The 288,358-nt window shown below is 40.9% G+C and overlaps 1 pseudogene; it reads right to left on the reverse strand.

Moving 5' to 3' along the window:
- Nucleotides 1-18,065: 18,065 nt before the first annotated feature.
- LOC136878902 (lysine-specific histone demethylase 1A pseudogene) lies at nt 18,066-228,216 on the reverse strand (annotated as a pseudogene).
- Nucleotides 228,217-288,358: the final 60,142 nt, after the last annotated feature.

Consider the following 288,358-nt stretch of genomic DNA (forward strand, 5'->3'; position numbering starts at 1 on the left):
ACCCAAATCCGAGACCCTCCGAAACGAAGTCCGCTATGCTGTCCATTCAGCCAGGGAGTGTGTGAATACTTCGGGAACAACATCCAATCAGGGGATTAATTGGGCCAGAACTCCCCGTTATTCAGTAATGGTAGTTATAATTTTTTGAATGAGTGCTAGAATTTTCTATACATGTTAGAAAGTGACGAGTTCTACGAAAGTCTTATAATCATAATAGTACAAATTCCGGAAAATAGTTGACAGACACAGGGAATTTCAGAAACCAGAGAAGCAACAATGAACATTGGCAGACCGACAGCGGGAGGCCAAAAGTCAAAATATGAAGGAGTTTCGGGAGCAGAAGAGACAGGAAGCCGAGAAGCAGAAGCATAAGTTAAGCTACGCGTGCTCCATAGAAGGCCAAAACGAATGTAAAATAATAAAAATAATAATATTGGCTTAACGTCCCGCTGACTATTTTTACGGTTTTCGGAGACGCCGAGGTGCCGGAATTTAGTCCCGCAAGAGTTTACGTGCCAGTAAATCTACCGACAAGAGGCTGACGTATTTGAACACCTTCAGAAGGCCAGCGCCTCAACCGTCTGAGCCCCTCAGCCCGGCACGGAAGTCTTGTAGTCAATTGGGAATTGAGACTGCTGACAACACAGTCATCCCATAAAGGAATAAATTCTGACAATTCACAGGAAATGTACTAATTAAATGTGCTGTATCCATATGATGTCTTGGAAGTGTTATTTGAAGAGGAAAGTGCAAAGTATTGTGTGATCAATTTATCACTCAAGAATCAAGTAAAATACTTAGAGCTTACGGACACTACGCGTACAAGAAAGACAAACGCAAACACAAAAATCAAGAAAAAACAAATGATCGCCTCCACGTTTGTCAGCAGTCGACACTATTGCCTTCACCCAATGCACGGTAGTTCTCGCAGCCTACAGGAACGATAACAGAAAAAGTGCATTCTATAATAAAGTTACAATTCCTTTTCTCTGGTTATATGCTAGAATGACAGATAAAGACAACCTGTCGCGAGATAAACCTCAACTTTTCATCAATTCGTTTCAAGAATCTACATGAGGAAGAAAGAGAGAGGAGAGAGGAGGGAGAGAGAGAGAGAGAAAGAGAGAGAGAGAGATGCGATAAGAGAAAAGAAGAGAGGATTTTTCCCTAGCCTCTATAAAAGCCACACTAGTCTGTCATAATCAGATTTGTTGGTCTCCTCTGAACGGTCTTGAGGATAAGTTCTCTAAGGCAACAGTGAACTCAACAAAAGGTAAAATTATATGAAAAATGTGTAAGCACAAGCAGATTGAATACGGAAGAAAGAGACGTGAATGGCAACGGAACCTGTAACATAATTAACTATGAAGGAATTAGGCCCGGTTGTATAAAAACATCTGACCGAAGATACATTTAGAACCTAGTTCTGAAAATGAACTGAGATTACGACTTCGTCGCGTTGTATAAAACTGAACTCTGTTTACACAAACAGTATGTCACTTTACTATTCATGCACAACCCATTTCTTTATAAAGCGTTCCGTGTGCCTGTTTAGTTATGGAAATTATTAATTTAGAGTTGTGTGTCGTGAATGTAATAGCAAGACGTAAACACTCAATGCACAAATATTTTCCGAGTGCAAATAATTTGTGTTCACACAAATAAAAACTGCATACCCTCCAAACCTTAAGTCACTTTGTTATTCATACACTAGTATACATGACGTCGTCTGACAATATTGAACGGGACATACGTTAGCTGGTGTGGTGCGAGGAGAGGTGCTGCTGGTTGTGTTCGTCTTACACTTGTGAGAGTGCTGGTAGAAATGGGTAAGGGTAAAGAGCTTGATTATGAGCTGAAACAGACAATTGTCATTTTAGCACTTAGAGGGTACTCCCTGCGAAACATAGGACTGATGGTGAAGAAACGTCATGCCACTGTTCAATACGTCGTGAATAAGTTTAAGTACGAAGGGTCAGTGAAGAATGTACTAAGAAAATCCAAACAAAAAAGACTAAGTCCACAAGCAGAAAGGCTTATTGTGAAGCGAGTGAAATCCAACCCTCTCATAAGTGCTCCAACGCTACGGGCAGAGCTGGAAGCTGCTACTGGGAAGATGTGTACTCAGACGGTCCGGCGAGTTTTACATCGACACGGTTACCACGGCCGTGTACACCCAAGAAAAAGGCCCTATGTTAGTAAGAAGAACCGTGCTACAAGACTGCTCTTTGCGAAAGAACACGCAAACAAGGGCCAGGAGTTTTGGAATAATGTCATCTGGTCCGATGAAATTAAAATCGACTTGTTTGGTTCCGATGGTGCCCGCAGGGTGTGGAGAAAGACCGATACGGGCGACGATGTGGCCAATACAATTCGCACGTTGGAACACGGGGTGGGGGGTGGATCGGTTATGACGTGGGGGTGTATGTCGGCACTCGATGTAGGTAATATTCAGTTTATTGAAGGCACCATGGACAAAGTAGTGTACAATAATATTTTGAAGAACAATGTTAAACAAAGTGCTAAAAAATTGGGAATGCTACCGACCTCCCTGTTTCAACAGGATAACGACCCCAAACATACCGCTGCTCTAAATAAGGAGTGGTTAATCTGGAACGTTCCAAAACAATTTAAAACACCTCCCCAGTCTGCTGACTTAAATCCTATTGAACATTTATGGGCGTTTTTAAAGTCTAGGCTTCACAGTAGAAAGGTTTCATCCAAAGATGAGTTAAAACGAGTGGTGACCCAAGAATGGTACAGTATCAGCCATGAAACATGTGCGAGGCTAGTAAATTCCATGCACCGTAGGTGCCAAGCTGTTATTAAAGCCAAGGGTTACACCACAAAGTACTAGGATTGGTGCTATGGTTCATTTCATTCATATGTTTAGTTGAAAAACTGGCATATGTATGAATAACAATGTGACGTAGGAAAACGTCATGTTTTGTTATATTCTCGAGTATTTTGTACTGTATGTTGTTATAAAAATTATTTTTGTATGACATTGTAAATAAATCTACAAAAAATAAATTTCTTAAAAGACAAGTACTATAACATCCATTTCAATGTCCACAATATGTTCACAATATGAAACTGTATGAATAAAAAAGTGACATACTGTACGTAGTTCAAATGTAATCGGAGTTCAGAAAAGTGCACATTGCAACACCGCAAAACAAATGAAATGCGAAACTGCTTTGCTCCTTGGATAATACTTACATGATGAATTGAGCTGGCCGTGACTGTTGGCAAATGAACGTCGTTTGCGGCATGTACTGGAATGTCTCCATATGCTTTTCCTGCAGCGAACACAGTTGTAGGAAAAACGGATATCCGACTTCGCTCAGTCAACCCTTGTTTTCTTCTGATCCCGACGGTATTAGATTTGCGAAGCCAAGTGAGTCTCATTTTCACGGCCTTCGTGACCGTTGTCTTTATTTTATTCATTCTTTGAAGAATCCATTAGTTAAGAAGGGGTAATTGCCCAGATGCACTAAGCTCGTTCGACTTTGTGTGATTTAATACCACGTCAGGATAAAACTGTTGTCAATAGAGCCCGTCGCATGTCCGTTTTTCCCTTACGGTACTTGTTACCTACGGCGATATTGAAGGTGTTAAATCTTTTATGAGCACAGCAGAGCGAACACGTAGCTGTCAGGAATAGGTGAAGCAACTCTGTATGTCAATAGCTAGCTCATGTTTCATACGTAGCGCAAATCGAATAGGGCAGTCCCCAGCTGGCAAATGAAGCACGTTTGAATTCATTGCATTTTCTTGAGAAGTACTTGGATTGATTTTCGGAATAATCACATTATTGAACTTGTAATATTTATACATTTAAGGCTAGGTGTAGAAAACAATGTTGTTCCACTTTAGAAACGAAGTTAATAACATTATCTCAGAGGATACTGACGCCATTCTATCTTGAACGGTCCATAGCATACGTTGAGATGGACAACTCAGCTGAATAACCTTCTATATCACAGTAATCAGACATCTGTAAAACATGAACCAGATAATGTAATATCGTAAGCAATTAATAGAGGTTATGTTGTAGAATTATATTTCACTGTATTATAAGAAACGTAATTAGCTTATATACAGACAACAATTATAGTTAACATTGTATTAGGTAGTCTTTTGTATATCTGCTTTTGATTGATCGTAACAACACAGGTAATATGTTCACAATCAGCTGTTCTTGTATCTCGAAGAGAAAACAACTCCTTGAACTGAGATCAAACAGTTTGATCGGAGAAATTTCTCCAGTCAAAGTTAATCCTAACTCAGTGCGAACTGACCTCAGATTAACGTATATAGAACAACAAAATCCGAATTTATCGTGAACTGAGATCAATTTCATCTCTGATATAAGATCAAACGGTTTATGCACCGTTCCCTTAGTGAGAAATGATTTTTTTTTTAATTGCAAGGTCACCCATACGCAAAAACTGAACATTTCCATACAGGAGTTTAAAGCGGCTCCTGGAGCTACAAACGGCGGCAAAAGTAGTACAGGTTTACTTGTTTACTTCATCAACGACCTCCTCCACCTTACTTCGAAACTGTCAAGCCCACAGCAATCTTGTCGTAAATTGGAAGCCTGGTATAGAGGTTCTGAAATCAACTATCAAAATGAACAGTTTTCTTCAACGCTCCATTGGCCTACATCAGAAATCCGAATTATGAAGGTAGATTTTTTTTAAAGACGTATAAGAAGTTCTCACAGACATGTGTTTTCTGATGTCACACGTGCGTATTATATATTAAATAAATAGTTGAATAAGATTGCCCAAACGGCATCTTCGAAATGCCAATACCACATTACTACTTAAATGGTTGTTTATTTTAATATATAGACATTGTTTTTGACTTTCCAGGAGGATTTACAGAAAAATAATCATTACGAAAAAGTATGTCAACATCTAAAAAACTAACGTGCACTGATTACGCAGATGAAATGAAATGGCGTATGGCTTTTAGTGCCGGGAGTGTCCAAGGACAAGTTCGGCTCGCCAGATGCAGGTCTTTTGATTTGACACCCGTAGGTGACCTGCGCGTCGTGATTAGGATGAAATGATGATGAAGACGACACGTACACCCTGCCGAGAATCGAACCCGGGACCCCTGTGACCAAAGGCCAGCACGCTAACCATTTAGCCATGGTACGTCATTAATAAACACATGGTTGTCAATCTTAGTCAAATAACCTTTACAATGCTATTTACCGAGCGAGTTGGCCGTGCGGTTAGGGGCGCACAGCTGTGAGCTTGCATTGAGAACACAGTGGGTTCGAACCTCACTGTCTGCAATCCTGAAGATGGTTTTCCGTGGTTTCCTATTTTCACACCAGGCAAACGCTGGGGCTGCAACTTAATTAAGGCCGCGGTCGCTTTCTTCCCATTCCCAGCCCTTTCGTACTACATGGCCACCATTAAGACCTATCTGTGTCGGTGCGACGTAAAGTAAGAAAAAAAAACATTCCAATTAATCACTACTGGTCCGCATTTAGGGCAGTCGCCCAGGTGGCAGATTCCCTATCTGTTATTTTCTTAGTATTTTCTTAAATAATTGCAAAGACATTGGAAATTTATTGAACACCTCCCTTGGTAAGTTATTCCAATCCCTAACGCCTCTTCCTGTCCCAATTTGTCCTTTTGAATTCAAACTTTATCTTCACATTGTGATCTTTCCTACTTTTAAAGACACTACTCAAACTTATTCGTCTACTAATATCATTCCACGCCAACTCTCCACTGACAGCTCGGAACATACCACTTAGTCGAGCAGCTCGTCTCCTTTCTCCCAAGTCTTCACAGCCCGAACTTGGCAATATTTTTGTAACGCTACTCTTCTGTCGGAAATCACCCAGATAAAAACATCGACCTGCTTTTCTTTAGATTTTTTCCAGTTCTTGAATCAAGTAATCCTGATGAGGGTCCCATACACTGGAACCATACTCTACGTATATTTGGGGTCTTACCAGAGACTTCTATGCCTTCTCCTTTACAAAATTAGTACAACCCCTAAATACCCTCATAACCATGTGCAAAGATCCGTACCCTTTATCACAATCCCATTTAGATGATTACCCCAATGAAGATACAACGTATTTCCTTTTATTAACACCGAGGTACTTACGATGATCCCCAAACGAAACTTTCACCCTACCAACGCAGTAATTAAAAGTGAGAGGACTTTTCCTATTTGTGAAACTCACAACCTGACTTCTAACCGCGTTTATCATCATACTATTGCCTACTGTCCATCTCACAACATGATCGGGGTCATTTTGTAGTTGCTCACAATCTTCTAACTTATTAATTACTGTATACAGAATAACATCATCCACAAAAAGGCTTATCTCTGAGTCCACTTCTTTACTCATATCATGTATATATATGCCGGATGGTACAGCTGCCCCTATTTTCCCCCAAACATATGCAACCAGCTAGGTTTTAAATGTCTCTTAGTGCTATCTTGCGCAACATCTTACAGCAATTTTATGTGCAGTTAGTCCGATATAGACTTCCCCGCACAATGCAAAAACGGTACAAGAGGCCCATCTCAAAAACATTCTACCATTTTATGCGGAGCGGAGTCCAATACTCCAGTCATTTATACGAAATGTTATGTACTGTACAAACGATAGCCGCTCCTTTAGCTGTCGGTAGAGAATTGCGCACCTTATTGGTTCAAGAGGCCACTTTCTTTTGAGAGAAAAGGGTGGTCACGGTATCACAGAAAACGTGATAGGTTAGGACCAATTACAGCCATGTCAGTTCGTAGGGAATGGTTTCAAGTTGCAACTATCTGGGCTTAAGAGAGACATGGTTCTTTAGCACGCTGTGGTGTTTGCGGCAAGATAAACCTGTCTGCACATTCAGTTCAGAACTTGTAACATAAAAGATCAGTTTCGAAGCGATAGCGTACATTATTCTATTAGTACACAGATACGAGACCTATTCTTCGTCGCCTGGAGTGACTACATGGTACTAATCGCAGCCAGCGTGTTATTTTTCCGACGGATTCAGAGTTCGAATCTAGCTACGAGCTTTTCATTTTTTTTTACTATTAAGGCATCCGTATTTAAGGTCTAACTTATTAAGGTTTAACTTCTTTGTCTCAAAAGTCACTTTCACCTTTACAAAGAAAGCATATACCGAGCTCGATAGCTGTAGTCGCTTAAGTGCGGCCAGTATCCAGAATTCGGGAGATAGTGGGTTCGAACCCCACTGTCGGCAGCCCTAAAGATGGTTTTCCGTGGTTTTCCATTTTCACACCAAGCAAATGCTGGGGATGTACCTTAATTAATGCCACGGACGCTTCCTTCCCACTCCTAGACCTTTCCTATCCCATCGTCGCCATAAGAACTATCTGTGTCGATGCGACGTAAAGCAGCTTGCAAAGAAATAAAAGAAAGCATACATCAGAAAGGAAAAATAACATGCGACTTTTATATGGCAAACGGCTACAACGAACGAAGCGCATTGCACTTACTGTCATCATTATGACACACCCATTCAACCAAACAACTGCGCACGTTCGACTCGAAGAACGACTGGACTTCATACGTAGGATACATGAAACAGCACATAGAAATCTTTACAGCAAAGTGCAGGCAGATGCAAGCACGAATGACTCACCTCTACCGCACTCAGATATGCATTAACATTCCCTTCATTAATCGAATGGCCATGCACAAGCCCATTGCACCTTTGTCGGTGACACCTTATTTCACTCTAAATAGCTCTTTTAAGAACTACTTAAAAATGAACATAAGAGTACCTGCAACATGATAACTGATATGATTTAGATTTTTCTTCAACAAAGCGACTCACACGAACATTTAACAACTAAATAACAAGATCGTCCTTTATCGGATTCGAACCTCCGAATAACGAGCACCGCTTTTCTCCTTTAACTTCAAGCACGCTCGGCTATCACGAGCTGTTGTTTGGCAGCGTTGTATCAAAACTACGTCTAGTCTTTCAGCCATCATATTCTCTGTACATGAAGTTTCTCTGATACAGAATTTTCATGATTCTTTACAATCATTCGGTATTTTATCGTTAATGCTAATTTCGTTGACACGAATAAACGAATTATAGAAAGCGTACTAAGACCAGACATCGCTGTGAGTAGCCAAGGTCACTGTTTTCAGGTTAGGTTATAACCTGCAGGTTGCATAAAACTGAGTGAATAGAGGCCGCTGTACCACTCAGTATAAGAAAATGAAAAGGTTTAATAGTACTGCCTTGAGTACAGGTTCAGATAATTCCTATTTGGTGTGTATTTTTATCCTATTTTATTAAAAAGAGGAGTTTAAAAATACAAATGTAACTTTTACCAATTAGTTCAACACAGAATGGCGTAACTGCTTCCGTGTCCTTCAACACACATTACTTCTAGCCGACTTTGCAAAGAGTTGAAGGTGTTCTATTAACAACTTTTAGCACGTAATGTAACGGTTCAAATCCCGTTACAAGATTATATCTGTATTTTTATTATTTCATCTGTGATATTATTATTATTATTATTATTATTATTATTATTATTATTATTATTATTATTGTTATTATATCTGTGATATTATTACTATAATTGTAATTATCATTCTTATTCAATTCAATTTTGCAACGCTTGCCGCTTGGATAATTGTAGTTAAATGTATGCATATATACGTATGTGTAGAATCACACTCAAGACATGTACAGTGAGAATTGTTATATATCAGATGTTGGATATGACATTGCTATATTGTGCAATACTACTGACATTTCTGTCAAGTCATCGCCACGTCATGGCTACGTCATCGTGAGCATTTAGCAATGCGCTCAGATACTCAGGCCGCCCCAGGGGATTTCACCATTACATGCAACAGTTTGAGGCGGGTGGGAGTATATTATAGTTATTTCTGGAGATTAGGTAGATGTGCCATCCTGTGCCTATATACGGTGGCTGTATCTTGTAGCGTCAAGTCATTATTCAATTGGAAGGAGATGCGACAGTTCGTCGGAGTGTGAACGAGATGGAGAGGCCTAACTCGGTCAGTCAACGAGAGTCAACGAGTGTGAACGAGATGGAGAAGACTCAGTGAGCCATTAGTCTTTGGTTATTGAGAGAGTGAGGCCAAAGTTGGTCGGTCACTTAGTTGAATACCATACAGATTTACCAAGAAATCATATGATATGGAGAAGAAGCAGTCACATGGATGCATCACCAAATTAGGCGTGACATCTACAGTAAACACCAGATTTAAGGAATACGTCGTAATTACACTCAAAGTGTTGAAGGTACAGTCAAGTGAAACAGTGAAGAATATATTTTGTATAAATTGTTATATCTCCGGTCAAGAAGAGTTCAAATTCATGCCTAGTTTCTTTTAGTTGCAATGTCATAATGTCAAATTCTCATCTGTTTTGATCGCAGCAGTTCTCACTATTTTATTGAAATTATTTAAAGAATATATTTTCTTCTATCAAATGAATTCGTAGCATTATTTCAATGACGGTAAAATATCTTAACCTCAAAATTAATGGGGAAACCGAACGCCAATCTCCTTTTCCCAGAACGTATATGGTACGTTGACAAAAGTAAGCTTATTACCCCACACCCTAGAGATAGTCAAGATTCTCATTCTATTATTGCTGCACTGAGTGGTAGCTGGCGCCCTTCAAATAACGTATGTGTAAGTAAGCAGGTAAGAAGTAAGTGTGAGTCCAGGGTTCGACGATTGTGTATTTTATTTAATGAAGGTTAATTTTCATAATTTCCATTTTAAATGCAGAATTTCATATTTTTCAATTTAAATGCAGATTTGTATGTTTTCAAGTAAGTAATTTATTTAGGAACATTTTACAGTAACAAACATACAGTGCACATGATAAAGAGATTTCTTCCAGGGGCGTAGACATCAGTATTTCATGTGTAGCAGATATTGTTCATTTTTTCTTCATTTATTGGAATTTGATACCAAACAGATCATATACCCATTAATAAAACAACGACTTCCCAGAACAATAACAACACTAAACAAAGCACTAATGCAATGCAATTAACCTATACAGAGATTGTGGTGGTGATAATATTACTGAAGTTTATAACTGAGTGAACTTTCTTATTAAGAGATGATAAGAGTATTGACGCTGCTTCGTAGTTATTCTGTATTACCTAATTCAATAAGGAAAATACTTAAAATGTAAATAACTGAAAAATGTGATTTAGATCTTGTATTAATGTCCGTCCCATCACAAGAACAGTTCGGACTGTCCACAACAATTGTTCAGAACAATGGCTTCAGAAACTCCCGAGGTTGACCTCAGACGAATGTATATCTACCACTTAGTCCCGTTTACTGATACTGGGTCGGGAATGAGGTGAGATGAAATTACAATTATGGCATGTTTTGCACCCGGATGGCCTTCTTGACGCAACCTCAGTCGAGGAGCTAATGAAAATGAAATGAATGAAACTGGGCAAGAGCGTGGAAGGAATCGGCTGTAGTCTATGAACACGAACTGCCCCGTCATTTTTTCTGGAAATGAGAATGGGAAAACGTAAAACATCATTCTCAAGGTTTGAGCCCACTTTCCTTCCGAATACAGAGCTTGGCTCCATAGCCCCAGCGCGTTAACATGCGCGACCAGAGGATTCTGGGAATGAATGGTACAAACAGTGAAAAGCTGTTTGAAGAAAGCCTTAGGAAGCAGGCGGTTCGATGATGAAGAAATTTACACAGCTCTCGTCGGAATTGAAGCAACAATCATCATTAGACCCTTGACCTATGTGGAAAACGATCCTCAGCATTGTGCGCTGACACCAGCACATTTTCTTATTGGTGATAACACAACAAGGCTACCAGACAGAAAGACTAATATTAAGGATAGTAACAAAATAAAATAAGTGAATCAGAAGTGGATAGAAAAACTGTCTGCACTGAACACATTTTGGAAGCAGTGGAGGAACGAGTATCTATTGGATCTAAATCGTTTCCATTAAGTTCAGCAACGGAACCAGAATCGTCCACTTCTTCAACAAGGAGATCTGGCGCTGCTAATCGACGATAAACTACCAAGGCAAATTTGGAAGGTGGCTAGAATCTCCAGAATCTCATCATAGGACGAGATGGGAAGATCAGGTCCTGTGAGCTGACTGACAAAGAGGGAAGAGTGTTTCGAAGTCCCATTCAGCTGGTACATCCATTGGAGTTGAGCAACCGCCATACGGCTCAACGTGAGGAGTGTGGAGAATTATCTATTTGACAGTACCTGTTCGCTACACAGCTAAGGAGTGTGAGCCTCCGTGGACGTTAACATACTCTTTGCTATCTGCTTAATATGGACTCCATGAAAGTAATAGTATAGTAGCCATGGTGATGTTTTTGATGATGTTGTATCAGAGGATGATTATTTTGTAAGAATAAATCAGCAACCTATGTCATTTCAGTGTTCTTATGAAGTAAAACATTACATCTTCATTGGGAGTTCAACTTGGAAACCCATAGGCGTCGTGGGGGATACTTTTGTATCAGGGGGTACTGAGGCCCCTTGGGTGACTGCGGTTTTTCCCATATTCTGTTCCACTTGCTGATAGATAAATTATTAGAAATTTTGGACAGAATATGATGTTCAGCCCTTCTCCGGTTCGTTGTGGTCCTCTAGCTAGTCCATCGACATTCTCGTGCGCGATTCAAGTGTGTGAGAGGGTCCATGTGAAATTGACGGACGACTCTTGTTGCCGTAGTTGTATGGCTTTTTTTATTATATTGATAACTTTTATATTCGTTTTTGTAGTATAAAAAGAGCGGTAGAACTATAGTAACCGGGCCTCAAGGATTATTACATAAAACGTTACTTTAATGTCCGGTTTCTGGAATGGTAACATCTCTTTCCGATAGCTATTGCTTTGTTACAGCTGTCGACTCGATAAATCTTCGCTGCGTTGCACAGCGGAATAGCAGCAAACTTATCGAACTATCAACTATTGGCTCGTTGATCAAGTTTCATAAATACACACTAGATGCCACCCCTCGTTCTGCTTTGTTTTTGTGCATTAGGTATGTTCCCTAGATTGTCAGGCGCATGCGCACAAGTAATGCATCGCATTTGAGCTTCCCGTGCAGCTCCTACTATCCCCTCTTTGCCATGCAGCAAGAAATGGGTATTCGACTAGTTCTTGCAGGCGTGGGTGTCAGTTTTGTGGTGTTTGAGGACTGTCAGAAGAATTTGACATTGTTTGAGGATTTCTAATGAAATATGCACACGAGTGGCACATGTCACGCGCAATCCAGTTTGCACTGAGCCTTATAAGTATACCGTATCTCTTCCCTGTTATTACAAAATATGAACATTGTTTGATTACAGTATAACGATATATATATCGGGTAATTAACATAATTATATAACCTGTTAGTTCCTTGTAATGTAATATCGTTAATTAAAAACAATCCCACGATTTAAGTATATGCTCACTGCCAATGCAAGTAGGCCTACTACGATAAATGTGTAATTATCTGTTTAACTCAGTTACTGGTACCAGTGTTTTTATGGACACGAATGCAGTTACAGATACAAATATGATAAGACTCAGTAGTACTGAATCTTAGAGAGTATCGTAATTAATAATTTAACAACAGGGGACAATGGAAAATTATTTGTCACAGGACGCAAATTGTCGCCTGTAACCTCTACCAAACCTATGATAGTATATTTGTTTAGCCCCAAACTGTCTTTGAATTAATTTACACTACTGTACACTTTATTAGACTATTAGGCCGACGATGATATAATTGTGGTCGTTCTAGAATGTTGACCATTTCTACCATTTCTTCGTCGGAAGAAGATGAGAAAGCCACAGAAAATTTTTACAAACGCAATGTTAGCTGCTGGTTCTGAAGTACTGCACACGCGCCCACCAAGTTAACAAATAGATATCTCCTGCTCAGAGCCCTCTAAGTTAGCAAGCGATTTATTGAACCGATAGGTGTATCTTACGTTCGTGCAACGCCAAAACACAAGTTAACCATTCGATATCGCTATAGGTTCGATATCTCACGTTCCAGAAACCGGACAAAAATGTTGCTATTCTCACCCTAAAATTATCGCGGAAGAGAGATGTGTTCAATACGCTTGTCAGGAACCAACCGACTCGCCCCTAGGAGTACAATTACTTTTATAACCAAAAATACTGTTTTAGACGCCATACTCCATTGCTTATAACGGTGATTGGTTCACGTATGGAAGAGGATGACGCCATCGACATCTAGGATGAGGCAGAGATTTTGTTACCAACCATTGCAGCAGAAAAAAAATTATGAAACGGCCAGGGAAGTTTAAAAGGCCGCGGCGCATACTGTCCACATGGCAAGAAAAGAGGTAGTTTAGTAGCTGTAACCTATCTTTGCACATTCAGGCCTATCTTTGTCATGAGAACACACTCCCTTCGAGAGGCTCTTTTCTATCGCCGCGGCGCAACTGTCCGCACGGCAAGAAAAAAAAAAGGTATAGCCATATCAAACCAACAACCAACAGTTGGCAGCATTGTCGTTCCTCTAGGCGCTTCTTCTGAGCGCTACTAGTGCGACACTCAACTCGCGTGCGCCACCTAGTGGCTCGTGTTACTAAACTTTGAGACCCGGTTGCTATAGTTCCGCCAAAAGAGTAGATAGATTCTATAATTTGTTGAGAACATTGGCAGCGTGGAAAGGTAAAACAGCTTGTGACCAGTGCGGTACTGTCCAAACGGAAGATATTGCCTACGGTGACACACCGTATGCCTGACCACACAATAACATGATACCTTCCGGATGGAGCATAGTCGCTCTGACGCAAGCCGGTAGATTGCACCTCTCCCCACACCGCGGCTGCAGATCGCAGCAGCTGACAGTACGTTACAGTGAGCATGTAAGAGTAAATGAGGCTTACAGACCATATCCTCTACCTTCAGTCAGAAGATTTTTTCTCTCCGGTAGACTCCAGATTTTAACAACCTGTTTTCTTTAATGTCTTCTACGACATTTGTGTCCGGCTCCATGGCTAAATGGTTAGCGTGCTGGCCTTTGGTCACAGATGTTCCGGGTTCGATTCCCGGCAGGGTCGGGAAGTTTAACCATCATTGGTTAATTTCCCTGGCACGGGTGCTGGGTGTATGTGTTGTCTTCAACATCATTTAATCCTCATCACGACGCGCAGGTCGCCTACGGCAGTCAAATCAAAAGACCTGCACCTGGCGAGCCGAACCCGTCCTAGGATTTCCCGGCACTAAAAGGCATACGCCATTCCATTCCATTTCATTTCATTTCATTTCATTTCATTACGACATTTTTAAGTTCTCAAGTGTTCAAAAGAAATTTAGTGACGAAAAAATAATGACGAAGGAGGTTGTTCAAAATCGTGTCAGATACATGTGCATGCTGTGAATAATGTATTATTAGCAGGATTGACGTTTAAGTTAGTGTGCAGTACTCCAATTATATCTATTAACTTGAAATAAGATTACTTACCTGTTCTTTATTTTAGTGTATTATTGCAAAATGAACATACATGAGAACACTTGCAACAAGCAGATTAATACTACATGCGTTAGCTGGATTTGAAAGAATCTGCAACTGCATAACATTAACCTGGAATCACTCCAATGATAGCAAGTTTGCATAGCAAATTTATTGCATAATTCATTTTAAGATAGAATATGAAGAGATTAATTATTTTCATGTTGTATCATTCTCCTCCATGCCATTAACAGAATTATTTTATTTCTTCTTCTTCATCTTCAAGCGCCGTCTTCTCACTGAAGAATGGCGACCATCACGGAGTATTTTCCTACATTGAGTTACCGTATCGTGGATGTCGACACTGTCGGAGGATCCGTATCCAGGTTTATGATCAGTTGTGTCAGGCGATATTTGCCATTCCGGAAAATGTGACCGAAACAGGCTTCTTTCCTGCATTTTCAAGGTTCAAACCTTCCTGCGTTTTGCGAAGGTTAAGACTTAACATGATTTCCTGGCACGACGCAGTACATCCTCGTTCGTGATGTGGTTAAAAGGATCTTCAGCATTGCGATATATCTTGCAGTTGGTTCAATGACGAAGTGTTTAGTGTCGATTCTTCGACACCGCACAGTAGCACCGGTAACCGATAACACGCAACACTTCGACACGCCAATAGGAAAGAAAACGGTACACAAACAAATCAACCATTTTAGATCTTTCACGATCCATTTACACATTCCCAAATATATGTGAGCCGATCACCTAGATGTTAGGCAACTTTAAACAAGCATCATTATCATCAAATAAACGTATGTCAACTTTCTTAGTAAATAATTTAAAATTCGATTACTTGACTGACTGATCGTTTAAATGGAACCCTCATAGTTTTCTTTGGCGTCTATTCCTTCTCTCCCTGTCTACGGGGATCAGATCATTTATTCGTCTTTGAAGCAATATTCTTCCCAGAGTCGCTTATTGAATTTAGTTGTATCTATCTTTAATTTTCGTATCTCATAATATTCATGAATATTACATCCAGACATACAGACACAATGGCGATGAACTTCAGGCAGATCCCATTTAAGCGATGAATGCCGCCACTCAATAACACGTAGAGTCAGAAATGGCCCATGTAGTGTTTCGAAAAGTACTCCACCATTTCTCATTAAACTGAGCACAGAGTTGCGCAAGTGGTCGGGTAGGCCACTACAGCTCATTCCACGATAAGAAAACAGTATTGCTCTTATGACAGCAGGGTTTCCATATCGAAAGGCTCTTCTCCACACCCTGACGGGAAAACACCGGCACACAAATTTATGAAATTCAGTATTTAAGTTCAAGACAAAATGCGGAAGACACCAAGCTACAAATTATTTTTATGAACTAAAGAGAATGGGAGTTTTGCAGGGACTATTTTTGGTTTGTACAGAATCAGAGGTAAAGTAAGGCACATGAAAAACCTCTGCATTGAAGTGTAAGGCAAATTGGGGGAGAAAACAGACAATGTTTATCGACTCGAGGGTTTCATTTAATTGTATGTAATACATTTCTCCAGGCAATAAACGCTAGAAAACCGACGCAACAAATAAATACTGTACATGATTCTACAAAAGATTGCAGTATTATTGTTATATAAAGAAATCCCACAGATAGGCTAATCGCATAACTCTGACTCAACACAAGACAATCACGCACTGATTTAAAGCCTCAAAACACACACGCAACAAATACTTACTGAAGATGACTTCACTACAGAAGTGAGCTGCTGGCGGATCACAGTGAGAAACTACACGAGGCGTGTACCAAAGCGACACAGAAGGAAAATAAAAGAAGGCAACGAAGCGATGGCTGTTGCCGCCAATGTGCTTCCTCCCTACAAATGTACTTGTGAAAAAGAAAATGTTATGCAGGTATTTTAATAACTCAGGGGTAAAAATGCCTTATACTTTTTATCTTTCGTAATATTTTACAAAGTACAGTAAAATATCCCTTAATCACGAAGAATTATGGGTGTCTCACACAGGGTGTGTTCACTCCTTGTAGGTCAATAAGAGCAATACTGTTTTCTTAACGTGGAATAAACTATAGTATGAAAACAGTGCTGCAGATGGTCCTATGTGTGTTTAATTATCGATAGATCCGGAATATCGCCGGTCACGGCATTATGCCAATGGTTTATAGAGCCTATCACAAAATGGTCACAGCATAAGAAGTGTATAGAAAGAGATTCCTTTACAAAGCCGATATGATACTTAAAGCCGATAGCAGCCCAAAGAAGAACTATGGTACCAGGGACTAATGTAGCCAGTGCTGACGGACTACTCTTTGATATGGCCCTTTATCATACGAAATCCATGGCTAAATGGTTAGCGTACTGGCCTTTGGTCACAGGGGTCCCGGGTTCGATTCCCGGCAGGGTCGGGAATTTTAACCTTAATTGGTTAATTTCGCTGGCGCGGAGGCTGGGTGTATGTGTCGTCTTCGTCATCATTTCATCCTCATCACGATGCACAGGTCGCCTATGGGAGTCAAATCGAAAGACCTGCATCTGGCGAGCCGAACTTGTCCTCGGACACACCCGCCACTAAAAGCCATACGCAGGAAGGCAATGGCATTTCATAACTGCAGTTATTTTCCAAGCTCGGCAAATACACCTCTGCTGACACGCCACACAATGCTTTAGTGTTTAAGACAGTCGTTCCAGAAAGCACCGCCCTCATTCTCCGATGGTTAAATGCGTCGTGGACCGTGGTACTGCACATTGTAGGGCTGATACCATAAAACTCATGATCTCCATGGACGGGGCACATCGTCAGATAAACTTGTCTGTAATGAGGGTGTCTACGTGTGTTTATCCGCAGTCCACGAGGGAAGCCATAAGCAGAAGTCACACTACAAAGTCTCACTCAAATTTATCCCGAAGGCGAGGTAAGTAACTCGTCACTGGCCTCCCACCAAGGCGGCCACAATTAGCACTCTGGCCACTGTATGTGGGATTATTGGTTCACATTCCACGTAAAATTGGAGCTCCCGTGGCTTTGATCACGACATCAACAGTCATGTGAAAGTACACCTCTGTTGCTTTTCAACAAGTAACGGCTTTCTGTCGTTTGACGTTCTGGCATACAGTGAGGTCATATATCATTCAGAGCAATTGCACATCATCCCCTCTAGTGCCTATGAGGTGTAAAGATCCTATCACAAAGGAAGTTTTCTTTAATTAGAACTAATTGCTTTTAAACAGTATACATAATACGCTAGCACCAACAATTTCCTTTTTAAAAGCTATGGCATAACTGTCAGGACTTCGAAATATAGATGCCAATGCTATAAAGCCAGAAACCGGCTACAAAACTCATGAGTCAACAATAACTGTTAAGGTAAGCAAGGAATATTAGCTGGAAAACTTGAACACATGAACTGATAATAATAGTGATTGTTAAGTTCAGGAGGTTTTCAAAGCAAGAATGTAAAGGTAAACTATATCTTATATTACGGTACCTAAATACAGGGAAGACATGAAAGGTATGCCAAATAAATGTTCTATAGGAAGAAAACATGCATGCAATGCATATGTATGATGGTTTTATTCTACATCCTGTCACAATGCAACTTCATAGAAAGTACAAACACGGTTCATATAGACATCATCATTAACTTTAATAACATTAGTTACATTATACTTCAGGCAGAAAAACAATTCAAACAACAAAATGATCAATGATCTCCACGTATTGCAAAAATAACTACTAATTCAACAATACGTTTATCATATTATGCTCAGTGTGCTTTGATTATAAATTATATTCTACGAACACAATTGCCATTTATCTATAATGTATAACCAAATGTTCATTACGTATTACATTAAACAGACCAACAGTGATATCAGATCTACAATCACTCAACTTGCCATTTTATTATGAAAAAAATAATTTATAATACTGAGTTAAGAGGATATATCTCCTGATCGTAACATCACTAGGGGAAATAACAAAATACCGAGAATTAAATTAAATATGGATTGTTCATCTTTACACAAAACCTCTTCCACGCCAAACTTCTAGTCTACTTCTGGATGACCGTTATTATGGAATACAATAATTATGAAATTCGGCTAAGTAAAGTATTACTTCTCTTTCAACCGACCGACACATTCCCAAAGCATACCGAAAGTAATAAAATCATTGAAACACTCCACACTAGGACTGTAACTCAGATAAATAAATCACATTTAGAGGTATACCCTAAATTGATACAGTCTGACCGATTTCCCGTTCCTAGATAAACACAATTGGAAGCTAATATTGCTTCGCAGAAGGGCCTAAATCATGATCACTAGATCAGTGGAATTGGTGTCTATAAAACTATGTTCGGCGGTAATCTTAAACACGGCCTAAGATTTGATCCAGTATACGACCAGCTTCACGCAGACCACTTAGAAAAGCTCCATGCACCGTGGCTGGGCAGTTCCTGATGGTATGCTCTCCAGCGAAGAAAATTCTTGGGTCGAAAGGCGGTTCTTGATCATTGCCTGCTGGAGGAGAGACAGGTGCAGCGAGTGTGTCGTAGTCATCCCCAGAGGATCCAACAGCCACGAAGGAATACGATCCACGGGACCAGGGATCAGCCCGCCAGCGTGTAACTACTGCCTCTTTTGGTTGTGGTACGGTACTATTACTAAAAATGCCTTTTAATATTGCCAAGCAGCGTCCCACGATGACATCATCACTGACATTCTCCATAATGACTGCGGCTTCTCCGGCTACGACAGCAATCAAAACAGGAGCACGATATATGCTCCAATAAAGAAATAATTCACCTCGACTTGCAGTGGTGCTGCCTATATGTCCAAAGAGGTTGACATTGGGATCCCAAAAGATTCGCTCGAAACAGAGAACTACTTTGTTTATGTTACCGAATCCCATACGTTGAATAGCAGACACTTTCCATTCTGGTAAAGGAGGTGAAAAGATAACTGTGTTTGCAGCCCCCAGAGAGGTACTACTAAGAGATTGTTTGAGCACCCCCAAAGGCAACGTGCAAAGGACTACATCACCTTTATAGGTGGCTGGGTTACTGTGGTTCCTTGAATTCGTAGTAAGAACTTCAACTCCACTAACTCCATACCGGATCTCGCGCACTGCAGTGTTAAGTTTGATATCAAGTCCTTCCGCCAATGCGACCGGAAAACAAGAATATCCATTTCGAACAGTCCAGTAACTGCTAGGAAACTCTATATCATCCGCTTCGCTCCAGTATTTTAATGATATATTCGTCAAGGTTGTTGCACTAGCATATTCTAGATTAGCACAATGCCAGTCCAAAATCTGACGATCTTTCGAGGATAAGTAAACATCACTTGGAGGTGAAGCCTCAAGTTCCTGTAATTTTTCTTCGGTATCCTTCTGTTGCTCTAATAAGTGATCCCATTCTCGACAGATATTCCTCAAATCCCGTATCTTAGAACGATGTACAAACTCTTGTGTTATGTCTCTAGATGTTTTCTTATCAGTTTGATGTTTGTACTGATTACTTAAATCAGTGATTCTCTCCTTCACCGACATCATCTTAATATGGCAATTTTTTAGTCTCTCTTGTAGAGTAATTATTGCTTTCCAATGCTGAACTTGCTGTTCTTTCACTTTCTTCTCTTGAAGACTAATAACCCACTCAAGAGCTTGACCAAGAGAAACAGGCTTTCCACCGGTAAAATTGAAGTCTAATTGAAGTGACATGAAGCAAACCGTTTCCAACAGTCGACTAAACTCGCGTTCTACCAGTTGGCTTTTGTCTTTGGGCACAACGCGACCATCTGGCTCATATAGTGGACACTTGTGTGAAGTCTTATGTAATTCCATATTAATCTGTTTTGAGATTACTCCCATAGGATTACCACTGAGACCAGGAACAACCATTGCACCCAAGTCAGCTACGTAAGATGCTTTTCGATAGGTAGCAATACGTCCTCCAACACGATCTCTGGCTTCTAGTACAATGACTTCCATTCCGGACTGTTTCAACTGCTGTGCAGCAGCTAAAGCAGCGATACCGGCCCCAATAATAATCACTCGACCTTGCTTCTTTTGCGGAGGCATTGCTCTCCTACATACCCCGAAGTTGATAAAACCCTGTCTTTCAAGAAATGCGTGAACTCTCCGAGCAAGATTTCTATCACTGTTAAACGGTGGTTCCAAGTTGAGCAAGGCTGCTTCAAGGACAAGCTGTTGCCGAGGATTTTCTAACCACAGCTGCAGTAGCCTGTTACGAATGTAGAGAAATACTTCTTGGTTACCTTCAGAGATATCAGGAAAACATTCAGCTTCACTAGGACTTAATTTATCAAACGGAAGTCGACTCTGATATGCTGCACCTTCAAGGCCTTCTGGACAATCTTCATCTGAATTTTGCTCCATTTCCTTTTTTTTCTTTAACCTTAATTTCACTGAGAGAGGACAGGGGAAATCGGAAGCTAAATCACTAGCTGATACTCTACTGGAAGACATGGCATCCTTCCGAACAGAAGTTTCATTGGTTACAGATTTCCTTCCCAGATTTCCAGCCTCCTCTTTAGGCTTCTCCGAAGCATTAGCTTCACCACCTTTCTGAAAACTGATGTCACATTTCTGTTCCGTGTTGCTGGAATCAACCTTCACTTTCTTTGCCTGATTCATTTCCTATCACTTAAAAACTCTCGAGGTTCATCTAAGAATTGTCCGTCCATACCACAGAGATAGGGTGCAGAGTTTACACTTGCGGATGTCCAATAGAGGGTAATGTCTTTTAACTAACAAGCTGCCATCTTGATCTCCCTATGTAAAATGTCGAACCTGAAAATAAATAAGTAAATAAATGAATAAACAAATAAATAATCGCGAACATAATCCAAAGCTACTAGATCATTTAAATTCTACTCACTGTTCAATAATTGAGCAAGGAATAAATTAAAATAAACAAATAAATTAGAAATAAATGCGTTTTAATACAACAATCACGTTCAAATCTAAACACAGTTTGACGTGGTCCAGTACTTTCTTTCTCACAGCGCGATCAATTTGATTTCCCATTAAGCTCGCAACAGACAGATTATTACAGCGACGGTCTATTTTCTAAAAGGTGACTATTAATTCCCTATAAAGTCGAGAGCATAAAGAAAATTCAATACCGTCGTTCTTTAACGGTAGTTTTTAATGGAAGTTCTTACGTAACTACTACTTTTTAATGACAAAATTTTGAACTATGGAAATAGAATTCCGCTGATTCCTTCTTAAATAGTATCAATTATCTCGTTAGAATGGTGGCAGAGGAAGTCAATTTCATTAAAGATTTTCTAAACTGAAACAGAGGCATCAAATACTCCCGTGTTGTGATTTTACAGACCATATTATTTTGTCTTGCCGATTACTCTGAGATTTCCTGTATGCCTGTATCTCTAAGCACGTCTCAGGAGACTGTTCAACCGTGTAAAGTTGACTGCATGATTTTTCAGTCAACTGCCTACTTTCCACGATTCTTGCAAGCATTACTGGAATTTATTCAAATGCATAGGTTTCTCAATTATAGCCAGGAATATATAGCAAGCACACCAAATGAACAACTGAGACAGTGAGTAAACAATTTGTTTTTTAAATAATATGTATTTGCTTTACTTTCCGCTAACTACTACGGTTTTCGGAGACGCTGAGCTGCCGGAAATGTTTGTCCTGCATGAGTTATTTTACGTGTCAGTAAATTTACCAACACAAGGCTTGAAGTACTACAGGACTGAGCCGGGGTCGAACCCTCAACCTTGGGGGTCAGAAAGCCAACGTTCTACCTTCCGAGTCAAAGAGTCCGGCAGTAAACAAATTTCAGAGAGAACTTCATGTCCAGTTGGAGACTTGATAAGGCTCCGTTTATATTTGTGTGGAAATTTCATTATGTTGTTACCAAGGAGAGTTTTTGAGATCGCCATGTCCTTTTCTTCGAAGAATTAGCTTTAGGGGTCGGGTTGAGTAGCTCGGTTTCAGTTGTTTTGTCTACTACCATTCCAAAGGCTGGATCCGAAATAATACCAATCGAAACAAACCTTAACAAAGAAAAGCGAACCCCATTTTATCTGGCCCCGGGTTCGATTCCCGGCCAGGACAGGGATTTTTAACCTAGATCTGCCGGCTGGTTCGAGGTCCACTCAGACTACGTGATTACAACTGAGGAGCTATCTGACGGTGAGATGGCGGCCCCGGTCTAGAAAGCCAAGAATAACGGCCGAGAGGAATCGTCGTGCTGGCCACACGACACCTCAATCTTCAGGCCTTTGGGGTGATCAGCGGTCGCTTGGTAGGCCATGGCCTATCGAGGGTGTTGCGCCATGGGGTTTTTTTCGTTATCTTTATCTAATTCAACAGAAATGCAAGTAAAATATTTTAAATAGCTCCGGAGTAACTACAGTAACATGATGTAGAGTAACCACAGTAATCACCGTATCAGACTCCCTAACTACAGTCTGGAATGAATAAGTGCGATAGGAAGTTGTACTGTCAGCATAACAAAATTAAATATTTCTACAAGTATCTTCTCCACCTGATATAAAGTGGCTAAAATCCAAACCTGACGTGATGGAAAGTGGTTCAAAAATATTGTTACCACCCAGGTATGCGACTCAAAACCATGGCTCCGAGGAAATAAAACCATGAACTGCGCGATTCACTGTCATCCTGATAGGGTCAAAATGACTAATAAAAACTTAGACTTATCAAACACATCTAACCGTACAGACATATCGACACAAGTTATCAGACAATACGAGTATTTCATACAATAAGTGCAGAGACCTGTAGCCCGAGATGTTGTTAGCCCCTATATGAAACAGCAACAAGGGTAACAAAACGTTTTAACAGTTCATAGAAGCTTGCATAACTTTATTATGTCTTCACCGTTAGGAATAGTTTCTTAAAGGAAACTATGAATGTACGACAAACGACAGAGAGAGTGAACCTTGTCATCGTTTCAAACAATAGAGCAGTAAAAGTTTTCAGGACCCAATGCGCATCGCATAGCTTATTCAATCAACAGAACATGCCAACACGCTGTCGAAATTCCTATGACATCACGGTCGCAGAGGCTATCTCAAAGGGGGACGAGTCATTGCTATCCGGCGCCAGAAGCCATCATTCAAATATCAACAATGAACAAAGTTCACCTTTGTGGAAAATTTAATTTCCTTTCCTTTCCTTTCCTTTCCTTTCCTTGCTAGATTAACATAGGTCCGTCTCCTTGGCTGAATCGCTAGCGTACTTGCTTTCGTTTCACAGGGCTCCGAGCTCGATTCCTGCACAGGCCGGAGATGTTAACTGCAGGGAAAGTCCGTGTAATTTGGACCACTTCATTTTAAACGTCCATAACTCTACTGACCTTAATGAAAATGTCTCAAATTTTATACACGATAATTAGTACAATGCATCAAATGATTTGGTGAAAATAAATGTTAATATTTTCCTTAGGATTTGATTAAAAGTAATGAAAATTAAAACCTGCAACCTGTTTTCCAGTCAATGACCGGGTCAGGGATGGGATGAATGAAGCCCCCAACTTGCGGCGAGGATAGGAACTGTGCCGGCTGCCGAGGCCTGTCGCACTCCTCTGACAGATAAAAAGAAATGATAGTGGAGAGTGTTGCTGGAATGAAAGATGACAGGGAAAACCTGAGTACGTGGAGAAAAACCTGTCCCGCCTCCGCTTTGTCCAGCACAGATCTCACATGGAGTGACCGGGATTTTAACTACGGTATTCAGCGGTCAGAGGCCGGCGCGCTGCCGCCTGAGCCACGGAGGCTCTATTTAAAAGTAATATTTATTCTAAAATTTATTATCGTGTAATCTGGACCGACAGCGTGTAACTTGGACCAGGTGATCGTGTAATTTGGACTTGTAAATATAAACATTGAGTTATTTAATCAATTTATTATGAAATACTAAACAATACAAAACGACACTCTGAATTGTGGTCGTCACTTTTGGCATGTAGGACAATGATAAAACAATACGTCCTGAATTTTGGTGCAGTTTTCATGAGTTTTGCAACTACTGCACTGAATCCGATAGTCACCATAATACTTGTCACATAAAATGCCGTCAAATAGCTCATCAACTGTAATCACATAGGCTGACTGGACCTCGAGCCCGGCTCCATGGCTAAATGGTTAGCGGGCTGGCATTTGGTCACAGGGGTCCCGGGTTCGATTCCCGGCAGGGTCGGGAATTTGAATTATCATTGGTTAATTTTCCTGGCACAGGGGCTGGTTGTATCTGTTGTCTTCATCATCATTTCATCCTCATCACGACGCGTAGGTCGCCTACGTGCCTCAAATAAAAAGACCTGCACCTGGCGAGCCGAACCCGTCCTGGGATATCCCGGCACTTAAAGCCATACGACATTTCATTTTACTGGATCTCGAAACAGCCCTCAGATCCAGGTAAAATCCCTGATTTGGCCGGGAATCGAACCTGAGGCCTCCGGGGAATAGGCAGGCACGCTATCCCCACACCGCGTGGCCAGTCTCAAATTAGAAAACAAGTTATTTTATCACCAGTAAAACTAAGAGGAAACCTGATTATTACAGTTGTTTCAACGGTCCAAATTAGACCACATGCAAAGATTTAATCAAAAAGTAAATAATATGCAAATTAAAATGTATGAATGAAACTATGTTAAAACTTGCCTAGATATTTCATTACTACTTGTAAAAGCTGAACACCCTCTTGGTTAAAATAACTACAGTACTTCACATAACATTTGCTTGTCACCGCATAAGCTTACAAGGAACGTGAGTATTAAGATTGCTTTCCTATTCCCCTTAAAATCTTAAAATTCTTTTTTGCTAGTTGCTTTACGTCGCACCGACATAGATAGGTCTTATGGCGACGATGGGACAGGAAAGGGCTAGGAGTGGGAAGGAAGCGGCCGTGGCCTTAAGGTACAGCCCCAGCATTTGCCTGGTGTGAAAATGGTAAACAATGGAAAACCATTTTCAGGGCTGCCGACAGTGGGGTTCGAACCTACTATCTCCCGAATACTGGATACTGGTCGCACTTAAGCGACTGCAGCTATCGAGCTCGGTAATCTTAAATTCATTATCCAAACAACTTTCAGGAAGAAAGCTATATACCTCGGCTGTCTTGCTGACCTTACCTCAGACAGGGGATGACCAAACTTGCAAATACCAAAAATTGCATCGGTCCAAATTAGATGCTGCTCCAAATTACAAGGACTTCCCCTATGTGGTTAATTCCTACGGCTTTGGGAATGGGTGTTTGTGTCATGTTCACACAACGGATTGCATAGTAAACACCACAGAAACACGCAATAGTAATATACCCCTCCGCACAGAGTTGGAGTTAGTAAAGACATCCAGCCGTAAAACCGCTTCTGATCCACATATGCGACATAGTTCGCACCCGCGACCCCACCAGTGTGGGAAAAGCGGAAGAATAACAAAAACAACAACAAAATATCAAATATAGAGCGAATTTTAAAGGGCACTCCTTTCCATGAAGAAGTGTGAACGCACATAATCCGATGCAGTCGGCAACTAGCCTGAATGTGGTCCTTTTGTACACTCATTGCATGAAACTGTCAGAATAGCACTAAACGAGAAGTCCCAGAGCACGAAATTCAAATAACTAATAACTATGCCAAGGCTTTTTTAAGTTTTAGTTTTTAAAATTTTGCTTTACGTCGTACCGACGATGGGATAGGAAAGATTTAGGAGTGAGAAGAAAGCGACCGTGGCCTTAATTAAGGTACATACCAAGAATTCGCCTGGTTTTCAAATTGGGAAACCACGGAAAACAATCTTCAGAGCTGCCGAAAGAGGGGTTCGAACCCACTATCTACCGAATGCAAGCTGATAGCTACGTGACCGAAACCCCGCGGCCACTTGCTCAGTATTATTTTATTTAAAAGCTTTAAAGAATACCCAAGTACATAAAAATATTACCGCTTATAAAAGTTTAAGGCCTTTTTCTGGTTGCAATTTGCGCTATTTTTTTTTGGAAAAAATGCCATTTTCCGCTCACTTTTATTCATTTGCAATGATACAATTGTACAATTACTTGCCAATTGCTTAACTTCGTTATTGCATACAAGTATAGGTTTCATTTTATTTTATTAAGTCTTAGTATCTTTAAAGTTTAGAGGTTAGCGCGCTGAAAAGAAGAGCCACGTCCTGTGCTTACACCGTACACAAGGCCGGGAAATAGCGCTTTTAACTTCAAAACATGGTCCAAATGCCCGGCTCCATGGATAAATGTTAGCGTGCTGGTCTTTGGACACAGGGGCCCGGGTTTGATTCCCGACAGGGTCGGGATTTTTAACCATCATCTGTTAATTTCATGAAGCACAGGTCGCGTACAGGCGTCAAATCAAAAGATCTGCATCTGGCGTGCCGAACTTGTCCTCTGAGACTCCCGGCACTACAGTCTCTGTCACCATGTTTGAGAGTCGAAGAAAACAATTGCGAGTACGTGTATTCTGAAGGACTACCTGTTCCAAAACAGTTCTCTTTCGTGCATACACTGTTTCGCCTGAGCAAACCGTTTTCAATCCACTCAACAATCCCCTAAGAAATCCATCTTTACTAGATTTTACAGTTTCATCTTTCCAAATAGTAGTGTGCCGTACATATATCCACGTTTCATCACGGAAATAAATACACTAATGTTCATAAAAAAACATAACGCCTTGAAAGACTACAGACAGGAAGTTCATATTCACAGGATATGTTCATTAGTATGTTCTGCAGGAACGATTAGCATTTCAGTCACTGAGGTTCAGCATGTCTTGCTGCCTAGTAGGCACTGGGACCTCCATGGGCACTGATAACTTATTCCATGCGTGATGGCATCGACGCGTATAAGGCGCGAATAGCGTCCTGGGGTACAGCCATCCATGCTGCATTCACCTGGTTCCACAGTTCATCTTTAGTGTTTGGCATTAGGTCAGAGCGCCACACCCGTCGTTTCACCATATCCCATACATTTTCGATTGGCGACATGTCCGGTGATCGGGCGGGCCAGGGCAACAGTCTGACACCCTGTGACAACAAGAAGGCGTGTGTTCGTGCAGCAGCATGTAACTGCGCATGGTCCTGCTGAAATACGGCGTCTGGGGTGTCGTGCAGAAAGGGTATGGCTACGGGTCGCAGGATATCATTCACGTAGGTCAAACTGGTCACAGTGCCCTGGACACGCACCAACTGTGGTTTGTGGTTGTACTCAATAGCAGCCCGCACCATAAGGCCTTGAATTGGCACTGTATGTCTAGTACGAATGCAGTCAATGTGACGCCTCTTCCCCTGTCTGCGACGAACCAAAATGTGGCCATCATTTTCAAACAGAACGTGGATTCGTCCTGAAACACTATCTACCGAGCTCGATAGCTGTAGTCGCTTAAGTGCGGCCAGTATCAAGTATTCGGGAGATAGTGGGTTCGAACCCCACTGTCGGCAGCACTGAAGATGGTTTTCCGTGGTTTCCCATTTTTACACCAAGCAAATGCTGGGGATGTACCTTAATTCAGGCCACGGACGTTTCCTTCCCATTCCCAGCCCTTTCCTGTCCCATCGTCGCCATAAGACCTATCCGTGTCGGTGCGACGTAAATCAACTTGCAAGAAACACTATCTGCTGCCATTCCTGTCTCCAGTGACGTCGTTCCATACACCATTGCAGTCTAACATGTTTATGCACATTAGTCAAAAGTAGGCGGAGAAGTGGACGACGCGTCGGTAACTCAGACCGTATTAAACGGCGACGGACTGTCACTCCTGATAGTGTAGGATGAGTTACACTGTTCCACTGTGTTGCGCCAGAGCCGAGGAAGACACAGATCTGTCCTGCAATGCCATTCGGATGAAGTGTCGATCTTCTCGCGGGGGGGAGGGGGGGAGGGGCGGGGGGGGGGAGGTGAGGGTCTGGGTAGTGCGACCAGACCCATCTTGTCGTGTTCTACGGCTTTCTGTAAACCATTCTGTACACACCGTTGCACTGCCGACACATTTCGTCCCACACGAGCAGCAATTTCCCGGATGGATGCATCACGTTCTCACTCAACGGTTCTCGCATATGTCATCGAGGCATCCTGCATGTCTGCGTAAGTCACAGTGATCCATTATCTTCGGTTTATAGCGACAACGAGAGCCGCAGGCACATCTTACCAGTCGATGGTGGTGCGCCGAGATGTCGATGTGGACCTTGAACCTGACGGCCGACATGGTTCAAATCCTAATCATTTCTTATGAACTTCCTATCTCTAGTCTTTCAAGGTGTTCTGGTTTTTATGAACATGAGTGTAGATCTACACTTTTCACGAAATGTCCTATCTGACTTAAATACTTTCTTCTTAACACAATTTCATTTTCTTCAATAAGCGCCCACTGGCGATTTCGGGATAATTTTCACAAGTCTGTGAAGAGTTGCAAGAGTAAATTTAGGCAATGTATCGTCACTATTAACTGAAGCTAATATTTTATTACGAGTAGGTATTTCATTTCTTAAAAAGTTTTTTTGCTATTGGCTTTACGTCGCACCAACACATGTATGTCTTATGGCGACGATGGGACAGGAAAGGGCTAGGACTGGGAAGGAAGCGGCCGTGGCCTTAATTAAGGTACAGCCCCAGCATTTGCCTAGTGTGAAAATGGGAAACCACGGAAAACCATCTTCAGGGCTGCCGACAGTGGGGTTCGAACCACCTTTCTTAAAAAGAACCCGTGATTTTTTACGGTTAACGTCTTTTTTTAAACTGTCGTATTTTTCACTTAGCTTTGTCGCGTTACGCGTTTTCTCAGGAGTAACCAGTTTATTATCAACCTTTAAGTTCTTCCCTAGCACGGTAAATACTCGCCTTAGAAATACCTGTTACATCGGCCACTGCACATGTTACTTCATCCAGGATTTTCTTAAACGAAATTTGGAAAACACACATAACATGTGTGTGTCCTCCGCCACCTGCAAGCTCCGCAACCCGCCCGGCATCGACGCTTCTAGATACCACGAGGTGTAGACTGCAGCGCGCTGACGTAATCGTGTGTGACGTCAGTCAGCGGATATAAATTGGGCGACGTCTTCTCCACTGAAGTCACTCCCACAGTGTCCAGCGATCAGACTACACCGTAAGTCAGACACGGAGGTAGGTACCCTCTTAAAAAGTGTTCTGAACAGGTGGACTAATTCTGGTCGGGAGGTTTCACCTCAGGACATCTTCGCCTCAGATATCCTGCCTCCCGTATCCCCAACATGCGTCCTGTCCTAGCATTCTGCTACTCACGAACTTTACCACAAGTTCCCTGTATAATTCTACAAACTACAGATAGTCATCAGCTATCACGGACATTGGTTACTTCAAGCATCCTATCTTATCAAGATAGACAGCATTGTACATATGAATATTAATATATATGATTGTATTTTTTTCACAGACCATCAGTCTACTAGTTTAGGCCATTATCTAACGTGTGCAGCGCTTCAAGCATCAAGTCAGTTTTCATTCCTTTTTTGTGTAAAGATTTACAAATAATAAACTTTTATGTTGTGCTTTGTATATCGAATTCCTTGTATACAACATAACACACATGTCTTCTCACCACTCGTTAGTGGTTTTCCGTTTTTATGGTTAATCACAGACTCTCTCTCTCTCTCTCTCTCTCTCTCTCTCTCTCTCTCTCTCTCTCTCTCTCTCTGTGTACGGACGTTTGCAATTCCAATTAATTATAAATTATAAATGATAAACGTTGTATATTATTTTACTCACAATAAACTTAGAATAAGCACACTAGGAAACTATACACATGTGGTTCGGATCAGCAATCACTGAGCTACTGGGCTCAAAGAAGAATGTTTGGGAAACGGATCGTCGTTTCCCGCAAACTCTTCCGTCAAGTAACTTGCCTCCCTATGTAGGATAGATGTAACATTGTTGGATATAGATGTGGGAAGAATAAGGAATACTCAAACTGTACTGCTAATAATGAGCAAAATAATCATATGTTAGGCTTGTTATATTTCTTCCAAACTATGTCAGATGATCAACGTTAATTTTGATTGATTGATTGATTGATTGATTGATGTTTCAAGGGGCCTAACATCAAGGTCATCGACCCCAAACGGTACGAAATGAAACGAAATGAAGTGACAACTTAAAAAGTCCAAAATCCTACACTGACCAGAATTCGAAGCGTGAGGGCGAAGAATGAATGGATGGACGGATATGAATTTAAAACGATCAGTGGATCCGACCCACAGTGCCTCACATGCACAGAAGCTGGCACAAAACAATAGTATTACTGACCAAAGGACTGCTTCTATAGCACGATGCTGCATCGATTATGCTTATAGTCGAATCGGGTCCAAAATCCAGGTCATCGGCCCCTCATAATGGTATTTATCGCTAGGAAAGTAGAACCATGGCATTTGTCATGTTGCGGTACTAATCAAGAGTAGCGTAGACTCGCGGTATTCCACACATTATGGTATTACTCACAGGTAGTATAATGCGCACATGTAACACAGATCTACGGTGTTTCGCACATTGCGGCGCTATTTACAGGCAACGCAAACCTATAGAGGCAACGCAAACTTATGGCGTTCCTCACAGGGACTCGTACTATTCTGTGGAATTCCTCACATAATGGGAACTGAGTATAGGTAAGGCAGAACCATGATGTCGCTCATATAGGGGTACGAATCACAAGTACTGTAGGACCCACCTCCTGATTCACACGCTGTCGCTACTAATCACAAACCTATTGCGTACCTAACGTAGTGGTAGTACGCGCAAGTAAATGCGACCTATGGTGTTCCCTGCGTGATGGTACTAATTACAAGTAGTCTCATGGTTCAAATTGGATCATCTCTTGGTCGCCCCTGTAAGTAGCCTCTTACGACAGGCAGGGTATACCGTGGATGAATTCTTCGTCTGCGCCCCCACCCACAGGGGGGGAGTGTGTGTTTGGTCCGCGAGAGGTATTTTATTTCCCTCAAGTCCACCGGCAAGCCGGTTAGGACCCCTCTATCCGCCACCTGGGACTCGCCACAAGGGAGGATTACCTCTCCCCCTGCTACGCCAGCGTAGTAGGTTCGTGGTACGTTAATTTTTTTTTTAATTTTTTGCGCTCTTAAAACAAACCTCACACAGATTACATACTCCGACTATCAAACATGGTGAGCCAGACGGTAAAAGCCATACGCCATTATTCATGTTATGGTCGAAGTAAGTTCCCAGTTCTGCCGCTACGATCGCTTTTACCAGTCCATGGTTCGAGTCGCAAATCATGTGTGTTTACTTGTATAGCAGTGCAACCGCTAATTTTGTTTCAAATTTGTGCTGTATTTTCGTGTGAGTGCTGTGGGATTGAATTTACAAGCTTAAAATGGTTTACTGTTGTGTGCCATTCTGCAAGTCAAGATTCCATGGAAGTAAAGGAGTAACTTTTCACGAATTTCCGTCCAGTGTGCCTCTTCGAAAACAGTGGGTTTCAGCTATTTATGGCAGGGGAACAAGCAGGATTCCTTATGGATGCCTAATGATACGTCTTGCGTGTGTAGCAGGCATTTTAAAGAGTCCGATTACAGTAATAATACGACCAGAAAAGGACTTCTTCCAACTGTTCTTCCTTCAGAGTTTGAAGATTCCACTTCACAAAGAGGAAGCATATAAATAAAGGTTACTGAAAAGGCGGCAAATCGAAGAAAGCCCAATTTCAGCAAACCCGCTAGGTAAAAGGAACAAGATTTGTAATGTAAGCATAGGTACTCAGTATTCGCCAGCAATTAATTTTACAATTTCGAAGTCATTTAGAGAGAAACGGAGGAAAATGACAAGGATAATAGCAAAATAGCGAGGGGTGATTTCAAAATAAAATAAAATAAAATTAACTCTCTCGAAGACACCAACAAACTGAAAGAGCGACGTATTCGAGGTTTAACAAAATCAGACCGCCAAAATTCCTAGCGATGCCGACGGTAGCTGCATTAAAGTAAATTTCCTAATTGACCAAATTCAGACTTATGGAAAAAAAGAAAAGCAGATATTTTGAAACGACCATAAAATTGTGCGTGTTATTGTCATCAAGATCATCAGGCTATAGATTTTTGAGAGGAATGGGAATTTTGCATCTCCCTCGTCAAAAGACGCTAAAGTCCGATATTGGGTACTCTCATGCGGAAACAGAAATAATATTTCTGGTTAAAGCTAGACTGGCAGCAGTCAAGAATTCTTTAAGTAACGCCTGTGAGAAGGTAGGCTCCTTGATTATTGATGAGATGGCCATAAAACAGACTCTTCCTTACGATAGGAACTTACGTATGTTTCTAGGGATGAGCGACACAGAGAAAGTTTCTATCGGCATAGAGGACAAGGTGGCTAACAAGGTGTTTAAAGGGATGTCAACTTTTTACAGACTACCAGTGTCGTATTATTTCACTAGGGAGCAACTAGAACGATTGACGATAGATGTTAACAGAGCTGTCAAAGAGAGTGGTTTCAGGATTTTACGCATTGTGACTGATAAATGCCAGGTTAACGTTTCGATGTTCGAATGTCTGTGTAAAGCAAATGGAACACTGACTCACTTATACCAAACCCATTAGACAAGGAAGTACTACTCTTTTTGAGTTTTGATCCGAACCATGCGATCAATGTGTGGTAACAGGATTTTTGGTACGCATGGCAAAAGAGGAAAAACAATTGTGACAGCTGCTTATAACGACTTTCTTCTCCAGCCGGAACAAGTTCCACTTTGAGCTTGATTAGCTTCCAGGACCGAGGAGGACTGCGATATCCACAGACATACCTATGGCTGAGAACGGAAGGGTCACAACTTTTTTAAAATATGCATTTTTGAGATTTTATCATCAATGTATAGCTTATTTCGACCTCGACAACCTCCAAAAGTGTTACAACACGATCGAACGTATTCAAGCCAGGAAACATTTTTAACGGTTTTTCGATGTTCTGACAGCAGTCGCTTTGCTTAATTCGGAAGGGTCATTTCGAGTTTTCTATATTATAATAAATGATGTAAGAACTAAGTACACACCAATTTTCATAAAACATGTGTAGCAAGTGTATTTTTGAAAGGCAATAATATAAACTGCTTCTCCTGAAAAATCATGGATTTTGTATTGTAACCCTTTCATTCTCGGCCATGGATAGCCTATTTTGGAGCATTCCTGAAAATTTTTCGGCAGCCATAGTTCACTTTCTCCCTAGATAAAATCTATTAACTAACCTCATAATCAGTTTAGGAGAGAGATTTGAAAGCGTAGTGAACAGTGATAAGTGCAGCAACGAGCTTGTATTGCTTCTCAAGAAAAAAATTCTTGAAAGCAATGTTAAATAATATTGCGGCAAATAATTCTGAGAAGTGTGAGAAAGCAAAGTAACTCTCCAAGAAACCATTTAGCTGAAAAGTTTTAAAGCTATACTGACAAATTATCAAGTAGCGGGTCACGGATAGTTCTCCAGTTTCAAGGTACCAGTATGTCTACATTTAAGTACTATCCTTTTGTATAATTAGAGGCTAGTGTTATTCAGTACAGTGTTTGAAAAAGTTATATGTTGTCATGCCTTTATCGTTGTTTATTTTGTTGTTGGTAATATTCACAGTTTTATTGCCGCATGACTAAAGAACTTTTGTATTTTACGCGCAAGTAGCGTATTTACTTATGCAATCGAAACCTAGGATATTCGCGCTTTTACATCTACTATTTGTAACTTGGGATGCAATGAACTTTAATTTTATTTTGTGCAGGAAGGAAACTATACATAACACGTATAAATATTGTAACTGACTTACATACCGCAGAAGATAGTGGGAGGAGGGCTGGTAAAAGCGAGCCTAGCACCAGAATGTGGAACTCTCATGCCGCCCGCGTTAAATTATTAAATTATTGTTTACTACCCTTCGTTAGAGTACTAATGGGGAGGTTATAATCTGTTAGATATCCCTTTCGCGCGCAGGCTATTAAGAACTATAGGCCTGTTTCATCAGATGATTTGAATGAGGCATGGAATGACATTTATACAAGAAGGACACATTGCGCTCTCGACATATGTCTATCACAATGGATGTCCTTACTGGTTCACTTCATGTATCTTTAATATTAGACCACTTAGTTACAACCTGTAGAACTCCTTCCTGGCCGTGTTCTGTATCAGGTAGCTGCTGGAGTATTGCTGTGTGGCTAATTAATTTGTGAAAGCACAGTACTCGAAGCGGGTGAAAACAACGTATGTCGTCCGCACTACCGCTGCCTAGAACTAGCAACACTGTCGCCGTAAGGCTCCACGGTCTCGCCTCAACGCTGGATGATCTATACCTGCTTCTACCCCTAATTACAGTGGATCAGCAAGAGAGTAGGCCTAGATGAGTGAGTTTTCAGTTAGTTCAGTAAGTTTTATTGAGTCAAATACCGCAGACGGTAAGATGCTTAAAGCGACGGTAAATAAACGTGTTAAAATGAATGGTTTTGTTTCACAGTAAGAAAAAAAGGCTTTTTTTAACTTATGGGAATATAATGTTTTGCAAGGTATGTGATGTTCGAGTAGCTGTTGAAATTTCTTTTTACAGTAGAACACGTATCATGAGGGAAACATAAACGTAGTTTGCAGCAACTTCAAGGTCAGGATTAACAGAAGCCTACATCAGATGCTTCTCGGATAAACAAGGGCGACATTTTCACCTTTATGCCAGCAATATCCACAGCATTTTTGTGCGCCGATATTTCACTGGATAAATTAACCATCCAAAGCTGCGTAGTTGCATAAAAGAGGAGACCGGAAAAATAATACAATCCCAGGATATTGAGACGAGCTTATGTTGGCAGATGCTACGACCGAACTACAAGAAATAAAGAAAAAAGTTGCGTACAAAAACATATGGATTTACAGTATGTGGAGGAAACATCAAGACTCTTTAGTACGTTACATGGCAAATTGTTGTGGTATGAAATTTGAAAGCAAGGCGTCCTGGAGAACACGTCTTACTACGTTATGAGCAGCTGGATAAAGCTGCTGATTACTCAACAATCTGCAGAGTTTTTGACCAGTCACTGAGAATACTGTGTTTCCTGACTGGGTAGTGCTGTGTGGGACATCGGACGTGAGTGGCGGGGCTCTAGAGAACTGTTACGTAGTGAAAGAAACTAGACGCAAATAATACGTATTCTGTTCAAAACGACGCATCAGTTTACACAAAAATGCTCAAAATGTAACCAAGTAAGATCATTTATCACTAAAAGCAGCAATATAGACCAAAACATTAAACACGGCTGAAACATGTATTAGTCTATGTGAATGAAAAGCTACTTCCTGTTTTCCAGTCAATGACTGGGTCAGGGATGGTATGCATGAAGCCCCCATCCTGCGGCGTGGATAGGAATTGTGCCGGCTGCCGAAGCCTGTCGCACTCCTCTGGGGCAATGATTAATGACTGTCAGATGAAATGAAATGATAGTGGAGAGTATTGCTGGAATGAAAGATGACAGGGAAAGCCGGAGTACCCGAAGAAAAACCTATCCCGCCTCCGCTTTGTCCAGCACAAATCTCACATGGAGTGACCGGGATTTGAACTACGGAACCCAGCGGTGAGAGGCCGACACGCTACCGTCTGAGCCACGGAGGTTTATGTAATTAGTCTATAAGCAACATAAAATTGCTTTCAGCGGAGTCTGGGAACCTTCACTCACACTTATTTTATGGATTTCCGTAAAAATACGCCATGGAAAGAAATACGACTTTTCCTTAACATCCTAATCTTTATTATTATTATTATTATTATTATTATTATTATTACTCAACGACTTTTTGCTAGATAGGTTTGCCAATTCTTCCTTGGCTGAATGATCAGCGTAATGAACTTCGGTTCGGTAGGCCCCAGGTTCGATTCCCGGCCGGACTGGGGATTTTAACTGTGTATGGTCAATTCCTCCCGCTCGGGAACTGGGTGTTCGTGTTCCTCTTAATATACTTCTCTCTACACATGACAGACCACACCACACTACCAAACACCACAGAAACATGCCATAGTGACAACATCCCTCTACACAGCGCTGGCGTCAAAAGGGGCATCCGGCTGTTAAACTAGGCCACCCCACATCAAGTGTTAACCTAAATAAATTGGGAAGAAGGCCAAGGCGAAAAAAAAGTTATTTGTCAGTTCTTCATCTTGACCTTTATTATCTGCTTACTTCATTCGCAGATAATTTTTGAACTATGAACTCCTTATAATATCGAGTATTCTATAAGATGCTGAACTTCAGGACTAGTGCGTAATTCTAAATAATTTTGCTTACAATAAAAATGTCCACGAGACTTTCGACGATAATAGATTGTAAAGACTTTTTCTAGAAGTCCATTATAATATAACAAGTTGTCCCGTCTGTCGAAAACAAAATACATAAGTCTATTTAATAAATTTACATTTGTATTGGTGTGTGTGTGTGTGTGTTCAATAAACTGAAAAAAAATAGTATCCATCTTTTCAAAAATAAGCTACAACAAATACAACTATTATCTTCAGGTTAGACTTTTTTGAGTTTCCTGCAAGGACATGTTCGTTGACACTGGAAGATATGAGATACAGTATGTGTGTTATTCGTACAGACTTCAATTTCTTATCAAGTCTCGTATATTCACAGTAACGATTGAAAAACTGAAATAAAACGTAAATGACGGGTAAAAACATGATTTGTCAATGATAATTCGTTAGTCAAAACCATACTTATCTACATACAGGCAGGAAGATTTTATATGAATATGCCGGCATCGACAAACGGGTGTACCAGTTGTATTCGTACACATGGACAGGATGATGCGCACCGTTTACTTGCGATGCATGGAAAAGTCTCAGTGACGGCATACGGCTAATCAAGAGTGTCATTCTCCTTCCTAATTTATCTGTGGTGTACATGGGTAGGAGTGCAGAGTTAAGTACGGAGCTTAAGAACAATATATATCAAACTGCCACTTCAAGGATTTTCATTACGAAAAATTGGACAGCTGGTCATTAGAACACATTCTTCGGTGCAATATGTGGTTGATAAATGTAAATAGACACTACAGTATGAAGAACACTCCAAGAAAACCCAAGAGAAAGTGTTTAACTGAAAGGAAAGAATATTTTTTGTTCGACTGTTGAAGTCAGATTCCAAATTAAGTACACCAGTACTGATGCAACTCACGGAGTAACGACCTGGAAAGAAGATCAGCAACTCCACCATCCGTCGGATACTGTAACGGCATGCGTACTATGGAAGAATTCCATGGAAAAAGGCCAAACGTAAGTTGAAAAAACAGACGGCTTAGACTGGCAATCGCTAAGGAGCATGTGTATAAAGAGAAAGAATTCTTGACTGACGTTATTTGGTATGGTGAGACAAAAATGAACCTTTTCGGGTCAGATGGCATCCACAGAATATGGAGAAAAATTGGTACGGACAGTGAATTGACAAATACACTTCCAACTGTAAAATACGGTGGTGGGTCTGTAATGTTTTGGGGCTGTATGTTAGCCAGAGGTGTGGGCAACATATATTTCTTTGACGGAATAATTTACAAGGAGGGCTATAATGCAATCCTAGGGCAAACTTTAAGCAGAGTGCAGAAAAAAAATGGGGTTTCCAGCTGTTCATATGTTCCAGCGTGTAATGACCCAAAACACTCTGCTGATATTAATAAGACATGGTTGATCTGGAATATTCCTAAGCAGCTAAGAACAACTCCCAAGTCTCCGGATTAAAATCCCAGCGAAGATCTTTGGGCTAAGTTAAAGAGGAATATCCGTAGGCAACGTGTGAGTGCGAAGGGGTAACTTAAAAGCGTGATTCCTCAGGAATGACAGAAAATCAGCTCCGACATGAGCAAGAAATTAGTGTATCTATGCGGCGACGATGTCAAGAAGTTACAAATGCTAGGGGACATTCCACTAGATACTAACATGTTCCAGGAACCCTTTATTTTTTCTTTATTTCAAGTGTTCAATTTGCTTGTACGAATAGGAAAGATACAAGATTATGGGCGCGCTTTTCTTTATTAGAAGCTGTATGTTTTGTTAACATGGTTGCAAACATATATAGTAGGTATATGTTTTCTGAAGACTTTATTGAATATATGTTCAGTGAATAAAATAATTTTCAGTTTATTATTTTCTGGCAGTGCGTTGAGGTACTAAAGCAAACAGCCCGCACGAATAGAATAGGTACATACTGTACGTAGAGGGTCCCTTATCCAGCATCCCGCATTTCAAAGGACAATAGAATCACCAGTCTGGTTTAACCGGTCATCCCTTCTCAAGTTAACCGGGGAAACGAGGACATCATAAATCTTGATTTTTAAGTTTCCTTTTACTATATCAGATGTTCTTAGAAGTTCTCAACACCCCATGTATATGTAATGTATAGTACTTGGTGGTATTGGTACGACTTCTTTAGATGAAACTACGAGAAATGTGTTATTAATTTCACTTATAAATTAGGTCAGTACATGTAACAGGCATTCCTGCGCGCCATTATACCAAAACGTGAGTTTCTAAAACGTATGCTCGGCAGTGAGCTTCACGTTAGCACTCTGTATACAGAAGATGTCAGCGTGGAATGTAACAGAATTGGAAACTAAATGCTCCACTCAACGGAGTAAATAGAAGCAGTAAAAAACTCCAACACAAATCATTCACAAGTTAAAAACGAGTATAAACATTCTGTAACGTATACAAACACTGGTGAGCAGTAAGTTACATTAATTTCTGAACAGAAAATGGTGTGTTGTGCTCGTTTCTTTCATAATAAATCTTACTGATAGTCCGTAGGCTTGCATATCCTAATTGGATTTATCACGGATAAGAGATGCGTGGGAACATCAGCGCTCTGAAAGCTTCGCATAACGTGTCGTTTTAACAAAAAATAAAAATCTGATTCCTCCTGAAGTCAACGAGGAACTTGGGAAGCGCACACTGCGAAACTGTTTATCCGAAATAAGGATATTCGAAGTGCACCATGCAACCACAGAACAGGACGCATACAGAAAGGAAACTTCGATTCAATCCGTGCGCCAAATTCTAGTGGCTATGACCAATGCCCGCCATGTTTAAACTGAGTAAATTACTTTCAAATCTAGCACCAAACAAAAGCGTGTTTTAAATCTTGTAAGCTTTAATTTGAAAACAGTAAACAGTTGTAGCATATACCTTCAACTGAAATTTCATAGATTTTGAACGTTACGTCTGTAAATACTTATGATTTTGCACGCTTGGCAATAAGTGTTTGTAAGGAAAAAAATGCTATCATTGGTGCTCAGCGCGTAATTCCAACACAAATAATGACCAGCGTTTAAGAAACCAGAAACAAAATATTCTGCTCTATTCAAATTTGCTATAGGCCTCATTATAGCACTGTAGATCCTACATACTTCCAGTGCAAAGAAATGGACTTCAGAAGAGAGGATTTGTTAAAAACGCCACCTATTTTTATTTAAACTGCACAATATATATTATGCACTTTAAAGATTTATTTTATTTGTCTTCTTTCAAGTGACGAAGTTAGAGCGCACGGCCCTCTCTTAGACTTAACCACACTTACAATACTTCTCTACAGATATGTTAAGTCATAATTTAGTGATGTTTCTATATTTTTCTACGAAAACAGTCACAACCAGATGTTGTTCCAACATTATTGTGCACGTGAAGTCCACCAAAACACGAAAACAAGAATAACAACAACAAAAACCCACAGAGAGGAACAGTACAACATGTCAAGAGGCTAAAAAGGCTATTATTGGTGTACAGACTATTATTATTATTATTATTATTATTTTCTTTTTTTTCTAGTTGCTTTACGTCGCACCGACACAGATAGGTCTTACGGCGACGATGGTACAGGGAAGGGCTAGGAGTTGGAAGGAAGCGACCGTGGCCTTAATTAAGGTACAGCCCCAGCATTTGCCTGGTGTGAAAATGGGAAACCACGGAAAACCATTTTCAGGGCTGCCGACAGTAGGGTTCGAACCTACTATCTCCCGAATACTGGATACTGGCCGCACTTAAGCGACTGCAGCTATCGAGCTCGGTATATTATTATTGTTATTGTAACAGAGTTCGAATCATACCGTCGATAGCCCTGAAGATAGTTTTCCGTAGTTTCCCCATTTTCACACCAAGCAAATGCTGGGGCTGTACCTTAATTAAGGCCACCGCCGCTACCTTCCCATTCCTAGTTCTTTCCGTCCTTGCGTCCCGAAAACCTTCGATGTGTTAGTGCACCGTTAAACCGCCAAGAAAAATATATTTGAACATACTTTGCACTATATTTCAGGATCTCATTAAAACCACTGTGTCAACCTAACTTAAATAGCAAGGTAATTCAGTGGGCACATTCTACTTATGTAGAAGGCAGATAGTAAAGCACATGTCTTTAATTAATTGAATGTCTCTTTATTTTTAGGATAGAAATATGAATGGAAGTGTTAGTACCAGTACTGATACCATCCCTGAAATTTCGGAAGTGTGTTCCTATTTCTGTTGGAAATTAAACTGATTTGTCCATTTACAGCCCTAGGAAAGAAAAATGGAAGAGAGAATAAAAACTGCTTCGAGAAAAAATACAGCGTTTACAGAATAAGGTATCCTCATTCATAGCAGAAAAGTAGTGATTTTCATCTTGTGGGTATAAATAGTGACTAATTTAAATGTTTATGTGAACAGAACCAAATATGTTCCATCGCAACGCTGTTGGCGCCAACTTCTAATTTCAATTACTTCACAAAAATTACTATCCACACTTTTCGGATCATTAACCTTTTTCGAAGGTTTAATAGGATAGCAAATTGAATTAAGAAAGTTACAACATAGTGTTCCTAAGAGATAAAAAGTGGTCATCATTAAAATTGAGGAAATCGAACCAAGTTAGTCTTCTACTCTGAAGACTGTGAGATTCAATCCTGGTGCATTGTCATTTATGTATGTTTCTGCTTAAATACGATAGACCTATTTCAGGAAATTCAACGTCTCGTATATTAACTCTATTCAAGGACGAAACTCGGGCAAAGTAGAGGGCTGTTAATCATCCAACATTAGGTCTATAATTATTTTCCCGGGCTGAGTGGCTCAGACGGTTGAGGCGCTGGCCTTCTGACCCCAAACTAGCAGGTCCGATCTTGGCTCAGTCCAGTGATATTTGACAAGTCCTCAAATACGTCATCCTCGTGTCGATAAATTTATTGGCACGTAAACGAACTTCTGAGGGACTACATTCCGGCACCTCGGCGTCTCCGAAAACCGTAAAAGTAGTTAGTGGAACGTAGAGCCAATAACATTATTATTATCATCACTTATTTTGTATAGAGCCGAATAAGTCGCGAACACGTGATGAAGATTGTGCTGAAAGGTATCACAGGTGATTTACTTAGGTGGTGGTGGTGGGGGGGGGGGGAGGGACTGCAAGGGATACGTTTGGAACTAGACTGAATTCTCCACTTTCAAATCAAAATTTATCAACAAAATATGGTGCTGCTACATTCGATAAGGAAAATGTAGTGTGTACTAAAAGAGAGAACCGTGTCTGACTTATTAAATAATATCTTAGTGATATTTGTTGTCTATTCTATCTTCAGCAAGGAAGTCAGTGGCTTAGTCGTGTTGGAATACAGTGCCCCGCAGATCTTACATGATACGTTGCATTGACTAAGTCCTTCATTAGATAAGCGATACAAGAGAAATGCGTCTGATGGGGAGGAACAGAACAGGCTACTCTACTGCAATGTGATTCCAGCCGAGGAGAGACTGTTCTGCACGAGCAACAGACCGCGTTATTCTCTTTCGTTTTCAGTAACCAAGTATGCACGTGTCAATTCTTTCAACTTGATTTCGATCCTGAAAATGTTGAAAGAATCTCGTTAGAGAATCGACCTCTCCTCCAGCCACAGATTATATCATTCTGAACACATGCCAACTTCAAACTCCCAGTGTTGATCAGTCTCGTTGGCATGAGACCTTGAGAGACTACCAGGCTAAAAGCAGGTTCCGTTTTGTTTCCTGAGTCACTATGCTCCTAAAACCACGAGAATAACCCATCTACTTAGTCCCTACCTTGCAATATTTTCTCCGTATCCATTGATTACCGGTTACCTGCCAAATACACGAAAACTTCGCACTTACTTTACATTCCTGAAATCTAGTCCGATTTTTTAAAAAGCTATTAAAAACAGGTCTTCAAATTATTACGCAACAAATCGAACGATGATGATCATAATGATAAATATTATTGTTATTATTAGTATTATTATTTTACGTCCCAGTAACTACTTGTAAAGTTTTCGGAGACGGCGACGTGTCAGAATTTTGTCCCGCAGGATTTCCTTCATGTGCCAGTAACTAATCGTCCATTAAGACAATTTCCCCGCCAAAATTCTGACTATCCGGTGTCGCTATGGGTCAGAGAATGTAATCCCTGTACAGTACAGCAGTTTGTCTATAGCAGCAGTGAGAGCACTCGAACTGCGAAAACCTCGTCCACTTAACCTGGCATCCAACAGCTGCGATGGAACATTCTTTATTCATTTCAATGTCTTTGTACCTCATATTGCATCCGGTAATGGCGGTCTTACTGACAATTCCTGATCCACTGTGCAATGACTTCTGAAGATGAGATATGACACTGTTTTAAAAGGACACTGTCTCTGACACAGTCATTGTAAAACAACTTAGGGCGAGTGTTGAGCTTGATCAAAAATGTTTTAATGTATTGATCAATAAATCAATCAATATATTACCAATGCAATACTTAAACATTTACTTGAAGGGTGAGATCGGCAGATGCGAATACCATGGCCCTCTTCTGTTCTTGGCGTCTTCTAGCATATGAAGAGTTGAATACTACCGTGCAGGCTACGTTCATCTTGAATCAGGCGATGTAGTAGCAGCTTTGAGAATCTTTGTAGATTTCGAGAAACGTTTGAACCTTCCTACTAATTTTTTTTACATAACGCAACGAGATTCTCAATATTCTTCGAAATGAAAAGTCCCTCTTTAAGAACAAGTTGTAGTGCAATGAGCTATACACGGCAAGTGGGGAATTTTTTTTCCGAAGTCATGGCTCTTACTACATTACGACTGTTGTCATGAAACTCAGTCGCTATTTTATTCATCAAACCACAAATTTCTTATGTCTTCTCCACGAAATTTGCAATATTTTCACCTCTGTGTGTGTGTGTGTGTGTGTGTGTGTGTGTGTGTGTGTGTGTGTGTGTGTGTGTGTGTGTGTGTGTGTGACTTCTTCAAACGGCAACACTTTAGTGCCGAATTTTGTATTCCTTGTCTACAAAGTAAACAATGATACTTAGGTAGTCGTCGGTTGCTGTTGATGTCCACGAACCTGTCGTAACAGCTATGCTATGTGCATTTCGGAGCTCGTCTTTTACTGTTTCTACTTCTTGATACAGTTCTGGGAGGATGTTATTTAATATTTTCTTACGTATATCTAGGTTTAAAGTGCTGAAACAACTGCTTACATCCTTTATCTTCTACAATGCTAAATGGCTGGTTGTCTTTTAATCATCATGTAAGCTATTTTACAGGTTAATTACCTTCGATCGATAATCTCTCGGCTTAAATTAGGATTTATCGTCCACAAAAGATCTAAGATTAGGGTGGCTAGTACTTGAGTGTTGTGATGTTGATGACGATGATAACGAGGACAATGTCTTCGAAATGGAATGAATGGGAACAAGCTCTTCCGCTGCCATTTATTCACTTTCACTCTTTTGAATTTATTGTTGCTGGGATGCAATATCAATTAAAATGTTAGTATCCTTTTAACATAGTGTCGAGCTCATCTGCAGTGGTATCGTTTCGATATCGGGTATCGAGGTATCGATAGTATCGAGAACCCTTCTCTAACAACAGATACCGCTTTTCAGTTGCAATGGCAGCGGGAAACGAAGTTACTTCCAGGGGGAAAAAAAAAGGAAAAAAAACGATCTCCGCCTCTTATCGAGTACGGTAATGCCTTATTCAATTCCTGGACGTCTGGTAAGATCGTGGAGTTTACGTGTTATCTAAGTCAAGACAATGCTTGGGAAACTTCTCAAATCTTTATCTCTTGCAGGAGGGGGGATAAAATCATGGGCATGTGTAAGTCAATGCAATCTCCCGTAACAAGAAGCTAACACGGCATTTAACAAAAAAATGTTTCTGTGAACCAGTTTACGAAATTCTCCCATGTTAATGATCCGGTTATCTGATACCATCTCAAAGAGTGACGAGTATCCAGTATAAAACCCCACGGCACTTAACGTCCTTGAAAGGGCCTTGCGACCGAAGGCCTGCCAGATTACGAGGGGTCGTGTGGTCAGCACGACGCATCCTCTCGGCCGTTATTCTGGGCTTTCGAGACCGGGGCCGCTATCTCACCGTCAGATGGCTCCTCAATTCTAATCTCGTAGGCTGAGTGTACCTCGAACCAGCCCTCAGGTCGAGAGAAAAATCCTTGACCTGGCCGGGAATCGAACTTGGGGTCTCCGGGCGAGAGGCAGGCACGGGGGCCGGCATCTAGTGTAAAGGTTGTTAATAATATCAGTAAATCTGAGATGTGGGATAAATGGGAAGTTTGAAGAATTAAGAATAGCCGTCCTCAAGTTCGGGGTCTATCAAACATCTGCCACTTATTACAGTGATTATACAACGGAAACAGCCTAAATGTGATTCCTGGATGACTGGAAGGAGAGGCGGAAAAAGTAGGCGAAGCAACTGATGAACCTGGTCTAATTGCATACGGAGCACAAACGGATTAATCATTTGGAAACTAATTATTATTATTATATTTTATATAGGGTGATTGTTGCTTTTTGTACACATTAATTTGTAAATTAGGTATCTGAGGAAATACCTCTAATTCCATACGCCAAAATCAGTTCAGAGCATTATTTAAGACTTTTATTAACATTCTAGGTTACGAATGCATTTATTTTTAGGATAAGGTTACACAATTTAAAGGTGCCCTATTTGTGTGCTTGATCGATCAAATTATTTATTTCTAGGCTTATTTAATATAAAAAGAAAATGTGTGGGTTTTTTTCAGTTATTAAGTTACAAATGTATTACATTAGGGCATTAATTGTTCACCTGAAGGTCGTATGAAGTCTGCGTACTAAAAAGTCTGATCGGAACATATTGGGCAATACTAAATCAATTAACAACGAGGACAATATTTTTCAGCTAACAACACGACATTTCTTTAAATTAATATACTCTTCTACAACACAAGACGTTTGATTCATTTCCAGTGAAATAATTTTCGGCTATAGTCTACAAAAAACCAGCTAGCTTATTGCCTTGCGCAACCTTTGACATCGAGATCATAGTCATAGTACCTCCAAAACTACGTGGAATATGAACTGCAGGTACGTGGACGAGACAGTTCAATAGCAGAGATTCAAATCGGAGCCGTCTTGATGAGAAGCCACTGGGCTAATACGTACCCCAGTTTTCAGCTTCCTATCTTCAGTTATATGTGTGTGTATGTTTAGTCTTCAGCCCTAAGGCTGGTTGGATCCTCAAGAGCTCTGCCATCAGCTGTCACAGATGGCCTAGGTATCACTGAAGAGGCGTACTATGAAAATTAGTGAGGTAGTTTCCCGTGGCTTTCCTCACCGAGCCAGAAGTTGCTATTACATATCAGTCTGCCAAGCCCACTGAAATGCATGCACCAACAGGCCCTATGAGCAACATTTTCACACCATTCATAACAGAGACTGGCTGCAGAAGGAATGGCATTACTAGCATCGCTCATACCTCAGTCACTTTCATATTGTCAAAGCCAAGGATAAGACAGACAGATCAATAAAAAAGGACGCGAAAATAAATAAATAAATAAATAATGTTATTGTTTCCACGTCCCACTTTTACGGTTTACGGAGATACCAACAAGCCGGAATTTAGTCCCGCAAGAGTTATTTAATGTGCCCGTAAATCTACCGACACGAGGAAGATGTATTTGAGCGCCTTCTATTACCACCGGACTGAGACGGAATCGAATCCACCAACTTGAGCTTAGAAGGTCTGAGGTACCCAGCCCGGCGCGAAAATAACTGTTAACAACCCTCGAAATGAATTAATTTCTATCATCAAAAGCTTTAAATCTACTTCCTTGAAACACATTTCAGCGTTACATTTCAATTACACGAGATCTGCTAACGTTGGTCGCCGTATATTTCACGCATTAAAGTATACGTATATTCTTTATATTTTAGAATCTTCCTTTATCAGTTAGTAATAATTCATTCTGCCCTTCCACTTGCTCCGTGAAGAACATTCATCACTGCAATCTTGAAACTCATATATAACACTCTATTCATCCACTAATAACACAAATTATCCTTCGATTTTAAAAAAACAAAACGAGCATTCGATACTTGCACAAAGAAATATAACCACCCAACAAAGCATGCTGCGCTTCTCAATGAGGTGTTTCTTCTAAGAATTGAAATCGAAATCTAGCAGCTGGCTGTACCGAGAAGGATATCACGCAACACAGAATCTCGCTTCACGGTGGGAAAACAGCTTTTAAACAATGTAATGCAATGTATATGTTCGAGCGTTTGGTAAAATACAGTAGAAATCCAATTATCGGACGCCAAATATCCGGATCGATTTTCAGGGCAGCACACAGAGCCTTGCACTCCTCTCCCCCTCCTCCATTTCCAGCCACGATCCAGTTACTGGTGTGTTGCAGTAGTGCATTCAGTACACTTGTGCATGTCCATAATTCTGACGTAAGATACCGCTGCTATTTGGGTTGTGAGTAAGAAGGTCTACAAAACCAAACGCCTAGTGCATGTAAGATAAATAGAACATTGAACAATTGAATAATTTCGGCGAAACAGTTTTCCCAATTGTTCTGTGTTGGGATCACCACTATATCAGTTATTAAAAAAACAGTTCTTCAGTTTTAAACTTTGTATTAGCCTACAGCAATGCAACAATACAGTGACAACGGTACAGCGCCGGCCCCTCAAGCTCAAGTTGGCGGGTTCGATCCCGGCTCAGTCCGGTGGTATACGAAGGTGTCGAAATACACCAGCCTCGTGACGGTAGATTTACGTACGTAAAAACTCCTGCTGAACAAAATTTCGACACATCGGCGTCTCCAAAAATCTTTAAAGACGTTAGCGGGATGTAAGATGATGATAATGATGATGATTGTTGTTGCTGTTGTTGTGCAAAGCTCCTTTCGTCTTCCTTGTCTGATCGATTCCGATAGTTGATTTTAGGTCCTTCGTGACTCTTCCTTTCCTTTTGGAGACAAGCCTATTTTCATTTTTCGAAATGTCGGACTGGTATCGGACCTCTTCGGATTATAAAAGGAAATGGTTGCCTAATTGTATTTCCCCTTAAAACAATAATCACTACTAACACCACCACCCCCCGTAAGTATCTGCCCTGATGTCATGAAAAACGTAATGAAATACAGCACTAACCGCTGGGTTCAAATTCGACGTCAACTACGGAACTAACTTCTGACATCCCGGCGTGTCTTTAAAATAAATGTATAGCCATTACAGGGACGTTAACGAAGAAACAAGCTAGCAGAATTAATGCAATAGTATATAAGGTGATTGACCGAGCGGAGTGGCTATAGAGCAAAGCTCCCCATTCAGGAGATGGGTGGGTTCGAACCGTACCGTCGGCTGTCCTGAGAATGGTTTTCTGTGGTTTTCCTTTTTTTACTTCCAGGCAAATACCGGGTCAGTTCCGATTCATATGTCACAGCCGATTCCTTCCACCTCCTTACGTAATTCCACTCACCATCATTCATTTCATCTTCATTAGCCTCAACAGGAAGGGCATCCGGCCGTAAAAACAAGCCGTATCATTTCATCTCATCCCCAACTCCGTATCAGGAAACGGGATTAAGAGGTAGACATACATATATACGTACAAGGTGTTTCTAAATTTGGCCAATAAACTTTGTAACCGTACAGATAACCTCCTTTCAGGCGCTTCTTGTTAAGGAACCTATAGGCTGCAACGCTTCGTTTCAGTAGGTATTACCGCCCTTCCTGATATATTACTGCGTACAACGACCGGGAATGGAAGGGTAGGTAATTAACCCCTCCTCAGCTCTGATCTGCCACTATGAATCAATTATTGTCAAAACCAGTTTAGTTGCCAAGGAGATTTGTTGGAATATTTATACCTCGTAATGCAAACATACTGCAGATATGGCAAATAGTTAGTTCATAAAATACGCCCAATCTTGTCTATTATGCAAAATATTGCTTTCAACGTGAGGCTGGATTCATGTGAATAAAATATCCAGATCAATCTGCGTACCGCACTAACTGCGGCGAGCTCACTATCACCGTCAATAATTTACTGTAAATGGAACAATATATATTATTTTAAAATATATAAATATTTGACTATATACTAAGGGAACATTCAAAAACTCACAGCCGACAGGTTTTTCGAAAGCATAAGTATTTTCGTCATCATACTCTTCCGGATGTGCTTTGATATGTTTTCATACACATGATTTCTTTTTCGGTGTAAATCATCAAAACCACTACAACAGGTATGGAAAAACACAAGCATTCTCAGTCGTGTAGACTTCGTGGAATGATAATCTCGTTCCCTTTCGCCGTAAGAAAACTATCACCAACACCACGGTGGCACCCAAGGGGAATACCCACCTGTGTGTGGTGGCGGTAGAATGCATCCACGGTATCCCCTCCATGTCGTAAGAGTTGTTAAGAAAAAGGAACCTCCAGCGTTTCTCAACTTAAACACGTGGGTTGGCGACCACAGGGACTCTTGCTGAGTCTGATATTGCTTCCACTTACTTGTGCCAGGCTCCTTACAATCAACTGTCCTATCCGACCTCCCTTGATCACCTCTTGTTCTCTCCCGAATCCCACAGTACAGTATTAGATTTCCGAGGCCTAGGGAGTCCTTCATTTTTACACCCTTGGGGATCCTTCCTTTCTTTTTTTTTCTTTTTTTTTTTTTGCGATAGTAGTGTGCTTCGATGGTCAACCTCTTTCTTTCTTATTTTCTTTCCTTTCAATGATTAGTGTTAAGATCGAATCGCTGCCCCGATGTACTTCCTCCTAAAACACTAAATGCCACCACCCCAATCATCACCACCACCATCTTCTTCCAACAAATAGAACTAAATAGATTGAGATCAAACCGAACAAAGTAATAGATTGTCCTTCTAGCATATTATACCAAGGTTGAACGTAAAGATCACTAGTTTTGCAAAGCAATGTGGCACGTTACGGACAACTGTTTATAAAATTTGAATATTATGTAAATAGGAAATCACAAGAGAAGAGATCCAAATTCGGTGGAGCCATCGATTAATCGAAGACCTGCTCTCCGTAAGACAGTGGGTCGATGTTGACTGACGTCGACGGCATCTGAGGGTGTTGAAATATGGCAACTCTTAGGGACTAACTACCTGCATTCCGACATGTCAAAATATAGCAAATAGAGGGACGTTAAACAAATAATGTACGTTAAAGAGAAGGGGAGAAAACATTAAATAACGAAGAAATACCAGGAAATGGCGAAAGTCATAATCTGTAACTAACGCTGTACTAATCTAATAGAACATCTGTACTAATAAAACGAATCTCTACGTCTTCACTGTAACTTGCTACTTCTTAAGGTAGTTGGACTCACAAAATCACAGGGACATACCCTTCACTTCTGTTAATCTTGCATACACTTGTCACGGAGGGTAGAAGTCATCAAAGATAAAAAAATCCCTCATTTGCCAGGTGTATTCAGTGCGTCTTCAGCCTCGACGACGTTCCTAGGAACACTCATGTAGCAAGGTAGGCCTATGTACTTTACGGAAATATTATAAACAAACTCTGAACATTGAATGTCGCCAGAAACCTGCCACTGCATCGACCATAGATGCAGTAAGATGGAGTTACAGCCCACTGGCACTTCAGCAATAACACTTTGGAGATTGCTTAATTTCCCGTGGAATATAATTCCCATACCCTCAACGTCGCCAGATGCCTACATGTGGGTCATGCTGAAATGATTCGTTTTCCGATCACTTGACCCACCGAGGAATGTTCCCAAATTAAGAGAAGATATGGTCTTCTCATGTGTCCTTGCAGTAACCTGTGTTCATCACCATGCTCGCCTATCTACAAGATCGTTATGAACAACGTGCGAGACGTGAGGGTGCACATTTTGAACACATGCCGTACCAACACAGAAACGTGTCGCCGTCGTTACCTTACATGTTATGACGTATCCTTATGTTCACACCACGTTTGTAATTTCAGTACTGTTTCTTTTTCCGCATAATATATCCCGCAAGCAACAAAACAGAGTTAACAAACTTGGAATAAGGGATCTAATTTCAAATCCACCTTCAAATGCACGATTGTCAATGCAAGATCCATTTAAATTCTTTTATTGTAATCCACCGCTGACTTGGCCATAAGCTGCACCTTGACCTGACATTTACTCTAATAAGAGTTACAAAAAATTATCACTCTAAAAAATAATCATACGACGGCGGTATACAAACTGATTACAAAACCAAGTCAAATATAACGTGTATTATCGATTATAGGACAGATTCCTCTGAAAAGACTAAAACACCGCCAAATTCTTTGAGTTGGTAATCTTGTTTTGTGTCACGGACCCCTTTGAAAATATGATAGGAACCTATGGACCCCCACCCTAAAATAAATCTGAGCAAAGAAACAACTTTGCAGGCCAATGACTATTCTTTATTTTACTGAAAACCGATTGCATCGAACGGTATATGGCATAGGGTACACAAAGTATGAATAAAGTAAACAATCTTAACCACAAAAAGGAAAGCAACGTGAAACTACCTCACGCCTCATTTCCCTAGTATGCCTCTTCAGTGATGCCTAGGTCATCTATGACAGCTGATAGCGGAGCTGTTGAGGATTCAACCAGTCTTAGGGCTAAATACCCAACATACAACCACAAATTATGTTTTACAGTCTTTATCAGGCAAACATTAATGGCCAGTTCATATCACAACAAAGTACAATTATCAAATGTAAACTGAACAAACAAAACAAATCTTTCATTCAGCTTTTAAGTTCATTTCAATAAGACCGGTGTAGTTTTGTAGTATAAATAAGAAGATGCAGCTGAGGGATGGTCGCTGACAAGCCAACACTCATCTTCGACATCCAATCAGCTTCGTCGTTTTTTGTTTGATAGAAAAAGTGCTATTTTTTATTTACGTATTTATTTATTTATTTATTTATTTATCCATCGTATGGCTTTTAGTGCCGGAAGGGCTGAGAACCCCGCACCCAGAAGATATGCAGCGACTAACGGAATCAGAAAATCCATAGCTTCCTTTACCAGACGAGAGCAGGTTTCCTTCAATCAGCACCACAATTCTCGAAGGCTCTGCCAGATTCATATTTCACATATTTATAAACAGTGGCCATTAGGTTATGAATAAGTGTATTTAAAACTTTTTTTTTTGCTATGGATTTTACGTCGCACCGACACAGATAGGTCTTATGGCGACGACGGGATAGGAAAGACCTAGGAGTTGGAAGGAAGCGGTCGATCGCCTTAATTAAGGTACAGCCCCGGCATTTGCCTGGTGTGAAAATGGGAAACCACAGAAAACCATTTTCAGGGCTGCCGATAGTGGGATTCGAACCTACTATCTCCCGGATGCAAGCTCACAGCCGCGCGCCTCTACGCACACGGCCAACTCGCCCAGTATATTTAAAAAAAACTGAATGCTAATAAAAACAGACAAACATTTACCATTTATGAATATGGATTGTTAAAAAAATCGACGTAAAGCCAATTGTACCAGACCATTGTTAAAAATAAAATTTCTCAGATGCCCTTCTGTCGTTCACGTTAAAATTATAACGAATATAACTTTTACATTTTTATTTGCGTTTCACGCACACTCTGAAGCCCATCCATGGATTCTCAAACGATCTACGGGTCCCAAGTTAAGATCCCTTGATCCAGCGACTTAGTAACTATATTTTTAGGATCTAGTACGGAGATCTTCTAGCTTCCGACAGTACTATATTAACACACAAATACAATAATTATGTATTTATTATTCTCTAATCGGCCGACCAGGGACCACGATAAGTTTCATTATACATTCTGGCGTTTATTCAATTTTCGTTTGATCCGTTCGGTTTTTGATTAGCTCGCTGTGTTTAGGACTACTTTGCACCAGTTGTCCATTTCTCATCTTGGAAAGTCCCAAAAGTCATAATGCTTGTTCTGATACGGTCTCGTTTGTATGAGTCTGCTCGTCGTAGGCCCATTTCGTTGAGGTCTTTCTTGGCGTTAACGTACCAGGGAATTTTTGTTTTTGGTTTTGAATTTTTTTTTTTTTTTTCATCATCGAGAGTCGTCCATCCGTCGCAGGTGACCGTAGAAGCGAGCCCTGTGCTTGCACACTCTGTCCGCGGTCTTCTGTATCAGAGCAGATTTCTTGTCTGGATTTTCAATGTAGATCCCGTTTTTGTAGTTTGTGCCAAGTAGAATAAGTGATGAAGTTATTTCATTTTCTCTAACTTAGCGAGCTCACATCTCTGAGAGAGGATAAGGCATTCTGATATATGGAGAAAAATGAAATGGCGTATGGCTTTTAGTGCCGGGAGTGTCCGAGGATATGTTCGGCTCGCCAGGTGCAGGTCTTTTCAATTGACTCCCGCAGGCGACCTGCGCGTCGTGATGAGGATGACATGATGATGAAGACAGCACATACACCCAGCCCCCGTGCCAGCGAAATTAACCAATTATGGTTAAAATTCCCCACCCTGCCGCGAATCGAACCCGGGACCCCTGTGGCTAAAGGCCAGCACGCTAACCATTCAGCCATGGAGCCGGACGACATATGGAGACATACCGGCAGATGACAGTGCTGCAATGATAAATTTATAGAAGAGCACTTAGTTCCGGGTGGTTTGGAAAGCAACATCCTTTCGTTTTTCCCTATTTCTTTTTGCTCTGGCCGCTAAGGCCTCTGAATCTATTCCGTTTTATTGGATCCACCCATCAAGGCATTTATTCTACCCACGGTTCATTGTTCCATAATATTGGGTGCTTAGCTAGGTCGTGTTATCTTTGATGTTTTTTTTTTATTTTTTTTATTTATTTATTTAGCATTTTGGCATTTGGTCCGTAAGACCATGCTGCCAGCTCTGAATCTTTGATATTTGACACTACTTCCGCCTTTTCAAGGGATATCTGTAAACCTGTTTGTTCTGCTTCTTCTTTCAGCACATGGATTTCTTCTGTTGCAATTTCAAAATTCGCTGTCATTATTGCTATACCATCCGTAAAAGCTAAGCAGTCGATTTCCAGTCCGTTCGTCTTCGCCCCTGTAATAATAATAGTGGTAATAATAATATGATCGCTTCGTTGCCTCAACAACCACAATTATTTACCAAAAAAAAGCAAGTTTGTAGCTTTACGTTACTGTAGATATCCTGACCACAGCCACGCAAACTCAAGTTTTACGTGGACTTCGAACCACTTTTCAGTTTAGAAATCCCACATGCATTGGCTGGGATTCGAACTGTAACCACCTTAGTGAGAAAGCAGTGACTATGCCACTCGGCTATCAGGCCCTCGTGATTTATACTACATCCACAGCTCTTTTTAAAACGACAGGTAACATAAGCCAGCTTCCGGACGGACGGCAAATAGTGTTTTCCTGGGCTTCAGCAGAGGATCTCTATTGTCGATCTCGACTTGTTCTGTCTAGTCGCAAGAAAGTTATCATTCTCTTCACAGGAGATTCGACACAAGACTAACATTACCGCATGATCAGATTTGATAAGAAGATACGAGGATGGCGTCAAAAACTATCAACAAACAACTATCAACAAACAAACTGCCATGCCTCCCGCCCGTTAGATTCAATGTAAGGGAACTACGTTGTCTAATAACATTTTATGATGGTATCCATTTAGCAACTACTTCGAGTACAGCTATTCGCAGCCCTTGCGAAAACGAGGCAATCGTTTTACCAATACGGCTGCGAAATTGGCCCGTGTGCTGTTATACAGTAGCTATCGAAAGTGGAGCAGCTCTGGAAGGAAAACATTAGCTCCGTATCGGACTGGGGAAAAACACTTACCTCATTATATTCTATAGCTAAGAAGCGAGGCGCGGAATATCAATGCAACATGAGATGACACAAGAAGTTTGGAGAGCGGGACTATCTGCACAGCTTTCAAGTAATGAGAAGCAAGAGAAACATTTACTGCTCACGCTTAAAGAACTTTGTATTCCAAATGAATACTCCAGGGTAAAATAATGACTATATATTTACATAATATCTAAATGCATTTCTATTACATTTGTTCTTAACTAGCATTACGCTCTGACAGAAGGTCCACATTATCCTGTAGAAATTATTGGAGCCATCTGTGTGGCGTATCCCGAGGTTGTGGGATCGAATATTGGCAGAATTGTTCAACAGAGGTTGCCTAAATGCCAAAGACCAGTTTCAAAAGATTTAATGACAATATGAAGACTTGTGGTGGTGGTGGTGGTGGTGCTGGTGATTGCATTAAGGGGAAGTATAACTGGCTAACCATCCTCTGTTAGCACTAATCTGAGGAAAAACAATTAAGAGGTCCAGCCCTTCGAAGAATGGGGGTACCGGAAAAAGAAAGACGAGAAAATGGAAGACTCTCTAGGCCTGGTAAGCCTAACATCACTGGGATGGGAAGATTTTTACGCTGTGCTTTACGTCGCACCGATACAGATAGGTCTTCTGGCGACGATGGGATAGGAAAGGGTTAGGAGTGGGAAAGAAGCGGCCGTGGTCTTAAGGTAAAGCCTGGTGTGAAAATGGGAAACCACGGAAAACTATTTTCAGGGATGCCAAAAGTGGAGTTCGAACCCAGCTGCGAGCCCCTGAACCCATGGCCAACTCACTCGGTTTTATTTATGTTAGGGTCCGCAGACAAATCTGAAGACCGTTATAAAATCGTGCGCGTGTCTGTTATCTGTGACCTAGATGTTAGACTCTTTCAAACAACAAGAATCAATAGAAATTACAATTGTTCCGAGTCAGTGAGTACTTAAGGCATATTGGTACTATTGGTTATTAATTACCACAAGTTAAGTACGAGTAATAACTATAACATTTTTCGTTTCAGGTCTACACAGAAGAATCTGAATCTTTGCAGCCAAGAGGATACGCAGTGATCACTAGCGTACCTCAATTTTCCAACATTCTGCAGGCACAGAAATAAAGCTCAGGGAGTCCAAAAAGAACCAAACCGCTATCAAAGCAATAAAATAAGAACTTCCTTCTGTCGAAGTGCAAGGATGCTTCTTATATTTATGTCAAAGTCCCTGGCGAAAGGTTCAAGAAGTCGGCCTCACTGAAGCCTACAAAACGAATCAAGAAATCCGACAAACAATTACAATGTGTGCGGCACTTGCCTTCCTGCCGCCTCAGGATGTAGACGAGGGGTGGGCCTACATTCACAGTAACACTCGCGAAGACCAAACGTTGACGGTATTTTTCGACTACTTTGTCCATCATTGGCTACATAATCCACTAGTGCCCCTGGAAATGTGGAACTGCTATAACAGAAGACAGAGAACAAATAATTCTGTGAAAGGGTGGATTCACCAAATAAACAATGTTCTGCGAAAACCTCACCCTCGAATAAAAGACTTAAAAAAAAGAACTTAAGCAAGAAACTGAAAAATTCAGATAAGATTACGAGGATGGATTTGAATCTAGAAGGTTTAAAAAGAAGAAACAAATACTGCCAACTTGATAAGATTATCGAACGAAACACAAATAATATGAGGAGGTGACCGGCAATTATGTTAGTTGCTAAACGGACAGAATAATATTATTAATTGTTTCAACGAGGGCGGGAGGTGTTTCTTGCGGCACTCACTATATGAGCAAATACGTGAGTTGTGTGGTTGATTCACCCGTATAATATGAAAGATAACCATAGGGGAAGGGCCAAAGATAGGTGCATTTCTGAGAGTCACTTCCTTCATCCTTAAGATGGGTTGAAGATAAAGTAAATCTTTCCTCGTTAAATTACTCATATAAATATGTAGATCAAAGTAATGGAAATAGTAAAAAATAAATTTAAAAAAAGAGACCAACTGAATCAAATTAAGCGTACTAAACAATTGATAGAAATATTTAAACAGTAAAAAAATAAATACATAAAAATAAAATGCATTAAAAAGACAAAGCCTTACAGCGGCTTATGAAACTAGGCCCTAATTTGAAAAATCGAGTGCGGTTATCCGCGCGGGTCCATGGCGTCCGTTGATTTCTCAACCCATCGTCGCGTATACTTTGCGCAAGGCTACACGACAGGCCCACAGTTCCGGCTCGAGTTAACAATATACCTTGTCGCACAATTCCGAATACATTTCAAAATATCTACAGGCAGTATGTGGGTAGGTTGTAGTGACGGGAAAATCGAATACAAAGTAATTGCTTATTCGATTATTTCATTTTATTCAATTATTCCGTTAGGTTATTTTTCGGTTATTCATTTATTTCTTCCATTAGATTATGTTTTCGATTATTCATTTGAAATTCTATTCTAATGACTGGGGTAAATCTAGCCCTTACAGGAAGTGCACGGGTAGGGCGAACGGTCTCTGATAAGCTTTCCAAAAAGAATACGAACTCATGCTCCACACGTTTGAATGAGTCATATTACTTAAAATACATTGCATTGCGCCCGCGCGGTTCCGTGAAGTGCAATGCTATGGTATTGAATACGTGGCTCACCAAATTTATCAAGTCATAAATTAAGATTCGTCAGAATTTTCTCTAAAATACGGTGAAGTAGTTGGTCGCTCTCTTTGAAATGACGCCCCTAAGGCCCGGTTTCATCAACACATGTTAGTACTTAACAAGGTGTTAAATCATTTTAACATACGATTTAAGAAAATTTGCGTTTCATCAACAAATGTTAACATTAACAAATGTTAAACTGCGTATTAAAGTTAACATCAGCCATTTCCAATGTTAAATGGCTAACATTAGCATTTAGGAACCTGTTCCAAAATGGCTGCTGTGAATCTCGCTTTCGAGGCGGAATTGCTCTATTTAGATCTTTTACAAAACAATCCTGATCGAAGAAGAGTTCAGCGACGTAATGACTTTGAAAATTTGACGGATCCGAAATTTCTTCATAGATACAGGTTATCGAAAACAGTCGTTGCTAAGGTTGTTGACGAAATTCAAGTGAGGTTAGAATATCCTACGAAGAGAAACTTACCTCTTTCTCCAATGTTGCAGGTACTGATAATATTACGAGTTTTTGCTACTGGTTATTTTCACATAATGGCCGGAGACAATGCTGGAATTTCTAAAGCCACTGTTAATAGAGTTGTCTGTCGAGTGTCTGCAGCCATAGCAACCATGAGAAGGAGATATATAACATTCCCTTCAGTAGAAGAGCGTCAGTAAATTATCCGCGACTTCTATGAAATAAGCCGTTTTCCTAGTGTTTGTTCTACGTGCAATAGATTGCACACATGTAAGAATCAAATCACATGGAGGCAATTGGGCCGAAATATATCGTAATCGAACGGGATATTTCTCTGTTAATGTTAATGTTAATGTTCAGGTGATTAGTGAGCCTAACCTCCAAATCAGGGATATACTTGCTAGGTGGTCTGGTTCTGCACACGACAATACAATATTTAATAACTCCCATATCGGAGCACAGTTTGAAGTGGGACAATTAACGAAGTGATTTTGTTAGGTGACAGCGGATACCCGCTAAAAAATGTATCTGTTCACCCCATTGAAACCCTCGCGGACTTTTTCCGCGCCTCGACCTTTTCTTTTATCGTCAAGCCATCTGTGCGCTTGCAGTCAATAACTTATATATATATTTACCAACTAATTCAATTTTTTTTGCTACGGGCTTTACGTCGCACCGACACAGATAGGTCTTATGGCGACGATGGGATAGGAAAGGCCTAGGAGTTGGAAGGAAGCGGCCGTGGCCTTAATTAAGGTACAGCCCCAGCATTTTCCTGGTGTGAAAATGGGAAACTAATTCAATTAACAACTCTTCTTCGAAGGAGGAAAAATTAGAACTACGATTCAGTTTCACTTCACGCGCCATATTTTATAGCTGTGTTCAAACAAAAGCGCATCGGAGCGCGCTGTAAAACAGCATGTTCGTACCACTGCCTCCTTGATTCGCACCAGTTTGCAATATTGGGAAAGTTAACAGTCGATTAGTTAACATTTCACAAGAAAAGTTTGATGAAACGCAAGAAACCTAACAAGATGTTACATTTCTAACTCCGTATTAACTAACTACTTGTTAGTATATATTTAACATGTGTTGATGAAACCGGGCCTAAATGACTTCAAAAAGACTCCGGATCGATGATAATTGCTATATTTTGTTATATTGGTCAATACAAATTAATAAGGGTTGAAAACAATGCAGGAAATGTTGTTGGTGGTAAAATGAAACGACATGTGCCTTTTTGTGCCGAGTGTGTCCGAGGAGAGGTTCGGTTCGCCAGATTCAGGTCTTTTTTGGCTCCCGTAGGCGACCTGCGCGTCGTGATGAGGATGAAATGATGATAAAGACGACACATACACCCAGCCCCCGTGCCAGCAAAATTAACCAATTATGGTTAAAATTCCCGACCCTGCCGGGAATCGAACCCGGGACCCCTGTGACTAAAGGCCAGCACGCTAACCATTTAGCCATGAAGCCGGACTCAACATTTGGAGATTCATTTGGAAAGAAGGCGTATTTCTATTTTTCGTAAGAGTTCAACTATTCCCTTATTTCAATCGGCACACTTCAACCGAAAAATGTATTCGTGACGCATCCGATTATTCTACGCAATATAACTGAATGATATTTGAAACTCATTCGATTAATTGATTTGATTATTTATTCGATTATTTAAATAATTAGGATAGAAGTTATTCAATAGGGTGGATATTTACTCATTCACAGAAGATCTACCCCTGTTCGTGAGTTTTGAGACTGGCCCAGATAGAGAAACTTATTGTTACTAATCCTCTTCCTGGAATTCGTGAGTTTTGAGACACGTCGTGAAGTGCGGTGCTAGTAATCCGAACGTTACTCATTAAGGCTGATAATACAATAATACACCAACAGAATTCACACACTGTGTTGTCAGCAATATTAAACAACGCAACAGATTTTGAATTGCAAGTATTTTACTGTTCAAATGAACAGACCTGCGCACATTTGTTAGAGATATGTACATATAGGCCTATTCCACATCTTTTGAGAAGAAACATCTCATTTTACCTGCCTCATTATGTAGTTTAACATGTTACCATGCCACATAACAGCACATTTTTACAAGATTAACATCGCGTGATCTATGGAAAGCACACAGGTAATAGTTTCTGAACTCCTTTACAACAGTAAATTAATATATTCTATACCCCCCGGCAGTCCGCCCGCACGGTTAGTAACACGAGACACCACTAGGTGGCGCACGCGAAGTGACTGTCGTTTGTTCCTTCTACTCGCTATGCCTCTACTGCATGGATTATTTTTCGTTTGCGTTTGGTGACGAAAATTTGCCTCATGGCAACACTATACAGCAACAGGTTATCCACTAGTACAGCTAGTAGCGCTGAGGTAAGTCGAGGTCTATATATTAATACACAGGTCAGAACACGCATGTTACGTATGGAGCCGCCATATTGGGACTAAGACTGGGCGTTCCCCACAGTACTTTGTGTTTGATATAGGCGAGTTTCAGATTTAAAAATGGATTTAACAACAAAAAAGCTGTTAAAATTCGTTTTCTGCCTTTGATTACATGTAATTAGTTTTACCAAAACCTGCGAATTGTGAACTAATGCTAAGATTTATATATTTTATCAACTATAAGCACTAGGTGTTCATATATTGTGAGCAGTTGCAATGACATTAAGAACAGACTATATGACAAAAAAAAGTCGGTAGATGCAGTGTGGGTCTCAGCCCATAAGTGGCCACGGCAGGTCCGTAGTCCAACAGCTCTGCACTCTGACCGGCCAACCGAGCAGAGGAGGGGTGGCCATGGCTCTACCGTGGCTCTACGCCTCTGCATTCGGGAGACGAGACGGAGCTGGAATTCACGGCTGTCCCCAACCGTCGGCTGTCCTGAGAATGGTTTTCCGTGGTTTTCCATTCTCTTGCACTAAGGCGAATGCTGGGACAGTTCCTAGTATAGACCAAGGCTGCCAACCCCGTCACCTTCTCCGAGCATCTCCTTCACCGTAACAAATCCCCCGGCCTGAGAGACGGCGTCACCGTCTAAGAGCACCCGCGCCCCATTCAGGGGAGGAATGACAACATTTTTATTAGTAGTAGTACAAAATTATCATAATCAATTTTTCAGCCAGTAGGCCTAATTTACGATATCTAAGCATGGACAAAGTAATATGATCAAAGAAGTGTGGACGGTTAAAATTAAACAATTAGGAAGAAATAGACTAAGGCCTAACATAACATAAGGCTTATTATAATAAATATTAAAGGCAGCATTTTAGGCTACATTTCTAGTAACAGGAATAAACGCGTATATTATCAAACTGAGCTTGTAGCGTACCGGTCAATGTAATAAACTGCCATCCTCGGTGTGCGGGTGTGCCTGAAAACGAAAAGAGCAGCACCGCCACGGGAAAACGACACAAGTTTACTGTTGTAAAGTAAGACACCTTTTTACAATTCGCTTTACGTCGCACCGACATAAATAGGTCTTATGGCGACGATGTGAGAGGAAAGAGCTATAAGTGGGAAGGAAGCGACTGTAGCCTTAATTAAGGTATATCCCCAGCTTTTGTGAAAATCGGAAACCACGGAAAACCATCCTCAGGGCTGCCGACAGTGTGGTTCGAACTCACTATCTCCCGAATGCAAACTGATAACTACGTGACCCAAGACCCTCAGTCATTTGCTCTGTGATATAGATTTCATATAATAATAATAATAATAATAATAATAATAATAATAATAATAATAATAATAATAATAATAATAATAATAATAATAATCGAATATTTTTTTCAAACTTATTATTTCTTTCTTTCATTCTTTCTTTCTTTCTTAGTCTGTTTGCCGTCCTGGATTGGTTTTCCTCTGGGACTCAGTTAGGGATCCCAGCTCTACCGCCTCAAGGGCAGTATCCTCGATCGTGAGACTTTGGGTCGGGGGATACAACTGGGAAGGAGGTCCAGTACCTCGCCCAGGCGGCCTTACCTGCTATGCTAAACAGGGATCTTGTCGCTGGATGAGAAGATTGGAAGGGGTAGACAAGGAAGAAGAAGGGAGCAGCCGTGGTCTTAAGGTAGGTGCCAACCCGGCATTTGGCTAGAGTTGAAGTGGGAAACCGCAGAAAACAACTTCAAGGATGGCTGAGGCGGGGATCGAACACCCTTCTACTCAGCTGACCTCCCGAGGCTGAGTGGACCCCGTTCCAGTCTTCGTACCACTTTTCAAATTTCGTGGCAGAGCAGGGAATCGAACGCGGGCCTTAAGGGGTGGCAGCTAATCACACTAACCACTACACCACAACACTAAATACAATTAAACCTGGTGATTATTTATTTTTATCTAGGAAAGGTTAAACTAACCTCGCACAGCTGCGAATGTTCTGTGGGCTGCCACTTATCAGGTCGCCAATTTTGAACATATTTTGCCCTCCTGTTCTTATCTTTCGGGAATATAAATAACCTGGTCCCTTTACATGAATGACTTCTACAATTTGGAGCAACACAATAACCCATGACAACTTAACCCTTTATAGGGCAAAAGACTGGGGGTATTAAAAAAATAAATTTTATGGTTAATTTGTACTTGAAATATATGTATGACAAGGGATGTACAACTAGTTTATGGATTTACACCTTATTTCATAAAATATGGGGTGGGAAATTATTATCCCACTGACCGTTCCAGATAGGTAATGTTTGTGGGTGGGCAGTGGGATAATAATTTCCCACTTACAAATATTTATGATAATGCGCTCATTACATATTAATTACTTTATTGACATGAACATAATACAATAACACAGCATACTACATGGCCTATGGATTAATTTGATTATGAAATCTCTCAAATTTAATTTAGTTAGGATGTAGAAAACTTTGAAAGCACTGTGTGTGATTTTTAAAATGTTCAAAGCATGATTTACAGAACGCAGCATTACATTTCATGTTACTGCGTTTCTCCTGCTCAGTACTACATTGTGCACAGCGACGATATGTTTTTATTAGCTCACGCTGCCGATATCTGATAATCTCACCGTATTTTCGATCGTTGCTTGCCCAACAGATCTGTTTGTCCACCTTCCACACCCGTTCGCTGGGGAATAACCAGGGCGTTTCTTGCTCGAAAATGACCGTATCAGTTCATTTACTAGTTGTGACCTAAGCTTCAGGTGTGACGTACCTTTTGTTTTCTTCTCTTTCATTTCCGCTTTGTACACTATGTATGAACTGACAATCGAACCGTCCAGGAAGTAATAAAAAATTTCGGGTCGCCATCTTCTAGACTTCTTGACCTGCCAAAAAAAAAATAACATGAACCTATAAGACACTATGTATAGGATTTCCAAACATAATAGGTTGTGTGGGTTGACCATTGTTTTTGCTTACCATAGTACTGGACATGGTCTTCACCATCAGAGTCCCCACCTTCCTCCGAGTCCAGAGCTTGTTCTTCGGATATTTCATCCAGCCAGACTTCAATCTTTGCTTCCATATTCAGAGCAGTAGTAATCATCCTACATAATTCCAACATAATACTGTATTAAATTATTATTATTATTATTATTATTATTACCAAGCTACTATTAGATGAAACAAGCTTTACCATGATTTGAAGCCACTTATTAGGAAGACTAAATAGCACAAATACAGTCAAAACCAAAATTAGGCCTAGATCTTACATAAAACCCAAGTACTGACTAAGTGCAAGTGACTATAACATCTTTGTCTATCGTCATAAGAGGAAACTTAAAACAGTTTTAGAATACAGAATTGTAGTAAGTTTGAAAAATATATAAATAATTTTGAAATAGCATCTTACTAAGTTGCAGAGAAACTATGAAATTACCATTGATTCTGTTATTAGTATTCTGAATGACACAACGGATGGATCATTATCATATCTATGCCACAAACAGATTTTCTCCTTGAATAAATCATGATAAAATGCATTTCCGAAGTATATACTAACCTTTGGTAATCTTCTGTCTTCAGTATTCCACACCTTCTTCCTACAAACACCGTTTCACTGCAGCTCGACACAATGAGATTGCCACTGCACGCGCGCTAGGAACCACTGGGATATATACTTCCCACCTAGTGATCTAGGTGGTAGTAGCAATCAGGTTATTAAGTTTGAAATGAAACTGTGCAGCCCTCTTACACTAGCAAGTTGAACTGCATGTTCTTAAACAGCCGGGAAGATAATCTCCCTAAAACCGTTACGTATATACGAGGTGGGAAGATAATATCCCAAAGACCTATAAAGAGTTAATTTCACTGCACTCTGCACTGCATAACGCACAGTGGAGACCTTTGGTCCCAATATGGCCGCTGCCGCAAAGAATTCTTGGAGCGTGACGAGACCTGTGTTCATAGACCAGGGATATAGACCTTGAGGTAAGCAGAATGGCAGTGCTGCCAACTGTTGGTTGTTGGTGTTAGTTGGTGAACGTTACTCAGTTTTCGGTCTATTTTACGGAGAATCATCGTAATTCCATTGAATTCCTTGAAAGACACAAATTAATTGGTACTACGAGGAATAGTGACAAGTGTGGTCACAGTGTGAAATTGTGTGCCAAAGACAAACTTAGAGCTTTATGATGCCATCGCTACCTTGAAGGCGAGAAAGAGTGCGTGTGCTACGAGAGAGGGAGGAAGAACACCACCTTCGGAGATTCGAAACTGTCTTTCTTTGGTGTTGCCCTTTTTAGTGTCCTTTGGCGTAATCTGCACAAACCTGTCACTCCATTCATCAAATACGAATTTGGTTTTCCGCCCAATACAGTAATTGACTGGAGTAACTTTTGTCGCGACGTACGCATTGCTTGAGTATAAGCCAATAAGAAGAAAATAGGTGGCCCAGACGTTGTCGTCGAAATCAACGAAAGGAAATTTAGTAAATCTAAGTACCATAGAGGTAGGCATTCTGAGGGTCAGCGGGTGTTTGGAGGTGTGGAAAGGGGCAATCGCAAGAACATTTTTTGTTGCTCCTGTTGAAAGACGCGTAATAATTAACAGGGGAATTCCTCAAGGCAGTACTGGTGGACCTTTATATTTTCTTATATACTTATAAACGATATGAGTAAATAACAATAATGTTATTTGCTTTACATCCCACTAACTACTTTTACGGTTTTCAGAGACACCCAGGTGCCGGAATTCAGTCCCGCAAGGGTTCTTTAACGTGCCAATAAATATACCGACACGAGGCTAACGTATTTGAGCACCTTCAAATACCACCGGACTGAGCCACGGTCGAACCTGCAAAGTTGGATCAGAAGGCCAGCGCCTCAACCGTCTGAGCCACTCAGCCTGGCTATGATATGAGTAAAGAAGTGGAATCAGAGATAAGGCTTTTTGCGGATGATGTTATTCTGTACAGAGTAATGAATAAGTTACAATATTGTGAGAAACTGCATAATGACCTCGATAATGTTGTGAGATGGACAATATGCAATGGTTATGGCGATAAACGGGATTAAAGTCACGTTGTGCGTTTCACAAATAGGAAAAATCCTCTCAGCTTTAATTATTGCGTTGATGGGGGTGAAAGGTCCTTTTGGGGACCATTCTAAGTACCTAGGTGTTAATATAAAGGAAGATCTTCATTGGGGTAATCAAACAAATGGGATTGTAAATGAAGGGTACAGATCTCTACACATGATTATGATGGTATTTAGGAAAGGGCATATAAGTCTCTGGTAAGACCCCAACTAGAGTATGGTTCTAGTGTATGGGACCCTCACCAGGATTACTTGATTCAAGAACTGGAAAAGATCAAAAGAAAAGCAGCTCGATTTCTTCTGGGTGATTTCCTATAAAAAGAGTAGTGTTACAAAAATTTTGCAATGTTTGGACTGGGAAGACTTGAGAGAAAGGAGACTAGTTGCTCGACTAAGTGGTATGTTCCGACTGTCAGCGGAGAGATGACGTGGAATGACAGTAGACGAATACGTTTGAGTGGTGGCTTTGAAAGTAGGAAAGATCACAATATGAAGATAGAGTTGAAATTCAAGAGGACAAATTAGGGCAAATATTCATTTGTAGGAAGGGGAGTCAGGGATTGGAATAACTTACCAAGGGATATGTTCCATAAATTTCCGACTTCTTTGCAATCATTTAAGAAAAGGCTACGAAAACAACAGATAGGGAATCTGCCACCTGGGCGACTGCCATAAGTGCAGATCAGTAATGAATGATGATTGACGATTGGACAAGTATACGTTGCTGGCGGTGATCAAATATGTGGTAATGCCAGGAACTGTTGTCATTTCAAACCGCTGCAAGGTATACGATTGGCTGGAGGACGAAGGTTACGTTCACCTGCGTACGTTCAGTTCATTGATAGCCGGAAGAGTGGGCATGTGGACAGAGATAATAGGAGGGTGATACTTAATGATGGCCGTCTCTTCACACGCAAAATATAGAAAACAGGTGGCGACACATGAAACACATGAAACACGTCACTCAATTCCAGGATTTGGAAGGAAGAAGGATCACTTCATAGGTTAACATGGAGTTCCTGTTTAAATCGACGTTTTCCTTAGGAACTCGAGTGCGCGAGTTCTTCAAGGCTGCCAGTGAACCGTACCCTCCTCTGCATTACGGTAACAATGTGTTATATTTTTTGTCATATGTAAATATTTTTTGCATTCTTATTATTTCAGTAAAAGAAAGGGGGGTCTGGGGGCGTAAGCCCCCAGGTTAAAGGAGGAATTGCCATGGCACTTTCAAACTTCGCGGGCCTCTTTGGATTGTGTCTTCTGCAGTCGTTGGTAACGAAACCTCTGCCTCTTCATTGGTGGGAATGACATCGTCATCTTCCATACCTCAGCCAATGCCCGTGAAAGTAGGCGCAAATGCAATGTATAATGGCGCCCGGATCACTATTTGGGTTATAAAAGTAAATATACTTCTAGGGACAGGAGGGTTGGTCCCTGACAAGCATAGGTATGAACACATCTCTCCTCCAGAATCATTTCTAGGTACGAATAGCAGCACTGAAACTGATATATTAACATTATGTTATAATCACTGCAGGGTGGACTCTATAATTCTACCTCCGCCCTCTACCCTCCCATCCAAACGAGCAATATGGAGTTATTTTCAGGCTACATTTAACAATGGATCAGACATTCGATAACGGCTTCTTTTGACGATATTCACGCACGTTGGTGCACTGAACTGCGCTTTATTGTGACCCTTTTGGTAGGCAAGAATGTTTCGTCACGAACAGCAGCTCAAAAACTGTGCTACAAATCTCTAAGTTGTTCTTTTTCATATCATAGCAATTCTACATCTCTGAATTTACAGAGCACTCGTAAGTACATTCTTTCACAGTAAATCACAGTATTTTGAGGAGGTGCTTAACAAGACTACAATATAAGAGCATTGGCCAGGGCAAGTAACAGTCACAAAATACGGAGTATGAAAGATGATTATTATTATTATTATTATTATTATTATTATTATTATTATTATTATTATTATTATTATTGTTTAAAGGAGCCTAACATTTTTTCTAGGTCATGAGCCCAATCTATTTACCGTTGGATACTGTACAGCAGTCCTGTATGATTGGGAGGGGTACGAACTTCAGGTGTCGTGAACGGCGGCTCACGACGCGCCTTCCGCGTATTAACGAGAGAGCGAACGGGTTCGAATGGGATTCGAATCCGCGAACTCCAGGGTAGAAAGCCTGTGATTTAAAAGTAGCAGGCATATGAACGCATGTATATATGAAGGGAAATGATAGGAGAGTTTGTGTATATTCATAACTCATAATTCATAAATGACAGTAATAATAATAAGAGAAATAACAGAATATTTCAAAGAAGGATTTAGAATATTCGATGTTGCTTTGGGAGCTCGTAAGACAAGAGCTTTGTGTCTCAATATTGTGAAACATTGTGTAAGTCAAATGCGCACTTCTTTTGGGTTAGAAATATACAGAGTCACGTGTAAGAGACGTAGAAACAGCTTCCAAATGTTCTAGAACAATGTGTGTAATGCAACGTGACAGGGTGGTTCCGTGCGCAACAACCAATCGGAGAACAGTGCAGTTGTGACGTGAACTAGTGACTTGTGGTGGTGGTATATGAATCAGTAGGATTATTCGAGAAAGAATAGAAGAAACTATATAACTGGGTAACTTGTAAACAACAGGGCTTTTGACTCACGACACTCGAAGAAGGCTTTTCGACGGTAGGCAGTATCGCGCAGAAGAGTGAATAGTTAATTAGGGAGAACTGTTGGAGTACTGGTAGACTTAGCATTCAGTCGCAGACGCAGTAAAGTGATAGTAAGATAGAGGGGTATCAGGCTCTTGAACTGAGTGTAACTTGTTGCTGGACAATCACAAAGATTCTCCACACCGATTGTCAAAGTAGGTGTTGGAATATCAGCTTATAGACTAGCAGCTTAATTGTAATTGGGATAATTCACGTAGCCGTGAAGATTAACGAGTTCCAGGGATACCTACGCAGAAGAGGAGAAGACAAGAAGAGAAGAGTGAAGACGTCAGCTGTACAAGAATCAGCTATACTCCGTAGTTAAGTATTCAACAGTAAATATATGCATTATAAGTATTCTTGTGTGTACTAGGAACAAGACTTAAAGACATTCTCATAGATCTGAAATTGAGAAGGGATTGAGAGTAAATGGTGTCAGAGATTTTATATTGTATGTATTATTGTATATATTGATGTGTGAATATCCTGGGTGTAGAATATAATTAGTGTTTAAACTTTGCCAATCTGACTATACGCTCCCAGAACTCCGAACCCAAGTCCTCAGCCTGTTGTACATCCCTCAGGGTCACGACACAGGACAGTCAACATAGCTTCTTAACAGCAACATCAACATCATCATCATCATCATCATATAGCTCAATGGTGAGCGTGCTGGCCTTTGGTCCAAGGGATCCCGGGTTCGATTCTCGTCCGGGGCGGGCATTTTAACCTTCAATGGTTAATTCCGGTGGTTCGGGGGCTGGGTGTGTGTGCCTTCTTCAGCATAATTCATCACAGGTATGGCCCCATTTTCCCTCTCCATAGTCTACACGCCATTATTATTTTTATGATTAGTCTATTATTAGCCTATTATCATCGTCATCATCGTAACTAATATCGTTACGAATAAAAATGCACTAGGATTACCCAATTATTCACACACACACACAGACACACGCGCGCGTATGCTTAATGAATTACAAATCTTCACTAATTAGTGGCCATTTACAAAAGTGCCTCGTCCTCAATGCGGGTTTCCGACTGGGTGGTATTTACCTGGAACGGGCCATCCTTCCGTAATCTTGATTGACAGGTCTCACCTTTAACTTTGCTTCGCACAGTAGTTCCATGCAGACAAGTACTAACAGACATATGTCGACTATCAAAACATACGACTGTTGTATACTTGGCTCGACTCTAGATAAGGCCAGTAATTCGCACACTCAACCCACGTGGCTGCTCCACACGCTGAACTACTTAAGACATTATCACTCGACAAGACAATGACACAGCAACAACTTAACTACTACTGAACAATCCAACACAGTGAACATTGACAACGCTCCAATAGTCCTCGTTCGCTGCGAACCTGCTTTAATATACCTGGTGATGGAGGTACAGTATCTTCTGGGTGTGGCCAGAATAGGAACATTCTAGCTTAGTCTTTTGGAAACTCCATGGAGACACCAGACAAAAAGTGCAATTTAGGCAGAAATCGTCACATGCACTCAAGCCTGCCGGAAACTTCCCTACCTCATTCAACCCTTCCAGGAAATATCGAACTGGGGCTTCCAGACGGTTGTTAGCCATATGAGCGCGTAACATTTAGCAAATCAAAATATTGTAGGGAGGTACTTAACAATGTTTCTGTATAACAGCAAAAAATGTTCGGAACAGGCGCAGAATACTGAGTATGAAAACATTTTCCCTGATACTCAAAATCTATTTGCCGCTGGCTAGTGTAGTCCTGCGTTTGAAACGATTTTGACTGCCTAGGCCTATATGTCAATTTCGACGTTCAATTTTACTCCGCCAGATGACAGGGAATCCGAAACTCTGTAGGGCGACCTATTGCTGAATTACTTTTATCAGATAAGCACTTAATGTGTCACCACTGACCTTCTACATGCCGTCATCGTACGACAGGGAGACAAATTAATGGTTTATAGTCCTAAAATTCCAACTACCTTCGACAAGTTTCAACCCGGTAACGATTCTACCACTTATCCACAAAATTGGATTTTTTTTTCTTCCACATATTCGTACTAGATGTATAACATACGCAGACCAGTTTATCTTTGGTAATGAATACGCTAGTGTAGAGTGTTTAAGAACTTGAGCAGCCCTGGACGTGTGCTCACTGAACGTATCGTGATTTCTATTATTACGATAGAAGCAATGAACACCCTTCACGTGGGTGTGGTGAATATCAGTCAGGCATTGCAACGAATTGCTTTTACATTGCTTTGTTAACCTGCAGATGTAGATTACGGTCATTACATTATTCTTTCTTGATTGAAAGCACCACCTCCGGGAAGCGTGCGTTTATGTCCTTAGAGCGAAGGTGTTTATTCAGCCTAATACTCCAGCTGACTGGCAAGCGGGCCATATGTCACCTTTGAAATACAACATTTTAAAATCACGCCAGGATAAACTTGCAGGATTCCAGCACGATGTAACAGATATTTTAGATTCGGGAGGACAAATGGACTGTATCGCTATTGACCTGTCAAAGACCTTTGATAGGATACATCATGGGAGGCTACTGACGAAAATGAGGGCTGTCGGACTAGACAGAAAGGAACTGAATTTCATTCCACGCAATCTCTCCACCGACAGCTCGGAACATACCGCTTACTCGAACACTTTGTCTCCCTATTCTAAGTCTTCGAGCCCAATGTGTGCAGCATTTTGGTAACTCTAGTATTTTATCGGAAATCAATGTGAGAATCGTGGTCGGAAATCACCCAGAACAAATAGTGCCGCTTTCCTTTGTATCTTTCTAGTTCTCGAATCAAGTAATCCTGGTGAGGGTGGAACCATAACCTAATTGGGTTCTTACCAGTGACTTACATGCCCTCTCCGTTACGTCCTCACTATAATCCCTGAAAACCTCCGTAAAAATATGAAAAGATCTGTAAATTTTATTTACAAACTCGTTAATGAGATGGCCTCAATGAAGATATTTCCTTACATTAACACCTAAGTACTTACAGTGATCCCTTTGAGGTACTTTCAACCTGTCAACACAGTAATTCAAACTGGGAGAACTTTCCCTTAGTGAAACAAGGGTTTAAAAAAGCAGTACTTTACAGCATAGTACAGAAAATTTGGTAAAAAGCTTAGGCAACTGTTGTGTAGGCCTTTCGGAGAGTAATTTTCATATTTTCTTACTTCAAAACAAGCGAAAGCTAATATATTCAGCGAGATGCAACCTAGCCGCAACGAGAGAACGGAAATGGCTCAGGTCGTAAGGGAGAGCTCATGAGAAGAGATACGTGCAGCAATTCGATATTTATGGGCACCGTCAGTAAAATCTGTTTTCTCGCATCGTTTTGTCTACGGCCAATGATTAATACCTGTTTTTGATGGATCTAGACGAAATTTCATAGTCATTAATCCATTCGCAAATTCACTTCATTTCCACACTACTTAGTTAGCGTATAGAATATCTACTTCACAGAGATTTTGCTCACAGAAGTAACATTATTATATACTGTACTTCCCATCGTTTGATTATAAGCCACAATTTAGCGTGCTGCTATTTAAACTTAAAAAGGCAACTTGGACCTTTTAATCGATACACTTTATTTTTGTCGAATGATCAATTTAAGCAATGTTCGTCGGATATAAATAAAACACAAAATGAAGGCGATTGCCCGGATTTGCGAGTTGCGCCCTTGTGAGTAAGGTATAGAATAAATTCACAGTATCCTCTGCCTACAATAACAGCGGACTAAAATAAGTGACCCCTCGCCTCTTATGTCCTAACGTGCTATAGTACACTGGTAATTATAATAAAACATTTCATTTTCTCCGTTCTATACGCTACTTTTCAAAAATAAACTGACGAAAATCGTTCAAATGCTCGCTTGCCTTCGGCTCACAAGAAAATGCCATCGACAAGTTCTGCAGCAGAAAACAGCGACATATAACTTAATGTTTCGTTAATGAGTGATATCTATGTTTGTGTGTTTATTTATTGGCTGTTCCATTTCTTGCTTGAAAAGTATAACACTCAGTTGAATTATAACAGAAGCCGCCACAGAGTGGTTATCACAGAATCATAGCTGAGTAATTATATTAAATCAAGCGCCAAATATATGGTATGAGCTAATTGCTACATCGAATCAATAAGTAGCTAGTTGGCACTGAACGGAGAACCGTAAAGCGCCAACACATGCAATATTTCTAAATAAAAAGTGTCAGACAAAACATTGGACGATACGTGTTTGATCCTTTAGTCAAAATTTTGCAAAATTAATTATAAATTCGAACCGCAAATTATCAACAAGCCATTAATTAAACACTTTACAACTTTTTACCCGTTAAAGTAACTACTATAAATAATGACCGACAGAGGAGCGCTAAAGCGCACCGCTATCGGTAGCTCATAAACCACCCATCTCTCCGGAGGTAGGTGGCTCATACGGAGACTGGAAAAGTCTCACTTACTTGAGCCAGACTCCTGACTTCGATCATTCCAATCCAACTTTCACCGGTTACTCGTGTTCTCTTTAGAGGAGGTAGTTACTGTTTTAAGAGGAAGCAAAACTGGGCAAGCATCCTCTAGTAACACTAATCAGATGGAAAAATGGAAGGAGGTCCGACACTTCGAAAAATGGAGGTATCGGCCAAAGACAATGACCACGAAGGGCGTGAAAATGGAAGACTCCCTAGACTTCGGAAACAATACCATCGCAGTGGGAAAAGAACAAGAGTTCATCAAGGGCGGCAACTTCGGTCCTCGAAGGGTCAAATGGCTATCTTTTTTCTGATATGATTAGAGTTAGGAGGGTATTATTATTACTCCACAGTTTGCTTTCTTTTTTTTTGCTAGGGGTTTAACGTCGCACTAACCAGCCGCTGCCTTAATTACAGCATAGTACATTTGCCTGACGTGAAAATTGGAAACCACATGGAAAACCCCCTTCAGGTCTTCTAACAGTGGGGTTCGAACCCACTATCTCCCTAATTCAAGCTGACAGTCACGTGACCCAAACTGCACAGCCACTCCGTCGGAAAGGGGGTATCATGATCATCATCATCATCATCTAATGTCTCCTTCGATGAACAGCGCATCAACTGATGTACAGTGTCAGGCAACAGGCGTGACATCATCAATGACAATCACAAGACTGAACTAGGTAGGCCTATAGCATTAGGCCGAAAAAGTCGGAGAGAGCATGTGCGGAAAGATATACGTAACATTCCAGTATGTGACGTGAGGCCATGCGCAGTTGTCTTAATATTGGTTATCACGTGCAACCAAGATCTGATAGTTCTAGCTGAATTCCGGTAACACATTAGCGTGACTTTATTTCTATTGCCCCTCTGGCTCTAGTATCTGCATTCAAAATCACTGAACCTTTTCTTCGTTCTTTCACTATGTAGTGTTACGGTTATTAATATTAATGGTTATTAATATTCTCAGAAACTACCAGACCGATTTTGAACTTCTATCACCATTTGAAAGATATCAATATTCCGAGTAATACCGGTTATGTATCATCCCGAAATATTAAAATGGTTCAGGTGAATTGGACCCTCTGACACATTAGCATAGGCTAATCTAGGCGAAATATCGAATTCGTCGTACAAGAATAAGATAAAGTTCATTTTAAGCCTCGCCGAAAACAACGTTTTAGGGCCCTAAAACTAACCGTTCTAGAGATACTAGAACCGCATTCCCCGCTGTAGGAATCGGATGAAGAAATTAACGGCCGTAACCATGGCAACTTCTGCTCAAGGGTTCTAGAATAAAGGCCTGGTGTTCGAAGTAGGCAGGTGCGTGAATGTAGGCAAGGCGAAGGAGATATTATGTTTAAACATATTAAACTCATAATAACGTTAATCTGCAAGATACTTTTTGTATCTGGATAGACATTTCCATACTCTTATCATGGCAACACGCTACCTAAACGATTAGACCTATTGAACATTGGAACGCAATAAGTGTACCTGAAATGCAATTTCCCAGAAAAAGGTTTATATGAATTTTCTTCGTATCTCTAATAGTTTACGAGGAAAAATGTTTTGCTGTACTTCTGTCTCTGTCCTTGGTCTCTCTGACTTGGTTTCTTTCCAAGTAAAAACTACTTGACGGACCGTGCTCAAAATTGGCAAGTATGCAATTGGAACCTCTGGTTAACACTTACTATTACAGTGTATCTTAAAGGGGACCTGCTCGGAAATAAAGTGTGAAGTAAGTCATAGGAAAATGTACGTCTAGGACCCTTAAAAGTGAATACCCTGCCTGAACGGTTAGTCCTATTAAACATAGGAGCCAGAGCAGGTGAACTTAAAATTCGATTTTCCCGAAGAAAAAAGTTTAGGTTTTACATTAATTTTCTTCGTAACTCATAATTTCCGAAACAATGTTCCTAAGTATTGGTGCATACTCATGAGGGTTGAAGTGTAATGTCCTTACCTTCAACGAGTAAAATAAGCCACAAAATGGGGGAAGCTGTACCATTTAATTTGAGAACTGTTACATGTGATTCAGAGCGCCCACTCACCCTCTCGCCATTATTTTTATTCGCAGTAACCAAGAAACCAACCACATATAACCGACTCCAATTTGAGGACAGTAGAATAGCGCCACGTGTGAGTCTATCTTATTTTGAACGTCTCTGATTGGCAAAGCACATGAATAAACAAATGACGAAACAGAAACAATAACACACTCGGTCAGCTATCACGGCATGGAGGTTCACTGCAATATAATATAATATAATATAATATAATATAATATAATATAATATAATATAATATAATATAAGCACGGGTAAATCAGCTAGTAGTGTCCGGCTCCATGACTAAATGGTTAGCGTGCTGGCCTTTGGTCACAGGGGTGCCAGGTTCGATTCCCGGCAGGATCGGGAATTCTAACCATAATTGGTTAATTCCCCTGGCACGGGGACTGGGTATGTGTGCCGTCTTCGTCATCATTTCATCCTCATCACGACGCGCAGGTCGCCTACGGGAATCAAATCAAAAGACCTACACCAGGCCTCTCCGGAGGCCACACGCCATTAAGCTGCCTCTGTGGATCAGTGGTAGAGTGTCGAAAACCAAGATACGAGTTCAAACCCGACAGAGGTAGTCGAATATTTGAAGTGCCATTCGGCACTCCATGTCGTACGGTGTCGGCATGTAAAAGATGTCTGGTGACATTTGGCGTTTACCCGACAAAATTAATTCAATCTCAGCCATAGACGTCCAAGAGAGTTTCGGTTTACTTGGTCTGCCACCTAGTAGACCTAGTGTAAAACAGAACGTCGAAACTGACGAGCAGACAGCAAGATGGCGTCAAATCGAAATGTCTGCATACGGTAGCTGAGGTCATACGATTATTATTATTATTATTATTATTATTATTATTATTATTATTATTATTATTATTATTATTATTATTATTATTGTACCGGGCGGTACACCTCCACGCCGCTATTTCAAACTTTGCGCCAGTTGAAACTCCCCTACTGGAGGAAGTCTGAACTTTATCTAAGGTGTTAATTTTCAAGTTTCTCAGAAGATGTCACTACTTGGAAATTTTGAAGTTTCTGAACTGGGTCGTTTTCGACATATTTTTGTTTTTCCTGTAGTAAGAAGTGTGAACATTCTCTTCTAGAGGACACTACTGAAGAACAACAATGGTGCACCCTAGTGCGAAGTGAAAGAACTATGTTTTTGGAGAAATTTTGAATTCATAAGTTTGTTCTTTGTTAAATTTCTTTCAGTCATTGTTTAAGTTGGCAATATTAACCCTTTCTTTCCCCTTGTTTTGAATTTAGCCAATCCCGAATTTCTTGAATTAATTTTCCACCAATTATGTGTTTCTTCTTCATATTGTATTTATTAATGAACAAAACAGGCTTTCAGCCCCGAATACACGTTCACAATAATAATAAATAAATAAATAAATAACTAATAATAAACGCAGTCCAACCCAAGCCACCACCCTCCACCACATACAAAATAAAATGAAATGAACACCTCATCAGCCTGTTCTATGTTTACAATCTGCTGCTGGTGTTGCAACTTGCTGCTTGTTATCACTCACACCACGCGACCTTCTTGCTTCAGCAATTCCATCTCCTCTATTGTTTCCTGACCTACTCCAAAATAAGCTACACCAACAACATTACACTATTGCATACCAAACCAGCCATGACACTAACATTGCATTCAATCTTTCAGATTCCACCTCCTATAGTACAAGTCTAAATAATAACAACAATATTCCGTCATAACATTCCAATCCATCATACCACAGCTTTTACCAATCAGCGTTAACATTGCTTCATATCATTTCAATCCGCCATAACACTCCATAATAAAATTACCTCTCCATCTCCCAAAAATTTCGACCATGCATAACAAATACCAATCACGCCTATACCAACACCTCTCCAACATCATACTCCTTCCTCCTCTCCATACAAACAAACCACAATTTACAAATTTGTAATAAAATCACCTTCCTCCAGCTCCAAAAATTCAATACTCATACCAGACACCAATACAATAATACTCTCTCCCATCTTCCACGAATTCGGCCGTAAATAAACCATCTCAATACCATACCATACATCACCCAATCATACATACTAAGCCTCCAATGCTTCCGACACCATATCTCAGCAATACAACACATACCAACACCTCTCCAACATATTTCTTCCTCCTCTCCATACAAACAAACCAAAATTTACAAAATGACAATAAACTCACCTCTATCCAGCTCCAGAAATTAAATACTTATACCAGACATCAATACAATAATACCACCTCCCAACTCCCACGAAGTCAACCATAAATAAACCATCTCAGTACCAAACCATACATCACCTAAATACTAAACCTTTATATACCACCTCTACTTATATCACCACTTCTCCCACACTACATTCCAACGATATAACACTTTTCCAACACCACATTTACCACCACTCCTTCAACTCCAAATATCACAATAAATATATCACTTCACCATTTCCACATCTCAGCCTTCACCAATTATTTACCATCATAACCTAATGAAATTACAATGAATAACCAATACCAGTCACGCATATACCAACACCTTTCCAACATATTTCTTCCTCCTATACCACTTCTCCATTACCATATTTATACCACCACTCCTCCAACTCCACATATCCACAATAATATACCACTTCACCATTGCCACATTTCAGCCTTCACAAATAATTACCATCATAACCTAATAAAATTACAATGAATAACAATTACTAACATATCGTATACCACTTCACCATTGCCACATTTCAGCCTTCACAAATAATTACCATCCTAACCTAATAAAATTACAATGAATAACAATTACTAACATATCATAAAACAAACAGACCATGCAATCCTGCCCTCTTACCCAACTCCACCTAACTAAGTACTCAGTCCCTATCTTCCCTAATCCATTAGAATTTTAACATACTATCCCCTTCCCTTATACAGATAACTATTCCACCCCCCTATTCCCCTGCCCACCCTCTAACTCACTCTCCTTCATTTTACTCTCGCAGGCCTTTTTTGTCGCACAAAAATACCTGTTCAATTCACCCCCTTTTTCCCATTGTTTAATAATCCATCTCAGTATTGCGTTCTCATCTCCTCTCCCCAGTATTTCCCGATGCTCGGCACTCAATAATCCATGTCTTAACCCCCTCGTTACCTCACAGTCTCTTAGCAAGTGAAACTCATCATTTACATCTCCACAAAGTACACACCTTGTCTTATCCCTGCCTTGTAACCAGCCTTTATTCCTTGGCAGACCTAAAAGCCACCACATCATCCCATATCGTTTTGACCTATCGACGTATCTAATATTCAACCCTGCTATCTCCTCTATTTTCGTCAAAACAGTCAGCGAATTTCTTAGTCTGCTTTCCCCCAATAATTTCTGCCTATGGATATCTCTAATTCTCCTTTCCAGTATATTCATCCCTCTCACTTCTGTCTTTGACCAAACCTCCCCCCACAGGTGTCCTAATCCTATCCTCTCCAAATATCCCTTTATTATTTCTAACCATCCACCCTTATACATGCTCTTAAATTGCTGTACATATGCTGCCTGTAAAACTCTCCCACCTTCCTGTCTTTTTAAATTCATCCAATATCTAACTATTCTTTTCACACCCTCTGATTCCAAATCCTCCCCACACATTAATTCCGCCCCTACATTTGCTGTACACCTCGGTAAGCCCATCACTAACTTGGCAAAACTACTAACAATCCTTCTTAGTTCCTCTCTTTTCTCATCCAGCCCCCAAACTTCTGCTCCGTATAATACCCTCCCCACGATTACCGACCTGAACACGAGTCTCAGTGTTTTGTAACTGATCCCCGGGTACTTGAGTAGCAAATTTCTGACTGAGGCTAAGGCTGCCAATCCTCTATATTTCATTCTTTTGATCTGGTCACTCCAAGTTCCTTTATCATTAAAAATAACTCCTAGATATTCCAGCTTCCTTACCTGTTCCAATCTTTCTCCCTGAATTACCCAATTCCCTTCTATCTTTCTTCTCTTGTTCACCTGTACTACCAATATTTTAGACTTATTTCCATTAATTTTCAATCCCCATTTCCTCGCAAATAGCATCACTGACTCTAAGGCCCTATTCATCGCCCCTGAAGTTAACGTCATCAATAACACATCATCCGCAAATATCAGTCCTGGCACTTCCAAACCATTAATTACTGGTACAGCCCAATTTTCTGCCCCAAACCCCTCTAAAATATCGTTGATAAATAAAATAAACAGTATGGGCGATAACTTGCATCCTTGTTTTAAACCCACCTTGGACTCTAATGGTCCACTCATTCTCCCTTCTCCCAATTTTACACAAAACCTGACGTCCCTATATATTCCTTCCACTGCCCTCAACATCTTCTCCGAAATCCCTAACCTACCTAATTTCTCTAGTAGGGCCTCTCTATTTACCTTATCAAAAGCTTTCTCAAAATCTATTGCTGCTACATAAACCGTACTTCTATCCATATTCTTATACTTTTCTAAAATAGTCTTTACTATCATTATATTATCCACTGTTCTTTTCTTTTTCCTAAATCCCCCTTGGTAATCTGTCAAAATTTCATTTTCTTCCGCCCACCCGCTTATTCTGTTCGCTAGCACCCCAGTATATATTTTACTCAAAGAATCCAACAGAGATATACCTCTATAACTGTTCACATTGTTCCTACTACCCTTTCCCTTGTATATAGGGCATATAATTCCTGTTTCCCATTCCCTAGGGTAATTTCCTCCCTCGAATATCCTATTGAATAGTTTCACCATGCCCTCTATCATTATCTCATTTTTACTAATTTCCTTCCAAAACTTATTATTTATACCATTACACCCCCCGGCCGACTTCGCTCTGGCTCTGCTTATCACTCCCCGGATTTCCTCTCTTGTGATTTCTTTATCCAAGTCATAAATTGCCACTCCCCTATTCCTCCAAATTACTTCTTCTCCCGAACCTCTCCATCTATCACCCCCCTTTTTCCCTAGTAATTCATCGAAGTGCCTGACCCATTGCACTTCCTCAATACTCGTTCTCTCCATATTCCTTCCACCCTTCATAATTCTATTAATCTTATCCCAGACTCTCTCAAAATTGTTAGTCTTGCAGTCATTATTTATGGCTTCTATTTGTTCCTCTAACCACGTCTTTTTTGTCTCAGAGATTTTCTTTTTATACTCCTTCCTCAATCTACAGAAAAACTCCCCTTCTTGGCTCCCACCTTTCCTTCTATATTCTCCTAACGCGTCCATCACCTTTCTCCGCAATCCTTCACACTCCCTATTAAACCATTCTTCTCCCTCTTTCTTATTTCCTTTTCTAGCTTTCACCTTCTGCGCTATCATCTTTATTGGATGTAGCAACAATTCCAAGGCTTTATCAGTATCATTCTCTTCTAACGCCCCTTCCCACCCATATTTCAGAAGATGTAGCTCCTCCTTTACTACCCTATTCCAATCCCGGCCCACCTTCTCTGTCCATTTGTACTTATTATAACCCCTCCCTCGTTTATCCTTTGTCTCATTTTCCTTCATTGTACACTTCTCTTCCTCTCTTTTCAGCATAACCCTCACCGGGAAATGGTGTGACTCAATCCAATCTCCTATTTCCATACTTACAACTTCCTCAATCATCCCTTCCTTCTTCTTCATATTGTGTAGGGGTTTTCTTGGTTATCCAATAAAATGATTGTGGGCGGGTGTTTTCATTCCTGAAACGCCTCGAACTTTCCACGAGAGTATATAAACTGCTGATTTTCGGGTCTCTGCGCCACTTCTGTACCAGCTTTCAAGGTGTAAAGTACGTAGCAGGGGGCGGGAAGCGCCTCTTTCTTCGGGCAGCAGTTCAACAACAAGGTAATGGCCGTTTAATAACTTCTTTTCTTGCTAGCTCAGCAGTTTAACTCTCGGGGCGGGTCCGAAGCGTTTCCACCATGTAACTTTTCCCTAAAATGTAAAGACTCTTAGCATCTATTCTCTTTTAAAGCTACATATTGGGATAGAGAGTGCTTAACCCTCTCGAGCTCCCACTCATATTGTTTTGAGGTGAACTTATTTTTCACAACCGATTCTTCCTTAACGTAATGTAAATTGTTTCTTTCTAAAGTCACCTCTTTAGTATGGGATTAGCCCTTGCATTAGCGGCCTAGAGCCAGATTAGGTTTTAAACAAAATGTATTAGGAGTGTAGATCGCCTCCTCTCAAATTGGTATTTTAGAGGCTATGTAATTAACCTTTTCTCACTTAATAGGCCTCAGTAGGTTGGGTATTTCACCCCTGTGTTTATGTCCTTAGAGGACAACTTGAAGGTGGAGTTTGGTGTGGCCTTTGATAGGCTTAAAGTTGAGAGCGAGTGGCTCTTTCTTGAAAATTGAGTGTTGTATGCCTCGAGGAGACTTTTCTGTGTAATTTGGAGCAAGTGCTCCTGGGCATGAATGGGGTTTTCTGCCCCTCAGTTAAAACTTATTTTGGAGTAAAGTGGGGCTAATTGCCCAAGAATTGTGAGTTCGGGGCTCGAAGCCCAAATCCGGTAAATACTGTAATTATACTTTTGTTGCCTTGCTACTCTGTACCTGCCATGCTTGTTATTTCCTGATTTTGAAAAGAAAATATAACCTTGTTAAATTTTAAATTAATTTTAATTTCGTAGCCTGAGACCTGTTCACCTCCGCACCTTCTTTCACCTCTGCTGTTCCACAGATACCTCGGAACAATTATTATAGATAGTAGTCAATATTTTCTTGAGAAAATGGTCAAGTTCTATGATTACTTTAGTATGCGGATATTTGTTGTCAAAGGTAAGCTATTTAAAGCTTCTCGTGTTCGTCCAACTACGAGTTCAACAAATTGAGTAATTACGAATCTTCAATATGAAAACTACTATATCGACAACTGAGAGAAGTGCAACAAACATGCTGAAACTTGTACCTTTCTATATCCTTTTTAAGTTTTATTCAAAAAGAGATTTTCTTCGACTACAAGAATATCTTGACTTGTATCTCATTTGAAGCTCTCGCTGTGCACTGTCATATAGGGTACAAATAATGATTAAGCCACCAGGATAAGTGACTCAGATGATAGAAGCGCTCGTCTTCTCGGGCCCATGTTTGCGTGTTCCATCCCGACTCAGTCCGGTGGTATTTGAAGGTGCTCATATAAGTCAGCCTCGAGTTGGTAGATTTACCGACGCGTAAAAGAACTCCCCTGGGGCAAAGTTCCAGCACCTGGGCGTCTCTAAAAACCGCAAAAGTAGTTAGTGGAACGTAAAATCAATAACTATGATAAATATTACCCCGCCGGCCCCGCGGTGTAGGGGTAGCGTGCTTGCCTCTTACCCGGAGGCCCCGGGTTCGATTTCCAGCCAGGCCAGGGATTTCTACCTGGATCTTGAGGGCTGGTTCGAAGTCCACTCAGCCTACGTGATTACAATTACGACCCCTCATAAACTGCAGGCCTTCGGGCTGAGCAGCGGTCGCTTGGTAGGCCATGGCCCTTCGGGGCTGTTGCGCCATGGAGTTTGGTTTGGTTTTGATAATTATTAAACCAGAAAAAGATTCGCGCACAACCGTTATATCCCTTCCCATAAGATATATTTCATTTCCCCTGCCATGACGAAAGTATTGGACATTTTCTTCTACCACTCTGCGTAAACACAGTCAGTCTAGACGTGCTGTACCTCGGCATTCATCCCACGTACACTCATGTTAACTCAAAGGAACAATATACGTCGGCGCCAGGCCGTGACTTGATTACCATACAGACGAGCCACAACTGAAGCGCCATGATCGATTTTAGACGCAGTGCATAGCGCTATACCGATTGACAAAGTAAAGTGAAACTAGCGTAAGAATTGAAGCTTCAATGGGATGGTACAACTGCATCGTACCCTATTGGCGAAACGACGACTTTCTTCTCACGCAAAAGTAAACTTCCGGTTTGTAAAAGAGATTCTTTTTGACACATCCTGATTAACAGACTCCTGTACTTCAGCGAGAAGTCCGTCTTATAAACTGATGGAACCTAGAAATTTGGCTTCGCGGTTCTGTTAAGTAGCCGTGAGCATGCATTCAGGAGATGATGCCTTCGAATTTCACTGCCGGAAGCCCTGAAAATGGTTTTCTGTGGTTTCCCATTTTCACACGAGGTAAATGCTTGAGCAGTACTTTCATCACGGCCACAGCTACTGCCTTCCCAATCCTAGCCTTTTCCTTCATTGTGTCGCCGAAAACATTCGATATGTTGGTGCATGTTAAACTACTAGTAGAACAACAACGACAACAACAATAATAATACGTGACCATTACACAAAAAGTAAGAGCACTATTTCAAGGAGGCCATTGAAAAAGTTGAGCCAAGCCCTAATCAACCCACACACAAGATAATTTCCTTTCCCATGTACCATCACCACTACTACTACTACTACTACTACTACTACTACTACTACTACTACCGGGCGAGTTGGCCGTGCGCGTAGAGGCGCGCGGCTGTGAGCTTGCATCCGGGAGATAGTAGGTTCGAATCCCACTATCGGCAGCCCTGAAGATGGTTTTCCGTGGTTTCCCATTTTCACACCAGGCAAATGCTGGGGCTGTACCTTAATTAAGGCCACGGCCGCTTCCTTCCAACTCCTAGGCCTTTCCTATCCCATCGTCGCCATAAGACCTATCTGTGTCGGTGCGACGTAAAGCCCCTAGCAAAAAACTACTACTACTACTACTACTACTACTACTACTACTACTATATCAGGAAGAACTATGAAACGAATTCGTTAGAGTATAGCCAAGGAACTGTCAGATGTTCACTCGCTCAAACAAACAAACAAACAAACACCTCACCTAAGCTGACCTAAGTTCAAACCCAGAACAGCAGTGAATGGCTGGAGTTGACAGTGTGAGGCACGGACGGGCCTCAGTCAAAAAGTATTTTTAGTCGTGTTGATCCCCACCACAGGAGCTCTTATAAATTACCTGATAGGCTGGGATGTTCGCACAAAAGCAGAGGAGCATAACCTCGCCTTATGCAGCAACAGAGAACAACTGCAGACCTCAGAGACATAGTCTGGTTAGTTTTCAAGACAGCAGGTTCGCTCTCGGTTGAAGTCTGTAGTATATGAGAATGTTTAAATGCGACAACTTCGTGTAGTTTGTTTCTAGCACGTTAAAGTAACTCCTGCGGAACCAAATCCCGACACCACGCCTCAAACCAAACCCCGAAGACCTGCAGGATATCAGGTCCTCTCTGTCGACAAATAGCTCCTGAATTGTTGCCGTGTAGGCCGGTAAACGAACCAGAAGCCTCTGGGTAAGAGAACACGAGGCTGGCATATTCCGACACCTTGGCGTTTCTTAAAATCTACTGCAACGAAAGGGACGTTAAACCAATAATAATAATAATAATAATAATAATAATAATAATAATAATAATAATAATAATAATAGAGAGCAACGGAAAAATATTCATCCAAAATCCACAATATTTTATTCGAAATATAAGAAATAACATGAATTAATCGGATTAAGTGGGGTGCCTCCGTGGCTCAGACGGCAGCGCGTCGGCCTCTCACCGCTGGATACCATGGTTCAAATCCCGGTCGTTCCATGAGGGATATGTGCTGAACAAAGCGGAGGCGGGACTGGTTTTTCTCCGGGTACTCCGGTTTTCCCTGTCATCTTTCATTCCAGTAACACTCTCCATTCTCATTTCATAGCATCTATCAGTCATTAATAAATCACTTTGGGAGTGGCGACCCCATCGTACTAATAGCCTATATCTGCTTCATTCATTCCATCCCTGACCCGATCAATGACTGGAAAACAGGTTGTAGGTTTTCATTTTTCAATCGGATTAAGTATAGAAAACTGATTATTTAGTAACAAATATAACAAAGCATGCTTCTCCACGAATCCGAAATACTGTTGAAAACAATTGCCAATTCAAATGCTTACCTGGATTGGATACGCTGCTGTAGTAACGGTCAACTAAAGAAGGGAGTGAGTTGCACAGAAGGGTAGGGGCCACTAGCTCGCTCTGGCAGGCTTCATTCAGAGCACACTTCGTCAACATGCAGGTGACGGGGAGTCATATACAGCATACTCGCCAGTCGCCGCAAACATGCTCTAAATTACTTGAGGGACCATGTGAGCTCTGCTAGGGCAATTCTCATGTTTCTGACTAGTAACGTCGATAACCATGCGATTCACACTCCTAATATTTACATCTTGTTTGTCCTCATTTTAGGGGCTTGATCCTCCACTGCTATCAGTGACGTGTATTTGTCAGTGTAATTTTTTTTTCCTGGTAATCTGCGATAATGCCTGTACAAGTACGTGCAATAGTAATTTGACTTAAAACTGGGATAGTTACCCAATAGTTTGATAAGGTACATTCGCAGAAATTACCCAAAGTAGGTGTGGATGGTTATTGTTTTAAAGAAAAGTTACCACGCAACCACGCCCCCTCAGTACCAATCAAAAGAAAAAGGGAGACAGGTCCAGGTACGAAAGATGCAAAAAATGCAAAGGCGTGTCCTCATCCCGAGGTGGTGCAGCTCTTTTCAAGCACACCCCCATTGGAGGTGTGCTACATGTACCATTTCTATGACATACCAGCCCTCCTGCCATTCTAAAATTTCTGGCAGTACCGGGAATCAAACCCGGGCCGCCGTGGACGGCAGCTATTAACACTAACCGTTACGCTACGAAGGCGATCAGATACGAAAGATAAAACAAGGCTTGTGTGTATGCGTGCGCGTGTGTGTGTGTGTGTGTGTGTCTAAATGAAGAGGTGTATGTTAAAACTAACCTAACACCCAATCCCTGAGCCCGAGTAATTATCTATTTCCAGGACCAGGACTCGAATGGTGCAGGTTTTCCACCTAGTATGCCAGAGGATAATTAGCACCTTAGCATGCATACTGATGGGGTTTTTTCCTAGTTGCTTTACGTCGCACCGACACAGATAGGTCTTATGGCGACGATGGGACGGGAAAGGGCTATGAAAGGGAAGGAAGCGGCCGTGGCCTTAATTAAGGTACAGCCCCAGCATTTGCCTGGTGTGAAAATGGGAAACCACGGGAAACCATTTTCAGGGCTGCCGACAGTGGGGTTCGAACCTACTATCTCCCGAATACTGGATACTGGCCGCACTTAAGCGACTGCAGCTATCGAGCTCCGTCATATTGATGTTAAACCAGTAGTTGGCATGAAGTTAAGTTCCAAACCTTCTAGCGTATTAGTAAAAATGATTATGAACGTATGTAGCCTAATGCAGCTCTAACGCTAGAAATTGGGCCTCTATTACCCGAACGGAGAAGTTCACTACCGATCTCTTTCACCATCTTTAGCCCAGTAGACAGATAAAGGCGGTAAGTAGGGATGATATGGGGATTTACTTTTCAAACTACGCAGAAATACAAACTAAAACTGAGGATATACAGGATGAGAAAAAGTGAATCACAATTTACTCTAACATCCTGAATTGTGAAGATGTCACAGACTGCAAGTAATGGTATGTATCGAAACAAATGCAATGGTACGCGCTGATATTGTACTTTCTAACTGTAATAGTTACAGAAATTTCCTTGAGGGCCGGTTTCATCAACGTGGGTTAAACCTTAACCGCGAGTTATACAGCTGTAACCCTGAATTTGACCATTCTGTTTCATCAACGAGGGTTAATTTTAACTCTAGTTTAAGTTAGCCCCTCCTTTCACATGGGTTAAACTGTTAACTCAGGTTAAAAGCAAAATAGCCGCCGTAAATCATGCCTTGCTTTATTTAGATTTGTTAAATGGTGTTCCTAACAGAAATAGGCCTATAATAAGGAACGACTTTCCAAATTATCCGAGGAACAATTTCTGAAGTGTCAGTTCAGTCGTCGATGAATTTCGCGCGTGGTTAGAATACACAACTGACCGAAACTGGCCTCTATCTCTTATAATGAAAGTATTCATTGCGTTAAGGTTTTATACCTTCCGGCCTCGCGGTGTAAGGGGCAACGCGTCCGTCCGCCTGTCACCCGGCGGCCCCAGGTTCGATTCCCGGCCGGGTCAGGGGTTTTTAATTATAAATGATATAATATCCCTGGCCTGGGGACTGGGTGTTTGTGTCGTCCTTAACGTTCCTTTCCTCACATTCAACACTCTACACTTCCGCAATTCCAATTACACGCAGGTTCATATCATATGGTGCAAGTAGGGGCAAAAGTTCTCTATAGATCGACGCCCCGAACAAATAGCATTTTAAAAAAGTTTTTTCTATTTGCTTTACGTCGCACCGACATAGATGGCGACGATGGGTTAGGAAAGGCCTAGGAATGGGAAGGAAGCGGCCGTGGCGTTAATTAAGGTACAGCCCCAACATTTGCATGGTGTGAAAATGGGAAACCAAGAAAAACCATCTTCAGGGCTGCTGACAGTGGGGTTCGAACCCACCATCTCCCGGATGCAAGCTCACAGCTGCGCGCTCCTAACCGCACGGCCAACTCGCCCGGTCCTAATATTTTACTTCAAGTTTTGGGTCAAATAGCTCAAGAGTTGGTACCATTCACACTGCAGTTAACGATGGCGTGTAACCAGAATAACCACTGGGAGGACGAAGGTAACGACTTGGGAACAGTTCTAAATCAAGAACAAGACTTCCTAATGAAAAAGGTACCAAGAAGCACTCCGCAGATAATATGGGGAGGGGATAAAACAGGTAACAAATGCAATATACCGTTTTTAAAGGTAGGGAGTAACTGATAAGAAACTTATATCATAGCAAAGACTTTTAGTAAGATGACTACAACAATGTTCAGCAACCCTGTACTTCAAACACAAAAATGGCTAAAGGAGTAGCAAGACATAAATCGTCCTTACGCAGGAGAGAAATGGAGGTAGAGAGTGATTGTATATTTTTATGATTTCGTCCTTAAAATACCTTCTCCGGTATGAACACACAGGTTTAATAGTCGCCGTGTACAGACAACAAACTCTCTTCTACTTATACCAAGGTAAGATTTGAATTTGAACTCAGGCCTGAAGCACGCAATGAGGAAATTTGTCTTTGTTCGCTTTCACGAACGGCGTAGTATCTTTCATCAACTATCCCGCAAAGGGCTTATGCAGAGAACGCTCTGCTATATCATCATCCCGAAGGCTGGTTGGATCCTCATATAGCACCACCAAAGGTTATGCGGTATTAGGGAAACTGTAAAACCGATGACGGCGCCAAAATGATGCTACTGCAGCCGTATGGGTAGCACCTTATATAACACTCAGACATATTAGTTGTGTTGCGAATGTCATTACTAAATATTTTCTTGGAAGGAGAACGATTTCGCACGGGCGGGCATGGACCAAATCTGAAGGTGACATGCAAGCAAGCAAGTTTGTAGTTTTAAAGGAATGTCGATAACGTGATCGTAGCCACGGGAAGTCCAGTTCTACGGTGAATCCGAACCACAGCGACGTGATTTTTTTTTCTTCTTTCTCAGCACTTTTTTCACATCCAGATGGGATTGCAGGTGCGAACTGTGGACTTCGCCCTGTTTTACGACTGGATACCTTTCCTGACGCCATCCCTGTCAAGAGGGATATATTCCCTATTGCATGTTTCTGTGGTGGTTAGTAGAGTGATGTGTTGTAAGTAAAGATTCATATTAAGTCGAAAAGACGAACACAAATATCCAGAATTCACTAAAGTGGCAAAAATCCCCAACCCCGCCAGGAATGAAATCTAGGGCCTTTTGACCTAAGACCTCGACACTTATCAAACAGCCCAGGTGTTGGAAGTGACAGCACTTGAATAGTCCTACAAGAACTTATAGGAACAAGATAATTTTACTATTATAAAAGAAGCAAGCCCTAAAAAAATGTTACGTTTACTACACAGTAACAACTTTGTTAATAAATTTCCAGTAAAAGGAATTATGATCCCATTAAACATGTGTAATTTGAGAAAGTAATAGAAACTGTATACCGGTAGCGAAATAACTTGCAATTTATACAAAAATTAATCACGCTAAGAAGTTCTCAACTACTAAAAGAAGTGAAGGGAATTCCAAATTAACTGCTATATCTTCACGAATCTAATGTTCTCAAGACAATTCATTGTTTATTTTTCGTATCATAAACATCATAACAATGCAGTAATTATAAAGTCTTGCGGAGATGCCTACATTTTCTTTGCAGTCTTCGACGATGATAAATTAAGACATGCACATTAAACTCGTGGCGAGCATCTTTTGTTCCACAGAGGGGATGAAGCCAAGAAAAATGAAAACTTAGCTGACATCTTAATAACATGTTAACTACTAAGAACAGTCGCACAAAAGCCAGCAGAATATTGTTTAATGTCTGCAGGGAAACACCTTTCACTAGGAAATAAATATCTTCTGCTCACAATGGTTGTGATTCATAGCCAAGTAAAAACAAAGTCAGGACAATTGCTGTATAACCAACAACACACAGAATGGTAAGAAATATCTTGAAGCACAATTGATGCAGCAGTATGAATGTCAATGAAATGCAAAGTTTGGATTCCGAAGGAGAACACTTTTCTTGAACCCTGTGTCAATACGAAGTTGTAAGGTGCTCCATTATAAGCCTAGGATCAAACAACATTTATTCTCATCGCAGTTACACTTAACGATTTGTGTTCCCCTCTCAAATATCTGGAAGGAAGGTTTTGCAGGCAACGGATATCTTTGGTTATCACGTGTATAACCTGTCTTGAGCGATTATGATGCTCATAATCGAGCGTAACTGTTCTAATTACTACACATACGAGTATTTATAATTATTACAAGGGCATAGGATTGAGATATTTTTCCCAGAACATGAAATTGGGAACTGACCCACTCAGTGTTTTAGTTCTGCGAAGGAGAGTGGATGTGCTGTTTTTAAGAATATTAAGCGAGACCTACGAACACTTCAAGGTTGCCCTTTGACTTGACTCACTGAACTGCTAATTATTTTTCCCTAATGGTTTTCAGCGTCACACCAACCCAGACGTATTTACTGGGGATGACAGGGTAGAAAAGGGCTAGGACTGTAAACTAAGCGACCGTAGCTTTAACTAAGCAATTCCAACATTTGCCGCCTGTGAAAATGGAAATTCACGGAAGAACATCTTCAGGGCTGCCATTAGTTCGGTTAAAACCTGCTATCTCTCAAATGCAAGCTAACAGTTACACGAACTGAACTGCGCAGCCAAGTCACTCGGTTCTCGTTCTTGAAGAATACAATATTGTGACTGTCTCCGCCATTTTTATAAGGCCTGGAGACGAGCATGCTAGCCTGGACCAGCCGCGTGTGACGTCACCGAGTTAGGGTCCCATCCTCTAGCCACTGCAGCAACCAGTCAGAGAAGAGACAAGCGCGCAAGGCCAGCCTTTCTCTCGCTACTAATGTCATCGCCCGTTATTTTACTGGAGACCTTCAGGCGGTGTAAGAAAGCACTCGAAGGTCAAACCAGAGTATTCGTTTTCGAGAGTACTCGGGAGGCGTCTACTCTTTCGAAGTAACTGGAAGGGTCGGCTTCCCCATTTAAGGCAGGCCGGACGAGCATCAGCAGTCCAGTTTGGATTCAGTTCTGCCAGCGATAGAGAGATTCAGTTCTGTGAGTGACAGCACTGTGGAGTGAGTGCTTCGGAGCATTGCATTGGTGTTGTGTGCGAACTGACGATGAGAGCGTACAGTTCAGCTGAGCGACAAGGGGGCAGTGAACGAAGACTATCGTGAGTGTGTGAACTCTGTACTACGTACAGACTTTTGAGACTGTGTTGCGCGCGCGGAAACTAAGAAGTGTGCGACAACTATAGTTGTACAGGGAGTTTAATCGTGAACTGCACTAGGATCCAAGTGACAGTTGCAGAAGTGTGTGTAGTGTAACTGTCTTAGTTTGTAAGTGTCAGAGTGAATAACCAGTGTGAATTAATAATGAAAACAAAGAGAGAGAGAGAGATAAATATCGTGACAGTGCAATTGTATAGCAATTAGTGTTAAGTCATATAGCAACGCTACCAGTCGTATATTTATTTTCTACTACCCACCTTCTCGTTACAATATGTTAGGTAATATACCCTTTTGTTCCCGTCTGTGGGTATCTCTTCATGGATGCAGTATTTTTCATTTGTGTCTTGGTACAGAACATAGTAAACTGTAGCTTCCAATAAGTCTGTCTCATTCATAGCTGTGACACTATGGACGCTGCCGAGGAAAGGATGGTGCTCAGCAACGACATTCAAAGCTCAACTACAGCGTCTGGATCCTGAAAAAGGTGCATTTCATAGGGTCAGTCAAGCTCCAATAGTACTTTCTGAATCAGTGAGGAAAGACAAATTACCACAATCCTCGGCTTGCCTAGTGCGTCTCACTATGGCGCCACCGTAGATTTTTAGCGGATTCTCTACCTGCATAACCTTTGGCGGTGCTATTTGAGAAGTCAACCCTACTCAAGACTAACAGAGACGAGGTTTCCATGTTCCCTTAAGCCCTGTAGAAACAGTGCTCCGGTGCTGTGTGAGGTGAGAGGAATGTCCTCCTATTGCTGAACGGCAGATCGGGAATCTGTCGGGCGTAAAGGCAATGGAAACAAGTAAGGAAAGCCGATTAGTAATAGTAACAGTCATTGCTGTAAATGATTAATAATAGTAACAGTCACTGCTGTAAATTCATGAACTAAAAGTGACAGATAGGACTATTCACTGACAAATATAAAATCATAACATTCAACCGGTTACAATCTCCCATCTCAGAACTATACCCAATTACTAAACGTCATGTAGCTGGAGAAATCCGACAATTCATACAGGGGAACAGTGTAGTGTTAATTGAAAGAAGTCATGTTCGGAAGTACTTTAACTATTTAATCGTGAGAACGGAGGAGGATTGATAAACAAAATAGTAAAATACTTATAAAAATGACAAACGAGGAACAAAAAGAGCTTCGAAAGTACCAATTCTTCCGGAGCAACGAGATATAGGCTAGTACAGTTTGTGTTTCGTAGAGATTAGAGAGTTTACCTTTACTAGTTCTGTAAGAAAAGTGTGGGAAATTATGAGCTCCTAATTAAGTCAGTTGTTTTAAGTTAATATACCATAGCAGAAACTACTCAAAAACTTTATTATTATTATTATTACATCCCACTAACAGATTTTATGGTTTTCTGAAACACTGAGGTGCCGGAATTTTGTCCCCACAGGAGATCCTTTAGGTGCCAGGAAATCTACCGACACGGGTATTCAAACACCACTGGACTGGACAGAGCATTAAATCACCGACTTGAGCTCAGAAGGCCAGCGCTCTACCGTCCGAGCTACTCACCCTGGCTCTCAACAAAATGTAAGATTTATTTTCAGTCTTCCTATTTTTTTTTATATTTAGTATCTGAAAACATGCGGCCTCTCTTGTAGCTGCGCTCTGTTTACTGTAGTACAATGACGCGCTTGTTTCGTATGAACGTTCTTTGACGAATAAACGTCACCACATCCATTCATGGATGTGAGTTTCTTGTGAAGTTTTACAATTAAATTTTATGTAACCGACCCCCCCCCCTTTCTTTTTACAACTGTAGCATTTAAAATATCAGTGCACAGGCAACTTCCATTGCACCAAAGGTCCCCGAGCCATTATTAGTTGCACATATGAATGTGGACCGGAACTCCATCTCGTTGATAATCATATTCCACTACACTTCTTATTTTCATCCCATCAAAAAGAAGAGTAGCTGTTTTTTTTCTCTTTATCGCTGAGAGATGAAACAGTAATAGTGAGAAACCTCTAAATATCTTGGAGTATATCATGGTTCATACACACTGAGGATGCCCACTTCTGCAGTTTAGACAGCAATGTCAAAGGTAATTAACTTTATTTTTTACAAATAAATTTGGATGCTTGCTGATGTATCTCATGGAAAATGCTAGAGATTTAATAGCCTGTCAATTCATCTTCTCACTCAGAAGAATATTTGGTTTTCTGTGAAAACGATTTCAAAAGCCATGATGGGGACTGCTACATATGGAACGAGACGGAAGGAGACCTGACTACAAATGAATTCTCAACCATCCCCAATGATTTTGCGTCTCAGTTATCCCTTCGCAAAAAAATATAAAAAAAGTACAAAATTCTCTTTAGTCATAGGTGCAATTATCAAAATCGATGTGCTATATTTGTAACGTATTGTTACATTCGTTTAAAACATACACAACATTACAATCGAACAAAATTATTTCCAAAAGGGTCGCTAAGGGATACCTAAGACATGAGATATTAACGTCCAGCATGGCGTTTATCCGACCACTGTCCACCAGTTCCCCTCAATCAATCACTACTGATCTGTATTTAGGCAGTCGTCCAGGTGTTATTTTCCTAGCCTTTTCTAAAATGATTGCAAAGAAACTGGAAATTTATTGAACATCTCCCTTGGTAAGTTATTCCAATCCGTAACTCCCCTTCCTACAAATTAATATTTGCCGCAATTATTGTCTTGAATTCCAACTTTATCTTCATATTGTGATCTTTCCTACTTTTAAAGACACCTCTCAAACGTATTCGTCTACTAATGTCATTCCACGCCATCTCTCCACTGACAGCCCGGAACATACCACTTAGTCGAGCAGCTCGTCTCGTTTCTCCCAAGTCTTCCCAGCCCAAAACGCAACATTTTTGTAACACTACTCTTTTGTCGGAAATCACCCAGAACAAATCGAGCTACTTTACTTTGGATTATTTTTTTCCAGTTCTTGAATCAAGTAATCCTGGTGAGGATCTCGTACACTGGAACCATCCTCTATTTCGGGACTTACCAGACTCTTATACGCCCTCTCCGTTACATCCAACCCTAAATACCCTGTTAACCATGTGCAGAGATCTGTACCCTTTATTTACAATCCCAATTATGTGATTATCCCAATGAAGATCTTTCCTTATATTAACACCTAGGTACTTAAAATGATCCCCAGAAGGAACTTTCACCCCATCAAGGCAGTAATTAAAACTCTCGGCTGATTATATAGAAATACATAAAAATGCAAATAAACTTCTTACATTCTATATAGAGAGGTACCTAGGTCACACATTATAAAAAAAGTACACTAAATGAATGTCATATACTGTAAGTCTATAAGACCAGGACCAAACCAAACCTTATCTATCTAAAACGGCAATTTTTTACAAACGAAAATAATCTACAGATCAAACTCCAATTACAGAGCACTAATTTTAGCAAGCCACGTACTCTCTAAAAGCATATCACGTAACTCCTATGTTCGACTAATGTAAACACCCTTCCTCCCATTTGTAAATGTATATAAAATCCCTGGCACTGACAAGCGACCACTTCTCAGCGCGAAGGCTTGCAGATTAGAAGGCAACCCGTGGTCGGCGTGACGAATCACTTCGTAAGTTATTGTTGGTTTTCCTGACTGGGGCCGCCACCTCACCGTCAGATAGCTGCTCAATTGTAGTCACGTAGGCTGAGTGGACCTCGAACCAGCCCTCATATCCATCTAGAAATCTCTGACCTGGACGGATAAGGGGCAAGCACGCTACTCATTATAAATTAGAAGATGATTTAACATAAATTTGTATCATATTAATACATTTATCGTCACGTAGCTCCCAGCTTGCATTCGGGAGATAGTAGGTTCGAACCACACTGTCGGCAACCCTGAAGATGGTTTCCGTGCTTTCCAATTTTCAAACCAGGCACATGCTGGGGCTGCACCTTAATTAAGGCCAGTGTCGCTTCCTTCCCAGTCCCAGCCCTTTCCGGTCCCATCCTCGCCATAAGACCTATCTGTGTCGGTGAGACGTAAAGCCAAAAAAAAAAAAAAAAAAATCAGACTATGGACTCGTTTTCAAACAATAGGAAGTGTTCACAGAAGAAAACGTTCAGGTCGTCCATGAGCAACTACATCAAAGGAGGACCGTTATTTCATGTCAACAGCCCGGCGAAATAGGCGGCAGAATGCAAAGGCACTTCAACGTGCCTTGTAAACAGCAACAGGACGCAGAGTGTCATCCCCAACTGTCCGTGATGGTCTTCGTGCTGGTGGTCTCTACTGTTCGTAGGCCCATGCTGTGTGTCCCATAAACAAGAAGAACCCGTACAGCCGGCAAAAACTGGGCAGAAGAACATCGTGGTTGGGAGCACGCCGAATGGAGATCAGTTCTGTTCTCTAAAGAGTCGCGCTTCATTGCGGAACCTGATAATCGATTTGTTCTCATCTGGAAGAAACGTGAAATACATTATAAACAAGCTTTTGTGCAAGTAAGTTCCCTATAAGGAGGTAGTGAACTGAAAGTGTGAGCAGAAGTCAGTATTGTTGGACATACGGTCCTCCACGTTATCTGCGATGACGATTTGACAGCTCTAAGATACAGAGTCAAGATATCTGACCTATTGCCATGCCTTATGCTGATGCTATTGGTGATTCGTTCCGTTTAACGGATGGTAATGTTCGTCCACACAGAGCTGGGTTGGTGGTCAACACGTTGGACCACGAGGATATCGAGCTTCTGCTGTGGCCAGCTTGCTCACCAGACTTAAATCCGATTGAGAACACCTGTAATGTGTTAGGCTGAGCGACGCATTGCAGCTAGACCAGAACTTTCCATACCTTGTGCAAAGCTCGAAACTTCTCTTATGACAGAGTGTAATAATCGTGGTCGCCACGACATTTACATAATTTGATTTCCCTCCCGAATTAATTGTATATATATGTATCATGTATCATATGTAATTTTATTCATTATTAACGTCCATCATCATCATTTATGTAATTGTACGTAAGAACGAGATATAATTTTTAATTGTAATATATTAGAATATTCCGTGGTAATGTCAAAACAGGTCTTGCGCTAACAGGCTACTTGGTGTTTCGCAATAGTCCAGGAAGGTTAATTTTGGATGGTTCTTGGAAACGTACGCAACAGCAAGAGGAAGCTACCTAATTTCGTTGTTGCGACGCTAAATTACCCCATATCACGTGCTCCTATCAGGGGGGCTTTTTCTGTCAAGGACAGACACTTCATCGATATATCGAGGGGGTAGTGACGTATATCGGCTCTCATTGGAACGAGATGTCATGTGACACAAGGGAGGAAGTGGGAATCGGAAGAGGATTTATATAGATCTACACGGCGTGGTGAAGATCATTCCTCTTCATTCTGTATTCTGCATTCTGCATCCGACTCTGCTATTTGGGTGCATCGCTTACGATGTGCTTATACTCAACATTTCTTATCGGCTCTGTGAGACTTACTCAGATTGTTTAGAAAGACAAGTTCAAATAATATAGAAGGACTGTATGTTTTCCGTTCTCTCTATTCAGTTAATTCCGATGTGGAATTTAACATTGTAAGGCTGGTACTATGGTTCTGGTACTCAGCAAAATAGGGAGTGATAGATCCAGGGTGGAATCCATTCCATGAAGCAGATGACAAGGATGATTCTGTTGGAAGAGGGACGACAACGATCAACCACGGAAGCAGACTACGAGAAGATCAACTCCGGTGAGCATGAGTTAGCCCTGTTATCGCAAGTCCACGAGTGTAGTATTGAATTGTAATCTCAGTCAGTAATTTTTAATTTGGATATAAAAACTCGTTTTTACTTAATTTCCTATTTTTTTAAATAAAACTTTTTTACGTCGTTAAATAATTGACTTTTTAGTAGGTTCCCTTTTTCCACATGGTATTTAATGGTTAGTATTCCTATACCTCACGATCGAGATAGTCTCATTAAATTATGTTTATTACTTTTTATATCTAAATTCGGTTTCAAATTACATTTAATTTCGAAGCCTGGCGTCCAACGTGCAACTGGTTTTAATTATCGATATCGGGTGTTTGATCCGTTACAAGAGTGGCGAGTTAACCCCACGCAGGTGTTCAGCAGTACTGGCCGATCGGGGAGACAATACAACATATTGAGAGGACAGTTGCTGTAAATATCCGTTTCTTTAGCGGTTCTACCGATGCACTCACTGCCGGAGCCCATCTCATGTCAATAACGGGCATATTTTTCTGTATCTGACAGCATATCGTACTGTAATTAATATGTGAATGAAATGATCTCGAATTTTTAGGTCTACATGAGTTTTGGTATCTTGTCTGATCGCCTAATTATTCTGAGTAGTGTAAATTGTCCACCAACGAACAGGTGGACTGGCAGGAGCATGTTCATTCGACAGAATAGCTGGCCATGTTCGGAGACAATGTGCAGAGCTCCAGTTCATTCAGAGGCTTAGATTTATTGTCGTGATGGTATTTACAAGCAATTCCGGAATATACGCGAATGAAGCCACGGGCAATAGCTAAAAAATGCATAACATCAAGTTCAAAATGAGGGTTTAGCGCTTTCCATGGTGATTAGTGTGTGATAGTACATATATCACACCCTCGCACTATATGTACGTAGGTGCTTTGAAAAGTTCTCGGAATGTACTAGAATTAAGTATCTTACCTCGGTGGAACTGCTTTTATTTTTCAACATAGTCTCCCTGTAGACTAATGCATTTGGTCCAGCGATGTTCCAATGCCTTGATCCCATCTCGAAAATGAGATTCTTCCAGGCCTGCAAAATACCTCCCCAATTAGGCTGTCAATTCTTCCCTTGTAGAAAATCTCCGTCCACCGAGGAAAATATTCAGCTTGGGGAATAGATGAAAGTCTGATGGTGCCAAATCAGGTGAATAAGGTGGATGTAGCAACAATTCGTACACCAGTTCATGAAGTTTTGCCATGACAATAACACTTGTGTGTGGGGGAGCGTTGTCCTGATGAAAGACGATATTTCTCTTGCCAAACCAGGCCTTGCTTCGCGTATCTTTTCCTGTAGTTGGTCTAGGAGGTTTGCACAGTATTGCCCCGTAAATGTTTGGCCAGTAGGAAGATAATCTATCAGCAGAATGCCTTTTGCATCCCAGAAAACTGAGGCCATGACCTTTCCGGCCGAACGCACTGCCTTTGCTTTCTTTGGTGGTGGTGGTGGTGAATCAGCATGTTTCCACTGCTTTGACTGCTGTTTTGTCTCTGGGGTATAGTAGTGGACAAAAGTTTCATCCGTAGTCACAAACCGGCGCAAAAAATCTTGTTGGTTGTACTGAAAACGGGCCAGACTTTGTTTGCGTTTATTGTCCAATGTCAAGAGCCGCGGCACCCTTCTTGCGGATAATTTTTTCATACCCAATTCTTCGGTTAAAATATAATATACCCGTTTAGAAGACATCCCTACAGCTTCAGCAATCTTCCGCAGTTTCAGTCGACGATCCTCCATGACCATTTTATGCACTTTTGTGATAAATTCTGGGGTCGTAACACTTTCTGGCCGTCCACTACGCGGATCATCATCCAAGCTCTCCCGACCAAATTTAAACTCGCTGGTCCACTTGGCAACGGTTAAAAATGAAGGAGCCGAGTCCCCCAGTGTGTTCTGAAAGTCGGCATGAATTTCCTTTGCTTTCATACCTTTCTTCACAAAGTATTTAATCACTGCTCGAATCTCAGTTTTTCCCCATTGTCACAAATCACTACGCGGGAACAACAACAAAGAGTCGTCACTACCACACTCCTGCAGCTAGAGCACTGACGCGCTATGTGTTCACTCACAAAGGATGTGTGATTATTGCGTGCGGGAACCTCGATGTTCTAGCACTGACATCTAACGGTGATTCAGAGAACTTTTCAAACCGTCCTCGTAGAAGTGAGAGATATTATTGTCAGTATTCGATTTATTATTATTATCATCAGTATTTCATTTGTATATTTTGTCATTAATCTTTGTAAGCTGGAAGGTATCCATATATGTAGAATGAGTAATTTGTTTTGCACGAGTGGGAAAACATTGCTATATTGGACTCCGGTAATTTGGATGACTCATGCGGGCATCCCAGTCTGAGTTTGTTGTTGTACTAGGAAAGTTCTATGACTCATGTAAAACACCAGAGAGTTTATGTCTTGGGAGCAAGAAGTAGTTCAAGGCACTCACGATTGGCTGGCAAGGATCAATCTCGGCGAATCGTGTGAGAGATGATGTCTTTATATAGTTTGACATCACAGCGGAGGAAAAAGACTACAACTACTAGAACTACAGCAGACACTCGGTACGGACAAGGAGTGCTGACTCTGTACGAGAAGGAAGTAGTGCGGACAGACTGTACGGGAAGGAAGTAGTGCTGATACACGGTACTGGAGTGACACGGCTACAATGAACTGGACTTCAAACGCTCGTGGAACGTACTCTTGTTATGTTCGTGGAAAGTGGCTGATCGACAAATTGTGGAGTGTTTACGCATTAAGTATTGTAGCACTTGTGGCGGCTTGGCATTATATGTTGGTGAAAGCTATCTCAGACTTTCCACAATTTATGTTCAGGATCGACAAGCATGTGTTACTCAAATGTATATATCTTTACAACAAGTGTTTAAATCTGTGAACACAGTATTACGTGGTACAGTATCTGTGTGATGTAATAACTGCCGATTATGAGAATCGACAAGTCGTATTGATACAGAGACAGTTAAGGGTATTTATCTACATGTATGTACATTGTTCATCGGACTATCTAAAAATGGTAGCTTAGTTCTCGCTTTCGTTTTCTCACTGTTTTCATTATTGTTGTTGTAAATATGGAGTCTTCCAGCAATCTTTTTGTGTGTATTATATGTATAATTGTGTGTGTTGATGAGGTGCTCATGCACGGACTTTGTTAAGAATATAGTTAGCCATTTTAGAATCAGTGGAGTAATTGATGAACCTAGGTGAAGTTCCTACCTATTTAGTCGTTTTCAGGAGGTTAGGTAAGGCCTGCAGCAGATGTACCAGTACGCAGCATTATGTACACACCCTGGGATATAAAGAATTATCAAGCTCTATCAAAATTCGAGGGATCCATTCTGGTGAACTCTGGCGCTCATACTACGGACATTTCGATTAAATATTTTTATTAATTTATTTCTTGTATTTTATTAAGTTTTTGAGTAGTTTAATGTATTTATATAATGTTATTTGTTTATATATTTTATTCATGATTTTATTTATTGGTAGTCATCAAATTGTTACAAGTGTACATAAAAATAAATAAAAAACTGTCTTAGTCTTCTAAATGATTAAATGTTATATAAAATGATTCCAGTTAGGTAAGCTGCTATCAGAGCATACACTGAAAATACGCTACTTCTGTTTGACCTCTTCGGCAAGAAGGACGATTTAGTTCGGCTCTCGGCTGTATGACGATCTGAGACAATTCTGCAACCTTTAGTGAAAGTTTATTGAATAACTGTCAGCTCACTAGAATGCGATGTCCGACTCGTTGGCTGAATGGTCAGCGTTCTGGCCTTTAGTCCAGAGGGTCCCGGGTTCGGTTTCCGGCCGGGTCGGGGATTTTAACCTTCATTGGTTAATTCCAATAGCCCGGGGGGCTGGGTGTTTGTGCTGTCCCCAACATCCCTGCAAGTCACACACCACACACAACACTATTCTCCACCACAATAACATGCAGTTACCTAAACATGGCAGATGCCACCCACCTTCATCGGAGGGTCTGCCTTACAAGGGCTGCACTCGGCTAGAATTAATTAATTAACCAGAATGTGATGTTTACCTTTAATTTCAGACAAGCCGTTCACGGTGTTGACAGTGAGATGCGGCTGCAATCTTGTTGATAGCGAAGCACTCAAAACGCAAATGAAAACGGCACGAGGGAAAGCAACCGACTCTTAATGCCTCTTCTTTCTGACACAGAAGGGGCGTCATAGACGAGTGACGCCATTATTTATTTCTCGTCAAGGCGACCGCGGTTCAAATACCAGCAAATTACGTTAGGTTTACGAAATGGTGAGCCGCGTCTCTGAGGTTCACCCCTTAAAACCGGTTCTTCTATGGTTATTATTGCATTAACACACTCGTAAAACTGACGTTTTTGCTTCTTCCTCACACAAAAACGCTATCGAAGTTGTTATAAAAGAACGCCTGCACATTACAAACCTGTATTGTAATGAAACAACGCAACTACACAATAATGATCTTGAACATTTTTTTACGTATGAGTGGAGACTAAAAATTTCTGTGAAAATACAATGGAAAATCAAGTAACTAGTCTTATGGTTTAATATTTAGCAATGAATAACCTTGAAGTCGTAAGAGAGATTTTAACATGTGTAGATATACCCTGTATACTGTACATTTTTCATTAGCCTATTGACTGCTATGCCTTTCACCGTTCAGTCTTCAAGCCTTAGTGAAAGAACTAAGCGCCTCCACAATCCTCCATCGTTACTACATGTGCGTCCCCGTTTAGATTAAAATTAAAGCTAAGTCTAACAATAGTTACCTTTGTCTTCCTTTGCATCACTTACATAGTCATTTTTACGAGGAATCCGAACTGCAATGGCATGACTTTTTATTTCAAAAACCCCAAACGCACTGGCCAGGATTCGAACTGCGACCATCTTGGTGAAAAGCCAGAGACAATACAACTCGTCCATCACGTCACCGGTTCATTCCACGTAGCCTTTATATCTCAATTGCGAATACCTCTTGTTATTACTCTTGCCTGGTTGTATCAGCAATCTCACTACTTTAATGTATTTTACTTCCAGCCTACGAAGAAGATATCCTGAGACCACCAGGCTTTCACTCACGTGCAGCGAAGTAGGTCGGAAAGTTCACTTCTGTTTTACAAATACCGTTGATCGCCACTGCGAGGTTACTGCATTAGCTTCGCAACACACAAATTCAATTTCACTTTACTATATTATCATCCACAGATAACATCTAAATATTTGCAACGATTCAGTTGTGTATTCCCTGCCTAACATGATTCTGAACTAACATTACGTTAGTTTCGTAAATGCCAATTTTTGCTATTTGTTTCAAGCTACAACGTAAGTTATTAGATTACAAGTTTTCATCACAGTCTGCCATTTATACCATGTAGTCGGCATAGAAAGAACTGCTTACAACCTTTTATTATATTTTAATAATAATAATATAGGTTTTATGTTTCACTTTGGAGATGCCGAGACCGAAAATTTTGTCCAGCAGGAGCTCCTTTACGTGCCAATAAACCTACCGACAACAGGCTGGCGTATTTGAGCACCTTCAAATACTACAGGACTGAGCCGTGATTGAACCTGCCAACTTCTCAGAGAGACAGGAGTTTCCTTTGTGAATGTTCCTACTAAACAAAGAATATCTAAATAGACTTCAGTGTTATCTGAACTCGCTATCTAATGACAAGAAGTTTAAATCCTGAGGTTGACATTGCCACGCACTCATAGCAATTACAACAATTTACAATATAAAATGTTAAGTCTTCAATGTCGTCACCTATTTTGCATTAAGATGATAACCATTACAACGAATTATACCGACTTCACTAGTGTTTAAACAGTACCTGCCTCCGGAGACAGGTACGCTTAATGTTTTGTGTCTTTTTGTTGTGTATTTACTGCTCTGTAGTTAAGGGTGGAGATTCTGAGAGTCTTGAACTCTAAAATTTAGCATTTATAAACTTGTAATTTAGTATGTTTTAGTGTTGTGAATAAAAACATATAATTTAAGTTAATTCTGAAAAACAGGTAACATATTTTGATAACATTAAAGTGCATAAAGCTCGTAGTAAAATAAAGAGGATTAAAGCCACGACCGCTTTCCCACTCAATCTATGAGACAGCGTGGATGAGAGGTGCACGAGGAGGTTCACTGCATCTCTACCGATGACTAATCGGTAAGTAAATCAATGGTCTTCGATCTCACCATTCGCTTTAAAAGAGACTCAAAAGCAAACTATTTATGTTCCGTGCTTGCCTTACCTGTCAGCGAAGTATAAAATACCTATTAATCGGTGGCTTGTCAGAAGCATGCTATTCGGAGCAAGAGGCACCCTCCCTAATCAGACATCGACCTTACCACAACATTTGAAAGTTCCATTCTGAGAAATAGACAAAATAATAATATAAATACTGAGGGACTCTCTACAAATCATGAATTTCCACCTATACCCGAGAACATTATTAACATTCCTCACCCGCTAAACCTGGAACAATTAACAATTAAATTTCCACTTTTTGGTGTTTTTAAACTCCTTTGAACCTGACTGTATTCCGGATCTGAATTGTCACCCTCATAGGAGGACGGACGATTTATTTCTTTAATAAATCTCTCTCTCTATCCCACAATCGCCATAAGACCTTTCTGTGTCGGTGCGACGTAAAAAGCAGACTGATTAAAAATAGATAGGCGTAATTATAGTATCATAACGATATAGGTTCATTTTAGATTGATACAGGCTAAAGCATGATGGGGGATTATTCATTCCATTCTTGACCCGGTCGAATGACTGGAGAGAGGCTGTAGATTTTCATTTTCACAGGCTAAAGCATAACAGAAAAGAGATTTATATTCAAGCAAATTCAAAACAATAAAGAGAAAACATACATTAACTTGTCATTGACATAAAATTTTCTACGTATTGGTTCGTGTTCAGTGTGTGTTGTACTTATCGAAGAGATGTTAAGTATAGAACAAAAATGGCCAATCGGACACCATAGGGATCCGAATCGCTGACCTTCCGATTTCGATTCGGATCCCTTACCACTGACCTATGGTGGCCTAGGTCATATTTATTCTGATGGAAAGGATCTAAGCTACTACTGCCAGCACAAATATAGAGTGCGCGCAAGTCTCCCGTTGTTGATGCCTGAGCCCATACCGTAATTATTCACTCATTCATTCAACCATCGATACGGTGATCTGTGGGCCATGTTTACACCATCTAGCTGTCTTTCTGTCATGCATATTATTAGTATTAACTCGTGAAACTACACAGGGCTATACCGCTCGTGAAACCTAGAAATTCAGCATAATTGCTGTCCTAGCCGAATGGGAACTACATTCATTTATTTCATTTTCGCTCACCGTCGACTGAGACGCCTATTAGAGATCCGTAGGTATCTGCCTAATAGTATTACATGGATTTATCGAATATTTCGAACCAGAGAACTTAATGTATTTGCATAATTTATAATAATAACAACGTACAAGTTAAAAATCCTGACATCTCTCTCACACAGAAACGTAATTTTCGTGGGATTCTATGCTATTACATCACAATAATTATTGTACAATTTCACGAAACATTTAACACTCATGGACCATGGACTTCAAACGTGAGCTGCCTACAAAAATGAAATGAACAGTACATTAAGGGCATTAATCAACACTGTCAATAACACACTTGCCGAAAGAATCATTATCTTCCTGAGAAACAGTCGTATTTCTCGTTATATTACGTACGGAACTCACAGTATTTACTACCTAACCAATCTAGAATTAGCAGAAGATAAATCTTCATTCAATAAAAGACAAGTAGCATTTAATAGAGGGGCATAACTGGCAAAAACAGATTTGTACAATGCAAATCAACAAAGTACAAAAGAAGAGCGGATATCGATAAGTCCCTCCAAATTCGAAGTCACAAATAGTGATAATTCTTCGAGAAATTAGCGGTGGTAAAATGTTCACCGTACTGCCTATAAAAAAGATAGGAAAACGCAGCAAAACAAGTAGCGACATCTCTGCTCAATAGATTGCAGCACTCCTCTAGATATAGAAAAGAAAAAGAACTGCACGAATTGGCTACTGGCAGTATAGCTGTAAACTTGCATTTTCACACTAGCATATGCTGGGACTGCATCCTAATAAAGGCTACAACCTCTACTTCTCCCGCCTCATACCTAGTGTCACCGAGAATGTAACGTTATTAAGTTTGCCTACGGCATGGAAATAATGCAAACGAATGTATTCATGACACGTTTATGTAATGGTTAACGATCGTCTGAGACCTTTGATGTGACAGAAAATCTAAATGGCATACGACTCTTTTGTGGTTTGATTCCGTAATCCTGGCCAAGGTACAAAGAGACGCAAAGCATACGATTTGTTTGATTATCTGTTTCCCTTCTTCATCATTAAATACAGATAGGGTAGTGGTGCAGAAACAATTTCAACTTCAGTTTTGTACATCATGACCAATTTTGAGTGTGGGAGTCTGATGCACGATATGTATGTACTTAGAATTATGAAGACGTTGCCTCGGCATTTCTTTATGGATGAAATGAAGGAACCATGAAAAACAACGTCTAGAATGGAAACCGCTGGATTTACACCTTTTTTTCAGTTACATTGTGACAGTAACAGGATTGAACCAATGTCAATTAGGAACGTTAATCCCTATACCACGTGTTATGTACAGTCATCTGTAAGTACATATAACATGAAGGATACAAAAATATGAGAAAGCGTATCTAGGGACACATGAACATGAAAAGATGGAGTATTCATTAATTTCGCTCGTAGCAAAGAAAGCATGAAATAGTATGAAATTGGATTTATTAAATCCATTCTCATGCTATTAATTGTGTGATGAATAATGTGAACCTTCTCTTACAGCAGACGAGACCAGTAGCGACCAGTGCAAATGCACGTTTATCATATACAGCTTAAAAAGCGCATCCCGCTCTTCAAAGGTGAGTGATAACGCCTATACAGCCATAGCAGCACATTCATGTAATGCACATTAAAGAGAAATCTTATTTCAATGAGCTTTTGATGGGTCAGTGTCCAGCTACTACGGGCTGAGTGCAACTTGATATTCGAATTACATAAGAATACTTTGATTTACATCAGGGAACTCCAAAGGCGTAACTGAATACAGATTCAGTAACGAGTATAAATATGTTTTTCCTTTCTTTCATGTCACTTTTAATGGACCAGTAACTCTGAACTGATTTGATAAAGTGTGCATCATACTACGTTCGTCACCTGCAAATAAGGATATTTTGGAGCTCCGAAACTGCATGCTTTCCATAAAGGATAGTTTATTGAAATAATAATATAACAACAAACAAACCCGAGGCGCAACAGTCCATTAGGGACTTAGCCTGCCAGGACGTCTGATGTCCATCCAGATGCCCTGCAGGTATTATACAGCGACGACGTCAGCGTGAAAACATCCTCAGGCATATTGCTTGGCATCCTTTCAAACCACGAAGTATTTCCGGCGGAAAACAGATATATTGTACGTCCACGAAATTCGGTACTTTCTTCTGTAACATCAATATAAATATGCTATTGTGAACTCCACAGCAATGTCAGAACATTGTCCACCATTGGCCTGGCTGCAATGATTTTATTATCATTACTAGCTTATGTACCCGTGCTTCGCTACGGAATTCTACATTGTTATACAGAATTCTAGGCTAGGTAGGGTACACGTTGTGAGCAAGATTGTATTAAATTGCATAGCTCTTAACGTTAACCTACAATCGCGACGAGGATGTCACCAAACGTTTTTTCTTATATGAAGACTGAGTTAGGGAATTTTCATTGTAATGGCAGGCCCGCTTGCCTACCATCAGTCACAATCAGGTTGGGGAGTTTCCATTTATAATGGCAGACGCTCACTCTCCACCTGCCTTTTTACATCCTTAGTGGTATTCCCAACTGAAATTAACATAGGTCATTTGAATGACGTCAGTAGGAATAGCGCGATTAAAAGCAATGCTTTCATATGAAATACTCGATCAAATGAAAAACCACACATTTTCTCACTTTTAACGAAGGGTACTACCATGACGAATATAACGAATATATGAACAACTGTGAGTACGCTTCGAGTTCAAGCGCGCCCCGTCAGGCAGCGCTAGAGTGGGTTATGTCCACAATACCGATCAGCCGGTCTTAGGAATGGTGCCAGAGGAAACGTATTACTCCGTAACTGATAAGAGTATATACTGTCTCTTAAAAACAATGAGATACGGGGCGAGTTGGCCGTGCGGTTAGACGCGCGTGGCTGTGAGCTTGCATCCGAGAAGTAGTGGGTTCGAATCCCACTGTCGGCAGCCCTGAAGATGATTTTCCGTGGTTTCCCATTTTCACACCAGGCAAATGCTGGGGCTGTACCTTAATGAAGGCCACGGCCGCTTCCTTCCAACTCCTAGGCCTTTCCTATTCCATCGTCACCGAAAGACCTATCTGTGTCGGTGCGACATAAATCCAGTAGCAAAAACAAAAAAATAATAATGAGAGATTACAATTGCAATACCACGGAAGGGTACAATGGAAAAAATCATACACGGAAATAAGAGCTACGACCTTCATCACATGTTGCGAAAAGCACAGGTTACTCGAGTGTACATATACAGATAAATAACACCTAACTCCCAGGATATTAAAACAAACACCCATGAACTATTTAAAGGTAATACTCTACTTACCAACTCAGTTTGTCTGTTACTGGACTTTCGAAAGCTTGCGTGAAGATTTGGCGGATGTTCGAGATTGTAAATCTCGCCGGGTTTCTTTCATTCTGAAGAAAAATCGGCGCTTCAGATAATGATAAGTCTGGGGATTATATCCACAACATGTTGAAGACAAGAGTCAGCTCCTCAAGCATCAACTGAAATTTTGTCTATGGAATCGATACAATTAAAAAATATTTCGCCCCACATCGATTTTGAGTTCAGCTTTCCACTAATTAATTTCTTGGCCTGGAAAAGAATGTCACATATACTTTTCGAAGGGCGTGTTAAGAACACTTCATTATTACTTGAACCGTAGTCTTTTATTTCGGTGAGAACTGTAAATGTACTTTGATTATTGTCACTAAGAAAATGGGCACAGGGCGAAAACTTAATAAATTTAGAAGGGTGATTAACAACGTACCTAGCCAAATGGTACATTGTTCCTGGACGTAATTTCTATCTCACAAGAGAGATAGCCACTTTTTCACCATTCACTATAAAATTATCTGATTTTACAATCAAATCATCATAGAAATGAACTTGACAAATTCTACTATTACGCGTTAACTCAGTACCCTTTCGTGAAATAGCTCTGACCTATTTTTCAAATTTATTTATATCCTTCGGTGGTGAAAAGAATCGCATATCGTTAACTACTCTACCATAGCCTGACTTACAGCCAGACACAAAACAGTACGGCATGCTGAACTATTAATTTAATCAAGCCACATAAGTGCTTTACGTACACAACACACAATGAACTGAGTTTAGGAACGTCTCCCGCACTTTCCTACACCCGGCTTGCCGGAACTACTGGAGCACGTGTTGGACAGAATCGCTTGCAGTGCTTCCAGTGGCAGGGCCACAAACTACCATGCTATAACGGCTGAGTCCTCACACTTGGTTCTTCTATTCGTCATGGTGCTACGCTGCCGATCTAACATTCCAAAGTTCCAGAACTGGAACGACCAAGCCGCAGACAGCCGTGATTCGTGAATATTCTTCGTCATTTTTCAGCGCGCGGTGGGAGGGGGTGGGGGGGGGCGGGGGGGGGGGGGGTTGGTTGGTTGGTTGGTTGGTTGGTTGGTCGAACAGTGGAGAGTTTCAGCTGTTTCCTAGGAGTACGCCTACCCGGTGAGTAGGAAAACCTCAATTCACTACACTGGCGGCGGAAAACTCTACCTGCCTTGGAGGCAAATTTTTTCTCCAAGCCAGAGGAGAAACCTCCTCTTACCACTAATTTGGAATAAAATGAATGTACAATTTAATAAAAGTGAAGATGAATAAGCTTTTCTTAAGAAATGGCTCTTTTCAGGGTTGAATTTTTTTAAAGTTATTTAATGAACTGTAGTAGGTACTATAATCTGGAATAGGATCTAAATTGTAATTCTAGACCAGGCCATACTACTACTACTACTACTACTACTACTACTAAGTGAACCTCTGCCTTAAGTGAGCACAGTGCTCACTCAAAACAGCGCGTCAGAGTAGGGATCGAATAGCTGGAATACTATGATGAACCAGTGTGTTGCGTACCAGCAGTATCAGAAAATGTATAAACCAGGGGAATGGCCGTCTAAAGAAGAACGTTTTCTAACTCCCAAGCTATTTCCGTCAATATTCAGTCAGACTGTTATACTCGGTACGCCGCAGTAATCACATCTATCGGAGTTGAGTGGCAGTATAAGAGACAAAGAACAACACAACAAACATTGGTCAATGTAATGTTATTGTTGATCAATGTTATGCGCTTTCGATACTGTAGGCCTTCACATTTAGTTTTCTTCCGACTCTGAAACACCACTCTTATCATAGTTGGTACGGTAAAACTGAATAAAACAATGATCGGAAATTGCATTCTGTATAACTTTTGTTATGCAGTACTTTTCGATAAGACCAATAACATCGGTATTTAAAAATTAAATTTTAGGCGCCTTCCCCTAAAACTACAATTTCATCTAGAGTGAATAAAATTGTTTATAGCTTAAACAGTAGTTTCTTATTTCCAGACTCTATAAGCCGATTTTCACAAAATTCTGTTAACCCATTTCCTCGTGGCTCGGCGCTGATACGGACTTAGCAACAAAAATACAAAATTCATGAATATCTGTGTTATCATAGCCGGTACGGTAAAAATGTATAAGACATAAATGATCGGAAATTTAATTCTATATAATAGTTATGTAGTATTTATCGATAAGACCACTAATAATATAAATATTTGGGAATTACATTTTAGGCCTACCCCTAAACTAACATTTCACTCACCGTGAATAAAATAATGAATAGCCTAGATTGTATGGCTCATCACCCGACTTTACATCCCGATTTTTATTAATTATCTTCAGCCGTTTTCTCGCGATGCGTGTACAGACAGACAGACAGACAGACAGAGACAGAAATTACGGAAAAGTAAAAAGTGAATTTCCTTGTTACTGTGGACATGATCGATAGAGAAATACCATTCTTTTCAAATTCTGAGCAATGTACAGACACGACTCTTATTTTATATACATAGATGATAATAATAATAATTATTATTATATTATACAAGCAGAAATGTTATACTGTTATACTGAATAGAGTTTATTGATACTACAGTTTCTATATTAAAAGTAAAAAAAGTGAATCCATGCCGATACATTGCATAAAATCATCTTTTTCTTGGCCCTGACGCACCCAGGGGAAAATGACTGGCTGTAAGAGCGAGTGCGAAGGCTGATTCGTTCCTTGTGCTTGAGACACGTTACAAAATACTTTATATTAATTATCAGAGGTATGTACTTTGCTCCTGCACATACCTCTGAAACACAAGACTCATAATATGCATTAATACTTACCTTTCCCTTTGTTAGCCACCAACAACTGGTGGTCAGTTTGCTCGGCTATGAAATCTACTGTATTTACCAACTTCAGCCATATGTAAGATATGTTAAAAATATTGTACTTGTGGATATTGATCAGTCTGACAAAAATACATGCAGGAATTTAAAATTTTATGTATTGACCTAAAACTTTCTTAAAAGATGAAATAATGACTGATCAACTCAAATCGGCAAACAATGCAAAAATAAAAACACATAATTATCCTTCGTTATATCGTAGAATGAATTCTTATACTACTGAGCAAGCGAAAAAATATGACTTTTCAACAACATCCGCCCACTAATGATGAGGTAGGGAGAGGGTTTTTTTTAATTTATCATATGGCTTTTAGTGCCGGAAGTGTCCGAGGACATGTTCAGCTCGCCTGGTGAAGATCTATCTATTTGACTCCCATAGGCGACCTGCGTGTCTGGATGGGCGGCGGCGGCGGCGGCGGCGGCGATGATAATGAGTTAAGGAGAATGTGAAACTCGGTGTCGGCACGTAGGCTACTCCTGTCGAATAACACCGAGGGGTCTGCTCAAAGCTTTAAGTCTCCATCCAACGGACGAATCACCAACAACGCCATATGCCCTCGCACTACATGAGCACTGCGGAAAGGTTTGGAATTTAATTCAGCCTTTTGGCACGCAATCTTGCGATTAGAAATTGTATGCTATCACCTCCCATACCCTGCCCATCAACATCACGGGGGGAAAAAATGTTTTCGACCAACGGGACTCAAACCAGATAACCACGGTGTCGCGTCATATAGACTTCATCGCCTTAACGATCATGGCCACCAGGCGGGCTAGGGAGGGGGTGAATCATGGTACTGGAACATAGCCTACTCATGCTGAATAACATCATGGGGCCTGCTAAAGGCTTCAGGTTCTCATCCGAACAACACAATAATTTTCAGTCCCCGAGCTAAAATCCTCGGCCCGACCGAGAATCGAAGCCGGAATCCATAGAACTGGCCAGTTATAAAATAAATAAAAAACAACTATGTCAGTATCCTAATATTCCTCAAATATACGTATTAATTAGCACCGTGAAACTGAAACTTGCCTCTGACGCTGTCCTAATATCACGAAGTGCAATAATATGAAGTGCATCGTCAGTGAAGCAAAATCAATTTCGTTTCCATTTCATATTTTACATTCTGTTAAGCTAAGTCTTGAAAGGAGCTTTAACTGTAGAACAAGATAAACTGGAAATTAATCGCATTAGTATTTACATCACATCAACCCTCCCTCTGTTTCGTACTATATTATAGCAGTCACGCAAAGCGCTGTGACACTCCAGGACAAGGCTAATCAAATTAACATGATAAGTGCTGGTGTTAATGAATGGTAATACAACCTACACTTTTGATGTAACGTCGTGATAATAACGTCTAGATTGCCGTGAGATTCGTGTCAACACAGTGAAACGAGCCTTTTACACCCTCCTTTTTTGCTCAGTTAGTGACGTTACATCTTTCGGAAAGCTGAAGTTATTCCTCTTGTACGAAATATATCTCAACAGACCAGTTATTACTGCGTCAATCATTTATTGTACAGCTACTAGTCCGGCTCCTTGGCTCAGTAGCCTTAAAGGTTTCGGGTTCGATTCCCCGTCATCCCCCATCGTGCATGGTCAAATCTTCTGGCTCGGAGAATGGGTCTTCGGCTTGATGCACACTTCCTCATTTACACTACACTACATGTGCTGCATTGCCTGATGACAAGTGCAATGGAAGGGGCTGTACATGGAAAGAGCAAGAGGAACGAAAAGGTTCCAGCTAGTGGGCAACATGAAATTGGGAAGAAGATATGACCACATGAAAATATGTGCTGATGACCGGAAAACATGGAGGGACAAGAAGACCTGCCAACCGACAGAGCGACCGATGATATTATGTGCTACACAGATCACACCCGTTCGAGCGTCAGAAAAGCGTTAGAAGTTTATTTATTGTATTAATTTTATACTATGTCCAATTTCATTCGTTTTCCTCAAAATAATATTTTTTTCTTTCTTTCTTTCTTCCTTCCTTTCTTTCTTAATCCATTTACCCTCCAGGTTTGGTTTTCCCTCGGACTAAGCGAGGGATGCCACCTCTACCGCCTCCATTTCAGTGTCAGGTCAGTATCCTGGAGCGTGAGGCTTTGGGTCGCGGGATACAACTGGGAAGAAGGACTACTACCTCGCCCAGGTGGCCTCACCTGCTACGCTGAACAGAGGCCTTGTGGGGGACTGGGAAGATTGGAAAGGGCAGACAAGGAAGAGGGAAAGAAGAGGCCGTGGCCCAAACACAATCGGTTAGGGGAGTTTTGAAAAAAATTGCACGCTCCCTTGACTTCTGTCAATCAAATCGAGAAGGGAATTATTAATTACAATGGTAGTCCCTCCTTACTAATGCTAGTTACAAATGAGTTTGAGAAGGATCCCATTCCTACTGACAGTCAAAGTTGATGTGGAGAGTAATGATTACAATAGCAGACGCCCTCCTGCTGAGAATCACTGTCGATATAAATATTAATTATAATGGCAAACACACCCTTTCTACATCAGTACAAAACGACTTCAATGAATATATATATATATATATATATATATATATATAGATAGATAGATAGATAGATAGATAGATAGATAGATAGATAGATAGATAGACATACGAAGTATAAGCATGTTCACAATATTGCAAACCTTCATTTACAGATTAACTGTTGCTAAACGATACATCATATCGACAAACGGATTGTACCATAAGACGCCTCATTTAGCGGTCTAAATGGCTGGTCTGAGATACTATTTTTTATTTATTTTTATTTTTATTTTTTATTTTATTTTTCGGTACTAATATGACAGCTACAAACATAGAATTTGGCTCACGTATGGATACTGGCTGAGCCAACGTTCGTGTAGATTAGATCATCCTACTTTTCGTATAAGTGTTTCGAACTACGAATTATACGTGTACAAAGAGCAAAATGTAGATATAATCGAAAAATAGAGACAAATCTAACATATAAGGAATAGAGATACGACGAAACGTCATAGGACAAAAGTTGTAGATCACTCCAAATTGAACTGAGATTGTGCCATCCGTTTTGTGATACGACTTACCATTTAGCTGCAAAATACCTCGAAACGAAGATCTGCAGCGACATTAAAATTTCCTCAATATTCCGATATTTTTCAGGGGTAAATGACATATTTAAAGATTCTGGAAGCTTTCCATCGATTACAGGCTAAGAAATATAATTTTGCCAAATTTCAATTTTCTAGCTCGTCAGGCAGATTAGGCCTCAATCTTGCTTTGGAGGAGATTGGGAGGGGGGGGGGCGTTAAAATGAAAATTTTCAGGATACTAAAGCTAACAAATATGCAGATGGTCATTATTACACTTGAAACGGATAACTGTACGAAAATTTCGCCAAAATAGTTACTGTACAGACACACGGTCGTTAAGCTATGTCCGCTGGACTTAGCCTGAAAAACCGACCGTTCATGATATCTCTCATTAATCCTCTTATCGAATAAAATGCACATGAGAAAAAAGTTTTAGAAATGGATTTCCATCAAGGCTGGTCGATTTCCAGTCAGATTGGTCTTGTATATATTGTGGGAGAGTAAAATAACGTTTCGGTTCCCTATGAACCCCCAGTCCATTCCGGGTATTTGAAGTGGTATGGACCTAAAAACCTACCTTTCGAAAGGTGGATGCTAAATATGAAGTTTGGTTGACATATCTCCAGTAGTTTTCAAGTTATAAGAAATACTCTTTACACGCACCTGCTCTTGAGTCGAGTCCGAGTCCGGTTGGACTTGTACCGAAAAACGGTCCGTTAATGATATCCCCCTTATTAATCCTCGTATCGAAGTGATGCATATGAGAAAAAAAGTTTAGAAATTTATTTCCATTAAGGCAGGTAGATTTGCATTAAGTCTGGTTGTGTATATTTTGTGGGATTGCAAAATAACGGTTACGGTTTCGTATAAAGCCGCAGTCAATTCAGGGATTTACCTAGAAACAATATTGGCCCTAAAACCTACCCAAGGGCAGGTGGATTCTAAATATGAAGTTTGGCAGAAATATATCCAATAGTTTTCAAGTTACAAACAAACGAACAAACAAACAAACAAACAAACGAACAGATAGACACCAAAGCTAAACAATATGCAGATGGTCATTATTACACATGAAACGGATAACTGTACTGAAATTTCCGCCAAAATAGTCAATGTATAGACACACGGTCGTTACAATTTTATTTACACAGATACACGGCCAGGAAAGAAGAAGGTCTATTTCGTTCAAAATGGGACGCATAACTGCAACACATTAATAACTGAAAGAACGCACTTAAAACCAGAAACCCTCATGTGATTGTCACAATACTCCTCAACGATGAGAGATCAGACTGTCTAACTAAACTAGAGCTGCATAATGAACCCGCATACCACCAAGTAGCCCGTGAGGAACTGAGAAATCGCGAATACAAGAAATGGTGTGAACTTCCCCTGTACGAGTTATTCCCGCCAGATCCCAGGACAGATCCCGTTGTAAACACTGCAACGAGTTTGAAACCGTTGCGCATGTTCTGGAATCTTGTCATCATGGAGAACATCTAAGGAACATCCGTCATCACTTAGTCTGGAATATCATAGCAAATGCAATCAAGGAATTTGGTACAGGAGGCTATGTACGTAGACTGAACATTATTGAAGTTGACTGAAAGAGAAGATGTGCTGTTGTAACTGATCCGACAGTTCGGTTTAAAGGCAATGCTGAGCAGCCACATAGAGTTAACCTAGAGAAGAAAATTATATACGGAAAAATAGTGTTAGTGGGAATATCGAAGTTATAGGATTACTGATAGGTGCCAGAAGAACTATTCCCAAAGAAAAAAATGTGAGGAGGAGGAAGATAAAATATGATAGCGTGAATGAAGTAGTTTTGAAAAGATAAAAAATATATTTGGGCAGGTTCTAATACATGTTAACTTCCCTTTCCTTCCTTTTATTCTACGCAAGTCTAAATCCATGAAATAATATTGTTGTTACACAATGGTCTCTATTTCGTACTTAGACAGTCACCACAAAATGAATCTTCCGTCTACAACTCGAAGCCCGTTATAACGATTACACTAACGCTGTTAATTGAGACCCAATGTTGAACTCAAAATAGAGTGTAACCTCGACACACACAGCGCTCCCTTTCAAAGCACTGAAAACAAGCCCACTCCATGTCCTACACAAGATAAATAGAGAGACTCTGAAGCAATGAATACTCTATGTCCTCAAAGGATCTGTTTCCGATCAGAGAACTGAACCAAACAACGGGCCGCATACACTTTGCAAGAGAACAGTACATTATACATGTGTTAATGATGTTGGTTCAGTATTGAAGAATTCTAAAATCTGCTACAGTGAGTAAAATAACTCTCCGTACACTAGCCTTCGATGATTTCTAATAATTATTGCGCAAATACATATTACATGGATTTGAAGTTGTTTAATAATAAGTTATCTGCATGTGCAATTTATTTCCACATATAACGGCGAGGTTACCTCACTGCATGTACAGATAAACATGGGACTACTTCCCAGAGCACTGTTTGACCGTCAAATAAGTCTCCGTACAAATAGCGCTTGTTCCTATAATCCTGCTCATTACTTGTTTGAAATCTAAAAAGCAGTCAGTAAGGAGATTCAGTAGCACAGTGCATAAGGATCGTCACGATCGAAATACCACTTCCCATCAGGGTTGGGCAGACCGGAACAATCAGCTGTCCCGAGCTTGAGGCGGAGTGTTTCAGTACACTGTGCCAGAACACGAGACACGGAACTGCAACTGCGTTTAGGAAATAACTTCGTGAGGCAACATGGCATGCACCACGTCAGCGGGAATGTGCCTGTACCGGACATGGCTGTGTGTACTTACGGCCAGCGTAAAGCTGCACGGAACATGAAGGAACAGTCGGAACACAAATTCGCGCCAATAATCACAAGGCTGCTTTTAGGTTAAGATTTTGCATTCAATATGAAATACACACATCACGGTTACAGCGACAGTACGGGTGTTTAAAATTAACTATTCCAAGGATAATGTAATGTAATTAGGGTCAGGATAAAGCTTCACGGCTCGTGAATAAACAGTCGGAACTCTGAAATATGCACCTAAAAACGTGTTGCTTTTAGGATAAGTATGTCTTCATTCATTCTGAAATACACCTGTCACAATTACACCGACAATAGATTTGTTTACAAATGTCACAAACAGAACTCCGGTGTGACATTCTGCAAATACCGTCTTTTGTACGGTATACAATATGTTACTAGGCTTCAATGAAAACACTCTCACCGAACAGTTGAAAACAAAACAGAACACACATGCAATTCGCATGAACCGAAGGCCAGTGGCCGGTGGAACGGGACTCACAGAACAAAGAGGATATGTCAGAACACTCCAGCACGTGGTGGCATACAGGTCAGCTAGTAGGCGAAGGGCAGTGCGTAGTGGCGCTTTTGACGGGACTGAGAGTCACTGTCTAGGTCTCGCTTGAGAATGTTTCGAAACAACTGACACTTGATGTTCCGGAGCAACGGAACGTAACTGTGCACCCGCACAGTGTGCCGAAATAGGGACATAGTGCCCAACCCTACTTCAAATTAGAAAGTTAAAAGTGCAGTTACGAACAGAGGGACAGTCCACAATAAAAATAGCCGAAACTGTTAAGAAACCACCGTCCTCTGTGCAGTATGTGCTAGAAATATACCGTTAGACAAAATTATGTGAAAACAGGCGTCATTCGGGACAACCAGTGAAATTAGAAACGAGCCACAAACGCGCCGTTTTGAGGTGTATAAGGCACAGAAGCCCTATGTCAGTAAGGCTAACAGACAGAAGCTATTAGCCTTCGCAAAAGAGCATATCAACAAACCGCAGGCTTCTGGGATTCAGTGATATTTAGCAACAAAAGCATCTTTAGGATATTCGGCTCGGGTGGCACAGTTATGGTGGAGCGGAGACCAAATCAACAATTGCAGAGCCAAAAATCTTACGCCAACAGTGAAGCATGGTGGAGATAGTGTTTGTGTCTGGGGTTGCATAAGTGCTATTGGCATGGGAAACCTGGTGTTTGTTGAAGGAAACATGGACTGGGGACAGTATTTGGACATACTGAGAGAGAATCTTCACGCGAGTACCGAAAAACTCAATTTCAGGGAGTCTTATCTTTCAGCAGGATAATGACCTTAAACACACAGTGTTGAATGTGAAGCTGTGGTTGTTTTATAACACCAGAAGACAACTTCATACACCCCCACAATTACCTGACATGAACATTTATGGGGGGAACTAAATGAAATGAAATGAAATGAAATGGCGTATGGCTTTTAGTGCCGGGAGTGTCCGAGGACTTGTTCGGCTCGTCAGGTGCAGGTCTTTTGTTTTGACTCCCGTAGGCGATCTGAGCGTCGTGATGAGGATGAAATTATGAAGACGGCACATACACCCAGCCCCCGTGCCAGCGAAATTAACCAATGATGGTTAAAATTCCCGACCCTGCCGGGAATCGAACCAGGGACACCAGTGACCAAAGGCCAGCACGCTAACCATTTAGCCATGGAGCGGGGCAACTAAAAAGGAGATCACATCAGGAACAAGGAACAATTAAAGTTGGGATTGCTGGAAGAACTGAATAAAATCGAGCCTGAAACAGTTCGAAAACTAGTCACAGCTATGTACATGAGAATGAGGGACATCATCAAGGCTAAAGGAGGCCGACGGATTACTAAAACAGTGAAGAATGTGAACTGACATGAAGCTTAGTGACGCAAAATTCAGTATACAGAGACTTATTTGCCTTATAATCTGTAATATATGTTTTGTTATTTTATTTCGTTCATAATGTGCGTTATATTTCAAGATGTTATAAGTAATTTCAGTGGACCAATTATTGAACTTTTGTAGATACACCATGTGTTGTGTTCTGATCTATTTTGTATATACGACATTTTGTGAAAGTACATTAAAGGGCAATGTACGGAAATTTATTTTACTACCTGTATGTGTCGATGACATTAAAATTTATGGGCATATTTCTTCAAAACAGGACAGCGGAAAGCTACAGCGACATCTCACAGCGTTGGTTGAATGGTAAAAACGAACTCCAATTCAATATTAACAAATGAGAATCCATGATTTTCACTAGGAAGAGACAACAAAAATGTATTCTTATATGGTAAATAGCACCAGCTTGAAGCGAGTTGAAGAAAAGAAAGATCTAGGAGTAATATTTGATCGTAAAATTACATTCAACACACGTGTTAATAATAACATAAATAAAGATCGTAAGAATTTAGGACTTTTAAGGAGAAAGAGTAGGCCCTAATAAATTCAAAAATACCAACGCCATTATTTAAGCATACAATTTTGTTAGATCAGTGTCCGGCTCCATGGCTAAATGGTTAGCGTGCTGGCCTTTGGTCACAGGGTCCCGGGTTCGATTCCCGGCAGGGTCGGGAATTTTAATCTTAATTGGTTAATTTCTCTGGCACGGGAACTGGGTGTGTGTGTGTCGTCTTCATCATGATTTCATCCTCATCACGACGTGCAGGTCGCCGACGGGCGTCAAATCAAAAGACCTGAACCTGGCGGTGGTGGTGGTGGTGATTATTGTTTTAAGAGGAAGTACAACTAGGCAACCATCCTGTATATAACACTAATCAGAGGGAAAATATGGAAGATATCCGATACTTCGAAAAATGAAGATATCGGCCAAAGGAAGACAAGGGCCACGAAGGGCGTGAAAATGAAAGACACCTTAGCTCTCGCAAACCTAATAGCGTCGGGGTCAGAAAAGAACAAGAGTTGACCAAGGGAGGTCGGATAGGACAGATGAAAGTGAGGAGCCTGGCACAAGTAAGTGGAAGCAATTCCAAGGCTCAGCTAAGGGCCCCGTGGTCGCCAGCTCACGCTCCAAAGTTCAGAGCCCCTGGCGCCTCTTTTAGTCGCCTCTTACGACAGGCAGGGAATACCGTGGGTATTATTCCACCACACCCACCCACAGGGGGATGAACCTGGCGAGCCGAACATTTCTTCGGACACTCCCGGCACTAAAAGCCATACGCCATTTCATTTCATTTGTTAGATCAGTAATGGAATATGCATCTACAGACTGAAAGCCATCATTTAATAAATATATAAAAGAGAAAATGTTCAAGCTGAATTTCTAAGATATCTGTACTTTTGTATCTCAAAAACTGGTGATGGTGATTATTATTTTCGCTAGATTGACAATTGTGTTTTTCAGCTCAAAGCCAAGCTCTTTACCCTTATCTATTTCTGCCAGGGACAATAGGTTAGCTGTAAATATGTATTCTCTAATTCTATTCCACTCTCCTCGAGTAATCTAGGTGGCGTTGGTTTCACCCCAGCTCGAATTCGAGAACACACTGACGTTACGTCATAAAGCCTGCGCTAACAATGTGTGGTACAGCCGCACAGTAGAATCGTGCAACGAACCTCTTCGAATTCATTCCACCAGATTATACCACTCCACTTCTACTACTCTGCTAATTTGGCCAGAGAAAGAGCCTGCTGTTAGAATGAAGACACACACACAAATGAACGAGTCTGGATCCTACTCGAAACAGATTCATTGCGGCTCAGTCAAAGTGGAGGATAGGGATATTTGAACAGTGAGCTGTGTGTATCAACCTAAACTCGAAACTCGATAGCAGGCTCGGTATACCAGTCCACTCTATTGTTCATTCACTCAGGAAGTGATCAACGGAAAGTCGTTGCCTTGTTTCCGTTTCACGTATGTGCGTTACGAATGTGACATGCAGTAATGGAGCGAAAAAGAAAGCTGCACAGTAAAATGTGTTCAGAACCAATGCATGTGGCAAACAGTATACCAATGATTGAGTCACTTGAACTTCCCAGTTTCCGAACTGCTCCGTCTGCCCAGGCTCGTTTCACCTCACAGCGATCAGACAGCATGGGCATTTCGGTGGATTATTTGTTCAATGAAAATGACCGTCTTTTTGAAAGTGGTTCTTTCACACATTGGCCAGGGTGCTCGAGCAGGAGTCTCTGAACGAGTCCAGACTTCGAAATAACTGGCGAGATCCATCTCTTATAAATGAGTTTGAACGAGTCCACACGTCGCTTTTGCACAGCTCTACAATACAGCCTACATGGCTCAGGCCGGACTACCTTCATGATTCATAAAAATGCACAGACCCACTTTTATATTCCCCCGTCATTTGAATTCATTCTTCTCAGAGAGTCTTCCACACATTCAATCAGCTGCAGTATAGCTCTTTTTCTGGTTCCTGAATCTATTATTTCTTCTAAAATGTTTGTCCCTCCCTTTTACTCAGTCTATCAATGTTGTTATTTCAGCTTAACCTCTTGTTTTAATTAAGGACATTATCACAGGCGATTTCTGTTATTCCTTTTCTTCCTAATAAATCGACCAACAGAAATTTAGTGTTATAAATCCTGAAAGTAATGTAGACTACCGTTAAGTTTCAATACAATAAATAATAATTTATTTAACATCCCTTTTAATTGCTGTAGGTTTTAAGGGATATCGGGGAGTCGGAATTTTGTAACGTGCCGACATCCAACGACGTGGAGATGTTGCATTTGAACTGTTGCATTTGAATACTTCAAACGCATCCTATGTCAGCCAAGAAAGAACCGCTATCTTGTGAACACAAGAACGACAACCTATTGCGCCACTCATGTCGATTCAGTACAGCGGATTCGTTCCACAGCCAACGTCATGTTGTTTTATTTTACATTTAGTCTTACTGTGACATTGGGATGTTGAACGAGGCTAAAGGGAGGAGAAAACCATTAAAATACAAGTGAATAAAAATCATTAGTTTTCATCTTCAGAAGTACAAAGCGGTTGGATAGTAAGTGGACATGGGATATCTGGGCGGAGATTGAATAGGAAGTTGAGGAGGCTCGTTGAATTGCGTGGAAGGTCTGGATATGATATGAGCATGGAACATTATGCAATGAATCAAGCTGGCAGCTTAGACACCGCTTTATCTTCGCGTTAGGAGCATCCAACGATGCAAAGCAGACTTGCACGCGACCACTAATTGCCGAGCGATTGCCAATACATATGAGCGTCGCCCATGTAGTGGTTAGACTGCCGCGGCGAGGCTTAGTTATGTATTCAGCCGCAGTGGTGAAACAAAAATAATTACGAGCGCGTAACACGCGATCCAATCGTTTCTATACCCGTATAAACAGTGTTTCTACCAACCAGGCGAAACTGGACACAGAAAAAAAAAGAACTTTCTTCAGCACAAATTAAATCCTAAATTAGACCATCATGCAACAGTAGTTGCTTTCAGGTGATTTACTGAAAAGGCTAGACACATCTTTGAATATTAGTCTTAATATTTTAATCGGGAAACTGTCAGATAACCAGGGCTATTTTCATATCTAATAAAGTCCTTCTAATGACTATTATTGAGCTCTGGACTAGAATAACATAAACGGGCGAGTTGGCCGTGCGGTTAGGAGCGCGCAGCTGTGAGCTCGCATCCGGGAAATAGTGGGTTCGAACCCCACTGTTGGCAGCCCTGAATATGGTATTCCGTCATTTCCCATTTTCACACCAGGCAAATGCTGGGGCTGTGCCTTAATTAAGGCCACGGCCGCTTCCTTCCCATTAATAGGCCTTTCCTGCCCCATCGTCGCCATAAAACCTAATCTGTGTCGGTGCGACGTAAAGCAAATAGCAAAAATTAAATAGAATAGATAGTTTAGAAGAATAGATATCGTCTCCAGATCACAGATGACCAGGAACTAAGGTGAGATTATTAATTTATTGTATAACCTACCTAGTATGTAAGCCTGCCTTCAACACTCTAAAATAAGTAGAATGTAATTAGAAAATTGAATATGCTCGTGTCTTACGAAAAAAAATAATTCTATGTTACATACGTGTCATCTGTACAGAATCATGACAGGTGACATAAAATTTCCTAGCGAACTATATTGAGTGTAGTTGTAAATAGGACTTTTACTTTGACATCTATGGATCTACGAGCTCTTGAAAAACCTACATGGCTCCATGGCTAAACATCGGAATAGAGAGATTTATCCCACTGTATGTAAAGTTTATCCCTATGGCTTGTTGATTATAACAGAGGCTGCATTTAGAGGAAATTACCTCCGTTTAAGAACGAATGATATGTCAGAATTTACAAATCTATTTTTGGAATAAATCACGTTTTTCCTGAAGTTGAATCCATCAGAATTTCTGCATTAACCATATTTTTGTCTATCTTTGCCTCATTCAATCTCATTCCGTTGCACAAACAAGTAATAGTACGTACATTGTGAAGAAGAATATTACCACACATTCAACTTTTATGTCTTTCAATTTGCTATACGTCGCACCGACACAGATAGGTCTTACGGCGACAGTGGAATAGGAAAAGGGTAGGAATGGAACGGAAGCGTCCGTGGCCTCATTTAATTTGCCTGGTGCGAAAATGGAAAACTTGTGAGGTGGCATATCTGAGGGATGAAGACAGTTAAGAATTTCAACAGGATAATGTTTATTAAACATCATCGCGTTCTACGAAGTCAATAGTAAGTCGCTAAAAAAAGAAGAAGAATGAGCGCATTTCATATTTTAAGGTAATGCTAATCATTATCAAAATATAATTCACCTCTCACGCAGATACAAACCCTGCGGATACCGGCAACAGACATATCTATACGTTCAATTGTTTATGAGGAAATAACTGCGAGTTAATTATAAAGTACCATGCGCTTATTATTTTTTGAGCGACTGTACACCATTCTAACACCTTTCAAAATGTTCAGAACTTGTTGAAGACGTTAACTTGCTCTGCTACTTTCGGAAAAATAATTCAATTATCATTAGGATATGAAGAAAACCCAAACAAATATTCTATTTTTAAAAATCTGGTTTACCGGGCGAGTTGGCCGTGCGCGTAGAGGCGCGCGGCTGTGAGCTTGCATCCGGAAGATCGTGGGTTTGAGCCCCACTGTCAGCAGCCCTGAAGATGGTTTTACGTGGTTTCCCATTTTCACACCAGGCAAATGCTGGGGCTGTACCTTAATTAAGGCCACGGCCGCTTCCTTCCAACTCCTAGGCCTTTCCTATCCCATCGTCGCCATAAGACCTATCTGTGTCGGTGCGACGTAAAGCAAATAGAAAAAAAACTGGTTTATGAAATCTCAATGATACCATTTCGGTCTAGTTCTCCATTGCTGAGTTCTAGAAGTTTTTAAATTTAAAACTCTCCACTTCAGACTAGATGGTAAACATTTTAAACTGACTGAACAGGGGTCGGGTATAGAATCCTGCTCGCATTGGGGCATTGATATCTGAAGTCGTTTGCTGTGGTTCAAAACATCTGCAGCTAATTTGACTATCATTTTTAATTATCTGTTGTTTATTCGTTAAGTACTGATTTTCTTTCCTAAATGCATGCCTCCTATTTTGTTGCAACCCCTTTAAACATCTCAATAAACTCAAATCATAATTTATGGAATTCTTGTATTTGCTTTAAACGTCATAAATTTATCAATAAACAGCAACCGGTCTATAATGTTTTGGCTCAAGGAGTCTGACGGCCACGCGTGCCCGTCTGCTTCAACCCTGGCAAGCATATTGGTGATGTGTTCTATCTTATTCTGTGCCCGCTGGTTGGCATTAATGGTTTTACTGATATGGCGACGGGAACAAAATTCTGCTTCGGCGAACGAATGCATTGCAGTACGCGTCATCATCCTTATGTTACTCTGAGCTCGTTGGGACCCACCTACAACGAAGCTTCAACCCTCAGTACTGTTCTTACATATCGCACTCCGCCGCGATAACTTCCAACCAGGAAGTAGGACTTGGTTCAGACTTGTGTCGGTGGATGACGTTAATACTTCTTACTAACTTATATATAACAAAATGAAAACACCTCACTGAATGAGATACATTCCATCGAGAAAGAACCAAGCATGCGAAGAATGTCCGAATCATACCCGTACCACAGAAATACCTATAACGAAGTATCCACGATCAACGATTTGTTAGTTGTCACTCCCAAATCTCACAATAAGAGTTCTATCTCGTACTTGTAGATAGAGGTTAGTATCATTGCATACGGCAGAATGGTCGAGATGATTGGTTTACTTCACTGAAGAAAGGTATTCTTCACTAAACAGTTCAAATACGATGGCTTTCATTGTGCTGCTTATATGACCTACATCTTTCACCAATTTTTGAACCATCCAAATATTCTCGTTTGCTCATAACCGCTGTCAAAGCCACAGACGACGATAAGACACCCTTGTGTGATCTGCAAGTGGATTTCTGTATGGTGGGACCGCCGGCCCGCAAGTCCTTTGTCCCATGACAGCTGGCATGTAAATTACTTGATTAGACCTGTTAAACTGCAATTGTAGAGACGCTCAAACGTAGTTGCGACATTTGTAAGTCTATTTATCTCCACTGTTTCAGGAAAGGTTGGTGCGACAATGTAGCGGAATTATAGAAATATGGTAGTGGCAAAGAGTGGGTGTTCTGAAGGACAGGTTCGATAGCTGCAGTCGCTTCCGTGCGGCCAGTATCCAGTATTCGGGAGATAGTGGGTTCGAACCCCACTGTCGGCAACCATGAAGATGGTTATCCGTGGTTTCCTATTTTCAAACCAGGCAAATGTTGTAGGCCTATCTGTAACTTAATTAAGGGCACGGCTGCTTCCTTCCCACTCCTAGTCCTTTCCTATCCCATCGTCGCCATAAGACCTGTCTGTGTCGGCGCAAAATAAAGCAACTTTTAAAAAAAGTACCGGCGGGGATTTTAGGCAGGTAGGGCTGCTTGCAAACAGAAAGGCACTTGCCATCCGTACTAGCACGCATGTGAGAGCTACGATGAGTGGGATGGGGAGATATTTTGGGCATGCAGTATTTAAAGGGAAGGGGGTCAGGGGGTATTTTTGGGGGTTTAGTTGGAGTTTAAGAGCTTGAGTAGTTTTTTAGTAGAGTGAGGCGGTGGGGTGCGGTTAGTTGCGGCAGGATATTACGGGGGATAATCTGATATTTAGGAGGGAAAGTGGGCGGGGGGTGCCTTGATAGCCGTTTTGAAGACGGGGCAGCCAGGATACGAAGCTGCTCGCTGTGGAGGACGACATAACTCAAGGATGGACATAGTATGATCTGATGCGGATAGGTTTTTATTTTATTTTTATGAAATTTACTTTGTCACACCGACACAAATAGGTCTTACAGAAACGATGGGATGGGAAAGGCCTAGGTGAGGGAAGGAAGTGGCCGTGGCTTTAATTAAGGTACAGCCCCAGCATTTGCCTGGTGCGAAAATGGAAAACCACAGAAAACCATTTTAAGGCTGCCGGCAGTGGGGTTCGAAACCGCTATCTCCCCTATGCAAGCTCACAGCTTATATAAATATATTTATGTCGCGAAAATTCATGCATTCTGGATAATGGAAAAAAATTCCAAAGTTCAGTTACTTGTAATACAACATTTCGATGATCACGGGACGGGGGCATAATTAGCGCAGAAGCTTCGTTGCCTATCCTTCCATTCGAACGTCCAAGGCTCAAATTCCGGTGGATCCTACGGTAGAATTTTCACCTGAAAAATCATGTAGTGTCAGGAAGGGCAATAAACCCCTAGCCAAATGCAAGATGATCCCAGAAATAACTGCGATAAGTTGAATATAGTAGCACTTCGATTCTCTTAATTGGCTAAGGTATGTTCTACATTGGATATGTAGAATTACAAGGTAAATATTTTCCAAACAGAGCAATCACTTAAGAAGCGTGCTGATTGTTACAAAGCTACTATTATTTATAAATATTCAATCTTAAACTGTAAGTTACTGAAATATACTCTTGATGGTTTATGGTAGGGGTTACTGTAGTCACGTCCTAGTTCGTGAACCATGGCCAACGGTTGAGTGGCCAAGTAAGTGGTCCTGGGAGTTGGGAAACCAATTGCTACGGCATGGGAGTGGATATCTCGGACATATACTGAGTGATGCCCTCCTTGTGCTCAGACGGCTAGGGCTATACTATTCACCGGTCGTCCCTAACCCGTTAGAGCAGAGATCCTCACTTGGACTATGTGTAAGTAGAGTAGAATTATGCTTCATGCATTTAACGAGCTCACAACATTTTACGCAAGCCTCGGACCTGTGGGAGTAACGGAGTCCCACTTGCTGATTATTATTATTATTATTATTATTATTATTATTATTATTATTATTATTATTATTATTATTATTATTATTATTATTATTATGCTTGTTTAAAGTGGCCTAACATCAAAAGTCATCGGCCCCAAAGTCCCACTTGCATTCGACAGGCAAGGGACTCCTTGAAAACAGCGAACGAAATGGAGCTCGATTGGGAGCTATCAGTATTAATGGAGCTTATGGAAGAAAGAAAGTAGTTTATTTTTTGCTAGTGGCTTTACGTCGCACCGACACAGATAGGTTTTATGGCGACGATGGGATAGGAAAGGCCTAGGAGTTGGAAGGAAGTGGCCGTGGCCTTAATTAACGTACAGACCCAGCATGTGCCTGGTGTGAAAATGGGAATCCATGGAAAACCATCTTCAGGACTGCCGACAGTGGGATTCGAACCCACTATCTCCCGGATGCAAGCTCACAGCCGCGCGTCCCTGACCGCACGGCCAACTCGCCCGGTCACAATACATGAAATGAATGACAGAGAATGAAACTGGGTGAAGAGGTGGAAGAAATACGATGTGGACTATGAACAGGAACTGTCCCGGCATTCGCCTGGAAGTGAAAATGGGAAGCCATAGAAAACCATTCTCAGGACAGCCACTCTTCCGAATGCAGAGCTCCATAGAAGTAGCGCATTAACACGCTACTCCGCTCGGTTATTTAATAATTTGTTATGCATTATTTATAATTAATGATTTAGCTTATGCAAGTAATTAGTTTCAAGTTTTCTGATGTTATAAAAGGTAATAATAATAATAATAACGACCATGTATCAACTACGTTCTTCACTAAAAGCACTACTTCATTCATACAAAAACTGCAGTCTCAATAGTTACAGTATTAAATAAACCAGTTTGAACAAGTTAATTAAAATTTCATACGGATATTTTCGTAAATTATGGCAGAAACTTGTTTCGTTAAGACGGAAATTACTGCTGATAAACGAATGATCAGTTCCATGTACCAGGCCACTCGACTACTGACCCTTTCCCCTCGAGTCTACCCTTCTTTATCTTACGTACGGCTGGCCTTAACAGCTTGTTCTGCTAACTTGGCTAGAGGAGTTGGCCAATGAGCCGATCGCTGCTCCGAAGGGCCAAACCCAGATGTAATTATTTCCACACTCATTTTCTACAGCAGCGGTCCTACCAGACACGCGAAGCTTTCCGTCAAAGCATTGGCAAATATAATAGAGGCCAGCTGTTGGCTGTCAAGCAATACTTTGTCAACATGGGCAATATGCCACGCAGATTACAATGCTAGGTAGTTAAACGTTACTGAAGAATCTTTGGTGTCGTATGGTGAATTGTTCCTCTAGATAACATCTACTACACACGATATAGGGCCTAGGCTCATAAGATAAGTTTTGTTCTTAAACGAGTAACTTATCGGAAGTACTGGAATCAATATTATTGTTGTGTGAGTCATCAGTCTATAGACTGGTTTGATGCAGCTCTCCATGCCACCCTACCCTGTGCTAACCTTTTCATTTCTACGTAACTATTGCATCCTACATCTGCTTGTCATATTCATACCGTGATCCACCCCTACCGTCCTTACCGCCTACACTTCCTTCAAAAACTAACTGAACAAGTCTTGGGTGTCTTAAGATGTGTCCTACAATTATCTCTTCTTTTCGTCAAACTTAGCCAAATCGATCTCCTCTCACCAATTCGATTCAGTATATCTTCATTCGTGATTCGATCTATCCATCTCACCTTCAGCATTCTTCTGTAACACCACATTTCAAAAGCTTCTATTCTCTTTCTTTCTGAGCTAGTTATCGTCCATGTTTCACTTCTACAGTATACAATGCCACGCTCCAGATGAAAGTCTTCAGAAACATCTTTCTAATTCCTATATCAATTTTTGAAGTGAGCAAATTTTTCTTTAAAAAAGCTCTTCCTTGCTTGTATTAGACTGCATTTTATGTCCTCCTTACTTCTGCCATCGTTAGTTATTTTACTACCCAATTAACAATATTCATCTAATTCCTAATATTAGTCTACCTGCCTCACCTGCCTTCGTTCGACTGCGCTCCATTACTTCTGTTTTGGACATTTATTTTCATCTTGTACTCCTTACCGAAGACTTCGTCCATACAATTCAGCAACTTCTCGAAATCATCTTGCAGTCTCAAACAAAATAACAATATCATCGGCAAATCTCAAGGTTTCATTTTCTCTCCTTGGATTGTGATTCCCTTCCCAAAATTCCTCTTTGATTTCCTTTACTGCCTGTTCTATGTAAACATTGAAAAGGAGGGGGGACAAACTGCAGTCTTGCCTCACTCCTTTCTGGATTGCTCGATTCTTATCACTGCAGACTGATTTTCATACAGATTGTAGATAATTCTTCGTTCTCGGTATCTGATCCCAATCACGTTCAGAATCTCAAATATTTTGGTCCAATCAACATTATCGAATGCCTTTTCTATTTTTACGAACGCCATGTACGTGGGCTTGTCCTTTTTAACTCGATCCTGTAAGATCCGACGTAGGCCTAAAGTTAGGACTGCTTCACGTATTCGGACATTTCTTCTGAAGCCAAATTGATCTTCTCCCAACTCCGCTTCAACTTGTCTTTCCATTCTTCTGTAAATAATACGTGTTAAAATGTTGCAGGCATGAGATACTAAACTAAGAGTGCGGGAGTTTTCATACTTGTCAGCACCGGCTTTCTTGAGAATATGTATAACAACATTCTGCCGAAAGTCAAATGGCACTTCTCTTGTCTCATACATCTTGCACACATGGAATAACGTTGCCATGCTGGTTTCTCCTAAGGCAGTCAGTAATTCAGAGGGATTGTCATCAATTCCTGGTGCCTTGCTCCTATTTAGATCTCTCACAGCTCTGTCAAACTCTGACCTCAAAATTGGGTCTCCAATTCCATCAGCATCAACAGACTCTTCTTGTTCCACAACCAAATCATCTGCGTCTTTACCTTGATACAACTGTTGGATATGTTCCTGCCATCTTTCTGCTTTGTCTTCTTTCCCTAGAAGTTGTTTCCCATCTGAGCTCTTAATATTCATACACCCAGATTTCCTTTCTCCTAATGTTTCCTTGATTTTCCTGTATGCAGCATCTACCGTTCCTAGGACCATACATCCTTGCACTTCTCCTTCGGCCATTCGTCCTTAGTTATCTTGCACTTTCTATCCACTTTATTCTTTAATCACCTGTATTCTTTTCTGCGCTCTTCATTTCTTGCATGCTTGTATTTTCGTCGTTCATCAATCAGGTCTAGTACCTCCTGAGTTTTCCACTGCTTCCTAGTTGATATTTCCTTCCTTCCTAACATTTCTTCAGCAGCCCTACTGATCTCATTTTTCATGACTGTCCATTCTTCGTCTATTGTGTTTCCTTCAGCCTTTTCCTTTAGTCCTTGTGCAACATGTTGCTTGAAACAATCCCTCACACTCTTTTCTTTCAACTTTCTAGATCCCATCTCATTGCATTTCTTCCGTTCTTCAATTTCTTCAACTTCAGATGGCATTTCACGACCAACAAGTTGTGGTCAGAGTCCACGTCTGCTCCTGGGAAAGTTTTGCAATCTAACACCTGGTTTCTATGAGTGATGCTAGAAATACCATTGCTTATGCAGCCAGTCCCTGTAATGAATGGTGTGAAAATATCGCTCATAGGGTCGGTTGGTGCATGCATTTCAGTGGACTTGGCAGACTGATATGTAATAGCAGCGGCTGGCTCGGTGAGGAAAGCAAGGGGAAACTACCTCACTCCACATTTCCCTAGTACGCCTCTTCAGTGACGCCTAGGCTATTTATGACAGCTGTTAGCGGAGCTGCAGAGGATCAAACCAGCCTTCGGGCTGAATACCCAACATACAACATACATACCTAGTTTCTGAATCTCTGCCTAATCGTAATGAAGTCAATTTGATACCTTCCAGTGTCAACAGGTCTCATCCACGTATACAGATGTCGTTTGTGGTGTTTGAACCAAGTATTAGCAAGGACTAAATTATGATCAGTGCAGAATTCAACCAGCCGACCCCCCCTTTCATTCTTTCGTCCCAATCCGAATTCTTCTACTATATTAAATTCTCTTCCTTGGCCTACCACTGCATTCCAGTCTCCCATCACAATTAGATTCTCATCTCCATTTACACATTGTATTAATCTTCTATCTCTTCATATATTATTTCGATTTCCTCATCATCCGCTTAACTAATAGGCATATAGACCTGCACTATTGTGGTGGGCATTGGTTTGGTGTCTATCTTGACAGCAATAATTCTTTCACTATGCTGGTCGTAATAGCTTACCCGTTGCCTTATTTTCTTATTCATTATTAAACCAACTCCTGCATTTCGCCTGTTTGATTTTGTGTTGATAATTCTGTAGTCGCCTCACCACATATCCTGTTCTTCCTGCCAACATACTTCACTTATTTACCAACTACATCTAAATTTAGTCTATCCATCTCCATTTTCAGATTCTCTAACCTACCACAACGATTCAGACTTTTAACATTCCACGCTCCGACTTGCAGAATGTCAGTATCCATCTTCCTGATGATCACCCCCTCTCGTGTAGTCAATAATAATAATAATAATAATAATAATAATAATAATAATAATAATAATAATAATAATAATATAGCTGCATTTTGCTGGCAAAAAGTAGGAAAATAAATATTTTTTGGCTAAAATTATAGAAAACTATGCAACAAAGAGAAAACATACGAGATCAAATATTTTTTTGTAAATATAAATAACACGTGGCTTTCACCAACTGTCACTTGTTCATTATCAAATTGTTCATCGCAAATGACTATTACCGCGGAGCACTAACCTGTTCTACCGCACATTATAAAGTGTGATATTGGTATATTACACATTGGTATATTCGTGTTAGTCTTCTAACACACCTGAAAATCAATACATCGCGTGCAATAGCATTCTAACACTTGTGAATCACTTTGAATCACTGGCACAGTAGTTTCACTGGGATTATAAGAATTCTATCCATAATTATCATTCTTGACTTGTTTCCAAAAACGGAATTACATTGTGTATTGTTTAGTAATTTGCCACAAAGAAAACAAACTGGCATATGTGCATGGCAAATTCTTTTTTTTTTTCAAGTTGCTTTTCGTCACACCGACAAAGATAGGTCTTATGGCGACGATGGGACAGGAAAAGGGTTAGGAGTGGGAAGGAAGCAGCATTCGCCTGGTGTGAAAATGGGAAACAACGGAAAATCATCTTCAGGGGTGCCGACAGTGGGGTTCGAACCCACTATCTCCCGAATACTGGATACTGGCCGCACTTAATCTATCGAGCTCTGTGACAAATTCTTTATTAGCAGCGTCATCTGTATTAAAAGTATTCTATATTTCTCAACATTTTCCTTTAATCAGTAACATATCCTGATCAGAACTGAATTACAACTGAATAAAAAGTTTGTTGAAGTGGAAGTCATTTCTTTTTAGTTTCGACTTAGTTAATCTAGCTGAACTGGTGAGGAGAGAGAAAGCACGTGATTACATCACTAAGGTAAGTTCACACATTTCAATAATTATTACGAAGGTGTACACAGAGTTATAACATGAATGTTTTTACACTTGTTCATAACATTCATCACTTCATAAAAATAATTTTAAAAGTGTGATTTGGTAGGATCTGATGATCTTTTCAAGTATAATCACTTATTAAATGTTTTCATTTTTAGGTATTTTATAATTGTATTTATTGTAAATTAGTCTCAACAGACTGACAAACCTCACAGTTATGGACTGAATAAAATGCGGCCACCTGTCCAAATGAATTTGGAATATAAGTTAATCTGTAATCAGTCCAGCCCCGCGGTGTAGGACGCAACGCGTCCGCCTGTCACCCGGCGTCCCCGGGTTCGATTCTCGGCTGGGTCAGGGGGTTTTAATTGTCAATGATTAATATCCCTGGCCTGGGGACTGGGTGTTTGTGTCGTCCTTAACGTCCCTTTTCTCACATTGAACACACTACACTTTCTCAATTCAAATTACACGCAGGTTCATATCGCATGGTGCAAGTAGGGGCAAAAGATCTCTATAGGTCGACGCCCCGAATAAACAGCATTTAAAAATAATAATAATCTGCAATATGTTGGATGACAAACGCTGATGTTGCTAATTATGCAACAGTAAAATACAGCTTCAAAACAAATCTTGAATATATACGTTCTTATAACTCCACAATGCCCAGCCTGGACTCCCTTACCCAGAAATGACAGAAATGCTGACACGCAACATGGCGTGTTCACAGGCAGCTTCCTCCTGTTCTCATACGCCACTGTTCACACAAAAAAAACTAATTTAACATTATCCATTGTCCAGATTTGGAGTGTGATAATTACAGTCGAACTTCGATATCTCGAACCTCCATTACTCGAATTTTCAATGTCTCGAAGGAAACTAATTTCTCGGCCGATTATTATATTCTTCACGTGTATTTATTTCTCAATTACTCAAAATTCGGTTACACAAATTTCTCGATTTCTCGAAGCAAACATTTCCTCTCTTGAAGCGAAAATTGCTCTGTAACTCGAATTTTGTGCAACATTAACTGTGCAATGCGGTATTTGTGGTTTGTGAGGAAAAATTAACAAGTAAAGAAAGGGTTACAGTGATGCTAGGAGTTAATATGACGGGAACAGAAAAATTAAATTTCTAGTGATCGGAAAATAGGCAAAGCCTCGCAGTTTCTCGAGTGTGAATTAATTACCGGTCACGTACGAAAGCAACCCCCGAAGTAGCGGATGACAAGCTCCATTTACGAATCTCTGCTGCGTACTTTGACGAGAAGTTTCAACGTGAAGGGACTGACAAACAGAAGAGACTAACGATTTTTTTTCCAAAGGTGTTAACGGAAGTATGTTTCTTCCTGTCTTCTAAAAAGTTACTATAATAAGTGTTATAATTAAAGTAATGCCGTAAAATAGGGTTTGTATATTTTTAAGTACTGTTAAAAATAATGTATTCATTATAAGCTCGAAAATACGTACGATTCAATTATGTGCTATACATGCTCAAAGACGACATTCTCTATATCTCGAAATTTCTGTAACTCGAAATAAAATTTAGCTCCCGAGGTGATTCGAGATATCGAGATTCCACTGTAAATACTGACTATGATCAACATTTAAATATAATACTAACATAAACGTTTGCGCACTTGAAGAATAATTAGATTCAAACGAAATTTTATTGGTGTTACGGTACAAACAAAAAGAAAATGTGGTATCATTATCATGAGATCAGGGCAACTCCATATGGCGCAAAATGGCCTTTAATACTTCGTCAGAGCACATCTTGCCTGCATACAACTACTGGTCATGGCATCGAACAACCGCCGTAGGTTATTTTAACTATTGCGCTAGATTTGTTCACAGTTGTTCCAAAGAACGTACCAAAATGACGAATATTTCAACAAGGAGGAAGCTGGCGTCCCAGATGGGTGATGAATCAAGTGACATGGTAAGCGAGTACAGGGAAGAGTTGACACACTGCGTGAACATTTCAGTGAAACTCGAATTACATGCGAGCGGGCGTTTCCTTGCGGGAAAATGGCTCTTGGATACGTCCAGAACCGGTACCTTCACGTGATCATAGCTCCCTACACTATCCGGAAGTGAAGTCCAAATAGGCCAACTGATACGCAATTCGGCACACTATTCATTTCGATAATAAAGCCTCTCCTAAACTTATGAAGTCGTTTGCAACGATGCCTCGTGCGTTCTCTACGTATGCCTGTCACCACTTATAAATTACGTCTAGCGAAGCCATATCCCAACAAATGCTCATTTTCTGAAAACTGTTCCCGTAAGACACACGAATGAATGTCCTCGCTCGCCGAATTTGCCGACGCCATCGCACAAAATGTTGAATGTTTGGAAACCTTTCATCGATGTCGCATTTTTTAATTTTTTTTTTTGAAAGTTGCTTTACGTCGCACCGTCACAGATAGCCGTAGATCTTATGGCGACGATGGAACAGGAAAGGGCTAGGGTTGGGAAGGAAGCGACCGTGGCCTTAATTAAGGTACAGCCGCAGCATTTACCTGGTGCGAAAATGGCAAACCACGGGCTGCTGACAGTGGCGTTCGAACCATCTCCCGAATACAAGCACACAGCTGTGCGCCCCTAACCACACTGCTAACTCGCTCAGTCGATGTCGCTTTATAGTTACTGGTTAAGAGTTAGCGTTTTCCTATTAAGTGCACAAATGTATAGCTTTTATATAAACTAGCCGTCGAAATCATCACAGTGACCAGAATGGCATCACTTCTGTTAAACTGCTTAACTCGATACAATTATATATTATAGGCATTTTCTCCTCAAGAATTCAGAACAGTCACTGCCAATCGCTCTCGGGCAGAATGATACTCATACTGTTCTCAACACATAATTCAAGTATGTAATACAAGTCAATTCAATAATTCAATTGTTATTTTCAAATCAGTCCTGATCAGCCAAATAACTAGTCAGCTAAATGACTACTCCGAGAGGCAGCGTGTTTTACTATCGACTAACTAAATTTATTGACCTGCCAATTTATAGCAGTTTATAAGTGCACTCCCATTCGAGTTTTCCACTTCGTGCATCTGTACTCACGAACTTGGAAGAACACACAGCCTTCCGGCGCGACGAACTCCTGCGCTCCAACACTGTCACAGCGCGGTGTCGTCCTCAGAGCAGTTCACAACTCAGCGCACACGTCGCACGAAGACAGTCTTACTCCTCGCTAACGCACTCTCGAATGATTTGTCACTGTCTCAAGACTGACCTCCGATCTCCAGCTACGCTCTTTATATAGCCCCAGTGGAAGATTCTCGATTAAAAATCTCGCAGTTTCCGCTTCCAGATCATTCCGGGCGCCTACCCATTGTTAGCCAGCTTCCAGTATTTTCGAAAGAGCTTGGCCAACAATTCGCCCCGGAACTATTGTTTTGCTCGCCGATGGCCCCCGAAACCTCGGACCTTACTGTCACAACATTGTAATGGTTAAATCTAAATTTCCAGTTTCTCGATCCATTTCTCACTTCGACTATTCTTCCACTTAATCCAACGTTCAGCACTCATAATTTGCCCCTTTCTCAGTATATTCTCCACGATATTTTAAAAAAACGTGTTTACAATTTGGAAAGTATGAATGTAATAGCTCATATTTCTATCTAGAAGTCGTATATAAGTTTACGTGATGAGTAAGAAATGAGATATGAAATAAGCAGGATCAAGACTTTTATTTTGGATTTATTTTACTCCTTCTCCCAGGTTGTGTCCACATACTGGCACTACCAACAATCGTCCGTCTTAGCCGAGGAGAAGGCCGAATTATGACTGAATCAGACTTTGTAACGATACAGGTCAGGATGTCATAACGACCGGTGACAATTTTGGTGCTGAGCCAACAACTTAAATTATAACTGAGCAACAGGTCATCCAGTACAATTCCGCTTTCTCTGTCACCTGGAGAAGTAAACGGGAGCGTCAAAATTGATATGCTGGCTGCACAAATTGTGTAAAATCAAAATGTCTGCACACACTGTAGCCAAGCCGATATGAGTAGCAGATGAGAGATGAAATATGCAGCGTCAAGACAAGAAATAAGGATGGCGTGGAGATAGGTAGCAGTGCAACCCTAATTCACATAGAATACATGGAGTCAGCTCAAAACATTAAGATGGTAACTCGAAGAAGAAGAAGAAGAAGAAGAAGAAGAAGAAGAAGAAGAAGAAGAAGAAGAAGAAGAAGAAGAAGAAGAAGAATCTGGTCTGAGAGAAGCTGTGTAGTATATCAAGAGGTGCGATGTCAGCAATATAGTACAGTTTTTTCGCAGTGTAGGTCTTAAGAAAGCCTGTGATGATGCGACATGTTTCATTAATCGCCACGTCTACATCTTTGGTATGGCAAGATCTGTACCATACTGGACAAGCGTACTCTGCTGCCGAGAAACACAATGCTAGTGCTGAGGTTCTCACTGTGTTTGGCTGTGCTCCCCACGTTGTTCCAGTCAGCTTCCGTACCGCGTTATTCCTGGCAACCACTTTGTTTTTGGTGTTCAGGCGATGCTTTCTCTAGGAAAGTGTGCGGTCTAAAGTAACCCCGAGATAGTTTGGGGTCTCACAATGTGCCTCTTTGATCCTTCCCCATGTGATGTTTACTTTTCTAGCAGTCTGTTGTTACCTATTCAAATAGAAAACACAAGTTTGAATTTTAGCGGAATTTGGCTCCAAATGATTATTCCTGTAGTATGTGGTAAAATCTTTCAAAGCGCTAGTTAACGTCATTTCATTCTCTTCAAAACTGTCAGTTTGAGCAGTGAGAGCAAGGTCGTCAGCATACACAAAACTCTGAGTTCCTTTGGGTAATGCTTGATCGTTTGTGTAGGTGTTAAAGAGGACTGGTGTAAGTGCACTACCTTGACGTAATCCATTTTTCTGCATTCTCCACTTGCTTCTTTTGCCCTGGAATTCCACAGAGAACCTTCTGTATTGTAGGAGGTTTCTGATCATACAGGTAAGCTGATTGTCATGAGCCATTTCGTAGAGGTTTTAACAGAAGGAGATTATGTTTGATAGTGTCATAAGCTGCCGAGAGATCGATAAAAACAACACCTGTTATCTTCCGCCTTTCAAAACAATATTCGATTTTTTCAGTCCATTTAAGGACTTGTGCTGTGCAACTCTTACCTTCCCTGAAACATGCTTGTTGAGGAATGACGTAAGGTTTGATTTTTCCATCATTCTTTGAAGGATGACTCTTTCGAGCAGCTTACAGAGATGACATAGTAATGAAATAGGGCTGTAACTCCTCGGGTCATTATGGTCTTTACCAGGCTTAAGGATGGCAATAACCTTAGCTTTCCTCCTAACTTTTGGGATCTTGGGTGACTGGACGCAATTATTCATTACTTGCAGGACCCAACGCTTCGCAGTAGGTCCAAATTTCTTATTTTTTCAACTTGTATGTCATCGAGAAATAATATTATTATTATTAATAATAATAATAATAATAATAATAATAATAATAATAATAATAATAATAATAATAATAATAATAATAATAATATAGTCTCAGCTACCATGTGCAGGTATTTTAATCTGATACCATTTGCGGTGCCCGCGTGTCATTTCGACATTCAGTTTTCTTTTTTCGCATAGCAGAGAAAAGGATGTCTGTTAGGCGATCTACGGCTGAGTTTTAATTTTGTCGGGTAGATACCAAATGAGCAACCAGAGACTTTTCATGTCGACATCATACGACATGGAGTGCTCAATGAACTTTTTCCGTCCTTCAAAAAAGGGGACTAACACTGCCTGGTTGGAACATGTGATCTTGACATTCCGACACTATCTCTGATGCACAAAAGGAACTGCACAAGAAAGTTGTTATGAACCACTTTTTGTAAACAATTGTTCTGTATGCGGATGCAGTGTAGGCCAATTCTACACGTTATTGCTTCAAAACGTCCACATATAAATAACACAAAGGCCTAGCGTGTGTTCCGAGATGAAATCCTTTGAAATTCAATAGAAGTACGGTAAAAGCAATCAATCTCCAAAGCTTGAATTTAATGCCTCTCCTGCAGGACGCCAGGATGTAATCAAGGATCCATGCTGGCTCCCGTAGTCATCGGTTCTCTCTACCGAGAAAAGCACAATGAAATATATTATTACGCCATTACCCAACTTCAATTACTTTAAGGCAATAACGATTTCTGCGGCCTCATTTATCAAAGATTCCGTTGTATTCATCAGCAGGCAGGACTTCCGCTAGGAAGATCTGCTTTAACAACAGAACTGTTACCGTATATTCCCTTATTTCCCTTCGCTTTACAAAATAACATTTTTGAGTAGTTTGCTTCGCTCTGATTTGCTACATCTCGCTTGTTTGCCTCCGTCGCTCGGTGAAAAACAAGTGTGATTCCTTATTAACTGTCACAAATCCGTGGATGGAGATTTATACTGTTCTAATTACTCACCGCGTAAGGCCATAGTTCACAGAAATTTATGACAAGGTTTTGAGCTCATCGTCCAAAATGGAGTTAATTAAAATCAACAGTATAAAATCAACAGTATATGCCGAATTTGGTATCATTTCCGCCACTCACCCGTTTCAATACTTAACGGCGAACATTCTTCATAAAAATACTGCTCTTACGCAACTATGGACAAACCGGTTGAAATTTCAAAACAAGGTACACAGAACACATTAGGACACTCAAACATAAAACGGAACATGAATTTACGAACTATTTACCGGACACAGAACATGATCAACACAAGCATGGCAATTCTCCCCTTCAGGTACAAAGCCTTAACACTCTAGAACAATATGCAATACACACAAACACTATATCACAAAGCACCAACATTCTCAAAGAAAAGGCAGAATCCAAACCACACGCGTTCCATAAACACATAATACAAAACTGTCCTAACTCTGCGTGATAGTATTCCTAAATAGCGAATACTGAATCACCCTCTCTACACAAGTATGATTGTTCTGATTGACCACACCGAAGGAGTTCGCTCTTCATTATGTAGAGAACTTCCTTGATCAGTGTTGTGATTCGTTCAACATTGGCTGCTCACGGAGTCTGGTTTGATCATTTTGTGGACTCGGACGATGACTACTATGACTCCTATACATCTTTCACTTCAAACGCACATGTTTTTCGCAAGTAAATTTCCTATCGTTCTCCTGTGGACATGGTTTCTTTTTTTTTTTTTTCCTTTTTTGTACAAGCTGTTTTACGTCGCACCGACACAGATAGGTCTTATGGCGACAACGGGACAGGAACGAGCTAGGAGTGAGAAGGGAGCAACCATTGCCTTAATTAAGGTACAGCCCCAGTATTTGCCTGGTGTGAAAATGGGAAACCACGGAAAACCATCATCAGGACTGCCGACAGTGGGGTTCGAACGGACATGGTTTCACGTTATCAAACTATACTGCACATCTGGACTGCATTGTAGATTGTGTGCCGCTTTCAACTATATTAATAACACTGTGCTTTCCCGGCTTCGAAGTGAGATGGGTTCGTCATCGGTTCTTGGTGGAGAACATACAAGCGAATGGGAAGAATAACCTAATAATTCCTCTGATTTTGACTACACACTTCTGCAACTACTACTAATGATAATAATAAGAATATATGCAACGTCGTGATTTACATGCCGTGTGACAACATTTATTTTGGAACAATTTGGGCAGCCATTCTTTTCCAGCACTGCGACAAGTATATAATCGTAATTCGTAAACACAACTGAATGTACCTAATGGCATCCAAGTAATTGAAGGATAGGATAAAATAGTACTAATTATAATCTGTCTAAGCATTTAGCTTTGTTGGTAATCTTTGAGCAGTTCTTGCGAATTTCAAACTTGAAATTTTCATTTCTGTCTGAGCTTAGTAGTAATATATTGTAATTAGGATACGTCTGAACGTAGTTTAAAATTATTGTAGTGTATTGAAGTATCTTATTAGAAATTAGCGTGCTTATTTTATTATTGTAAAATATTTCTATAGTAGGCCTATAGAAGTATTTTTAATAACTCTCTTACTAGAATTCTGTTGTTGTAATTAGGATAGGCTTAATTGCAGTTTATAATTGTGTAATTCTTGTGTATTCCTTTCGGTATTCAGTAATTAATTTAGGTACCATTAGGTACTTCAAATTAAATGAATTTATCCTGTTAGGGTGTTGCAGGATAAAAATATAGTACGACTAAGTAGTATTGCAGTGCAGCAGTATATCAATTACAGTATTGCCGCGTGATCTTTGTGTACTATCCTAAACAATATTTTTTTCCTTTCATTTCTTTGCACATAATATATTTTTCCTTTTTTCATATTTCCGTAAAGAACGGATAAGGAGTGGAAGTGTAGGAACTGTGGAAGTGGCCATGCATTAAGGAACATGTGGGAGGAGTTCGAGAGTTTGAGGGATATAATTAGGATTCTCTCAGAAGATAGGTAGGAAGGTACTAATTCAAACAATGTACAGGATACAGTAGGTGTAAAAGAGGGATGGGAAGGGAAGGAGAGAACTGTAGAAGACAGGTGGTCTAATGTTCCAAGGGGAAGGAGATTGCAGGCTGAGAGCTCTATTCAGGATCAGAATTCAAGACAGGTGTCTGTGAGAAATCGGTACCAGTCACTGTAGGTAGAGGAGAGGGAAGATGAGGAACAAGGAACTGTTGCTGGGAAGCGTCGAAGTAGGAGGAAAGGAAAAGGTAGGAAAGGGAAATGTAGAGTAGAGGATAGGAAAAGACAGGTGGAACAGGGTCATGGGAGGGAGAAAAGGGAGGGGAAGTAGCTTCTGCAGCTGTCAGGAAAGATAAGACTGAGCAAGAGGGGAGGGGATCAAATGAGTTGGATTGGGTTGAGGCTCTGGCCATGGGAGATTCAATTGTTAGACATGTGGGGAAAGTGTGTGGAGGAAAGGAAACCAGGGTAGAGTGTTATCCAGGAATTACGTTGAGGAAGATGTTGAGGAAAGTAGAAGAGGAGGAGGAGGGAAAGGAGAAGGTGGTGGTGTTTCAAGTTGGTACCAACAACGTAAGGCAAGCAGGTGTAAGTACCAAATACAGTAGTCGGGGATGTGTGGGATCTGGTAAACGCAGCACGGGTGAAGTTTAAGGAAGCGGAGGACAGGAAGTATAACCAGCAAATGGCAAAATAAGTTAATATGAGAAGGACGGCTGATTCAGAAAGTGATGGAACCAAATAGAGGGACGAATATTCTGGACGTGGTGCTTGTAAAACCAGATGAGCTCAATAGAGAAACCGAAGTAATATATGGTATTAGTGATTACGAAGCTGTTTTGTCGTAATTAAAAATAAATGTGATAGAAAGGAAGGTCTTAAAAGTAGGACTATTAGGCTACTACTGATAAAGCAGACGAGACGGAGTTTTTAAAAAGTAACTATGATCGGTGGAAAACGGTAAATAAAAATTTAAACAGACTCTAGGATGGGTTTAAAGCAATTGTTGAGGAATGTGAAAATAGGTTTGTACCTTTAAAGGTGGTAACGAATAGTAAAGATCCACTATATTATAAGAGAGAAGTAAAGAGACTGAGAAGGAGATGCAGGTTGGAAAGAAATAGATTTAGAAATGGCTGTAGATGTAAAGAGAAATTGAAGAAACTTACTAGGAAATTGAATCTAGCAGAGAAGTCAGCTAAGGACAACATGATGGCAAGCATAATTGGGGGTCATACAAATTTTAGTGATAAATGGAAGGGTATGTACAGGTACTTTAAAGCAGAAACAGGTCCCAAGAAGAACATTCCAGGAATCATTAATGAACAAGGGGAGTGTGTATGCGAGGATCTTCAAAAGGCAGAAGTATTCAGTCAGCAGTATGTAAAGACTGTTGGTTACAAAGATAATGTCCAGATAGAGGAGTGACTAATACTAAAGAAGTATTAATATTTACCTAACGATGACATTTACAGTAAGAAACAAAAGTTGAAAACTATAAAAGCGGCTGGAAAAGATAAGATTTCTGGGTATATACTAAAGGCAATGGGTTGGGGTATAGTACCATATCTGAAGTACTTATTTGATTATTGTTTGCATGGAGGAGTTATACCAAATGAATGGAGAGTTGCTATAGTAGCGCCTGTGTATAAAGGAAAGGGTGATAGACATACAGCTGAAAATTACAGGCCAGTCAGTTTCGCATGCACTGCATGCAAGCTTTGGGAAAGCATTCTTTCTGATTATATTAGATATGCATGCGAAATTAATAACTGGTTCGATAGAAGGCTGTTTGGGTTTAGGAGAGCTTTCTGTACTGTAGGCCTTCACATTCAGTTTTCTTTCGACTCTGTAATATAAGGCCGTCTTATAAAATTCATTATAGCGTAGACTGTAGTTCCTTATTCCTCGACTTTACATACCGATTTTCATTAAATTCTGTTTACCCATTTTCTCGTGACGGCGCTGATATGATCTTAGCAAAAAAATCCATATTCATGAATATCTCCGTTATCACAGCCGGTACGGTCAAAATGTATAAGACAAAAATGATCGGAAATTTAATACTATGTAACTTTATTTATATAGTAATTGTCAATAAGACCACTAATAACACAAATATTCGAGAATTAAATTTTGGGCCTTCCCCTAAACTACCATTTCGCTCAGCGTGAAAAAGATTAATTATAGCCTAGATTGTAGCGACTTATCCTCAGACTTCACATACCGATTTTCATTAAATTCAGCCGTTTTCTCGTGATGCGTGCACAGACACACAGACATTACGGAAAATTAAAAAATGCATTTCCTTGTTACTATGGACATGACTGATAGAGAAATACCATCATTTTTAAATTTTGAGCAATGTACAGACAAAACTCTTGTTTTACATATAGAGATTAATGGTGAAGTGTTGCTACACAACATTGTTTCTATTGTAGGTGACAGTGCGTGTCTCTTTAGATCTCTTTCTTACATTTTATATTCTACTCAATTACGGCATAAAGAAGTTTGTGAAGATATTGTTCGGTAAGTCGTCTCCATGTTGTCCGAAAATCATGTTAGTAATAACTATTCCTCCTCAGAAGAGTGCCGACTTTTCGTGTCAGAAGATTCAACTTATGGTGAAACATGTGAATTGACGGTAGCAGGCAAAATATTTCCATTCCGCTTTGAAGTTTATCGTGATCAAAAGTCACACTGGACATTTAATGATTAAGCTAATACCGTAAAAAGATTGCGATTTACTGGTAATCTCTCTAACGGACATTTTGAAGTACTGTATATGAATGTCTGTGCGAAGAAACAAGTGCTTCATTCGTTGTTACAAAAGTTTCTGAAAAACGTCATACTCGATACTCAAATGCTACGAGAAAAATACAATCTAAAAAATCAGCAGCCGCATTTGCACATAATAATCCTTCTGCACGTATCATTGCTGCGAGTAAATACCAAAAGAAAAATCTCTAAGTCCATAGAGCAGCAGCGGACACGTACCAGAAGAATAATCTCCAGGTTCATAGAGCAGCAGCAGTCACGTACCAGAAGAATAACCCCAAGGTTCATGGAGAGCGGCACCGACATACCAGAAAAATAATCCCGAGGTTCATAGAGCAGCGGCAGCTACACACCAGCAAAATAATCGCGAATATCACAGGACAATTCAAACGCGATATGAGCAACGTCACTCTGGGGTCCGAAAGAAAGACGATTGCGTCCATGTAAAATTAAGTTTCGTTCCGGGATGTCTTAGGATCCTGAAATTAATTAAGAAGACAACAGCTTGATAACCACTGGTACAGTGATCCATAAATGCCAATTCTGCAATGCTCTCAAGTGGAAAGGTGAAACACCAGGCACGTATTGCGATTCTGGCAAGGTTCAGCTGCCACCACTCTCCACCTGAAGCATTGTACAGTTACTAATGGATGCCCATCCAAATCATGGTCATTCTTTTGAACGAATTAGAAAATATAGCAGCTGTTTTCAAATTACATCTTTCGGTGCTAAGCAAGTCATCCAACCCAGCTTTATGCCAACTTTCAAACTACAAGGTCAAATTTAGCATTCCATAGGCAGTCTATTGCCAAATGCTCATCAAGATCCTGGACTTTTGCAGATTTACTTTAATGAGACGACTAATTAAATAAATGAAGCACTGCTTACACATTTTGATGCAGAAGAAATAGAGTATAAATCGGTCGACACGGTATTACAAACGGACGATGCTGTCAATTATCCAGTAGAATTCCTAAATATTCTTAATCCTCCAAGATTCCCATCTCACAAACTTCGTTTGAAAGTTTGCTAGTTGTTTTTTTTTTTTTTTTTTTTTTTTGCGTCGCACCGACACAGATATGTCTTATGGCGCCGATGGGATGGGAAAGGCCTAGGAAGTGGAAGGAAGCGGCCGTGGCCTTAATTAAGGTACAGCCCCGGCATTTACCTGGTGTGAAAATGGGAAACAACGGAAAACCATCTTCAGAGCTGCCGACAGTGGGGCTCGAACCCACGATCTCCCGATTACTGGATACTGGCCGCACTTAAGCGACTGCAGCTATCGAGCTCGGTGCTAGTTGCTTTACGTCGCAACGATTCAGATACGTCTTATGGCGACGATGGGACAGGAAAGGGCTAGGAGTGGGAAGGAAGCGGCCGTGGCCTTAATTAAGGTACAGCCCAAGCCAGCATTTGCCTGGTGTGAAAATGGGAAACCACGGAAAACCATTTTCAGGGCTGCCGACAGTGGGGTTCGAACCTACTATCTCCCGAATACTCGTTTGAAAGTAGGGGCACCTGTAATGTTGTTATGTAACCTCAAGCCACCTAAGTTGTGCAATAGCACTAAATTGTGTGTGACGGGGTTAAAAAAAAAAATAGAAGCTACTGTTATTACAGGGTGTTCTCCAGGATAATTTCATTTAACAGCGAACTCTACACGTGAAACTTTTCAATTCAATTCAATTACATGTCTTACGAAAGTTGATGAACACATAAGGGTGGTTCGGTGAACTTTCAAAGAAAATGGGAAATAAAATAATATAATGGGAGATAACTCAACTATGACGCGAGCGAAGCCGCGGGCAAAGCGGTGGCATAAATATATACAGGCGTAATAATATTCAAAGGCTAACTCAACGCAATTATTTCCAAATCTCAATTATAAACGAATATCGCCAGTTGGAACACGTTCGCATATAGAGTGAGTCCTCGAGTACCGATATACTTATCGTCCCTTGTGCATGCTCTCATCTCAACACTAGCAATGTGCTTGAGCCCGGCTCGAGCTGCTCGAAAATATGACGTGGAGTTCGAACAAGTTCGAGCTTTGCTCGAGCTTTTGGACGCGCGGCGACCTAGCGGCGTGCTTGTTATCAGCCAGAAACCTCACTCCCATTTCTCATTTTCACACCAGGCAAATGCTGGGGCTGTAACTTACCTTAATTAAGACCACGACCGCTTCCTTCTAACTCCTAGGCCTTTCCTATCCCATCGTCGCCATAAGACCTGTCTGACTCGGTGCGACGTAAAGCAACTAGCAAATAATAATAATAATAATAATAATAATAATAATAATAATAATAATAATAATAATAATAATAATAATAATAATAATAATAATATAGATTATTCCCGCCACCCACCATCCCTGATGCACCTCTGACTTCAGGTCAGGATGTAATAGTGTCGAGGATAGTAACAAAAGTATGTTCCTGCAACGGTACAACTTACTCGCATATATACAAATAATGTTGCCGCAACTTTGTAAGAAGAACTTGTTGTGACGCGTCGTCTTTGTACTGTACATTCAAATGAAGTTCTGGAGGCAGTCTGTATATTCTGGGGAGGCAATTGCAACGAATCGTCGCAAATACACAGATTATAGCTGTCTCTAAATTGCAGATACAGTTTGAAGGGATTATACGCTCAAAATATACAGAAGTGCACAGCCAACAGGACGAGGCGGTGTCGCCTAGCTCAGTAATCTAACACTGTGACACTATTCGTTGATTATTTGTTGTTGTTGTTGTTGTTGTTGTTGTTGTTGAAAGAACAGTCACAAATCACCATTGTCTGCTTTGCTGCAAAATGTATCCAATGTCACAAACGCCAGACAATGACGTAGAATGATGTGAATAATGTCATCAATCTCATTTTGAGATATTAACGCCCATTCTTCATGAACAACAACTCGTAACTTCTGGAGAGTACTTGGTGTAGTACCGGTATGTCGCGACGCAATTCGTCTCCCGACGTCATCCCACGCGTCTCTCTTTGGTTTAAGATGGGAGAGCACGCAGACAAACCCAAGCGAGCAACTAGTTTATCTTCAGTTTGCAGAATTACATCAACCAGCTGCACTCCATGAGGGCGTGCATTATCGTCCATCAGTACGAAATCTGGGCCCTCAGCACCTCGAAGAAATGAACATGAGCTGCCAAGATTTCGTCACGATATCTGACGGCTGTCAAACCTTGCCAGTTTACCCCTACAGCTTCATGGAGGGGTGTTCGAGTCATCATCATAATGCCTCCTCAAACCATTATTGATCCACCTCCGTACTGGTCATTTTTCACAATGTTGGAGGGGTGAAACCGTGTACCAGGTTCTCGCCAGATGCGAATCATTCCCAAACCGGTACTCTTCCGTAAAGAGAACATTGGCCCACTGTTCGGCTGTCCAGGTGATATGTTGTTCGATTCCACTCCAGAAGTCGTCTTCTGTGCACACACAAGGTACGCAGAATAGGAGGTAGGAATTACGGGAGAGTTGAGCAACAGTAAAGCGAAGCTGTGACGTCACGCCGGACCCGTACGCTGATCCAGATAGAGGTAGTTTGAATAAGAATCGCTGTGCACGCAGATGTTAAGAGCTAATAATACACGACAGTAGCACATCTGCGGCGTAAAAAAGGCGGCGTGCGTTTATCTTCTGTGATATAACGTAAAACGCAGAAATAGCGTGCAGTTTTCAGTATGGTTTGGTATGCTGTCGTAGACTGCACAACTCACAACAGACAAGCAAAGAAAATAAATTCCGCTGATGCTATACATCAGTGTGATAAATAATATTTTTTTAAACATATCAACATTTTGCTTTATGTATAACATCCCCCTGTTTATTTTATATGAAAGTAAGTTTAAATGTGATTATATATATGACTTATGACTCAACCTACGTATATACATACAGGAGACAACACGGAAAATCTAAGATATGCATTTGGAAACGTACGGTATGTACTTGCGTATGATGCCACTAGATGTATGTAAACAACAATGTGGGTCTAAGCATGCCCCCAAGTTCAGTGTGTGAGTGAGAGCGTCACAAAATGGATGTCAACAAGCAGGAGCAACGATCGTATATTAAAATAGCAGTTCTCCGCGGCAGAAATGCACGCAATGCCCAATGCCATGAAGAGTTGCGGGAAGCATTAGGTGTGTATACCATGCCCTATAGAACAGTGGCGAGGTGGGTGGAGACGTTCAAACGGTTTGCTAACAAGGAGGACATCGTAACAGCATTTCGGAGAGAGGTGTCACACGTTAGCGATACACATGCAGAGAATGGTATTCAGCGCCTGCTCCACCGCTGGCAATGCACAGTGGAAGCCTTGGGTGATTATTTCGAAGGTCTGTAACCAGTGGAGACCTGTCCTTTGTACGTAGTCTTGTGTATTTGCTATCTATACCATAATAAAACAATGTTTACCAATGGCCTGTGTTCTGTCACTTTCCTACGAGAATCTCCTGAAGTCAGAATTTGTCTTCAGGCACTATGCATAAGTACATGCCCTATATTTCCAAATGCATATCTTAGATTTTCCGTGTTGTCCCTTGTTCGCGAGAAAAAAATTGTTGCTATGACTTATGACTCGACGCTCGTATATATAGGCCTTATACATCACCGCCGTATCAATATCTATACTATATACTGCCTGCTCTGTGCCGCGAGAATTGCGTTTACGGCGACATTGCAGATGGCAGCACTTACCGCACCCAGAGCACATGCTGGTTAAATGAGAGTTCATCCGCAACACCAATAAAAATGTTAAAATAATCCTTAACACGTTATTAATTGAGAAGATAATGTACATACAGTAACTAACATTTCACATGTGAGCTTGGCTTAAGATATAGATACGTAAAATCTTACCAATTACAGTAGATATATTAGGATCATCCCACTGCTGCATGGTACAGAATTTTCTCAACACGAGTGACGGAACACCTTTTCAGTCCTTTTTTTTTTACAGTTATTTACCAGCAATGGACGCAAAAAAAAAAATCTATCACTATTTCGCTGAACCTTTCCGTCATGTCATTACATCCACCGTCCGGCTCCATGGCTAAATGGTTAGCGTGCTGGCCTTTGGCCACAGGGGTCCCGGGTACGATTACCGGCAGGATCGGGAATTTTAACCGTAACTGGTTAATTTCGCTGACACGGGGGCTGGGTATATGTGTCGTCTTCATCATCATTTCATCCTCATCACGACGCGCAGGTCGCCTACGGGAGTCAAATCAGAAGACCTGCATCTGGCTAGCCGAACTTGTCCTCGGACACTCCCGGCACTAAAAGCCATACGCCATTTCATTACATCCACCACCCAATCTCACAGCACTAAACAGAGCTTTTATTGCGCCTCCCGAAAATCATCTAGTGAGAACATACAATAACCGATTTCGTAACAGGTAAGGCACACATTCCACTATAGATTTTGCAGTTACCGAGACAGCAGATGCTGTCTCATTAGTCAGACACTTGAGTTGTTCACGTTTTGATTCCAACTGAATTAATTTAACAATTGTAAGTATTTCATCTGCTGGTGAATAGAAATGCACACAATCTGGATTGTTTTGCCGAATGTGCTGAGTTCTGTCAATGACGACGTGGAATGTGAAAAATTTGTAAATTAATTCTATGAAGCGCGCCGTCGATTCCGCGTATGAAAACTCTAAACATGTATTTATAAACGGCCATGGTTTTCTTTCATGAAGCGAATAGCAGCAGTGACTACTGGGGAAAAATTTGTACAGCAGAACATTCATCGTTTCCAAATTCCTCTGTGTATTCGTAATACCGAACAGGCTTGGATGTTAAGTCTCTGGAGGCGAAAACTTCTTTCACATATTTTGGGGTGATGATGTCATAGCTATCATTTAACTGTCTAGGAACTGGGACCTCACATTTATCAAATGGTAATAGTGAAAACTGGAAAGAAGTTTACGGCTAGGATAGAAAGGATGAGTTCTCACTTTCCTCTCTCCGAAATGTTTAAACATTGGTTCTATGACTGTCAGTCAACGGCATTAATCATTTCTGAACTAAAAGGGATAGATCGGAGACTTCTAAGCCTTTAACGAGGAAAGTCCATTTACAAGAAAACACAACAGTTTATTCTCGAGAGCAGGAGATTTTTCAGTATCTGTGCCCCATACACATTCTACACTGACCGCGCAAGCGAACTTGTCACTGGTTCGGTCGTAGAGGAGCCGTACCTAATTAGCCATTTAAACGGCAATCATTGTTATACTCTGTTGATCTGAAGGTTTTACACTCAGCTCTTAGTTTTTCCTTCACTAATTTGGATATCCCGACAAACACTACCAACATTTTCCATTTAGGCTACCTGTCCAGAATACATTGTGACGGAGCTGATACTAGACTAGGAGTCCTGCCATATTCATAACAGTTTGGGATAATATTCCCCACGCCGCATAGTGCCGTGTGATTTGTTCTGACCGCGTGGATTTTGTCTTGCGAAAATAATGGATTTGATTTTAAAGATAAATGGTCTTTTTTCATTATTTTTAGCTGCTTCCTTTAATTTATTCAGACGATCAATTTAAGGGTTGTCTTCGAATTTCCTCTGCAGACTTTTAACTTTATTATGGTTAGTCATCAGCTGTTATCGCAGTCTCTGAATTCTCGATTAGAGCCTCTAATATCTGATTTTCTGATCACTGCTGTCATTCTTACGCGTTTGAATATTGACTTGGATTGATACATCGTTGTTCACATGAATTTCGTACTCGTCCTCCAATGTATTTTCTGCGGTTGAAGAGTTTGTTTCATTATATATTTCTTCCGAAGAAATATCTTGTCGCTATCTGGTCTTTCGAGGAGGTATTTTTCTGGTTTGAAAGTAATGGGGATAATTCGAAGACCGACTAAGCACGCTCTCTGGCTTCATTTTATTTTTATTTTAGTCATGTCTTTTATCTCCATCTCTAAAATTCAGGCTACAAACACGAGAATAATCGGATGGAATCCACTGACTACCCTTGGTTGATCCTTGCCTTGATAGCCTTAAGCCAATTTTCCCAAAGTTCTTTACTTGGAGGAATTTCAGGAATCCTCCCACATGAAGAATTCGGACTTCTTGCTATGATATACAGAGAGGAACACAACAATTCATCATTTTACAACCAGAGACATACATATAAATGCTCGATGCAAACGCACTTGGAACACAACACCGTGGGTACGGAGATAAGTTGGGTGCGGTAGCTGGCGCTCCTAGTGAAGGTTTGTAACACTAAGAGCTCACGCTGAGAAGCATGTTAACCGCATAGCATATATATATAACCACTGTTAACAGGGTTATCAGTCCGTATATCTAATGTTAACGTAGAATTTGTTCCCCTTGACATTGTTACAACCTTTTATACACACCATATTAATATTTCCGATTAGCTCAGTGGCTTAGTAGCTGCTTTCCACCAGGAAGGCTGAGGTTCTAATCCCGGTCTATCCTGGTTCGAGATTTTCAACTCAAGGACCGCGTGGTACCAGGAAGGGCATTCGATCTTAAACCCCGGCCAAGACCAAAATGAGCCTGGGTGGCGCCAACGACCCCAGAATTAAATGTGATATGCTGAAGAAAGTTTTACTTGATTAATATTTAAAAAACGCTATCTGCGCCACATTGTATTTCATCTCACTCTAATGTAATGGTGCAATGTATCGTCTGAGGTGGTGTTACGATGTCACCAAAGTTCTCTCATCTCCACCTTGTGAGTACAAACAGAATTGCTCTCAAAAGCGTATTACTTCATACAGAAGACAAGGCTCTGTGAGATGTCTGGGTTCAGATGACGTTATAGACGGCCAAGTGAGGTCTGGAGACCTGCGCATGATACCTACCGCTCGTGCACACGCATCAGGGTTACACATACAGTCCGTCATCGACAGTAAAGGCCTCGCTGCCCAAGCCTTCTATACCCCGTCTGTCTCTATACAACCGTTGCGGTGGCTGTTGTGATGTCAGGTGCCATTTGCCGTGCAGTCCTACAGTTGTACGTCTCACCCTTATGACCAAATACGGCAGTAACTACGCATACTGCCAATTAGATGCACTGACGTCTTCGCTTTCATGGCTGTTCAAAGGCAGGTATGCCATCTACAGGGCAGAATATGTGTTTAGTATTATTTGCTTAAACGTTATAATATCACCTGTACGTATTATGTGGTCAAATGACAAGGGGAAAGAATTTCCGTTCGTTGCTTTAATTTTGGACACTAGTGTACGTAATGAGTAGGAGAACATAACTGAAGAGGAGACTTCGGATTATAGAATGGTTACAATGAAAGGTTCCGAGTTCGCATTGCGGGATCCAAAGTAACATAAGGCTTGCTGACACCTTCAAGTTTTGACAGTTTGTTGGGAACGATTACGATGTGTATACAGCAATCAAAAAATGTTATGACACGCTATACCAGCCAGAGTAAAATCAGAATGGACATTATGTTTTCTGGTTAGAGAAATAGGAATATAAGTCCCCAACATTTTCTTCGAGTATCAATGGCTGTCATTTCAAATTTTGTGCCGGTAATATTAAACGCCTTATACATCTGCCTCCAAGAATTCGTTAAGGTTAGTCATTACTACATGTAAACAGATGGAACCATGATAATAAATATAATTCTACGTATCTCATCCACTCGGCGATCGAACTTACAATAATCAAGTGCTTGACTGGCTATTCATGGCTGTTCAAGTCGTCTGCTTCCAGTTAGTAGTTCAAGTAACAGCGAGGAGCCATCAAGTTCAGTGCACTATCGTATAGACAGGTGTTACTCGCTTACACGGGCATATCCCTCAAGTAGTGCATGATCAGCAGGGAAGTGTGGGAGGACAGGGAGGGATCTGGTGATAACTGTTGTCGAGCTAGGCAGTCAACCACTGAGTCAATAATTCTATTAAATGCAATTAAAGTAAATACATTTCATTTTACGAAATTATTTTCATTTTGGGACAGGGATCATAATATTTTATTCTTATTAAACGAAATAGCTGTTTTAATTTTAAAGTAATCGTGAGCATATTCTAAAATATCGAGCTCAAAAATACGGTTGGGTTATAAAGAGTATGGATACGAGCACGACAGTCGATATGATCTTGTCAGTGGCTAAGGAGACTTCAGAGGGACATACATCATAAGCCGCGCGGGTTTGCATGGCCCTTGTTGAATTCTCTTCTTGTTAATACTGTATAATCAGTTTCCATTTCAATGAACCCTGGATATTGAACTTTCTGGCTCGTAACCTCCAAGAAAATGTTGGCTGGTTATTAAGTCGCTATATGTGTTTCTTATTAACCTTTTCGGTTACTATATTAGTCTGTTTCTTTATGCACAAAAGTGACTCCAGAAATTGTTCGGGTCAGATGAGCCATTATTTATTTATTTATTTATTTATTTATTTATTTATTTATTTATTTATTTATTCATGTATTTATTTATTCATGTATTTATCTATCTATCGTGAACAACTTATTTGACTGGTCGGCTAGAGACACGGATAGCTAATTATAAAGCCCGAGCGTGCACTCTACCATTCCGCACCTGTCGATGCGTGTGCTTATGCAGCCCGATTGTATGTTATGAAATCATCTGCCTTTTTGGCACGCAAAGCAAAACCAAACAAGTATCTTTGTATTTACCGCCTAATCTTAAAAAGAAGTTATGCTGTAACGTTATTAAACAAGAGTGTGGGGGTATAAAGACAATAGTGGGAATTGATTGAATTTTAATTTATTGTTTTAAAAATTATTTTTTTCTTGTTGTAGAAGATTTTGATTTGTTTAGACCTTTGGACTTGGAAGAATTCTGTTTTAGAAACTCCGTTTATGTGTTGTATCAAAATTATCAATTATCTGTGAATTGTAAATGAATATTTTTTGTTGTCAAAAATTCTGAAACTGCATGCACCTACACGTGCCGTTTTGGAAGCGCGTTTCCTATTGCGTAAATTAAGACTTTTCTCGAACATCTGTCAGAAAGAACGAAGAGACTTTTGATTGCAGAAAATAAGAGTTCATGTAATTGGTGAATGTGAAAGTCGAAGGTAAATACTGTTTTCTCACTGGTTCTCTTTGGTGGTTACACCATTTCCCATTTCTAGATCTTAACCCGCTCCTTCGGTGGTAGCGAGGTAGGATCTGGGTCTTTGATCATCTGACCATCGTAGCGAGCGGTGGTTCTCCTCCTTCGGTCTCCTCGTAGGAAAACCTGGTCTCAGGGTAAGCACTGTTTCTATGTTTGTTTCGGTTTTCAACTTCATTTAAATGTAATAATCTCTTTTTTCTTGCACAGGAGTTTATCCTCGAGTTTCACGTTCACTGCTAAATTTGTCGAAATGACTTAGCTTTTCAGCAAAGATATTGTACCTTTGTTTGTAACTTTGTAACTTATAATGTAATATCCGTCGGGTTCGCCTCCCCGTATTTCTGTGTGGCCTTACATACGTACTGAAAATCTATGCAAATTACTTTAAGTGTTTTAGGTTGTGAAGTAAGTTTTCTGTACCTCTGTGTTTGGTCTTATTTCTATTTTTGTGTAGAGTGGGATTAGCCCTCATTTAATCATAATGTATTATCCTTTCAATTCAAATTAAGTGATTAAGTTTCTCTTAGTGCAATGCGCATGTCTGCAGACGCGGTTAAATTCTAACTTTCCTTACAAAGATCTTTCTATAAGCATGATATAGGCCGTGAAAGCATCAATGGCAAAGATCTTTATTTTGAGGTTTTGATTTGTTTTCTTTTTCTTATCAGCACTTTCTGTGCCATGAACTTTCACTTCTGCTGGAGAGTGTACCACCTGGAGATCTTTTAACGATGTGGTTTAAAACAGGATGGAGCTCTGCCACATTCTATGATAGCCGGCCGTAGCCACGTGAATGAGGCACATCCAGGAACATGGATAATTATGAAGATATGAATCAAAAACGAATGGTGATGAGAAAATTATCGTGAAACAAAAATAATCAGTGGATCCAATTCACAATGTCAATCATTGGAATGATGCTTATTACTTACCTAAAGGGGTCCAAAATCCAGGTCACCGGCCCCTCACAATGGTACTAATCACTAGTAAAGCAGAACCATGGTGTTCCTCCTACAGTGGTACTAATCACAGGTAACGTAGACTCATGATGTTTCTCGCTTGGTGGTACTGATCACAGGTAATGTGGACCCATCGTGTGTCACACACAACGGCACCACTCGCAGTTAACAAAAACCCATGGTGTTTAGTACATAGGGGTACAACTCACAAGCAACGCAGACCCATGGTGCTCCTCACATAGTGGGACTAATCACGGGCGTCGCTAACATAGTGGTACTTATCACAGGCAATGTAGACCCATGGGGTATCACACATTACGGTAACGCCCACAGGCAACAGAAGCCCACGGTGTTTCTCAGAAAGTAGTACCACTCATAGGTAACAAAGACCCATTCTGAACACAGTGGAACCGACCAGCGGAATACAAATGATGACCTCTATCATAAGCACCACTCAGACCATAGGTTCCTCACAAAATGGTACTACTCCTATGTAACGGAGACTCATGGTTTTCTTCGCATGGTGATACTAAGTGACAAGTAACGTCGACCCATGGTGTTCCGCACGTAATAGTACTAATCACAATTATTCTCATTGTTCTAGGAGGGGATACTGTGGGTGTACTCTTCGTCTGTGTCCCCCGCCCACTGATGTTCAATTGTTATGCAATTGCCCGTGTACTCGTGTGTGTGGATTATTGCAAGCTGTGTCCAGGACTGCCTCCTCATTTTCATCAAATGTTACAGTTTTCTCTTCACTGTCGGCAGCCCTGAAGATGGTTTTCCGTGGTTTCACATTTTCACACCAGGCAAATGCTGGGGCTGTACCTTAATTAAGGCCAAGGCCGCAGTTTTCTCTCGGACAGGTGATACTCTCTGAATCATGCCTGTTGTCCGTATACCTTTCCTGGTGCCTGGCATGCATTTTTCCTTGCCTTCTCATAGATAAGGAGTGTAAAACATGACAAATGACTGAAGTGAGTCATTCAAGCCGTATAGCAGTGCAGCGCACAATATCAATAACACACCAGCCAAATGCTGTGGCTGTACCGGTACCTTAGTTAAGGCCACGGCCGCTTCCTTCCCACTCCTAGCCTTTTCCTGTCCCATCGACGCCGTAAGACCTATCTGTGTCGGTGCGACGTAAAGCAACTTGTAAAAAAACAGCGTCGTTCTACTGTTTGCATGTGACACACACTGGTCTGTGCCCAAGTATTAAAACATCATACAGATACAAAAATGCCCTTGCTGGCAAGATGTATTGTTTACAGTGCACTATGTCTTCTGGTAGGGGCTAGAATAAATTTGTTACTTTTACCAACCAATCTCAGTCTTATCCTTGGTTTTGACAATATGAAAGTGACTGGGGTATGAGCGATGCTAGTAATACCATTCCTTATACAGTCCAGTCCCTGTTATGAATGGTGCAGTCAAGGTCATTCATAGGGCCAGTTGGTCCGTGCATTTCAGTGGGCTTGGCAGACTGATATGCAAGCAACTGACTCGGCGAGGAAAGCAGCGGGAAACTACCTCACTCCTCATTTCACTCCCGCCACTAAAAACCATGCTCCATTTATTTATTTAATCTACAGACACAAAAAACTTGAGTTTTCACTTACGCCTATACAATTAATTTTATAATTAACTATCCTTTAGCAAGTTCTAAAGAATTACATTTGCTGGAGAGTTATCCATATTTAGTTCAACTATTACTGATTTACAATTTTCAAAATAGTCTGGCTAATACAACATTGCTTCTAACCACGTCCCCCAACGTGGAACTAAGGAACTAACGTGGAACTGGGTGGAAGTGCAAGATCTGAATTTTTGGCTTTGAAAAAAAAATTGTTGGGGCTTTTACGACCACAATTTTTTTTCTGAAATTTTGTTGACCTGATAAAGGTATGCAGGCTTACTTGTTCACACATTCTGTGTAAAGAGTGTGCTAAGTTACAGTGAGTGTAAAAGTTTGCGAACGATCCCGCATATTTTAGGAAATAATGAATTTTTCATACGTTTAGGTAGGTTTATGGACTGAAAAAAATTTCATATAATATTCAAATACCTTTATTCACTCCATAAACAATGAAAACAAAACATTGTCATAAACTTGTAAAACAATCACAAACAGTAAATTTTCGTTTAAGGACCCGCAAAAAGTATTCGTACGACCCCAGTTTTCATGAGTAAAATCAGCCCTCCACTCCCTGCTGATGACGTGCATGCTGCTATGGCTCGGATGTATCCCATTCACTCATTTCGACTCAGATCTTGACAGGACACCGTTCGAGTGCATTCACACGTTGTCAGAATGGGGCGAAAGAATCCGGAAACTACTCTCAGCGAACGAAAAGTCATTATCCGCCTTCACAACAAGACATGGTCGTTCAAAAGGATCGCAGAAACAGTTGGGAGGCCTAAAGTCAACCGCCAGTCGATCATCGACCGCTTTTCCGAGACAAAAAGCTACAGTCAGAAGCCTAGAACTGGACGTCCCCGAGCCCTGACCCAGGTAGACAAGCGCTTCATTATCCGAGAAGTGAAGAAAAATCCGCGATGCAGTGTCGCGAAATTGCTTCTGAGCTGGAACGGCGTGGTGCTAGTGTGAATGAGTCGACAGTAAAACACCCTCCGTCAAACGGACTTCCACGGGCGTCGAGGACGTTAAGAAGTTCTATGTGGGCATGGTTAAATGTCTGAAACCGCTACGCTTTGCCACGGAGTTTCGAAGCACAGGTCTGGAGGTCAACAGACTGTCTGGACTGATGAGAGCAAGTAAATCATCTTCGGGTCAGACGGGAGCCTTCCAAGTGTGGCGGCAACCGAACACCGACCTACAGCAGCGGAACCTGTTTCCTACTGTGAAACATGGGGGTGGTTCACATGGTGTGGGGGAATATGAGTGCTAAGGGAGTGGGGAATCTTCATTTCACTGAAGGCAAGATGGACCATCGAATGTAGGCTACATCAATATTTTGAAGCAAAACTTGTTGATAAAATGGGACAGAGAAGTGACTATCTTTTCCAACAGGACAATGATCCGAAACACAAAGCTAGAAAAACCCAGTTCTGGTTGTTGTACAACACTCCCAAACGCTTGGAAACCCTCCCCAGTCCCCTCATCTAAACCCAATAGAACGTTTATGAAACTACCTTGCAACAAAAATTAGGTCTAGACGCATTTTAAACAAGAGAGATTTACAAAATGCTCGCGAGGAGGAATAGGAGAAAATACCCCCTTCTTACTGAGCTAATTTCGTAAAATCAATGCCCAATCGTATCCAAGCTGTCATAGCCTCCAAAGGCAATCCTACAGAATATTGATTTTCACGGATTGATGGAGAAATGTACAGAAGACAGGGGTCACATGAATACTTCTTGTTGGTCTCAAAATATATATTATTTGTTTCTTATTTCTTTACAAGTTTATGGCAATGTTTTGTTTTCATATTGTTTATGGAATGAATAAAAGTATTTGAATACTACATGAATGATTTTTTTTCAATCCATAAACCTACCTAAACGTATGGGAAATTACTTATTTTCTACTATATGTGGGGGTCGTACGAGTACTTTTTACTCACTGTATGCGTTTCATATTTGGGAAGCTTACAGAAAGACCTTCTGATGCCTTCATCATATCATCGCCATACTGCTATCAACCCGAAGGTTGGATTACAGCTTTTGCAGCTGACGCTGAACGGTCCTTTTTTTTTTTTTTTTTTTTAATACAAACCCTTGTTCCGAGACAATCATAAACAGGTTTGTGAAGGATGAGTGAGTATGTTGTTCGCTGGTGTTTCAAAATGTATGAATTTTGTAAGATAATTGATACGCTCTGGGCTTTTCAGTTCAATATCAGACGTAAGAAAGGATTTGCATACATCTGCAAATATTCGGAACTTTTGAAAATGGGGAATGTTAAGCGGAATTTGCTTCGCCTAAAAGAGCTTGTCTAGATGTTGCACATGAAGCGGCCATTCTAGGTTTACTACCTGCTAAATCCTACTAGAGTTGGTATAGAAGATTCATATTTACAGATTTCCCACATTTTTGAGAGAATTTAACTTTTTCATCACTTGTAAAAATTCTATTAAATTCAGCAACATATTGCTGCAAACGAAAATCACTTTCCTACACTTTCGGCGTTGTAACACCAACCACTTCACATACAGTATACATGTACCAATACTCATACTGTATAAGCGGCCTGAGTTTATCATGGCAACAACGGCAACATCCAAGTCGAATTCATTGCTTTACATCATAGGCATATGATTTTCCTTCGAAGGGAGAGAGAACGACCCAGCACGTGCAGTCAAGGTCACGATTCAATAAATTTAATAAAGACATTCATTCCACTGTTTTCATTAATACCAGTGTGTATAGTACTGAAACTAGTTTTTGGACTGAATTTAAAAATTCGAATAAAGAAAAAAACATTTATGCAATTATAGCAGAATTGTCCGGCTCGTTGGCTGAACGGTCAGCGTACTGGCCTTCAGTTCAGAGGGTCCTGGGTTCGATTCTTGGCCGGGCCGGAGATTTTAACTGCGTTTGGTTAATTCATCTGGTTCAGGGACTGGGTGCTTATGTTCGTTTTAATACAATACTCTTCATCCACACACAACACACCATACTACACTACCAAATACCATAGAAATACGCAATCGTGAACGCATTCGTCCACATAGGGTCAGGAAGACCATCCAGCCGTAAAACTGGACCAAATCCTCATCAAATGCATTCCCAAGAACTTGGGGTAAAGGCCAAGCAGAAGTATTTATAGCAGAATTATTCAATATATATATTTAGGCCTATATAAAAATATTGATTTAGGGGACTGAACTCTCTCTGCTCGCATCCACGAAAAATCGCTACTCAGCTTCGACGCAGTACACAAAACAGAACTACAGGCCTGTTAACTATGCCTGGTCTACACTATCACCCAAGGTGAACGGGTGTCCCTGAAAACGATTTGACAATACTCCCAATAGTGCGTGACTCACGAACGTGAATGCCGCGCGTCATTTGTCATACCACAATAGCCAGTTGGTGAATACATATTAAGGGGCCGTACTGCAATTATTGTATTACAAGAGAGCAACCCCTCTTGCAAGTGTGGTGCCACTTGGTTCACGTGTTCTCAAGTGTCAGGAGGTACAGCAGTAGCAAACATAGAGGTCACATACTACTTAGTATTTAATAATGGAAAGGAAAGAAAAGGACGGACAGCGAACGTAATTCGAGCGTTTAATTGGTCATTCAGAACTGAAAGATATGAGTTTAACTTCCTGTCCAATCATTTGCTTTTGCCTGTGTTATATCAATCTTCCGCGTGCTAGTCAAAAAAGGTTTCGCATAATGGCTGTTCGCCATGACGCAAAGCTTTTTTCTTCTTTTTTTTTCTTTTTTACAATTTGCTTTTGTTCGCAACGACACAGATAGGTCTTATTCATATTCATATATTTACACTTGATCCGTCCGAGTACCACTGCCATTTCTTTTTAAATACCGGTTCAGACAGGGTGTCCCTTTGGTAATTGGGCAACGAATTCCATGTCCGAATTGTAGTGGCAACAAAAAAAATATGGTAGAGGGTGGATCTGTGATTTGCTATTTTGATGATGATGATGCTTGTTGTTTTAAGGGGCCTAACATCGAAGGTCATCGGCCCCTAGATTTGCTATTTTGAGAGATATGTTAACTGCAGCTCTGGTAGGGATGTTATGAATGGTTTAGAGCAATTGGAAAGAATATGTTGGATAAGAAGGTGACTAACTGCTTGTATGTTATTTTGTGGAATAGAAGCAACGAATGAGAATAATTCACAAAATACTTATCCAGTTAATTCTTAACCAACACTATAAAGCCTGCATGTCAATGTGAAGGAGAACGACTTCCTGTTGCCTTCACAAGAAGTCTTGTTGACAAGGGCCAAGAAATCATCTGCGTGACCTACATTATTGAACCCATCTGGCCAGCTACATGCCACACTGTCTGTCATGGATCCCTGGTGCCTCGTGTCTCCAAACATAACGCGAACAGCATGTGACAGAGAGACGCACACTTTACAGGAAGTCTTCAACGCGCACCTTACCACTATAGCTGTAGATTTTTCTAAAAAAAAATGTCGATCACAAATTTAGCTCTGCAGTTAAGCTCTCGAGATATCGAAATATACATTTCTCACCGGCTGTGCAGCGTAGTTGGTTAAGCGTAGTCGATCTGTACTCAAGAATGCTTACCCTTATCGGAAAACTTTAATGACACCCATTTCAAGATAAAATTACAGCATACCAGCGTCTCTGGAAAGGTAGAGTAGCTTCAAGGACATTATTATTATTATTATTATTATTATTATTATTATTATTATTATTATTATACAGAATCGTTAAACTCTATCAAACTCCATAGGCGAATAGTCAGTTAGCGGCCCGGTCGGGCGGGGAATTTTAGTTGCGTGTAATTTATCGGACTCGGGGAGAGGGTGTTTGTGTTCGTCGTAATACACCCCACTTCATATATACAACACTTCTCACTACCAACCACCAGAGGGACACACAACAGTAAATACCATCCTTCCACACAGCGTTGACGTCAGGAAGGCCACACAGCCGTAGAAGTGGGCCAAATTCGCACGTAGTGCAGACCCCAAATAATTGAGAAAAGGTCAGGAAGAGGATGACGATTATGATAAGAAGAAGAATTGTGTATCCCACTAAATACTTTTACGGTTATCGGAGACGCTGAGGTGCCAGAATTTGATCCTGTATGAGATTTTACGTGCCGGTAAATCTACCGACACGAGGCTGATGTATTTGAGCACCTTAAAATACCACCGGACTGAGCCGGGATCGAAACAGCCAACTTGAAATCGGAAGGCCAGCGTTGTACCGTTTAAAGTACGCGCGGCGTGGCTCCTAGTCCAACTGGTTACAATGTAGGTCTCCGGAACCCGGAGTCCCGGGTTTTATTCCCAGCCGTGTCAAAGGATTTTCTCGTGAGCAGTTAATTTCCAAACCTTGGACACTATACATGGCAGAAGCCACCCTCGTCGGAGGGTCTGCTTTACAGGGGCAACGCCGGGTTAACAATAACCATTCGAAATAATAATATTAATAATAATAATAATTCGAACAGGCGCACTTGAAATCACGCTTGTTCAGCTGATGGGCTTCGATCTTTGCTCGAAACTATCACATTCTCCAGGTGCAGCTTCTTTCTTTCCACCAACCGGAGGTACCTTTTCTCCTAGACCACCTGGTAAGGCGTCAAGTATTATGGTTCGACACTGTGGCTAGCCAGTTCGAGCACCGTTGGAGGGTGAAAAGAATCAGAATGTTGGTCAGAAGGGTAGGAGAGATGGTGGTATACAACTTTTAATCAATAAATTGCGTGCCAAATGCCTGGATTCAATTCCAAACCTCTCAATAGTAAAAGCACATGCCACTATTGATGGCGATTCGTCCATCAAAAGGGAAAGTTAAGTCATGAGCAGACCCCTCAGTGTTATTCAAAAGGAGTAGGCTAAGTGGCGACATGGGTTTCACCCTCTCCGTAACTCATCATTATCGCACACCCAGACGCAGGTCAGCCCTTGAGCGTCAAATAAAAAGACCTGCATCAGGCCACCAGGCAAGCCGAACATGTCCTCGGACCCCTCGCACTATAAGTCATGCGATAAATAAATAAACCTTTCTTTTTCAGTGCTTTTTTTTCTTCTTCAGGGTCTGTCTCAAAGCCTGTCAGTTTCGCCTATTAGCACACGTTTTTTATGTCTTTCTCAGCCTCCGTCATTCATGTGGTACAGACATCGGGCATTTGATGTATCAGTGAACAATGAATCTCCGTTAGATCCAAGTACGCTCACGAAACATACAGGCAGCCGAGGACTACGATACTGGTATCATCTCTCACGCCCATCTGTAGAAGAACATGGATGTAAAACGAACACTACAGAAAAATACACCGATTCTTAATTGCAGTAGGACTTTCAACAGACGAATAATTACAAAATATTTCGTTTTGTAGTTTGTCTCCTGGACGGAGACTAAACTTTTAAATAATAACTCAATATCCTCCAGCTGAAGACCCGTACACTTATTTTAACTCCTTGAAGTGTAGATTCCGAACAATTTTAAACAAATGAAATGGTGCATGGCTTCTAGTGCGGCCAGTATCCAGTAGTCGGGAGATAGTGGGTTCGAACCCCACTGTCGGCAGCCCTGAAGATGGTTTTCCATGGTTTCCCATTTTCACACCAGACAAATGTTGGGGCTGTACGTTAATTAAGGCCACGGCCGCCTCCTTCCCTCTCCTAGCCCTTTCCTGCCCCATCGTCGCAATAAGACCTATCTGTGTCGTTGCGAATCGTGATGAGAATGAAATGATGATGAAGACGGCACATACACCCAGCCCCCATGTCAGCAAAATTAAATGGTTAAAATTCCCGAACCTGCTGGGAATCGAACCCGGGACCCCTGTGACCACAGGCCAGCAAGCTAACCATTTAATTAAGGAGCCAGACAATTTTAAACAGTAACTGGACTACACTGAAGTTCTCGAAACAGAAACAATGTGCATTGCAAGAAAGAAAGAAAGAAAGAAAGAAAGAAAGAAAGAACAATTTACTTTGCGTCGCACAGATTCAGGCACGTCTTACAGCGACGATGATCTCATCAAGAACATTTAACATTTGTACCACATTTCAAATTCTTGTAACGTTTTACGAACGGTTTCCGTGAAAAATCAAACTTCATAAAATGAAAGTACAGAGAACACACAGCATCCCAAAAGTCTGATCATTGTAGTCATTATTAACCATTTGTATTAATAAGTATTTACTTTATAAACATTAATAGTTTATAAATAATTCTTTACCTATGTACTCGCAATATCTTTAAAAAAATAACAAAACTATCCTGTCCACCTCTCCAAATTCAGCAAAATTTCGGAAACCCATGAGTGATCTACTTGGAAAGATTTCATAGAAATTATTTAACAGCGTCCAGTTTCTCTTTTTCTGACGGCCTTATAGGGGATGGTTTAATTTCTTTCAACACCGCCTCCAGATCATCATACAACTAAGCCGTTAATAATAATAATAATAATAATAATAATAATAATAATAATAATAATAATAATAATAATAATAATAATAATAATAATAATAACTAGCAGTTTCCCGCTAGCTCCAACCGCAATGTACAAAGTATGGTGTTGTTCGTTACTATCCTCACGGATGTATTTGCAAAGTTAATGAAATAAAGCACATGCTCTGCTGTGGTGATAGAATGTAATATTATGTCAACAAAACACTTGAAAATACATCACATAATGAAATTGAATTAAACGTTCCTTGGAACAACACTACGCGCCGAGCTGTTAAAAAGTCCTCAAAGATACTCGTCATGGAGACAAATGTACTCATAACTTTCCTCAGAATCAACCAATTTGAATAGTTATGAGCTGAAATGAAAGAGCGTGATCTACTGAGTGTTCTTAGGCCAAAACGAACTCCGTACCCCAATTAGAACCAAAGATATGATTGCTTCAAAGAGACAAAAAATTGAAAAATCAAATAATTTGAGGAAGGCGGAAGTCATTTATAGTACCTGATGACAAATCTGTGCGTGAATACCTTTCAGTTTAAAAAAATGAGGGTAATCCACCTGATAGAATGGCCGGACTGACTGACTTTAATTTTCATTTAAAAAATTAGCCTAATATATAGATTCACAATATGTTTTGATTTTTATCATCCCTCTTTCTTTCTTTCTTTCTTTCTCTTCCTACGCTTTCAATCCCCTCAGAACGAGCATATATTCTAGGCAGATAGAATATTTCGACAAGATAAAATACAGGGACGAAACCCGATTCAAGAAACTGATTCATAAAGGCTATGATTCGCATGCAACTTGTAACTGTTACCATCCCGTGTTTGCATCAGCAGTCATTATCTAGCTGAACCAGAACTTAGCAACGGCAGCGAAGAATGGGCGATAACGCGAGCTGGGTTGCTTATCGCACGTCCTACTTACGTTGCGCAGCGTGGGAAACGCTTTGTGTCAGTCATTAACTGTACAACTTAGTCGTAAAAAGGAAGAAAAAAACTGAACAGAGAAGACACAGTAGCACAAACGTCTCATGTTTGATGATCATTGTTAACTCTGTGCAGTAATAAGTACTCAGCTTAGGCATTCTATTATCGATATGCTTGTAATGCAAAAAAAACAAAAAAAATCCTCCCTTTGACACACATTAAACACCATACTGCAAATCTAGGCCCATATAATTAAAATAACGGAATCAAGTCCTCGATGTGAAAAATCTCTGTTTCTCACATGGAGATTAGTCCCCATTATAGATTCACATGGGCCTAGTTCTGTTGTTTCATAAACCATACACTAGTACCGGTATTACCGGTACTCATCATGTATGCAAGTTTTATCGTGAAAACCATGACACGGCTTATAAAACGTTGGTATTGAATGAATTGTATGTATGTCCAACCCTTGTCCCGTTTCTCTATGAGTTCGGGTAAGAAGTGAGTGGCTTTACGCTCCACTAACTACTTTTATGGTTTTCGGAGACAGCGAGGTGCCGGAATTGTGTCCCTCAGGTGTTCTCTTAACAATAAATCTACCGATACGAGGCTGACATATTTGAGCACCTTCAAATACCACCGGACTGCGCCAGGATCGAACCTGCCAAGTTGGGGTCAAAAGGCCAGCGCCTCAACCGTCTGAGCCGCTCAGTCGGGCGAGATGAATCTTTATAGAGAGTTTTCCTGACGTCAACCTCCTCAGACTCAGAGGAGTTAATGTGATGAAATGAATGGCGTGATATATGACAGTAGGAAAGGAGAGGGTTAAACCGGTGCCGACTCATGGCCTAATCTTGCCGAATAACACTATGGGATCTGCTCAAGGCTTAACGTCTCCATCCGACGGATGAATCACCATCAACAGCGTCATATGCCCCCACTTCATACGAACACAGCAGAGAGGTTTGGAAATTTTAGTCCAAGCTTTAGGTACGTAATCTAGTCATAAGAAATTATATACCATATCGTCCGGTTCCATGGCTACATGTTTGGCGTTCTGGTCTTTGGTCACAGGGGTCCCGGGTTCGATTCCCGGCACGGTCGGGAATTTTAACCTTAATTGGTTAATTTCGCTGGCAAGGGGGCTGGGTGTATGTGTCGTCTTCATCATCATTTCATCCTCATCATGACGCGCAGGTCGCCTACAGGGGTCATATCGAAAGACCTGCATCTGGCGAGCCGAACTTATCCTCGGACACTCCCGGCACTAAAAGCCATAAGCCATTTCATATAACACATCCTCTCCTATCCTGCCCGCCAAAATTCTGATGGTGAAAAGTTTTCGACTAACGGGACTCGAACTGGGTAACCACGGTGCCAGACCATATAAACTTGACGCCTTAACGATCATGGACACAAGGCAGACTGTAGGTATTGAATGAATGAATGAATGAACGAACGAATGAATGAATGAATGATGTTAATTTTTATTTTCTTCAGTCAATAGGGATCAACACAATGAATATCAACATATGAAATGTGAAACTGAAAGATTGTTATTAATTCCAAAAATAAAAAAAATAATGGTTACTGTAAGGGTACGAACATGCCGAGTGGATTACTCCTCACTCAGTGCTCATAGCAGTGCTCTTCACCACTCATCACTCATCATTCAAAGGCGCACATACCGGGTAGGAGACCCTCGCTCTTTCTTCATTAATGAGGAAACGTTCTCCATCCAGTTATGATTGTGCAGCATTCACGAGAAGATAGCGTTGTGTTCTTTAAATGTAATTTTGTTTCGTGAAAATGTTCATACTCCTCTGTATACAGAATAGTACTGGGCGAGTTGACCGTGCGGTTAGGAGCGCGCAGCTGTGAGCTTGCATCCGGGAGATAGTGGGTTCGAATCCCACTGTCGGCAGCCCTGAAGAAGGTTTTCCGTGGTTTCCCATTTTCACACCAGGCAAATGCTGGGGCTGTACCTTAATTAAGGCCACGGCCGCTTCCTTCCCATTCCTAGGCCTCTCCTATCCCATCGTCGCCATAAGACCTATCTGTGTCGGTGCGACGTAAAGCAAAATAGCAAACATAATAGTTAAGTATAGTAGAAGAAATGATGATGAATTTATGATAGCAAGCAAACTGTACTTGATTTCAAGTTCTGACAGAAGATACAGCGCACATCCAATTAATAAGAGAAGGCAGAGATTGGGTGAATTCCATAGTTTATACCAAGAAGTGAAGAAAGACCCACAGAAATGTCACGACTATTGAAGAATGTCAATGCAGACATTTCAGTATACGACTCCTTGGCTGAATGGCCAACGTTGATCCCTTCAGTTCAGTGAATCCCGGGTTCGATTCCCGGCCGGGTCAGAGATTTTAATGGCGACATTAATTCTTCTGGCTCGGGGACTGGTTATTTGCGTTTGTTCCAACACTCTCATCTTCATACTCAGACAACATACCATACTACAAACTACCACCGAAACACGCAATAGTAATTACATCCCTCCACATAGGGTTGACGTCAGCATCTATGTCAGTCATATTTGCATTGAAGAAGAACTGGTCATTACAATAACGTAAGCAGTAGTAATATAATATTATTCTCCACTTCAATAAAGCAATCTGTACTTCATCGAAAGATTAAATTTACCGAGTATAAAGATAATATTCAACATGGATATTTTACCTTCAGTGAACGCAGGCCAATAATATTATGAGTAGGCGGCCGTGGCCTTGAGCCAACCAATCACAGAACAGTGCTTAAGAAGCACATCGCTCCAAAATCAAACCGATTTGATTCTTGAGGGAGGAGCGGAGAGAAGAGGGATGAGTGAAGTGCCGGCATGAACGCTACTATTGAAATGTATGGGTTTGTTTTGCATCTCTCAGCTTCCTGTGTGAAGAGGAAGGAGTGATGAGCGCTGAGCGAGGAGTAATCCACTCGGCATGTTCGTATCCTAAACTAAAACTACTGTACAGAGACTTGCTTGTTAAAAACAGGTATCAAGAATATTTAAGCGTGGTTGATTTAACGGGAAATCTGAGTCTATTTTCGTAATATCTATAATGAAAAACACGATGAACTGACGAAGGCCTACTTACGAAAGTGGGAAGGGAATACTTCGTAAAATATAACTGAAATTCAATGAATGGAAATCCACAGCCTGTTTTCAGTCATTCGATCGGGTCAGGAATGGAATGAATGAAGCCCAATCTAGCGGCGAGGATAGGAATTGTGTCGCACTTCTCTGGGGCAATGATTAATGAATGACAGATGAAATGAAATGATAGTGGAGAGTGTTGCTGGAATGAAAGATCACAGAGAAAACCGGAGTACCCGGAGAAAAACCTGTCCGCCTCCGCTTTGTCCAGCACAAATCTCACATGGAGTGACCCCAACGGTGAGAGGCCGGCGCGCTGCCACTGAGCCACGGAAATTCAATGGTACTACTAATTATAGTCATGAGTTTTCATCTGCAGCCTTAAAAGTTAGGCATTGAAAACTTCCAATATTATAATCTCCAACGTTTGCACACGAAAACTGCGAAGTATAATAATGAATGACGGGATGCATTAATACTGTGACAAGATAAATTAACTAAGCATAGTCTCCCGTTAAAAAGTAATGTTACCTATATAAGAGGTGTTCACGGCATGACTATCCAGACACTGCCCTGATTCTGGAAAAAATGCGAGAGAGAGAGAGAAATAACTAAGTAACTTCTCGGTTCCCCCCAGAGTTCACATTAAGTTTCTCCCCCATTTTCTCAATAAGCAAAAAAAGTACGAACGTGACTGGAACACCCAATGGCGTAGCTGGCTTACAAGTTCCTGAGCAAACAGATCCCGAAAGTAAGACGGTAGCAGAAATGGAAACTCCTCCGCCACAGAATATCCGCCTGACTGTAACCGGAGTACTTCGTTTGTGAAGTTTGAAGGATTATACTAGTTATCTCTCGCCAGTATGCAAGCCTATCTTCGACAGCCGAAATTACTATGCGAGAAGTAATTTAAAATTGAACATGTTAATGTATCTGCAGAATACAGTTAATACATAGGGTCGACAGACAATCAAAATTACTGTAGTAGATTATGTTAATGTAGCTACAGTCATTGGAAAAAGTATACGTACACCTTAAATGTAAAAAATGTTGTTTGTAGTTAACGCATTGTCCATAGGCTGCTAGAAATTTCACTACTTTTCTATATTTCCGTATTTCGCGAAACATGACTATGAATTCTTCTTCTTCTTTTCCTGCCGCTTTTCCCACACCTGTGGGGTCGCGGGTGCGAACTGCGTCGCACACGTGGATTTGGCCCTGTTTTACGACCGGATGCCCTTCCTGACGCCAACCCTCTATGGAGGGATGTAAGCACTATTGCGTGTTTCTGTGGTGGTTGGTAGTGTAGTATGTTGTCTGAATATGATGAGGAGAGTGTTGGGACGGACATATACACCCAGTCCCCGAGCCAGAAGAATTAATCAGAAGCGATTAAAATCCCCGACCCGGCCGGGAATCGAACCCGGGACCCTCTGAGCCGAAGGCCAGTACGCTGACCATTCAGCCAACGAGTCGGACGAAACATGACTATGAATAAGTACCGGAAATAATAGTAGTACTTTAGAAATGTTTCTTTTCATAAAAGTAACATCCAATAAGTTCGAAATATAGGTGCATAAAAAGTATTCGTACAGGTGGTTTATCGTTACATGAAAGTCCTTGGTGACATCCTTTGCAACTCAGGTAAACAGTAAAGGCCACGTCTTGTGCCAAATCAGTTTTGCTTCAGTCGTTCTAAACAACAAGTGATACAGTTAATCAGTAAGATGGGCCGCAAAATGAAAGAAACAACAGAATTCCTGTGAATCGCTCTCGGAAATATCGAAACTTGTGATAAAACCAAGATCTACAATTCAGGGAATTTTTGACAGGTATGGTAAGAGAAAATCTTTCAAAAATGCACGTAGATGCGGCCGTCCATGCAAACTAGACGATCTAACTAAAAGGAAAGTTAAGAAAAATCCTAGAATCAGTGTTGCAAAACTGGGGTCTGAATTAGGAAATGATTTTAAACTTAATATCTGTGCTTCCAAAATTCAAACGTTTTTATATACGAATGGGTATCATTGTAGATATGCCAGGCGAAAACCTTTAATTACCCCAGCCAATGCTACAGACTACAAAACATGCTTCTCTAGAATTCTTGGATCGAGTTATACTTGCGGATGAAAGCAAATTCACCATTTTTCAAGGACATGGCAAAAAACTGTGGAGGAAAACGAACGCAGAATACGAAGGAAAAATTCTGCTTCCTTCAGTTAAGCATGGTTGAGGCTGTTTAATGGTTTGGAGGTGCATGAGCTCAGCTGGAGTAGGTTCCTTAAAATTCATTGATTGAAATTTTGAAGACTATCTAACATCTAATGCCGAAAAAAATGGGACATCTGGGTAATTATGTATTCATGCAGGACAATGATTCAAAGCATACGGCCCTTGATACACGATTGTGGATTTTGTACAACACACCCAAATATATAGCAACACGCCGGCAGTCCCCGGATCTAAATCCGATTGAACATGTCTGGGCTTATCTTAAAGAGAGACTGAGCACAAGAAATATTTCATCAAAACCAGCTTTGAAAATGGTTCTTTTGGAAAAATGGGTTAAGATTGAATCCACCTTCACCTCTAAGCTAGTTCATTCAATGCCTAGGCGGCTTGAGGCCATTGTAAAATCAAAAGGATTGCATACAAAATACTCAATGTGGACCAAAATCAGTGGGGAATGAAAGTAAAGCCGGAATGTACGAATACTTCTTATTAGTATGAAATCATGGTATTTTCATTTATTTATGTATTAATATCAGGGACGTCTATCAATTTTATGTTTTATGATGTATACATGTTTACATAGTGTACAGAAAGCTAACCTATTGATGTTATACAACGTACATGACAATAAGTGTACTAAGTAAAGTATTTTTGTTTGAGTAGTAAGTGTACGAATACTTTTTATTATGATTGTACTTGCATCAAAATGATCTCACGTCGCTGAATGAGATACGTGTTATTGAGAAAGAATAAAGCATTCAGAATTCTACCTTGTCCGAATCACATCCCTACCATGGAATTACCTACAACGGAACATTCACAATCAATATTTGTTAGATGTCACTCCCCAATCTCAGCGGTAAGAGAATGGGGAGGATTCATTCACTTCACTGATAGGAGGTATTTTTCAATAAACTGGTCAAATATGAAGGCCACCATCGCATTGTTCTTGTAACATATTATCCGGTGCCAGTATAAGCTTTTAAAATATTTTCGTTTTCTTAGAATCGCTGTGGAAGACGACACAACTGAAAGCACGGCCGACTTTATACGCTATTCGAATGTCAGCTCAGCGTATATCTATCTACATTAGTGCCGTGCTTAGAGATTCGTCGTTCGAACTCCTGCGGTGCTGTGCAGAACGTTGCGCTTCAGCATGGCGAAGATGATACAATCACTTCGTTAATAGATGGAGTTTTGGTCTGCAGATTTAAGCAGGCGGCTCTACATCGTCGCCGGCCCCGTGCTGTAGGTGTTGCGTGCCTGCCTCTTAGCCGGAGGCCCCGGGTTCGATTCTCGGCCAGGTCAGGGATTTTTACCTGGATCTGGGGGCTGGTTCGAGGCCCACTCACAGCCTACGTGATTAGAATTGAAGAGCTATCTGACGGTGAGATGCGGCCCCGGTCTAGAAAGCCAAGAATAACGGCCGAGAGGATTCGTCGTGCTGACCACATTACACCTCATAATCTACAGGCCTTCGGGTTGAGCAGCGGTCGCTGTTGAGCCATGACTCTTTTTTTTTTTTTTTTTTGCTCTACATCGTCATCATAAATGAATCCGTCCTCATGGGTAACAGATTTATTTACAGCACAGAGTCACCACTTACAATGTCAGTATACTTACAGGATATATTGGTTACACAGACAAAGAGAACGTGTAGCACAGACACACTCAACGACGCAGAATGACGCTAGTTTAACAGTCTATATAAAACATGAGGCAATATTACATCGTGCACAAGGGTGTGTTCTGTACATGGCATGTGTTCACTCTTTCGAATGCCGCCACAGAAAAAAGTTCATAAATCGAATGGACGGACAAAGCTAACTCTTCGTCCTGATCGTGTTGTGTACTTTCCGGGTGGTGATGACAGATCGTGTAAGTCAGGTGCAAGAGAAGTGCTGCGTGGACTGGATGAAATGGGGGTTGGTAGATGTGTCAGGTGTGTTGGCGCAGGAAGGGACATCAATGTTCGTGTCTATGTTACATGCAGCAGTGGCGTATGCTGGGATCAAATCGTGGGCTACCACTAGACGCCTTTTCGATAATTGTTTTAGTGAATGTCAAGCCCTAAGCGTCCTGAGCTGCAGCCAATAACCAACAGAGTAGCAACTGTCAAGGCTGTTTCATAAGCTACTGCCCCGGCCTCTGCTACTGTCAATAATCAACACCTGATCAGTGGAGACGGTAGCCTAATGGTTAGCAAATTAAAGTCCGGCTTTGTGGCGAAATTGATAGAATGCTTGTCTTTGGTCCGATGGGCCCGGTTCAATTCTCAGAATCAATCCCCTCGTACTCTTAATTCCCCTGGCTTGAAGACTGGGTGTTTATCATATCTTCGCCATTCATTTTATCCTCATTAGGACACCACCAAGCCTATACAGATGCTTTGCACCATTATTGCTGCAGGCTATTTAATTATTGAGAGGATTGGTATAGGCTAATCCTTTGCGAACTTTTTTCATTCCATGGAAATTATTTCAGTAATACTCTTGGCTGAATGGTCAGCATAGTCTCCTTCGGTTCAGAGGGCCCCGGGTTCGATTCCCGGACGGTGCTGAGTCTGTAGATTTACCAACGCGCGGAACAATTCCCGCAGGACGAAACTGCGACACATCGGAGTCTCCGAAGGCATTAAAGTAGTCCATAAAAAATAAGTTTCTAGTAGAGGACTATAATTTCATTTCGCCGATTTTAAATATATCAACTAATATTGAAAATATTCGGCCTTTTTCAATCGTGAAATAGCCAATGTTTCGCCCTTTTGTGTTTTGCGTCCCATTAATTACTTTTATTTCATCAATAAAAACTGACAGTAGGCCGTATTTAGGCTTTTTCAATCGTGAAATAACCAGCGTTTCACCCCTGTGTCGTAGTAGGCTAATCAGTTGGAATGTCACATCTCTCCAAGACACTGGTCAGTACAGTACACTGTTGAGACCACTGAAATCCTCTTCTGAAGCACACTACAGTGACAGTGAACTAGAGGAGGTATGTGCCTACACTTCTCCAATTGATCAGCCCGCTAACATAAAAGGGCGAAATATTAGTTGATATTATATTTAAAATCGGCGAAATGAAAGTATAGTCCTCTACAGGAAACAATTTTATGAACTACTTTTATTGCCTTCGGAGACTCCTATGTGTCGCAATTTCGTCCCACGGGAGTTGTTCCGCGCGTTGGTAAATCTGCAGACACAGACACCGTCCGGGAATCAAACCCGGGGACCTCTGAACCGAAGGCGACTACGCTGACCACTCAGCCAAGGATCCAGACAGTTCGTTAATAACCACTGGATAAGAGTATTACTCAAATAATTTCCATGGAATGAAAAACGAATGAAAAAGGTTCGTAAAGGATTATACAAATCCTCTCAATAGCCTGCAACAATAATGACCTGTCTAACTACCAGTGTGCATTCAATAACAAGCTCACCTGGTTAATACAGGCGAGGTTAATGCCGTAACTGTGTTTCTCTAATTAATATCCGTTCATACCTGGCCATGAGTAACTCAGCATAATGAAATGAAAATCAACATGTATAGACAATGTATGAACAATAATAATTAAGGCTCGGATGTTTATTGCCTTAAAATTGGAAATACGCCTGTAAACATGACTTTATATGAACAAATGAACCAATTAATTAATATGCCCTAAGCATTTTCATTAGCGATTTCTTCCGACGCTTCTCACACGCTGGTGGGATTGCGGGTGTTAGTCGGTGTCGCACATGTGGACTTATGCCTGTTTCACGGTCAGATACCCTTCCTTACATTAACGCTTATTACCATCATCATCATCATCCTAGCGTTATTCCGATCAAAATACGGGGTCCACCTTTCTGCATCTCACTCTCCACTTAATCCGATCTGCAGCATCAGAGCGGGGCAGAGACCAACGATTCGCCTGTCTTCTCGCAAGTGTCCACCAATCTCTTATATCTCTTCCTCGGCTGACCTGGCGGTCTCCATCCAACTGGATTGAGCGTGAGTGTCCGACTTGCAATGCTTTAGCGCCTGCTCTATCCACGCGACCACACAAACGCAACCCTACCTGGGGGGTTGTATTCACTGCCGTGTGCTTCTCTGATGGTTGGTAGTGTGTTGTGTGTATATAAAGAGGAGTGTGTTGGGACAAACACAAACCACCAGTCGCCGAGTCAGAAGAATTAACTAGGTGGGGTTGAAATCCCTAACCCGGTTGGGAATCGAAGCCAGGACCCTCCAAATTGAAGACCACAACGCTTACAATTCAGCCAGAAATCTGGCCATTTTCATAACTGACTATTTGAACATATTTTTAATCAAAGAAGTGACTACCAATAAATGGAAACAGCCGATAAATCTCGTCAGATTTGGATTGAATTGTGAATAATACTAACTTAATTCGATAACGTAGCCTAAAATAATGCAGGCATGCTATCGTTTAATAAACTGGAAATAGAGAGTCTTTTTTTTTAGCTCATTCCGTGTGTTATACGTCGCACCGACACAGATAGGTCTTATGGCGACAATGAGATCGTAAATGGCTAGGAGTGGGAAGGAAGCGGCCGTGGCCTTAATTAAGGTACAGCCCCAGTATTTGCCAGGTGTGAAAATGGGAAACCACGGAAAACCATCTTCAGGGCTTCCGACAGTGAGGTTCAAACCCACTATCTACCGATTGCAAACTCACAGCTGCGCGACCCAAACCACACGACCAACTCGCTCAGTTTCTAATAGTCCATTCCCCATAGAAGTTAAATAAGAGTGTTGACAAAAGACATCTTTTATGCGCTGATAATACATTTAGTTCATCACCATTGTGATAGGCCTAACATGCAAGCGTAACTTTTCTCTTTGAATGCCTCCGTGGGTCGCAACAAAGTCTGCGAAGAATGATTTGAGCTGTACTTTCATGTTTAATTTTTTTCCACTGGGACACCAAACAACTCTAAGTATACTAATGGATCAAAGAAATCCAGGTAACCTTCTGTGAACTGAAGCCGCAGTCATTCGAATTACAAGGAGGCAGAGTGCCGTGTGTCGTTCTCTTCAGATTTAACTTGTAGACAGATTTCCACTATGAAGTTCACCAACATCACCCACCACACCTTATTCCTCCTCCCTAGCAATATGTTTAGCAGAAGGACTGGTATAACTCTTCAGAGATCACTAACTTCTCAAACCGTCAGTTGTAATCATTTTACAATTAACGGCATGTCGTAAACGATGTAGACTGTATTGACCACCAGTCCGTGGGGATGGGGGCTGATGGTGCGGGTTTACCCTCCGCACCCCCAACCCGCTCCGAAAGAAAGCTTGTTAATAAAAAAGAAGTGGGTTGGTCAGATGAACTCGAAGACTTCAAACGTGGACTAGATTTTGACAGCCACATCCACAGTACAGTGAGCGTTTTCTTTATTCCTGTTCACTTCAACCTTTTCGCCTTACAAGGGGACATTCCCTACTCGTCACCACCGATTTCGCTCAAATTTATAGAACATGCAGGGCTTGGCTCGAAATTTAAGTACCCGAAATGGGAACTCCAGATGGGCAAGCGTATAGAAAATAAAAATAAAATTAGAAATCTTGACGCGGCTCTCGCACCGTATGAGCCACTTACGTTAGTGCGCACGCCGAGCAGTGCGGTAAGAGCTTGGACTATTAATTTGATGGTCGTGGGTTCGACTCGCCGTGTGGAGAATATTTTTCTCAATGTTTATATTATTCATTTATTTTCATTTATTTTACTTATGCAAAAGGCATATATGACGTCATTTTTTAAATGAGCGCACAATTGTAGAAAATTTGGAGTTGCGAACTTTCCCGACGTGTTCAAACAGGAATTATTCTTTTTTCTCCTTTATTGGCTATCTCCCCTCCTTGGGGAATGTGCCATAAACGTGAATAGTCGTTTCGCTGCAAATTCGTTTTCACCTGACAAGTGAAGGTTGCTCCTGGCGGCTGTACACAAACAATTGACTTGGGCGCAGGTAGACAATGACAACGAAATCCTTTTTTTTTTCTATGCCTTTTGCGTATCTATATATATAAAATAAGAGTTTTGTCTGCACATTGCTCAGAATTTGAAAAGAATTGTATTTCTGTATCGGTCATGTCCACAGTAACAAGAAAATGCAATTTCTACTTTTCCGTAATTTCTGTCTGTCTGTCTGTCTGTCTGTCTGTCTGTCTGTCTGTCTGTCTGTCTGTCTGTCTGTCTGTCTGTCTGTCTGTCTGTCTGTCTGTCTGTCTGCACACGCATCACGAGAAAACGGCTGAAGAGAATTTTATGAAAATCAGAATGTAAAGTCGGGTGATGAACCGCTACAATCTAGGCTATACATTATTTTAATCACGCTGAGTGAAATGGTAGTTTAGGGGAGGGCCTGAAATTTTATTCTCAAATATTTCTGTTATTAGTGGTCGTGTCTTAATGAAAATCGCTAGACAACGATGGGAAATAAGTCGCTACAATATACGCTATACACGCTGAGAAAAATGTTTAGGGGAAGGCCTAAAATTTAATTGTCAAATATTTATTTTATTAGTGGTCGTATCTTCACGAAAATTGGTATGCAAAGTCGGGGAATAGGTCGCTATAATCTAGGCTATCAAGAATGTTATTCGCACTGAGTGAAATGTTAGTTTAGGGGAAGGCCTGAAATGTAATCTATATATAAAATAAGTGTTTTGCCTGAACATTACTCAGAATTTGAAATGAATGGTATTTCTGTATCTGTCATGTCCACAGTAACAAGGAAATGCATTTTTTACTTTTCCGTAATTTCTGTCTGTCTGTCTGTATGTATGCATGTATGTATGTATGATTGTACACGCATTAATAGAAAACGCTGAAGAGAATTTAATGAAATCGGTATGTAATGTCGGGTGATGAACCACTACAAGCTCGGCTATAAATTATTTTATTCACGCTGAGTGAAATGGTAGTTTAGGGGAAGGCCTGAAATGTAATTCTCAAATAAGTTATCTATGTTATTAGTGGTCGTATTGATAAATACTACATAACTAACATAACTTTAGTTATGTCGTAAGTTAATAGTAGTTATGTAAGAATTTATTAAATTTCCGATCACTTGTGTCTTATACATTGTTACCCTACCGCATATAATCGGAGATATTCATGAATTTGGATTTCTGTTACTAAGTCCATATCAGGGCCGAGTCACCAGAAAATGGGTGAACAGAATTTAGTGAAAATCGGTATGTAAAGTCTAAGAATAAGGAACTACAGTCTACGATATAAATAATTTTGTAACACACTCTAATATCACAGAGTCGAAAGAAAACTAATGTGAAGGCCTGCAATATAGAAAGCTCAAACTTTATCAACAATAACATTACATTGACCATTGTTTGTTGTGATGTGCTTTTTGTCTTCTGTTTCCTCTCATCCCTGATAGATAGGATTAGGCCTACTGCAGCGTACCGAGGTTTTTTTAAAAATTTGCTTGACGTCGCACCGACAAAGGTAGGACTTATGGCGACGATGGGATCGGAAATGAATAGTGGTGTGAAGGAAGCGGCCTTGGCTTTAAGGTACAGCCTGGTGTGACTGGTGTGAAAATGGGAAACCACGGAATACCATCTATTTTTTTTTGCTTAACGTCGCACCGACACAGATGTCTTATGGCGACAATGGGATAGGAAAGGTCTAGGAAGTGGAAGGAAGCGGCCGTGGCTTTAATTAAGGTACAGTCCCGGCATTTGCCTGGTGTGAAAATGGGAAACCACGGAAAACATTCGTCAGGGTTGCCGGCAGTGGGGTTCGAATCCACTATCTCCCGGGTGCAAGCTCACAGCTGCGCGCCCCTAACCACATGGCCAACTCGCCTGGTCGTACCGACTGTAACAGCCTACCTGTATATTGGCGGGAAGTAGCTGGGGTGTAACATAACTTTCTTCTTTAGCATGCAATTCCTCTGGTTCATACATTTTCTGATATATATGGTACGTAACACACTTTTCATCATAGTATTCGAGCTATACAATCCCTACTCTGAGCCACTGATTGGAATGAGTAATGTGCATATTTAACGGAATAATGACAGCGGAGTGTTCACGGCAGTCTGCGACCTGGTTATTCCAGCTCTGGAACTTTGGACTCTTAGATCGGCACCGTAGTACTGTTCGTTGAAAGTGAGAAAGTGTGCAGTTTTTCATTTGATCGAGTATTTTATATGATAACATTGCTTACAATCGTTACATTCCTACTGACGTTTTTGTAATGACCTATGTTGAATTCAGTTAGGAAAACCACCAAGTCAGTCTTTCTGAGAATCCCGTAGCAAAGCACGGGTACATCAGCTAGTAAATAAATAACATGGATTATTCACCTCTTTCCGTAATTGGAAAATGAATAATATAAAATTTGACAGAAAAAAAGTCTCCGCGCGGGAAGACGAACCCATGACCATGGAACTACTAGTTCAAGCTCTTACCGCTCCGCCAACAACTGTTCGGCGTGCGCGCTAACGTAAATGGCTTATACGGTGCGAGAACCGCGTCAACATTTTTATGTTTATTTTTATTTCCTATACGCTTGGCCATCTGGAGTTCCCACTTCGGATACTTTCATTTGTAGCCACGCCCTGCATGTTCTATAAATTTGAGCGAAATCGGTGGTGACGAGTAGGGAATGCCCCCTTGTTAGTTTGTATTTATCTCCGAACAGGTGTATGAAAGGCGAATGTAGGTTCGGCTCTTTGTTTGTTTGTTAAGACATCACGAGAAAATAAGTTTAACACATTTTTTCTAAACTCGGTATTAAAATTCTGGGATGGCCGGACTGTCCACCAGGTTATATATTATTTGATTAGTATACAGTGGCGTAGCAATATTAAGGGAGCCAAATAGGACATGTCAAATTTTTCCGTTAATATTAGCTGTATTGAAAAATTGTATCCAACTTTATATAATAAAAGTTGTTCAAAATAAAATGTTCTATCTTTTATGTTTCATTCGTTTTTACTCTACGAGGTATAATAACGGAGATAATTACGATTAAGTTATTGGATACATTTTTTACACACTGTACGTCCAAGTATCTTCGCAAACATCAGTTCTATCTGATATCTGGAAATAACGAAAGTTGTGAAAAATGCCTCCAAGCAGTAGCCCCTTGTGGGAGGGGTCTCAGGGGCTCTCAACCTGGGAGCGTGGCTTGGCGACCAGGGACCCTTAGCTGAGTCCCAGCATTGCTTCCACTTACTTGTACCAGGCTCCTGACTTGCATCTATCCTATCTGACCTCCCTTAGTCAACTTGATTCTTTTCCGACCTCCGACGGTATTAAGAGCATTCAACGTCTTTCATTTTCACGCCCTTCGTGACCCTCTCTCTTTGACCCAAACTTTCATTTTTCGAAGCGTCTGATCCCTTGCATTTTTTCCCTCTAATCAGTGTTAATAGAGGATGGTTGCCTAGTTGTACCGGTACTTCCTCTTAACACAAAAATCAAAACCACCACAACCACCACCACCAAGCAGTACTCTGGAAGTGTCTGAACACTTTCCAGTCTTTCGACCAGAAAACCGTAGGTGAATGAGATATTTACCGACGACAATTGCTTGATGTATGATGGATTTATCACTGCATCGCATGTGATAGGTTAAAAACCATTGTGAAACTCAGAGCGTCTTAAATAATCTCTCATTCGGGTCCAAATACTGAGAATTTTGATAGAATATGGACTATTAACATAAGTTACCATTATTTCCTGCACTTTTTTACAGCTTTGTATTTCTTAAACGTGTCCGCATGGACAGCTAGTATTTTGAGAATATGTATTTTGTATATCTTGTAAGATGTTCCTAACTCCTTTACTATTTTTTGAAACATATAAAACTGCATTTAAATTGAAAAATATGAGAATATCTGCTTTTAAAATGGAAAATATGAAAATTACTATTCATTAAATAAAATACACAATTGTCGGACCTTATTTACACATACGTTATTTGAAGGGCGCCAGCTACCACTCAGTGCAGCAATAATAGAATGATAATCTTGACTATCTCTAGGGTGTGGGGTAATAAGCTTACTTTTGACAGCATACCATATAAGTTCTGGGAAAAGGAGATTGGCGTTCGATTCACCCATTAAAGTTGAGGTTAAGTAATTTTACTGTAGAAATGAAACGCTAAATTAATTTGATAGAACAAAATATATTCTTGAAACAATATATAAAATAGTGAGAACTGCTGCGATTAAAACAGATGAGAATATGAAATTATGACATTGCAACTGTAAGAAACTAGGCATGAATTTGGATTCTTCTTGACCGGACATTTAACAATTTATACAAAATATATCCCTCACTGTTTCACCTGACTGTACCTTCAACACTTTGAGTGTAATTACGACGTATTCCTTAAATCTGGTGTTTACTGTAAATGTGTCACGCCTAATTTGGTGATATATCCATGTGACTGTTTCTTCTCCATATCATATGACCTCTTTGTAAGTCTGTATGGTATAACTTCTTTGCAAGTGTGTCCTTGTATGACTCCATCAGTTCACCATCCACTTCTCTCTTCATCTTCCGTTTAACTATTGACTCCCGTTGACTGACTGAGGCCACTCTATCTTCGTTCACTTAATGGCCAACTGTCGCCTCTCCTTCCAATTGAATAATGACTGACGCTACAATATGCAGCCACCTTTTATAGACGTTGGTTGACGCACCTACGTAATCTCCAGAAATAGTTATTATTTACTCCCACCTCGCGACAGATATTACATGTAATGGTGAAATCCCCTGGGGCTCCCAGTAGGTCTCTCCCAGCAGTGAGCCAAGGCCGCACTAGATAGACAAGCCACAAGGCTCGGACCGTGACGTCACGAGAGTGGCTGGCGTTCAGCATGGCAGTGTAGGGCCCGCTCTCACTTTCACCATGATATTGTTCATTTATTCAACCTTAACGATATAATTGAACACTCCTTCAATTGTGGCTTTACTTAGGCTTGTATACTACACGAGTTTTATACGGGGAGAAAACTGGCTGGGCAGTATATGTACATTTCTTTACGTAAAATTATGCTGACATCTGACACTTGTAACTGAACACGTTATCATGTAAAAGATTAGAACGCATAATACGTATACAAATAGTTGTAATGTTACTAGGAAAATACATAATGGCAATTCACAACAATAGTCTGAAACCTTTCTTAGAAATTAAACTGCAACTTAAAACTTACCTAACAATTCCTAAGGTTACAGTTTATACATTTTTATTTTCCTGAGGATTTCTTCTTCTTAGCCATGAGTTTGTCTACGGTAACTTTTCTATTGTTATTCAATAATATATTACAAAAGATGTATATACATTTGTCAACGAAATGTTTAAAACTATTTAATCACTGCATGTTTTAAACATGACGTTTTCGTTTTCCAGAACATTGTTGACAAGCGAAATCAGATTTTTTCTCGGAGAATCCTCATGTAGAAACATTAGTATACAGGTTTACATTTTGTAGCTCTAAAAGAGTCTGGTACAACACCTTTTGGTCCAGGGCAGGAGCAAGCCAAGGCCGCACTAGATAGACTCAGATAGACATTATTTTGTCTGACTCAGGGTTGTCAAAGTCAGGATAAGTTGTCATCTTGATTTTTTTTGCTAGGGGATAGGAAAGGCCTAGGAGTTGGAAGGAAGCGGCCGTGGCCTTAATTAAGGTACAGCCCCAGCATTTGCCGGTGTGAAAATGGGAAACCACGGAAAACCATCTTCAGGGCTGCCGATAGTGGGACTCGAACCTACAATCTCCCGGATGCAAGCTCACAGCCGCGCGCCTCTACGCGCACTGCCAACTCGAAATCTTGATTGCAAGCCAGTTATTTATTAAGATTTTAAATAAATGACCAGTATCAAACAATTATTTATTTTTTGTGTTTCGTCAAATGGATTTTAAAAAGTGGTTTGTAAATTGCTTTTGCACAGCTTTTCAAACATGTTCCTACTAACACTGTTATTATTAGACATTATGCATGCTACCTTATAAGCTATAGACCTATCTGTTAATACTTTCAACACTTGCAAAGTTAGTTCTTCTGAGAAATGTCACGTTAGGTTCTTACATGGGAAAAAAAATCGTCTTTATTTTTTTAAAGACTGGATGACAACATAAAAGTTTGTGCAGTTGTAGCTAATGTAGTGTTATTTTCTCCGCTTTTACTACTAAAAGCAACTCCCTTTACCTTTCCTCCTACCGGGCGATTTGGCCGTGCGGTTAGGGACGAGCGGCTGTGAACCTGCATCGGGAGGTAGTGGGTTCGAATCCCACTGCCGGCAGCCCTGAAGATGGTTTTCCGTAGTTTCCCATTTTCACACCAGGCAAATGCTGGGGCTGTACCTTAATTAAGGCCACGGCCGCTTCCTTCCAGATGTTAGGCCTTTCCTATCCCATCGTCGCCATAAGACCTATCTGTGTAGGTGCGACGTAAAGACACTAGCAAACACAAAAACAAAAAATAAAACCTTTCCTCCTTTATAGTTCAGCTCACGTGTTACGTAGACTCCATCCAACAAGTTACAAAATCTTTCATGCTCCTTTAACAATTTTAGTTTCTTTTTCAAGTAATTCCAATGTGAATCATCAATACCCGAATTTCCCGTGCCTAGCTTTGCAGTAAAAGACTGTGAATAACCGGGTGAGGCGTTGTAAGAAACGTTGACTGTCTTATCTTTTTTTACGCCCCAGAAAATGCGAAAAATATTGAAGTGAACCATATTATTAGTATACAGGAGTAAGATACTTTCTTTGCAAAGGCTATATTTAACTGTTCCTTACAAAATTATAATTTATCAGTAATGATACACTCATCAACTCCACTTTCAATTTCATCGATTATTTTGTGCACAGATTCTATTTTGTCGTGGACAGTCACTTTTGAGTTACGAGCAGGTCTAAACAGGAAGTTACAAATACTTTTCTAATTTGACCATTTTAATATTTTGACCCCGTCACCTAATGCACGTATATCAGGGTTATCACTCATGCAAATATCATGTTTAATGGCTTTAAAATCAAGAGCCTCGTTTAATGTTAACGAAGTACCAATTTTCGGAATATTTTCCTCAGTCATATACATTTTGAAAATACGGTGACTTTGGCTGTTAAAATAGACGAAAACTTTGTCCAAATCTAATTTGCGTTTAATACTGAAATTACCCTTGAACGTCATCGAAGTCCTTGATCCTGTCATATTCTTCCTCAGCTTCCTTTCTTTCCTTCCTCTTCCCGTTTTTCAATTTCTTCTTGTCTTTGAATAGGATTTTTGCTCGGTGTTGGAAGATTTTAGACAGAAAGGCAGGCACATTTTCAAACTTAGGAATAGCGTCGTTTGAGAGTTTTAAATGGTTAGGTTTTACAGTTAAAATAGACTCTTCAGGTCTTTTAACAGAATCGTTCCTAATTACGAAACTTCGTCGAAGTGTTTTATGCACACAACTGAGCTTGCTGATGGGACAAATTCGGTTCGATGGATGGCTATGATCCACTTCTGTTTCCGAAACAAGTCAGTAGGAAATTTAAACACTGAAATATTAGGCTGTTTTGAACTGTAGTTGATTGTACAACCAGGTATACAGCACGACGTGGCCATAATTCACAATGTTCACACACGTTTAAATCATTCAACACCATCGATAGCCTCACTGCTGCGAGGTCCAGATCAACCTACAAGTCACTGGCGAGAAGTGAAGCGGCTGGCGACTTGTGTGACGTAGCGCCCGAAGTGGAGGGGGAGCCTTAAGGCCTGTCTATCTAGTTGGCCTTGAGTAAGCGCACCGCCAAATGAGCACGATGACGTAGCCATGACGTAGCGATGACTTTGCATTTACTCCAGCAGTATTGCACAATATAGCAATGTCACATCCACATCTGATATATAACGATTCTCACTGTACATGTCTTTAGTGTTATTCTACACATACGTATACATGCATACATTTAACAACAATCATGCAAGCGACAAGCATTGCAGAATTGAATTGAATAAGAATGATAATACAATAATAGTGATCTCACAGATAAAATAATAATAATAATAATATCACAGATATAATAATAATAATAATAATAATAATAATAATAATAATAATAATAATAATACAGATATCATCCTGTAACGGGATTTGAACCGTTACAATCTATAATAGTTCTTCCAAATCAATAGGTTACACTTTTCGTTGCAAGATGCATTTTTGGAAGGTCCTATTTCTAAGGAAGCGAGTTCGATGATTATGATGATGCTTGTTGTTTAAAGAGGCTTAACATCTAGGTCATCGGCCCCTAATGGTACGAAATGAGACGAAATGTAATGACAATTTAAAAGTTCAAAATCATCCACTGACCAGAATTTAAAAAAACGTGATTATGAAGAATGAATGGGTGGATGGATAAGAATTTAAAACAATCAGTGGATCTGACCAAGAAACTATCAATAATAGTATTACTGACCAAGGGACTGCTTCTAAAGTACAATCCTGAATCGAGGATGCTTGTAGTCTAAAGGAGTCCACAATCCAGGTCAGCGCTCCCTCATAATGGTACTTATCGCTAGTAAAGTAGAACCATGGTATTTGTCTGGTTGCGGTACTAATCAAAAGTAGCGTAGACTCACGGTGTTCCACACATCATGGTACTATTTACAAGTATTGTGTGTCGCACAGGTAACGCAGACCTATGGTGTTTCTCACATAATGGCGCCACTCATAGGCAACACAAACCCACGGTGTTCCTCACCTAGGTGTACTAATCACGGGCCCCGGTATTCCCGTGGTGTTCTTCACAGGGTGGGTACTAACCACAGGCAACGCAGACCCACGGTGTCGCTCATATAGTGGTACTAATCACAGGCAACGCCCAGATACGTGGTGTTTCTCACAATGGTACCAATCACGGGTACTGGAAACCCACAGTAAACCACTCTCTGCTGCTACTAATCACAAACCTATTGTATACCTAACATTGTGGTACTACCCGCAAGTAAAGGCGACCCATGGTGTTCCTCGCGTAATGGTACTAATCACAAGTAGTTTCATACTTATAATTCAATCATCCCTTGGTCGCCCCTTTTAGTCGCCTCTTAGGACAGGCAGGGGATACCGTGGGTGTATTTTTCGTCTGCGTCCCCCACCCACAGGGTGTGGAAGCGAGTTCGATCCCAAGTGAGGTCGGGGGCATTTGAGCATGCTTACCAATGTCGATGGCTTCCAGCGCATTAAATAACCCCTGCAGGACACAATCCCGACATCCGGTGTCACTTAAAATCTATAGGCTAGTAATTGAAGCGATCTTTAAAAAACTAACATCTAGTAGAAAAAACGACATGCGTTCACGAGAAGTATCAGTACACAAAAATTATCGTTCTGAATGGTTTACTACATCGAAGAAGTTCGTTCTTAATGTGAATGGATTGATCATTACGATCAATGCAGCGCCTCGTTCTTCATTCACTGTTCATCTTGTGAAAATTTGAATTTATAATTCCACCTTTACAATACTGTAATTACAGTAAATTCAAATTTTCACAAGTTGATACTTTGACAATACGGGCTCGAAGTTTATAACGTGCAATCGCTGTTCATAGCACAATTTTTAAGTTTGTTTTCATCATTTTGTGACCTCTGCATATGACCACTTTATGAAATGTAACTCCTAACTCCCGTAGATGTTATTCCAATCAGAAGCAGGTGCCTTGCGCACTACACAAAGGTAAATTTTCCATCGTTCTCCAGTGGACAAGGTTTTCTATTAGCAGCCAATATTTTCAAACGAACTAAAATGTAGGCCTAATATCTTTCAGTATCAACAACACTGCGCTTTCACGACATCAAAATGGGATAGGTTTCTCGTTAGTTCTCGAGAGATCCCACGTTACGAAAAAATATGGCCTAACTTGGGGTCGGCACAAGTGAGGATTAACCCCAGTTTTACGGCCGAATACCTCTCCTGACGCCATCGCTATTGTATTCACTATAGTGAATTTCTATGGTGTATGGTAACGTGATATGCTGTGTGTACATTAAGAAGCGCATTCAAGCACAAACTCAAAGTCCCCAAACTAGAGAAATTAACAAGAAGTGGTTAAAATCCCTGGCCCTCTGAACCGAAGGTCACTAAGCTGAGCATTCAGCCAAGGAGTCAGATATTTCCTATCACACTATCTCTGCCTAATTACTGATGAAGAATTCAAAGGAAACTATTTCTGAAGGTCTAGAACAACTTTTTTGTTGAACTAATCTTAACTCATTCTTAATAAATATGATCGCATTAATGTCAAATATTGTCAGTTCACGCCATGATTGTGATATTTTTACATACAGCACCTACAGTTAATTACTGAAGCCGTTTTAAGACAATCCATTGTTATTTCAGACCATGGTGGAATCAGAGGTAAGGCTTTTTGCGGATGATGTTATTCTGTATAGAGTAATAAATAACTTACAAGATTGTGAGCAACTGCAACATGACCTCGATAATGTTGTGAGATGGACAGTAGGCACTGGTATGATGATAAACGTGGTTACAAGTCAGGTTGCGAGTTTCACAAATAGGAAAAGTTCTCTCAGTTTTAATTACTGCGTTGATGGGGATCATTGTACGTATCTAGGTGTTAATATAAGGAAATATCTTCATTGGGGTAATCACATAAATGGCATTGTAAATAACGGGTACAGATTTCAGCACATGATTATGAGGGTGTTCAGGGGTTGTAGAAATGATGTAAAGGAGAGGGCATATAAGTCTCTGGTAAGACCCCAACTAGAGTATGGTTCTACTGTATGGGACCTTCCCCAGGATTACTTGATTCAAGAACTGGAAAAAATCCAAAGAAAATCAGCTCGATTTGTTCTGGGTGATTTCCGACAAAAGAGTAGCGTTACAAAAATGTTGCAAAGTTTGGGCTTGGAAGAATTGGGAGAAAGAAGACGAACTGCTCGACTAAGTGGTATGTTCCGAGCTGTCAGTGGAGATATGGCGTGGAATGACATCAGTAGACGAATAAGTTTGAGTGGCGTCTTTAAAAGTAGGAAAGATCACAATAAGATAAAGTTGGAATTCAAGAGGACAAATTGAGGCAAATAATCAATTATAGGAAGGGGAGTTAGGGATTGCAATAACTTACCAAGGAAGATATTCAATAAATTTCCAATTTCTTTGAAATCATTTAAGAAAAGGCTAGTAAAACAACAGATAGGGAATCTGCCACCTGGGCGACTGCCCTAAATGCAGATCAGTATTGACTGATTGATGGTCCATGTTGTAATGACCAACACTAAATTCCAGCGTAAACAGAATATCATTATCACCTCACCTTTATGTTTTTATAACTTTATGCAGGAAGAAAAGTGTAGTTCCTGTCATAAAGGTCAACTACAATCAATAAACCAGTGAGCAAGAATTCCGAGCAGGAATCGTCAACTATTTAAGCATCCACTCATCAGTTTAACTTCATATAAACCTGGTTATTCGTTGTAGTTTCCGAGGGATATTGCAATATTTGACTTAAAACATTAATTTAAAATTAACTGCAACGAAAACTTAAATGAAATAACATTTTTGGAGACAAAAAAAAGCCAAAGAAATTCAGTGAACTTCAGGGCCATATGCACCTCCGGAAGTGGAAATCTCGTTTCTTAAATTTTACGACTTCCTGACGGGGATTCGAACCCACGTCCTTCCGGGCGAACCGAGCACGCCTTTACCGCCTCGGCCAGGCAGCCCCCAAAAGTAGGTGAGGAGAAAGGAATTTATTAGTCAAGTTGACGGGAAGGAAGTAAACTTCTTTGTGCTACTCCCGATACGATCTGTTTTCTGAGAAGGAAAAGAAAATACCCAATAAGTACAGTAAGATGTTATCGTTCATTTCTGACTTGAAACAACATAAATCACACTGATCTTCATAGAAAACCGCAGAACAAGGCACTATAGGAAACTCCTGAAGTAAAGCCATCAAGCATACATCGGTATTGAATAATACTTTCGAAATGCAAAGCCTCTTTGTTCGAGTTTTATTTTCGATTCCTGGTCGGGTTGTGATATTTTAATAGTGCATGGTTAATTCCAATGGCCCTACTCTCTGCGACTCATACACTACACACGACCAGTCATCTTTATTACACATACAGCACACGCTGCTCACACTTGACAGCTAGTCTGCCAATGAAGCGCTGCATCCAAGCTTAGAAATACTTCTACAAAGGAAGGTGAAAGTAGCAGAACATGAGCTTTAATAACAATGCCAATTTTGCAAGTCGTGCTTCCAAATAACTTAGAACCTAAGCTTTCTCTTCCTTCTTCATCAAGTGCTACCCTCTATCACTAATGGAACATAGAAACCAATGCAACAGGAGCGGCGTAGCCGAGACGGTAAAAACGTGCTCGATTTCGACGTGGGTTCGATTCCCCGTGAGGAATTTGTTTGTAGGTATGTATACATGTTATGATTCGCATCTCAGAACGAAAATATATTGTTTCACAAGGTGCATTAAACCTCTATTAATTTTCGAATGTTTGTAGCATGTGCTATTTGGGACTTGAGCTTTATGAAACACAGTAGTATTTTATGGTTACAGCTTTACATGGGTAACTTCATTACTTCCATCTACTGAAGAGCATTAACATTAGGTATCTTCGTTGACATATCTCTTATCTTCAACATACCTCATTGACAAAATTAAAAAATATATTTATGAAGCGAAGTACTTCGCCTTACCAGTGGCGTATAGTTGTCACCACCATAAACGCCAAATGGGATTTTACGTTGGAATTAGTACAGAGACGTACTGAATGCATCTGGCTCAACAATAGTACTTTCATCTCGTAGTTACTTCGACATCATATAAGGTACGTTCTCACAACAGCGTCTAATGGTGAGGGTGTTGGCAATAGTTAAGATTCAAGAGGAGCAAATTTAAATAGGTCTCGTGCAAATTTGAAAAATCAGCTTAAAATATTATATACTGATATTTTATAACTGGTAATGGCCTAGCTCCTTGGCTGAGTGGTCAATGTACTGGCCTTCTGTTCGGAGAATCAAAGGTTCGATTTCTGGCAGGACCACGTAGGCTACTTCAACCGCGTATGGGTAATTTCTCCTGCTCGGGGACTGGATATTTGTGCTCGTCTTAATACACATATTTTCATATACATACAACATACCACACTACCATCCACCACAAGAACACCCAACAGTGCATACGTACCTCCACATAGGATTGGCGTCAGGAAAGGCATCCTTCCGTTAAAACTGGGCCAACTCCACATTCAAGTGTCGAACTCAATAAACTTGGGAAAATATCAAGATGAAGATGATTTTGTGACTGCTAATGTACTTCTCCTGGTGTCACTGATTCTGGATACATGGAAAACAGGAGAGAAAAGTCGCCAACTAACAAGTGGAACACCCTAGATGGTGCTGTTATGACTATCAGGTGAAATACTTCACATGCAGACGATACTTTGCAGGTTCTAGGAACACCTCTGATCATCAGATGTACCTATCTATGGTGTTTGTGGAAGAGGATGCAGCTATAATAAGTCAGTACTAGAATTAGGGTAAGTGTCCAGAAACTTGGGTGGAAATGTAGTGAGCACTTTGACCCATCCCGATGACTTTTTTTTTTTTAATGGCCGACTGTACTGAAAGCCTGCGGTTTTATATCTTGGAGCTTGAAAATAGATGCTATAGGTTTGATATGAAAATTAGCATTTCCAAGTGTAAAGTGATGTCTGTACGGAGAAGTCTAAGAGAATTGAATGCCAAGTAGGGAATTCTGAACTGGAACATGTAGATCATTTAAAGTACTTAGAATCTGTATTCTCTCAGGATAGTAGGATGCTAGGTGAAAATCGAGGTGTAGCCAAGTTAATGCTGTAATTTCGCAGCTGCGATCAACGGTATTCTATTAAAAAAAGGTTTTTTTTTTGCTAGGGGCTTTACGTCGCACCGACACAGATAGGTCTTATGGCGACGATGGGATAGGAAAGGCCTAGGAGTTGGAAGGAAGCGGCCGTGGCATTAATTAAGGTACAGCCCCAGCATTTGCCTGGTGTGAAAATGGGAAACCACGGAAAACCATCTTCAGGGCTGCCGATAGTGGGATTCGAACCTGCTATCTCCCGGATGCAAGCTCACAGCCGCGCGCCTCTTCGCACACGGCCAACTCGCCCGGTTTAAAAAGAGGTGAGTTCTGGGACGAAACTACATTTACCGTTTTCAGACCAACTTTGCTGCACGGGAGTGGAAGCTGCGCAGACTCAGGATAAGTTGGAAGTAATATATATGAAAGTAGAACGATTGCTGGTACTAATTGGCAGAAACAATGAAAGGAAGATAATCGAAAACCGAGCGACTGGCTGCGCGGTTTGTGTCAGTTAGCTTTCAGTTTGCATTCCGGAGATAGTGGATTCGAACCCCACTGTCGGCAGCCCTGAAGATAGTTTTCCGTGGTTTCCCATTTTCATATTAGGCAAATGATGGGGCTGTACCATAATTAAGGCCACGGCTGCTTCCTTTCCACTTCTAGGCCTTTCCTATCCGATCGTCACCATAAGACCTATCTATGTCGGTGCGACGTAAAGTAACTGCAAAAAAAAAAAAAAAAAAAAAAAAAAACCCTACTAGAGATACGAAGAACGTTCGTACGAACTTTTTTCTGGGATATTAATTTCAAGTACACTTTGTGTACTCCACTCTTCAATAGCACTAACCGTTTAGACAGCAAATTATATTTTAAAGGCCCCAAGCGTACGTTTTCCTCTGAGTTGCTTCACATTTCCTTTCGATACACAGCCAGCGTGATGGTAAGCAGCCTGTGAATTAAGCAAAGGTATCAGCTAATAGCTTGTCAAATTTGAGCTCCATCAGTCAAGTCGTTTTTATGTGAAAAAAAAACCAGACTGGCAAACATACAAACTTTCAGATTTATTACCGCTTCCGCTTTTTCCTATAATCACTGTCCTTGCGGGAATGCTTTCTAGTCAACACTGAATACGTTGTCTATGAAATGGGTATTATTTTCCACACATGTGATAAATACACGATGGTCCGGTCACTAAATGAAGTGAATTTACCCGAAAGCATGTCACTTTACTGTCCATACTAAACAGCGCTGAGGTGTTGACGCACTGACCAGTCCGCCAACGCTCGCCAGAGAAGCGAAGCCACACCTACGCCACGCCTTCCGGGTACTCAGTGATCCGACTCCTATCTTACGCCAAGCTACATCTGTGAGGGATAACACAGATCATACCAAAGCTGATAATGAAATTCAATGTATCATTAAATCATTTGATGAATATGCGTAAGCATGTTGTACAGAACAGTGGCATACAAGGCGGGTCTTGTCTGAAATTGAAGCTGGCTCCTTTTTCTACCGCTTTTTCCACACCTTGTGGCATTGCCGGTGTGAACTATGTCACACACATGGACTTGGACCTGTTTTACGAATGGATGTATGAAGAGGAATGTGTTGGAACGAACATACACAAACATCCAGTCCCCGGATGAGAGGAATTAATCAGGCACGATCATAATCCCCAACCCAAGCGGAAATCTAACCTGGGACCTTGTGAACTGAAGGCCTCGACGCTGACCTTACAGCCAAGGAGCCCGACTGAATACAAGAGTTAAAAACTGGCAATATTTAGTAGGATTTTTACAAATTCCATCGTGGCTATACGTGTTGTCATTCAAGTATGTATATAGTGTTTATGCGTACAAAAGTGCAGAGAGGGAAAAAAATACGGACCTTTGTTATATTCATTCTGGTCGTCCTTAACTGGTCAATTTCTCAGTGACGTGATGGTCCCTTCCAGCCGATAGGCTTTCTATACCTGGACGATAGATGGACCTTCATCTCCTGATCCGGAACCTGGCAGATATCAAAACAGGCCTACTTAAATGATACTTCGCCCATAATGTATTTAATTGTTCAAAGAAACATAATTTTCATGATAGGAAAAACTTTAAACATAACTTAATTTTATGAATCTTTAAAAAAATATTCTTAAAAAGCTTAGCGAAACCCACCGATAACTTACTCAAAGTTGTTGGTATTTTTTATGAATCTGGCCTAAGCATGCAAATCCGTCACAAAAACTATGCTACTGAAAGGCCGGCGGACGTTTTTGCCCCAGGGAAGGAAACCCACAGAATGCATAGCTGATGAAGTCGGACTCGTTGGCTGAACAGTCAGCGTACTGACCTTCGGTTCAGAGGGTCCCGGGTTCGATTCCCGGCCGGGTCGGGGATTTTAACCTTAATTGGTTAATTCCAATGGCACGGGGGCTGGGCGTATCTGTTGTCTTCATCATCATTTCAACCTCATCACGACGCGCAGGTCGCCTACGGAGTCAAACAGAAAGACCTTCATTTGGCGAGCCGAACCCGTCCTGGGATATCCCGGCACTAAAAGCCATACGGCATTTCATTTTTTTTTCATAGCTGATGAAAACGTCCCTACCGCAAATAATGAAGGTGAACGTAACGGTGCGGTCACTGAACTAATGAAGGGCGTCACAGGTTTCACGAAATGCAACAAAGATTAATTTAGTTGTAATCAAAATGGTCACGATTACCGGAACTTTAACGGACGAATAAATGAACGTCCCCGCAAAACTGATGATACGGCTGACAGTAGAAACAACATCGCACACACTACATTCTATTTATATATTTAAACGAAATTATAGACAAGAAGACGTCGACTGCCACTGCTACGTCATACCAGCATGGCTTGTTCGAGGTAAAATGTATGTTATACATATAGTTCGGCTACGAGCGGTATAAAATCAGACTGCAATACATACTGAATTACCGTCGTCATGGTCTGCTGAATATCGTTCAATACATCGGATGACATTCACTTATGTAGACAACTCACAAAACATACTGCACCATAATATAAACGTTTTGGTTCAGAACTACATGCCAGTTTTCAAAAAGAATTATACATTACAAATTCCATTATTAATACATGACAGATGATACCAGTGAACATGGAAGTAATGCTACTCGTCTGTCTTAAGTGCAATCAAACAACATATTTACTCGGTAATACTTTCGTCAGCGTATAGTCGCTTTTACACTCTGGTTACGTTAATTTACACGAAATGAACTCCGAAGCACCTCACAGGATGGCTTAGGTCAGAACATGAAATGTGAATAATAATTAATTTAATGTTATTGGCTTGACGTCTCACTAACTACTTTTACTGTTTTCGGAGACGCCGATGTACCGGAATTTAGTCCTATAGGAGTTTTTACATGGCAGTAAATTTACCGACACGATGTTGACGTATTTGAGCATCTTCAAATACTACGGGACTGAGCCAGTATCGAACCTGCCAAGTTCGGGTCAGAAGGCCAGCGCCTCAACCGTCTGAGCCACTGAGCCAGGCTTTCTGTTTTACGTATCCCCAAAAAACTTAGTCCTAAGAGTGTTATATCGGCTGAGCAAGGTGGCCGTGCAACAGGTCCAGCACGTCCAATCCACATATTGCCAATTTTCTCGTTTAACAAGTTCACGTGTGCGTTGGGCAAAATGTGGTGATGCACCATCCTACTGAAACAACATTTCTTTTCTCGCAATGATGACAGGTAGTGCTTAGTTGACAAAAGGCAATATTTCTCTTCTCGTAATGATGATAGGTAGTGCTTAGTTGACAAAAGGCAATATAATTCAGTCGTAATAGTGTCTTCAAATAAGTAAGGATCGATGACAAGGTTATCTGGAATCCCACAACAAACATTCAGTGACCAACGATCCTGAAAATGCACAATTCTCATTCATTTCGGGTTTTCAGGTGCCCAATAATGCATATTATGTCTGTTAAAATGTGAAGTGTTTGAGAATGCTGCTTCGTCTGAAAATAATGTTTACCAAGAATGAACTATTTTCTGCAATAGTGTTACGTAATATCAATCAATCAATCAATCAATCAATCAATCAATCAATCAATCAATCAATCAATCAATCAATCAATCAATATTACAAATGTCGATGAATGGAACTGTGTTTACAATCCGACTTTAATGGTGAGGATATCTAAGTGAATGGAAGAGGGACCTACTTAGTTACCTAGAAACAGCGAGTCCATCATGAAGTTTAAATCAAGCAGCCGTGGCCAAACTTTATTTTTTCTATTTGCTTTACGTCGCACCGACACAGATAGGTCTTTTGGCGACGATGGGATAGGAAAGGCCTAGGAATGGGAAGGAAGCGGCCGTGGCCTTAAGGTGCAGCCCCAGCATTTGCCTGGTGTGAAAATGGGAAACCACGGAAAACCATCTTCAGGGCTGCCGATAGTGGGGCTCGAACCCACGATCTCCCGGATGAAATCTCACAGCCGCGCGCCAACTCGCCCGGTCTCGTATTCTAGTGAGTATGAAGTTCATTGATAAATTCGGTTATTGTGGAGCAAGTACTAGAGTAATATATCTCTGTGTCTGCGTGTGTGATTATATATCTTGAAGGAAGCGGCCGTGACCTTACAGAAAGTACCTAGTTTGAAAATAGGAAACCAGGAAAAATCATCTTCAGGGCTGCCGAAAGTGGGATTCCAACCCACCATCTCCCGAATGGAATCCCACAGCTATGTGATCTAACTGCACGGCCAACTCGCTCGGTAGTAATCTAAATATTTTCTGCAGTGAATTCAGATAGGTGGCGCAAGATACAAATATAGCACTATCCCAATTCGGTGTGTATGTGGGTCGGGAATAGGAAAACCAGACAGAGGACAGGTGCTGTCAATTACGGGATTTCATTCTCGGAACTCCTTCAATGCAGCTTTCCAGTCGTTCTCTCAGACTTCATCCATTCCTTGTCAAAGCATACATTGGCATCTATACACCAATGACTGCCCACTTTACTCATTCCTTTCTCCGTTCTGAAAAAAGTGAAACCACATTCCACACAATACGGAACTAATTCCCCATGATCCTGTCAATGAGAATATTCAGAATAGAGTTCCCATCAAGCTAGAAGTGAATTATGAGCGAGGGTGGATCGTCCAATATAGAAATGTCACATCTAAAGTAATAACCATTAATAAACCAAGACAGCGAAACTGTCAAGAGTGTTTTGAATGTAATGGATGAACTGTCAGACATACATTCAGATTCTTGTGTTCAGTCCAAAATGCACTTTTACAGTTAGTCCAGATCTTTAAGCAAGCTTCAGTTCTCGCTTAATAGTAGCAGTAGTAGCAGTAGCCTTTCTCAAGAGGTCCCGTGTTCGATTCCCGGCCACGTCAGGAAATTTTACGTGGATCTGAGGGCTGGTCTGAGGCCCACAAAGCCTTCGTGAGAACAATTGAGAAGGCATCGGCTGTGGGATAGTTGCCCCAATCTAGACAGCCAAGAATAACGACGGAGATAATTTGTCGCTGACCATGTGTGACCTCGTAATCTGCAGGCCTTTGGCTGGACAGTTGTCGCTTGGTAAGCCAAGGTCCATTACAACTGTAGTACCATGGGATTAATTTGAAGTGGGGCTACAGTGATGAACTGTGTAAGGGTGGAGAAAGGCAGTATCCCGAACACCCATTGGTTTGCAGTAAATTGAATAAACCGTGTGATATGCAGGACTTGTTCCAAGCGAATGACCGTGCCATTTAGGCTGCTGAATATTGGACTTACAAAATGTAATATTTCGTGTTGTATTGTATCGTTTTGAACTCGGATAAATAAATAAATAAATAAATAAATAAATAAATAAATAAATAAATAACATGTATTTAGAAGTAACGAATGATATGGTTCTGTGTCGGTCAGTGTATATTGTTTACGATATATTTGTGAATTATTATATTTTCAAACTTAACGCTGTGGCACATACAGCAATTTGAAAACCAGTGATGCCCATCCAGATGGCCTGTACATAATGGAATATTACGTGGTGAACATGACCTTATCCTCAAACACATCGCTTGGCTTCTGGTGTGGGTAGTGGTGTTCGGGTGGGGCTGAGAAAGGGTGATAACGAAATGGTGTAACTTAATCACTGGCTTCTCACCAAGACGGCCACGGTTCGAATCCCGGTCAATGCATGTGAGATATTGAAATTTTAAGGGACGTCCTGGTGGTTCTAACTAAAATAGACGTTCGGTGGGTATGACCACACTATCGAAAAGAAGGGAGGGCTCTGCAAGAAGTGTTGCCGCTTTCTTCGCAACGCTGGTCTCAGGTGATGCTTCGCAAAATTACAAAAACACTGAGTTAACAGTCTGTCCTTGCGGTTCGGCATGTATTAGGATGACACCATCGCAGTCGTAGACAAGAATCACCATAACTTTCACGTTCGTAGAGGTCTGACGAACATGTGTTTAGCGTGATGACCTGTAATTACGCCGCTCGTTGGATTGGCGCTTAAGTTCAGGTACGTACAATTTGGCTAACGTATCATCAAGCACAATAATACGGAGTAAGAAATCATCTCATTCACGACCATAGCGCTCCAAGTGAGTATGAGCGGCGTCGTGCCGTAACCATCGCTGTGCTTTCGTTAACTCATGGGGAACCCACCAATTCGCAATTTTCCGCATCATGAGGGGTTTCTTTGGAATACATAGCACAGTCGTAAGCGAAAATCCCGTCTTATGAATTTACTCACGAATCGTCTGACGTCGATCTGTGTCTAACAGAGCAGCATGAGCCTGCACTTCCTCTTTCGCAGCTTTCACGATCCTCATTTGAAGCTCTAAAGTCTCCATTTTACCCTGTCCTGTGCTAACCTTGTCCGATACAGTCTGAAACTAAAGTCTACATACGCCCAAAAAATAACTCCAAGACGAAAGCAATCAAGAAATAATAGTAATATATTCACTCTCTGTGTCACCACATGCTTCATAAAGACCTTCATGACACTGTCTTGCTGTGCAGCCACGAGCACATTGAATTTCCAGCCGACATCGCTGTTCTTGTTTCGCAAACGTGGTGAATACACAACGCACACCACTTTAAAACGGCAACTCGCACAAGACTGGCTTCTTGCTTCTTCTCACTACAGAATTGTCGCGTTTCAGCGGATGGGTGATTGTATTTACAGTGAGGTAGGTTAGACATAGTTTAACATGTGGTTGAAGTGACAATAATTATTAATTCCGTTTCGCGTCCACAGTAGCGTTGCCACTGTTAAAGTTTATTATTATTATTATTATTATTATTATTATTATTATTATTATTATTATTATTATTATTATGTCCGACTCGTTGGCTGAATGGTCAGCTTACTGGCCTTCGGTTCAGAGGGTCCTGGGTTCGATTCCCGGCCGGGTCGGGGATTTTAACCTTCATTGGTTAATTCCAATGGCCCGGGGACTGGGTGTTTGTGCTGTCCCCAACATCCCTACAACTCACCCACCACACATAACACTATCCTCCACCACAATAACTCGCAGTTACTTACACAAGGCAGATGCCGCCCACCCTCATCGGAGGGTCTGCCTTACAAGGGCTGCACTCGACTAGAAATAGCCACACGAAATTATTATTATTATTATTATTATTATTATTATTATTATTATTATTTCATGTATGGAACCAGTACAATCTCTGGACTTACGCGACCATAACAAAAAGGCACCAATCATATACTAATAAATTACAGATACTGTAATTTACCTACATTTATACAAATATATATGGCTAGGGCATAATTCATTCTTACACTATTGTATCATGCTAAATCACTGCATCCTCATGCTGGGCAGACGTCCAATGAAGCGGAGAACATGCAATGAAGAAGGAACTCCATCACAAAAACGCAGGAATTTTTCGGATCAGGTACCTTGTAGTCTTACTGATCTTGAATTAGTTTCGACACACTGAAATCTTCAAAGTAATATAATACGGCAGATATAAATAAAATGTAAAATAAGTAATGATTATGTTCAAAGGAAGTACAACCAGGAAACCGTCCTCTCTTAATACTAATTAGAGGAGAAATAGAAGAATGAAGGCATCGGCAAAAAGGATCACCAAGGGCGTGAAAAATTAAGGAATCTGAAGAGAACAAGAGTTGACCAAGGGGGATCAGATAGTATATAAGGAAGTGAGGAACCTGCCTCAAATAAGTGGAATGATGCAGATTTAAATGCAGCTAAAGAACTGTGCAAAATCTTAAGAATTACACCAGTTAAATTGTTAAAATAGTGTTACAAAGCGAAATTTCCGCAAGCGTTGTATTTTTATTGCCAGTAAGTTAATGTGTACTTCGATGTTTTTGTTATTATTGTTGTTCGCAGATTGGAAATGTTTGGGTTGGCAATTTCTATCAGAAGTGCATGCAATATTTTTTGCCTTATCAACAAGGATGTCATCAGATCTCTATTCCAAGGAAGTTTGCAACAAGAGTTTTCAAACACTAAGTTACTTTTGTGATATTCTGATGTGTAATGTCAATAACTACGGGATGATGGAAGAAATATTTACTGGAGGACAAGTTTCTGGTGGATGACTTTTGGTATTTGATCGTGCTGCTGTTTCCAGTCTGAATCTGCCATACAGTATGTAGGTAACCTTAGTACCAAGTGGAGATGTATGTCTATTGATCTTCAGCAGTGGAAACCGTAGTTGTTTGGGTCAAAAGTTCATAGAATGGTTTAATGCCGTCTCCATGTTACCCTGTCCAGTGCTAACCTTGTCGTTTATACAGTCGGACACTGAAGTCTACATACGCCCCAAAAAAACGCTTCAAGACAAAATCAATGAAGAAAATATTATGTATTCACTCTCTGTGTCATAAACAGACATGTTACAAACTGAAAAACTACATATATACTGCATAATTAATAATAGTTCCATATAGACATCTTGAGCATACAAATGAAACACCGGTTAGGTACAAAAGTCAGCATACACTGTGATGTTCACTTTCATTCACGATTTAATATTTTGTATTGCCGCCTTTTGCTTCGAAAACAGCTTCCAAAAGTCGAGGCATAGATTCCACAAACTTTATTGTGTAAAGTTACTCCTCACTTTTACTAAGGCCGCTTTCACATCATCTTTGCTTTTGCTGTTGTACTTTTTTATCCTTCGTTTTAGTTCTCCCTAAAGATGTTCAATTGGGTTGATGTCTGGTGACTGGGGAGGTGAATGCAACTGCTTTGGTACATTGTAAAGTATCCATTCTTTTACTACAATGGCCGTATGCTTGGGGACATTGTCTTGCTGAAACACCCAGTCTGTTCCTAGTCCCAGATTCTCCGCAGAACATTTCAAATGTTCCTTTAAGATGGTGATATACTTCCATTTATCCATAATGTCCTCAATAAATACTAAATTTCCAACCCCAGCTCCAGACATGCAACCCCACACAAGAATATTTTCACCACCATGCTTCACGGATGGGACAAGATGTTTCTTCTTTAAACTTTCATTCCTTTTTCACCCCGCCTTTTGCTTTCCAGCACACTGGAAGATGTCCAACTTACTCATCCACGAAAAGCACTGTAAACCAAAATATAGAATCTTTACTTCGATGCAGAGTTGCAAAGGACGAGCTGATTGTCGTAGTGAAAGGACATACGTGCCTCTCGCTGCGCTCTCTCTCTCCTTGCCAGGCGCTCTGTACTTTTCAAGTATCAGCCAGGCTCTTGTACTTAATAGTACATCTTCGAAAGAGCATTTGTCAGAGCTGAGCACTTTTCAGTGCTCGCTATTTCTCTTTCAGGAGCTTTATTTTCAGGAGGACCAGGATGGAGAAACTAACTGTTCCACCGAGACCGGCCGACTACGACTGCGGGAGAGCCGTAGCGAAACTACAAGCGGCGCTCATAGCTGCGGACGCCCCCGATCTCCGACGCCCGGCGCTGTTGGTGTACAACCGATGGGGGAAGCACACCTACGAGGAGACGATTTATATAATCGACCTCCTTAAAGCCATCGCGGAGTTCATCGGAGAGTCGCTCTTCCGCGACGGCGCGACTCCAGTTGGAATGCGGTACTTTACGAAGTATACGCAGACCAACAAGGCCGCCAACCAGGATCGTCGACCACCTACCAAGGCGAAGTGGTCGCAGACACAGGCCTACCAGGAGGGGCCTGTAACCCGGGCGCAAACCAGGAGAGCGCCCGTGATGGTGGATAGCAGCACGGCAGTGGATAAGGACGCCCCTTGGCGTGCTGAGGCCGCCGTCCAGGCCCTGCCAGTCAACATGTCGTGCGAGATGCAGACCTCGATGTGCGCCCCCCAGGACAGGGAACGCAGTCGAGTGTTAGCACTGACCGACGCCGCCGCCAGCCAGGAGGAAGAAGCAGATGGCAACGCAGCGGAACCACCAGTCACCCCGGGGTCACCAGGTCGGGAGGAGGGCCACCAGGACGAGGCCTCCCCCCCAACCGAGAAGCAGCCCCAGGGAAGAAGAAGAAGAATAAGAAGACGACGCCGCATCAGGAACCAGAAGGCGACGCTGGCTCATCAGGAGAGGACAGCCCAGCCGCAAACCAAGACTGCTCCCAGGACAGCAGTCAACCGAGGAGCCAATCAGGAGAGGACCTCACCGGGTAGCGGTAGTCAGGTGAGAGTAAAACGTCCCCCTCAGCAGCTCTTGCAGTGTTTCCGCTGTCTGAGGTGGGGCCACCGTCAAGTTAGCTGTGGACTCCAAGTGAAGTGCAACCGCTGTGGTGGTGATCACCACTACACGGCCTGCGCAACACTTAAGGAGGCGCCGGTGTGCGCCAATTGCGCGGGGGGCCACCCGGCCTCCCACCGCAGTTGCCCAGTCTACAGGGCCATGGCGCGGGCAGAGAGGAGGGAGGCCCGGCGCCATGACCCACCCCATTCCAGGAGGCCCCCGCCTCGGCGGGCTTGGCCTCATTCTCCGGGATCGGAGACTGGGTACGAGGTACCCCAAGGAGGTGGAGCCGTGCGACAGGCCCTAGTGGTACTCGACGCATGGCTCCGCAGCCGGCAAGGACCGCGCTAGTCCCAGCAGTGCCCAGACGGACTGATCCCCAGGCGATGGAATGGCGAGGAATTGGTTTATGTTTTGTGTGTGTGTGTGTGTGTGTGTGTGTGTGTGTGTGTGTGTGTGTGCGTGTGTGTGTGCGTGCATGTTACCTGTTCCTAACTAACACAACCTCTAGTCTTTTTCCAGCCCACATCCTTGCATGTGCTATCAAAAGATGTCAGGTTTTACATGTAGGCTCTTTCTTCTTTCTGCCTATGTGGTTTTCCCTGAACCTTCAATACCATACTTCAACACCATATACCTAACACAAACTCTTGCCGTGGTAGCGAGTCTGACTCGGACACCGGCAGATACTCCTTGTATCACTTCCCACTCCTCCCTGCTATCTCTTTCTTCTTAGAAATAATAGCATGTCGGAGGCCATGTAGATTGAGTCGTTGGTCACGCGGGGGGAGCGGGCTTCGCCCCCCCCCCCGAAAAAAAATAAAGCAGAGTTGCAACTTCTAGGCGCTTCTGTTCATTTACATTGCTTATGAAGGATTTCTTCCTTGCTTTTCTACTGCTTGACTCATGATTGTGCAGAAGTCTTCGTACTGCGCTGGGATGAACAAACATTGCCAGTAGTAGGCCTATTTGCGACATCTACCGCCAACTCCGTAGCTGTAATTCTGGGATCGGCATTCACTTTTCTAATGATGTGTCGGCGCTCCCTCTTAGTCAATGTTGGTGGTCGCCCACATCTGGCTTTGTTTTCTACACGTCCTGGATCATTGTAGTTTCTTATTACGGTTCGGACAATTGCATGGCTCCTAACAATTTCCCCAATTTTTCGCAGCGAAAAGGCCGTTTTACTGAGCTTAAAGATATTTTACCTCACCTCCACTGGTATTTCAGTTCTTTTTGGACCGGGCGAGTTGGCCGTGCGCGTAGAGGCGCGCGGCTGTGAGCTTGCATCCGGGAGATAGTAGGTTCGAATCCCACTATCGGCAGCCCTGAAGATGGTTTTCCGTGGTTTCCCATTTTCACACCAGGCAAATGCTGGGGCTGTACCTTAATTAAGGCCACGGCCGCTTCCTTCCAACTCCTAGGCCTTTCCTATCCCATCGTCGCCATAAGACCTATCTGTGTCGGTGCGACGTAAAGCCCCTAGCAAAAAAAAAAAGTTCTTTTTGGGTCCATGTTACGCGATCGAATTCTGTATTGCAATACAAGTCTACTGCATCAACAAACCGCACAACTTTCACTGAGTTCACTGCAACATCTCTCCTACAACTGACAATAGACTCGAAGTGCGTGTTGACTTATGTTCCGCAGTAAACACACACTGTTGCATCTATCACGCTTGTCGCGCACGATACTGGTCCACAGCACTTACTTTATGTTGTTGCGGACGTGGACGCAGACAGAGTTGCACGTACACCTCTGTGCATCCAGGGTTGTACACAACATGCTACAAAATGGGGGTGTATGTAGACCTTAGTGTCCCACTGTACGTAACTACAGCATCCTACATTTACTCTGATCAGTCATATGGCGCAATGGTCGAATCCTTCAAAATAAACTTCTCGCAGTTACGAATTGAGAGCGATTAAACATCAATTTGGTGGCTTCCGAGCATCTATAGCAGGTATGATTTTGCTATATCTCTTTCACGGTTATTCCACGGAATTAATGGGATAAAGACAAGTTCCAGTCAATTTCAAGAGTAAAAACGTCACATTCACTGCCCCAGGCATCACAATATAACACCCACCACTTCCACAAGAGCAATAACCTGTCAACCAGAAAAACTAGCGCTGGGAATCGTGGAGAATGGAAGATCAAGAAAACTTGGGAAGGAAATTAAAAAATACTCCGTATAATTACAACAGACAGGTCATATGACTCAGTCCTCTGAATGGTCAATAGATTTGATATCCTGAGGTTCGAGTCCATTCAACGTTAACTAAGGAGATTTTTTTATTAAAAAATCAGCGATAGAGTAAAATTATCCGCGACAATGGGGTAATCAAACAACGATTGTCCTTCTAGCTTTCGATATGAGAAGAGTTTTAACCCCAATAGAGACCCCTTCTAGTATCATTCCCTCGCACTCCACGCGCACTGCATTTAACTGGGATATTGATTCATGTCGTCCATAGCCCGCAGCTGAGCCACCATTCATGGCTTGTAATGCTGTGAACGCGGCCCAACCATCTCCCGAGGAATGGAAAAAAGTTTATTTTTCATTTTCAATCACCGAATGTTGCTTCCACATCTATCAGGACTGTGTTAATAATATTGTATATACTGTAATTGGTATTGCAAATTCCACTATACTCAAAACAGATATCCGTGGTGGTGGGAAACAACAGAATAAATCAAAAGAATTAAAATCCCGAACCAAAATGAGAATAATTAATTATATAAGTTTACACAGGGTGAGCTAGCTAAAATGATCGCCTCAAATAATTCGTTAAAAGTTAAATGCAAGGGAAAATATATTTTCACTTTCATTACTGTTACCACGGGAGTCATAACCGCACTTACAACACTTTTTCATGGTGCCGATATCTGCGGAGAAAGGCACCAATTACTTCTTTTCACATCGCGTTAACAATAGGGGCATTGTAAAAACTCAAGGCTGCCATTACTGCACTTTTAAAAAACGGCAAGCAGGGGAAATTCTCGAGAAAAAGGCAGTGTCTTCAAACGTGCTTCGTTCGACAGCCGTGGTCCGCCTTGTTTGAATGAATGTTATCCCTTAAAAAGCCGTCGCATAAACGCTTTTCGCAAATATAGCTAGAAATGTAACAAAATATTGATTAAGATTGACCAGGGGAAATGAGAGGTACGGGTATATATTGAATTTAGCATACGAACATCAAATGAAACATTTAAATGATGATTATTGGCTAACGAAAATTTTAAAAATCCTTGACAGAATGGGAATGGGAGACTACTGGGGTAAAGAGAGTCAGAACAAGGATAAGAAATTCGGCAAGAAAGTAACTATTAGAGTGATAGATATTGAGAGACAGATTATAATGGCATAATGCAAAAATAAAAGAACATTGTCGGAATTCTGCGAAATTATCCAAAACATGTCAATAAGGAAGGAAGGAAAGAAAGAAAGAAAAAGGAAAGAAGTAAGAGGTAAAGTGTGGTGACTAATGGGGATATATAAATATAACGGTTAGATGACGAAAATCATTTTGTATTTTGTGGAGAAATAATGGAAGAGGCGCATCTATTCTTAGTACGTAGGGAGACTGATGCATGTAAGAGTTAAATATTTGGGTGGTTAATATTAAACAAAAATAGAAAGAGAGAAATAATTCTACACACAATTATTAAATTATTAAACAAAGAGAGGATTTACACCTAAAAGAATAGCAACCTTTTTGTATTTAAAATATATATGGCAAAAGGGAATAAGAAAAAATAAAATGAGCAGTAACAAACATAATGAAAGGGTAAGATACTAGTTTGTCCTAAAATATGTAGCACTGTACACAAGCGTTCATCTAAATTACGGGCCAGAAATATTAATTTCAGGCAACGAAATCAGTACAGCCCTCAGAATCGCCAAAGTACCAGCTTCTCTCTCTCTTTCATTCGTCAGATTCATGCGGAAGCATAACACATGGACACACCTGAAGAGCGGGGGAGATGGAGATGGAGACAGCGAATGACGGAGATCTAACATGAACTAAACACCAAAAGAAGAAGATAAGGTACTTGCTTCCCTGCCTGCCCACACGCCCCCACCCCCTGTCACGACCTTGAATATGCAGTAGAGAGGGGAATGAATGGAGGAACCACACGGACTCGTATGTCAGTTCAATGAAGGTCAAATTCTCCTATTTCTTTGTAATTCTTTTGTGCGAAGGCTGGCTGAAATGTTAACGGTCTCGACCATGACCTTATTGTCAAATGGCATCGCGCCCGATCACTGTAAGAAGGAATGGCCCTTATTTTCGTCAATATAGGACCTATTACTCTACATTAATAACTTTGCAATCACTGTCAAATGAAGAATTTATATATTTTGCAGTAAAATATGCACGGATATCAAATTTGGACGCAAGCAATTAAGATGAAGGAAGGTAACCTTCATTAAAAACTTATGAAGGTGATTCGTGTTTCATTTAAATACATACAGTCACTGCCATAAATATTCGGTCACTGATAAAATCCGGGAAAAAGTGATGACAATACCGTAACCATGAGCAGAATGTGAAACCAAATGTGTGTAAGTAATGGAACTACATATGTTTGCTTATGTTGAAAAGGAATCACAGGGCATTGATGTACAGTATGCTTTAAAATGAAGGACACTGCTCACATGGGTGAAATGAAACGCCTCAAACATATTCGCTCACCCGGAAAGGCCGGGATTGTCGCTATGTTCGCTGACAGCGAAACGTTCTGTTCAGTAGTGCGGTGATGCAAGACACATCGTGCCGAAGTGATTTGCTGCAGTGTTGCGGATTGGTATCAAATGGGGTGCAAAAGTAAACACAATACCACGTTTGAAGACCGCCAGCTCGTGATACTCCATGCTCGAGGTAATTCGCTAGAAAGATATCGCAGATGCTTAGCATAAGCAGAACAACAGTCGGAAGTACAATAAGGCGATTCAAAAACGAAGACAGAATTGGTTCAGTTCCCCAGATAGGAAGACAAAGAAGGCTGACAGAACGAGAGTAATGGTTTGTGCTTCGGAATGTGAAACGAAATCCAAAAATTAGTGCCCTGAACCAGGCAGGAGCTGTTTTAGAGGAGTGTGGAGAGAAAGTGGGTACTGAAACCATGCGAAGAGCACTGAGAAGGAATAAGTTCTTTGGGAGAAGAGCTAGGAGGAAAGCATACATTAGAGCGGCAAATAAAAAGATACGGCTAGAGTTCGCAAAAACCAACATAAGCAAACCCAGTGCTTGGTGAGAGGATGTGTTCTTTGTGGATGAGTCAAAGTTCAACGTCATTGGGTCCGATGCAAAGCAATTAGCGTGGCGGAAAGGTAACGAGGAACTGAAAACAAACAATTTACAAGCAACGGTAAAACATGGTGGAGGATGTGTTGCATCGAATGGGGTTGGTGCACTGAGTTTCATTGAACATATTTTGACAAAGGAGGACTATTTGGCTATCCCCTATAGCTATTTGCGACAATCTGAGGAACAATTTGATACAGAGCGTACTTTCAAGTTTTACCAAGATAACGACCCCAAGCACAAGTCGTACCTTGTCAGAGAGTGACTGCTGTACAACTGCCCGAGGGTTTTAGAGACTCCACCACTATCACCCGACCTGAACCCCATCGAAAATGTGTGAAATCAAATGAAAACAGCTCTGCAATTGCGGCCGCCAAGTTCTCTCACAGACTTGTAGAGAATGGGCGGAATTATGTCCTGATTACGAATATATCAAGAAAATTATTGCCAGAATGCCGAATCGACTGGAAGAGGTCATAAAACACCAATGTGACCTAAAATGTACTGAATGTGTAATAAGGTTGTGAATTATGCGAGTTTATGTTGATTTTTGTATAGTGGCCGAATATTTTTGAGGCGGCACTGGAATTATTGCTTTTAATCAATGTTCGACAGGTGGCGTACTAATGACTCAGAAGAGTTTGACCTACATCACAATGTTTGTAGAACGTGTTATGTTTTCCTGCATGTTTCGTTGTATTATACGTTATCATTATAGTGTAAGAATAACTAACCATTAAAAGTGTATAAAAAATTAGAGTGACGAAATATTTATGGGAGTATCTGTACTCTTTTAAGGAAATATCATTCTATGCTTTTTCTTAATATAATAATCAGAAATCGGACAGAAATTAAATGCGATAACATTATGTATAAAAATAAAAGACAGACAAAGCTTATATTTAAAAGACATGTACATTCACAATAAAAAATCATGATAGGTGAGTTGTATTAAATAAAAATAAGATATTCTCATAAGGTCATACTAAAATGTCTTAAAGAAACAAAGGAGTGCATTTTGTAATGAGAAAGTAAATAAATAAAATGAATGCTTCCTGCGCACGATAATAATTGTATTTGTATAAAATTAAAAGTAGAGTATAATCTTAAACAGAGCACTAGTTTTCCAAAAAAAAAAATTCTAGCCATTCAAAACGATTGGGGAAAACTAATCCGGGAAAAATGGAAAGTGAATGGTTCACTACTTTGTTAATAGGAAAGGATTTCCATTTCTGGCTTCTATAAGAGCTGTCTCAAGTTGCCCCGATTTTCTGCGAGTTTTAAGACCCTCCGCGCCCTCTTCCTGGTATCTTTTTATCTAAAACCAAACTGTGTGTTCTAGTAAGACGGTAGAGTAAAAGCACTGACAACTTATAACAGTCACCGACTACTGAAGCATTTTAACGTCTGTATGCAACTCCTTTGCTTCAGCAGTTTGGAAACTGCTGAATTACATGAAATACCCGTATTCATGCGAGCCTGATCATGTTCAGTATTCGTATGAATCGAGATGCTGTGTGCTATTCTATATTGCCGAAAATTACAGGTCCGTAAGTTATTCACAGAGGAAAACATGCTTAGCATGAATTGCCATGCGGTATAAAAGTATTCCTTCTTACTATGACCATTTTTCTAAAGCTGTTGAATTTTAAATAATTGCTGAGTTTATTATTATGATTAATAATAATAATAATAATAATAATAATAATAATAATAATAATAATAATACCGAGCTCGATAGCTGCAGTCGCTTAAGTGCGGCCAGTATGCAGTATTCGGGAGATAGTAGGTTCGAACCCCAGTGTCGGCAGCCCTGAAAATGGTTTTCCGTGGTTTCCTATTTTCACACCAGGCAAATGCTGGGGCTGTACCTTAATTAAGGCCACGGCCGCTTCCTTCCCACTCCTAGCCCTTTCCTGTCCCATCGTCGCCGTAAGACCTATCTGTGTAGGTGCGACGTAAAACAACTAGCAAATAATAATAATAATAATAATAATAATAATAATAATAATAATAATAATAATAATAATATAATTTTACCCTCAACAACCAAAGTAAAAAAAACCTGGCATTAAATATAATTATAATCACCCGAGACCCAAGCTTAGACTTTATTCTAAGTCACCTCAGCCGTCTAAACTTTAAGTCCCTAAATTGGATTTATCTGTGATAAAAACTGTATCCAAAACTTACGATTATCTATATTGCGGTACAGACTCTTACATTACTCAGTCGGTTCCGATCATCCTACATAAACGGTATTGACGTCTTATTTATTGGACTCGTCCAACTTAAAAGGATTATACTTGCGTGTCTTGTATTATTTCGTTGTAAATTATACGATTATAGCTTCTTAAGAACCACCGTAAAATGAATAGCGAGAAAGATTGCTGGTAGGAAGAACGGCATAATTGGATGTTCACTCTTAGTCTAACTTGATTTTCATTTACTTATTAGGGGCCATTCTTGAAGAAGGATCACGACCATAACATTGTTCTAAGTTGTTCCACTCACTGGAGTGTACACTGACTGAGCAAGTGTCATGGGATAGCGGAGCACTGATGCGCAGGTGTGTTTTCTGTGCACCACACGCCCCCTGTGCCAGTGGCAGTTGTATAGGAGACCTTGTGAGCAGTGGCTGTGCATGTGACAGGTGTAACATGGAACATCATCGTGAGCTAACACCTTTCGAAGGGGGTAGGGTGGTCGGTGCCCGACGGATGGGAAGTGCGATTTCGGAAGTGGTGCGGGAATTCGGCTTCACACGATCAACCGTGTCCAGGGTGTATCGTGAATGGTTGAATTCGGGTGTCACCGTCCACAACAGACGAATGACCGGCCGTCCAGCCACCCTCGATGACCGTGACCGGCGACATCTGAGACGGATTGTCAATAGTGACAGAAGGGCTACCGCGCAACAAATCACGGCTCAATTCAACACAGGCCGTGCTAGACACGTCTCCCAGTGGACAATCCGTAGGAACATGGGTTCTATGGGGTATGGGAGCCGGCACCGCACACGGGTGCCACTGTTAACCCAACGTTATCGGGCACAACGACGCGCATTTGTCGCCAGTCACCAGGGATGGACACTGGAACAATGACGTAACATGATATGGTCGGACGAATCACGATTTCAACTGCACCATGCCGATGGGAGGCACCGTGTATGGCGCAGACCACATGAAACGATGGATCCCGCCTGCCTCGAAGGTGTGGTCCTGGGCGCTGGTGTCTCTTGTTATGGTCTGGGGTGCATTTTCCTGGTATGGAATGGGACCCCTAGTTGTTCTGGAAGAGACTTCGAATGGTACGCGGTATGTTGAGCTGCTCGGAGACCATCTCCACCCATTTTTGGCCTTCCAGCGCCCAGACGAATCTGCGGCGTTTCAAGATGATAACGCGCCGCCACATCGCTCCCACGTCGCCCGGGAATGGTTCCAGGAACATGCAGCGGAGGTCCGACGACTGCCATGGCCACAGAGGAGCCCCGATATGAACCCTATCGAGCATATCTGGGATGTCCTGGAACACAGGCTCCGTGCCATGGATCCTGCACCCACGAACAGACCAGCATTGGCGGCCGCTCTGCAAACGATTTGGTGTAAGCTGCGTCCAGAGGACTACCAGGGACTTGTCGACTCACTTCCACGGCGTCTCACTGCAGTTCGCAGGGCCAGAGGAGGATCCACACGCTATTAGGTGACTATCCCATGACATTTGCTAAGTCAGTGTAGTTCAGTGCAGTACACACTACCCCTAATTACGAGATCTGGTCCACGTTAACAGTGACTTTTGACATCTATAGTGAATAATTTCTCCCAAACTCCAACACAGTGGTGAAAAATAACGTTAATGCTAGTCTTGTGACTCATATATAGATCTTATTTCTAAACCCAATGAATAAAGAATCACACAAAACCACAGGAATTTGCGGGGGGCACTTCATATGTGCATGCTGACATGAAAAGATGGGCAAGCTACCGTATTGCTTTTTCCGCCATATAAAATCGAGCGATCTCTCTCAAGATCGAAGAAAAGATCTTGGGTTAAAGAAACAACCTCGTTGACCGCTCGGCCTACGGCACAGTCATCTCATGGATCACGACACAGTAACACCCCGATGCGAATCTTGATTAACTCTTAGCCATTTCATTACTTTATTTTCCCGTAGTGATCCCTGCATTCTTTGTAGTATCCCTCCTTTCATATTTACTTATGCCACAGGCACCATTCTAATTAGTTCCGAGTCTTTACTCACATACATTGTGTGCTTCACCCATTTCTGTTTACTACACAAAGAAATGCTACTCATTACCTGGCCTCATATTCCAATTCTTTTGCACCTTTATTAGCCACCTCTTATTTCTCCACTCGTATTCTAGCCTCAAAAGCCCTGAAATTTCAGGAAGTCACCGACGTTATTGGCGCAGTCGGTTCGTTGTTGTCCTTCAATCTCAAGACAGAGACGGACAATCCCTAATGAGGTCGGTAGCATTTGGTGTGTGTTAAAATTCGACATTATTATTATTATTATTATTATTATTATTATTATTATTATTATTATTATTATTTAGCCCGTCTGGTGGCCATGACCGTTAAGGCGATAAGTCTCTTACTGCCTGACACCGTGGTTAGCCGGTTCGAGTCCCGTTGGTGGAAACAATATCACCATCAGAATGTTGACCCGCAGGGTGGGAGAGGTGGTGGTATATACAATTTATAATCACTAAACTGCGTGCCAGGATTCGGGATTCAATTCCAGACCTCTCCGTAGTGTTCATATGGAGTGAGGATGTGAAGGGATGTGAGAATGGGGATGTTAAGCCTTGAGCAGACCCTTTGGTGTTATTCGACAGGAATAGGCTATGTGCCGACACCAGGTTTCACCCTATCCCTTACTCATCATCATCATCATCATCATCATCATCATCATCATCATCCCACACCCAGACGCGAAGGTCGCCCATTAGCACCAGGCGAGCCGAACAAAAAAACAGTCTAAATAAATAAATAAATAAATAAATAAATAAATAAATAAATAAATAAATGGAGAAAACTGCAATACTAACGCCTATGTATTAAACATCAAAAGAAAGGTCTCCATCACAAGATTAGTAGAAAAATATTTATTGCATTAACTCCTTTATTTGCGTAAAATGGTCATTTATTCGAATAATGCGATGCTTAAGTCATTGCGGTTAACTGTATTATCCGGTAGATGGCTCTGTGAAAGTCGTTTATGCAGATCTTTCTAAGTTAGTCCGATAGACGGCTCTGTGAAATCAAGTCTCGATTTTTTTTTTTTTTTTTTTTTTTTTCCGAAGCTCCAGGAGGCTACGGGAAAACATTCGTTTATTGTTTAGTATAGGGTCTACATGATTAGAAACAGAGGTGAGATTACAACAGCTGCTGAATGGACAGGAATTGCAGCTTTGTTATTGCCAGGTGGTCAGACAATTAACAAAACTTTTGAATTGCCTGTTCCAGTAACAGAAAGTTCAGTTTCGTGTATTAAATGGAACAGCTCAGAAGCAGACTTTTTGCGAAAATCAGCCGTTATTATTATTACTGGTGAAGCTTCGATGATTGCTGCATTTATAGCAAATTGCATTGATCACCAATTAAAATGACATTATGAGATGTCAAAAAGACATGGGTGGTAAGATTGTCACATTAGTGGGAAATTTTTGCCAAGTTCTTGAGTGGTATCCAACGGTGGAAGAGCTCAGGTAACTGAGGCATGTAACCAGAATGCTCAAATATGGCCAAAAATTAAAGTATTTCAGTGAAACAAATATGCGTGCAAGGCCTTCCGGAAAGGAATTCGTGGCATGGCTAATACAATTAGGAATTACAATTAAAAGCGGAATAGGAAATGATATAATAAGGGTTCCCAATGACTTAATAAGTAACGATTCACTGGTAAGTCACGTTTTCGGCAACTGTATAAGCTTTAATTCTTCACATTACTATGACAGAGAAATTAAGTCCCTTCATGACTGTAACAGCATAAATGAAGTTCTTCACCTAATCCCAGAAAGTTTTAAGGAATACAAGAGTGTCGATACTCTGTTAACAGATGATTATTCTGACAGATTTCGTAAGCAGCATATCCATAGAATACCTAACTCCTTTGTGCCATCTGTAATGACTCCACATGTATTGAAATTGAAAGTTGGTGTAACTGTAATGTTTATAAGAAATATGTACATGATCTCTGGTTTAGTAAACAGACAGAGACAGAGAAATGTATGACAAAATTATAAAACTGCTTCCAAGAATCAGGTATCTTTTTTTTTTGCTAGTTGTTTTACGTCGCACCGACACAGATAGGTCTTACGGCGACGATAGGACAGGAAGGATCTAGGAGTGGGAAGGAAACGGCCGTGGCCTTAATTAGGTACAGCCCCAGCATTCGCCTGATGTGAAAATGGGAAACCACGGAAAACCATCTTCAGGGCCGCCGACAGTGGGGCTCGAACCCACTATCTCCCGAATACTGGATATTGGCCGCAATTAAGCGACTGCAGCTATCGAGCTCGGTAATCAGGTAATTTATATACCTAGAATTGATATAGTGTCTACTAACGGTAACCTGCCGTTCAAATTTAAAAGGAGGCAGTTCCTGTTACATCTTGTTTTCGCAATGACCATTAACAAAGCACAGGGTCAAAGTTTTGACAAAATACGTATTTACTTATCTCGGCGCGTGTTCAGCAATGGTCAGTTATATGTGGCATTTAGTAGAGTTAAAGCTGAGAGGAATGTCAAAATTAAAATTATAACTACACCACATCAGGGTCAGTTCCCTGAAACTGAGGAGTATTTCACAAACAAACATAGTTTACAAAGAAATAATCAAATCAGTCTATAAAAAAATGTCGTATGGCTTTTAGTGCCGGGATATCCCAGGACGGGTTCGGCGCGCCATGTGCAGATCTTTCTATTTGACTCCCGTAGGCGACCTGCGCGTCGTGATGAGGATGAAATGATGATGAATACAACACATACACCCAGCCCCCGTGCCACTGAAATTAACCAATTAAGGTTAAAATTCCAGACCCGGCCGGGAATCGAACCCGGGACTCTCTGAACCGAAGGTCAGTACGCTGACCGTTCAGCCAACGAGCCGGACAAATCGGTCTATGAATAGTACAGTCAAATGAGATCATGTACTGAACTGTAGCCTATTTCATTAAAGCGATTAAAACATGACTGATACAAGCATGCACAAGAAGATTATGATAGGACAATTTATTTCATATATTCCATACGTATAGTCACAACGAAAGCGTATCTTAAAAGGCAAATACCGGTACTGTAAATGGTCTTCTGAAGTTAAATTTATTTTTCACTACTTTCCTCACGCTTCCTGTATCATCAGTTTCCTTTTAGCCTTTGTTCGCAGCTACTGCTGCGACAGACCACTAGTAAATAAATAAATAAATAAATAAATAAATACAATCCTGTTCGCTTATGAGTCCGTATTGTTTATGGGCTAGGCTCTAGCATTTTCTTTGTGATTTTGCACTCTTTTTCCTAAATGTCCTCGATGTTTACTCTGATGACATTTAAATCAACTACACAGTTCAAAAAATTAGGGGAACATATTTTGTAACGTCTGGTATGTGAACGTTAATTTAGTAGATGGGGCTCCAATGGTCGTAGAACATACCTTGAGACCTTGGCTACTCAGGGTATGTCAAATCGAAGTTATACTCCATCTGTATCTGCATTAAACTGTCAGGTCACCCCCTCAAAACAAAGTGAATAGCGGTGCGTCCGTGTGTCGTTGTGAGGTACACAAACTACAGCGGTCATTTGAGCACGTTGTACGTACACCAGCACATCCCATGTCCACATTTCTTAGATATCTTAACGAGGTTCAAGTCGCAAGGGCCGTCACTCATTCAACGCTTGTGGAATCGCTACAGTGATAGAGGTCAGTTCACAAGGAGGGCTGAACAAGGTCGTGGACGCATGACAACCCCACAGGATGATCAATATCTGGGCGTTGCGGCGTCGTTCAGCAACTGCCAGAGAACTGCAACAAGACCTCAGGAGGGTCACTGGAGTCACGGTGTCTGACCAGACAGTAAGGAACAGGTTAAGAGAAGTGTCCTTACCACCCACACGTCCTGTTCGAGTGCCCCGTTTAACGCAGCAACATGGCGCAGCTCGCCTTCTGTTTGCCCATATCCTCGTCAACTGGCAACTGCGCAAATGGAGACCTGTGTTGCTCACAGATTTCCAGTCCAGATTTCCCCTGACACAGCGTGATGGACGTCAGCGTGTATGCAGACGCCGTGGTGAGCAGTACGCTACATGCTAAATGTTGTCCAGGAAGGCGACCGATTCGGACGAGATTCTGTGATGTGTGGAATGGCATCAGTATTGATGGCCGTAGGGATCTTCTCTTCGTCCGTGGTAATCTTACCGCTGCGGGGTACATCGAGAAGATACTGCTACAGCATGTGTTGGTTGCTTTATACGATGTTGGCCCTGAATTCTTACTCATGCACGACAATGCCAGGGCTCATGTAGCGCGCATCACCAGAGCTGTCTTACGAAAACTGGACATTCAAGAGAGGGAATGGCCAACCGTGAGTACCGACCTTAATCCCATCGAGCATGTGTAGGATAGGCTTGACAGAAGTGTTCGTTGGCGTCGTGTTCCACCACCGACTCTCCAAGACGTCGAAGAGGCTCTTACTGAAGAACGGGACCTGATACCGCAACGTGACCTCCGTCGACTTATACGGAGCATGCCACGTAGGTGCCAAACTGTGATAAATGCTCGCTGAGGACATACACCATACTGAAGCTCTCCAACTGTGTTAAAAATCCACCCTGGAGGATTTATCACTTTGTTTACGCCCTCTATTTGGACATTTCCGTCTGTGTTCTGAAAATGAACGCGAATCCATCGATGTCTGTATAGGCTACTTCAACGGTAAAGAATAAAGGTTTAGTTGATAATATACCTGGGAGTGAGGTGTCCGACTCGTTGGCTGAATGGTCAGCGTACTGGCCTTCGGTTCAGAGGGTCCAGGGTTCGATTTCCGGCCGGGTTGGGGATTTAAATCGCTTCTGATTTACAGGAAGGGTATCCGGCAGTAAAACAGGGCCAAATCGCCATGTGCGACGCACTTCGGCGCCGTGACCCGACACGTGTGGGAAAGAGGCAGGAAAAGAAGATACCTGGAAATTAGGTATTGTTTTGTGGAGCATGGCATAGGTTCAAAATCGTGTTCCCCTGATTTTTTTTAACTGTGTATAATCTTCATCGCTATCGCATTAGTCATGGAAGACAATCACTCTGGTACAAAGTTGCGCCAACAGAGATTTGATAAACTCTTAGATCTCTTTTTCCTTCTACTTGCAACAGACAATCTCCAAGAAACTTAATAAGGCGGACATTTTAAGACGAAGTTCTGATCGCGAGTTTGTACGTTTCAAGAAGATAAATGACGAAAATTCTTCTTAATACTTTTTCGACAAGTATTTCTGGCCCACGTCACAAGGGAGAGAGAAATGGTACTGTAATGTCCACATTTCTTGTCTTTAAACTCGGGGGACGTGATCAGCTCGGTGGCTTAGCTGCTGGCTTCCCACGCGGAAGGCTGAGGTTCAAATCCTGATTGATCCGGACTGAGATTTTCGTGTCAAAAATCACGTGACTTCAGGAAGGGCATCAGCGACTTAAACCCCGGGCCAAAACTAAAAGAGCCTGGGAACGGTGCAGTCTCTACAGAAGCGAAAGTTAGCTCTTAGCAACGATGAATAGTAAAGTACGGTAATTCATTATGTATGTTTAGGAAATAATAGAATTATTGGCCTACAGTACTAAGCTAGCCTACTCCGGATATGGACAATACGCGTTTGAAAGCAGTTTTCGATGTAAACAGCACCGATAAGCAAAGCTAACATCCCACGTTTATCGTTACAGTTACCAATAACGCTCACTACAGACCAACAGTGGTGGTTGTAACGTATGTGAACAGCACAAGTTAATAGCTCTAACTTACAATAACGATATAGTAGACAAACTTTCAACCGACCGACACAGAATATGGGCAGTGTCGAAATGCAATAAAAACGTACGCTATTAACATTTTCATTTCGCAAAACTGTCTACTTAATCTCAGGGATTTCTTTCCAATTTTCAATTCAACAGCTGCCATATCAGGAAATGGACCCGGTAGCGCCATGAATAGAGTTTACATTCTTTTCTCCCATAATCATTCTCTATTATATGTTTTTACACCCACCATGTCCAAATGTTTATAACAATATATAGATTGACAACAAATGACTTTCGTACTCTTAAGTTTCCACTAACAAAACAAGATATATATAAGCTTGCTATATATAAGCTATATATTGGGTTTTGTTAGTGGAAACTTAAGAGTACGAAAGTCATTTGTTGTCAATCTATAGATTGTTTTTACAGTGATCAAGAATGCAATTTAATCGCAGCTACATACACAGTAAATCCATGTAATTATAAAATCGTTATATATCCAGCGAAATATCTATAGGCAAAGAATTCTTCTTCTATGTAATGCACCCGTGGTTAGAGTACGCTACCTGACTTCGGATGGTGCGGAATCCGATTTGTTCTCCACTGCGTGTGTATGTGTTTATGTGGAGCTATCTTAACTCGAAGTAGCGATTCTGGACACAAAAACTACCAGGAACAACCACAGAATTCTCAGCGTTAACCATATGACAAACAGTATAATCCCAATTTTTTTCCAACATTCTGCATTATTTAATATATATGTATATTTCAATAACGTCATTTTGAAGTCTGTTTTAATTGCTTACTGTCTTACCAGACGCCAAGCAATCCGAACTTTGACCCACATGACATCTTCAACGTGCCGAAAGATTACGATGCAGAGTTGTCGCATTTAAACACTCTAAGGCCAACGAGCAACTGACTACGCCACTAATATGTTTACTCTGTCAAGTTATTTCAAAAGAGAGGGTTCAGATAGGAGATTATAAGCGATGCATTACAAAAGAGGATAAGAACTTCTCTACTATATCACGAAATACTGCACAAATATAGTTATGTATTTAACACATCGATCCATGGTTAATATATATATTCTGTTGTAAATGAATCATATGTAGGCCTATATATATATATATCTGAATGAGATGGTTTTAGCAAACAGCAGTACGTATTATCATTCATGCTACTCCACGCACGTAAAAATAATAATGAAAAGGCTATTTCATTCAGATTTTGCAATTTAACAGCAATATATAACATTGTACTTTAAATGAAAGCTCATTAAATGAACAGTATCGCAATTACGAAAGCTGAAAAACTTGGCTACAAATTTAATAGACAATGCCCGCCATAAAATTAAAGCCAGGAGCTGTGTCCTAATGATGCACGAAATTAATACGAATTCTGTATGAGTTATTTACTATTTTAGTCTTATACACATTGTTATGCAAATAAAAATCCCGAAATTGAATGTTTCAAGAGTGTAGGTTTCAAGCTTATGACAAACGCGTATTTATGAATTCAGAGATACAATCAGAAAAGGAGAATGTCGGAGAGTGTTTTTCTAAGCATAGCCTAGTCTGAAGGCTATTAACAATCCACAGCACTACTATTAAAGGTTGAAAGCTATTAAACGGTTATAGTCCCAATAATTTCTTTCCCTAAAGTTAGATGGTAAAACAAGCTGCTTCCGCGACAGATTGAAATAAAAATCCACACCCTTGCTTGTGGCAGAAATTTAAGTAATTAAGGGGCATTATTGTGACCTAATTTCAGAAGATTTCTGGATCATATGAGAGAAATAATGTTATTAATATTACGTCCCACTAACAATTTTCAGAGACGCCGAGGTGCCGGAATTTTGTCCTACAGGAGTTCTTTAACGCGCTGTTAAGTCTACGACATAAGGCTGAGGTATCTGAGTATCTTCAAATACTACCAACCAGTTGGGATCAAACCCGACAACAGGACCTCGGAAGGCCACGCACTACCACGGGACAAAATTCAAGCACATCGGCATCTATGAAAACTGTAAAAGTAGACCTAGTAAATGGGACGGAAAACCAATAACATAATTATTCCTCGAAATTTTTTGCGGAATCGCAACACTTTCTTTCTTACGTATGGATGATCTTATAAAGAACAGATAATTTCACTTTCGCCACTTAAAAACAGCAGCAACCATTTCTAAGAGTATAAAGTGTAAAAAGTGTATGAGCTTTGTAATGATGCCATGTTCATCAACCTACTTGCAAAGTCTCCATCCTGATAGGAAACATTGGCGTATATATATATTTGCTAGTGGTTTAACGTCACACGAACACAACGAAGGTTTTTGGCGACCCAACGATGGGAAGGGGCGGTCATGGCCTTAATTGAGTGGTATGAAAATGGGAAACCACGAAAAAACCATATTCAAGGCTGACGGGATTCGAACCCACCATCTCCAGCAGCTACGCGACACGAACCCCACGGCCAAAAATAAAATATATTTACTTTGATTGTATTTAATAGAATTGCTGCCTACGCTTGGTCTTAATGGCAGACTATACTGAAAGCAGGTTCAGTGTGTATGATATGAAAATTAGCATCTTCAAGATTAAAGATGTCGGTAAGGAAGAAACCTATGTAAGAGAACTGAATGTCAGATTGGGAATACAAAACTGGAAAAGTTGTGTATTCTTCCAGGATAGTAGCATAGTGAGATTGAGTTAAGGTGCAACAAAGCTAATGCAGTGAGGTAGCAGTTGCGGTCGATGTTTTACTGTAAGACCGAAGTCAGCTCCCGAACGCAACTCTCATTATGCCGGTCTCCCTTTAAAGCGCATAAATCTTTTGCCTCTTTTTATAGATCAAATTTTCTGTACGGGAGTGAAAGCTGGGTGGATTAAGACCATATTATTCGCAAGTTGGTAGTAACAGACATGAAAGCAGCGAGAATGATCGCTGGTACAAATAGCTGGAAACAATGGTAGGATGTACTCGGAATGAGCAAATGAATTCTACGTTCGGAATGAACTTGATGAATGAAGCAGTACGCATAAATCGGATTCAGTGGTGGGGTCATGCGAGGCGAATGGAGGATAGGGTAGCTAGGAGAATAACGGACTCGATCACTGAAAGCAAGAGAAGTCGAGGGAGACCAATGGAACGACGGTTACACTCAGTTTCTAATTATTTAAAGATAGTAGTATTCGGCTATGCACTAAAAGCAAAAGTCGCCACCCTATTCCCTTTGTTTCAATATCTCATCATTGCTGCCAAGTTGATTAGTTACATATTGAAATCACGTGATATAGCCATCAACAAACCAAAACCAAACCAAACCCCATGGCGCAAGGGCCCCGAAGGGCCATGGCCTACCAAGCGACCGCTGCTCAGCCCGAAGGCCTGCAGATTACGACATGTCGTGTGGTTAGCACGACGGATCCTCTCGGTCGTTATTCTTGGCTTTCGAGACCGGGGTCGCCACCTCACCGTCAGATAGCTCCTCAATTGTAATCACGTAGGCTGAGTGGACCTCGAACCAGCCCTCTGCCGTAGGGGTTACCGTGATCAACAAACCAATATCAACATAAGTAAATGATCAATCAAGATGTTCATAATTAAGTCTGTTTTCAAGCTCAGTGACGAATTAATGAAATAAACACTCTCTCTCAGCCTCACTCAATTTAATGTTATATATTTCTACCTTTAATTTGATATAGACATTACTATAACAGTGTTCTGTGTTTGCCGTGTGTAAATCAATCAGCTCCCTCCTTGAAATTTGCTATTGTTGGACTGAAGTAGAGGCAGAAAGCTATCGATAGTGCTATCGACAGTTATCGATAGCGACCGCTATCGTCTGACATCTATAGTCAGTTGCCTATTATCGATAGTCAACGATAGTTTTTTTTTTTTTTTTTTCTCCTCATTGGCTTATTTTTCGCGCTAACAGAATTTGTACAGCTGTTTGCAGTTATCTGGTGAAGAGTTCGTTCCAAGTTATAGATGTGCATTTAAGTATCTCTGTGTATCTGCGACTTCAGTGCCGGAAGACTATTTAGCATTTTGGATGATGGGATTCTCCATTCAACCAAACCTTAGCAACTGAAAACCCTCCTGCTATCTGTTGAGAATGCTGTAAAACATTTTTCCAAAGAGATTACGATAACCGAGAATTTCTCGGGCGGTCACGTTATGGGCAAGCGCGTGCAGCCCGAGAATGTCTCGGACGTGCCACTGAAGAGATTTATGAGTGATTCCGATTGAATTTCAGAAATTACATAGCATGAAATAGTTGTGCTTTCTACTGATATTTTGTGGATTGTATTCAATAAATGTTCTATTTTCAGGCGTAATGATATGATTCGTTTCACTTTTTGAAAACTATCGATTACTATCGATAGTAGAGCTCATAATATCGGAAAATATAGACTGTGATTACTATCGATAGCTTGCCGCTTCTAGACTGAAGTGAAACCATGCCGTTATAATACACAGAAGCTATACGCGAACCTTTGCTTGAGCCCTGAGCTCCCTAGTGCTGAATCGGTAGACCTCGGTTATCTTCGACATCCATATTGGCAACATTTGAAACACAAACTATGAATCGCTTATTCATCGCTGTGCAACATCTGGCCTACACTTTACGAACTGTACTGTTGTTGTTTACACAGGAAAGCCAAACTATGTAATTCATGCTAGTAAGAAGATTCGCATCGAGAAATGTTGAAAATGAAAACCTACAACCTGTTTTCCAATCATTGACCGGGTCAGAGATGGAATGAATGAACCATATACAGTATAGGCTATTAGTACGATGGGGTCGCCACTACCAAAGTGATTTATTAATGAATGATAGATGCTATGAAATGAGTATGGAGAGTGTTGCTGGAATGAAAGATGACAGGGAAAACCGGAGTACCCGAAGAAAAACCTGTCCCGCCTCCGCTTTGTCCAGCACAAATCTCACATGGAGTGATCGGGATTTGAACCACGGTATCCAGCGGTGAGAGGCCGACGCGATGCCGTCTGAGCCACGGAGGCTTACCGAGAAATGTTATATAATGTTAAATAATGTATGTGTGACACAGTTGTTAACGTAAGATAATAAATGTTTAGAAAATTCATATCGATCGATCGTATTATAGATTCAATTCAGATTTCATTTCCATCCAGTTGGCAGTATAACCGGAACCGGCAGCGCTCCCTCCTCACCCCGTAAAAATCGGGCTCAAGAAAAGGTTCGCGTATAGTAAATATGCCGGAAGTCAATAACAATACACAAAAGTTTGCAAACCGTACCGAAGTTGAGACAAGACATGGTTAGGTTGATAACAAAATGTCCTTCCATTTCAACTGAATTGATCTTTACAGAAGAGGTAACGTTGCTTTCGTTTTCGGAGTTCGTTGAGATTTTTCTTGTTTTTTTATATTCCTAGCTCCTTATATTTCCAGTTAAATTCTATACATACGAAATGGACAAAATAAGACCGCAATAATACAATACTGCGTTCGTCATTTAACACCAACTTCGTTTTAAATGCATTATTCAAACACGCCACAATTCTACTTACCTAGTATTACCCAACCAGATTTACAATCCTACAGAAAAGAAAAAAAAAAAAAGCTTTACTTATTCCCGCAAATGTAACACTAATGAGAATGAGTTTCACGGTACGGCAGTGACAGTACATGTCGGTACGTATAATCTCACAAGTCACGAAAAAATCATGACTATATAGTGCCAACCTGCAAGATTAACAGTAACTGTAATGGTTAGTCCACACTAAAGTTAATAAACAACGTTAATAAAAACATTTCTCAACAAGTTAAAAAACTTTTGTTAACAAACTTCAACATTGTGTCCACACCAAAACAGCTGTTTGTGAGGTTACAATGGATAGGGTCAGGAAGAAGAAAATACTTACAGGTGCAGCTTTCATTGTTTTAGTGAGTACAATTAGACAGAAGTGCAGATGCGAAGAGTGGCAAAGAAAAGGCGAGTAGAATTAAGTTTTGAGAGAACACTTATGTCAGAACTTTTAATTCATGATGCAGCAGGCTTTCAAAATGTTCTTGAGAATGCCCCCACATGTCTTTCAGTTCTTGTTGACAGTAAATGGGTCTGCAATTGTAAGTAATTATACAGATTACCGGAAAGCCGGCTCCACTAATGACAGGCTATTCTTTTTTATAGGTAGAACTTTAAGATTCCTAGCAACTGGTGACTGACATTTCACTTAAATACCCATTTGTCTATGGTATCAAAACAAGCAATTTCAGTTATTGTGTCTGAGGTGTTTGAAGCTTTATACAACAATCTCAAGGGAGTGGTAAAGGTACGACATAAAGAAAATCTTCATTTAACCTAGTTAGGTTTTATTTTGATGAGTTGATGACACACAAGCGATTATGGGAGGTTAGATTATTCAGCACGGAGCGAAGCTGGAAATGAAACTACATTAGAACACAGCTAAAAGAATAATACAGAATTAAAGGTGCTGTATGTTCGAACTTTCGCTTGCGATTTGATAATCAATTTTTAGAATGAATAAGAAATCATCGTATTCCGCGCTACGAATTAGCGTGGTCTAATTACGTCCTTGCGCATGTGCGAAACGAAATGTTAACGAAAACACGAAATGTTTCATTCACAAAAGTTAAAGTTTGTTGATCAACATGCTCGAAAAGTTAATGAACACGCTATTTTGTTTATTAACATACAGAAATATTCATGAACATTGTTCATTAACAATGTTTATTAAAAAAGTTAACGAAAACATCTTGGTGTGGACACACCTTAAGACGACGTATCGGCAAGTAAGGTTCTAAACTAAATGGTTAGCGACACTGAATCGAACCCAACAGTTAGAAAATAACAATAAATCACTAACTTCAAGGCGTACATGGCAGCTATTATAATGACAGAGCTAGGTACAAATAGAGAATTGTGGAGGCGTTCAGTAAATTAACAGAGGCTTACAGAATGAACGCTGAAAGGCGTAACAGTCTATAATGAAGATGTACGGTATGTATGTTTCCTTAACTATGTATATTGCACGTCATCGTATGTTTGACTGAATAAACTCCTCTCTTCTACTCTTATGAAACCATGAAGAAGGCCTCACTATTTAATTTGGTACACTGCACAATTACTACATTTGATCATTTCTACCGGTACCTAAATTTATTAAAGAAAAATGTTTCAACGTAAGTCACGAACTTCTGTTCTTTTATGAGAGGGGTATTTCGCAAACTTATTCAAACCGGTCGAGTTCGCCGTGGGGTTAGGAGCGCGCAGCTGTGAGCTTGGATCCGGGAGATAGTGGGTTCGAAGTCCACTCCCGACAGCCCTGAATTTGGTTTTCCGTTTTCACACCAGGCAAATGCTGGGACTGTGCCTTAGTTAAGGCCATGGCCGCTTCCTTCCCACCCCTAGGCCCGATTAGGCTGATATTTTGGGGTAAGTTTAACTGCAATAGAAGCAACCATTTACATCTGTACCGTATTGGAGCTACTGGAAATAAACTATGAACCGTCTCGAGCGGATGGGAGGTTGACTATCTGCCCAACCATTACGTAAAAATACTCATCGGCAGCCCTGAAAATGGTTTTCCGTGGTTTCCCATTTTCACACCAGGCAAATGCTGGGGCTGCACCTTAATTAAGGCCACGGCCGCTTCCTTCCAACTCCTAGACCATTCCTATCCCATCGTCGCCATAAGACCTATCTGTGTCGGCGCGACGTAAAGCCCCTAGCAAAAAAAAAAAAATACTCATCGCCAAAATTCGCCATTCTTTATATCTTTTTTTACTCAATTCTGGAAGCTAAGGTTGACGATCAGTGCCATTGAGCTAAGTTTAATACTGCTACTGTAATTACTGTATAATAAATGCAGTGATCCTTTTATAAAATAAAATCTGCCTTCTATTCTTCCATCAGTTCTTTTATCTTTTCATTAGTTGTCTATTTCGCTCAGCTGGTTAGGCATTAGAATGAACGAACCAAGACACAATCGGTATGCATTTCTTAAGGAGGCTTAAAACCTAGAGGTGTTCGTACCGGAACATTTTACTGGCAGTTCATCAAACCACTACTAGAGGGTTTTAGCTTATCTTATGGGCATTAGTAGTTGAACGGCCGTTCAATGCGTTCTACATTATAATTATTACCGTTCTCAAAAATTCAGTCTTCCCTACAAGCCCTTAATCAACATGTAAGAACACATACCTCTCTTCAATATCAGATATATCCATTATGGGTTCATGCGCATAGGTCAGTTATGTGGTCGAACAGTAGACGGTACCTAAAACAATGTAGAGTATCTCCACACCTACTGTACAGCAATCGGCGTTCAGTTCCGCTCGATGGGCGTTCTGCCAACCAAACTTGTTTACGTTTCAGCTGCATACATTTGGACGGAATACTGAACACTCCACCGCTTGATGATTTCGAAAACAATTCCAGTCTCATTTTACTAGATACAACAGAGCTGTGTGATTCCTCAAATTATGAATTTTGCTCCTATAGTGCATGACAAGCTGTTGTTTAGAATTGCAGCAAAACCTCGGAAATTTCAACCCCGCGAGTCCTAAATTTCGGATAATTCGAACAGAATCCGTGACACTGGAAACAAATAATAAAATTCCACTTGCAAGACAAGATTGAATCATAGTACTGTACTTAAACAAGATTATGTCTATTTAAACTGGCATTTATCGGAATATAATCCAAATGCCGTATAGTACACTGTTAATTAAATAAAAATTAAGCATACTGTAGCTCTCACAGAGCGAGTAGATTATACGGTTCGAGTCAAGCAACTGCGGGCACTGTGTCTTGCGTTCGGGAGATGGTGGGTGCGAACCTCACGTCGGCAGCCCTGAAGATAGTTGTCCGTGCTTTCCCATTTTCACACCAACTAAGCCCACGGCTGCTTCCTTTCCAGTCCTATCTCATCGTCGCCGTAAGACCTGTCTGAGTTGGTGTAACGTGAAGCGAATAGCGAAAGAAGAAAAAGCTGTAGTTCTAATAGAAGTAAAAAAAAAAGAAATAACAAATACAGTAAGCAATTTTGAATTGTATTCTGTACTGTAGCTACTTACGAAACACGTCTGATGCATGAAATTGTCATTAACTTCCTGTATTTTGTAATATACTGTTTATTAATTCTACATTTTCCTCTTAGTAACTTTCCCTTTTGTATAAAAACAAATAACTTTCGCTTAGGTATAAAAATCGATGATTTTCTTTTGGCGTAACGAACTAAACCTGCTACGATGTCTTACGGCTGTTAATACTGAAACTGTTTTAAGTTAATGTACTCTAGGTTCCACGATTTTCTTTTTCTTTACGTCGCACAGACACAGATAGGCCTAGGTCTTATTGGGACAATGGGATAGGAAAGGGCTAGGAGTGGGAAGGAAGAGGCCATGACCTAAATTAAGGTACAGCTCCAGCATATGCCTGATGTGAAAATGGGAAACCACGGAAAACCATCTTCAGGTGGCGCTCGAACTCGCTATCTTCTGAATGCAAGCTGACGGTTACGTACTCTATAACAGTATTAAATGGTTTGGGGGGGGGGTGCATAATCCCAACATTTCTAAATGCAAACAGACAACAGCCCGCAGTTACTTCGTTTTACACAGTTAGGTACAATAATAATAATAATAATAATAATAATAATAATAATAATAATAATAATGTTATTGGCTTTACGACCCACTAACTACTTTTACGGTTTTTGGAGATGCCGAGGTATCGGAATTTAGTCCCGCAGGGGTTCTTTTACGTGCCAGTAAATCTATCGACCAGAGGCTGACCTAACGTATTTGAGCGCCTTCAAATACCACCGGACCTAGCCAGGATCGAACCTGCCAAGTTGAGGTCAGAAGGCCAGGCCTGAGCCACTCAGCCCGGCAGAGTTAGCTACAGTCATAGGCCTATTTGAATTTTTAGACTTAAGCAGAGAGCAACTCTAAAAGGTGCAAATTACAGTCCTCATGAATCCCTCAAAGAATCTGTACACGATTGTGTTTAAAACTGGGTTTCCCCTTATTTAGAAAGCAGGCGCTCTTCTTATTAGACCACTGTGAAAACAAAATAAACTGAGCAAGTGGCCGCACGGTTTGAGTCACATAGCTATCTACTTGCATTCGGGAGATAATGGGTTTGAACCGAACTGTCGGTAGCTCTGAAAATGGATTTTCGTAGTTTCCCGATTTTCACACCGGGCAAATGCTGGGGCTGTACCATGATCAAGGCCACGGTCGCTTCGTTCCCACTCCTAGCCCTTTCCTATCCTATCGTCGCCATAAGGCATATCTGTGTCGGTTCGACGTAAAAAAAAAAAAGCAATATAGTGTGATGGCCTATTTCAGTCGATACCGATACCAAAAAATTAGTACAGTACGCAAACTTTACCTTGAGCCCTGAGCTCCATGGTGCTGAATGGGAACTAGGTCACAAGAAAAGGTTCGCGTACTATACACGCATGTGGAGAATTATAAGTTACTTGATCGTGTTAAAACAATATTTCAACTCAAACCTTTACGACAAAATACCCATATACCTACAAACAAAATTTTGAAAATACCAAAATCAATACAATTCTACTTATGCTTTATTACCAGTGTTTTGGTAATTAAATCAAAACACTGGTATTGTAAACCAATATTAAGACATCTTTTCCAAAACTCAGAGGAACGGATGCTCTTCTCATTAATCCACCACAATTATCATTAGTTTCCTTGAAAAGTCTCCTATTAAAACATTGAACAATGTATTTCCTCCTTTAAATGAGTATCTTTACCTTAGTTATCCTGCATAACATTGCATAGAAATAAATTATTTTTAACTCTTCACAAAACCCCTCGCTAAGAAGCTAAGGGGTTTTTTTAATTTTTTTTTTATTTTTTTTTAAATGAAATTTATTATAGCAAAATGTACACGAGCCGCTGTCAAGAAACGAGTAGTAGTATGGGAGACGTATCACTGACCTGTGGGAGCTGGTTCAACTATAGATTTGAAGCGATGCTAACGCTTCCCAACACGTGTTCACAAGCTTGGGGCACACACCTCGCGTAACAGTTGCAGGGCCTAATCAAAAATGTAGTCAAATGTATAGTAAGACACCCTCCTCCCCTTTTCCCAATCTAAACCAAACCTGTATTTTCTAGCACCAGCCGACAAATATGTTTTTGGGTATGAAAGTATTTCTGTCCAAGTATAGAATATTTCAGAAGAAGACGGAATTAATGATGATATTAACGATTATGAGCCTCGGGCACTCTTGAAAAATACTTTCATTACACGATGATTAGTCTGAACTGGAACAAGTGTAGGTACTTATATTCTGATGGTTATACGTATGAATCTATTAATACTGTAGATCATATAACCTTACTTATAATATCTTTCAATATTGATAGGATAATATTTTTCTCGTTCGTCATTCACGTCAGGGTGATATAATGTTATCGGACGTAAAACATAAAAAAATCAAGCGAAATTATAAAATTCAGCAATAACTTAAAAATAAATAGTGATGTATATAATGATCAAACACCACAAACAGAAACAAGACAGGATTCTAATTAATGTCCGGTACGTCGGCAAATAAACAACATATACCGTTACTTCAGAGACAAAACATCCTTTACATCATAACTGCGTTTAAGAATTTCAATCATGAAAGCTTTGGCTTGGTGATTGCAATAAAAGGAAACAACTCGGACTCGAGCTTGTGCTCTTGTTTACACAGAACAGGGAATCTATAGGCCTACGTATGAGACACCACTGAACGAAAAAATAAAATAAAAGGTAGAGGAATACCGCATCAGTACATTTCATAATTATCCAAACCGAAATAACATTCTGGCATTAATTATTAAACCACGCGACAGTCAAATAAATCAGAAATACACCAGAGATGTGTAATGCAAAATGGGGACTTACCACAAAGAGGTGAAGATAATCTATAGATATCTTATGGACAATTACGCAGCTATAGAAACAGAATTTTAAAATGATTCTTCTTAAGCATATAACTTTAAACTGTATTTTAGAGGAAATCAATATAAATATCCAATAATATCTCAAAAAATGTCAACGGTCATCTGGCAAAGGGGAATATCGCAAAAAATGTCAACGGTCATCTGGCAAAGGGGGCGTGTACCATGTGGCTAACGCATTCATACACGAAAAAGCATAATCAACTTTCAGCTTAGGGCTGGGGAATTGTAAAGTGCATTACGCTCTACACCCGTCAAAATCAATACAGACTTCATACAACTTAAACGTTTAAATGATGATTACATTAAACACTCGACGCTCGTTTACAACATCATTTTCATGAATGATAAAAGCAGACAGAGGCACGAAGGCGGGTCGTCCTGAGCGACATGTGGTTTGGTTTTTAAATTCTACACATAAACAATATATGAATTATGTACTTACTTTCCAATGATCTCGCACAGCTCGTACACATCATCAAAAAGAACTTCGTCGTCAGCCATGTTCCTATGAGACCGGTTCGCAATTGTTTAGGTTGCTGTCGCTGTCAGTTGACTCACTTGTCACTCACAGAGATTAGTAGACGGTCACTTCAACCGAAACACATCAGCATGCACCACTTGTATACACAGACACTAAGAGATCAGCCTCACGTATGGGGCGTGTCTCTTCGAATACTACTACACCCCTGCCCTTGTCTTATTAGCCAACTTTACAATCCCCAGCCAACCAGCCGGGTCAGACTGCGAACATGGCCGTAGCGCGCACACTTGCACACGCACTGCTGTCGCTGTACACAACGATTGATTCTCTTCAGGCGCACTAAATATTCCTGAAATCAAACCAATGGCACAGAAATGTAATCAATTCTTCAACGGAACACACGCAGAATACTTCCGGAGCTCAACGCGGAACGGTAAACAAGAGAATAAAACCCGGAGAGAGGCACACACTCGCGGATACACCGATATCCAGAGTCGAACAAGCACCTCGTGGTTTGCTATTCAGCGAACACGGCAACCACTACTCTGCTGCTGTGCGGGACGCTTGCGCACTGTAACAGATGTCGCTCCGGAATGAGAAATTTGTCAATAAGCCGCCAGATGGCAGACGCAGTACAAGGTAACTAGAATACACTTCTTGTTGTGCCACACTGCAGCTCTCCCGGGATCCATGGCTTTTCACATAATATCAGGCAGAGAACGAAGGAATTGTAATCAATTCCCATTAATAATGAAAAGTGATGCTAGATATCTGCAGTTCTTTTAATTGATTCCGTAATAATAATAATAAGAATAATATAATTTCTGAAAGATATTATAAGTAAGCTATGTGATCTAGATTCATACGCATAACCATCAGAATTTAAGTACCTACACTTGATCCAATTCAGACTAATCATCGTGTAATTAAAGTATTTTTCAAGAGTGCCCGAGGCTCATAATCGTTAATATCATCAGTAATTCCGTCTTCTTCTGAAATATTCTATACTTGGCCATAAAAGCAACAATCACAATCGCTAGCTACCTTCAAATGATATACCTTAGCAGAAATCTCGAATCAATCCGGGTCCTTGGCTCCTAACAGGAAAAGGAATGTGCCCTTCTTAGGAGAATTTGGAAAATTAAAACATTCTTAGTTCGCCGGCCCCGCGGTGTGCGTGCCTGCCTCTTACCCGGAGGCTCCGGGTTTGATTCCTCGCCAGGTCAGGAATTTTTGCCTGGATCTGAGGACTGGTTCGTGGTCCACTCAGCCTACGTGATTAGAATTGAGGAGCAGGGGCCGATGACCTTCGATGTTAGGCCCCGTAAAACAACAAGCATCAGCAGAATTGAGGAGCTATCTGATGGTGAGATGGCGGCCTCAGTCTAGGAAGCTAAGAATAACGGCCGAGAGGATTCGTCGTGCAGACTACACGACACCTCACAATTTGCAGGCCTTCGGGTTAAGCAATGCTCGCTTGGTAGACCATGGCCCTTCGGGACTGTTGCGCCATGGGTTTCTTTTCCCTCGAGTTCCGAAACGACTATCGTAGAAAGTACTTGTACTTCTATTAACGATGGTGACGGTCAAATAAATGTCTTGTTAGTAGAAACTGTTAGCATTAATTTAACTTTCCTCAAATAGTGACGATACGAATTGATGTTGGCAGTGAAATGAGGGCTGGAATAAACGTTTCACCGTCACCATCGTTAAAAGTATATAATGTTAACGAAGGGTATTGCATTTGATGTTTAATGCCAAATAAGTGATTTAATGTTTCAGTGATTCAACTTGTAATACGAGGTGACTACAGGACCCCAGATGCGTATAGCATCCCTCTCTCTATAGCATCTTCACACTTGTTATAATATCTACATATTTCTTTATCGTTATCTTACTAAATCTGTTGAACATATCAACTATGTTCATGAAGTGAATGTGAATGTTGTAGTTGAGCGTTAGCAGGCATTCGCTTTTATTTCTGATGGTTCTTTTATTCTGTGATGTATTTGCCAAATCTTAGGCTGCATTTATAATGCACATATAACCGTAAACACGTCCGACTCGTTGGCTGAACGGTCAGCGTACTGGCCTTCGGTTCAGAGGGTCCCGGGTTCGATTCCCGGCCGGGTCGGGGATTTTAACCTTAATTGGTTAATTCCAATGGCACGGGGACTGGGTGTGTGTGTTGTCTTCATCATCATTTCATCCCCATCGCGATGCGCAGGTCGCCTACGGGAGTCAACTCGAAAGACCTGCATCTGGCGAGCCGAACATGTCTTCGGACACTCCCGGCACTAAAAGCCATACGCCATTTCATTTACCGTAAACACAATTAGAAAGTACGTACTGTACTTGCCACATTACTACTTGACCTTGGAGGACTACAAGGTAAGGTAACGGCTTTCACTTCCCGTAACTCAGTATTAAGAATGAACCTGGAACTCATTTTTGGTGTAGGCTGAGTGAACCTTAGAGCCATGTTCATCTCCAAAAGAGGAAGTCTTGCTTCTTACATTTTTCGACTTCCTGACGGGGAATGGAACCCCTATCCTTCTGAGTGATACGAGCACTTTACCACCTCGGCTAGGGAGCCCCTAATCACTGTAAAAACTATATTATAATATTGTACAATCAAGAATCCTATGAACATTTCAGCAAGATTGATTCTATCGACAATGTTTTTCATTTGCAACATACGAAGTATATAATAAGCTATTATAAATTTGCTAGTCCGCCTCTGTGTTGTAGTGGTCAGTGTGATTAGCTGCCACTCCCGGAGGCCGGGGTTTTCGATTCCCGGCTCTGCCACGAAATTCGAAAAGTAGTACGAGGGCTGGAACAGGGTTCACATTGCATCGGGAGGTTAACTGAGTAGAGTGGGATCCAATTCTCTCCTCAGCCATTCTCGAAGTGGTTTTCCATGGTTTCCCATTTCTCCTCCAGGCAAATGTCGGGATGGTACCTAACTTAAAGCCACAGCCACTTTCTTCCCCGTTCTTTCCCATCCCTCCTAATCCCCCCCCCCCACAAGGCCCACATAGCAAGTGAGGCCGCCTGGGCAAGGTACTGGTTCTCCTTCCAGGTTGTATGCCCTTGAAGCGGTAGAGGTTGTATCTCTCGCTAAGTCCGGGGGAAAACTAATCTTGGAGGGTAAATGGATTAAATAATAATAATAATAATAATAATAATAATAATAATAATAATAATAATAATAATAATAATAATAATAATAATAATAATAATAATAATTGTACCGGGCGGTACACCTCCGCGCCGCTAATTCAAACCTTGCGCCAGTTGAAACTCCTCTATTGGAGGAAGCCTGAACTTTAACTACAGTACTAATTCTCTAGTTTATCAGAAGATGTCCCTACTTGTAAATTTTGAAGTGTTCTGAACTGTGTCGTTTTCGATGTATTTTTGTTTTGCCTGTAGTAAGAAGTGTGAACATTCTCTTCTAGATGGCACTACTGAAGGACTACAATGGTGCACCCTAGTGCGAAGTGAAAGAACTGTTTTTTTTGGAGAAATTTTGTGTTCAAAAGTTTGTTCTTTGTTAAATTTCTTTCAGTCATTGTTTAGGTTGGCTGTATAACCCTGCTCTTTCCCCTTGTTTTGAATTTACCAATCCCGAATTTCTCTAATTAATTTTCCACCAATAATGTGTTTCTTCTTCATCTGGTGTAGGGGTTTCCGTTGTTAGCCAATAAAATGATTATGGGCGGGTGTTATCATTCCTGAAAGGTCTCGAATGTTCCGCGAGGGTATATAAACTGCTGATTTTCGGGTTTCTGCGCCACTTCAGTAACATCTATCAGTGTGTAAATTATGTAGCAGGGGGCGGGAAGCGCCTCTTTCTTCGGGCAGCAATTCAACCACCAGGTAATGGCCGTCTTATAACTTCTTTCTTGCTAGCTCAGCAGTTTAACCCTCGGGGCGGGTTCTAAACTTTTATCATGTAACTTTCCTTTAAAATGTAAAAGACACTTGGTATAAATTCTATCTCTTTAAACTACAAATTGGGATAGAGAGTGCCTACCCTCTCGAGCTCCCTTTCATATTGTTCTTGAGGTGACTACGTTTTCTCAACCATTTTTCTTCGTTTCGAAATGTAATAAGTTTTTCTATCGTGCCACCTCTTTAGTATGGGATTAGCCCTTGCATTAACGGCCTAGTGCCAAGTAGGTTTTAAACAAAATGTATTAGGAGTGCAGTTTCGCCTCCTCTCAAGTTGGTATTTTTGGAGGCCATGTAATTGTCCTGTTTCTTCACTGAATAGGCCTCAGTAGGTTGGGTATTTTTACTCCTGTGTTATTGTAATTGGAGGACAGCTTAAAGGTGAAATTCGGTGTGGCCTTTGATAGGCTTGAATTTTGAGAGCGGGTTTGCTCTTTCTTAAAAGTTGATTGTGTGTGCCTCGAGGAGGCTTTATTAGGTAATTGGGAGCAAGTGCTCCTGGGCATGATTGGGGTTTTCTGCCCCTTTGTCGAATCTTGTATTTGGGTAAAGTTGGGCCTTCTGCTCAAGAACGGTGTGTCTGGCTCTCGGAGCCCAAATCCTGTAACACTGTAATTGTACATTCTCGATTTGTTGTTAGGCTACTGAGTACCTGTTATATTTGTTATTTCTTGATCTTGAAAAGAAAAATATAACCTTGTTAAATTTTAAAATTAACTTTAATTTCGTAGATTGAGTCCTATTCATCCCAGCACCTTCTTTCACCTCTAACTACCACGGAGAACTCCGTAACAATAATAATAATAATAATAATAATAATAATAATAATAATAATAATAATAATAATAATAATATAATTATATTATAATAATTATATTATTATATAATATATAATAATATAATTATAATTATCTTAGGGATTCGAACCCACTATCTCCCAGATGCAAGCTCACAGCAAATTGGAAAACTGAAGCAATTAACAGATGTAACGGACAAACTTGACATTCCATTTCTAGTATTACAAGAAACTCGATATAGAAACCAAGATCACTTTGAATCAGAAAATTACAAATCCTACAAAGGACTGCCCGCAATATCCACATACAATGAACCTCCACAATTTGGCACAGTATTCGCAGTCAGAAAACATATCACCAATTCCGTGCTAAATTTCGCATCTCCTTCCGAAAGAATTTCACTTTTTTTTTTTTTAATAAATCGCGAAACAAGGCATATACATTAATCAACGCACATGCTCCCACAAACAACTATAATAGAAAAGATCCGCAAAACGTATATGAATTCTGGGAACTGCTACAGGAAGTAACAAACAAAATTTCAGGACACCACGTCAAAGTGCTGATGAGAGACCTACCGAGCTCGATAGCTGCGGTCGCTTAAGTGCGACCAGTATCCAGTATTCGGGAGACAGTGGGTTTGAACCACACTGTCGGCAGACCTGAAGATGTTTTCCGTAGTTTCCCATTTTAACACCAGGCAAATGCTGGGGCTGTACCTTAATTAAGGCCACGGCCGCTTTCTATCCATTTCTAGCCCTTTCCTATCCCATCGTCGCCATAAGACCTATCTGTGTCGGTGTGACGTAAAGCAACTTGAAAAAAAAAGGTGGGAGACTTTAATGCACAAATTGGTACAGAAAATAAATTTAGGAGAAAAGTGGGATTATATTAAGCACATAAAAGGACAAACCAAAATGGTCAAAGATTACTTGACTTTTGTCGAACGTTTGATTTAAAAATAACGTCAACACACTTTCTGGCATTACCCAGCAAGAGGAAAACTTGGACATCCCCCATCATCAGCAAGGCCAATTTCAAGTTTATTATGTAGCAGTCACCAGGCAGAATCAGAGATAAATAATGAACGTTAAAGTCAAAAAGGGGATTATAGATTCAGATCATCACTTGTCACTAGTAAAAATATGGTTTCAACCAAATAAATCCAAAATGAGAACTTTTAGAACACCTAGAAGTGATCCTGAAATCCTTAATTTAAATTCAGATATATTTCTTGAAAATTTACCCTCACATATGCCAGCTAATTGGAATGATTTCAAATATTCAATACAACAGGCATCGCAAAAGAATGGCACGCCACCAAGAAGGAGAGAACATAGATGGTGGAATTACACCCGTGACAAAGCATTTGATCAAAGATTCAAGACATGGCAACGAAGGAACTCTCACAAATCAGAAATCAATTGGCAGGAATTCCTAAAAATTCAAAAACAAGCGTCCAAAACCTTTAGAAAAGGAAAGCGTAAATACAAACTTGTCACTGGCAGATATTGTTCAAGACTTCAAGAAAAATAATACCCAAAACTACTATAAGAAATTTAAAAAAGAACTTCACAATTATAGTGCCCCCAGATTATGCTTCAAACGTCCAGATGGAACAATAGAAACAAATAACAAGGAAAAATGCAAACTCCTTGCAAACTACTTTCAGAAGTTGCTGCACTGTGAAAGTCTCAATGACCAACTTGCTTTTGAGAAACTCACACCAAATTCTGACTTAGCACCCCCCACATTGGAAGAGGTTAAACTAATAATTCGGAACTTAAAAAACAACAAAGCACAGACGAAGATGGAATAATTGCAGAAATGTTGAAATTAGGTGACGACAAATTGTCCCTGATCCTCCACGAAATATTACGAGACATCTGGCATACCGAGAGCATTAATTTACCCACTTAGTAAGAAAGGGGACAAATCAGTTACGGACAACTACAGAGGAATTTCTCTACTGTTGGTCATCTATAAAATCCTCTCTAAAGCCCTGCTTAATAGGTTGGGAAAAACTGAGCACTTAATTGGTGAATATTAGGCAGGATTTCGAAAAGAGAGATCGTGTGTAGAGCAAATTCGAAAAACCAGACAAGCAGTAGTCACATTTATTTATTACAAAAAGGCATACGACTCCGTAGACCGACAGACAGTGTTTAACGTGTTAGAGGAATTCCAATTGACAAGAAAACAAGACAATTGATCAAGCAAACATTCACCGACACAACATTGAAAGTAAAATTTTTAGGAGATATTTCTAAACCATTTGAAATCAAAACAGGAGTTTTAATTTGGTTCTGGAAATAACTATTAGGATAAGGAAAAATGAAACTAGAGATATAAATGTTGGTAGATGTACCCAAAAAAAATCACCGTACTTGCTTAGCATTTGCTGATGACATTGCTATCCTAACAACAGACAGGAAGCAATCCAGTCCGTAGAAAAACTCCATGAAATAGCAGCTAAAGCAGGACTCCATATTTCTTATGAAAAGACAAAGTATATGGAAGGGACTAGATCAGGTTTCAACAATCATCAAATATGGAAATATCGCTCAAGTAGACGAATTTAAGTATCTAGGTGAAATTTATTGAACCAATCGGATTAAATCAGCAAGCTAACAAAGAAAGTAATGTAAAACGTCAAAGAGCACACAAAATTACTTGGAACAGATACAATAAAAGAACTATACCAAAAAAGGCAAAATTACGACATTATAACACAGTAGTTACAAAACTATTATAATTGGTGGCAGATCTCGTATAAAGGTGATCGAAAAAAATTCCTCAGGAAAATCTTAGGACCAAAGTGCGAAAATGGAATTTAGATGAAAAAGAAATATCATGAAATGTATCAAATTATCGACAAAATCACAGATACAATCATGAAACGACGATTACAATTTTATGGTCACTTATATAGAATGGATAATAACAGGCTCTCAAAGAAAATTGTAAACTTAGCCTTGTCAATGAAAAATCACAATAATTGGCTAAAAGAAATCAGTGATGGCCTAATGAAATTGACATTAATGAAGAAACCATTCAAGAAAGAATAAAATTCAGAATCTTAATTCACAAACACAAATTTTCTGTAAAGTTCACCCGACTAAATACAAAATGGACTGAACAACGTAAAAAGGAACACAGCAAGCGGATGAAGAGATATGGGGAAGAGAAGAAGGAAACAAAAAAGTGCTAATAAATTCAAACGCGATACCGGAGGTACACCAATTCCGTACATTTAAACTAAGCGCCTTTTAAAAGGCCATCTATGATACGAACAGTGAAACCTCTAGTAGAAGAAACTTGAACGTTTATCGTCAGATGTCTCTACTGCCGATTTATGTGCTCCCTCTGGTGAGAGGATGGACAATTTAATTTCAAGAGTATTTTGGTATTCTTTGGTTGCCTAAGCTGAATTGTTTGTAGACTGTTTTTGGTGTGCTAAGGTTTCTAGCACTTATATCTCTTCCCGCCTGCTTAATATTGTAACCAATAGGGAATTTTGTACATTTATTTAATCAGCCAATCAAAACGGTGGATGTGTCCAGGGCTTCGGTCCAGAGAATTCCGAAACCTTCCTCTCCGCTATAAAAGCTGGGACCTTTTGGGCCACGTAGTCTTTCGATCGCTCCAGTCCAGCAGTAGAGTGTTATTTGATGTGGTTCATCTAAGTTTTAATTCCAACTGTGATTTGTTATTGCTTAAGTTTAAAATCTGAAGAGAAACAAAAAAAACAAGGAAAGAAGAACATTTCGAATTTTAGAGTTTTAAATTAAAATTTGAGGAGACAGAAAATACACCTCGCCCATTAGCGGAAGGCCCTCCACCTCAAGGTAATGGCAGACATATTTTAATCACGTAATAGTCTCAGAAACCTAACTCGAGCGGAAGGTTTCAAAATTCTTTCTTAATGTAAATCTTAACATCATATTTTCTATGACTTAGGGAATAAAGAGTGTGAACCTTCTGTTATTCCCCTTCAACTTGGTATTAAGGTAACTATGATTTTGTAACCTTTAAAATTTATCTCTTCCTTTTGTAATTTAAATTTTCTATCCATGTAGTCACCTCCGTAGTACAGGCTTAGCCTCTGTTTTCCGGGCCATAAGCCCACATAGGGTTTTATGAATTTCAAGTGAACTTCAAAGGAGTGCAAGAGTTCGCCTCCTAACATTTTGATTTACGGCCAATAAATTTAATCTTTTCCTTTTCCACTAAAGCCAGGTAGAATGGGCACTTATTGCCCCTGTTAAAGTTTACTTCCAATTTAAATGTAATGTAGACTGTCGAGTGAGTAAGACAGTGGAATCTGGTTGTATTTTTTGTAAAAGTTAAACTGTACCTTGGAGAGGCATAAATCTCGTAAGGTTTTGAGAGTAGTCTCCTAGAATATAATTGTGTGGAGCATTGCCGCTCTTTTAATGTTGTAAATTTTGGTAATTACGTCTCCTAGAGGAGTTATTGAATGGAGCGTGGTTGTTCTTGTGAAATTTGTAACTTGGGAGCTTCAAGCTCATGTTGTAAAATTATGGTTGCCTGATTGCTCTAGGCTTTTCTATTATTGTTACTCGAGCTCACGAGCTAATATTACCTTCCAATTGTTATTTGATGTGGTTCATCTAAGTTTTAATTCCAACTGTGATTTGTTATTGCTTAACAAAGTTTAAAATCCGAAGAGAAACAAAAAAACAAGGAAAGAAGACCATTTCGAATTTTAGAGTTTTAAATTAAAATTTGATCTTTTCTCTATCTACCCTCTCATGCCCGCACCTTCTCACACCTCTGCTTTTCACGATATCTCCGTAACAAGTGGTAGCAGAGCGTGGTCTGGATAAAGCTCCTTTTGACGGCTGTTCATAGAATTTGATACCGAACTCTAAAAAAATTCCCGTTTCTGGAATTTTCTAAATGTTGTCAGTTTCCCTTTCACTATGTCTGATCATAAGGAAGTCCTTGCACCGTTGTATCTGCTCAAGGAGGAATCAATTTACTAACATTTAATTAGAAAGGTCCAGTCTGGTGGCACGTGGTTGCTACAGACACTGCTAGATTTAAAGAATCGTTAGATTTTTCCATCTGTGTTCCGTTGTATGGGGAAAGGAAATTGATGTGATTCTGTCCACCATCACCGCTAATGTCACCAATCTTGCCTCCTTGTAAGTTTTTGAAGTCAACTTAAGTGTGTTCAAGCCAGGTTGTTACATTTTTACAATAGGGCTAGGGTTCTATTGTCCCTGAAACTGAAGGACGAGCATGCTAGTATAGCGAATACTCGGGTTGAACACATTTCTAAGTTGTCAAGTAAGGTCAGTTAATTGTCGTCTGGTGCCGATAGTTCTAAGGGCGACTATCCTCCTCCAGTAAATGTACAAATGGAAGAGTCTTCTGGAAGTAGGGAACCCGTTGACCTTCAACAACAAACTTCTGCCCCATCTGAACAAGGATTTAGTCATCCGCAACAACTTCCACACTCCATTATCAGTAATGCCGCTTTTGAATTCCCTCAACCTCCAATGCCGTCTGAGATTATTTTACCAGGTTTCAGTAGTTTGCCTTACCTCTTAGCCATGTTGTTTAAGGGCATCTCAAAATTTTCTGGAAATTCTACTAACGATGTGATCACCTTCCTAAAATTTCTGGTGGAATGTCAGGATCACGCCCTAGTGTTATATCTTTCTCATTCTCAAATTCTCCAAATCATTTACCCATACTCTGTTGGCTTCCTGTCGGATAAAATCATCAAGTCAGTAGCTGATAGAAGCTCTATAGAAGACTTCCATGCCCATCTCTTAACCAATTTCATTCAAGCAAGAGCTACGTCCTAGTTGATACAAAATTACTATATCCGAGTCCAAAATCCGGACGAGAATTTAGCTGACTTTATTCAAGACATAAAGTTTTATACGAGGGTGTTCGCCTTTCATTACTCAGAAGGTCAGATGGTACAGACCAACGCCGAAGGGATTTCTCCATCCTACAGATCTTATTTATGTTTCGCTTCTCGTCCTCAAACATTCTCTGAACTTGAGGCTATGGCAGTGTCAGTGGAGGGAGTTAGGTATGCTGACACCTAACGAGTCGCTAGGGAGCCTCCTCCGTCATCTAATCGTTCTCGGCCACCACATCGCCAAACTTTCTCTCTACACAAGTGTTATGCGTGCGGATCGGCAGAACATCTTAGAAATAAGTGTCCCTATGTAAAACCTAGTGGAACTAGGAATGGAGCAGGGCCATCCCAGAGATGTTTTAAGTGCGGAACATTCTCACATCTTGCCAAAAATTGTACGTCACCTAACAGTACACCTTCCTGTTCTACTTCTGTCGCTGCCTCCACTAACTTAGCGCACTCAGCTGAGTCCCCAAGTTCAGCTTCTAGAGGTTCAGCCCAGTTCAAGTCGGGCACCGATCTATCGGAGAAGGAAAGACCCTCTAAATTATCTTTTCAAGGCCCGAGGGAATGTCTTAAAATCGCCTCTGGGACACCAGGATTTGTGTCCTTCCTCAAAATTGAGATAAATAATAAACCATGAAGAACCATGAAGGACTTCGTAGGAAAGGCGTCAAGTTCGAATGGGGGCATCGCAGCAAACTGCGTTCGAAGACCTTAAGTTAGCTCTTTGTAACGCCCCGGTCTTAGCTATGCCAGATTTCTCTAAGAATTTCATCGTTCAAACCGACGCCTCATCATCTGCAGTAGCTGCTGTCCTCCTCCAAGAAACTGAACTCGGAAGACTGCCAATTACATATGCGTCTAGGACCTTATCGGCTCAAGAAGCCAAGTACTCCATTTATGAGTTAGAAAGACTTGCAGTCCGGTTTGCCTTGGATAAGTTCCGCCTCTGTATGGAACATGTTAAGTTTGAGTTAGAAACCGACAATCAGGCTCTAAGTTGGTTTCTTTGCTAGTGGTTTTACAACGCACCGACACAGATAGGTCTTATGGCGACGATGGGATAGGAAAGGCCTAGGAGTTGGAATGAAGCGGCCGTGGCCTTAATTAAGGTACAGCCCCAGCATTTGCCTCGTATGAAAATGGGAAATCACGGAAAACCACCTTCAGGGCTGCCGACAGTGGGATTCGAACCCACTATCTTCAGGATGCAAGCTCACAGCCGCGATCCTCTAACCGCACGGCCAACTTGCCCGGTAAGTTGGATTTTAGCTAGGCCCCGTCATACAGGATGTATCGCCCGCTGGGCCATCCGCATCTTGGCATTTCAGTTTGACGTGCGACACATTCAAGGATCAGCGAATGTGGTCGCAGATGGGTTAAGCCGCATGTTTTCTGGTGACGTTGATCCCATTGAGCAGGAGGAATGTTCTTCTCCTTCTATTTCCAAAACTTCTTGTGTTAGTGCTATTTTGACTGATGCCCCTATGTTATTCTGTGACATAGAAAAATACAATATCAACGGGAAGATTCAGTGCTAGCTCCTATTATGGAAACCCCTTCTTCTGTGGAACATGCTGTCCCATATGTTCTGAGGAATGGGGTTCTGTGTTGCCCTTGGAGGCATGATCAAAAGATGAAATTTGTAGTTCCGGCTGTTCTTGTGCCCATGATCTTCAAGTATTATCATGAGACCCCATTAGGGGGACAGTTAGGCATCTTCAAAACCAGAGAAAAAATTAGAGAATTGTTCATCTGGAAGAGTATGGGCGGCGAAATCAGGGAAATGGTTAAAGCCTGTAAACCTTGTTTGCTTAATAAGCCCATCTTGTCCACTAAGCTATGGTTATTGCTATCTCATCAAGCATCTCGACCTATGGAGCGCTCGTACATAGATTACTTCGGACCCTTCCCCCAATTGAAGGGGAACGGGAACAAATTCATTCTTGTGTTTGTAGGTAGTTTCACTGTGTTTTCATGGCTATTTCCGGCTAACCTTGCCACCGCTCAGTCTACCATTTCCTGTCTAATTTTCGCTTCTTTTGGTCCTTGTCAATACATAGCCTCTGATAATGCCATGGTTCTCATCTCTAATTTATTCCGCAAATTTTGTTTTGACTTATCCGTCTCACATGTTACAACATCTGCTTATTACCCGCAACCATCTCTTTCTGAGCGGGTTAACAGTAATCTTTGATCTGCTTTGATCGCTTTTCACCATGAAGACTATTCTAGGTGGGGTACTGAACCATATCGTTTCATGGTGAAAGAGATAATATTTAACGCATCAGGAACTCTGTTCCGGGAGCCGAAATTGTAACGGCGCGAAAGGGAGCTTGGAGCTCGAGGGGAAGCAAAGTAACCGAGAACGGGCGTGGCAAGATGAGTGAGAGAGCGAGGAAACCAGAGAAAGGGATGGAACGACTCGAACACTGCCTGGGGATTTACATATACCACCTTTATAAGAAGGAACGCGACATAAAGCAGGGCTGGCAAAGTATGAAAATAGGACGATAACTACCTCTGTGAACGGAATTCGAAGAAATTCATATAACAGAACATTTTATTATAATTTACTGAGTGCTCTGAATTGATCTGATGTGCTAATATTAATTGTCTTTCTTAATTGGATTTGAGTGGGATGAGCGTGGGAACCAAGCTCTCATCTGCACAAAGGAGAAGCGTTTATATCTTGGGGTTTTCCCGTATGTGGCGTCTATGTCAGAACTTATAAAAAGGGAGCGCTGAGTGGAGATGGCTTTCAGTCATTCTTTCTTAGGAAGACGGACGTGAGGGTGGCTGCGCCGTAAGCTTGTAGAAATCACAAAGAATCTATATTAGAATATGTAGTGTCGGCCAGTTTTATTATTTGTAGACTGGAGAAGTAGCCAGTACACGAAACTAGGAAGTAATAAATTAATAAACCTTGAGCCTGAGATTCGTGTGCAGTAGCGTGCTGAAAAGTGTATCAAATACTTTCTACATATTAGGTAGTGTCTAGAGTCCAACCCATGTTAGCCTGAACTAGGAGTGACCGGAGTACGCAAATAGGCATCTTAATTGTGTGTATAAAATTGCTGTTATTGGCGGTACGGGAATCTACGACAAGAGCTGTTTGAGCACGAGACCTTCCGACAATCCAGAATTCAAGCAGACGGCATCACGATGGACCACACCATGGAACTGAGCTAAGGACCAGCAGCCCAAAACGACGCTAGTGAGATGTTGGGCTAAATCCGTATACCAAAGTCCAGCACGGAGGAGCCGTGAGGTTGCAATGTAACAGATAAGTCTGAACAGATTCCTTTAGCATAATAGAGGGACAGTTTAGCTTCGCATATTTTTCTTTGTAAATACAAGTTCATTATGCCTTAATGGCGATCATATAATTATGCTTTGGAATAATGCATGTGTACTCAATTTTATTAGCTTTGTGTCATGCGTGTATGGTAATGAGGGTGTTAGGATTAAATTAGATTTGTTCTATAATCATGTAAAGTAGTGTTGTTATTATTGGAGAGTGACGTTTGTAAGTTCGTGGAGCTAGGATCATTAAAATTTAAAGGACGAAGACGCCTTATAAGTATCGAATGAGGAGACTCTTACTGGAAGTGCCAGGTGATCTAAAGAACAGGATTTGCATGTCATGTAAATGTGCATGAGTTTTAACAGATATGCAGAAGAAGCCGAGGACAGTAAATCCCAACGTTGCATTTAGAAAGGTTTTACGAAATAATTCCGGAAAGCTCTCACATGGCTATGCACATGGCATGAACCGGCGTCCATTGCAATGAAGAGAGGATATTACGGAGTGTATTCCGGATATTTTGGACGGCCTGAAATCAAGGTCAAGCATGTAGGCCTGTGAATTACGAGTCTGAGTAAATGACTCCAGAACTGAGAGATATGCTTCTTATTAGGTGTTATTGAAAGGCCATCAGCGCCTGCAGTCTGTCCCGAGTGAAGGGTGAGATTCCGCTCAGCTGAAAGCTGCCTTGGACTGTTAGTTGAGAGAGGACCCAAAACATGTGATGAAAGCCAGAAGGGAGGCTTGGCCGTGTAGCTATGTGTATCTGCAGACAGACGCTTGTTAAGACAGCGAGGGTTAGACGACCTTGCCATTTCCCCAAGTAAGGGAAGGTTGATGACGTCACACAGTAAGATGACCCAGAGAGGCAATCACATCACCAAGCCCACAAGACCAGTGTATTTCTTATTGTGTGTTTATTTCAGATCCTGTGTTTTGATTTATTATTGTTCTTTATTGTGCCTCTATATTCTTGTTTGTCATTTGATTGTACATTGCTGGAGGGGAGGCACGTATGCATTCTAGGGATTGCGAGTTCTATCCTCTTCTTTGATTATGAGCTCGGGCTCATATTAGCTTGAGTGTCTTTTGGGGGTATCAGAAAGCCCTAAATAATCTTTCGTGTGGATATTATATCCCAGATTTATGGGAATAAATTTAACCTTAGTTTCTCTTATATGCGAAGTGTTCTGTTGTTTATCTCGTGTACCAGGGCGTTGTTTTTTTTCTATTTGTTTTACGTCGCACCGACACAGATAGGTCTTATGGCGACGATGGGATAGGAAAGGCCTAGGAAGTAGAAGGAAGCGGCCGTGGCCTCAATTAAGGTACAGCCCCGGCATTTGCCTGGTGTGAAAATGGGAAACCACGGAAAACCATCTGCAGGGCTGCCGACAGTGGGGCTCGTAACCACTATCTCCCGATTACTGGATACTGGCCGCACTTAAGCGACTGCAGGTATCGAGCTCGGTAACCAGGACGTTTAAGTACGACGCAAATAATCGAGTCTGTTCAAACTTATTTAACTGTACAGTGTAGTGTTTGTTTAACGTCCCTACGGATTCCTAGATAATTGATTTTGACTTGTTGCCAGTTGATGGCTATCAAAGATATTGTAATATATTTTGTATCGAGTCAACTAAGGGATTTTTAAAATCCAACTTTTATGTTTTAGCACATTAAAAATTTTGTTGTATATGCACTGACTTAGCAAATGTCATGGGATAGTCACCTAATAGCATGTGGGGCCTCCTCTGGCCCTGCGAACTGCAGTGAGACGCCGTGGAAGTGAGTCGACAAGTCCCTGGTAGTCCTCTGGACGTAGCTGACACCAAATCGTTTGCAGAGCGGCCGCCAATACTGATCTGTTCGTGGGTGCAGGCAGTAGCGTAGCCAGGATTTCAGTTTGGGGGGGGGCCGTTCATCCAGAATTTTATTTTGATAGGTGTCCAAACTTCCATAGTTTAGGTGGTGTAGAATACCGAAAAAGGAAATGGGTGTGCTTGGATCCATGTAAGAGTGGTGGATTCGTGCGGATTCCGGAAGCTAATAGTAGTTTTTCTTCTTCTTCTCCTTCTTCTTCTTCTTCTTCCCCAGCTTTTCCCACGTCTGTGCGGTCGCGGGTGCTGTGTCGCACATGTAGATTTGGACCTGTTTTACGGCCGGATTTCCTTCCCGACGCCAGCTCTATATAGAGGGATGTAATCAGTGTTGTGTGTTTCTTTGGTGGTTGGTGGTGTAGTATGTTGTCTGAATATGAATATGTTGGGACAAACACCTAGTCCTAAGCCAGAAGAATTAATCAGACGCGATTGAAATCCCCGACGGAGCCGAGAATCGAACCCGGGACCGTCTTAACCGTAGGCCTCAACACTGATCATTCAGCCAATGAGTCGGACTCCGTAAGCTAATATTAATGTACATTATATATAAAATGCTCAATAAAAGTACATTCGTTAAAACTCCTGGGGTGTCTGGACTTCTTGGGCGACAACCCCCCCACCCCCGTCCCACGGCTACCTCTGTTACTCCCATCCCAACATAACTGCAGCATTTCATATATTCCGAGTACAAGTGAAATGAATGCAAGAATGAACAGTTTGAGTAAGGATGCAATATTCTGGTTTAGAATAAATACGGTAATGTTATTATAATAATGGCCATGTGATAAGCAATAAAGAAGTGACATTTTATACAAATAATGCGGCAAAGATATACACACACACTCGTCGAATACAGGTTTCTCCTCCTTCTTGTCCATGGCTAGATGATGAAGGCAAGAGAATGATGGCCCACCGTGACTCCTTATTTCGACATTATAAACAAACCCTAGATGACACAAACTTCGAATCTTACCGCATCTTAAGAAATCGCACAAAGCAGTTAATCAGAAATTTTAAAAAATGTATATATTTTCGGTGTTTAGCTAACAACTTAAATTCTAATCGCGCACGGGACCAGCTTAGAGCTCTGGGAATAGGAAAACATCAACAGAGACAGACAACTCCTGACATTCCACTTGACAAACTGAACGATTACTTTAGTAGAATAAATAATCAACCTACCCAAATTAACTGCACCGACTCACCGCCCTCTCCTCCAACCAATCCACCATTCACATTTCACAGCGTCACAGAAAATCAGGTTAAAATGCTTTGTATTCGATTAAATCAAAGACTACAAGTGTAGATGATATTCCTATTACTTTTTACATAACATTATGGGTGCTATCTCGCCTATACTGACGCACATACTGAACTACTGTTTACTAAACGGAACTTTCCCTACTGTCTGGAAATAGCCAATATTATATCGGTACCTAAGAGTTTAGACCCACAATCACCCTCTGACTATCGTCCTATATCCGTACTCCCTGCGCTTTCTAAAGACTTTGAACGTTTAGTATACAAGGAAGTTCTGGAATACCTAAATAAAATGCTCTTTTGTACCCTTTACAATCTGGATTTGAGAAGGTCACAGTACCGCGACAGCACTTTTGAAGGTTACTGAAGACATTAGAAACACTAGGGACAAACGACTGCTCACTATACGTATCCTTCTTGACTTCAGTAGCGCCTTTGACACTATAGTAATTCCGACTATAAAGAAAATGGAACGGCTAAATTTCGACCTGGCTGTGCTTAAGGTTTTTAGTTCTTATTTGAGTAACCGTCAACAGCGTGTAACAGTAAACGACAAGGCCTCTAAATGGAAAATGAAACTTAGTGTTGCCCCACAGGGCAGTATTCTGCGGCCCCAAATTTTCCGTATTTTTATCAGTGACATACCTTCTCTGACAGGAAATAACACACATGACCTCTGTGCTGATGATCTTCAAATATATCGACACTGCAGGACAAGATATTAACAGGGACCTCCGACGACTCAGTGTACTGTATATGCACAACGAAGCTCTCTTATACTAAACTGCAAGAAAACTCAGACAATTATAATTGGATCACGAGAATTACTGAGCTGCTCAAACAATGTCGCAATCCCGCCAATCCTACTGAATTATTCCCTAGAGTAAAACGGTTTAAAATCCCAGCGTATAGATGAATGAAGCAGCTGATTGGTCTGATCAGACGAAACAAATGCGTAAAGAGATTTTTTGGAGTTTTTCACCCTCTTAAACGGCAGAGGGATGTATTTCCATTTGAGCTACAGGTCAAACGAATACAGACACTCATTCTCCCTATTCTTGGTTATTGTGACGTTGTTTTAGTTGACTTGACGAGAGAAGAAACACTTAAACTTCAACGAGCACTGAATTCCTGCCTGCGATTTATTTACAATATCACGTAAGATGTTCATATCACCCCATACTATCAGGCTGTCTCAAGGCTGATGTTTGATAAACGTCGGCAGCTACACACTTTAACGATGGTGATCAGACTGGTAGCTGAAAGTCAGCCAATGTACAGGTCTTCTAAATTCATCTTTTTATCACAATTTCACAACTTAAATACACGTTCTAGATTCATTCTTTCTATTTCACTGCACCGCACAAATAAAATTAATAGACAATTTGTGGTGACTGTCGCCAGATTATGTAATTCCCTGCCAGTTCAGGTCAGAAAAACTAGCTTTTTTAAATCACGATTTAAGGTCACCTACCGAGACTACCTGCTGAGGACAGCTGACTGAATGGTTGAAGTATGAATGTGTGTGTTCTTGAGGATTAGCCATTTTTAAGAGTTTTAAATATTAATTAGTTCTAATATTAATTTAGTAAGTAATTTATTTAAATGTATTTTCAATTTTATTAATTTATGTAGTTTTAACTATTTTAAGTAACTCAGTATTTTATTTAAGATTCTGATTAGTATGTGCTTAAGTGTACGAGAGGGCCTGGAACCCTAACTTCGCCACTGTACTGAAGGCACTAATAAATAAATAAATAAATAAATAAATAAATAAATAAATAATGTAAAGCGTGTGGGTATAGATATTTTGTTAGTTGGTAAAGAAAAACACGCGTTACAACATATGCTATGTAGGGTTTACCTTGTCCTATTAGTTCCAACGCGGTTAGGGCCACGCAGCTGTGAGCTTGCATCCGGGAGATAGTGGATTCGAACCCCACTGTCGGCAGCCCTGAAAATGTTTTCCCGTGGTTTCCAATTTTCACACCAGGCAAATGCTGGAGCTGTACCTTAATTAAGGCCACGGCCGCTTCCTTCCCACTCCTAAGCATTTCCTATCCCACCGTCACCATAAGACCTATCTGTGTCGGTGCGACGTAAAGTAAATTGTTAATTACTTTCCTCGCAAGCCTGGGATACAGAATATAGTAGTATAAAGTTAGAGTTTTGTGACGTTAATATTCGTATGTATAATTTTTATTAACGTGTCAGAAACGACATTGAGCTGTTGCCATTTCAACACCGTTTTAAGGGTTACCGATCCAAGCCGGGATTTGAACCTGCGAACTCGGACTCAGAAGGACAGAGACACAACCAACTGAGCCACATGAAAAGGCGTTTGTGATTATTGTTATAAATAGATGTAGTTAGTATTTTTACAAAGGTTTTATGAGGAGCATTTATTAAGCCGTACGTTTTCTTACTGTCCTAAATGCACGAGGCCGGGCAGAAGAACTAGCTGGAAGCTAAGGAGCCTTGCAGGGGTGTCGCTTCCTTCTCTGTTCACTTTTCCAAACCAAACTCCATGACGTAACAGCCCCGAAGCGCCATCGCCTACCAAGCGACGGCTGTTCAGCCCGGAGGCCTGCAGATTACGTGGTGTCGTGTGGTCAGCACGACGAATCCTCTCCACCGTTATTCTTGGCTTTCTAGACCGGGATGGTGGTGGTGGTGATTATTGTTTTAAGGGGAAGTACAAATAGGCAACCATCCTCTATACAACACTAATCAGAGGGAAAATATGGAAGGGGTCCGACACTTCGAAAATGAAGGTATCGGCCAAAGAAAGACAAGGGCCACGGAGGGCGTGAAAATGAAAGACTCCCTAGCCCTCGCAAACCTAATAGCGTCGGGGTCGAAAAAAAACAAGAGTTGACCAAGGGAGGTCGGATAGGATAAATGAAAGTGAGGAGCCTGGCACAAGTACGTGGAAGCAATGTAAGGACTCAGCCGAGGGCCCCGTGGTCACCAACCCACGCTCCAAAGTTCAGAGCCCCTGGGGCCCCTTTTAGTCGCCTCTTACGACAGGCAGGGAATACCGTGGGTGTTATTCTACCGCCCCAACCCACAGGGGGATCTAGACCGGGGCCGCCATCTCACCGTCAGATAGCTCCTCAATTATAAACACGTGGGCTGAGTGTACCTCGAACCAGCCCTCAGATCCAGGTAAAAGTCCTTGACCTGGCCGGGAAACTAACCCGGGGCCTCTGGTAAGAGGCAGGCACGCTACCCCTACACCGTGGGGCCGGCTGGTTACTTTTAGGTCTCCTTATTTACGAATTTGTCTTAAAGCATTCTGCATTCGATTCCCGGCACTGACAGAGTTAAGAAAGGCATGGGATCGGGAGGATAAAACCTTGTTTTGGGGTGCAGTAGAGTTTTCCTTGAGTCTCCCGAAATCGAAATATCTACGGCCTGGACGGTAGTCACCTTCACGGAGTGTAGTACCAAAGTGGTTCCTTTTTTAAGAAGAGAAATTAAATAAATATTCTACTTCCTCACAAATGAAGAATGATATTATCAATTTTACGAACAGTAACCCCACCCACTGTTAAGAGTACAGAAGCTATGATTGTACATGGTAACAATCAAAACCAACAATGTCTACTGAAGATCCGTCACCGCACTCGGTAGGACAAGCTTTCTTTTTATATCCACCGGGCGAGTTGGCCGTGCGGTTAGGGGCGCACAGCTGTGTGCTTGCATCCGGAAGATAGTGGGTTCGAACACCACTATCGGCAGCCCTAAAGATGGTTTTCTGTGGTTTCCCATTTTCACACCAGGCAATTGCTGGGGCCGTACCTTAATTACGGCCACGGCCGCTTCTTCCCACTCTCAGCCCTTTCCTTTCCCATCGTCGACATAAGACCTACGGTGCGACGTAAAGTAAATTCTAAATAAAAAATAAAAAATCTTTTCACACCCCCTTCCAAGGAAAAGTTGTATCCACACTCAAAATACGCCACCATAAATGATGCGGTTCTGGCTCAAAAGTGTAAGGAAATGTAAGAGACGGGATCTGTGTTTTAAGTAGAAACCTTATCAATAGAACGTGACTTCCCATTTTAAAAACGTTTCATGTATCGACTGCGATTCAAGCCTGGGCCGTCCTGATGAGAAGATAGAACCATTGGAACTGAGTTATCACGCCCGCCAATTACAAAATAGTTACCCGCACTTTTGATGGTGCCATTTGAGGTTCCAATCAGTCCCCGGGCATTTGATAAAATATATAGGCCTACCTATCGTACTTAGGCACGACTCCGCGATTGTCTTGTTATTTTAAAAGTAAAAAAACATTTTTATAACTTACCGAGGATGCACATGGTGTTGGCTTCTCAGTGATAGAACGGTCCCTCTTTAAAAAAAGTTACTTATATGGCACAAAATGAGGAACTAACGTGCAGCTCACAATCCTGTCACAGTCTTCCCAGCTCTGCAACTTAAACACAGCACATCTCTCAACCACGGTACAACCCGAGGATCCCTAGGACATTGTTGTTTCCTGAAACCGATATGCAAAAGCTGACACGATGTTGTTATCTCGGTGGTCACGTTCCGGCCCCCTACTGAGTAATCCCTTCCTAATTGCCCTTTTCTCCATGTCTTGACATTTGTCAACACACTGTTACATTCTCAATACTGAGGCCTCTACAGGTAAATATCCCCGCGCATCACAATCCTAAGTGTCTTCCTTTCATTCAAGCAGTACAAATGTGGAGACTTATGTATGGGCCTATTGAGCCCTGCTAGTAGATTCTTGTCGCTACGTTAACTTAACATTTCGGCGTACGTTTTTAAGTTGTTCGTACCGTACGTAAAACAACGGGTGATCATCGCTCTAGTTTCAGGAAATATTTTGGGGGGGGCCCGGCCCCAGTGGGCCCCCCCCTTGGCTACGCCAGTGGGTGCAGGATTCATGGCACGGAGCCTGCGTTCCAGGACATCCCAGATGTGCTCGATAGGGTTCATATCGGGGCTCCTGGGTGGCCATGGCAGTCGTCGGACCTCCGCTGCATGTTCCTGGAACCATTCCCGGGTGACGTGGGAGCGATGTGGCTGCGCATTATCATTTTGAAACACCGCAGAACCGTCTGGGCGCTGGAAGGCCAAAATGAGTGAAGATGGTCTCCGAGCAGCTCAACATACCGCGTACCATTCAAAGTCTCTTCCAGAACAACTAGGGGACCCATTCCATACCAGGAAATTGCACCCCAGACCATAACAGTGACACCAGCGCCCTGGACCGCACCTTCGAGGCAGGCGGGATCCATCGCTTCATGTGGTCTGCGCCATATACGGTGCCTCCCATCGGCATGGTTCAGTTGAAATCGTGATTCATCCGACCATATCACGTTACGCCATTGTTCCAATGTCTGTCCCTGGTGGCTGGTGACAAATGCGCGTTGTTGTGCCCGATGACGTTGGGTTAACAGTGGCACCCGTGTGCGGTGCCGGCTCCCATACCCCATAGAACCTATGTTCCTACAGATTGTCCACTAGGAGACGTATCTAGCACGGCCTGTGTTGAACTGAGCCGTGATTTGTTGCAAGGTTGCCCGTTTGTCACTACTGACAATCCGTCTCAGATGTCACCGGTCACGGTCATCGAGGGTGGCTGGACGGCCGGTCGTTCGTCTGTTGTGGACGTGACACCCGCATTCAAGCATTCACGATACACCCTGGACACGGTTGATCGTGTGAAGCCGAATTCTCGCACCACTTCCGAAATCGCACTTCCCATCCGTCGGGCACCGACCACCATACCCCATTCGAACGGTGTCACCTCACGACAACGTTCCATGTTACACCTGTCACGTGCACAGCCACTGCTCACAAGGTCTCCTATACAACTGCCGCTGGCACAGGGGGCGTGTGATGCGCAGACAACACACCTGCGCATCAGTGCTCCACTATCCCATGGCATTTGCTCAGTCAGTGTATATTTTACTCCTCATTCACTCACAGAAATAAGTTTCTGTCATACTTGCACCTTTAAGATTTTATTTAGTGGTATTTTGGAGACCAAGATTTCGGACGTTCCGCAGGCTTTGCTGCTGAACTGACCAGTTCAGGAGAGGACAGGAAACATTTGTAAATTGTAGCTTATTACGTGATGTCCTACCTTTTTTTTATTGTTTTTTATTTGTTTACCGACCCTGTACGCTACAATACTTCTCTGCATTGGTTATCTTTCGCGTTCAACTCGCCTGTTCACGAATCACACAAGTTTTCACCTGCAGCTCCCATGTTCAAGTTCGTTCTCTAATCTATGGTCTATCAATGAGATATTGCTAGAGACAATTGACCCCGGTAATATGAGGGATCTGTGGAGAAAGGCTAAAAGTAATCTTAAAGCTTCTTATGAGTAAGTTAAAGAGAGATATGCTCGAGGACAGAGATCCGCCAATTTAAAGGTTGGAGACCAAGTCATGGTGAAAAATGTTGTTCCTGCAGGCAAGCGTGGCCCCATATTTCATGGATCGTGCATTATTTTGGATTTCTTAACGCCGGTCACCTTTTTGGTGAGCAATCCAGACACCGAACGAATTTTTAGGGTTCATCTGTCCCAAGTAAAACCTGTATGATATCTCTGGTTTTCAGGATAGGCCAAAAAGTCATGGCATTCCTTTCCTTAACAGCTTTGAATCTTAAATTTTCGTATGTAAGTTGAAAGATGAGGCCTTTTGCCCTGTTAACTCTGTAAAAATATTTAAGGTGTTCTCTTTTACAAAACTTCCCTTCAGTGAGATTGTTTCTTTCTTTTCCCGTCTGTCTTTACCTTGCCCCTGCCTCCAAACCTGAGCCTGGATTCTACACACTCCTCCTCTATGTCACCCTTCTTAATTGCTCCCAACAACCAAAAAACTAAAACAATCTGCCTCCATGAAAACAGTCACTGCTGCCCAGGAAATTATTGTTGCAGTGCCCTAATGTCATCTGAGGCCGCCGCTCATGTTGTGAGAGGTGCTGGTGCGATAAGGGCCCACCTCGCTCTGGTCCAGTCTCCTTCTCTACGGCAAACTCGAGCACTATCACTGGTGGCAAGGACTGAGATGCTGTGCCGCAACCGCCCACTTCATCATTGGGCAGAACTTCAATAGTTGGTCCGGGGCGCCCATCACCATGGCTACCCCTCTCAAGGTAGCGGGAGAGACGTATCTGAGAGTACTTGAGGGGTCCCGGGAGCCCATATTGGCATCGGCAGTGGCGGCTGCTCTTGCCGTCAATATTGGACATTAATTACCGGACTTCTACAACATCATAAGGACTTCAATAATTATTTTTCTCAAAATAGCTGTTGAATGAACTTTCCATCAATATTTTTTCGATCTATTATTTTCTAATGTCTAAAATATAAAATGTCAAAACTGTATCAATCGTGGAGGAACTTTGGAGGTTGGAGGTCTGTACCGGAGGTACACCAGTTCCATACATTTAAACTAAGCGCCTTTAAAAAGCCATTTTTGGTACGAACAGTGAGACCTCTAGTGGAAGAAAGTTGAACGTTTATCGTCAGGTGTCTCTTCCGTCGATTTATGTGCTCCCTCTGGTGATAGGATGGACAGTTAAATTTCAAGAGTATTTTGGTATAATAATAATAATAATAATAATAATAATAATAATAATAATAATAATAATAATAATAATAATTGTACCGGGCGGTACACCTCTACACCGTTTATTTAAAAGTTGCGCCAGCTGAAACTCCTCTTCTGGAGGAAGGTTGAACTTTATCTATTCTATTAATTCTCTACCTTCTCAGAAGATGTCACCACGTGGAAAATTTTGAGTTTTTGAACTGTGTCACTTTTGATGTGTTTTTGTTTCGCTTGAAGTAAGAAGTGTGAACTTTCTCTTCTAGAGGACACTACTGAAGATCAACAATAGTGCAACCTAGTGCGGAGTCAAAGAACTATTTTGTTGGAGAAAATTTAATTTCAGGAGTTTGTTCTTTGGTAAATTTCTTTCTGTCATTGTTTAAGTTGGCAATATTTACCCCTTTCTTCCCCTTGCTTTGAATGTATCCAATCACGAATTTCTTCAATGAATTTCTGACCAATCAGGGGTATCTTCCCCCATCTTGTATCTGTTGCGGGGTCCTACCCAATAAAATCTTTGTGGGAGGGTGTTTTCTTTCCCCTAACGCCTAGAATTTTCTGCGAGAGTATTTAAACTGCTGATTTTAGGGTCTCCGGGCCACTTCTGTTCCATCTTTCAGTGTATTAAGTACATAACAGGAGGCGGGAAGCGCCTCTTTCCTCGGCAGCGATCTACTACCAGGTAATGGCCTATTAATATCTTCTTTTCTTGCTAGGTCGGCAGTTTAACTCTCGCGGCGGGTTCGAAGCGTTTTCCATCATGTAACCTTTTCCTAAAATGTAACTACTCTTTTCTTCTTTTTCTTGTAAAGCTACATATTGGGATAGAGAGTGCTAACCCTCTCGAGCTCCCACTCACATTTGTTTTGAGGTGAACTTATTTTCTCAAACTTTTCTTCGTTTATGTAATGTAAAGTGTTCTTCTCTAAGTCACCTCTGTAGTATGGGATTAGCCCTTGCGTTAGTGGCCCAGAGCCAGATTAGGTTTTAAAAGCAAAGTGTATTAGGAGTGCAAGTTCGCCTCCTCTCAAGTTGTATTTTAGAGGTCATGTATTAATCTTTTCTCACCTAATAGACCTCAGTAGGTTGGGTATTTTACCCCTGTGTATATGTCCTTTGAGGACAACTTGAAAGTTGAGTTTGGTGTGGCCTGGGAGAGGCTTAACTTTAAGAGCGAGTGGCTCTTTTCTAAAACTGAGAGTTGTATGCCTCGAGGAGGCTTTGCTGTGTAATTTGGAGCAAGGGCTCCAGGGTTTGAGTGGGGTCTTCTGCCCCTTTTGTTGAAATTGGTATATCGTAAAGTTGAGCTAGTTGCTCAAGAATTGTGTTTTCAGGGCTCGAAGCCCAAATTCTTTAATCCCTGTAATTGTACATTTCAAGTTGTATTTCGGCTACTAAGTACCTGTTCTATTTGTTGTTACCTAATTTTGAAAAGAAAATATAACCTTGTTAAATTTTAAAATTTAATTTCTCTTTAGTAGCTTGAGACCTATTCACCACCCAGCACCTTCTTTCATGCTTAACTACCACAAAAACTCGGTAACAAGTGGTAGCAGAGCGTGGTTGAATGGGTCTCAATTTAGCCCCTTTTGACGGCTAAACATTGCTTTGATTCGAACTCTAACAATTTTCTCAGTTGCTGGAATTTGTTGAGTTTTTCCTAATTGTTCTGTCATCATGCCCGGCCCTCGCGATGTTCTCCTCCTTAACTACTTGCGCAAAGAGGAGTTGATATATGAGTTAACTATCAGAAACGTTCAATCTGGAGGCACGGTTGCAATAGATACTAACAAGCTTAGAGAGTCCCTTGATTTGCCCATTTCCATCCCCAATTTGGGAGAGAAAGAAATTGATGACTCTCTTTCCACGATTGTCGAGAATATTACTGGGCTAGCATCGGTAGTCAGCTTTTTTGATGAAAACGATCCGTCTCCTAATCAAATTAAGCGTGTGCAAGGCAGGCTGTATCACTTTGCAAATAGAGTTAATGATCTATTGTCTCTAAAGGTGAATGACGTTCAGAGGAAGCAAGCTAATACGCTCCTTGAAACTATTTCAGAATTGTCTAATAAGGTCACTCAATTGCTAACCGGCGAAGCTCCTCCCAAAACTGATCAACCCGCCACGGTGAATGTAGGTAACGAGGAAGAGCCTCCTCAGGGAGAAGTCAATAGGATAACCGTTGCTGCTCAAACTATCTCTGCCCCATCGAACAACGAATCTGAACGCCGTGCGTCATTGAGTAACATCCGCTCTGAATTAACTTCTTTGCCCTTGAAACCTTTAACGACTATGACACCTGGGTTCAGCAGCTTGCCTCATCCATTGGCAATGTTGCTTAGAGGTATCTCTAAGTTTTCCGTCAACACCACCAGTGACGTAATTTCATTTTTAAGATTTCTAGTGGAATTTCAGGATCATGCTCTTGTTTTTTCTCTTTCGCCATGTCAAATTTTGCAAATTATCTATCCGTATGCTATTGGTATTCTCTCTGATAAAATCGTAAGAGCCATTGCCGAGCAATCATCTATTGAGGATTTCCATGCCCATTTGCTAGCTAACTTCATCCCGGCTAGGGCCAGGTCCTCCCTGATTCAGAAATACTATTATCGGGTACAGCGCTTGGATGAAAACCTGGCAGACTTCATCCAAGATATTAAGTTTTATACTAGGGTGTTTGCTCTCCACTTCCCTGAGGATCAGATCGTGCAAGCTATTGTTGAAGGGATTTCACCACCCTACAGGTCATATTTGTGTTTCGCGGCGTGCCCGCAAACCTTCTCTGAACTGGAAGCATTAGCCGTCTCTGCGGAAGGAGTTAGGTATGCCGATTCCTTGCGTGTGGCGAAAGAACCCCCGCCTTCCTTTAGTAACACTCGGCCTCCACCTCGCCGACCAGTCAATCCCCGTAAATGTTATGCTTGTGGGTCGCCTGACCATCTACGGAATAAGTGTCCTCTGATCAAGTCAAGTGGGACAAGGAATGGAGCAGAGTCATCACAAGGCTGTTTTAAGTGTGGGGCCTTCTCACATATCGCCAAGAATTGCCCAAACTCAAATAGCACCCCCTCCTGCTCAACTTCTGGTGCAAATTCCAGCTATTCCAATAATAAAAAGTGACTAGTGGCGTCGGCTGAGCCGACTAATCCATCTTCCCGAGACTTAGCCCCTAGTAAACAGGTTGTAAATGCAGAGAACGACCAGCCTTCAAATTTATCTTTTGAATGCCCTAAAGAGTGTCTTAGGATCGCGGCGGATACCCCCGCACCTGTTCCTTTTCTTAAGATTGAGTTAAATAATGAGCCTATAACAGCTCTCTTAGATTCAGGCAGTGTTTGTTCCATTATTTCGGCTGATTGGTATTCTAAATTGAAATCTGTTTGTAAACTCCCTGACTATGACTCATCTCCTGTTAAATATGTTTCGGCTAATTCATCTCCATTAGAAATTCTAGGTTCCTTACATGTCAAAATTCGTGTTTTTAAATTTACATGGAAAATCAAATTGTTTGTGGCCAAGCATTTGTCTTGCCCCATCATACTGGGAGCGGACTTCATGTCTCACACTGGTCTGGTGCTCGATCTTCAGAGTAAGTCGTGCACATTCAAATTTGCCTCTAATTGTAAAATCCCTCTATTAAAGTGTAATTCTGCAGCATGTTCATCTATTTCGCCTACCCAGGATGAGATGTTGTTAGACCTTAGACATCTACCTGAGGAGCAGGCTGATAGTATTCGGAAACTGTGTCAGTCGTTTCCCGAGGTGTTCTCTGATACTCTTGGTGTTACTGACCTTATTGAATACAAAATTGAGGTCACGGATTCAATTCCTGTCCGTTTTCCACCGTATAGGCTATCTCCACCTAAAATGAAGGCTCTGAAAGAAATCATCGATCAGATGTTGAAGGATGGTATTATTAGGCCCTCTAAGTCAGCGTATTCTTCGCCTATTTTTCTAGTCCCGAAACCCCAAGGAGGCTTCAGGCCTGTCATTGATTACAGGGCTCTCAATCGGAAGGTGGTGTTGCAATCTGTGCCCCTTCCCGACCTTCATTCTTGCTTTTCATGGTTTCGTAAGGCCAAGTTCTTCACCATCTTGGACTTGAATCAGGCCTATAATCAAATTCCCCTTGCCGAAGAGTCTAAACATCTTACAGCGTTTGCCACGGACTGGAATTTATATGAATACAACCGCGTGCCTTTCGGGCTCCCCACGGGGGCAGCTGTGCTCACTAGGCTACTAGATAGGGTCTTTTCCGACATCAAATTTGAGTACTTATATCACTACTTGGATGATGTCGTCGTATTTTCCGAGACTTTTGAAGAACATCTAGATCATCTGCGAGAAGTTCTCGATCGCCTTCGTAAGGCTGGGTTAACTGTTAAGTTGTCCAAGGTTGCCTTTGCTAAGCCCTCTATGTCATTCCTAGGGCATATTGTGTCACCTGATGGTGTAGCAGTCGATCATTCTAGAACACAGGCCATCCGTGATTTTAAACCTCCCAAGGACATTAAAGGTATCGCCAGGTTCATTGGCATGGTGAATTTCTTCAGGAAGTTCATTCCTAATTTTGCTAATAGAGCGGCGCCCTTAAACCTTCTTCGTAGGAAAGGCATCAAATTCGAGTGGGGACCTTCTCAACAAGCCGCTTTTGAAGATCTGAAATTAGCTCTCTGTAATGCCCCTGTACTTGCTATGCCTGATTTCTCGAAGAAATTCATCGTCCAAACCGACGCATCGTCGTCAGCAGTAGCTGCAGTCCTTCTTCAAGAGACTGAACTAGGGAGGCGACCCATCGCCTATGCGTCTAGGACATTGTCGGCTCAAGAAGCCAAGTATTCCATCTATGAGCTCGAAGGTTTGGCAGTCTTATTCGCCTTAGAAAAGTTCCGTCTCTATCTGGAACACGTCAAATTCGACCTGGAGACAGATAATCAAGCATTAAGCTGGGTCTTAGGTAGGCCGCGTCGTACTGGTCGTATAGCCCGTTGGGCCATCCGTATTTCTGCCTTCCAATTCAATGTCAGGCATATCCGAGGTACCGAAAATGTTGTCGCTGATGGACTCAGCCGTATGTTTTCAGACGACGTTGAGAACCATGAACAGGTCGACAGTTCATCACCTCCCGAGTCCATGCTATCTGAGGTTAATGCCATCCTAACAGATGCTCCCATGCTTTTTAGGGATATCGAGAAATACCAACGTGAAGATCCGACGCTGGCTCCGATAATGGAAACCCTTTCTTCTGGGGAACATGTTGTCCCTTATGTTCTGAGGAATGGTGTTTTATGTTGCCCTTCGAGGCATGACAAGATGATGAAAGTTGTCGTTCCAGCTGTTCTCGTGCCTATGATCTTCAAATACTATCATGAGACCCCATTGGGGGGGCATCTTGGAATCTTTAAAACCCGTGAAAAGATTCGTGAAAGGTTCATCTGGAAAGGTATGGACGGTGAAATTCGTGAACTTGTAAAAGCCTGTAAATCTTGTTTGCTTAGTAAACCAACCATGTCCACTAAGGTGGGCCTTTTGTCTTCTCATCAAGCATCGCGCCCCATGGAACGCCTGTATATTGATTATGTAGGACCCTTCCCCCAGTCGAAGGGAAATGCCAACAAATTTATCCTTGTATGTGTAGATGGTTTTACTAGATTTTCCTGGTTATTTCCGACTAAGCTGGCTACCGCTCAGTCCACCATTACCTGCTCAAATTCTATTTTTGCTTCTTTTGGTCCGTGTCAATATATTGTATCTGATAATGCTAAGGCTTTTACATCTAATTTATTTCGTAAATTCTGTTTTGACTTATCAATATCTCATGTAACTACTTCTGCTTATTACCCGCAACCATCTCTGGCTGAACGAGTTAACCGTAATCTCAGGTCCGCTCTCATTGCTTATCATCATGAAGATCCTTCCAGGTGGGACACGTCCCTGCATTGGTTAGCTTTTGCTTTGAATTTGGCGGTTCATGAATCTCACAAGTTTACTCCAGCTTCTTTGATGTTCAAGTTTGTTCCCAACTCGCCGCTCTCTAACCTCTGGTCTCTGAGTGACATTCTGCCCGAGACAATAGATCCGGACAACATCAAAGATCTTTGGAAGAAGGCTAAAGCCAATCTTAAAGTGTCTCATGAAAAGGTTAGGGAAAGGTATGATCGTGGACGGAGACCCACCCCTTTGAAGGTAGGTGACCAGGTTATGGTCAAAAATTTTGTTCCCGCGGGCAAGCTTGCCCCCAGATTTCATGGGCCTTGTATCATTCTCGATTTTCTTACGCCGGTTACTTTATTGTTAAGTAATCCAGCCACCGAGAGGATATTTAGAGTTCACCTGTCCCAGGTGAAACCGGTGTAATTTCTGTGTTAACTTGCTTCATATTATTTTGAAAGGATATGAAGGTTATATTTTTTTTTGAGTTTTACTTTTAAGGCATTCTGCACTACCTATAATATTTTGTTTCAGATGTAAGCTTTTGGTAAAACCTGTCCCGACCCGTTAAACTGCCATTCTGTCCTTGCCACGGCCATTACCACGCTCCCGTCTCCTGCTCCACCTTACACTGTGGCTTCATAATGTTTAATGCAATGGGTATCTACACGCCGCTGGCCCCTCAACCTCTCCATAATGCCTGTACCCTCAATGAAGACGATGGTCCAACACAATTCTGCCGCCTAGCTTAATGTTTCAGCGCCCCCGCAGCCGCGCAGCGCCGTGCAGCGACTGGGGAGGGGGATGGGCCCCCTCCTCTCCAGCGAGGACGACATGTGCACGGCGAGCCGGAACTCTCCTCCCGGCCAAGGCTGATGTGCGGCGCACGTCCTGCTACATGCCCGCAGCCTGTATCTGTTCACCGCGGGCGCGGCGTACTTCAACACCTCTGCTCCCCTCATAGTGCGGGCGAGCGGTATCTCAGGGTACTTGAGGGGTCCGAGCGGCCTCCGTTGGACACAAGCTGCAACGGCCGGTCCGGCCATTCGACTCAATCTACATCAACTACATGGACAGTCACCATAAGCAATAATTACATTTGGGAATTTAACAACAATATTTGGTGGACATCGCAAAAATTTTCTTCACTTTTAAGCATTAAAGGTTTATCTTCAGAAATTCAAATTCTACAAACTTAAAGACTTTCATTCACCTGCAACAACAACATTTTGAAACTGAATTAAGAAATCTTGTAAATGCTTCTGCTATCTATCTTCGTATCAACATCATTACTTGGACTTTGTTTCAAACTGATTTCATGTGTCACCCCTGGAGGAACTTTTGGGGGGGGAGGTCTGTACCGGGCGGTACACCTCTACACCGTTTATTTAAAAGTTGTGCCAGCTGAAACTCCTCTTCTGGAGGAAGGTTGAACTTTATCTATTCTATTAATTCTCTACCTTCTCAGAAGATGTCACCACGTGGAAAATTTTGAGTTTTTGAACTGTGTCACTTTTGATGTGTTTTTGTTTCGCTTGAAGTAAGAAGTGTGAACTTTCTCTTCTAGAGGACACTACTGAAGATCAACAATAGTGCAACCTAGTGCGGAGTCAAAGAACTATTTTGTTGGAGAAAATTTAATTTCAGGAGTTTGTTCTTTGGTAAATTTCTTTCTGTCATTGTTTAAGTTGGCAATATTTACCCCTTTCTTCCCCTTGCTTTGAATGTATCCAATCACGAATTTCTTCAATGAATTTCTGACCAATCAGGGGTATCTTCCCCCATCTTGTATCTGTTGCGGGGTCCTACCCAATAAAATCTTTGTGGGAGGGTGTTTTCTTTCCCCTAACGCCTAGAATTTTCTGCGAGAGTATTTAAACTGCTGATTTTAGGGTCTCCGGGCCACTTCTGTTCCATCTTTCAGTGTATTAAGTACATAACAGGAGGCGGGAAGCGCCTCTTTCCTCGGCAGCGATCTACTACCAGGTAATGGCCTATTAATATCTTCTTTTCTTGCTAGGTCGGCAGTTTAACTCTCGCGGCGGGTTCGAAGCGTTTTCCATCATGTAACCTTTTCCTAAAATGTAACTACTCTTTTCTTCTTTTTCTTGTAAAGCTACATATTGGGATAGAGAGTGCTAACCCTCTCGAGCTCCCACTCACATTTGTTTTGAGGTGAACTTATTTTCTCAAACTTTTCTTCGTTTATGTAATGTAAAGTGTTCTTCTCTAAGTCACCTCTGTAGTATGGGATTAGCCCTTGCGTTAGTGGCCCAGAGCCAGATTAGGTTTTAAAAGCAAAGTGTATTAGGAGTGCAAGTTCGCCTCCTCTCAAGTTGTATTTTAGAGGTCATGTATTAATCTTTTCTCACCTAATAGACCTCAGTAGGTTGGGTATTTTACCCCTGTGTATATGTCCTTTGAGGACAACTTGAAAGTTGAGTTTGGTGTGGCCTGGGAGAGGCTTAACTTTAAGAGCGAGTGGCTCTTTTCTAAAACTGAGAGTTGTATGCCTCGAGGAGGCTTTGCTGTGTAATTTGGAGCAAGGGCTCCAGGGTTTGAGTGGGGTCTTCTGCCCCTTTTGTTGAAATTGGTATATCGTAAAGTTGAGCTAGTTGCTCAAGAATTGTGTTTTCAGGGCTCGAAGCCCAAATTCTTTAATCCCTGTAATTGTACATTTCAAGTTGTATTTCGGCTACTAAGTACCTGTTCTATTTGTTGTTACCTAATTTTGAAAAGAAAATATAACCTTGTTAAATTTTAAAATTTAATTTCTCTTTAGTAGCTTGAGACCTATTCACCACCCAGCACCTTCTTTCATGCTTAACTACCACAAAAACTCGGTAACAATAATAATAATAATAATAATAATAATAATAATAACAATAATAATATATTTTACTAGGTAAGCTACATAACTATATGCTGTTTATGTATGTATGTCTACCCTTTAATCCTGTTTCCTGATACGGGGTGGGGAACGAGGTGAGATGAAATTATATGCCATGTTTTACGGCCGGATGCCCTTCCTGTCGCCAACCTCAGGTGTGGAGCTAATGAAGATGAAATGAATCGTGGTGACTGAAATTGGGTAAGGAGGAAGGAACCACCTGTGGCGTACGAATATGAACTGTCCCAGCATTTGCCTGGAAGTGAAAATGTGAAACTATCATCAGGACAGAGGACAGCTGACGGTGAGGTTCGAACCCACACATTTGAATGCAAAGACTCGCCATATAGCCATTGCCAGTTAACACGCCCAGTCACTCCGCTCAGTAAATATATGCTATTCATATAATTTATATTGCAAATACAGATGTTATTATTATTAATAATAATAAAAATAATACATTTTGCTAGGTAAGCTACATAATATTATATGCAATTTATATATTATGTTTGGCCTTTAATCCTGTTTCCTGATACGGGGGGGGGGAACGATGTAAGATGAAATTAATATCAATAATAATAATAATAATAATAATAATAATAATAATAATAATAATAATAATAATAATAATAATAATAAATAGGCCTACATTGAAACTGGGAGATTCCCCGGTGGCAGTGCTTACTTAAGTAGTATAACAACGATGTAAATTTAAAACATCAATTGCGCCACAACAACAACAAATATACAACAAACAATTCCATGAAAACCAAATATTGGACTACAAGAAATTACACCGAAATAAGACATTTCAAGCAAAAGTAAGTACCGGTACATTAAAAAGGTAAAGAAACGAAAGACCTGACAAAAATGAGATACGAATTGTGTCCGTCAAGTCATCACCCCAAAGGCTGGTTGAATCCTCAATAGGATCACCGAAGATTATGCAATTACAAGTTATCTCCATACAGCCCATGGAGCCCTTGGAGGGGTGGAAGGTAAAGGCTTCACTATCCGTAAACTCGGAACTTGATGGGGTAGAGTGGTTAGTTTTACGCCCAGCAGCTTTTGCCCCCCAGGAATTAATCTGGTATCCATTTTTCGTGTAGGCTGAGTGAACCTCAGTGCCATGTATACCTCCGAAAATGGATATATGATTTCTTTATTTTTTCGACTTCCTAACGGGAGAATAGAACCCACCTCCTTACTGATGAAACGAGCAAACCCTTACCTCTTCGGCCAATAGGCTCCTGTGCTGTTAGGCCTATAAGGAAACCGCAAGAAACGATGGCGGTGCCACAACGAGGCGTACTGGACAAGATGATGAGTGAGGTAGTTTGCCATTGCTTTCCTCACTGAACCAAATCCAATCGACTCTATGAGTAACATCTTTCACAACATCCTGTCGCACTAGTTACGCTCTATAAATGTCATTACCCAGCACCGCCCATACCTCAGAAGCTTCTATATTGTCATAGCCATAAATGAGACTGACTCTTCAGTGAAAGCCACTTTTTTCTCTGTCCTATATAAAATAATTAAAAGCAATCGCAAAAAATGTAATACGAATTTTTCATAAAACTTAAAATACTGCCTTATATGTAGATCGACATAATTACAACGCAGACACTTACACATTCACCCAAGATTTGCAAAATGTTCCATTACATGTACATGTATTGTACATTTCGGAATCCTATGAATCCGGAATCGAATCAATGATCACAAAATATTCTATTTCATGTAGTGTACCACAATAATACCTAGGTAGTTACAAAGCAATCACATATAAATTCACACACGGCTTTAATATTTCCAGTGCCTTAACACTATGATTTACAGTAGATTGAACGGCACAATGACTTACTACTATCTTAATGTTGTAAATACAACACCGTCACATACAAATTCACCCAAAACTTGAATATTTCCAAATCAGACAGCTCCTCGGTCAGTCTCAGGAAGATGAGCAAACCCGGTTCTCGTCCTCTGGCCACAGTGAACACACACACAAAAAAACTGTTTTTAAATACTCGTATTGTACAATTCCAAATCCCATGAATTCGAAAATCGAACATGGTCATTAACTAAGAAGTACACACGCTATTATTATTATTATTATTATTATTATTATTATTATTGTTGTTGTTGTTGTACCGGAAGTACACCTGCCCCGTGCGTTTAAATTAAGCGCCTTTGACAAAGCCATCTAGAACTTGGTCGTCAAACTGTGTGACACAAGAAGTTTGGACATTTTTCGACAGATATCTCTACTATCGACTTAGATGCGCCCTCTGGTGCGAGAATAAACAATTAAATTCTGAAGTAATTTTCTGTATCAAGGTTTCATAAACTGTATTGTTTATAATTTGTTTTTGGTGTTCAAAACTTATCAACATTCCAATCTCTTCCCACCAACTTAGTATGTTGGCCAATTAGAAATTTTGTGCATTTATTTAAGTAAGCAATAAGAAATTTTTGAAATGTATTAAATTAACCAATAGGAATTGTGGGTGTATCAGGGCCTCGACCCAGAGAAATCTGGAACCTTCCTCTCCACTATAAAAGCTGGCACATTTCGGGCCATGTTGTCTTTTGTGATCGCTCCAGTCTAGAGTGTGTTCGTAATGGAGGCAGGAGGAAAGGTTCCCTTGTTCATCTTCGGGAGGTCCACCAGATTAATGTAATGGCAGATACGGCTTAATAATGTAATAGTCTTTGATAGCTAGCTCGAGAGGAAAGTTTCAAATTTCTTTCGCAATGTAACTTTTATTCCTTAATGTAAATTCTAACTCAAATCTAAAGAACTTACTCGAACCTAGGGTAAAGAGTGAGGAACCCTCTTGTACTCCCTCTCAACTTGATATTGAGGTGACTATGATTTTGTAACCTTCAAATCAGGGGCAAAAGATCTCTATAGGTCGACGCCCCGAACAAATAACATTAAAAAAAAACTTTAAATTTATCTTTAAACTAGCTGATGTACCCGTGCTTCGCTACGGGATACTCAGAAAGACTGACTTGGTGGTTTTCCTAACTGAATTCAACATAGGTCATTACAAAAACGTCAGTAGGAATGTAGCGATTGAAAGCAATGTTATCATATAAAATACTCGATCGAATGAAAAACCGCACACTTTCTCACTTTCAACGAACAGTACTATGGTGCCGATCTAAGAGTCCAAAGTTCCAGAGCTGGAATAACCAGGTCGCAGACTGCCGTGAACACTCCTCTGTCATTATTCCGTTAAATATGCACACTACTCATTCCAGTCAGTGCCTCAGAGTAGGGATTGAATAGCTCGAATACTATGATGAACCAGTGTGTTACGCACCAGATAAATTAGAAAATTTATGAACCAGAGGAATGGCACGCTAAAGAAGAAAGTTATCTTACTCCCCAGCTACTTCCCGCCAATATACAGGCAGGCTGTTACAGTCGGTACGACCAGGCGAGTTGGCCGTGTGGTTAGGGGCGCGCAGCTGTGAGCTCGCATCCGGGAGATAGTGGATTCGAACCCCACTGCCGGCAACCCTGAAGATGGAATTCCGTGGTTTCCCATTTTCACTCAAGTCACACCAGGTTGTACCTTAAAGCCAAGGCCGCTTCCTTCACACCACTATTCATTTCCTATCCCATCGTCGCCATAAGACCTACCTGTGTCGGTACGACGTCAAGCAAATTAAAAAAACCTCGGTACGCTGCAGTAATCCTACCTATCGGGGATGAGAGGAAACAGAAAACAAAAAGCACATCACAACAAACAATGGTCAATGTAGTGTTATTGTTGATAAAGTTTATGAGCTTTCTATATTGCAGGCCTTCACATTAGATTTCTTTCGACTCTGTGATATTAGGGTGTTTTACAAAATTATTTATATCGTAGATTGTAGTTCCTTATTCTCAGACTTTACATAGCGATTTTCACTAAATTCTGTTTACCCATTTTCTCGTGACTCGGCGCTGATATGGACTTAGTAACAAAAATCCAAATTCATGATTATCTCTGATTATATGAGGTAGGGTAACAATGTATAAGACATAAGTGATAGGAAATTTAATAACTTCTTACGTAACTACTACCAACTTACGACATAACTAAAGTTATGTTAGTTGTGTAGTATTTATCGATACGACCACTAATAACATAAATAACTCATTTGAGAATTACATTTCAGGCCTTCCCCTAAACTACCATTTCACTCAACGTGAATAAAGTAATTTGTAGCCTAGATTGCAGTGGTTCATCACTCGACATTACATACCGATTTTCATTAAATTCTCTTCAGCCGTTTTCTATTGATGCGTGTACATACATACATACATACATACATACATACATACATACATACATACATACATACATACATACATACATACATACATACATACATACATACATACATACATACAGAAATTACGGAAAAGTTAAAAATGCATTTTCTTGTTACTGTGGACGTGACAGATACAGAAATATCATTCATTTCAAATTCTGAGCAATGCACAGGCAAAACAATTATTTTATATATAGATTACATTTCAGGCCTTCCCCTAAACTACCATTTCACTCAGTGCGAATAACATTATTGATAGCCTAGTTTATAGCGACCTATTCCCCGACTTTGCATACAAATTTTCGTGAAGATACGACCACTAATAAAATAAATATTTGACAATTAAATTTTAGGCCTTCCCCTAAACTACCATTTTTCTCAGCGTGTATAGCCTATATTGTAGCGACTTATTTTCCATCTTTGTCTAGCGATTTTCATTAAGACACGACCACTAATAACATAAATATTTGAGAATTAAATTTCAGGCCTTCCCCTAAACTACCATTTCACTCAGCGTGATTAAAATAATTTACAGCCTAGATTGTAGCGGTTCATCAACCGACTTTATACTCCGATTTTCATTAAATTCTCTTCAGCCGATTTCTCGTGATGCGTGTACATCCATACAGACAGACAGGCAGGCAGACAGACAGACATACAGACAGACAGACAGACAGACAGACAGACAGACAGACAGACAGACAGACAGACAGAAATTACGGAAAAGTAAAAAATGCATTTTCTTGTTACTGTGGACATGACCGATACAGAAATACCATTCTTTTCAAATTCTGAGCAATGTACAGACAAAACTCTTATTTCATAAATATAGATTACATTTTAGGCCTTCCCCTAAACTACCATTTCACTCAGCGTGATTAAAATAATTTATAGCCTAGATTGTAGCGGTTCATCACCCGACTTTACATTCCGATTTTCATAAAATTCACTTCAGCCGTTTTCTCGTGATGCGTGTACATACATACATACAGACAGACAGTCAGACAGACGGACAGACAGAAATTACGGAAAAGTAAAAAATGCATTTTCTTTTTACTGTAGACATGACCGATACAAAAATACCATTCTTTTCAAATTCTGAGCAATGTACAGGCAAAACTCTTATTTTATATGTATAGATTTTGTAATCTTTCCATCTACTCACCTCCGTAATACAGGCTTAGCCTCTGTAACGTCGGTCCATAAACCCACATAGAGTTTTAAGTATTTTCATGTGAATTTCAAGGAGTGCAAGTGTTCGCCTCCTAACCTCTGTGACCAAAGGCCATCACGCTAACCATTTAGCCGTGGAGCCCGACCTGGAACTTTGAATTTTGCGAGAATAGTCTCCTAAAGTGTAAATTTGTAGAGCAAGACGCTCTTCCACTGATGTAAAACTTGGGAGATCCGTCTCCCTGACGGTTGTTTGAAAGGAGCAATAGTGCTCAAGTAATTAGGGAGCTTCAAGCTCAGGTTGTTAATTGGTTATTTGTTGACTATTCTGATTTTCGTAATATTGTTACCCAAGCTCACGAGCTAGGTTTTGTACCTGATTTCGTTATTTGCTTAGGAAGGTGTAAAGTTTAAAAAAGAAAAGAAAAAAGGAAAAAGAAATAAAGCTCATATTTTAAAGTTCTAAATTAATCTTCTGACTTTCCTATATCCACCCATTCACGCCCGCACCTTCTTTCACCTCTGCGTTCCACGGTATCCCCGGAACAACTATTAATTTATTATTCGCTAATCGGCCAACTAGGGACAATGATTTCGTTGTATATTTTCTCGTTTACTCAATTTACGAATGATCCAGCAGGTTTTCATTAGCTCACTGCATCGAGCACGGCGTTCGTCCGGTGTCGTCCCATTTGCGATCACTCATATCAGTGACATACAAACAGTCAGGTTGCTGTGAGGGAATTCCCTACTGAAGGACTGGTACAGGAAGACAATCTTCAAGCAACTGGCAAAACTACATACTAGGATTCTTACGAATCGTATGTTGAAACTCATTAAATTACTTATATTTACACCGTGCGAGTTGGCCGTGCGGTTAGGGGCAAACAGCTGTGAGCTTGCATCCGGGAGATGGTGCGTTCGAACCCTACTGTCGGCAGCGCTGAAGATGGTTTTCCGTGGTTTCCCATTTTCACATCAGGCAAGTGCTGGAGCTGTACCTTAGTGAAGGCCACGGCCGCTTCTTTTCCATTCCTAGGCCTTTCACCTTCCATCCTCACCATAAGACTTATCTGTGTCGGTGCGACGTAAGGCAAATTGCAAAATAATAATAATAATAATAATAATAATAATAATAATAATAATAATAATAATAATAATAATAATAACTTACATTTACCGTTTGAGACTGATGCGTTAATATCGGGACTGACAGAGAATAAACAGGACTCAAATGGACCTTTTATTTAGAGTAACCGGATGGTTGTGGGTGTGAAGGTGGTTAAATGAGCTTTAAGAAGTAGACCTAAAGATGGGCGTATTAAAACCGTAGAATTTTACACTTTCCAAATTCAAAACAAAGGATTTTGCTATAACACTTTGCTTCTTCGGCAGTGCTATCCTTTTTGAAGCAATTGTAGCTCATCACAAACTTAGCAGTTAACCTACACTTTCTTATACAAGAGGAGGACACTATTAAATTTCTGCTTAAATAATGCTCACACTGTTCACATATTCATACTAACACGTTATGTAAACAGCTGCTCAAAATATAATTAGCCTACTTTCATCTATATGTATGTATGTATGTATGTATGTATGTATGTATGTATGTATGTATGTATGTATGTATGTATGTATGTATGTATGTATGTATGTATGTATGTATGTATGTATGTATGTATGTATGTATGTATGTATGTACACTGACTGACAGAGCAAATGCAACACCAAGAAGGAGTGGTCAGAACTTTATGCCAATTGCAGGGTAGACTGACTTCACTGAGGTATGCTCATGATGTGAAATGCGCCGCTGTGCTGCGCACGTAGCGAACGATAAATGGGACACGGCGTTGGCGAATGGCCCACTTCGTACCGTAATTTCTCAGCCGACAGTCATTGTAGAACGTGTTGTCGTGTGCCACAGGACACATGTATAGCTAAGAATGCCAGGCCGCCGTCAACGGAGGCATTTCCAGCAGACAGACGACTTTACGAGGGGTATGGTGATCGGGCTGAGAAGGGCAGGTTGGTCGCTTCGTCAAATCGCAGCCGATACCCATAGGGATGTGTCCACGGTGCAGCGCCTGTGGCGAAGATGGTTAGCGCAGGGACATGTGGCACGTGCGAGGGGTCCAGGCGCAGCCCGAGTGACGTCAGCACGCGAGGATCGGCGCATCCGCCGCCAAGCGATGGCAGCCCCGCACGCCACGTCAACCGCCATTCTTCAGCATGTGCAAGACACCCTGGCTGTTCCAATATCGACCAGAACAATTTCCCGTCGATTGGTTGAAGGAGGCCTGCACTCCCGGCGTCCGCTCAGAAGACTACCATTGACTCCACAGCATAGACGTGCACGCCTGGCATGGTGCCGGGCTAGAGCGACTTGGATGAGGGAATGGCGGAACGTCGTGTTCTCCGATGAGTCACGCTTCTGTACTGTCAGTGATAGTCACCGCAGACGAGTGTGGCGTCGGCCTGGAGAAAGGTCAAATCCGGCAGTAACTGTGGAGCGCCCTACCGCTAGACAACGCGGCATCATGGTTTGGGGCGCTATTGCGTATGATTCCACGTCACCTTTATTGCGTATTCAAGGCACGTTAAATGCCCACTGCTACGTGCAGCATGTGCTGCGGCCGGTAGCACTCCCGTACCTTCAGGGGCTGCCCAATGCTCTGTTTCAGCAGGATAATGCCCGCCCACACACTGCTCGCATCTCCCAACAGACTCTACGAGGTGTACAGATGCTTCCGTGGCCAGCGTACTCTCCGGATCTCTCACCAATCGAACACGTGTGGGATCTCATTGGACGCCGTTTGCAAACTCTGCCCCAGCCTCGTACGGACGACCAACTGTGGCAAATGGTTGACATAGAATGGAGAACCATCCCTCAGGACACCATCCGCACTCTTATTGACTCTGTACCTCGACGTGTTTCTGCGTGCATCGCCGCTCGCGGTGGTCCTACATCCTACTGAGTCGATGCCGTGCGCATTGTGTAACCTGCATATCGGTTTGAAATAAACATCAATTATTCGTCCGTGCCGTCTCTGTTTTTTCCACAACTTTCATCCCTTTCGAACCACTCCTCCTTGGTGTTGCATTTGCTCTGTCAGTCATTGTATTTTTTATTAATTAGAAATATCCTTATAAATGCGACGGTTATCATTAATAACTTTCTTCACTATCAGAAGAAGCAATTATTTATACAACAAATTAAATTGAGATAACTTGAAGTGGTCACCTAGCTAAATAATTATATTACGAAAGTAAACAAAGAATAAATGAATACTAGTCGATATAATCCTAATCAAAATAAAATGACTGATGTCGGGTCCAGAAATCGAACCCACATCCCAATGAATCCACTGATAAAATTTACGAAAATAAAACTCGATTTGTCATCCACATAAAGAGTGAAACACGACTAAAAGAAAGTATAAAAAAAGAAAATATGTACACATATATGAAAAGAAACAATAAACAATATGCACATGCAATTGGCTGTTAAAAAAATTATATGACAGCAAAAATCCATGGTTGCCTCAGAACTCGAACCGATGATATCCAAGATGGCATCGACAAACGGGACTAAAAAATGCCTTTCTTAATTAAACATAGGGTCAACAAATAAATAATAATACTGGCGTTCCAGTTAGTTAAATATTATTATAAAATCTTACATGGAAAAGTAAAAGAATCCTTTAAACAATAATCGGTGTCGCACTGCCTTCATTCTAAGTGGAATAGCTCGAACAATACAGCATACAGTAATCATCTACAAGGGGCAAGCCCTCTCGCTACCCGTCCGTCTTCGCTCAGCTCGTAAATCTCTGGACGTCAAAGCCCTAGCAAATAATGGCCCGGTGTGGCAGAAATATCCTTTCAACATCTCAAGGTGAAAGCAAATCGTTTCCCTTGGAACACATATTTGTTAAATAATCTTATTTCATTATATATTCTCATATCATATTTCCAAAGCTCCACTGGCTTATAAATTCACTGTCCTGCCACAATTCTATAATAAAATATCAAGCCACTGTTCATTTTCTCATATTCATATCCTTCAACTTAGAATGACCAGCTTCGATTCCATCCGATTACAGAATACAGCCTAGGTTTTTCCTACATTTTAAACTCAAATCAATAAAATCAAATATGGATTTTAAACATATTCATAATGTTATTCTCATATATAGAACGGGAAAATATTCGACATTAAAGGACAACGCTAATCTCAATAGGAGGGCGTCTGTTCGATGTCTAGGCATGTCACAAGTTACGCATATAATTAATACAGCCATCTACAAATATATTATCATGCAAATTACGCGAAAATAAGAGTGTCTTGCTATCCTGATGTTAACAGTCCATAATCCTTTTTACAAGCATAATCACCATGCATTACCATAATAAGCTTGGATATCACATAAATAAATTATACAAAATTACGGTTTGGCTCAGTGCCAAAACAAATCTACTTTCTATTACTTTTACCTAATCTAAGCACTCTCAGACTAACTAATATTTAATCATCACGTCAAATACATGCATTACGTAAATTATATATATATATATATATATTTAAGCCCATGGAATAGACTATTAATTCCATGAAATGAACATAAATGAATATGAAGACCACTCACAAGTTCTCTCTCTAATAAAAAAATACATGCAATTTACATGTCTAACCTAATTTACGTGACCTGCATAATGAATAACCGCGCATTTATTTAAAAACATTATTTCATTTTAGTACTTATCATCATGTCGTAACAATCCAAGGTTCGGGTCCCGGGTAAGACCCTCATTCTTTCTTTTTAAGCTTCCATGGTGTTGACATTGGTCACGGGTTCATGTCCGTTGCTACTCCCGCTGAGCGCGTTCATAATCCAATGGTTATCTTCTACACTTATAACAGCTTTTATGAGATTAACACTTGTTGCGTCACTTTAACACAAAAATACAATTATTACACTTTAATGAAATTAACACTTGTTGCATCACTTTTAAAAATTACAATTATACCGTTCTTGTGGTCACATAACTTCAACCTTTTTAAAATACTACTGTTTGTAGACAATTATATATTCTCGAAGATGTAAACTGTATATTTGCAGTCTGAAACACTAAATAGATCAGAACACTATCAAACCGTGGTTCTGCTTTGGATCCTTCGCGTGAAGTGGATACTGTTGTCATCATCGCTATTCCTTTTATAAACTTTCCCCCTCTCATGCAAGAGACAGTGGATAATCCCCACTACTTTTTTTAATTAATAGTTCCACGTATCGTATGGCATCGGTAATACACTCAAACGTGTGACTCAGATTCTTAAGTAGTCTGGTTATGTGCGGAACCTGAATTGTTCGGCCATTTATTTAAAATTAATTATCAAAATAATGCCCCTACAATGTCCTCCATGAGGGTGCTGCGTACAAAGGACGCTTAGCGTGTTATATAATGCAACGATTGCGTATTCTTCCACATGTTAATATATTATAAAGAATTGGAATATTGGCAGATGTCTATAATGAAATCATATAACATCCCGAGGTTTCCCATATTAAATATTATGCATGTCTCGAAATCTCATCATACAGATGCAACTCGCGAGCTGGCAACATCGTTTCGGCCATTTTTTCAACGGATGAAGGTATCATTATCGATTTTTCTGGCTTGACATTTTCTTCTCTCTCTCTCTATCTGTGTATTCTTTTAGTTAAGACGGAGTGGTGTTTAGCAGGCTACAAAGGTTGTGTAAGCATGTGTAATCTAATGCAACTTTTTGTAACAAGTACGAGGGAGCTTTACAAAGGTTTTTCACTGCCAAATAATTAATAAATAAATATGTACATGACCGATAAAGTCACAGTATGTATGTATGTATGTATGTATGTATGTATGTATGTATGTATGTATGTATGTATGTATGTATGTATGTATGTATGTATGTATGTATGTATGTATGTATGTATGTATGTATGTATGTCTACCTTTTAGTCTCGTTTCTTGATACCGAGTCGGGGATGAGATGAGATTAATTTATACGGCATTTCTCTACGGCCAAATGCCCTTCCTGGCTCCAACCTCAGGTCAGAAGCTAATGAAGATGAAATGTGTAATGGTGAATGAAATTGGGGAAGGTGGTGGGAGGACTCAGCTCTGTCCTATGGATAGGAACTGTCGCGGCATTTGACTGGAAATGAAAATATTAAACCACAGAAAACCTTATGAGCACAACCGACGTAGGGGTTGAACCCACGTGTTTCCCGAATGCAGGGCTTGGTTCCATAGCCATAGCGCGGCCACTCAGTCTACTTTCACCTATCTAAATGAAATAATCATTTTTGTCTGTACGCTCAGATTGAATGTGCAAGATTCCGGAACTTAATATTAGGAAAATGTTTAGATTAAAATAAGTTGAAGAAATGATAATTCTATAATGATAGCGCAAAAAGATGTGATTGTACTCGAGAAATAGTGGGTTCGAACCCCCTTGTCGGCAGCCCTAAGGATGTTTTTCCGTGGATACCTAACGTTACAACAAGCAAATGCTGGGGCCGTACCTTAATTAAGGTCACGGCGATTTCTTTTCCACTCCTAGCCCTTTCCTATCCCACTGTTGCCATAATTCCTATCTGTGTCGGTGCGACGTAAAGCCAGCGGTAAAAAATACCCATGTCACCAAACATCCCTGAATTTTCCGTACATTTCTGTACGAGTATCCATTATATAAAGCACAAGGCTTGCCTCTCTTCGTCTCAATGACCTGCATGTCGTAAGTAAGCGTGCAGATAAACAACAAAAGCTACAGTACATCAACATGGATGTCCACAGCTGGAATAATTACAGTATTTTAAAAACTATAGACTAATATTAAATCAAAGACGTTCGAGAGAAAGGGGACAGGTTGGGAGAATCCTTACCACGCGGTTGTGTGGAGTACGCCCTATAGCAGTCCCCCTGTTGCATGGACGTTGGAAAACACTGATAGGCTGCTGATAATTTTACAGTGATCGAAAATGGGACACGAACTGGCCTTTCTTCACATTCTTTTTTTCCAGTGTAATGGGAGTGATCGCAAATGGGACACAACCGTTCGTCCGACCACTTTGCACCAGTTTGTCAACTTCACATCCCGGAAAATCCCAAAAGTCACAATACTTGTTCTAAAAAGAAAAGGTCTTGTGCGCGCCATCTGTTCGTAGGCCAATTTTTTCAAGGTTTTTCTTGACGTTAACGTACCAGGGAATTGTTGTTTCTGGTTTTGTGTCAAAAATGTTAAAAATGCGTTTTGTCCATCAAGAGTCGTCCATCGGTCGTAAGTGACCGTAGAAGCGAGCCCTGCGTTTGCGCATTGGTCCGCGATCTTCCCTACTGTATTTTTAGAGTAGATTTCTTGTCTGGATTTTCTTCACCCGTTTTTATAGTTTGGCCCAAGAATGTTGTGGAGAATCGTTCTTTCTTTTTGCTCTAACTTAGCGAGCGCATATATTTTGAAAGAAGATTTACATTTTAGAAAAGTCTGCTACTTAGTTAAAGATTCGGACCTTCCGGTGTTGATAGAAAATCACCTCTTGTTATATAGCGAGAGTAAGGCATTCTGACACATAGAGAGATACCGGCTTGACGACAACGTTGTAATCATGAATTTTGAAAGAAGATTTACATTTTAGAAAAGTTTGTTACATAGTTAAAGATTCGAACCTTCTAGTGTTGATAGAAAATTACCTTTTGTTATATACGAGGGTCGAGTCATAAGTCATGGCAACTTTTTTCTCGCGAACAGGAGACAACACGGAAAATCTAAGATACGCATTTGGATATATAGGGCATGTACTTCTGCATAGTGCCTGACGACAAATTCTGACTTCAGGAGATTCTCGTAGGAAAGTGACAGAACACAGGTCATTGGTAAACATTGTTTTATTATGGCATAGACAGCAAATACACAAGACTACGTACAAAGGACAGGTCTCCACAGGTTACAGGCCTTCGAAATAATCACCCAAGGTTGGCGTGCATATCTGCCTCGAACTGCTATTTTAATATACGATCGTTGCTCCTGCTTGTTGACTTCCATTTTGTGACGCTCTCACTCACACACTGAACTTGGGGGCATGCTTACACCCACACTGTTATTTACATACACCATCTGGTGGCATCATACGCAAGTACATACCGTACGTTTCCAAATGCATATCTTAGATTTTCCGTGTTTTCTTCTGTTCGCGAGAAAAAAAAACATAGTTGCCATGATTTATGACTCGACCTACGTATGTTCCGAGTGGTTTAGAATGCTACCTCCATTTTTTTTTTGTGATCTGGCCTCTAAGACATCTGTATTTAGTGCGTTTGATTGGACCCACTCACCAAGGTATTTAAACTCATTCATACGGCTTATTGTTCAAATGGTGTTCAGTTGGGTCGTGTTGTCTTTAATGTTTGACATTACTTGCGTCTTTTCAAAGCATATCCGCAAGCCTGTTTGTTCTGCTACCTCTTTCAGCATATTAATTTCTTCTGTTGCAGTTTAAACATTTTCTGTCATGATTGATATATCACCCACGAAAGCTAAGCAGTCGATTTACACTCCGTTATTCTTCGTCCCAATCCTTAGCGGTCTGAACAAGTTTCTACCTTGTAGTATCTGACGCCACTCTTGGTTTACTTTCTCCAGTATGCAGTTGGACAAGAGTGATGGTAATTCATCTCCCTGCCTAACACCCATTTTCATTTCAAACGGTGCAGGGTAGCGTCTTTGGAATTTTACTTTGGAGATGGTACGTGTGAGGGTTGCTCGTATTACCACTCGCAGATTTTCGTCGACTCCCATTTCTGCAATAATTTGAAGCAACACATAGCGGTCACTGGAGTCGTATGCCTTTCTTAAGTCTAAAAATGTACACACGTATGTTCGGCCTCTCAACATATGATATCTTATTATCGTTGTAAGATTGTGGATCTGCTCTGTTGCTGATCGGATTTCCGAAAACCTCCTTGATATTCTCCAAGTGAGCAATCAACTTGCTTTTCTAGTCGTTCTAGAATGGATAATGATAGAATCGTGTATGCTACTAGAAGTAATGAGATACCACGATAGTTACTTACATCTTTGATAATTCCTTTCTTATGTAAAGGATGGATTATAGCTACCTTCCAGTCCTCCGATAGTTGTGTTTTCCCCCATACGTCAATGATTGCCTTATGCAAGACGCCTATTGCTTCTTCCAGTGCGTATTTTAATAGCTCTGCTACCATGGAGTCTTCACCAGAGACCTTGTTGTTTTTTTAGTGACATTTGATCTCATCGCGATTCGGGGCATGTTGATTTGTTGGTTCTAATGGGGTTAACTGGTTTTTCACAACTGAGAAGTTTGTCGAAGTGTTCAGCAAGGACCTCACAGTTTTCTTCGTTTTATGTTACTAAAGTTCTATCTTTCCGTTGAAAGCATAGGGAGGCTTGTACCCTTGTATCTTCCTTCCAAAACTCCTGTAATATTCTCGGGACTCACTTCGGTGGAAGTCCTGCTCAGTCCTCTCATTTGTTCTTTTTCGTACTTGCGTTTCTCCCACCGTATTGTCTTTGCCGTTTGTACCCGTTGAGTTTTGAAGATGTTCCAATCTCCTCTCTTTAGGACGTATAGTACATTTTTCAGGTATGCAGACGATCCATCAATGCTTCTTCGCAACATTCGTTCCACGAGGCATGTTTCTTCCCATTTTTATTTTTGCTAGTTCTTTTGCAGCTTGAACCATCTACAGTTCTGTACTGTTAAAGTCCAACTCAAATGGCCGGGGGAGATTTTTGAATTCGTTCTCTTTTTCTCTCAATTTCTTTGTTCTGAAGTGGGTTAGGCAAGTTGGTTCATTTTCCTGTGCAAAGGGATGGGTCTGAAATTAACTATTATTGAGACATAATGGTCTGAATCCATGTTCATCCCCGTTTTAACTATAAGGTTCATTATTTCGGGACTGTACCTTCGAGATAATGCGTCATGGTCTAGTTGGAATTCTCCCATTGCTGTGTTTGGGGATCGCCAAGTAGTTTGTTTTCTGGGAAGAAGTCGAAATTGGGTGGACATCATCCCGAAGTTATGATTTTTATATAATTCAACAAGAAGTTGTCCATTCTTGTTGGTTCTCTTGTAAGTCGAGTACCGCCCAATGCCGTGCCTGTATTTCTGTTCCCGTCCTAATTGTGCGTTGAAATCGCCCATTAATATCTTGTCATGGTGTTTTGGAATTTTTGCGATTCTGGTACAGAGGGTGTTCCAAAATCTATCTGTGCTCTCGGAACTTTTTTTAGTTTTGATCGTTAGTCAGGGCGTGGACATTGATTAATATATCAGTGTTGGCTACTGAGTGTATGATTCGAAGCAGTGTATCGATTCCTTCAAGTGTCCGAGTGAATCGATCCACAGGAACGGCGAACTTACGGCGCATGATTCAGCTGACTCGCAGCAGACAGTGCTGAGTGGCGCACCCGCAGATCAGTGAGACACAACACACACACGGTTCATTATCGGTACCCTGGACATTGGCGAGGAGCCGAATTTCCGCTGAATCGAGACATACAGAGCCATGGCACATTAAAAGTCGTACGCTATGACGGACTCGCGCTCTTAGCTCATTTGAAAATAATACCCAATTGCATTCACTGTCTTTCTTCTGATAGGGAGGTTTAAATAATAGATGGATTTATTTGCAGTGTTAAAAAGGTAGTCAAAACACAATTTCTAAGTACCTAGCTAGCAAGTAGGTTGGCTATTAGGTTATTCTATTTATTAGTTTAATTAATCAGTATTATAACTTAGTTGACATTCGACAATTAATTCGACTCAGCTCGCTAGCCTACCCTATGACTATGAGTCATACTCATGACCACTCGAAATGTCTGTTTTATATTGGGAAGAACCGCTCAGTATTATCTCAGTTCGTATGTCACATCATTGCACAAGACTTCAATAATCGAATCACCAGATCACCGGTGTACGTGGACGTAAGTGAGCCGACTGATGCAATAGCTTAAATAAAAAGATGCTGAATCAGAAAACCAGTGGGCTACTGTACATCTCGGGCAGCCTATACAGAATATAACGATTTAAAAATCATCTGCTTATAGAAAAACACATATTTTCAAAGATGACCGAGCGAGTTGGCCGTGCGGTTAGGGTTGCGTAGCTATGAGTTTGCATTCGGGGGATGCTGGGTTCGAATCCTACCGGTGGCATCCGTTAAGATGTTTTACATTTTCACACCAGGCAAATGCTGGTGTTTTACCTTAATTAAGGCCACGGCCGCTTCTTTCCCACTCCTAGCCCATTCCTATCCCATCGTCACCATAAGACGTATCTGTGTCGGTACTACGTAAAGTTTACCTTTAAGATTTGTATTACCAGTTATGTATGCAGTGAATGTTTATAGAATTCTATTTTGAGACGTTGATTGATATTTTACGACCTATCATGGAGTTTTATAGTTATTTAGATGTCTTTGATTTCAAGTTTTAGATTATTTAATTTTCGAGTAAAACTTTGTCCTTGTGGAAGCTCAAATTGTCTGGGAAGTATAGGATCCTTTCAAAAAAAAAAAAAAATTACTATGTGCATTTACCCGTCGTGCTATAGATAGGATGTTCACGATTTCAACTGTCTTTGAGACTGTCACCAATCAGCCTTCTGACCCCAAAAGCAGTGGATTCAACTCTAATCTCGGTCATTTTAGACTATTCACTTTTAAGCCCCTCTCAGCCTCCCGTCTCAATGGAGGTTGAACGTGGACTTACACGGTATCCAGAGCATTACATTTAGCCTCAGCGACACATAAACAATGGATTCGACATTAATATATGATATTTTCCATTATTTTTACATGCCATCCACTCCCATTGCCGGCCCCGCGGTGTAAGGTAGCGTGCCTGCCTCTTACGGGTTCTACTCCCGGCCAGGTCAGGGATTTTTACCTGGATCCTGAGGGCTGTCTCGAGGTCCACTCAGCCTTCGTGATTACAATTGAGGAGCTATCTGAAGGTGAGGCAGCGGCCCCGGTCTAGAAAGCCAAGAATAAAGGCAGAGAGGATTAATCGTGCTGACCACACGACACCTCGTAATCTGCAGGCCTTTGGGCTGAGCAGCGGTCGCTTGGTAGGCCAAGGCCCTGTAAGGCTCTAGTGTCATGGAGTTAGGTTAGGTTATCCCCTCCCACTTCCCACTTCCAGCGGTACGTTTTACCACCACAATATATATATATATATATATATATATATATATATATATATTTTCATCCGTGTTCGCCCCTCTGCCGATTGAGGCTGAACTTTGTCTTAAACGGCATCCAGGGTGTCACAGTTCATCTCAATGACCCCGAAAACTATGGATTTGACACAAATATAGGTCGTTTCCGATTGTATTTACATTTCACCCTACCTCAGGTGTCTATGGGTCTCATATCCCCACAGTATTTTTTTTTTCCAAATAGTAAGTCATATTTTTATCAATTTTGGTTGATAGGTACAATGAAGAAACACATACATACAATCTTGGTCATTTTGCGCATTTTATTTTTTCACCCTTTCTCTCCTCTATGCCAAAGGGGGCTGAACTTGGACTTTAAAAAATCTAGAGTGTCACTATTCATCTCAGCGACCCCAAAACTTCGGATCGACAATATTTTCGATTATTTTTATATCTCACTCCCCCTTCGCCCCTGTACCAAAGGGGGCTGAACTTGGACTGAACTTGGAAAATTCCGGAGTGTCACCATTCACCTCAGCAATCCAGAAAACTGTGGATTCGACAAAATTTTCGACTTTTATCTCACCCTCTGACCCCATCCTAAGGTATACAAAATTCATCTCAGCGACCCCGAAAATTATGGATTCGACATTATTTTTGATTATTTTTATATCTCGCTCCTCCCTTGCCCCCCATCACAAAGAGGCCTGGACTTGGACTTTTATAAAATTCTCAATGTCCCTATTCATCTCAGCGACCCCGAAAACTATGGATTCGACACTATTTTCGATTATTTTTTTATATCTCACTCCTACCTCGCCCCCACCCCAAACGGGGCTCAACTTGGACTTTAAAAAATCCGCAGTGTCACTATTCATCTCAGCGACCCCGAAAATCATGGATTCGACACTATTTTTGATTATTTTTATATCTCGCTCCTCCCTCGCCCCCCATCACAAAGAGGCCTGGACTTGGACTTTTATAAAATTCTCAATGTCACTATTCATCTCAGCGACCCCGAAAACTATGGATTCGACACTATTTTCGATTATTTTTTAATATCTCACTCCTACCTCGCTCCCACCCCAAACGGGGCTCAATTTGGACTTTAAAAAAGTCCGAAGTGGCACTATTTATCCCAGCGACCCCGAAAACTGTGGATTAGGCACTATTTTCGATTATTTTATACCTTATTCCCCCCCTCGCTCCCCTCACAAAGGTGACTGAACTTGGACTTCCAAAAAATCCGGATTGTCACTATTCATCTCAGCGACCTCGAAAACTACGGATTCGACACTATTTTTGATTATTTTTATATTTCACACCCCCTCGCCCCTACCCCAAAGGGGTCTGACTTGGACTTTTAAGACATCTGGAGTGTCACTATTCATCTCAACGACCCCGAAAAGTATGGATTTGACACTATATTTGTACCAATTTGCTTTACGCCACATTAATTTCAATCTTCAAGGAAAGATCCGAAGAATCCCATGCACGCCGACGGGGGAATCAGTCGCGAAGTCAGCCCAAGCAGGCCAATTCACAGGACAAAAAGTATTATTTTATAAGCACGGAAATGAGTTTCAAGAAAACATACCTGTGAAATGATACGCCACTACCACAATCCAGCTTTTGCCAAACAGCGCGCTCGTTCAACTTCGCACGTGACTGCAGCGCCAATGCTACCTCTAGTGTATTATTTACTAACTCTATGCCCGGGATCTCGGCCGTGCCGGGACATAGCTACTAATTTGCCGCTGAAAAAAGGGCCCGACAATACGCGACACTCAGCGAGATATCAAGGGACAGCTATTAGAGCTCTCTCTGGCGGATTGACCTGAGAACTACTGATTCTGTTATAAGAGCACGTGTATTTGTGTGTGAAGTTTTTGGTGTTATTTATGCGTTTTCAGTGAGTTGATGTAATTAAATAGTAGCGTGTGTCATTCCTTGATATCTCCTCTCGACATGAGGGGAAAGGTATGTGCTGTGTTTGGCTGCAGTAACTATGAAGTAGAGAAGAATGTGCGGTCTTTCTTCCGTTCTCCTGGCTTAAAATATAATACGCATATTTTATTGTATAGTGCAGCAGTTAACCTTCAATACCGATGTGTTGTTGTAGGTGTGATCTGTGGGTTTGATTTAATTAAGGAAAATACATATGCATACGAGTGTGACTGGTTGTGTTCCAAGTTACCCCATTTGGAATGCCGTAATGCGTTGTCAAGCCCTGAAGAAAATATGGGTGATTTCAAAAATGTACATATTTTGTTGACACAATATGATGCAAATTTGCTTTACCCTAATGTACTGGCTTTATGGCAAGTATTGCTTATAGGGAAAGTTTGAATGTTTTTGAGGCTAAATTTATAGATTTTCTTTCTGTTAGTAGACTTCAAGTTAAAAGGAAAATTGTCCAGCTCTTAAATGTAAATTCATTGAATCATGTGTGTAAGGAATGTGCCGATATTTTTGCTGACAAGTGTTTTAATATGATGATACAATGCTTTTACATGAGAAAAAGACAAATCTAGCCGTGAACGTTCAGGCAGGAATTCTAAAGCTAAAAAAGTAATGCATAAAAGATCAAGCCCTTTTACAGCAGTCCATTTCACATCTTGATTACCGTATATGTCTAATTTCATGGGGACGATGGCCTTCGATGTTAGGCCCCTTAAAACAACAAGCATCATCATTATCATCATCTAATTTCAGTCTTTAAATAATAACCTGTTAAATAATTCTTCATTTATCCAGAATTGCTTTAGTGACTTTGAAGTTAATATCTTAGTAACACTTTCTTTCTGGACGTAATTTATTTATCCATTTCCGTATATACATTTCCATTAATATTTGAATTTAGCGCGAATTTTCAGGTCAAGTCACTAGGAGCGCCACTTGCGACTTGTCTCCCATTTTAACAAGGCTAAATCCAGAAGTATCGTGTATTGCCTCTACTGTATTTGCTTTAACATTGTGATGTACGTAGTAATTGTAATGTTGTGTTGATTTTATGCAATTTACTGTGCGTATTGTTCTCTCCAACTAAGTTCCTTCTGTTTTTAGTGTATATCCTGTTCATAACAGAAACGCAGGAAGGCTCCAGCTCCAAGAAATGACGTATTGCCATCAAAATTTAGTAAAATTTCTGATTTAGATGACGATGAACATACCGTATCTTCAGCATATAACTGATCTACGTCACTCACAAACAAAAAAGAAGTACCTACAAGTCTCGTTTCTATGTCAAGGAAAGGCTACGAATATCTCTGTTAAATCTAAGTATATATTGATGAGATTTCAAACGCCAGATTACGGAAAACAGTCTTTATATAGAGAAGTAGGATACAGTAATGAAATCAGAAAAATTATATAAGGTATCTGAACTTTAAGAAAAGTAAATCAAATAGAAATAATAATGGTATAAATGATCAATTAGGAGCTTTATTCCTGTTATAACAAACTGAATCCTACGGAAAGAAAAAGTGAAATACGAAGAAACGATGCTAAAAATTTGCGCCCTCTAGCATAGGAAAGCACCTACCGGCTACAGATTTGAGATCCTTGCACTTCCTACCTGTACCACATCAGAAGATGCTGAAAAATTATATAGAATTTTCTAATGGCGAAGCAGGCATAACATCGCTCTACGAACAGCGGCTTCAATACGAATGGCGCAACATTAGATGTGTGGAGGAAAGGTAGGATAGCTGATAATTTATAAGATGGTGATTAAACCCAAAGTTATTTATGACCGCAATCTAGATCAGTTTATCGGATACACTGAGATAGAATTAGAGAAAACGGGACGAAGTGACAAACTCACTAATAGACTTCTCTGCTTCTTTCGTGAATTACTTATTTCGTTTAAGCAAAGTGTAAGAAATACGTTGTAGAAAGTAAGTCATACAACTGTTCGTGGACTATTTTTTTAATCTCACATCTGGTTGGTGTCTTCTGAAGTTGCTAGTTTTGATGAATTTTTAAACGTTTTCGTACTGGAACGTGTTGCAATGAGCGGGCGAGAAAGCTAAGTAAAGAGAACTCTAGCGGCGCTGGTCGGAAGTATCTCGAGGCCGAATCTAGTGTACTGTATTTCGGGAGGCCTAAGATCACTGCTCAGTGCCTAAGATTCACCGCCATCTAGCACCACGTGTGACGTCACGCAAAGCCGAACATAGCCGACTCCGCTCCGACCCGGAACAGTATCTTACTGCAGCACCCGATAGAGGCCAGCGGTTGCGCGCGCAATGGGACTCGCATTGTCATAATTTAAGAAACGCATAAATGATGAAACGAGATCATCCCGAGTAGTAATAATTATTAAAAATTCTTGAAAATAACTGGAAGTATATTTTAAAATTCTAAGTTTTTTCTTCAGAAATATAAATACAAAGTACGCCTACACAATAAATTTGATACTACTGTAAATATCACTTTGTCAGAAACATAATGCTGAACTTCAGCGGGATAGAAATATATCATAAAATAATTTTATTCAGAACTGTTCTGTTAGTTTTGTGTCTTCAGCCAGAATCCTTGGAAAACACTCTGTAAATAAAGAATATTTATTCATTTCATGACAGCAAACGATATGTTTAAAATTCAGTGTAACTTTATTGCTACAGTAAAACGAATATTTGGTTAGATATCAGTTCTCAGTAAATAATAAAATTTTACAAAGACAAGGGTCACATAGGGCGTGAAAATGAAAGACTCCGTAGCATTCGCAGATGTAATACCGCCGGGGTCGGAAATGAACAAGAGTTGCTCAAGAGAGGTTGGACAGGACTGATGAAAGTGTGGAGTCTGGCACAACTAAGTGGAAACAATGACAGGACTCAGCTAAGGGCCTCGTGGTCGCCAACCCACGCTCCCAAGCTGAATGCCCCAGGGACCACTTTTAGCCGCCTCTAACGACAAGCAGGGGATACCTCGGATATTATATTCTACAGACCCCGCAAACTCAGAGGGCACCATGAAAGGCGTTATATATTACCAATAATAAGCCTATACAGGGTTGCCACCGGGAAAAATATTTTCGTACTGAATTTTCCCGTAAAAAGGTACTAGATTATGGAAAAAAGTACTAAATCATTTATTTACAATGGAATAGGGTTATTCATAAAGGAAGTAAGTTATAGAAAGCGAAGTATACTTACAAAAATACACATTTATTAAATTAGAACAGAACTTACCGGTTTTGATCTTCATATTTTGCTCTTCTCTTAATCCTTGGAAAATATTGCCAAAACAATAAACTGTTTCGAAATGTAAAAATTATGGGCAGACGAATGTTTCAGTTTCTCCTTTGTCAGGAGGAGCCCATTCAACATACAGGATTGGAGTTTGTTTCTCAATTTGGTCTTATTTGTAGTAACAGCAGAAGAATGTAGTAAACAGAACACTGCCTTCACAAAATTCGTCAAATTTGGAAGGATGTAGTCGCCTACAGGATTTTTAATTTCAAAAACACCGGGCGAGTTGGCCCTGTAGAGGCGCGCAGCTGTGAGCTTGCATCGGGGAGATAGTGGGTTCGAACCCCATTGTCGGCAGCCCTCTAGATGGTTTTCCGTGGTTTCCCATTTTCACACTAGACTGAAAAGCTTTTAAGTTTCTGTGGACTTAGCTAACCACTATTTCCTATCTAATTTCATTAACACTTTCTGTAATTACAATAGGGAAATATATTTGCTAATGGGATTATACTGATAAAACTGCCATCTCATTAGTAATTTTCCAGGTTCGCCATGGAGGGATTTCTTAAAATAGCATCACGGAAATCCACCGTCTTAAAAATCTGTTCGCAAACTTCAACATGGCTCTGAAACACCTTACCAATTTCTTTCTTGTTCTCTTGCTGCAGTAGAAGAGTTTATACTCTACCCCCGTAAAAGATACTAGATTTCCATAAAAAGAACAACGTACTAGAAATGATCATGAAGTACTAGATCTAGTACTAAAGTACTAAAGGTGGCAACCCTGAGCCTATACAGTACTTCAGTAAAACTTTAATATTAAAAGATTTCTAGATTGGATACTAGTTCTGAATTTTCCTATTACAGCTGTTAGGCCCCTTTAAACAAACAAACAAACAAACAAACAAACAAACATTTCTGAATTTAAAAAATGTTCATAGCTATAACAGATGCAATAGGAAAGCAATAGTTCCATGGAATTTTCCTATTCTTCTGTTTTTCCCACATCCTTGTGAAGTCGGGTACCAACTGTGCAGCACATGTGGACTGGATCCTGCTTTACGACCGGATGCCCTTCCTAACGCCAAATATATGTGGACGGATGAATTCAATATTACAAGCACCGAGTTTGTTGGCTATGTAGTTAGGGTCACGCAGCTGTTAGCTTGCATGCGGCAGATGGTGGGTTTGAATCCCACCGTCGGCAGCCCTAAAAATGCGTTAATGCGACGTTAAACCACTAGCAAAACAATCCACTCAGTTCCCGAATTAAATTAACTAGACGCAGTTATAAACTGATCCGGCCGGGAATAGAACCTATGACGTTCTGAAATGCAGGTCTTGACGCTGACCATTAAGCTACGGAGCTAATAGCAGCGTAGAATAGTGTGTTAAATAAACATTTGCATGTGTTATAGCTATGCACATTATTTTCAAAAATTCAGAATTATATATCCAATATATAAATCTTTATTACTAAATTTACACTGAAATACTGTATAGGCTTATTGTTGGTAATATCATTATAACGTTTTCATGGAGCCCTTCGAGGTTTTTTTTTTTTTTTTTTTTTTTTTTTTTTTTTTTTTTTCACAACTTGCTTTACGTCGCACCGACATAGATAGGTCTTATGGCGACGATGGGATAGGAAAGGCCTAGGAATGGGAAGGAAGTGGCCGTGGCCTTAATTAACGTACAGCCCCACCATTTGCCTGATATGAAAATGGGAAACCATGGAAAACAATCTTCAGGGCTGCCGACAGTGGGGTTCGAACCCACTATCTCCCGGATGCAAGCTCACAGCTGCGCGCCCGTTATCGCACGGCCAACTCGCCCGGTACCCTCTGAGGTTGCAGGGTCTGTAGAATATAATATCCACGGTATCCCCTGCTTGTCGTAAGAGGCGGCTAAAAGGGGGCCCCTGGGGCTTTCAGCTTGGGAGCGTGGGTTGGCGACCACGAGGCCCTTAACTGAGTCCTGTCATTGCTCCCACTTAGTTGTGCCAGGCTCCACACTTTCATCAATCCTGTCCAACCTCTCTTGATCAACTCTTGTTCATTTCCGACCTCGGCGGTATTACATCTGCGAATGCTACGGAGTCTTTCATTTTCACGCCCTTTGTGACCCATGTCTTTCTTTGGCCGATTCCTTCATTTGTTGAAGTGTCGGACTTCTTTCTGTGATCAGTTTGTTAAGCGTTGATGGTTGCCTACTGTAGTTGCATATTTTCTTAAAGCAATAATCACAACCCCGGCCCCGTGGTGTAGGTGTAGCGTCCCTGCCTCTTACCCGGAGGCCCCGGGGTCGATTCCCGGCCAGGTCATGGATTTTTACCTGGACCTGGGGACTGGTTCGAGGTCCAATCAGCCTACGTGATTAGAGTTGAGGAGCTATCTGACGGTGAGATAGCGGCCCCGGTCTAGAAAGCCAAGAATACTGATCGAAAGGATTCGTCGTGCTGACCACACGACACCTCGTAATCTGCAGGCCTTCGGGCTGAGCAGCGGTCGCTTGGTAGGCCAAGGCCCTTCAAGGGCTGTAGTGCCATGGGGTTTGGGGTTTGGTTTTTAATAATCACCACCACCTTCTCACTGTTATGGAGATATAAACAGAAACAGAGATAATTACGAGGTTTGGGTTGAAACGGAGATTAACTAAAGACATTATTTCTAGGGAGATAACTAGCTCTTCACGAATAATAACTGTGTTTTATTGTACAATTTTATTTTTTATTGAAGGGTGGTATCTAAACGAATCTTCGTTTTACATCAATAATAAAGTTACACTGAATTTTAAACATATTGTTTGCTGTCATGAAAATATTCTTTTTGTAACAGTGATTAAATATTCTTTATTTACAGAGAGTTTTCCAAGGATTGTGACTGAAGGCACAAAACTAACAGCACAGTTCTGAATAAAATTATTTTATGATATATTCCTATCCCGCTGAAGTTCAGTATTACGTTTCTGACAGATTGATATTTAATATCAAATTTATTGTGTACTTTGTATTTATATTTCTGAAAAGAAAAAAGAACTTCGAATTTTAAAATATACTTCAAGGTACTTTTGATAATGACTGCTGGGGATGATCTCATGTCATCATGCGTACTACAGTGAAAGTGTATATTTCAGTATTTTCTTAAATGATTACACTAATGCGAGTCCCATAGCGCGCGCAGCCGTTGGCTCCTGTCGGGTGCTACAGTGAACTGTTTCGGGTCGGAGCGGAGTCGGCTATGTTCGGCTTTGGGTGACGTCACACGTGGTGCTAGATGGCGGTGAATCTTAGGTCTCCCACTGTATTTCTCGGCCTTATGTATCTCCATCTCGTAGGCGACGACTAGACTAGTCCGCCAAGAGCAGAATAGAAACCTGACATCTAGCGGCCAAACCGTGAGCACGATCGGGCCGTCTTTTCAGCGGCAAATTAGTAGCTGTGTCCCGTCCTTGCATATCTCGCAGGCAACGGTCTAGTGTGCTGAATTTCCCGGTCTTATGTATCTCGGCACCAACGAGCTAGATTCTAGCTCGTTGCTCGGCACTGATAAGACAGCAGCGACAGTTCAATGCTTGCTGCTGTCATCTGGTCCTTATTCTATGAACTGCTTCCCTATGCGCATGGCCAACTTGATGCATCACTCTAGCTAGGGCGCAGCGAGGGATCCAGTCAGCCGTGCTATGCGTCATCTATAGATTCACGTTTCTCCTGCAACCACCTATTTGCATCAAGTTTTGAGGTTACAAAGCCTTTCCTGCACAGTGGCAACTCCATTAGATAAGTACATTGAATTAGATGAGAACTGTCGCCCAGATGGAAGATTCCCTATGAATTGTTTGCCTAGTATTTTCTGATATGATTTCAAAGTACTTGGATATTTCATTGTATTCACAGTAAGTATAAGATAAGTTAAGTTAAAAAATGAAGTGCAGGAAAAAATAGGTATAGATACGTAACTATGGCGACTATTTCACTGTAGATATGACTCCCTTCTGTGGCATTCCGCTTCATCCACTGATGGCTGGTAGCTTGGGTAGCAGTAAGCCGAATAGAAGATGACTGGCGTAGTAAGATGGAAGCGAGCGCATGGTGCAGTAGACCACGAGGAGCGCGCTTGCTTTGTTTATGCTTAGTTCAGGGACGCCAGGCCTCTTGATTGTAGTTCCACGGGTGTTTTGTGCTGTG

Source organism: Anabrus simplex, chromosome 1 (genome assembly GCF_040414725.1).
Source record: "Anabrus simplex isolate iqAnaSimp1 chromosome 1, ASM4041472v1, whole genome shotgun sequence".
NCBI lineage: Eukaryota > Metazoa > Arthropoda > Insecta > Orthoptera > Tettigoniidae > Anabrus > Anabrus simplex.